Here is a 288,358-nt window from a genome sequence, read left to right on the forward strand (position 1 = left end):
GAAGGTCGCACACAAGGCTTGGCAACTGCAAGTCACTCAGTGCACAGGGGTACTGTCTTGCGTGGGGAGGCAAGTTCTTACCTCCACCAAAGTTGGACAGCTGGACCTTAGGACTGTCGGGGTCACTTTAATTCACCACCCGTTTTGCTGGATCCACACTCATCATCTGGGGAGAGGACCCACGCCACCGGTCATCGCTGCAGAGAGGTGCCTGCTGAAGCAGGGAAGTGACTCTGTCACTCCACTGGAAATTCCTTTGGTTCTTCTGGTGCAGGCTGAAGACAGGCAGTCCTTGGAGGATACACGACCTGGAAACTGTTGCATTTGCTGGCAAGAGCTGAAGATGCAATGTCGCAGAATTCATCTTTGTTTCTTTGTTGCAGTTTGTTCCTGAAGTGTTCAGCTGCGGTTCCGTCGGTAGAAGATGAAGTAAAGGATGCAGAGGAGTCCTGCTGGAGTCTTGCAATCCCAATCTGAAGAAAAACCCAGAGGAGAGACCCTACATAGCCCTGAAAAGGGGATTAGTCACCTAACCCGGTAAGCACCTATTAGGGGAGGGTTCTGACGTCACCTGCTGGCCCTGACCACTCAGATGCTCCCGGAGTGCCCCACCACCTTGGAATCCAAGATGGCAAAATCCAGGGACACTCTGGAGGAGGTCTGGGCACGCCCTTGGGGTGGTGATGGACAGGGGAGTGGTCACTCCACTTCCCTTTGTCCAGTTTCGCGCCAGAGCAGGGATTGGGGGTTCCTGAACCGGTGTAGACTGGGTTATGCAAGGAGCGCACCATCTGTGCTCTTCAAAGCATTTCCAGAGGCTCTGGGAGGCTACCCCTCCCATGCCTCTAACTCCTATTTCCAAAGGGAGAGGGTGTAACACCCCTCTCCCAAAGGAAATCCCTTGTTCTGCCTTCCTGGGCTTGAGCTGCTCAAGCAATAGGAGGGCAGAAACCTGTCTATGAGGTGGTAGCAGCTGGGGCTGCCTGGAAAACCTTAGAAGGCTGGTATGGCAGTACTGGGGGTCCACTGTGGAGCCCCCAGAGTGCAATGGATTGTGCAACCAATACTGGAATCAGTATTGGGGTGCAATTCCCAGTTGTTAGACACCTTACATGGCCATATTCGGAGTTACCATTGTGAAGCTGGACATAGGTATTGACCCATGTCCAGTGCACTGTAAAATGGCATCCCTGCATTCGCAAAGTCTTGGAAAATGGTGCTGGACAATGTGGGGACCCTTCTGCTAGTGCAGGGGTACCCTCACACACAGGTAGATAGGGACGAGTAGTCCATCATTTATGTTCGGTGACTACCAGTATAAACACACGCTATTGGGACGAGATCTTTCAATTGATTGATTCAAGGATAGAGTATTTGCAAATAGGGGGCTCAACCTCATGCAAGGATGGGTACAGTTTCTACGTCCAAGAACATGTATCAAATCATATTGCTACAAGATATTTCTGGAATACAATATTATAGGACATGCTTAAGCTCAAGAGACTATAACACAGTAGCACAATATACTGAGCCGATGTCCTAATGAATTTTAGGTAGAAATGAAGAAAGAGTTCGACTAACGTTTCGCCCTGAACTAGCGAAGTTTTAAACATGTGAATACTTTTATGGTTCAAATTATTGTAACCGACTAAGAGCCATAATACTTCTTAAGCCCATATGGCTTTAGACGTTGCTAACTACAGTCCTCCTTCTATGCCTTCTTCTCAGCAGATAGGGACGAGTAGTCCGTCATTTATGTTCGTGACTACCAGTATAAACACATGCTATTGGGATGAGCTCTTCCTCTCGCGTATTCACGTTAGGATTGAAGTACATGACGCAACTTCATTACACAAGGTATTTTTCTATTTTGAGGCGGTGAGACAGCATTTAAGCATATAAATTCCATGCTATAAGTTTCTAAAGTTATTATTCATTTGATTATAGAGCTACAAATGTGGAACATAAGGAGATACTTACCATAAGATACACAAGGTAATTTTTCTTATTGTGAGGCAGTGAGATAGCATTTCAGTATATAAATTAAACGCTACAAATTTCTAAAGTTATTACTTATTTGATTCTAGAGCTATACACGTGGAACACAAGGAGATACTTACCATAAGATACTCTCAAAAGCTGGGTGAGTGCAGCACCGGCAATTTACGCAGATTTGAGTATAGTGCCTTTTGGACACGCTGAGAGTAACCTAACCTAATTTACTTTTATAGACACATCTAATATTCACAAGAGGCATAGGCAAGACCCAGGATTTGAAATAACAGGTAATTGACTAATATAAATCAATAACCGTACTAAATACCTCCTTTGTATCACGGGCTGTTTAAGGAAGATACACATTGGTTTTTCTTGGAACTTGGATCCCTACTCGAGTGTGCATGCGGTTGGTCACCCAACACTTTAGATATAGGTGTTTAAATTGTTAAAAAGAATAAATAATGAACAACACAGGGTGATTTCCACCTAATTAATTTTATTCATAGTTCTTGATAGCAGCATATTAAGGTGCTTGAAGCAATACATATGTGTCAACTATAGTTGTTAGACCAATCTAGTATTATATGCTATTAACAGTTGAAAAGCCCTGACGCAGTCTGTGGGGGGATGTCTACCCAGACGAAACACGTGTTGGCTTGGCTGTAGCAGTTAATAATAAATTGGACTTACAATAACATACTTATTTGGATTGAGTGCTTCCATTGTTGTACTTAGCTTTGGGATTTTCTTCTGCTGATCCTATTCAAGGATGTTTTTAAGGGGAACAACCTTGGGAAGCACCGTCCACTGAACAGTATTGAAGATTTTGTAGTGAGCGCTATTTCCTCTCTTTTAAAATCCCCTTCTGTGGAATGCTTACCCTCATACACAGGTACTTTGCACCCAGCCTTCAGGGTTGGAAGGCCTGACATATAGGTGACTTATAAGTGACCTGGTGCAGTGAAAATTGCTGTGAAAAGGTGCATGCACCATTTCACGCAGGCTGCAATGGCAGTCCTGCAGAAGCCTTTGCATGGGCTCCCTATGGGTGACAAACATAATGCTGCACCCCATAGGGATCCCCTAGAAATCCAATGCCCTGGGTACCTAGGTACCATGTACTAGCGACTTATAAGGGGGGAACCAGTATGCCAATTTGGAGTGAAATACTGAGTTACCAGTATGTAGTGATCAATTTAGAAACAGAGAAAGCATAAGCACTGGGGTCCTGGTTAGCAGGACTCCAGTGACACAGTCAAGCATACTTTCAAAAACAGTGAAACATACTGACAAGCAAGCCAGAAACCATAAGCACTGGGGCCTGGCTAGCAGGATCCCAGTGATACAGTCAAAACACACTGACATCAGGCAGAAATTAGGGGTAACATGCCAAAAAGAGGGTACTTTCCTACAGTGATGCGTTGATTCTTTCCTGACACGAAACATGATGCATCAACTTTTCAGCTGCGAGACAGGTACTGCGTCAATATTTCAACCGTGAGACAGGTGCTGCATCAATTTTTCAGCTGTAAGACAGGCGCTACTTCAATCTCTCCGATGCAGTGAGTTGATGCAAGGATTTTCTCCTTCATATCACTAGCTTGCACTTCCAAGGGCACAGGGACTGGAGCTGGCACCGCTGGCGAAGTCAGGACCCTCAGCAAAAGATCCCAGGCACTGGCAGATGAAGTCTTTTGTATCCCTGAGACTTCTTAACAGGAGGCAAGCTCAGTCCAAGCCCTTGGAGGACCTTTGGAAGTAGGATGTAGAAAGCCAAGCCCAGTCCTTTAACTCCCAGGACAGAAGCAGCAAGCAGCAAGCAGCAGGCTAGCACAATAAAGCAGCAGGCAGAGTGGCAGCCCCTTCTACAGCATCCAGCTCTTTTTCCTGGCAGAATATCCTCAGTCCAGAAGGATTCTAACTATGTGGTGTCATAGGTCTGGTATTTATACCCGTTTCTGTCTTTGAAGTGGGCAAACTTCAAAAGGAACTCTTTGTAGTGCACAAGACCCTGCCTTTCCCTGCCCTGGCCCCAGACACACTCTAGGAGGTTGGAGCCTGCATTGTGTGAGGAGAGACATAGCCCTGTTCAGGTGCAAGTGTCAGCTCCTCCCTCCACTCTAGCTCAGGAAGACCCATCAGCCTGGCGATGGGCCATCAGGATATAGAGGGCACACCTCAGTTCCCTTAGTGTGACTATCTAGAGTGAATGCACACACAGCCCAACTGTCATCCCAACCCATTGTGTATTTCACAGGCAGGCAGAGGCACAGAATGGTAAAGCAAGAAAATGCCCACTTTCTAGATGTTTCTTTAAATTGTGAGTTCAGAGATCCCAAACTCCATATCTGTATCTGCTTCCAGTAAGAATTTACACTATTATACTCTAAGATATTTCAAGGTAATTCCCATGTTACCTTATGGGAGAGATTGTCCTTCCAATAGTGAAAAATGACTTCAGCAGTATTTCACTATCAGGACATGTAAAACACACCAAAACATGTCCAACTTTTAAATACACTGCACCTGGCCAATGGGGCTGCCTTGGGCCTACTTTAGGAGTGACTTTCATGTAGTAAAAGGGAAGGTCTGGGCCTGGCAAGTAGGTGCACTGGTCTGGTTGAAATGGCAGTTTAGAACTGCATACACAGACACTGCAATGCCAGGTCTGAGACATGTTTGCAGGGCTACTCATGTGGGTGGCACAATCAGTGCTGCAGGCTCACTAGTAGCATTTGATATACAGTCGCTGGGTACACATACTCCACTTCACTAAGGACTTAGTAGTAAATCACATATGACGATCATGGATAAACCAATCCCCAATTCAGTTTACACAGGGAGCACTTGCACTTTAACAGTGGTCAACAGTGATAAAGTGCCCACAGTCCTAAAGGTAGCAAAAACTAAATGCAGCACACAGTCAAAAAACACAGGAGTTCAGAGGCAAACAGTTTGGAGATAACCCTCCAAAAAGGGCCATTTCCAACAATAACCATAACTATAACTGCTGAATTTCTATGGTTTTGTGCAAGTAACTTCATAACCTAACTAGAACCTCCCTCTAATGTTTGGTTTTTAAGTGAATTTATATATATCTAACATATGAGTATATATAAGTATATATATATATATATATATATATATATATAAGTATATATATGTATGTATATATATATACATAAAAGATGCGGTGTAGGAAGACCCTTGCTCACACTGCATTTTCAGTCTCAGAAACCAGAGGATTGGCCAGAAACTCACCACTCTGCTCAACAACTCAACACCTCCATCACCACAGCAACTTTTCACAATGCTTTGAAACATGCCAACGTCAAACCACGACTCAAAAAATCCACAGCAGACCCCAGCATACTCAAAAACTACCAGCCAGTCTCCCTGCTCCCTTTCCCAGCTAAGGTACTGAAAAAAATCATCAACAAGCAACTCAAGACCAACCTGGAGCAGAACCAGTTACTCAACGCCTCCCAATCTGGCTTTCGCAGCAATCACAGCACTGAATCCGCCTTGCTCGCAGCCGAGGACGACATCTGTACCATACTCTACCAAGCAGAAATAGCGGCCCTGATCCTTCTTGACCGCTTGGCAGCCTTTAATACCATATCCCACCACACACTGATCAAAAGACTCCACCACATAGGCATCCAATGGGATGCACTCAGATGGACCACATCATTACTCACTGGAAGAACCCAGAGGATTCACCTACCTCCTTTCACCTTCAAACCAAAAGACATCACCTGTAGGATCCCCCAAAGACCATCCCTCAGCCCCATGCTTTTTAACGCATATATGACCCCGCTAGCCAACATCATCAGATCCCAGGGCCTCAACATAATTTCCTACACAGATGACACCAGCTCATCCTCTCACTCACCGACGACCCCACAACCACCAAAACCATCTTCCACAGATGCATTACATGCGTCATCGACTGGATGAAATAAAATACGCGCAGCTAGACACAGACAAGACAGAAGTTCTGATCATCAACAAGAGCAGCAACACATGGAATGACTTCTGGTGGCCTTCAGATCTAGGACCCGCATTCATTCCCTCCGAACATGCCAGAAACCTCAGAATCATCATTGACAACAGGCTCACCATGGAATCATAGATTAACACCATCTCTTCTGCCTGCTTCTCCACTATGCTATCTATGATCTTCAAGTGTCTATCCCCGCACACGAGATGCACCATGACACAGGTCCTCATCACCAGTCGACTAGACTAGGGCTACACCCTCTACATAGGAATCACCACACAACTTCTGCAAAGACTTCAGAGCATACAGAACGCTGCAGCCACTCATCCTCAACCTTTCCTGATGACCTTAACCAACAATCCCACATCACACCACACCTTGGGCATCTCCACTGGCTCCTGGTGCAGAATAGGTGCAATATTCAAGATGCTGACCCATGCACACAAAGCTCTACACAACCAAGGACCTGTCTACATTAACCACTACCTATATTTCCACTAACTGTCAACAAAACTATGCTCTTCCTCCCTGTCACTTGCTGACACACCATGCATCCACCGAAGCAGAAGTGGAAGAATGCTTCCCCCACATAGCAGCAAAAACCTGGGACAGCCTCCCCATGCATCTCTGGACCATCACCTATCATCCAGACTTCCGCAGAGCCACAGACCCACTCAGACACCCAATCATAGACTCATACAGATACTCACCACAGACCCACACAACCACTCACAGACCCATACAGCCATTCACACACCCATTCAGCCACTCACACACCCACTGGCAGAGCCACAAAACCACTCACAACCCACTCACAGACCAACATAACCACTGACACACCCACTCACAGACCAATACAGATACTCACACACCCACCCTCCCCCACAAACCTAATCACAGCCCAACACAACCACTCAATGACCCACTCACAGAAGCACACAGCCACACATATACCCATACAGCCACTCACATACTGACTAATACACCAACAAAACCACACACACACCCATGCAGCTGCTCACACACCAAATAATACATCCACAAAACCGCTCACATACCCACTCACAAACACACATAAAAACACACTCACATTCACAGACACTCACACACCTACTCAGAAACCCACAAAACCACTCACACACTCACTCAGTCCCACACACCCATTTGAACACCCAGTCACAGAAGTACCCAGTCACTCACACACCCACTGACTCACCCATACAGCCACTCACACACCAACAAAACCACTCACACACCGATTCACAGACACCAACTCACACACCTACTGTTATACCCACACAGCCGCTCACACACACACACAGCCACTCACACACCCACTCACAGACCCATACAGCTACTCACACACTGACTCACAGACTTACAAACACTAGTCACACACACACTCACAGACCCACACAACTACTCACACACCCATACAGCCACTCACAAAACCACTCACATACCTACTGACAGACCCGCACAGCCACTTACACAGATGCTCAGTGTCTCATACAGCCACTAATACACTCTTCAGACTCACACACCCACTCACAGCCCCATAAAGCTACTCATACACCCACTCACACACCCACAAAATCACTCACACACCCACTCACAGACTTGCACAACCACTCACAGAAGCACACAGTCACTCACACACCCATTCAGATACTCAAAAACTTTGTCACAGACCCACAGAATCATTTATATATCCACTCACAGGCCCATAGAGTCCCTCACATGCCTACTATATTAAATGTGTTGTTATAGTAAATAAGTGATTTTGGTTGATAACAGATCCGCGTATCCGTCATGGAGCCAAAATGTGTTGCTGTTTTGTTCTAAAAGTGTGCTTTTAGGTTGTGGATTTTCTGCCGGATTGGCGGATCTGAGTGAGAAATTAGAAAAAAGAATTTGAAAAGAAAATGAAAGTGTTTATGAAAAGGTTTGGCTCTGAAAAGAGCTTTTGTGTTTTTTTTGTGTGTATGATGTGTAGATGATTAGTATACGAAGAATAGAGTGCAGTCTTTCAAGTTGTTGAGGAACACCTTGATGCCTCCGTCTGTGAAGTAGACTCTGTCTTTTCAATATTTTCCATCCATATCGAAGCATAAGTTGTTGTGAGATATGGAGCCCATATTGTGGTCTAAGAGGAATGTAGAAACAGTTTTATAGACATGTTTCCTGGTTTTCTCTATCTGTGGACAAAATTTATTTGACCACTGCCACCTCTGTCTTTGGCAAATGCTGGAGAACACCTAGGTAGTATGAGGGAAAAGTGTAATTAATTTACCAAAGGTGTCCTTCATTAAGATTTCTAGTCCTACCACAGTAATTGTGCCTAGTACAGTGCCAACACAGGGCACAATCATGAAGTCTGGATGTTGGTAATCTGCAATACTTTCAACCAAAGGCAGCAATTGATGTCATGTTAACCCTTTCTGGCCAACCCAACTAATGTCTACATTAGGTGAACCTAGGTCCCTGTGAATGCTACTCTTTCTAGCACTCCCTCTGACCCACAACACAAAACTATGGCCCATAACCGTGACGCTGACAATTTTGGAGACAAGCAGGGGTAGCAAACAGGAAAAGGCTGCAGTAGAATGAAGCAGTTTTGAAGATGATACATATTTAAAATAAAGGACAGCACCTAAAATATAAAATAACATATTTGAGTGGATGGTGGAGATGTGCGGGGAACTAAAATTAGGTAGTGATTTTAAGAAAAAAAGTAACTAAGACTGTCATTGGCTTTGAATGTTTGGGATATGCTCGGAATCACAAATAGTCAACCACACCTGTTACAGTTTAATTGGAAGCGAGTATACTGCTCAGAGAAATTCTTATGAACTATTATCCTAATGCTAGCAGTGCTCCAAATATGTTTACTATGGAAACAGATAAAAGAGTATGGAGTGGAGGAGACAAAAGAGACAGCAGTGTGAAAATGAAAAGCGGAGTGATGTATAAAAATTGGTCAGTGGGGAGTGAATGGCTTGTAATTAAGTATTTTTTTTACAAATTAAAGTATAAATGGAAAGGATTAACAGAATATTCTTAAAATCTTGTAAAGGATTCTGTGTAGATCCGCTGATCAACCACAAATTTACACAAGGGACTGCAATGAGCGCTGTAGTGTATCTGCAGATCCACCCAAGAACACTACCAGTTTGGGCTTCTTTACAGGAGTTTTAGAATGGGTTAAAAAACTGAATATGTGAAGTAGGGTCTACTATAAAACTTACATGTAAATAAAAAATTATAACTGCATATAAGCTGAAAGATAATGTAGCTTCTAGACAGAACAGTAAAAGGCAAAATAGAAGGGAGGTCAGATGAGGACAGTAATTAACAACATGAAAACAGGAAAAGAAAATTGGTAAGGCAGTTTGAATGAATGTGTTTGAAATTAGATGTGAGTGCTTGCGTATAGGCTGTAATTTAAATGTATGCAATGTATATCTACTCACAGTCAGAGAAGTAACGACATACTTAGTTAAACTCTCACAAATGCACTTATGTACCCACCACTGATACAACCACTGTTATACTCTGAAATACACCAATAAAAACATTCAGACACCCATTTGCTCACCTATATATCCACTCACATAGTTATTCACAGACCTATAGAGGCACTGTTACTCCCCTTCACACACCTATACAGTTTATATATGCAGCACTCACTGCACACGCATACACTCCATTACACTCTGTTATACATGCAGTCACCTGATTATATAGCGAGTCATATACCTGTTTACGAAACCAAACAGCCATTTTCAAACCCAATTAGACAGCGACAGAGGCAGTTTTATATCCACTCACACACCCACACAGCAGTTATATATGCACCACTAACAAAGACAGTTGCACATATAGCTAGCCGCCCAAATAGTCACTGACAAAGCCAGTTAGCGATCCTTAGAGTCTCGTACATGTCTATTTATACACCAAAACACTCACTTACAGAACCACTCCGATACCCACACAGCTACTTACATATTAAGTCACACACCTACACAGGCAGTGGTTTGCTCACTGATATACGCACTTCACCACTTGGAGACAGACTCCTATATACCCATTTGTATACCAAAATGAGACACCAAGGGGGTCATTATGACCCCAGCGGTCGGTGGAAATGTGGCGGTAGTACCGCCAACAGGCTGGTGGTACAGACCACCAAATTATGATGTACCACGCCGACCGCCATGGCGGTAGCAGCCGCTCGGAGATAACAATCTCCAGACCGGCGGCCGCTACTGTCCCACCGGCGACATTATGACCCTGCATTCCGTCATGGTTTTCATGCCGTTCGTAACGCCACCAAAACCATGGCAGTAGGCCCTACCAGTGACAGGGTATTCCTTCCCTGTCACTGGTAGGAGGGCCACCACCCCCCAATACTCCCCAGACAACCCCCCTCTCCATCCATGATCCCCACTTCCAATCCTCCCCCAATACACACACACTCACAGGCACACACCATGCATTCACACACTCACACAGGTTACACGCATTCATACATGCATGCACCCATTCATTAACGCACACATCCGTACAAACATCCAACTTACATGCAGACATGCATTCACATTTCCATTCATTCACGCATTCTCACACATGCACACACACACGCAAGCAACACTACACACTCATTCACATTCACACACATATTCACACATTCATGCACACATCCACACACACACAGACACACACAACACAACCCTCCCCTGTCGGAAACACGACTTACCTGAATCCAGGGGGTCTTCCGGCAGGGAACGGGATGGGGTGCTGCTACCGCCAGCAGGGCCCACCAGAACACCACCAGGCCGTATTATTTTTCATAATACAGCTGGCGGCAATCTACTGGCATGGCGCTGCTGATGGTAGCAGCACCACCTTAACACCGTCCGCCAGCATGGCCACAGCCCGATTTCCGCCCTTCTTGTAGCGGAAATTCGGCTGTGGTCATACTACGGCAGATGGATGTTAGCTGCGTCGACGGTCTTTTGCCTGCCGTTGCTGAGGCGGCAGGCAGCACTTACCTCCAATGTTGTAATGTGGCCCTAAGTGTGTGATACACTGATATAACCACTTATGTAGGTACTTACATGCTTACAGTATGTAATCTAATGGTATATAATATAAAGTTTAAATGTATTCTGTATTAGGTTTTCAGATATCTATTTGTCTTGAAAGAAGAGGACTTACGATGCCAAGAAAAGAACAGAGGGGAAAAAAATAGAAGAAACAGTAGTTGTGCATAAAAGTGAGATAAAAAAAGGACAAGATGGAGAAAACATACTGGATAAAAGGGCTGCTGGTAAGAGAGCTAAGAAGTTTCTTGAAACAGTATGTGGACAAATTCTAAATGTGGAAAAAATTGCAAATAAAAAGCAAGGTTTAAACTCAACCCACAAAGGAGTAAATCACACTGAAAGTAAGAAAGTTTACATGAAAACTCCTAGTTTGAGAAGGAGACACAAACAATTTAAAGAAATACAAAGGAGAATGTTTAGAAGTAGGGTAATATAGAACTTGGTACTGTTAGAAATGGGGTCTTTGGTTGGCAGTCAGGTTGCCCCCTGTCCAAGCAAGGACCCTCACTCTAGTCAAGGTAAAAGAGAATCACCCTCAGCTAACCACGCTCACCCCCTTGGTAGCCTGGCACGAGCAGTAGGCTTAACTTCATAGTGCTAGGTGTAAAGTATTTGTACCAACAAAAACAGTAACTTAATGAAAACACTACAAAATGACACAACACAGGTTTAGAAAAATACAAAATATTTATCCAAACAAAACAAGACCAAAATGACAAACATCCACAATACACAAGTCAAGTTAACACTCAAAATGCAAAAAGAGTCTTCATGTAATTTTAAACACACACTAACGCTGTTAGCGTGAACATGTACCGAGGGTACATCAAAACTAACCCCACACGGGCAAGTGTGCGTCAAAAAGGACTTGCCATACATTGGTATCACTCACGAGCGGGACCTTGCGTCATTTCTCCTTTTGTCCGGTCGGCTTGCGTTGTTTCTTCTCTCCGCAGGAGAGCGATGCGTCGATCCGGTCAGAACTCTCGGGTCCGGGCAGGCCTTGCGTCATTTTTACACGCCCAGTGGTGCTTGCATCAGAAATCCAGCTGCACGATGATCCGAAAACCACGCAGCGCGGGTTGCAATCTCACCGGCTTCCGTCAGTGATGCTGTGTGTTGTTTCTCCAGCCCCGGGCGTTGATCTTCGGGTCATGTTGCAGGCGACATCGATTTTCAGCCGCGAAGCCGGCAGCACGCAGTTTTTTTTTCAGCCGCAGATCGGAATCACGTCAATGTTTTCCCCACACGGGGGTCGGTGCGTGGATTTCTCACTCTTGGGCTGCCAGCTTCTCCTTTCAGGGTCCCAGGAACTAGAGGGGCACCTCTTGGCAGAGTAGGAGTCTCTCCAGAGACTCCAGGTGCTGGCAGACAGAAGTCGTTGCTGTCCCTGAGACTTCAAATAACGCTCTAAATCAAGCCCTTGTAGATCTTCACAAGAAGGAAGGCAACACAAAGTCCAGTCTTTGTCCCCTAGCACAGGCAGAAGCAGCAACTGCAGGATAGCTCCACAAAGCACAGTCACAGGCAGGCAGGGCAGCTCTTCTTCCTCAGCTCTTCAGCTCTTCTCCGGGCAGAGGTTCCTCTTGGTTTCCAGAAGTGCTCTAAAGTCTGTGGTTTTGGGTGCCTTTCTTATACCCATTTTCTCCTTGCAAAGTCTCTCTTGATTGTGAAATCCTGCCTTGCCCAGGCCAGGCCCCAGACACTCACCAGGGGGTTGGAGACTGCATTGTGCGAGGGGAGGCACAGCCCTTTCAGGTGTGAGTGACCACTCCTCCCCTCCCTCCTAGCACAGATGGCTCATCAGGAAATGCAGACTACACCCCATCTCCCTTTGTGTCACTGTCTAGTGAGAAGTGCAACCAGCCCAACTGTCAAACTGACCCAGACAGGGATTACACAAACAGGCAGAGTCACAGAAATGGTTTAGGCAAGAAAATGCAATCAAACACACAATCTTAAAATCAACTTTACTAAAAGATGTATTTTTAAATTGTGAGCTCAGAGACCCCAAACTCCACATGTCTATCCGCTCCCAAACAGAATCTACACTTTAATCCTATTTAAAGGTAGCCCCCATGTTAACCTATGAGAGGGACAGGCCTTGCAACAGTGAAAAACGATTTTAGCAATATTTCACTGTCAGGACATATAAAACACATTACTATATATCCTACCTTAACCATACACTGCACCCTTCCCTTGGGGCTACCTAGGGCCTATCTTAGGGGTGCCTTACATGTAAGAAAAGGGAAGGTTTAGGCATGGCAAATGGGTACACTTGCCAAGTCGAATTTACAGTTAAAAACTGCACACACAGACACTGCAGTGGCAGGTCTGAGACGATTACAGGACTAATGTGGGCGGCACAACCAGTGCTGCAGGCCCACTAGTAGCATTTGATTTACAGGCCCTGGGCCCCTCTAGTGCACTATACAAGGGAATTACTAGTAAAACAAATATGCCAGTCATGGATAAGCCAATTACATACACATTTGGTATAGGAGAACTTGCATTTTAGCACTGGTTAGCAGTGGTAAAGTGCCAGAGTAACAAAAACAGCAAAATCAGAGTCCAGCACACATCAACAACCTGGGAACCAGAGGTAAAAAGTTATGGGAGACCACACCAAGGATGAAATGTCTAACAATGAGCAAATAGAAATATATATGGAAGTGAAAGCCACAGTGGAGCATGAGTTGTTTCATGGCAACAAACAGAGTGCATGCTCAACATTTAAGCCTATACTGTAGTATGACAGAGGTCAAGCTGGTATTGGTAAAAGTTTCTATACAGGTTTTACTGCTTTCCTACAGAAGACTACAGACCATAATTAATCATGTGTGGTTACAACACTTACTAGATTATATGGAAGGGAAAACGACAGTGGAGCATGGATTGCTTCATGGCAACAAACAGTGTGCATGCTCAACATTTAAGTCTATTTACGTCTATACTGTAGTATGACAGAGGTCAAACTGGTATTGGTAAAATTGTCTTAATACAAGTTTTACTGCTTTCCTACAGAAGACTACAGACTATAATTAATCATGTGTGGTTACAACACCTACTAGATTAGCTGCACACAATATCAAAGGTATTACTTTACATTCACTTTTGATGCTGCCTGTGGAGCGTGGCAACACACTGGAAAACCAAACGTTATCTGGTGAAGCTTGTCATGAAGTGTCAAGAGTGTTAAAAAAAAGTTACAACTTTTAATCATCAATGATGTAAGCTTAGTCTCAAACCTAATGTTTGCCTTTGTTCATCTGAGAATGGAAGACGTACAGAGAATGGATTAGGATGTCCTATTTGGAGCAAAACATTTGACACCTACTGCAACTCACACTTGTGAAACATCAGCCAGTATTCAAAACACTGCTCCATGTTGGAACTAGGAAATCTTTGGGAAGCATTGGAAATGTGAATATTTGGTTACATTTTGAGTACAAACAATTAATTAGGAATATGCAACATCATTAGACATTGAATATGGAAATATTTTGATATTTAGATTTAAAGATTAGAGCAGGTGTTCTTTCAAACGAGGGAAGGTGTGTTCTAGAAAGTTGCCTTCTTAAAAAAACTGTTTTCAACAATGAAGACAGCAGCGGAACTAATGTTCACTTTCATACAACAAGGTAAACATATTGTGTGCCTAATGCCTATATTGGAAAAGTGTGTGTCCTTCAACAAAGAATTGCTGGAATTGGAGAAAGATGAAATTTTGCAACTGAAGTCAATAGATAAAATGGAACACCAGGGTGTGACTGCATTGCTGAATGAAAAGTTACAAGCAAAACGGGATTTATTAGAAAAATCTGTTTCACAAACTGCATGGCTGGAGAAATGTTTAAGTCTATGCAAAAACTGTAGGGTTATTTTGCGGCAACATTTAAATGTTGAAGATGGTTTGGTTAATGGTTCTATGGCTAACGCTGTTGATTTTATTGATTTTCCTAATAAGCCCTAATAAGAATGAGGTGGTATACCTTGTGATTAAACTTTATTAGATTGACAAAGTGGATTGGACAGTGTGTTGCACGTTATTTTGCTTGTGAAAGGTTTATATGTTCAATGGAAACAGTTTCCAGTTTCTCTAGCATATGCTATTACTATTCACAAATCACAAGGTTTAAGTTTAGATGCAGCATTTATTAACATTGGTAGTAATGTCTTTAAGGAAGGTATGTCATATGTAGCTTTGTCTCATGCTAGGGCATTGTTGGGTTTGTATCTAGTTGCACTTGATGAAAGCAGAGTAAATGCAGACTCAAGTTGTGTTTCAGAATACCACTGATTAAGAAGTCTTAATGTTCTCATTTAGAAGAGTATTCTGTTTATGAGAAACACTCCATCTGTCCGAAGTATCCTTCAGGGCTAGAATCCAGGCTCACATATCAAAGGCATGTTCTCTTTGAAGCTTCCTGCCTTGACATGCTAATTTACCAGGCACACTTTTGGCATAGGTGATAACACTTCCAGCCACAACAGGTATTGTTTTTGACTATTGGGAGCAAGGGCTCTCGCCTCCAGGGGGTCAGAAACTCATCTGTGGTGGCAGGCTGGTCAATACCAGTCAGCCAGCACACTAGAGGACTAGTAGTTTTCAGGGGGCACATCTAAGATGCACTCTGGGTGCATATCATAATAAATCTAACATTAGCATCAGTATGGGTTTATTAAGATGAGGTGTTTGATACCAAACACCATTATTTTTTGTGCAACCATCATGTAGCTGAGTCACTCGTGACGACTCGTGATGACCTGTGTCCCATACATGGTGTAAGATGGCTGCCTGGTCACTTGCAATATCTAATAACAGAACTAGACATCACACAGGCATATCTGCTCATCTAAACATGCCCTCACATGTATTTTAATGCACCCTGCTTTAGGGCTCTTAAGGCCTGCTGCATGGGTGACTTACATATAATATATGCAGATACTTTGGCATGGCACACAATCAGTGTGCCATGTTGTGTTTTCACTTAGGGCTTGCACCATGACACGCAGTCTGCAATGGCAGGCTGAGTGCTATTTGTGTGTGGGGCCACTAGGGTAGCATAAGATATGCTGTAGCCCCTAGGGATCCTCTTCAGTACCCATGAACTAGGTACCAAGGGTACCATTTACTACGGACTTACAGGGGTGCTAAAGTACTGTGCTAATTGTTAAACAATCAGACATACCTTGCTTTAAAGAAAAGAGCACTGACACTAAGGTCTGATTAGCAGGCCCCAGTGCACTGTCAGAGTTTGAAAACCAGCATCTAGTAGTTCTAAAGGGGGCAAAAAGCAGGGGAACATTTGCAAAGAAGTCCAGTTACCTACAGCGAGTACCAGGGAAAAAGGCTGTCTATCTCCAGGGAGAGAGGTGAGAGTGAGTGCCATGGGAGGAGGTGAGAGCGTATACCAGGCATAGAGATTGTCTATCTCTATGGGGAGAGTTAGTACAATGGGGAGAGGTGTGAGTGAGTACCAGGGACAGAGACTGTCTATCCCCACAGGGAGAGATGAAAGTGTGTACCAGTGATAGAGGCTGTCTCTAACCACTGGGAGAAGTGAGAGTATGAGGGATAGTAACTGTCTAGTTCTATTGGGAGATGTGAGGATGAGAACCACTGGGAGAGGTTAGAGTGAGTAAAAGGGGAGGATTTTGGTGATCCCCCATGGGGAGAGGTGAGTGTGCGTACAGGGGGTAGAGGCTGTCTATCCCCACCAGAAGAGTTAAGAGTGAGAACCAGGAACAAAGGTTATCTATCCCCACAGAAAGATGTGAGTGTCATGGACAGGGGTAGGGCTAGAGACAGATAGAGCGGTGCAGGCAGAGAGGCCAAGATTCAAGGACTGTCTCTCCATTGGCTATGTGTGCTTTGTCTTGTAAGATTATCATCAATCCGTGGCATGTTTTCCTAACTTAGGATCACTCTATGCTGCCATATTTAGTTAGCTGGGGCTGCTTTGTGTATATCAAATGGTAACTCAAGTAGAAAAGAAAGCATCAGTCAGCAACACCAAAGTACACATGTCCATGTTCATTACCTCAAGACAAACAAAAAGAGATATTACAGTTGTGCACCTCAGGCAAAAGAGGTATCCCACACTTCACTGTGATGTTACACCAGTGCACTTTAGACAGAAGAGCTCGCCCACACATCACACTGATTTTACACTTATGCTCCGCTCACAATAGAGCTTTCGCTTGGGTTGCATAGATGTTACGGCATGGACCTCAAATACCAGCACTATTCATTAGGTTTCCCCAAATACCAAAAGAGTGTGTATCAGATTATTCATCAGGATGCACAGGGATAATAGACATCCAGCTCAGACAGCAAAGCTACATTTCAAATTACACAGATTACAGAGAGAGCCCTAATGTTACAGAGGTGCCACACACATTGACCATGGACAACAAAGCTATCACTCAGGTTACAGAAATGTTGAAGGGTGAGATTTTAATCACAAATTTGTAACCAATCACCTTTGGCTTCTGCCTTTGGTAGGGTAACATACTATGGGTTTTATCAAATAATTCCTTTATGCTAGGAATGTTTGCATGCAATGTTTTAGTATGCTTGGATAGCTTTTATGTGTTGTATGCCTTGTTTAACAATGATGTGTCAAGGTGTTATCCAACACATATCATGGATCTCACTGCAGCTGTGGTCTGTACATCACATCAGTCTCTCTGCCCTTGGTACCATGCCAGAGGTAGACTCCTATATTTGTTCCAGCAGATGCACACAGATGTTGCTGGAAGTCACTCTCGACATTCTATGTATATTCTTCTACCTTTAATGGTGATAACACCACATTAGCTGTTCCCTTACCTATAATTCAGTTTCCAGTAATTTCTCTGAGTTTCTTTGTCAGCCAATGCCTTTACAATTTTTTTCACAAGATGCCTCCTATTTGACATTTCAATGGGAAAAAAACGGAAGTGGCAAATTCAGTTCCTACAAACCCTTATGTTCACATCCCAACTTATCATGGCGGCACTACGTCCTATATGTCACTTCCCGCTTCCTTTTACACCCTACAGAAGGAATGCTCAGTACCATGCATCCCAAATGCTACTAAATCTGGTAATTACTTACACTTGGTTTCCTGTGTTATCTCCTTGAATTCTGCTCTGTCTTCAGGCATCTCGCTTCATCTCCTAGGCTTCATGCTTCATTTCCTGGAATCCTTGCTTATCTGATCTGGGTTAAGTAGGTGCCACCTTCCTAAACAAATCTCTACTTTTAATATCCTGTCAACCCAGATGTTTTTTCATGCTGCAAGCTTTTTCTTCCAACAAATGACTCTTCTAGGAGATCCCTGCTTTGTCCAAATAATATTCCTAAGTGTTAAGTAACACAGTGGCTAGACAAAGGAGTCGCCCTTACTTCCGACAGCTTTTGTGCGAGAAGAAGATGTTGATGTTGTGTCCACTTATTTACAGATTGTGATGCCAACTACTCCTAGACCTCGATACTGGTGTGGATTTTGCACAGAACCTTGTAGCAGCCTTACTACAAAAGGTTCAAGAACTGCAACAGTTGAGAATTGAGAATGCACTTCACAGACATGGTTTGACTTCTCATGATCTTTCTGTAGTTAGTCAAAGTACTTTTCGATTTTCTGGAGATTCTCTTATGATCACTTTGCCTTTTGCATGACTGCTTCACGGTGAAATACCATTTTGGCAGTCTCTCTGGGGCAACCTTGATTAGTTGCAGGGTCATATCCGTGCCTGGATAATTATGCTACATTGATGAGTTAAATTAAGATGTGCAGGAAATTCAATGCTGAAGAAGCACTGTGCAACATTCAGTAAGAGAATAGTGATGTGCTATCATATATGAGCTGTTTTCATTTGCTGGCTGCTGAGGTGACCTGGGTAAAAGAACACAGAGCAGGTTTTACTGGTGGTGACTTAAGGAAGAGATTAAGGCAGAATTACTTCCTCTATCTCAAACTACATCCTTGTTGAGGTAAGTAAAAACAGCTTTCTCACAGAATATTGTCTGCTGGAAAGCAAGAAGCAGAGATGAAAGATGTTCCCCGCTTGGAAGAACGAGTTGAATTCTGCTGATACTACAACCTTTAAAAAATCCCCAATGCATATTGGAACCACTAGCAGTCTGCTGTCTGCTGTCTAAGGCTCACAGAGAAGAAATTAGAAAAGCTGGGCTTAAGCTTTACTGTGGGTGAGATTGTCAGTTGGTCAGGGGTTGTTCTATTTCAATGGCAAGGTCTGTAGAAAATGTCAGAGCCCTTGTAAAGGAGGGAACAGGTGGTCAAGGGGTCCTTAGTTGGGCATATACTTCCAGAGAGTCCAACTCTCATTTATTTCTTCTGCCAGTCTTCCTTCATTTCTAACATGTAGTTTGATTCATGTTCCAGCATTACTTGATTGTAGTGTTTCAGGGATGTAGGTTTATGCTGAATGGGCCTGAAAGAATTGAATTATATGAATTTCAAATAAGGTGCCTGAGCACATACAGGGCAAAACCCGCCTTGGGTTGCTTGTGTTCTGGTTCATAGAGGACCTGGAATCCATGTGGACTAAAGTAGGATTTATGAAATTATTGACTGGCCAACTCCTAGCACAATCAAAAGAAACACAATGTTTTTCATGGTTTGCCTATTATTATCAATTGATTGCAGACTTTGCTTGTTAAATCACTAACATTGCCATAGTTTTCAAGAAAAGAAACCTAAAAGAATTGATTTTCACTGGATAAAGCAGCATAGCAAGTCTTTCAAAATTTGAAAGGTACCATCACACAAGCTCCTACTCTGTGGCACCCGGATCCAATAAAGAAATATACTGTGAAAGCAGATGCTTCTGACAGAGTAGTGAGAGCAGATTTGTTGCAGATGCAAGAGGATGACAATTTGGAACATTAAACCTGTTATCTTTCCCATATTTTATCTCCATGTGAAGATAATTATTCCATTCTTGAAAGGGAACTTTTGGCCATAGAATATGCCTGTCAGAAGTAGAGACATTTGTTAATTGGGAACCGTGAGCCTATTGAGGTTAGTAGGATCACAACAATTTTCTGTATCCCCACCACTTGCAATGTTGTAAAAGACATCAAGCCCATTGGGCATACTTCTTCTCTCGGTATAAATTTTCCATTGCTTCCATACCAGGATCTAAGAATGTATGAGCAGATGCTCAGACTTGAACCTATCCAGATTCTCCTACCACTTACTATCAAACCTTTCTTCCTTCAAATCAAATTACTGGTGTAGTACAGATGTGTTATTAAAGAAGCACAGACCTCTGTTACTACTTCAGATTTGGAAATATTATTTTAGACACCATCAACATAATGGAATGTCCTATACTTTCAACAACAAGTTTTACCAATTCCTACTGCGAAAATAAGGATTCCACATTTCTGGAAAGAAATGTATTAAGTCAACATTAGAATTAGTTTTGATTTCCTTCTGGTGGTCATTGTTGAAAAAGGGTGCTCAAGAATATGTCCCCTCTTGTACAGTGTGTAATTAAAGATAGTCTCAATACACAAGGACTTTTGGCTATCTGTTAGTGACTTTTCCCGTACTACCTAATAATGGCATACAATTTCCACAGGCGTCATTGTTGATCTTGCAACTTCCAAAAGACCTACAATGGCACAGTGATGGTTTTCCAAGATGGTCCATTTTACCTCATTCTTAAATGGGTTGTCTGTGCCTACTATGTCTCAATTATCCCCTTTTTAAATAGTTGGTCAGAGATATCAAGTCACCTGAAAAGTAGGAGCTGATAAATATGGGTTGGGACTAGAGACTGGACCAGGAATAAAGTGATGCAGGCAGAGGAAATGGTGTGGGCATGTGTAGTGGAGAGATGGAATGCACTTGGAAGACCAGAAGAAGAAAGGGTGTGGGAAAGAAAGGCAGAGCCATAGTGAGAGAGAGGTTAAAGGGAATAGAGAGAAGGGGATGGGAGAGAAAGGGATAAAAGAAGTATGGCTAGGAGAGTGAGTTTGCTAGAAAGAGAAGAAATGGGAGAATGAAAGCAAAAATGAGGAAGTAAATGAGGAAAAGGGGGAGTAAGGGAAGAGTCAGAGAAAGTGTGAGGAAATGAAAGCAGAGGAGTAAGAGGGGTTAGAACTGGGTAAAGCATGATAGCGAAAGGAGGGGAGTGATAGAGAGTCAAAGAAATAGAAAGGGGGAAAGCAGGGAAAATCCTGCAGCTCCAGAGGCAGGCCTCTGCCCAATGTATGTAGCACAGCCACAAAGCTTAGAGATATCACACTGCTGTAGGATACTCCTAGGATCAGTTTGAGCATTGGAAGAAAAAGGGAAAATAATATAGCATGACCTATAGGAGAAAAACAGTGAGAAATGATGTGCAGAACGACAACAAAAATACTAACATGCACTCCTTCTTAATTAGATGTGCATGTGAACATGTAAAATGCAGTCACTCACAAAGGGAGCTAGCCTATGGAAGAAGTTGGCGGAACCACTGACTGTTGTAGGCTGTGGTAGGTGGAAGCAAATTGAGAATGACACTTCAACAGACCAACGGATGAAAAAGGCTGAGTAAAAGCATATATACATATATATATATATATATATATATATATATATATATATATATATATATATATATATATATATATATATATATATATATTTTTTTTTTTTTATTTTTTTTATTTTTTTTTAAATAATTTTTTTAGAGAAACAAAAGGTTTTGGCTAACATCAGACCTAAAAAGACACATGGTTTTGTTGTGCTGCATCTATACCACCAAGGACAGGACTTCCATACCTCGGCCACAGGTCCATTCATCAAGCACAGCATAACAAGAAAGGAATACACAGTAGGTACAAAGAAGCTGATAAAAGGTGCAGGTGCACATTCCTTGCCAACATCAACAATGGCCCCACTATTTTCATTGTTTTTCTGGGTAGTATGAGAAGTAACCCCAGACTCCCTCACTCACTATGAAGCAAATTGTAAGACCTCCCTTGCAGAGCTAAACCCACAGGTAGGCTGCTTGGATGGTCCTCCTCTCATATAGGAACTTGCAGCTGGCAGCACATTTGAGCATGATCATTTTGTTACATCTAAAGAGAAAACTGATGGCAATTTGTTTTGGTATTTTACCATCTTTGGCTTTTTCCTCCTTCATCCTATTTTTCTGACCTGCTGTTGTTGGCTTTAGGACTCTGGGCACTTTAAAACTGCTAACCAGTGCTAAAGTGCATATGCTCTCTGTGTAAATTGTATTGTTGATTGGCTTATCGATGATTGCCATATTTGATTTACTAGTAAGTCCCTAGTAAAGTGCACTAGAGGTGTCCATGGCCTGTAAATCAAATGCTACTAGTGGGCTTACAGCACTGGTTGTGCCACCCACATTAGTAGCCCTGTAAACATGGCTCAGACCTGCCACTGCAGTGTCTCTGAGTGCAGTTTTAAACTGCCAATTCGACTTGGCAAGTGTACCCACTTGCCAGGCCTAAACCTTCCCTTTTCTTACATGTAAGGCACCCCTATGGTAGGCCTTAGGTAGCCCCATGGGCAAGATGCAGTGTATGTAAAAGGTGGGACGTACTTATGTGTTTTACATGTCCTAACAGTAAAATACTGCCAAATTCGTTTTTCACTTTTGCAAGGCCTATCTCTCTTATAGGTTAATATGGAGGTAGCCTTTAAATATTATTGAAGCGCAGATTCCATTTGGAAGCAGATAGGCATGTGGAGTTTAGGGTCTCTGAACTCACAATTTAAAAATACATCTTTTAGTGAAGTTGGTTTTAAGATTGTGTGTTTGAAAATGCCTGTTTGTGGATTCCCTGTTTGACAGTTGGGCTGTTTGCACCTCTCTCTAGACAGTGACACAAAGGGAGCTGGGGTGTAGCCTGCATATCCTGATGAGCCATCTGTGTTAGGAGGGAGGGGAGGAATGGTCACTCACATCTGAAAGGGCTGTGCCTGCCCTCACACAATGCAGTCTCCAACCCCCTGGTGTGTGTCTGGGGCCTGGCCTGGGCAAGGCATGATCTCACAAACAAGAGAGAATTTCCTTTGAAGTAGGCCTACTTCAAAGGCAGAAAGGGGTATAAGGAGAGCACCCAAAACCCCTGAACATTAGATCACTTCTGGAATCGAGAGGAACCTCTGCCAAGGAGAAGAGCTGAGGAGAAGTGCTGCCCCTGCCTGTGACTGTGCTTTATTGGGTTATCCTGCAGTTGCTGCTTCTGCCTGTGAAAGGGGACAGACTGGACTTTGTGGTATATTCCTGCTTGTGAAGAATCTCAAAGGGCTTGGACTGAGCTTGCCCCTTGTTCTGCAGTCTCAAGGCGATCAAATACTTCCCTTACCAGCACCTGGACTCTCTGCTGAGACTCCTTCCATGACAAGTGGTGCCCTATCCAGTCCCTGGGTCCTTGAAAGGAGAAGCTGGTGAAAATCGAAGAAAACCAACTTCGGACGACTCCGGACCGACGCCGCTGTTGACTCCGTGATCCTCACTGGAGTGTGACTATCCTCACAGGCCCGACATCGCTGCAGCCCCGCCGAAGTCTGCGACTCCGTGGAAGTTGCTGCACCACGTCGTGACCGCCATATATCGACTCCGCCCGAAGTGCATGGATTCAACTCTTCGCACCGACGCTGCCTCACCTCCACCGCTCCACAGCAAGGACCTGACGCCTCTGTGACGCCTCCACTCCTTTGCCCCGCAGCACTGGAACCGACGCCACCTCGGATTCAGCAACACCGCGATCCTCGACTTCGCACACCAGCTTGTTCTCACATTTTACTAAGGTAATGTACATGGGGGTCTGCGTGACTCCATACCCGGCGCCATTGGCGTCGGATTGTTGGGAATGATCCATCATGACACATTTTTATCACATCATCGAAGCATTTTGTGTTTCTAAGCACTATTTTTTAGTTTAATTAGTAAAAATGTGACTTGTGTATGTCGAATTTTTGTTGTTTTGGTCTTGTTTTGTTCAGATAAATATTGGCTATTTTTTTTAAACCTGTGTTGAGTAATTTTGAGTGTTTTTACTCTATTACTGTGTGTGTTGGTACAAATACTTTATACCTGGTCTCTGAAGTTAAGCCTTCCTGCTCGTGCCAAGCTACCAAAGGGGTGACCGGGGGTGAGCAGGGGTTATCTGAGGGTGATTCTCCTTTAGCCTGACTAGAGTGAGGGCCCTTGCTTGGACAGGGGATAACCTGACTGCCAACCAAAGACCCAATTTCTAACACAAATTAATAACATATTTGATTGCATGTGACTATATTATGAGTAAAACATGTGCAGGTAGTTGACATTTACATTTTAGGCCGCAGGTGTCCCAGTGGTAGGACAGTTTGGTTTTAGTAGTGGAGGCAGACACTCCTGACCTAGGTCATCATATAAAATGTATGTTGATATTTGGGCTGTTATAAATAATTTGTTATAGCTAGCCCGATTTTGAAATCTGAAATCCTTTATGATGTTATTTTTTGAAATTATATTTAATATTTAATAGTTTCTTTAAAAAAAAAATGTAATTCTGTAAATATATTTGTATTTGGAAGGTGCAAAGATTGTGATGGTTTTAATTGACTAAAGCAATAAATTATTTCAATCAATTGCCCTTTACTGGGGCCTGCTAGATGCAAACAGCTATCTGCTCTTCAGCAATGCTCCCAGAAGCAATCTGATCCCATGGGAATCAAAGTGGGAAACAGTTTTTTCAGGCTACCAGCAGCCCCATGACGATCAGGAACATCTGGCCATGAAGCCGCACCGCTACACCATTGCTACTCTCCCTCAACAACATCTTCGAGCATACTGACCTCAAAAACAGTCCAGCTCCACAAATCCTACTGTACGGTAAGCCAGGCCATAACTGTGTATCTCCTTTTCTTTCCCTTTTGTTATAAATAAAGCTGCTTGTGAAGGATACCAATCACTTTAAGACAGCTGTGGGACTCAGCCCCACAGATAAGAGAGAAGCCACCCAAGAATCAAAGAAGCAACTTGTGCCACCCACTGGGTAAAGAATCTGGAAAATTAGAACATGAACATGCTGATTTGTTTTACAATCTAGAAAAAAATAACACAATAATGTGCAGAATTATCGTTAAGGCTTTAATGAAAAATGAATGTGTTTAAATGCAAAAATTGTAGTAGGCAACCCTATTTACTCGTATAAGGCCTGAATAGTTGTAATAACTCTGTCTGACAAGCTGAAATGACCAAAGAAGATTAACCCCGGCATAGAAGGCTTATTTCCTGACCTTCCCATGGACATATTTTTCATAACGAATAATAGTTACATAAATGTTTTCATCTAATTCTGCATAATGATTCTACTTACACAAACATCACTGTTAGCTAATGAATAGATTTGTTATTTAGAAAGATAGATATGAAAGTTCACACGTGGAAAAGCAGTTTTGAACAAGAGAATGAATCATGAGTAAATGAGACTAAACAGTCATTTGATAAGACATAGTTGCGGTCTTGAAAGCTGCCATCTAAAGTTATTGTGTTCGTGGTAGGAAGACATGAAATGAACCTGTCCCCATAAGAGCATCAAAAGAGGATTGGCTGGTTGAAGAAAGAAGAAATGATGAGCACTGAAAATATGTGTTGTCTACAATAGTGAATGATCCTAGAGTAGGCTGACGCTCTCGTTTCCCATTGTCCCACTTACCTAGACCTTTGTCTGAGCTGGATTTCCCAAATCTCTCTTTAGGAGAAGTTCTGCTTAGACTGATTATTGAATTAATGAGCTGATATCTGATGCTGAAGCTTTATGCTTATGATCTCTCTCTCGAACTTAGAACTCTTTATTGGTTTCTGAGACTAACACCTTTTCAGTCTGGTATTTGAATAGGGATTCTTTCCTTTATGGAATGCACTTAATGCATTTATTTTGATTTATTGATTACTTTTTGGTTATTGATAAAAAACAAAATGAATTTATATGCTAATTCTAATAAAGATGAATTACTAAAAGATGTGATTATTAAAACCCTTTAACTCCTACCAAACCCTCATTATTGACTGAAAATAATGATTGTGATGACAATTTAATGTGATTTATCACTCCTGATTAAGCTCAGTCAACGTCAAAGATCCATTGATCTGTGAAGTACAGCTGGGATTTCTACCTGATGAATGGTGTCTTTCCTCATAAACTGATAACTTAACTGAGATCCCCACTCACGCAAACAACACAGCACTGACACAGGAGGTCTAGAGGTGCCTGCCGGGGAGACAGACAAAAAGGGATATCTTCTGGATAGGTGGTACTTATGTACCCTTACTGGATGCTGAAAGTAGAGCTAATTTTAGACTGAAAAGGGAAATGAAGCAACGGAGTGCCTGTCTGGAGAGGAGGCCTCACCTCATAGCGGTAATGACTGTATCGAGGAAGGGGACAAGGAGGTCACATGCACAATATGTATGACACCGCTGCCTCTGTGGTAACAGTAGAGATCAGCACATGTCTGATTAAATGAAATCGTTCTCATTGGTAGCTTTTGAGTTTATGGATTGTAATTCATCTCCTACTGTTTATGTACAGCTTCTGTTAGGTGTCTTTTCTGTGCACACTCTTCAACGTTCTATATATGTCATACTTGAAACGTGCGCTACTTTCTTAATGCCATATTGATGTTCCTGAATGATATTAGGCAGGTGAATATATTTTTGGGGTGAAAAAAGGTTCTTGTGCAGAATGTAGGACTTCGTTCAGAATTCCTGTATCATTTGTCGTGTTGGACTTCATTTAGAAGTCCTGTATCATATATCGAGCAACACATACTCAAGCACTTTTCTGTATAGACGACGCCTTCCATTCTTCCTGTTGAAAAATGGGGTCGAGTCTGGGGTAAATCAAGCATCTGCCCCCCACTCGATAATCCTCCTCTCCCCGGAGTGCTTCTTGCTAGCTGCAATTACTGCCTGCCCTGTCACCGACAAAATCATTTTTGCATTAACGTCCTGTTCTCTCGTAATAGTCAGTGCTAATTGTATGCATTTGATCTATCGAAATAACAATTCAAAATCAGTTGAGGACAAAATTAAATAATGTTTTATTTCTAAAGACATGACGTCTATTTTCTGCTAAATACACTGAAACGTACAGAACAGACATTTTAACCAAGTGGCTCATCAGTGACACTGTCGCTCATGTATTGAAGATAGAAAAACCGAGGCAAGTGAGTTGTCCTAAATTGGATACATTTGTGTAAAATTAGTTAAAACCCATATTTAAACAGCAAAGTTTTCAGACTTTAGGCTTTATACAATTATGCATGTTTTGTGTGTTAAACGAGATGTATGGAAGAGTTGTTTAACAAAACATGCTTTCTCTAGAGATGTTTCGTGTGTTGTAAAAACAAAAGTGTCCTCATGAGGGCACTAGCAAATCACGCCTTGTCTCTCTATAAGAAGTAAGAATCTCACTTCTATCAATGCAGCGTTATAAATGTATGTACAACCAAGTTTATTAACTGTATTTGAATAAATAGATTATAAAAATAAATGCATAATAACACATTTTTACAAAATCACGCCTACCCCACCATCTTAAATGTAGACAAGCCACATTTATTCAATTCCATATATTAGTTGTTTCAGCTTGCAAATGTCAGCCAAACAATATAAAACACAGATAGTAAAATACAATAAAAAAGTTAAAATGCACAATGTACAATTTATCTCATCCATATGTACTGTTCGTCTCTTTTTAATGGGAACGCCTGGGGCTAGATTGCAAACAATAAAGCGTTCATTGCTGCTTACAGCTCAAGTAGAATATCAAACTCAAGTGATCGTTGTCCCGCCCCGGAAATTATCTCACATCCATTACTGGGTCTTCCAGTCCACCTGAGAGCCTGCCCCGAAACTGGCATGGGTAGAGGTGAGTCACGTGGGTTGTGACATCGTGTGATCACGTGTTAGTCATGTGGCAAGGTCCATAGTGTCTAGGTGTATGTGCTGTGTCAAATGGCGGCCCTGCAGGTGTGTGCCATGTTTCTGTGTCTAAGGGGACAAGTCAGTGCACGTTCAGGCCATCACGATTGTGTGGCTGTACTGTGCCTCCTCAAAGGGAGGAGCAGTGGAAATACACAGATCCACAGCGTTGCCTACCCCCCTCCCGCAACTGACATATGTTTAGAAGGGTCAGAGAGGTTCTGACAACAGATGAACATGTTATTCACATGCCAAAGTCCTAACATGTGGTCAGGGTTCTATGGCAATCCTCAACAGATCAGAGTCCCTCTGGAGAGCATGTGTCTGTGACATGTTGTAGAGGAGTATGCCCTTTTTGACCCATAGAATGCATATAAAGAGGCTCCTAAGCAGCGTATGCCAAACACGGAGCACCTACCTGAAAGAGGTTATTCTGTCATTATGAAGAAATACAATCTCCTTACCAAAAAGGCTGCCTCAGAGGGTGGATCGAACACTACTGACAGATATTATTGCACCCTAACACCTCCATATGAGACGAGAACGTGCAGCAGGACGCTCCTAAAGATGAAGTTCGCGATGTTACAGGTTTTCAAGGGGCCTCTGCTGTTAGCTTGAAAATCTCAGTCTCAAGGATTTACTGCAGCTGATATCCCCTATTAAGTGTGAAAGCAGCAGCGGTGATGCATTGTGCGACAAATTAAATGCTGGAAACATTTTAAACGAAATGGGAGATGTTGAAGAATCTGTAGCACCTCTCACTCCCCGGTCTACAAAGATGTGGGGTTTCCAAAGGAAACTACACTGGAGGCTGTCGTCGTGCAGCAACCACGTTGAGGTTAGTAAAATACGCTATAGAACACTAAACGTATGTATGGCTATATTTTTTTACTCTTAACTATTAGTTTGTCTTTGTTTCTTTTTTGAACCATAGATAACATCAACAAAAAGAGCCGTGGGAGAAGGGATGCTGTCAAAGGTCAACAACATACATTTTTACTGCTTATGTTGTTCAAAACAGTCTGAAAGGTCCACAAGCCAAAACAAAGAGCTGCAGAAGAAATGTGTTAGTACCTATAGTGGCGAAAAGGAAACTCTGGGCATCCCCAATGATGCCACATGGCCTGTTAAAGGCTTTGCAGCAACTGTTGTGAACAAGTGTCAAATATGACTATTATAATTTTTGTTACGGTCACAAAATAAATGATCTGCAGCAGGAGCCTCACAAGTGTCTATACGAATTGTCCACATCAAGAACAATTTGACATATATGTAGCAGCCTAGCCCCGTACAAGGTATATAAAATGTTAAGGGTGGTGCATGGGGTGTCTGGAAGGAATATGTACACCGCTATGTGGTTAAGGTCATATCAGCAGCGCTCAAAGATATGATACTCAAATAAACCATGTTCAAAACTAGAGCATATGCAAGGCTGTGTACGTATTTTGACAGAAGGATGATAGAATGGGTCTAAAAAGGCATATGTGTGTTATTTATTTTAAAAAATAGAAGAATGGGCTCATTAGCCCCATGAAGACTATTTTTTAAAAAGCTGAGTCCACGGTAGTGGGTCATCACTGTGTTATTTCACGTTACATACTTACTCACTTTTAGGACATGTATCAGAATGGCGTGGCGGAAGACGTCTGAGTTACACCCAGAATACATATGTATCTCCAGATTGGTAAATGTGTTGGTTAAAAAAGAATAGCTGAAATACACCCTGCAACTCTGCATTATCTGAAGCTTTGTGAGGGACCCCCGGAGATGCAGTGCGACAGTTCAGAGTGTATCGCCAAATGGTGTATCAACGCATGGCTTCCTACAATGAATGAATACTGGAGCACGTACAAAGGGCATACGTGTGAGTTTAGACTATCACCATTGACTGGGTTATGCAGCACTTTGGGACTTCAGACCGAAGAATATTTCACAAATTGTATTGTCCGGCCCAGAACTGTATGAACTGTCAGTTCCTGAGTGTACAAAGTTATAGAAAGGGTGAGCGGGAAGTTGTGTCCAGAGCTATTGAGTTTACATGTATAAAAATATCAAAGCTTGTGACGCTGAGGCAAATTAAAGGCCAGGCTCTTAGTAATGTGTGTAATATGTGTCACACTATGTATAAGTAGTCAAAAGACAACATGCTGTCCAACAACGACAATAAGACGTGTACCAAGAAATTGTAAAGTATGCCTTGTTTATGTTGTGTTAACATTCTTTATTTGTAATAAAAATGTCCTTACATATATTTAGGCATCTTTCATTTCATGGGCTGTAACGGATAATAACATGTCAGTGGATGGGTTAAGGAAGCTTTAAGATCCGGGGAGCCCTGGAGTCCACAAAGTGTCCTTAGGGGGTCTGGGGCTGCTTAGAAAATTAAATAATACTAACAGATTAGGTACCCAGCTTTCAGTAATGGCTCAGTAGGGGGACCCCGGATTCCAATAATGATTCTGCGAGGCTCCCCAGGTTCCAGTAATGATAGGGTGGGGGTCCACTGAAGTCAAAAGGGTGGTGTAACCGGACGTCTCCCGACGCCGGTTTTCATGAAAATGCGGAAACTGACGAGGAATACCCCGGGGGCACCCGAGGAGCTCTGGACGTCATGACGTCGAACGTCCTGTACGCCAGAGGAGAAATTGAAAAAAAGGATGCCGCCGAGGACCCGGAAGGCGCGAGGGAGCGAAACACTCACGGAGCAACAACAGAGGCAGGCGAACGGCAAAACGCACACCACAACGAAGCGAGTCCCCGCAAGGCAGACGAGCGATCGGGAAGAGGAGAGATACTCAGGGAGCCTCCCGCCCCTGACCCAGTGAAGTCGGGAGACTGCCAGGAAGCCGGCCGCGTCCCTGGAGGGGCGTGGCCACCAGAGGTACGATCGTGACGCAAATGGGAGTGGGGAGCCGGGTGGTTATTGGGATTACAGGGAACAAAGTGGAAAGGGCTGAGGTCCTATAAGGGAGGGGAGACGGTGTAAAGGGAAAACACTGTACCCTCTAACCTCACGGAAACCCAACTCTAAATAGCTGCTACCGATATAAAAGGGGAGCTCCACGAACGCACTGGGACAGGGAGAAAGACACGGTATAAAGTAACCCCTCACCTCCCTGCACTCCTACCTATCCCCCACCACCCTACTAAACCTAAATAACTCTACATATTTACTGAATTCCCTCTTACCTATTTTCTTTTTTTCTTTATTCTGGGGAACCTGGGCCGCTGACATATGGGAAGACCAGAACCTTCTTAAAGCCGGACCAGACCACACCAGGAACCTTATCCGAACCCTGAAAGAGAGAATAAAAATAAAAGGGGACTTTATTATTTTCATTGAGAGACTAAACCAACCCTGACATTGTGAGAAAATGATAAGTGCATCTTAGACCCAAAACCGAAATAAATTAGTTAACCCCTTGAGCACGAGTCTGTCACCTTAATCCAATATCCCTTCAACCCGGGATAAAGAACCCGTCACAGTGGTGTCAGAAGTGGGATATTGGACCAGGCGACAGGCAGTCCAAGACCATGGAGGATAAACCCACGATATCAGATATGATGCAGCAGTTGGCCGAGGGACAGAGGCATCTGCAAATAGTGTGGGAAGAGCAACAGAAGGAGGCTAAAGTGGAAAGGGAGGCCCTACAAAGCGCGCTCAAAAGTCAGGCCACTATCATGGCCAACAATCAATTGGTTCATGAGATTGCCATCAAAAATCTCACGGATACCATTGCTGCCACCCGGGTACATCCGAATGTGCCCAGTTCGGTCCTACAGCGGTACCAGGAAGGCGAAGACCCGGATGCTTTCTTCACCAATTTTGAGCGAGTTGCCACTTCCGCTACCTGGCCTCACGAGCGATGGGGTCAATATATCGCCCCATTATTAACAGGAACCCTCCAAGCGGCTTATCAAGCGGTGAACCCAGGCGGAATATCTCCCTATCAGGACATTAAAAAGAGCATCCTGGAACGGGTGGGTTTTGATTCAGAACATTACCGAGTCCGGTTTAGAAAAGCCAAGTGGGGGCCCTCCGAGAATCCCCGAGCCCTATACTTCCGGATCAAAGATTTGGGTCTCAAATGGTTAGGCCCCATTGGGACTAATAGGGAAGATATCATCGAGATCGTCCTCTTAGAACAATATCTAGACGCCCTACCCCCCAACACGCATCACTGGATCAAACAACACCCAAACCCAGACACTAACACCACCATCGAGTTAGCCTGTGCCTTTCACCGCTCCCTCGAATACAAGGTCCCCCCCCTTCGGTCAACGCCTAGCCCCATTCGACAGAGTCCCAGTTCATCCTCATCGGTGGGGCGAAGAACCAACGATGATACTGGGAAAACGCGAGGACTTGAAAAGCCGTATGTTCAACAACCACAGTGTTTTAGTTGTGGTGAATGGGGACATATCGCCCGGGTTTGCCCCCTAAAAACAGAAAAACCAGAACCAATGGAAATAGGAATTACTAGGGGAAGAGTCTTTTATTCTGGGGGAAAAGAAACCCCATATAAGAAGAGACTTGTTATCAATGGAAGACCCACCCTGGCCCTCATTGATTCAGGGTGCAGTCAGTCCGTAATCCGGGCTGATTTACTTGTTAACCCTACCTTTACTGCAGGTCTTACTGTGTCCATCTGTTGTATTCATGGGGAAACCAAAGAATATCCTCTAACCTGGACAACCCTGTCATGGGAAGGAAAAGAAAATCCCATAAGGATGGGGGTAGTGGAACGAGTAGTGGAAGAAGCTATTATAGGAACGGATTTTTACAAAATTTTCGGAGCTTCTGGATAGTACAAGACATTCTGAAGAAATGAGTACCTGGTGGAAAAATGCTCCCTTCTCTAACATACCTATACCTTCCCCGGTAGACCGGTACAAACCCTCCCGAGGTGAAAAAAGAGCAACCAGAAAAGCCTACGCAAAAGAAAACTCGAGCCCAGAGAGGGTAATTACACCGGTTCTTACCCTTACTAACCTTCCCCCCTTCCGGACCTGCCAAAGAGAAGATCCAAGTTTGGTTCATGCCTGGAAAAGTGCACGGCCCCGGACCCTCCAAGATAAAGGTCCATCGTTCACAATAGTTAAAAATCTATTATATTGAGTCACTGGCAATGACCGAGAAGAAAAGAAGCAATTGATAGTCCCCGAACCCTATAGACAACAAGTTCTGCACCTAGCCCACAGTCAGCCAGGGGGTGGCCACTATGGGAGGAAAAAAACGGAAGAGTATCTGTTGAGGAGGTTCTATTGGCCGGGTGTCTTTTCTCAGCTTAGGAAATTCTGTCAGCAGTGTCCTAAATGCCAAATGATTGATCCTGGTACAAGGAGAAGAGCCCCTTTACAACCCCTTCCTATCATAGATATTCCCTTCTCACGAATAGGAATGGACATTGTTGGTCCTCTCCTACCCTCTTCCAGAGGATACCGTTACATATTAGTGTTGGTGGATTACGCCACAAGGTACCCCGAGGCCATCCCTCTTAGTAGTATTAACACCAAGAGTGTTGCCCACGCCATGATAGGATTCTTCTCCCGAATCGGTTTTCCCCGAGAAATCTTAACAGACCAAGGCACCCAATTCATGTCCTCCTTGATGACACAAATATGTCAACTTTTGGGGATCAAACAATTGCGGACGTCGGTTTATCATCCACAGACTGATGGCCTGGTGGAACGGTACAACCGGACGCTGAAAAATCTTCTAAAGAAATCTATCTCCGAGACAGGTAAAGACTTGGATAGGAAACTCCCCTTAATATTATACGCTATCAGAACCCATGAACAAGCTTCTACGGGCCATAGTCCGTTTGAACTGTTGTTCGGACGACAGCCCAGGACCCTATTAGACATGGCAGCGGAATTATGGGAGGAGGAGGATGGGGAAAAGACCCTTCTGAAATATACCCAGGAATTAAAAAACCACCTACACACGGTGTGGGAAAACGTAAGGGAACACATGGAGAAGGCTCAAGAGAAACAGAAAAGGTATTATGATAGGAATACTCAGTTGAGGTCTTTTTCCATAGGGGATAAGGTGTTAGTGCTTCTCCCCAGTTCAGACAACAAACTGCTAGCAAAGTGGCAGGGACCATATAACGTGACAGGAATAATAACACCCGTGACCTATAAAATTCAGCTCACCGATAGTCCCAATAGGTCACAGATCTTTCACGTTAATCTGCTAAAAAAATGGGAAGAACCTGTGACCGACCTGGTCCGAGGATGTCTGGTTAACACCGTTAAGGAATTGGAGGTAGGGTGGTGCCCCACTGATCGCCCTAGCGGGCGCGGGGCACCAGTCATAAATACAGACATCTCGGTTCAACAGCGCAAGCAGTTAAACAAACTCCTTGATGAACATACTCAGATGTTTTCCCTGATACCCGGTAGAACCAAGTTGGTACATCATCAGATCATAACCCCTCCTGTTAAGATAGTGCGGTTACGCCCTTATCGTATCCCCGAAGCTAGGAAGGTTCTGGTAGAAAGTGAAATAGAGAAAATGCTAGACCTAGATATTATAGAACCTTCTCAAAGTCCCTGGTGTTCGCCTGTGGTATTGGTGCCCAAACCGGATGGGTCTATACGTTTTTGTATTGACTTTAGACAAGTCAATTCTATATCCCAGTTTGACACGTATCCCCTTCCAAGAGTAGACAAACATTTAGAGAAATTGGGGAAAGCTAAATACATGTCTACTCTCGACTTGACAAAAGGCTACTGGCAGATCCCGCTGGCCGCAGAAGATAGAGAAAAAACGGCCTTCTCTACCCCCTCCGGACTATATCATTTTAATGTTCTCCCTTTCGGGTTACATGGGGCACCCGCCACCTTCCAACGCCTCATTGACACCATTCTACGACCTCATACCAGATACGCTGCCGCATATCTGGATGACATCGTCATATTTAGCGAGACATGGGAAGACCATTTAACGCACATAGGCAAAATCTTTACAGCATTACGAAGGGCTGGACTGACAGCCAACCCTTCTAAGAGCCGACTGGCCTTTAATGATATCTCTTACCTGGGCTATCACATAGGGAAAGGTATACTGAGACCCCAAATGAATAAAATTGAAGCCATCCTACGCATTGATGCTCCGACCTCGAAAAAGGAGGTCCGTTCTTTCTTAGGCCTGGTAGGATACTATCGACGCTTTATACCCCATTATTCCACCTTGGCCGCCCCCCTGACCGACCTTCTGAGAAAAGGACATCCCAAAACCATTACGAGACTAAGCCCGATTCAATATCATAGTTATCGTACCTTACAGAGATGCCTCACTACTCAACCGATTTTAAAATGCCCTGAGTTTAATAAACCCTTCCATCTTCAAACGGATGCCTCCGACGTAGGATTGGGAGCCGTGCTTTTTCAGAAAGATGAAACCGAAGTAAGCCATCCCGTGGTCTTTATTAGCCGTAAACTATTTCCCAGGGAACAGAACTATACTATTATCGAGCAGGAGTGTCTTGCCATTAAGTGGGCAATCGAAAGCCTCCAATATTACCTTTTGGGAAGGTCCTTCCTATTGTATACAGATCATGCTCCCCTTACCTGGCTCTCAAGATATAAAAATACCAACAATCGTATCCTGAGGTGGTTTATCGAGCTTCAACCTTTCTCCTTTCAGGTTTGCCACCTCCCTGGTGACCTTATGGGTCAGGCGGACTATTTATCCCGGTTTCCGGGACCTGTGGGACTCGAACAGCCCCATTCAAGTGAGGGGATGTGTAACCGGACGTCTCCCGACGCCGGTTTTCAGGAAAATGCGGAAACTGACGAGGAATACCCCGGGGGCACCCGAGGAGCTCTGGACGTCATGATGTCGAACGTCCTGTACACCAGAGGAGAAATTGAAAAAAAGGACGCCGCCGAGGACCCGGAAGGCGCGAGGGAGCAAAACGCTCACGGAGCAACAACGGAGGCAGGCGAACGGCAAAACGCACACCACAACGAAGCGAGTCCCCGCGAGGCAGACGAGCGATCGGGAAGAGGAGAGATACTCAGGGAGCCTCCCGCCCCTGACCCAGTGAAGTCGGGAGACCGCCAGGAAGCCGGCCGCGTCCCTGGAGGGGCGTGGCCACCAGAGGTACGATCGTGCCGCAAATGGGAGTTGGGAGCCGGGTGGTTATTGGGATTACGGGGAACAAAGTGGAAAGGGCTGAGGTCCTATAAGGGAGGGGAGACGGTGTAAAGGGAAAACACTGTACCCTCTAACCTCACGGAAACCCAACTCTAAATAGCTGCTACCGATATAAAAGGGGAGCTCCACGAACGCACTGGGACAGGGAGAAAGACACGGTATAAAGTAACCCCTCACCTCCCTGCACTCCTACCTATCCCCCACCACCCTACTAAACCTAAATAACTCTACATATTTACTGAATCCCCTCTTACCTATTTTCTTTTTTTCTTTATTCTGGGGAACCTGGGCCGCTGACATATGGGAAGACCAGAACCTTCTTAAAGCCGGACCAGACCACACCAGGAACCTTATCCGAACCCTGAAAAAGAGAATAAAAATAAAAGGGGACTTTATTATTTTCATTGAGAGACTAAACCAACCCTGACATTGTGAGAAAATGATAAGTGCATCTTAGACCCAAAACCGAAATAAATTAGTTAACCCCTTGAGCACGCGTCTGTCGCCTTAATCCAATATCCCTTCAACCCGGGATAAAGAACCAGTCACAGGTGGGAACCACTGCCCTAGAACATGGAATACATTTTCAATGCTACAGGCCAAATTTACTTTAAAGCGTGATAAGGACTCTTTGACCAATCCACACTGGCTTTCCTCACAGCTATTACCATCCTTCACAGTGGTGGTTGAAGTCATCAACAAAGCCATAGCCAATATTGAGACATATACAAATATTCAGCTTGTGTTAGATAAGGTTAGAAGGAAGGTGTTTCTTAAAGCTCCGAATCGTCATACCATGTTAAGTGTATGGGTAAATTAAGAATGGTTATAGGAATAGTACAACATATAAAAAGCCAAGTAGAACTGGATAAGTCATACCTTGATATTAACGGCAGCTTCCATACACTCTACGTGTATAGGACATCGTAGAGCAACAGAGGATCGGGGACTGTTATTCGCCATTGCTAAGTTGGGCTCAGGTGAAGGGTAAAATATCACAATGGTTAATATTCAGTACAACAAATTTGACTACGTAGCAGTTGCTAAAAACATTTTGGCACTATTTTGATCATGATCTTCTTCCGTAGTTTGTTTCGAAGAGTCATGCCGTTTTTGAGAAGAAATTGCAAAACCGCACGTTAGAATGGCTGCTACCAACATAGCATAGGATGTGGTGGGCTCAGTGACTTCTGCTGTTGTCGAACTCATGAATAAAAAGCCCCAAGAAGGAGCGAGGTTGGTGTAAAAGTCTTGCACACATGTTAAAAGGAAGCAAGGGGTTTCAAGGCGCAGGGGGCCACCTACCCCCTATAAAAAAAGACAGCGCTCTTCTAAAGCGCTCACAAAAGAAGATCCATAAGTCGGAACAGAGCTTCGAAGAAGAACAGAATGGGTGCTAAAGTAAATATTTTCTAAAGCGGAACAACCCGCCTTCATACACTGTGCATCTGGTGAATGCGCTAAATCAGAGTTAGATCTGTTTTCCCTAAAACTCACGGAAACCAGCATTGAAAACAGTTTTTTCATGGAGTTATCGCTGCTTTAACGCCGATAGAGTTTTTTGTGTCAGAGTCCACAGATATGTATCTGGATCCCAACAATACACTGTTGCACCTCATCTGTAAAATTGTAAAAAGCAGATGGTTCCAACATGAACGACGTTAAAGTAACGACGATCACCTACCCTGTTGCAACCATGTTTAACCAGTTGGACATCACCCTCGGTGACCAGCTTATCATGCAAAGTGATAACATGTTACCGTATATGGCATACATTGAGAGTATTCTAAATTACTGCAGTGATGCCATAGGCACACAGCTTTTAGGGGGGCTCTTCTGCAAAGATACTTATGGCCATTTTGAAGACAAGGCGCTGGATGGGCACAACCAGGGTTTTGTAAAACAGCAAGTTTCACCACAGGCAGTACACCGTTTGACCTCGTAGGACGTATACATTTGGATTGTTTCTACGAAGATAAACTACTCGTCAACTGTATCAATCTCAAGATCAAACTTACTCACAACAATGACTCCTTCTGTCTCATCAGTGGGGTTGTGGAACTGTATAAACTTGTCATACTGTCCACTAGCTTGTTTGTAAAAAGAGTGAAAATTGTCACCATGTGTCAGACTGTCTAGCGCTGAGGCCTTACAGCTATTGAATGCCAAGTACGCTGTGGAAAGAGTAGCTCTGAAGATATTCAGCGTTCCAGCCGGTACCAGATTACCCCAACAGCAAAACTTATTTCTAGGACAGCCACCGAAACTTATTATCATAGGCTTTGTGGACAATACAGCTTTTAGCGGGTCTGTATACCTCAAACCCTTTCAATTTTAAGCACTACATCAACTATGCAGCACTGGTCCACGAGAGGGCTGTGATTCCCACAAAGCCATACACACTGAGTTTTGGAACACCTAATTTTATCAGGGAATATATTGGGCTGGTGTTGAGAAACATCTGAGGGACTCTGGAGTCATTGTATCAAGAGAAAGATATGGGTATGGCTACACACTGTTCGCATTCAATCTGACACCTGACATGGAAGACGGCGATCACTATAATTTGATCAAAATTGGAAATGTAAAAACTGAAATACGTTTTAGTCAATCCCTGGCTACCAATGTGAACATGACTGTATTCTCAGTGTTCAACAGCATTATTCAGGTCAACCACACCCGCCAGATTATGTTTGACTATCTGTAAAGTATTGTAAAATGGAAACTGTTCTGATACGTGAGTTCTTAAGCCATCATAAGTACGCTAAGAAATAATTTTTAGGTGTTTTTCCAAGTGACGGTCTACCTGAGGAAATAGGGCTAGAAGACCCTGCACGCTTGTCAAAGATCCAGATTACAAGGGCAAAACACATTGGGTGGCCGTTTTTGGATATCGGCAAGGTTAGAGTGTTTGACAGTTTAGCAGTGTTCCCGGAACATAACATCTATACAAAACCTGTATTCAAGTATATAAAAAGAGCTGCTGCGAAGTTAGGGTATAACAAGATGCGGGTACAGGATTCTCTAGCCATCACATACGGGGAGCACTGTATATATTTTATTAGTAAAATATCTGAGGATACGACATTTAGAAATGTTCTAAATCTATATTTGAGCGATTTAGTTAAGAACAACCATATTGTTGTGAAATATGTAAAAGAAAACGGCAGGTCTATGACTACCACTGTTAAAACTGAATATGGTTTTTGTCAAAAGTGTAAGGCTGTGTAACGCATATGCGCATGTAACGATAAATGTCTACAATAAAATAATTTAAACTCGAAATCAGACTATACATTTTCATTCTGCCGCCAAGACACACATTTTTTTTTTTAAAAGATAAGAAAAGCGTGTTGAAAAGTTGAAAGTGTTTATTACAAATAGTCTAGCACAAGTATTAAATAATAGCGAAAGAAAGAAAAATCAATACGTTACCTGGTGTAACACATAGGATCAAAAGTCAAAAGAAGTATCACATATTTAACCACGTGTTCCTTTTGGAGATTGTCTTTTTAGGTTCCAAAGTCAGAGTTGTGGTGTACCAAGAGGGGTATTGGGGAATAGATGGGGTCACTGGCATCCCAGGGGTGGGTTTTAAAACAACAGGTGCTGGAGTACTTGGCGGGCTGTAAGTCCATTCAAGCAGATGCCGGTTTTTGGCATTACCAACGATCATAAAAGGAATGTTGAGTTCTGGAACTGCCTGTAGAAACTGGTCCCAGCGTCTAGGTACTTTCTTGAGCAATAGTGTTTTGAGGTGCATGTGACCTTTCACTAGGTCATACATGTGGGACCTGACAACTGGTTGACCTTTGTAGAGGAATTCATCCCCGTTCATTCCTCGAGGTCATATCTTTAGAAGCACCAATTTTACTAAGCAACATTTGCACAGCCCCTCTGTACCTTTGACTTAAATTTTTTTAAAGTTCTTCAACCAAGACGTTTGAGGATGGGGGTGCTGGTGTCACCTGTGATGATGGCTGTTGATCTTGAGGTGCTGCGTGGGTTGGTGGAAGTAGTTCAGAGTCAGGGTAAAGAGAGTCAATTTGTTTTTTTCATCATGTCATTGTTTGTCATATTGTAAAAAGTTTTGAAGATCTCTGGAGTAAAGACCTGCTTTGTTGTGAGGTTTTAAATCCATACGGTTCAAAATGTCTTTAATCTTGGCATCTAGACATAGGCCCTCATTGTGACATTGGCAGTAAGTGCCGCTTACCGCCATGCTGACTGCCCCCAACATACCGCGACTGGGGCGGTATACCGCTACGGGTATTATGACCCATGCAAAGAAATCTGCCACTATACAGACACCCACACAAGTCCACCAGCCCAAAGGTCAGTAATAAAATGGCGGTACCAAAACCCACACCGTTACGCCAACAGAAATACGCCCACAGCATCATGACCCCCGAATCACCGCGGCGGTCATTCAACCGCGGGAAACCATTGGTGGTACATACCGCCGCGCTCAAAATACACACACACATTCAAAACTACACCACACTGGACAATTCAAAATACACACACCTGACACACATACACACACCACACCCACACCAATAAAACACACACACACACACTACCCACAACCCTTTACGACCAAAAGATTTTGGCAAGTGAGAGAGAGACAAGCCAGGGGTACCCAGTGAATCTGAGCCACAAAAACCCATCACCCATAAACCATCTACACACCTCACAGCATACACCCCAACACATCACCCCACACACCCTCACACACACAACTCACACTACACCCATGGCACCACAAACACACCCCAGGTTCTCTGAGGACAGGCTAAGGGTCATGGTAGAGGAAGTCATCTGGGAAGAGCCACAGCTATTCTGATCACAGGCACAGCAGACATCTATTGCAAGGAAGATGGAGCTATAGTGGAGAGTCGTGGACAGGGTCAACGCCATGGGACAGCACCCCAGAACAAGGGATGACATCAGGAAGAGGTGGAACGACCTACGGGGGAAGGTACGTTCCGTGGTTGTAAGACACCAGATAGCTGTACAGAGGACTGGCGGTGGACCCCCACCTCCTCTCCCACAACTAACAACATGGGAGGAGCAAGTATTGGCGATCATGCATCCTGAGGGCCTGGAAGGAATAGCAGGAGGAATGGACCCTGTTAAGTCAACTACCCTCTACCCTCACCACCATCACCCCACCACCTCACATATATCCCACCATCACAACCCACCCATCCCAATATCAAGCTCTGCATGCAACACTTATGCATGGACCCCCATCACAGATCTACATGGACACCCATCACCACAGCATGCACAATAGTGACAATCACTTAGCCAACCGAATCACAACTCACACAAGCCAAAGCTGCCTCGGTAACAACAACCATAGAGGGCAACAAACGCATACACAAGATAGCACACACAGAATAATAACGCTGCATTTACATCCCCACAGGCCCCCACTCAACGTCACCGGAAAAGAGGTGCCAGCCACATCCAGCCCCCCCACAGAAGAGGCCCACAGTGATGACAGCACCTCTGCACGCCTGGATCACAATGACCAACCTGGCCCATCATGGACCTCTGGACAGTCGGTTACCCAGGCACATTCCCAACCCACCACAGAGCCTCCACCCTCAGGAAACACCACCACAGCACCCACCCAGCGGGCCCATGCCTCTGTCCCCAGGACACGTCAATCAGCAATGTGTCGACCACTGCAGGGAACCCAGGCAACCTCACAAACACAGGACGATCAGGGACCTGGGGTCAGTGGCAGTGGGAACACGGTTCAGGGGACAGAGGCACAGGACAGCAGGGAAGCTGGGAGGACTGCTGTGCGACAGGGGGAGGACAGACCCAGGTAACTGACTCTCCATGAGACACTCACCACCATCCTGGGAGCCTACCACCATTCCCAGGAGGCCATGGGCCAGATACTGGCCAAGTTGCAGGAGACCCAGCGGCTGCAGGAGGGACAATACCTGGGGATCAGGGAGGACCTGACGGACATCCACACCACCCTGGTCACCATTGCAGGGGTGCTGGCAGACATTGCCAACACCATGAGGGAGGCAGTGGCACACCAACGGGTCCCTGACACTAGCCACACCGAAGAACAGCCCTCCACCTCCACCGATGCTAGTGGATAGGAGGTCCCACCACAGGAACAACAGGCCACCAGCATCCCACCCCCTGCAGATGGAGAACCACCCCGCAAACGGTCCCTGAGATCCAGGCAGAAGCCAGAGAACATTGCCAAGAACCCCACCAGGAAATAAGACTCCTGATTGTCACCCTTGTGTCCCACTCTGTCACCCTGTCCACCTTGAACTGCCATTGCTCCACTTCCTATGGCCCCTTGGACAATGCACCTGTGATACAAACAGACTGAACTCTGTCCTGGACTTTCCTCCATCATCAACCCAGCCCATTGCACATCCCCATTTACTTTTCAGCACTGAAATAAACACCCTTGGAACTATTACAAGTATGGAGGCTGTCAATTATTTGAAATATGTATTATTTCAACAAACTGTAAACAGTGTAATTCAAATGTACCATAATATTTACATAGGTATGACCTGTAGTGGGCATCAGTAAACACACCAGGAGCCAGAGCGGGCACAGAGATCTGAAAATAGAGATGCCAAAGGGTACAGTAAGTGGCCATAGAAATAGGAAAATCAGGCTGCCATGTTCAATGTCCAAAACAAAACTTCAATGGAAGGTGAAGTTACAGTGTCTTACCCGTGTTTCACTGGAAGTACTGTTGAATTAGTGTAGTTCTGTTGTCCACATCCTCCTCCTGTGCCCCCTCTTCGTCACTGTCCACAGGCTCCACCGCTGCCACACAACCATCCCCAGGCTCATCCTCCTGCAGAAAAGGCACCTGCCATCTCAAGGCCAGGTTGTGCAACATGCAACATGCAAGGATGATCTGGTATACCTTCTTGGGTGAATAGTACCGGGATCCCCCTGTCAGACGGAGGCTCCGGAATCTGGCCTTCAGGAGGCCAAAGGTTCGCTCAATGATCCTCCTTGTTCACCCATGTGCCTCATTGTAACGTTCCTCTGCTCTTGTCCTGGTATTACTCACTGGGGTCAGTATTCATGAGAGGTTGGGGTAACCACAGTCACCTGTAAATATTGAGCGATACCTGTTAGCCACACACTCACCCTTAGGGGCCAAATCCACACCCATATACCTACATCAACAGGGTGGGGAGCATGGGCTCACCTATTAGCCACACCCTGTGCCTCTAGAGTTGAGACATCACATATGGGATCCTGCTATTCCTCAAGATAAAGGCATCATGCACAGAGCAAGGATACTTTGCATTGACATGGGAGATGTACTGGTCTGCCAAACACACCATCTGCACATTCAGAGACTGAAAGCTTTTTCTATTTATGAACACCTGTTCATTTTTCCGGGGGGAGACAAAGGCAATATGTGTACCATCAATGGCACCAGTGATGTTGGGGATATGTCCCAGTGCATAGAAGTCAGCCTTCACTGTGGCCAAATCCTCCACCTGGGGGAAAACGATGTAGCTGCGCATGTGTTTCATCAGGGCAGGCAACACTCTGGTCACCACGTTTGAGAACATAGGCTGTGACATCCCTGATGCCATGGCCACAGTCGCTTGGATGGAACCACTTGCCAGAAAATGGAGCACTGACAGCACCTGCACTAGATGGGGGATACCAGTGGGATGGCGGATAGCTGAAATCAGGTCTGGCTCCAAATGGGCACACAGTTCTTGGATTGTGGCCCTATCAAGTCTGTAGGTTAGGATAAAGTGCCTGTCCTCCATTGTCGCCAGGTCCACCAGGGGTCTGTACACGGGGGTATGTCTCCATCTCCTATTCATCCTCAGTGGTTGAACTCTAGGGTGAAAAACGGTGACCAGAAGGTCATATTCAAACATTTTCTCAGATTAATATGCAATTTTTGCTCTACAGAAACAATATGTGAACTCGTAAGTCAGTTGATGTGCCAATGTCTGCTGTGACGCAGTTAGGTGTCATGGCCTGTGCCCCCCTGAAATGGCAGCTGCCTGACCTGTGAAGAGGGACAAGTGGAAATGAGGTAACTCCGCTAGTGTTGTGCACCATTGCGGTCAGCGCACGATGACCGTCGTGCAACACCGCATTGGTTATCATTGGGGCCTATGAGTTCCAGGGGCCAATTGCGATGGTCGCCGGCAGTGATGGTACCCACCGCCGTGGACGTGACCGCCATTTTCTATCTGTTCACTCACTTGCTACCTGACCTTCAACACGAGAGGACCTACACTGCAAGTGCTGCTGTCACCTGTTTCTGGAAGCGACAATGGCTCGAGTGTCTGGAGAAAGAGCTCCTGCCTTCACTTCAGAGGAGTTGGAGAGACTGGAGGATGGAGTCCTACCCCAGTACCCTTTACTCTATGGTCCTCCAGACAAACAGTTGAGTACACTGTGAGCATGATGCGTGGGGCATGAATGTATGGATTGCTGTGTGTGTAAGCCTCGTGTGGGGGGGTCTGAGGGGTCCTGTGCAGAGTGCTGCATGTATGGTGTTCAATGTATTTGCATAAGGGGATGGGGGGATATGGTGGGCCATGAGTATAACACTCAGGATGGTATGACTAATGCCTTTTCTGCTGTATTTTTTCTGCAGGTCAGTGCCCATCAGAAAAAGGGCATTTGGCGTGCCAACGCCAAGGAGGTGCGGACCCTGGAGGACTTTGACAGGCGGAGTACCCACTGTTGCAAACGGTGGGAGGACCTGGGCAGCTGGGGCTATCCTCCCAACGAGGATGGGGTGCCTGTCGTACTCTGACCCCCCTGATGTTCCGCATCCTGGCAGTGGCCTATCTGGAGTTGGATGGGCTCTTGAAGGCATTACAGTAGCCACAAGGGGGTGAGTACAGATCCAGAATCATGACTTTGCACACGTTAAGGTGTTCCCTGGGTGGGGGATGTGGGCTGTGAGTGCCCCTAGGCCAGGGCGGACAATGCAGGGTAGTTTCAATGATGGGCAAGCTCAGCTGCACTCCAACTCCAATAATGTTAGTGGGCATCTACTACTGGGCAGGGTCCTGTGGGTTTCAGGTGTGCAGCTAATGGTATTAGGCATTGTAGCCCATGGCCTGGTGACTACCATTGTAACTGGTAGTGCATGGCCTAGTGCATAGGGCTGTTCTCTGTGAGTTGTGTATGCCAACAGTAGTGTTGTTGCTGGCATTGACCAAGTGTATCCTCTCTCTCCACCTTTTTGTTTTGTCACCCTGTCTTGTATGCATTTGCATCACCTGGCGGAGGAGCAGCGGCACCAGCGACGGTGGGAGCTGCATCCCACATGGGCCTGGAGGCCGAATCCACAGACGGTGAGGGCAGCAGTGGGACGGAGGGCGAGGGGAGCACCACGACGGAGACAGGAGGCGACAGTACCGACAGCGACACCTCCTCCGATGGAAACTCCCTGGCAGTAGCAGACACCTTTTGTGCCCACCTCAACTACAGGCACAGCCACCCCAATACCAGCACTGCCCTCCCAGCAGCCCCTCAGAGTGTTTCCCATGCCCGCTCACCCAGGAGGGTGGGCATCTCCTTCACCCCAGGCACCTCAGGCCCTGCCCCAGTCAGACCTGCTGCCCTCAGTGAGGAGTCTATTGACCTCCTGAGATCCCTCTGGCAGTCAACCATACTGAATGACATCCAGGGTGTAGCAGGGCATTTGCAACAAACAAATGCATACCTGGAGGGCATTAACTCTGGCGTGGTGGCCCAACAGAGAGCATTCCAGGCTCTGCCAACTCATTGATGGCAGCCATTGTCCCTGTCTCCAGCCTCCCTCTCCAACTTCCTCTACCCAGTCCCAATCCCCTCAACCCCAGCCTATCCCAAGCATACCTTCAGACCAGCAATCACCCAAATCAACACACAGAAGTGGCTCATGCAAACACAAGCACCACACTTCATCTGACAGGCACTCACACAAGCACCATCCACATGCAGACACACCAACATCCACTGCCTCCACTGTGTCCCCCTCCTCCTCCTCATCCACCTCCCTTCCAGTATTGTCTCCACTCACACCTGCATGCACTACATCCTCATCCACTGCCTCTATCACCAGCACGCCTATCAGTACATACCCCTCACTGGCAGTCACCACCCCACATCCATGCACATGTCCCCTGTGTCCTCTCCCACTGTGTCTGTGACCCATCCTCCCAAAGTACACAAACGCAAGCACTCAGACACCCAACAGCCATCCACCTCACAACATCATGCAGCCCATGCACCTGCACCCAAAAACAGTAGAATGACACCTCCTACAACCACTCCCTCTTCCTCCACACCCAAACCTTCACCCTCTTCCCACCCCAGTGTCCCTAAGAAGCTTTTTCTCGCCAACATTGACCTATTCCCTACCCCTTCACCCCCTGTCCTCCACTTCGGGCCAGGGTGGCCAGAACCCAGCCCAGCACCTCAGCCACCCAGTCCACGGCCACTGTGGTTTCTGCAGCTACTGCAGGTGTGAGAGGCTCCAAAGAGGCACCCCTCAGCCCAGTCAGTGTGCCAGCACCACCTGCCAAGGCACAGAAGGGTCCACCACCTAGCAAGGGCAAGAAGGGGACACCAGCCAGCAAGGGGAATGAGGCCCCACCAGCCAGCAAGGGGAAGTAGGCACAACCAGCCAGCAAGGGCAAGAAAAAGACACCAGCTGGCAGAAGCAAGGAAGCACCACCATCTGCCAAGGGCAGGAAGGGGCACACTACACCAGCCATGGCACTACAGCCATCCGAGGCTGCAGGTGAAGGCTACCACCACCGTGGCCAGCACCGCCACCTGCCCCGCCGCCCACAGCACGACTGCCAGCAGCAGCCTCATTGGGCAACCGTCCGAGGCTGCAGGTGTGGGCCTGGAGGCTACCACCACCGCGGCCAGCACTGCTACCTGCACCACGGCCAGCACTGCCACCTGCCCCACAGCCAGCAGCACCAGTGCCAGCAGCAACCCCAGTGGTCAGTCATCTGAGGCTTCAGGTGAAGGCCTGGAGGATACCACTACCGCGGCCAGCACTGCTACCTGCACCGCAGCCAGCACCGTCACCTGCCCCGCCGCCAGCATCACCACTGCCAGCAGCAGCAGCCCCAGTGGGAAGCCGTCCGAGGCTTCAGGTGAAGGCCTGGAGGCTACCACCAACACGGGCAGCACCGCCACCTGCCCCGCGGCCAGCAGCACAACTGCCAGAAGCAGCAGCCCCAGTGGGCAGCCATCCAAGGATGCAGGTGAAGGCCTGGAGACTACCACCACCGTAGCCAGCACCACTACCTGCACCGCAGCCAGCACCACTACCTGCACCGCAGCCAGCAGCAGCAGCCCCAGTGGGCAGCCGTCCGAGGCTGCAGGGGAAGGCTTGGAGGCTACCACCCACCACTACTGAGAGCACCGCCACCTGCAGCGCAACTGACATCCACAGAGCAGCCGTCACCGCCGGCGAGCAGTGTGTAGTAGTGACTACAAAGGCTGCAGTGTGCCCTGGCCCCTGCAACACCTGTCGGTGTGACACCCAGGTGAGAGACTGTGACCTTGCCCCATCCAGGATGAAGCACACTGGGCACAGAGCCCCCTCCAGAACCAGTGGAAGAAGGCATCCACTCACCCCCTCCTTGGCAGGATGAAGCACACTGGGCACAAAGCCCCCTCTCCAGAACCAGTGGAAGAAGGCATCCACTCACCCCTCCTTGGCAGGATGAAGCACACTGGGCACAAGCCCCCTCCAGAACCAGATGGAGAAGCCATCCATTTGAGAGACTGTGGCTTTGCACTCCCCAGGACCAAGCAGTAGGCAAATCACCCACTTGAGAGACTGTGGCTTGGCACTCCCCAGGACCAAGCAGTGGGCAACCCACCCACTAGAGAGACTGTGGCTTTGCATTCCCCAGGACCAAGCAGTGGGCATGGAGCCTCCTCAAGGCCAGTGGGTTTGTACCATCTTCCGGCTGAGGTGCCCCCCCATTTCCCGTCCCCCTGAGGTGTCTGTGTTTATTTTACCTGTTGCCCCTGCAGTGTTCTCTCCATATTGAGGCAGGAGTCAAGTGTGGCCTTGGCCATTGTGTTATGGCCCCGTGGGCCATGGACATTTTGGGTAGGGCATTGTCCCTCCTTTTGTATATATTGTATATATTGTACATACCGTTTATTGTTTAAGGACATATATATCTAAAACTGTACTATTACACTCATTTTATTCCATTCCTTTGTCCTTGCGTTATTCCTCAGGGTTATGGGGTGTTTCTGTAAAGTTGTTGCATCTGCTTGTGTGTATGGGGATGGGGTTGGGGGTGTTGCGTGTTGCGTGTTGCGTGTTGCATGTTGCGTGTGTGTGTCACTCTCTTTCTCCTCCCCCCTCCCTTGTGTACTAGGTGCAGTACTCACCGTTGTCATCTTCGCCGGCGTTTGTGTTCCTGGTGTATGAGAAGGCACACTAGCATTGGAAAAAAGTGCAGCTCGGGCTCCATGGCGTCGTGGTTCTTCCTTGAGTGTTGAGAAGGGAGTCGTTTCCCTTCAGAGTACTGTTTCCGCCATGCTTTTGATGGCATTGGTACCGCCCCGGAAAAGGTGGCGGATAGGACGCCTGTAATGCTGTGGGCGGTACACTGTCTTCCGCCTGGCTGTTGGTGGTTACCGCTGCGGTGTTTGTTGCTACTGCAGTGGCGGTCAGCGTGTTAAAGTGGCTGTCTGTGTTGGCGGTTTCCGCCGTGGTCAGGATTCCATTTTTTTTTTACCACCAGCCAGTTGGCAGTGTTACCGCTGCTTTATCACCAACCGCCAGGGTTGTAATGAGGGCCATAATGTTTCATTTTCCATATATCCCAGGCGTCACCCGTAGACGGGTCCAACTGTTCCAGCTGCTGGCGTGGCACCTGGTACATCTTTTGGGCATAATCTATCAATTCCCTTCTGCAATGTTTGTAATTAAAGGTATCGTTATGCCCAGTAGCGATCCTACAAAACTCAACTGTTTTACCAGTTTCTTCTTCGGAATGAGGGAAGCCGTTTTATTATAGGAACTTTGCCTTTTAGGGTGTTTAGAGTGATTTCTGAAATAGAAGTCACTAAGTCGTCCAAAGCAGAGCACAGGATGGCCTTTCTTTGTTGGGGTCTAGCTGTGACCAGCATTTTTAGGAGGGCTAAATTACGACATAGATGCGCAGGCATGGTCAACACCATATATTATAAGGTTTGGACTGTAAATGTTAGAAAAGTCTTTTAAAAAATTATTTTTATACGCTCTGGGTCCGGTTTTAGGTGTGTAAGCGACGGGGAGGTCGGGAGGAAACATATTGGCACATAGTCTGTAGTCTTATAGAGTATTGGTCTTTAAGTCTACCAGCAGGTAGCTTTGAGGTTTAGTGGTAGTGTTGTTAAAGGCTTCCAAGAAAAACTGGGTGTTGTTTGGGTACATCTGCTTAGTGATAATAGATATTTGCTGTTTGTCACGAGGGTTTTTAAATAAAACAAGGTATGAGGCATTTAGAGTTATAGAACGACTGCTCTTACCCTCGTAAAACAAGTTCTGGTGTGAATATTGGGTAAAAGCTTTTTCCATTTCAGGATGATCCCCGCCCTTGCGCATAAGATTGTCTACAATCACCATGCTTACAAGGTAAGTAGGTAACAAGGCATCGTTGTTGAGATTACTAGGTATGCCTTCTATAAATTTGATTTCAGGGAACCTTAGGGATAGTTCCGTATAAAGCCATATGATATTATTTGGGGGTTGGGATAAAACCCTAGGAGCATTTTCTAACAGCTTCTTTATGAAATAACTTTTACTGCAATAGGAGTGACCTGCTGAAACATTGGAGAATGGATGTTGCAATCTAGTGCCCATAGTCGTGGGGACTTGTGACTCTAATGCACCTTTAATAACCATACAGTAGGGTTTTGTAGTCCTCAGTCAGGACATTTTTATCAGACACTACATGTACGTTTTTATGCAGCAGTTGGGTTGTAATTTCCCCCAGTTTTTTTGACCGCCCTGTGCTAGGCTGCTGTATTATAATTGTTTTATTATTTTCTTGACTGTTTGATATAGCGTAGTCGTTCACCAATGCCGTTAGACTGTAAAAATTGATTTTGATGGTGTTGTTAAAAGTGATGCCTTTGACTTTCATACACAGAGTATTTTTCGATGTTTTTAAAGAATAGGTTTTGGGTCCCGATGAAGTGAACTCAACTGTAGGCTCATCCTTTTCTAATTCGCTGGTCAAATCTCCTAGACACTCACCTCGTGGAGGATCTTCATCCCCTACCTTACTCACAAAATTAGCAGAGTTGGTATCATAATACCACCACCTGTCCTGAAGTTTATCCAGCAGCATGTAAAGCTCTAAACATGCGTGAGCCATTGTGAAACAGGCTATGAAGATGTTTATATTGTTACAAATTGTGGGGTACTCTTTTGTGTATTTCCAACACAAAGCTGTGGTCTCATCATCGATAAACTCGCAACTGGACACATCATAACACGGGGCAAAAAGGTACTTAAACTCGATAGGATCTGTTATTAAGGTCGTGTTTGACAAGTTTGTACGTTGTGTGAATTTTCCCCAGAAGGAATTTAGGCAGAGCATGGCTACCTGACACCTTGCTGAGTTGACCTTAATGAACTTGAATCTCAATCTTATACCCTCATGAGCGTAGTAATCGTTAATGCATTTTGCTTAGAGGCCTCATTAACACACTATTCTGGTAACCCTGAAGCCTCCTGCTTGTCTTTCAGAAATAAGATGATATAGTCAGAAAAGAGTAGGGTTGTCGTCCTTTCAAAGTGCCATAGTTCCACTATTTTACCAAGTCTGTATCCTTTCTCTAGGGCCATTTGTACATCAATGCTACACCAGTTACTGGTCAGCATCCTCTGCTCGTTACTGTGTCTTCACTCACTAATCTCTACTTTCAGCACATTTCGACATAGTGGGAACATAAGCTTACCACGGACTCTGTACAGTAGCCCCAGGAAGTAAAGCCATTAGGGCGGGTAGATTTGGCATTTAATGATGAGCTTAAAGTATTCACCTACGGGCTTAAAGTCCCTATAAATGATGGTGGGGTGGCCTACGGGATATAACTTCTATTTGTTCACAAACGGATACAGACTCGTGAAGTTGTATTAGTGTATTTTCTCACCCTCACCAACAGCCCTGTACAACTTTGCAGCGTATGTATGCTCCCTAAATATGGCGTTGTGGGGATCCATAGGTTCGGGTAACTGATGACTCTTAATGAAAGACACGAGCTCCACATCTGATGTTAGCATATCCAGTCACTCATGCTCCCAAATGGTTCTCATAACAAACCTGCAGTTTTCAACAAAATGCACTTTTACCAGAGTACGTTGGTGTAAATGTTCAAACTTGGCACCCAACAGTCTGCTAAACTCGTGGGACTTGTAACAACGAGAACAACCATGGTAAAAGCACCTGTTGTATTCAAAGGCCGCTGGCACCCAATGAATTATAGCGTAGCCATCTAGATAATAAGGCCCCAATCGGTATTCACCACCCTGTAAGATGTGTTGAATGAAGATGCTTTCCTTGTCAGTGACATACATGAGCCATTGGATGAAGGAGGTTTAATAATGGTTCTGTTTGCTGTTATAGAGGTCTGGCAGTACTAAAGCTATGCTGCTGGGTTTCAAAAACATGTGTTTGTAGCTAGACATACACATGGAAGCCAGTGTAATATTTTGGAAAGGATCAATGTATTTCACTGATTTTATCATCTTGGGTGTGTTGGGCTTCAAAACCTTTACCCGTTTAGTCATCTCCACCACTATGTCTCTGAAGAAATTGCAGGCTATTCATAAGATCATTACATCAGCCTGACAGTAAGCTTTCAGCTCTGTTTAAAAATTCAATTTATTTTCACGGTTTTCACCATACCATTGTAGAAAGATCTTTCTCAGCAGGCATCATATACTCAACACCGTAGCTTTCAGGTGACGGCATGGGGCCCTCACAATTCTGATTTGCCCAGGTGTTTTAAAAGTGGGAGAAATAACATTTACTCCCTGGAAAGCCAAAAACGTTTGGCAGTTTGCTCAATTTCATGGGCAAACAATTCAGGGAATCGATGAACCTTATTTGTAAAGGAACGGCTGCTAACAACATCAGTTTTGAGCCCTGGGTGATAAGTTCTATGGACATCTTTTCATGAATCATGCTTTGCAATATAAAGAACTAGTCATATGCTTTTGAGTTATGAGCCGAACCATCATATTATAACCTTTGAATTTTGGCTGAATGAAAGTGCCGAGGAAATCATTCACGCACAAGTGACATTCAAACTCCCAGTTGTCATCGTAAGTTAGATGATGAGTGTTGGAAAATGGTTTATTGGTAAGGGCAGGTAGATACCTACACTTAGCAATAGGCCACTAACCTCCACTAAGGTCCAGTTAGGTCTCAGTAAATTAACCCCAGCTCAACCCTTGGTAGCTTGGCAACGAGCGTCAAGGCTTAACTTAGGAGACAGAGTGTAAAGCATTCAAATAGCACAAAACAGTAATTAAATAAAACACAGGAAACAGTTTAAAAATCCAAAACCAATTTATAAACATAGATTATATTTTTATCTTTAAAATGACACCACAACAAATAAAATCGGATAAGGGGAACCGGAGATATGAATTTTTAAAGAATTATTATATTTTTAGCGCCTAGAAACAAAAAGCGCCAATCGGGTCATCTGGTTGCACCTCGACCGGGGCAAAGTCAAAGTTTAAAACCGACCGCGATGGAGCCCTGCTCGGCTACAGGCTGCGGGAGTCCTTGGTTAAAAGTTTACCTTCACACTCAGTCTTTTTTTCGAAGATTTTCTTCAGCAGGACGAACCTGCCAGCCCAATCCGACCTCCTGGAGCCCTTCTCCGGATACGCAATGCGGGAATCCTCAGTGGAGATTTTTACCTTCGGACTTAGTCATTTTTTTGAGGTGAAAATCCTTCGACCGGAGTAAACCTGGATCTTGATCCGACGTCCATGGAGCCCTCCTCGGATACGCTGGCTGGGAGGTCCCGGCCAACTTTTTACCTTCGGACTTAGTCTCTTTTTCGGAGATTTTCTTTACCGGGACGAACCAGCAAATCAGGCCGGGTCGCGGTTGAGGCAAGCCGGCTAGAGGTGCTGCGGTCCCTCTATAGAGCTTTTTTACAAAATGTGTCCAAACTTCTTCAAACTTCTGGGGCTTCTCCCAGATGTCCTTTTAAGGTTCTTTTGGGGTCCACAGCTCACCCCAAGGGTCCAGAAGTTGTGAGATGGTCCTTGGGGGGTGCAGACTACAACTCCCAGAATGCACCTGGCGCAAACTTCTTTTTGGCCACTGGACAGTGGTCAGCTGGTCGCTTTCTTCAGGAGTTGTTGCAGGGGACTCTGGATAGCAATTTTTCACCTGAAGCAAACAGGGAGTCCCTCCTTGAACCAGTTGAAGCCAGGCAAAGTCCTTCTTGTGGTGAAGACCAAGTGGGCAGCTGGTGCAGTCCTTCTGAGTGCAGGGTCCAGGTGCAGGCCAGGGGTCCAGCAGGGCAGTCCTTCTTCTCCTTTGGTTCTTCCTTGTTGGAATCTGATGGGGATCTGAGGTGTGGGTGCAGGTCTGCCAGTTTTATTCTTGCTCCTGGGTGAAAAAAAGGGGGGTCCTGGTTCTCCAATCAGGTGCTGTGTCCTTCCCCCTGTGATGACCACTTCCTGGGAAGTGTGGCAAAAATCAATCCCAGGAGGCAACATTCTCTAAAAATTCATCATGGCTGAATCTGATTTTTGGAGGTTACATCTGGCTGAGCCCACCCACTGGTGTGGCTAAAAATCATAAACACACCCCTCTCCTGCCCTCTCCTCATCTAATCAAGGGGGCACCTAGTTGTCTGGGGTTGCAGGATGTGGGGGTGTTGCTGGTTGCTCCAAATGTCCTTCTCTGCCTTTGAAGACCAGTTTGGCAGCCCTCCCCGTTCCTGCCTCACCATCTGCTGAGGGGAGATTCCCTCCCACAGGCACATTCCTTTGTGTGAAGCCAGGCCACTTCACACCTCATCAAGGCAGCTTGGCCAAGCTGCTCGAGGCTGGCCAATCAGAGCACAGCAGCAAAAACAATGCAGGGCTGAAACTGGCAACTTTTCAGGTAAAGTTTAAAACTCTTTACCTGAACAAGTTATATTAAATCCCACAACTGGAAGTTGTGGGATTTATTACAACGAATAAATTGATACCAAACTCTTGGTACGCATCATTTAAGGAGACTTTAAAAATTAAAATAAAGTCTCCCCATTCTAGCCTATGAAGGCCATTTACTACAATGAGGGAAAAACGAATTTCACTGTTTTTACCTCACCAGGGCTTATAAAACTATTTTTATAAAGTCCCTGCTTATAGGTACATGGCACCCATCCCTAGGGGCACAAAGGGCACACCTTAGGGGTGACTTATATGTATAAATAAGGTAGTTTAAGACTTTGGAACTACTTTTAATTCCAAAGTTGAATTTGCATATAACTTTAATTTAAAAGCAGCCAGCAAGGCTGGCCTGCCTTTAAAATGACACTGGGCACCTCAGCAGTGCACCTATGTGTGCACCACCTTTGCTGTGGTCCCTAAACCTACATGCCCTACCATATACTAGGGACTTATAGGTAGGTTAACTTAGCCAATTATAATTAGCCTAATTTGCATATCCATTTTATACAGAGCACAGGCCCTGGGACTGGTTAGCAGTACCCAGGGCACCATCAGAGTCAGGAAAACACCAGCAAAAAGTGGAAAATAGGGGCAAAAAGTTAGGGGGCCTCTGCAATCAGCCCTGTTTTCCCACACAAGCCCCCCCCAGCCCACACGCTCAGGAGACTCAGCCCAACCCTGGGAAAGTCTTCCTGGCTTGTTAGGCGAGGAAGACAGTGAAGAAAACTGGCTGTCCCTTTGCAGGGCCTACTCTGCCTTACATCCTCCTGTCATGGTCACTCCCTCTGGGTAGTGAACCCACCCCAACAGTGAAAGGACCCATCTCAAACTGAAACTTCCCTCTAGGTGGGTCTTCCTCCTCTCTCTCTGCCAACTTGGGTAGTGAGGTGCCCACCTCCCCTACTCCTAACTTTGCTAGGGCAACCCCTAGCTTACCCAAAGAGGTCACCCAACACTTGAGCAACCCCACCATGACCAACAGGGTCAGGGGGCCTACTTTGCTATTGGCCCTGGGGTCTGCCTCCCAGGCCAAGTACAGTGCTGCCAGGAAGGCTAGCACCCAGCAGAAGCTACTGACAGCTGTCAGTACCCAGAACCACACCCTAAGCTCTCCACTGACAGGTGGCTGAGCTGCTTTAGGGGCAACTGTGGGGTCCTGGCACCCCTCTTGCTGTCTAGAGTGGGGGGCTACTACCTCCTGTGGCAGACACCCTCCTTCCACTCTCCCTTCTGTCAGTGCAGGGGCAACACCCTGCATCTTGACAGCTGTCTGACTACTCAGGACTTTCTTGGGGTCAGGTGGGGCCTTACCAGTGCCAACTCTGGGCTCCCCCCCTACTGGGGCAGAAGGCCTTTGGCTCCCTGGAACTCTCTTTAAGAGTGGCCTTCCCTTCCTTTTCTTCTTTCTTTTTCTTGGGGACCCCTGTCTCCTAACTGTAGGGACTGACTCCCCAGGACTTTGGGTTGGGGGGGCGCCCTGGGCGACCGCCCCATCTGGGACCAGACTCACCTCTGGGAGGTCATTGCCCAGGATACAATCTAAGGGGAGGTAAGCACTGGCTACCACCCTAAACCAGTCAAGGATACCCTCCCTCTCTAGGGGCACTATGGCTACAGGTTTGGAGGTGACCTCCCCTGTAGCTATCCTGACTTTCCTTGCCTCTCCTGGGACATACATGTCTGGGGTCACTAACCGGTCACTCACTATAGTGTGACTGGCACAGGTGTCTCTCAGGCCAGTGGTAGGGATCCCATTCACTTAAATGGGGTGGAAGTGCCTACTCCCACCCTCAGGGATCACCAGCTTACCATCTGGTCCTGTCTCCCAGCTCAATGCTAGGAGGACTTCATCATCTGAGGAGTCCTCCTCTATGGCTACACTGGACAGCCCAGTGCTAACCACCTTCTTTGGACAAGCTGCATCTCCTCTGAAGTGACCTGTCTGCTGACAGTCAAAGCACGCCTTACTGTCCAAGAGCTTTTTTAACCCTGGGTCTCCCTGTCTCTGCTTGTCAGAGTGGGAGTGGGATTTACTCTCCTCCTTCTTAGGGTTCTGGGGTACAGAGGGAGTCTCTGTGGTGGGCTCACCACCTCCCTCCTTAGGTTTTGGGGGACCTGACCCCCCTTCTTGGAGTCTCCCCCCTGGGATTTGACAACCACCCTGGTTCTCAACCACTCATCAGCTGCCTCCTCTAGCTCTCAAGGGTTGGTCTGCTTAGAGTCCACTAGATGCTGGCGTAACCTTTCTTGGGTACAATTGGTCAAGATGTGCTCTTTCATGATCAGATTGTATAACCCCTCATAAGTATTTACTTTGTTACCAATAATCCAGCCCTCTAGTGCCTTAAGTGAGGTGTCTACAAAGTCAACCCAAGACTGGGTACTGACCTTCTGGGCGTCCCTGAACTTCATTCTATACTGCTCTGGGGTGAGACCAAACTTCTTGGTTAAGCACCTCTTCATACTAGGGTATGAATCTGCCTCCTCCCCCTTTAAGGTCAGAAGCCTATCCCTCCCTGAGTTGGGGACCAACTCCCACAAAAGGGAACCCCAGTATTGAGGCCTAACCCTTCTCATTTGGAGTGCCCTCTCAAAGGCCTCCAACCACTTGTCTATATCATCCCCCTCTACATAAGCAGGAACCACCCCCTTGGGTAATCTGGGGCAAACCCCCCCACCCATGGACATCTCATGGACACCTGTCGCTGCCACCATCTCTTTTCTCTCTCTTTGCCCACTTTTTCTTTTCTAGGGCCAGCTTCTCTGCCTCCAAAGCCATGAATGCTAGCTGGGCCTCCAGCTCTCTTTCTCTGAGGGACAGGTTCTCTCCTCCTGAAGGGACCCCCTTCCCCCAACTAGCTTTGGGTCTGCCCCTAGTGACTGTATGTAATGAGGACCGGTCTTGCTCATCCTCACTTAGGCTCAGATGCCCTCCCTCCCCTGAGTGGTTAGAGCTAGCATCCTCCCCTACTTCTCCCTCCTCTGGAGCTTCTTCTGAGTCTACCTCTTGGGCCTCAGCCCATGCTGTCAGGGATTTGATCAGGACATGCTTCCTGAGGTCAGTGGTTGCAGGCAACCCTCTTTCAGTACACAACCCCCTAAGCTGGACTACTGTCAGTGTGGGTAAGCTAGCCAGATCAAGCTCCATGGTTCCCTAGTTTTGTGTCAACAAAAACGTTTTGCAAAAATTGGAAACAAGAATTTAGAAAAATCACAAAAATTCAATAATTGAAATTAATCCAAATTAAAAATGTAAAAAATGTTTGCACTAGGACAATTTAAAGGATTTTTAATTTGTTTTACTTGAAACTGTAACGTGATACTGAACACAATTACAGGATCCCACCACTGCTCACCAAAAATGTTGGAAAATGGTTTATTGGTAAGGGCAGGTAGATACCTACACTTAGCAATGGGCCACTAACCTCCACTAAGGTCCAGTTAGGTCTCAGTAAATTAACCCCAGCTCAACCCTTGGTAGCTTGGCAACGAGCGTCAAGGCTTAACTTAGGAGACAGAGTGTAAAGCATTCAAATAGCACAAAACAGTAATTAAATAAAACACAGGAAACAGTTTACAAATCCGAAACCAATTTATAAAAATAGATTATATTTTTATCTTTAAAATGACACCAAAACAAATACAATCGGATAAGGGGAACCGGAGATATGAATTTTTATAGAATTATTATTTTTTTAGCGCCTAGAAACAAAAAGCGCCAATCGGGTCATCTGGTTGCACCTCGACCGGGGCAAAGTCAAAGTTTAAGGCCGACCGCGATGGAGCCCTGCTCGGCTACAGGCTGCGGGAGGCCTCGGTTAAAAGTTTACCTTCACACTTGGTCTTTTTTTCGAAGATTTTCTTCAGCGGGACGAACCTGCCAGCCCAATCCGACCTCCTGGAGCCCTTCTCCGGATACGCAATGTGGAAATCCTCGGTGGAGATTTTTACCTTCGGACTTAGTCGTTTTTTCGAGGTGAAAATCCTTCGACCGGGGAAAACCTGGATCTTGATCCGACGTCCATGGAGCCCTCCTCGGATACGCTGGCTGGGAGGTCCCGGCCAACTTTTTACCTTCGGACTTAGTCTCTTTTTCGGAGATTTTCTTTACCGGGACGAACCAGCAAATCAGGCCGGGTCGCGGTTGAGGCAAGCCGGCTAGAGGTGCTGCGGCGGGTCGGTCCCTCTATAGAGCTTTTTTACAAAATGTGTCCAAACTTCTTCAAACTTCTGGGGCTTCTCCCAGATGTCCTTTTAAGGTTCTTTTGGGGTCCACAGCTCACCCCAAGGGTCCAGAAGTTGTGAGATGGTCCTTGGGGGGTGCAGACTACAACTCCCAGAATGCACCTGGCGCAAACTTCTTTTTGGCCACTGGACAGTGGTCAGCTGGTCGCTTTCTTCAGGAGTTGGTGCAGGGGACTCTGGATAGCAATTTTTCACCTGTAGCAAACAGGGAGTCCCTCCTTGAACCAGTTGAAGCCAGACAAAGTCCTTCTTGTGGTGAAGCCCAAGTGTGCAGCTGGTGCAGTCCTTCTGAGTACAGGTTCCAGGTGCAGGCCAGGGGTCCAGCAGGGCAGTCCTTCTTCTCCTTTGGTTCTTCCTTGTTGGAATCTGATGGGGATCTGAGGTGTGGGTGCAGGTCTGCCAGTTTTATCCTTGCTCCTGGGTGAAAAGCAGGGGGGTCCTGGTTCTCCAATCAGGTGCTGGGTCCTTCCCCCTGTGATGACCACTTCCTGGGAAGTGTGGCAAAAATCAATCCCAGGAGGCAACATTCTCTAAAAATTCATCATGGCTGAATCTGATTTTTGGAGGTTACATCTGGCTGAGCCCACCCACTGGTGTGGCTAAAAATCATAAACACACCCCTCTCCTGCCCTCTCCTCATCTAATCAAGGGGGCACCTAGTTGTCTGGGGTTGCAGGATGTGGGGGTGTTGCTGGTTGCTCCAAATGTCCTTCTCTGCCTTTGAAGACCAGTTTGGCAGCCCTCCCCATTCCTGCCTCACCATCTGCTGAGGGGAGATTCCCTCCCACAGGCACATTCCTTTGTGTGAAGCCAGGCCACTTCACACCTCATCAAGGCAGCTTGGCCAAGCTGCTCGAGGCTGGCCAATCAGAGCACAGCAGCAAAAACAATGCAGGGCTGAAATTGGCAACTTTTCAGGTAAAGTTTAAAACTCTTTACCTGAACAAGTTATATTAAATCCAACAACTGGAAGTTGTGGGATTTATTACAACGATTTGATACCAAACTCTTGGTATGCATCATTTAAGGAGACTTTAAAAATTAAAATAAAGTCTCCCCATTCTAGCCTATGAAGGCCATTTACTACAATGAGGCAAAAACGAATTTGGCTGTTTTTACCTCACCAGGGCTTATAAAACTATTTTTATAAAGTCCCTGCTTATAGTTACATGGCACCCATCCCTAGGGGCACATAGGGCACACCTTAGGGGTGACTTATATGTAAAAAATAAGGTAGTTTAAGACTTTGGAACTACTTTTAATTCCAAAGTCGAATTTGCATATAACTTTAATTTAAAAGCAGCCAGCAAGGCTGGCCTGCCTTTAAAATGACACTGGGCACCTCAGCAGTGCACCTATGTGTGCACCACCTTTGCTGTGGTCCCTAAACCTACATGCCCTACCATATACTAGGGACTTATAGGTAGGTTAACTTAGCCAATTATAATTAGCCTAATTTGCATATCCATTTTACACAGAGCACAGGCCCTGGGACTGGTTAGCAGTACCCAGGGCACCATCAGAGTTAGGAAAACACCAGCAAAAAGTGGAAAATGGGGGCAAAAAGTTAGGGGGCCTCTGCAATCAGCCATGTTTTCCCACAATGAGCATAAATATAATTAGGTTGCTGTACACCTGTCTCCTGTGTACACGCTATATCAAACACTATATAGTCTTCTGTTTTAGTCTGGGGCCACCCTTTATCCATGTAACACTTGTGTTCTATCACCGCCTGAAAAGACACCTTACATCTGGGACATTTCATGCCTTTGCATACATGATCATAGGCTACGTAACACCCACAGCCCCTACAGTCTGTTTTGAGGCGGCAGCGAACAAACCTGTTGTGTATGCTTAAGCAGTTTTGCGAGCAACAAAACAGGATAAATGTGCAACACCGCACCTTCTGCTCAGCGACTACCACGCAGCAGCGAACAAACCTGTTGTGTATGCTCAAGCAGTTTTGCGAGCAACAAAACAGATTACATGTGCAACGCCGCACCTTCTGCTCTGTGACTACAATGCAACCGTCTCTCTGACACATTTTACAGTGCATTTCACAATGATGAGTTGACTGTGTATTGTAGATATGGTCGCAATGGGGACACACATACTTGGCGCCTAGAAAACCCTTCAGGTTCAAGATGCCATAAAAGTGATTTTCATGATGGAGAACATAAACGGTCTTGTTTTTCAGATGCTCCCCAGTTGTGAAGTAGTTCCAGGAGCAGGTGTGTAAAGAACTTTTACCGTAATAGCAAAATAGTTCTCAAAAAGCCAGAGGTCCACAAACCTGACCATTCTGTTGTGCAGTATTTCAATCGCTGCATGGGCTTCAGCCTCTCTAGACATAATATGAGCCTCAGGGGTGGTGCGATCCATCAGTAACCCCGCTATGCTAGCCGCCAGACATGTGTTGGACGCTCCGTTGTTAAAGTTGAGCAACCAACATTGTTTCTCACCAATGATTTTATTGTACAAGATACTCTTTAAAGGTCTGGAAAGACCACCCTCGCAGCCCAAATAATGAGGGAGATGATTCTGAAGGTTTCATATGCTACTATTTCCGTCTTACTCTGTAACAGGTTAGAGAGGTTTTCGAGAAATTCCACAGCGTCAAACACGTCGCGGGGCATTTGTCGGGTGAACATGGGACTGTCAATGCCCTGCCCCTGGAAGCGCAGTTGGAGGATGTGAGAAAACAGGGCTGATTGCAGAGGCTCCCTAACTTTTTGCTCCCATTTTTCACTTTTTGCTGATGTTTTCCTGACTCTGATGGTGCACTGGGTACTGCTAACCAGGCCCAGGGCCGGTGCTTTGTGTAAAATTAGTATGCAAATTAAGCTAATTATAATTGACTATGTCATCCTACCTATAAGTCCCTAGTATATGCTAGGGCATGTAGGTTTAGGGACCTCAAGATAGGCAGTGCTCCCATAGGTGCACTGCTGAGGTGCCTAGTGTCATTTTAAAGGCAAGCCTGCCTTGCTGGCTGCTTTTACACTAAAGTTAAATGCAAATTTGACTTTGGAATTAAAAGTACTTCCAAAGTCTTAAACTACCTTATTTTTACATATAGATCACCCCTAAGGTGTGCCCTAAGTGCCCCTAGTGTTGGGTGCCATGTAGCTATAAGCAGGAGCCTTATAAAAATTGTTTTATAAGCTCTGGTGAGGTAAAGTAGCCAAATTTGTTTTTCCCTCACTTTAGTGAATGGCCTCTATAGGATAAAATGGGGAGACTTTATTTTAATTAACAAGGTCCTGATAAGAGACAGCTACCTTGAGTTTGGTATCAAATAAATTGTTATAATAAATCCCAAAACTTGACATTGTTGGATTTAATATAGCTAGTTCAGGTACAGAGTTTTAAAACTCTACCTGAAAGTTGCCAACTTCACCTCTGTAGTGCCCTTCTCTGATTGGCCAGCCTCTGGCAGCCTACCAGGCTGCCTTGATGAGGTATGAAGTGGCCGTGGCTGAACACAAAGGATGTGCCTGGGGGAGGAGATTTGCCTCAGCAGATAGTGAAATGGGATAGGGGAAAGCAGCCGCACTAGACTTCAAAGGCAGTGAAGGACATATGGACCAGCTCAGGACCATTTCCTGCCATTCCAGGCATGTAGGTGCCCTCCTGATTAGAGTAAGAGAGGGCAGCAGAGGGGTGTCTTTAGGATTTGTGGCCAGACTAATGGGTGGGATTAGCCAGATCTAACCTCCAAAAATCAGTTTCAGCCATGTTAGATTTTTGAAGAATGTTGCTCCCTGGGACTGATTTTTGACACACTTCCCAAGAAGTGGTCATGAAAGGGGGGAATAGCCTGCCTGTGATTGGACTGTCAGGTCCCCCTGCTTTCCACCCCAGGAGCAAGGATAAATATGGCAGAGCTACACCCACACTTCATATTCCTACAAGGAACAAGACAAAAAAGAAGAAGGACTGCCCTGCTGCCCACTTGACCTGCACTTGGACTCTGCACTCTGAAAGGCTGCACCAGCTGCACACTGGGCTTCACCACTAAAATGAGTTTGCCTGTCTTCTACTGCTTCAAGAAGGGACTTCCTGTGTGCTACAGGTACAAAGGAGCTGCCCAGAATCCCCTGTATCAAGTCCTGCAAGCAGAGCCCAGCTGACCAGCGTCCAGTGGCCATTTGTGGATTCTGATCAGGTGCATTCTAGGAATTGTAGTCCTAACTCCCAAGGAGCAACTCAGAGCTTCCAGAACCTTGAATCAAGTTGTGGACACTTCAAGGACCCAAAAAGGACCTATGGAAGAAAATCCAGAAGTCTGAAGATGTTTGGAGTAACGCCATAAGTTGAAGAGGTGCATTGTGGGAGTTGTAGTCCATGACCCCAAGAGGTAAACCAGAGACTCTGATCCCTTGGCTGGTGCTGTGGACCATTTTCCTGAATCAAGACATACTTCTGAAAGTAAGTGGTGTAACAGTGTTACCTCATGGGTGGCCTGAAATCTGGACGTGGCCAGAAATCTGGATTTTTTCCCTGTCCAGTGTGACCTTTTTTAACCGTTTGAGCACTAGTGGCTTCTATGCACTAGAAAACATTCATTCTTTAATAATTCATATCTCCGGTTCTCCTTATCTGATTTTAATCATTTTGGTGTCACTTTAAAGGTAAAAAATATAATCAATTGTTATGAATTGGTGTTGGATTTTTATTGTGTTTGGTGTTTTACCTATTTACTGTTTTGTGATTTTTAAATACTTTACACACTTGTCTCCCAAGTTAAGACTTTGCACTTGTTGCCAAGCTACCAAGGATTAAGCTGGGTTTCAATTTATTGAGACCTAACTGGACCTAAGTGGAGGTTAGTGGCCTATTGCTAAGTGTAGGTACTTACCTGACCTTACCAATAATCCACTTTCCAACAGAAGAAATCATTAGGACCCACATAGTGTAACAACCGTTCTTTGAGAGTTTGTATGGCTTGGTGGATAGCTAAAACCCCGTGATCAGATGAGTTTAAACACTCAAGGTTAACAAACATGAATTCCTCATAATGCTCTGTAGCACTAAACCATTCTACAGTACTACTGTACCTTCTAACACACTCTAAAAACACAGGTTCTGAATCCTCAGCTTGAAGATTAATGTTGGATGGTGCGATCTCAGGGAAATCCTTTTGGGGTGGCCACCGGTCTGTGGGGTGTATTTTTAAGCCTCCTTGTAGCACATATTTGGCCATTCTTTAAATTCCTTATTAAATGCCTATGTTGCCTAGCGCTATTATTCCACTTCTGTTTCTTACAGACCCAGCTGCTTTTAGGCAACTGCTCACAGCCTACTTGAACAATCGCTGTTGTATTTGCAAGCTGTGTCCTCACAGCTTCACCTACAATAACCCTGGCAGAAAAACCTTCTGGGTGTTCGTGATATTCCAATCTCTGAACTTTACCCTGTGAGAGCCTAAAACACCCAAGGCTTGTTATGTTCTCTCCTAACTTTGTGTTTTGAGGCCCAGCAGAGGTTGCTTTATATGTTGCTGTAACTATATTTTGGGGTTTTAATCCTGTGTTGAGGGGTTCTAGCGGCTTTTTGTTTTTAAGCACACGTAAGAACTGTAGGGCTTTAGTGAGTATATCTCGGACCTTCTTTTTATATTTTGACCGTGGGACCCCATTATAAATAAATGTGGATCCGGCACTCCTTAGGGTGCGCCGCATGGCTAGTCATGCCTGTATAACGCCAATGTCTGCAGCAGCTGATTCACAAGATTGTACCACCTCTCTTGTACACCTTTCCATCCTCAGAAGTATCCCCTCTGGGCGTCCCTGAAGGGCACAGTTTCACTCTCTACCATCACAAGTTTTTAGGTTTTGGAGTCCAGTTTGTATTTTAGCTTTCTAACAACCCACTGTATCTCTTTCAAATACGTCTCTATTACCTGGTTGTGGTCCAAAACATCATATTTTGGGGCAGTACTTGAGGCGTTAGGGAAGAGGTGGATATTACCATGAGTCGCCCCTACAACAGTTCCCCGTTTAACATCAATAACCCCTTTCTGAAGGGTCCTAAAACGAACACCCAGGTGCTTTGGAGGACTGTTCCTCCGATTTTATAACCCGCTAACTCCTGTACTATTGTCAGGGTATGATATGGCTGGGGATGGTATGTTTACACTCGATGGGGGGCTGGTGGGATTGTTTGCTCCCGGTGGTCTTATCGTGGACATTGTATATGGGGAACTTAAATGATGGTCGTAATAGTTCAGGGCCGCAGGGGCTGGGAACAGGTGATTGCTGAACAGGGGCTTGCTGTCCCCCTGGGTCTACATAGAAGGCCTGTTGTGCTTCGCCGGCTGCTGTTGATTCAGAACTCTCCACCACACCCACCAGTTCCCTAAGAAGCCCTATACATCCAGAATAAGGGTCCTCTAAGGAGTGATAATTTTTAAACCGCAAGTCCAAAAGACTATGAGGAATAGTTATAGGCGGCTTTGGGATCAGTCCTCTGGTAAGCACATCTACATTAGGCACCTCAGACATTAAACGTTTAGGTCTTTGTGGACTATGGGGACCTGCCTGAGGCGTAAATGTGTTTTTAAATGATAGATCTAATGGAACTGGTGGTTACCCAGGGAGTTTGCTTCTTCTTCTGATTCTTTAAGGAAAGACTACTAATTTTAGGATTTTTTTAACTGCTTGAGATCCCCTTCAGTGTTTTTACAAGATCCCTGCTGATGTGTGTCTGCATTTGAAAGTGCTCCACCACCTGTGTGTCCAAGCCCTTGCACAAATGGTGTTCCTGTAGAAGTGTTCAGTGTACTGGTCTTAGGGTTTATTTCTAAAGGGGTGCAGGGGTTAAGGTCTGTGCCTGGTCTATGATGGCTATCTACAGAGCCAGTGCGTGGTTTGTCCTGTTGCACAGCGTTGATCTTGGCGGATGTTGACAACTTTGTGTTTTGAAGGGTCCATGCGATGTCCCTTAAAGGCATTGGTGACTGCTTAGCCTTATTGCGGACTCCTCCAGAGATCTTTTGTGGCAACTCTATGATGTGTAAATTAAAAATACATATTAGGTATTTTTATAACTGCTATATCTTAGAGGAAAAAGCTGCTTGAGAAACAAAGGGGTTAGGATTCTTTTGGCTCTACATTTTGTAAAACGCATTGTTGGACTTTTTTGCTTATGCAGGGTCCTTGTTCTATCGCCCCAATCAGGGAAGTACATCAAGGTATTGATTGTTCTCCCCTGGCTTTAGGCTGGTAGGGGGTCGTGTTGGACTTTTTTGCTTATGCAGGGTCATCCCCAATCTTTTTGCCTCCTGCCTCCTATTTTTTCTGACTTGTTGCTGTTGGCTTTTGAACTCCGAGCATTTTACCACTGCTAACCAGTGCTAAAGTGCATATGCTCTCTGTGTAAAATTGTATGTAATTGGTTTATCCATGATTGGCATATTTGATTTACTAGTAAGTCCCTAGTAAAGTGCACTAGAGGTACCAGGGCCTGTAAATCAAATGCTACTAGTGGGCCTGCAGCACTGGTTGTGCCACCCACATAAGTAGCTCTTTAATCATGTCTCAGACCTGCCACTGCAGTGTCTGTGTGTGCAGTTTTAACTGTAAATTCGACTTGGCAAGTGTACCCACTTGCCAGGCCTAAACCTTTCCTTTTCTTACATGTCAGACACCCCTAAGGTAGGCCCTAGGTAGCCTCAAGGGCAGGGTGCAGTGTATGGTTAAGGTAGGACATATAGTAATGTGTTTTATTTGTCCTGACAGTGAAATATTGCTAACTTCGTTTTTCACTGTTGCAAGGCCTGTCCCTCTCATAGTTTAACATGGGGGCTACCTTTGAATCTGATTAAAGTGTAGATTCCCTTTGGGAGCGGATGGACATGTGGAGTATGGGGTCTCTGAGCTCACAATTTAAAAATACATCTTTTAGTAAAGTTGATTTTAAGATTGTGTGTTTGAAAATGTCACTTTTAGAAAGTGGACATTTTCTTGCCTATACCATTTCTGTGACTCTGCCTGTTTGTGGATTCCCTGTCTGGGTCAGTTTGACAGTTGGGCTGGTTGCACCTCACACTAGACAGTGACACAAAGGCAGCTGGGGTGTAGCCTGCTTATCCTGATGAGCCATCTGTGCTAGGAGGGAGGGGAGGAGTGCTCACTCACACCTGAAAGGGCTGTGCCTGCCCTCACACAATGCAGTCTCCAACCCCATGGTGAGTGTCTGGGGCCTGGCCTGGGCAAAGCAGGATTTCACATTCAAAAGAGACTTTACTTTGAAGTAGGCCTACTTCAAAGGAGAAATTGGGTATAAGAAGGGCACCCAAAACCACAGACTTTAGAAACACTTCTGGAACCAAGAGGAACCTCTGCCTGGAGAAGAGCTGAATAGCTGAGGAAGAAGAGCTGCCCTGCCCGTGACTGTGCTTTGTGGATCTATCCTGCAGTTGCTGCTTCTGCCAGAGTAAGAGGGCAAAGACTGGACTTTGTGTGCCTTCCATCTTGAGAAGAAATCTCCAAGGGCTTGATCTAGAGCTTGCCTCCTGTTGTTTGAAGTCTCAGGGACAGCAAAGACTTCTTTCTGCCGCACCTGGAGTCTCTGGAGAGACTCCTACTCTGCCCTGTGGAGCCCATCCAGTTCCTGGGACCCTGAAAGGAGAAGCTGGCAGCCTAAAGACAAGAAAATCCATGCACAGAGCGCTGTGCGGGGAAAAGATTGACGCAAATCCGATCTGCGGATGAAAAAAACGACGCACCGCCAGGCTCTGCAGCTGAGAAACGACGCTTGCAGGAAACGCGACCGAAAAATCAACGCACGGAGCAGGAGAAATGACGCGCAGCATCGCTGACGGAGGCTGGGAGATCACAACCTGCGCTGTGGGATTTTCGGATCATCGTGCGGTTGGATTTTTGACTCAAGTACCGCCGTGCGGAGTTATTTTTGACGTACACCCACCCGTGCTGGGTTATTTTTGACGCGCACCAAGTATATTTTCACTCTAGTAGCGCTAGTGTGTGTTTAAAACTACTTAAAGACTCTTTTTGCATTTTTATTGATAACTTGACTTGTGTATGCTGGATTTTTGTCGTTTTGGTCTTGTTTTGTTTAGATAAATATTTCCTATTTTTCTAAACTGGTGTTGTGTCATTTTGTAGTGTTTTCATTAAGTTACTGTGTGTGTTGGTACAAATACTTTACACCTAGCACTCTGAAGTTCAGCCTACTGCTCTGCCAAGCTACCAAGGGGGTAAGCAGGGGTTAGCTGAGGGTGATTCTCTTTTACCCTGACAAGAGTGAGGGTCCTTGCTTGAACAGGGGGTAAACTGACTGTCATCCAAAAACCCAATTTCTAACATTGGTGATCAGCGGTTGGGATTTGGACTTGTATTTGTACTTGACATACAGTGATTAAGTTTACACTACTGTTTTGAGTTCAGACCACTATGTGACCACATACTACTTGTCTTGTGATTCTGCTTTTTGTTCACTGATGTCCTCCTGGAAATATTGCTAATATTTTTGGACTTCTGGTTGTGAAGCCTTTGCAGAATGGAAGTCAATTTCTGGCACCTATTTATGTATAAAAAGTGGCAGCTTAAAGCATTCTGCATGGAAAGGGGACTGGCTGCAAACAAGAAATCCAGAAGGGAGGATCTTGAGTCTGCCCTGTTTCAGTATGAGTTGAAACGTTGTTAGGCAACACCACCAAATGAGTCTGAGGAGGAGAACTACTCTGAGGAGGAGGACTACTCTGAGGAAGAGGGCAGTGGCCCTGAGGAGGGAACAGAAAGAGATGATTGGTTCTTAGCTCGAATCCGGAGTTTGGAAGAGCTAGAAGCAGAGCTTGAGAGGGCTGAGGAGAAGAGACCCTTAGTCCTGGAAAAAGAAAGGATTGCAGCTCAAGAGCTGAACTGTGAAAAGCTGAAGCTGGAAGCCATGAGGGCTGAGTCCAGTTCAGATGGTGGCATCAAAAAGCTTGTATCCAGTACTGCTGAAGAAGTGCACATGCCCAGAGATGTGGTGCCCTACTTGAAGGAGGGAGTTAACACACACCAGGAGGTTCAGGGGTATGAGGTAGCTCCAGTGATGCACAGGGTCCCTGAGGTGGATTAGGGGACTGGCATGGGGAGTCATATTCTTACTGATGGGAGGGACACTCTACTGACTCTAGGTGAGAGTGACAGGGAGAGGGGTTCCCCCCAGGTAGACGTCCTGGTTATGAATTGTGAAGACATCCCAGAAGAGTGTGGGTTGAGTGTCAGGGACAGTAAGGTGCTGTCTCACCGGTCTCAGGAGGGTGATGTGGGGTGCTTTTTCAAGGCTGAGTTACTGGATGGTTGGGTGAAGGGTACTTTGGTGAATTCATGTGAGGGGCTGAGTGATGTAATTGCTGGAGAGCATATGTCTATTCCTTATTTTCCAGAGCTACGCCAACACCAGGCGGAGTGTGAGTACTCTGACCCCAGGGAGCTTACAATGGAGGCAGACGTCTGGGTGAGTACCAGCGAGTCTGAAGAGGCATTTGGGGGTGCTCCTGAGAGGAGTGGTCTAGGTATTTCCCACCCAGGTGAGGTAGGGAAGGATTGTAGTGTCCCAGGTAGGTCCCAGTGTAGTGGGATGGGTGAGGGACCCCATGTCCAGTCTCAGAAGAGAGGGAATGGGGATGGGCTGAGGCCCTAGGTGCCCAAGATCCGGTCCCAGGTCCTGGAGAGTTCCATGAGGGAACTCCAGGAGGGAAGCCTAGCCTGTACCATAGGGCCATCTGTTGAGGGAGACCCCACAGTGTCAGGAGAACTTGGAGGGGCAGCTGTAACCAGCGTCCCACCAGTTCTGGTGTCTGGCAGTACCACTCTTAGTGAGGGGGTTCAAAAGTCCAGACTGAGGGTTGAAAGGGTGATGCGGACCCCAGTGGAGAACCTAGAGGGTCAGGGGCCAGCTCTGAAAGCAGAGCCCCCCCCCAGGAATGACCTTGGTGAGACCATTTCTGGGTTGGGGGGAATCCAGACTCTGTCAGATGGGCAGAGGTCAGGAGACCTGCACCAGACAGACTTTTGTGTGGCCCTTGGGGACAGTGTGTCCCTTGAGGGGGGTGTGCCCCTCTGGAAGTCCTGGTGTGCCAGGTAGTGGTTCAACTGCAGGGTGGTGAATGGGTTGGATGACCAGGTTCAGAGGGTAAATTCTGACCTGGTGTGGGGTAGGTATGCCCCCCAGGAAGTCCTGGGTTGCCAGGCGGTGGTCCAGTCTGTGGGTACAGACCCTGGATTGGAAGGCCAGGTTCAGGGTGTCCCCCCTGACCTAGTGGAAGGGGCTACTGCTAACAGTGCCCCTACCATGTTGTCTTCTGGGGGGGGGCACTCCTAGTTGGGTGGTTCATGACCCCAGAAGAGAGGGGAGGGGGAGGGAAGCCTCACCCCTGGCCCTGGTCCAACCTGAAGGTACAAACCCCAGGTTGGAGGACCAGTTGCAGGTTAACAGCCCTGCACTGGTGGAAGAATTGTGCAGGACTGCTTCTACAAGCACCCTGACAATTTTTGACTCTGGGGGTGCTGCTCCTGGAGGGAGGGTACAGAGCCCCAGAGGGGAGCACCAGGGTCAGGTTGTCATCCCTGACCTGGTGGAAGGTGGAGTGGTCAAAGGGTGTCAGGCACCTGGGGCTACCTCCCCCCACTCTCCACAGTCACAGTGGTTGGAGAGGCCTGAGGTCAGGCTCTCATCCCTGACAGTTGTCAGGGGTCACTGTGGCTTGCTGCCCTGGTGGACAGTGTTGCCCCTGGGGAGGGGGGGCGAGAGTCACACCCCGGGGGTGGAGTGGGCAACACCACTGTGTTGGCCCTGGTGGTACTATCTGCCCATTGGCATCTGTGAGCAAAGTAAAGTTAGGTGCTGCACAAATGGTATCTGCAGATGTGGAGAAGGGTTCCCACGGGTTAGCTTAGTGGGCCCTGAGAGTATGGACAGAGGGATCCAACTGGAGACAGGAAGGCGTAGAACTGGAACATGCCCCTGCTGTTGTGGGCCTGGGTCCTTGTTCTATCGCCCCAATCAGGGAAGTACATCAAGGTATTGATTGTTCTCCCCTGGCTTTAGGCTGGTAGGGGATCGTGTTGGACTTTTTTGCTTATGCAGGGTCATCCCCAATCTTTTTGCCTCCTATTTTTTCTGACTTGTTGTGGTTGGCTTTTGAACTCTGGGCACTTTACCACTGCTAACCAGTGCTAAAGTGCATATGCTCTCTGTGTAAAATTGTATGTAATTGGTTTATCCATGATTGGCATATTTGATTTACTAGTAAGTCCCTAGTAAAGTGCACTAGAGGTACCAGGGCCTGTAAATCAAATGATACTAGTGAGCCTGCCCCACATAAGTAGCTCTGTAATAATGTCTCAGACCTGCCACTGCAGTGTCTGTGTGTGCAGTTTTAACTGTAAATTCGACTTGACAAGTGTACCCACTTTCCAGGCATAAACCTTCCCTTTTCTTACACATCAGACACCCCTAAGGTAGGATCTAGGTAGCCTTAAGGGCAAGGTGCAGTGTATGGATAAGGTAGGACATATAGTAATGTGTTTTATATGTCCTGACAGTGAAATATTGCTAACTCCGTTTTTCACTGTTGCAAGGCCTGTCCCTCTCATAGGTTAAGATGGGGGCTACCTTTAAATCTGATTAAAGTGTAGATTCCCTTTGGGAGCAGATGGACATGTGGAGTTTGGGGTCTCTGAGCTCACAATTTAAAAATACATCTTTTAGTAAAGTTGATTTTAAGATTGTGTGTTTAAAAATGTCACTTTTAGAAAGTGGACATTTTCTTGCCTATACCATTTCTGTGACTCTGCCTGTTTGTGGATTTCCTGTCTGGGTCAGTTTGACAGTTAGGCTGGTTGCACCTCACACTAGACAGTGACACAAAGGGAGCTGGGGTGTAGCCTGCATATCCTGATGAGCCATCTGTGCTAGGAGGGAGGGGAGGAGTGGTCACTCACACCTGAAAGGGCTGTGCCTGCCCTCACACAATGCAGTCTCCAACCCTCTGGTGAGTGTCTGGGGCCTGGCCTGGGCAAGGCAGGATTTCACATTCAAAAGAGACTTTACTTTTAAGTAGGCCTACTTCAAAGGAGAAATTGGGTATAAGAAGGGCACCCAAAACCACAGACTTTAGAAACACTTCTGGAACCAAGAGGAACCTCTGCCTGGAGAAGAGCTGAATAGCTGAGGAAGAAGAGCTGCCTTGCCTGTGACTGTGCTTTGTGGAGCTATCCTGCCGTTGCTGCTTCTGCCAGAGTAAGAGGGCAAAGACTGGACTTTGTGTGCCTTCCATCTTGAGAAGAAATCTCCAAGGGCTTGATCTAGAGCTTGCCTCCTGTTGTTTGAAGTCTCAGGGACAGCAAAGACTTCTTTCTCCCCGCACCTGGAGTCTCTGGAGAGACTCCTACTTTGCCCTGTGGTGCCCATCCAGTTCCTGGGACCCTGAAAGGAGAAGCTGGCAGCCTAAAGACAAGAAAATCCACGCACAAAGCGATGTGCGGGGAAAAGATTGACGCAAATCCGATCTGTGGCTGAAAAAACAGACGCAGTGCCAGGCTCCGCAGCTGAGAAACGATGCTCGCAGGAAACACGACCGAAAAATAAACGCACGGAGCAGGAGAAATGACGCGCAGCATCGCTGAGGCCGGGAGATCACAACCTGCGCTGCGGGATTTTCGGATCATCGTGCGGTTGGATTTTTGACTCAAGAACCACCGGGCAGAGTTATTTTTGATGCACACCCACCCGTGCGGGGTTATTTTTGATGCGCACCAGGTACATTTTCACTCTAGTAGCGCTAGTGTGTGTTTAAAACTACTTAAAGACTCTTTTTGCATTTTTATTGATAACTTGACTTGTGTATGCTGGATTTTTGTCATTTTGGTCTTGTTTTGTTTAGATAAATATTTCCTATTTTTCTAAACAGGTGTTGTGTCATTTTGTAGTGTTTTCATTAAGTTACTGTGTGTGTTGGTACAAATACTTTACACCTAGCACTCTGAAGTTAAGCCTACTGCTCTGCCAACCTACCAAGGGGGTAAGCAGGGGTTAGCTGAGGGTGATTCTCTTTTACCCTGACTAGAGTGAGGGTCCTTGCTTGAACAGGGGGTAACCTGACTGTCAACCAAAGACCCCATTTCTAACACGCATCTGATGTGTTCCTTTGTGAGGCTCCTTTCTATATGGGTGGTCCTTCTTTAGGCATTGTAGACTTCCTTTTTTGGACCGTCTTTTAAGTGCACCCTTCCACTTTTTGTGGTGCTGGCAGGTGGTCCATGTGTGCCCCCAGGGGTTCTGTAAGAAAAAAAAATTCACATTTACAATATAATACACTGACTATGAACTCTATCTGAGCCCGCCACCTGTAGGTCTATAGGGCGTTTATGGGGTTTTAGGGCTGTTAAGGTTGATACTTACATAGCGTTTACACACAAGCTTGTTTTGTTTATCTGTATGAGCTGCAACCTGTTACACTGTGGACCTTGTGTCTTGAACCTCTAGGATTTGTTGTAGAGCGCTGACTGCCATCTGTACTTCAGCGTCATATCCTGTAAAAAGTATACAAACATCAGAAAACATTATTAGAAATAAGCAAAATAACAGATAAGACAAGGTTGTTGAGGCTGGAGGTTGACAAGGTTCTCTGCACTATAAAACTCTAGAAAGCTGTACCTTGCTGAAAGGCAACCATTTCTTCTGGGGTCCGCGTTAGCTCTTGGGGGCCCTGCGTACAGAAGAGACAGAATTGACTTTAGACCATACCTCATTTTGCTCCACATTTTTTATAAACATCCATCTACCACTCACTTTAAATTAGATACTACTCTTTCATAATATACTGTTAAAATCAGAACAACGCAAACTGAAAAAGCAGCTGTTTCAGGAGACATTACTGCTAAGTAAAACAGACAAAATATAAACCCACAGGTCTCTAATTACCAGGGCGTATTTTACACTAATGATTGTTAAACTACAATTGTGTATTTTGCACCAGAGTTCGCATGCAGACACCAAACCCCTCATGAATTTTCTTCCAGCAGCTGTTTTAAATGTATATCCTGTCTAGATCCTGCGCCATACTTACTTTTTCGGCTTAACAGATTCACTGCGCACATTACAGAAATATCACCAAATACAGTAAGTATACAGAATAATATAACTTTAAGTCATTCTCCCTCACAACTGCAGTGCCTGAATTTATTATACACTAAGAACAGAGCTCTGACAGTGAGACAAACAAAAAACATCTAGCTCTTGTTTCTCTAAACATTGTGCATTGTTTATCAAAAGGCCACAGGATGGCGCCGCTGTGCAACATAAGGTATGGGACTCCAAATACAAAGCAATATTTATATGGGTCCACAGCTTCCATAGCATGGTATTACTTTTGCAAAAAAAAGTGTCACTCATAATTGCTACATTGTCACAATAATACAACATAACAGTTTAAAAGCCTTACATATATATATATATATATATATATATATATATATATATATATATATATATATATATATATATATACACACATATACACCACATATATATATATATATATATATATATATATATATATATACACACACTATATATATATATATATATACAGGGAGTGCAGAATTATTAGGCAAATGAGTATTTTGACCACATCATCCTCTTTATGCATGTTGTCTTACTCCAAGCTGTATAGGCTCGAAAGCCTACTACCAATTAAGCATATTAGGTGATGTGCATCTCTGTAATGAGAAGGGGTGTGGTCTAATGACATCAACACCCTATATCAGGTGTGCATAATTATTAGGCAACTTCCTTTCCTTTGGCAAAATGGGTCAAAAGAAGGACTTGACAGGCTCAGAAAAGTCAAAAATAGTGAGATATCTTGCAGAGGGATGCAGCACTCTTAAAATTGCAAAGCTTCTGAAGCGTGATCATCGAACAATCAAGCGTTTCATTCAAAATAGTCAACAGGGTCGCAAGAAGCGTGTGGAAAAACCAAGGCGCAAAATAACTGCCCATGAACTGAGAAAAGTCAAGCGTGCAGCTGCCACGATGCCACTTGCCACCAGTTTGCCCATATTTCAGAGCTGCAACATCACTGGAGTGCCCAAAAGCACAAGGTGTGCAATACTCAGAGACATGGCCAAGGTAAGAAAGGCTGAAAGACGACCACCACTGAACAAGACACACAAGCTGAAACGTCAAGACTGGGCCAAGAAATATCTCAAGACTGATTTTTCTAAGGTTTTATGGACTGATGAAATGAGAGTGAGTCTTGATGGGCCAGATGGATGGGCCCGTGGCTGGATTGGTAAAGGGCAGAGAGCTCCAGTCCGACTCAGACGCAAGCAAGGTGGAGGTGGAGTACTGGTTTGGTCTGGTATCATCAAAGATGAGCTTGTGGGGCCTTTTCGGGTTGAGGATGGGGTCAAGCTCAACTCCCAGTCCTACTGCCAGTTCCTGGAAGACACCTTCTTCAAGCAGTGGTACAGGAAGAAGTCTGCATCCTTCAAGAAAAACATGATTTTCATGCAGGACAATGCTCCATCACACGCGTCCAAGTACTCCACAGCGTGGCTGGCAAGAAAGGGTATAAATAAAGGAGATCTAATGACATGGCCTCCTTGTTCACCTGATCTGAACCCCATTGAGAACCTGTGGTCCATCATCAAATGTGAGATTTACAAGGAGGGAAAACAGTACACCTCTCTGAACAGTGTCTGGGAGGCTGTGGTTGCTGCTGCACGCAATGTTGATGGTGAACAGATCAAAACACTGACAGAATCCATGGATGGCAGGCTTTTGAGTGTCCTTGCAAAGAAAGGTGGTTATATTGGTCACTGATGTGTTTTTGTTTTGTTTTTGAATGTCAGAAATGTATATTTGTGAATGTTGAGATGTTATATTGGTTTCACTGGTAATAATAAATAATTGAAATGGGTATATATTTGTTTTTTGTTAAGTTGCCTAATAATTATGCACAGTAATAGTCACCTGCACACACAGATATCCCACTAACATAGCTAAAACTAAAAACAAACTAAAAACTACTTCCAAAAATATTCAGCTTTGATATTAATTAGTTTTTTGGGTTCATAGAGAACATGGTTGTTGTTCAATAATAAAATTAATCCTCAAAAATACAACTTGCCTAATAATTCTGCACTCCCTGTATATATATATATATATATATATATAGCTACACACACACACATACATACACATACATACATACACACGCAGACACACAAAAAACCTTGCCCTGATCCCCTTCTGGGATCCAGTCCTGGTTTCCCATTCTCTGCCCATGTGCTCCCCCTAGGCAGAGCAGAGCTGTAGGGAGGAGGAGTCCATGCCTGGAGGAAGGGGAGCTGGCTCAGGCTGAGCCTTGGGCTCTACTCGTGGTGCACAGCATATCGTGCAACCTGAGCATGTATGGGGCCCACCGTCTAGGGCTCCAACTTTAAGGGCAGATCAATGCCGCTGGTCCTGGTGATACATCCGACCCCCTAACGCAGAGACATTGAAGCTTCGGGACCCTAGGAGTGTCCGACGAAGCGTGTGTTTAGAGGCCCCTACTATGGTGGAATGTCACAGACGTCTCCAGGAGTGCGGCCCCCGGTCTCTACACTGATGATCCTCAGGACGGTAGGGATTAGGCTGTGTCCTAGCAGGCGGAGAGTGGCCCCAAACCCTAACGGCCTGAGGGGCATGGGTGTAAGGACAGATGCTGCACTCCTTGAAGCACTGGGGCGCCCCATGCATTCATGCCCTCTACTTGGGGGGAAAAGATCACAACGGCAGACACAGGGTGATACAAAGGCCCACCGCTGATGAAGTTTGTGGCCAACTAGAACCCTACAGCTGCTATCCCCTGAGGTCAGAAGTGATTGAGGAGGACTGCTCTCACCCCTTTGGAAGCGCTGTCCAACCTCAAGGGGTAGGGCCATAGGGCTCAGGACAACGCTCCCGGTGGAGGAACATGTTGCCCTAAGGACATCGAGGGTGGCTTGTACAGCAACCCAGCTGCTGTACACAGCCAACCTCCTACTAGAACTCTACTTGATGGGTAAGAATGCAACCGTGGACTGGGAGGTGTTACGATGGCCCCCGCCGCACACCCTACACATCTGCCCCTCAGATCACATGGGGACGGACATCGCTCCCATAAGGAGGAGCGCTCATCGAACCCTACCGGCATGATGGGTATCGGTGTTGGCAGGGATTGGGCTGTGCTCCACGTGTAGGAGCGCGCAACCATAGCGTACGTCGTGGTGGTCTGCCTTGTGGTTCCTTTTGTCCACCGCTGGGACCCTTGGACGACCCTGAGAAGCTACATAAATGTGTGTGAGGTGAGGGGCAGGGTATTGGGTTGGGGAGGGCTATGTGTGGTGTGTGCCAGGTTTACAGCTTGCACAAAGGCCCCAAGAATTTAGCTTGTGTGCCTGTTTATCTTGTATTTTTTTTTTTTTTTAGATAGGGTCCAAAGCATGTTACTCCTCTGGTGTTACCACAATGCATTTTAATTAACTATCATAATCCTGGGTTTAAAATTATTATTTTGAATTTATTTTGTTTATGTTATTAGTGTCTGTTCTGTAATTCTGTGGTGATGAGCATAGTCATACTGCACATTCGCTTGTGCTAACATTTTAGTCCTTCTATTTTTGCCACATGACCATTGTTTTTGCCTTTTATCAAATTAAACAATGGATTGCACAAAACATAAAGGCATTCCTTAGATAATATTGATCAAGTACAAGGCATACATTATGCTGTCGGTGCCCTATGGAAAGGGGCTGGAGACAGCGGCAGGTTGAAATTACATAATAAATATATACAAACAGGACATAGGGGGTCATTCCAACCCTGGCGGTCGGTGTTAAAGCGGCGGCTAACCCGCCAACAGGCTGGCGGTTAAAAAAATGGAATTCTGACCCTGGCGGAAACTGCCAACAGAGACCGCCACTTTAGCACTCCGTCCGCCACGGCGGGACAAACAAACAGCGCGGCGGTCACCGCCAACAGACATGCGGGCGCAATGTACCGCCCACCCTATCACAACCCACCAATCGGCAACCTTTTCCGGGGCGGTAGCCCCGCCGATAAAAACACGGCGGAAACAGACATTTCAAACGGAAAACGCTCACCTCCATACACCCCACGAGGAATCTGGACAGCATGGAACCCGAATTACACATCCTACCAGCTATTGTATTCCTGCTCCTCTACCAGGAGCACGAACGCCGGCGCAGAAGACAACGGTGAGTACTGCACCTACGACACAGGGGAGGGGGGAGGAGAAAATATTACGGGGACACACATACGCGACACACCTACCCCCACCCCCACCCACTACAACACACACATCAATGCATTGCAATACATCACTGTTACAACCCCCAAACCCCCCCGAAAGAATGCAAAGACAAAAGGAAATGATCATAAACAGTCGAAAATATTGTATTATTGGCTTATAAAAATATCACACATTTAAAACTAATATATACATAAATATTAAAAGTCCGATAATTCTAGCTGTCATTGTCCGTGGACCACTGGGCCCAAATCACATGGGCAAGGCCCACACAAGATACCTGACACCAACGGAGAGAACACTGCAGGGGCATCAGATAGAAAAACTACAGGCACCTCAGGGGGAAGGGAAGGGGGGACACCTCAGCCACATGAGTACACGACGCCAGATCCACGAGGGGCCTCCATGGCCACTGTTCCATCCTGGGGAGTGCAAAGCCACAGTCTCTCAAGTCTCTACAGTGGGTGAGTTGCCCACTGTTACATCCTGGGGAGTGCAAAGCCACAGTCTCTCAAGTCTCTATAGTGGGTGAGTTGCCCACTGTTACATCCTGGGGAGTGCAAAGCCACAGTCTCTCAAGTCTCTACAGTGGGTGAGTTGCCCACTGTTACATCCTGGGGAGTGCAAAGCCACAGTCTCTCAAGTCTCTACAGTGGGTGGCTTGCCCACTGTTACATCCTGGGGAGTGCAAAGCCACAGTCTCTCAAGTCTCTACAGTGGGTGAGTTGCCCACTGTTACATCCTGGGGAGTGCAAAGCCACAGTCTCTCAAGTGGATAACAGTCTCCACTGGTTCTGGAGGGGGACTGATGCCCTGAGTGCTTCGTGCAGCCCTGCCCGACACAGATGCGCCACTGCCCCTTCCGCCAATGGGCCAGCGGTGCTTGAGACGGCGGTGCCCAGTTCAGCGGTGCTTGAGACGGCGGTGCCCTGTTCAGCGGTGCTTGAGACGGTGGTGCCCTGTTCAGCGGTGCTTGAGACGGCGGTGCCCTGTTCAGCGGTGCTTGAGGCGGTGGTGCCCAGTTCAGCGGTGCTTGTTTGAAAGGGCCCAGTTCAGCGGTGCTTGAGACGGCGGTGCCCAGTTCAGCGGTGCTTGAGACAACGGTGCCCAGTTCAGCGGTGCTTGTTTGAAAGGGCCCAGTTCAGCGGTGCTTGAGACGGCGGTGCCCTGTTCAGTGGTGCTTGAGACGGCGGTGCCCAGTTTAGCGGTACTTGTTTGAAAGGGCCCAGTTCAGCGGTGCTGGAGACGGCGGTGCCCAGTTCAGCGGTGCTTGTTTGAAAGGGCCCAGTTCAGCTGTGCTTGTTTGAAAGGGCCCTGTTCAGCGGTGCTTGAGACGGCGGTACCCTGTTCAGCGGTGCTTGAGACGGCGGTGCCCAGTTCAGCGGTGCTTGTTTGAAAGGGCCCAGTTCAGCGGTGCTTGAGACGGCGGTGCCCAGTTCAGCGGTGCTTGAGACGGCGGTGCCCTGTTCAGCCGTGCTTGAGACGGTGGTGCCCTGTTCAGCGGTGCTTGAGACGCCGGTGCCCTGTTCAGCGGTGCTTGTTTGAAAGGGCCCAGTTCAGCGGTGCTTGTTTGAAAGGGCCCAGTTCAGCGGTGCTTGAGACGGCGGTGCCCTGTTCAGCTGTGCTTGAGATGGCGGTGCCCAGTTCAGCGGTGCTTGTTTGAAAGGGCCCTGTTCAGCGGTGCTTGACGGCGGTGCCCTGTTCAGCGGTGCTTGAGACGGCGATGCCCAGTTCAGCGGTGCTTGTTTGAAAGGGCCCAGTTCAGCGGTGCTTGTTTGAAAGGGCCCAGTTCAGCGGTGCTTGAGACGGCGGTGCCCAGTTCAGCGGTGCTTGAGACGGCGGTGCCCAGTTCAGCGGTGCTTGAGACGGCGGTGCCCTGTTCAGCGGTGCTTGAGACGGCGGTGCCCAGTTCAGCGGTGCTCGTTTGAAAGGGCCCAGTTCAGCGGGGCTTGTTTGAAAGGGCCCAGTTCAGCGGTTCCGGCCCAGGCATGGGTGTCACTCGCCCCCTGACATGTGGCTGGCGGGGCCTTCCTGCCCATCTGTGCGTTGGCTTGCGGGGCCCTCCTGGGCTGCCGTACCGGGCCTCTGGGTGTCCTCCTGCACACTTGGGAGGGGGCTGGTGGGGCACTCCTGGGCAGCTGGCCTGCTGCCGGACTTGTCGGGCGTGCTGCCCTTCCCACCCTTCCCTGGTCGTCTTTGGCCCTTTGACACCTTTGGCGGTGTGCCAGGTGGCACCCCACTTCCAGACGGCGCCAGGGTAGGGATTTTGGTCCCTGGTGTCCGTGGCCTCTCGCGCCGGGCAACGCTAATTTTTGGGTGCTTTTCCGGGGGTGGGCTGGCCGTGCCTTGGCTCCTAGCTGAAGTAGTTGCCCTTGAGGGTGGGGGACTCCACAGTCCTTGGACAACAGTCCTGATAGGTCCTGGTTTGGTGGTGGCTGAGGTGCTGATTGCAGTCTTATGAGATGGACGGGGGGAGTTGTAGGAAAGAGGTCAAGTTTGGAAAAGAAAAGCAATTTGGAAAGAGAGGGACGGGTAGGTGTAGTGGGTATGGGAGTGGAGGAAGAGGATGTGGTTGTAGGAGTGTGAAGTCTGGTGTCTTTGGGTGCAGGTGCTTGGGCTGGAGGCTGTCGTGAGGTGGATGGCTGTTGGGTGGGTGGCTGCTTGCGTTTGTGTGGTTTGGAAGAGGGGGTGACAGACACACTGGGAGAGGACACAGGGGACGTGTAAATGGTAGTGGGGGTGGTGACTGCACGTGTGCGGAGTGTTCTGGTGGGTGTGCTGGTGATGGACGTAGTGGCTGAAGATGTTGTGCATGCAAGTGTGAGTGGAGACGTCACAGGGAGGGAGGTGGGAGACGAGGAGGAGGGGGACACAGTGGAGGCAATGGCTGTTGGTATGTCTGCATGTGGATGTTGCTTGTGTGAATGCTTGTGTGATGTGTGGTGCTTATGTCTGGATGAGCTTCCCTTGGGTGTTGAGGTGTGTGCAGGCTGGTCTGATGGTGTGTCTGGGATAGGCAGAGGTACTGGGGAGTGGGTCTGGGTGGAGGAAGTTGGAGGGGGGAGACTAGAGACAGGGACAATTGCTGCCGTCAGTGCTGAGGCCAGAGCGTTGAACGATCGCTGATGGGCAGCCTGACCCGAATGAATGCCCTCCAGGTATGCATTACTCCGGTGCACCTCCCTTTCTACACCCTGGATGGCATTCAAAAGGGTAGACTGCCCAACAATGATGGTCCTCAGGAGGTCAATGACCTCCTCACTGAGGGCAGCAGGGGTGACTGGGGCAGGGCCTGAGGTGCCTGGGGCGAAGGAGATGCCCACCTTCCTCGGTGAGTGGGCACGGGGCGAAGGCTGAGGGGCTGCTGGGAGGGCGGTGCTGGTGCGCTGGGTGGCGGCTGTACCTGTTGTTGCGGGGGGCACGGATGTTGCCGCCACCACAAGGGAGCTCCCTTCAGAGGACGAGTCGCTGCCACTGACATCAGCACGAGTCCCCGCTGTGGAGCTCCCCTCGCCCTCCGTCTCACTGGTGAAATACGAGTCAGTTGCATGGCCCGCCATGGCCATGTGAGATGCAGCTCCCTCGTGCTCCGATGCCACTTCTCCTCTGCCTGATGCCTCTGCCTGATGATGCTGATGCACACATGAACAGGAAGACCACAAAAAAGGGGGGAGGGAGAAATAAAGACATATTGAGTGCATGGATTACCGCTACCGTTGGCGGACAAGACAGAAACAGAAGCCCCCTGCACTATGCCGGGCACTTGGGGTCCACTACGCAATCCGTGGGACATGGCCTACAAGCCTATGGACGACAACTGCACACATAGATGACACAGGGCCATGGATACCTGAACTTGGCACCCTACAGAAGTGGGGGGGCGGGGGCACAGGGCTATGCCTTACGGAGGGGCCTAGCCTACAGAAATCGCCCTGGCCTAGGGAGACCCACAGCCCTCCTCCCCCACCCAGACACCTCCACTGCGCGCAAAGTCACCAGAATGAGAGTGTACTCACCCCCTTGTGTCTGCTGTGATGTCCTCACGCGCCCATCCAAATCGGGGTAGGCCACCGCCAGGATCCGGGATATCAGGGGGGTCAATTGACGACTGGCACCCCTCCTACGTTGGGAGGCCAACCCCAGCAGAGCCTCCGCCGTCTTCCTGCTCCCACAGCAGATGTCCTACCACCTCTTCCGGCAGTGGGTGCCCCATCTGTTGTGGACCCCCAGGGTCCGGACGTCCTTGGCGATGGCACGCCAAATCGCGATTTTCTAGTGGGCGCTGACCTATGTGACATGTACAGGGAGAGAAAAATTGTCATCACCTTCTGCATGCTCGATGTGAATGGCCCACCATCCCCACCCTTGCCATGTGGCACATGCTCTCATCTGTCGTCTGATGCATGCCTCAATCGCTCCCCTCCCCACCATCTTTCATCCACCCGACTCAACCCAGGCATTGCCCACAAAGCATGCTCCCAGTGTACTTACCTGTTGGTCTGGAGGACAGTAGAGTAGCGCATACTGGGGGAGGACCCCATCCACGAGTTTCTCCAATTTTTCAGAAGTGAAGGCAGGGGCCCTTTCCCCAGTCGCAGCAGCCATTGTCTCTTCCAGACCGAGGTCACAGCAGCACTTGCAGTGTAGGTCCTCTCCTGTGGAAGATCAGGTATCGAGTGATTAAGCTGATAGAAAATGGCGGTCATGCCCACGGCGGTTCGTACCGCGACCGCCGGCGCACATCGTCATTGGCTCCTGAAACCCATAGGTTTCAATGTAAACCAATGCGGCTTTGCGTCGCGGTCTTCGACCGCCTACCGCCACGGTGTGCCACGCCAGCGCATTGACCTCACATCCCATTGTCACACTTCACAGGTCAGGCAGCCGCCATTTCAAGGGCCCACATGGCTTAATTTCTACTGCGTCACACTTACCTAGGCCTTTCCTCAACACTCATACACACCATTCAATGCATAGTGAATCGTGTTGTGTGCAAGCTGTGGGAACGTACCTGTGGGTTGATTGACTCTGTGCTCGCTGTTGTCCTTCCTAGGCACCGTCCGCTGGGCAATGCGAGGAGATGGAGGAATCTTCCCGTGTACAGACCGCTGGTGGACCTGTCGACAATGGAGGAACGACATGTCATTCTGACATACAGGCTTGACCGAGCCACTATACATGAACTGTGTGCCCAGCTGGAGCCAGACCTGATGTCACCCATCCGCCAACCCACAGGGATCCCCCCTCTTGTGCAGGTGCTGTCAGTACTCCATTTCTTAGCAAGTGGGTCATTTCAAACAACAGTGGCCATATCATCAGGGATGTCTCAACCTATGTTTTCCAAGGTGTTGTCCAGAGTGTTGTCTGCCCTGCTCAAACACATGCGGAGCTACATCGTTTTCCCTGAGGTGGGGGATTTGCCTACAGTGAAGGGAGATTTCTATGCCCTTGGACATATACCCAACATCATTGGTGCCATTGATGGGACCCATGTGGCTTTGGTACCCCCCAGAGAAAGTGAACAGGTGTACAGGAACAGGAAAAGTTATCATTCGATGAATGTACAGATGGTCTGTTTGGCAGACCAGTACATCTCACATGTTAATGCCAAGTTCCCTGGCTCTGTGCATGACGCCTACATCCTGCGGCATAGCAGCATCCCGTATGTGATGGGTCAACTCCAGAGGCACCGGGTGTGGCTATTAGGGGACTCTGGTTACCCCAACCTGTCCTGGCTATTGACCCCAGTGAGAAATCCCAGGACCAGGGCAGAGGAACGCTACAATGAGGCCCATGGGCGGATTAGGAGGGTGATCGAATGCACCTTTGGCCTCCTGAAGGCCAGGTTCAGGTGCCTCCATATGACAGGTGGATCCCTAATGTACTCACCAAAGAAGGTGTGCCAGATCATCGTGGCCTGCTGTATGCTTCACAACCTGGCTTTGCGCCGCCAGGTGCCTTTTCTGCAGGAGGATGGTCCAGATGGTGGTGTTGTAGCAGCTGTGGAGCCTGTGGAGAGTGAAGAAGAGGAAGCCGAAGAGGACGACATAGACAACAGGAACACAGTAATAGAGCAATACTTTCAGTGACACACAGGTAAGAGTACACACTGGCATATTACATTTACTTAAAGACTCCTACCTCTCTACTGTCTGACTTTTTCCCCCAGTGTATGGTAACTGTGTTGTGACTTTCCCTTCCGTTTTCAGAGCTGTGGGCCCCACTGCGTGACATCTGCTTAGTTTCCCCATGGACTACAGCTGTGTGACAGCGGTTTGTTGGCATCACAATGTGAAGAAACATTTTGCCACTGTCATGTCTAATACATTTGTTAAAATCACAGACAGACTCCAGATTGTTTATGTGCAATAAGTGTGTTTATTCAAGTGCTCTAATTTGGATGGGTGGTTGCAAATCGGTGAGGGGTGATGGTGGAGGATTGTCCATGGCAGAGTCCAGACTATCAGGTTCACAGGTGCATTGTCCAAATGCCTGTGGGAAGTGGAGCAGGGGCAGTTTAAGGTTGGACAGGGTGACAATGTGGGACAGTGGGATAACAATCAGGGCGGTATCCTTTGCTGGCGGGGGTCTTGACATGTTACTCTGTCTTCTTCCTGGATCTCAGGGCCCGCTTGCGGGGTGGTTCTCCTTCTGCAGGGGGTGGGGTTCTGGTGGCCTGTTGGTCTTCTGTCGGGGCCTCCTGTCCACTAGCGCCGGCGGAGGTGGTAGCCAGTTCTTGGTCCATGCTAGTGACAGGGGCCCTTTGAGGTGCCACAGTGTTCCGCAATGTGGTGATTAACTCATTCAGGGCCACTACGATGGTACCCATTGCGGAACTGATGTTTCTGAGTTCCTCCCTGAACCCCATATACTGTTGCTCCTGCAGAAGCTGGATTTCCTGAAACTTGGCCAGGACCGTTGCCATCGTCTCCTGGGAGTGGTGGTATGCTCCCATGATGGAGGAGAGGGCCTCGTGGAGAGTGGGTTCCCTTGGCCTGTCCCCCCCCTGTCGCACAGCAGCCCTCCCAGTTCCCCTGATTCCCTGGGCCTCCGTCCCCTGGACCGTGTGCCCACTACCACTGCCCCCAGGTCCCTGTTGTTGTTGGGGTGGTGGGTTAACCTGGGTGCCCTGTAGTGGTGGACACACCGCTGATTGACGTGTCCTGGGGACAGAGGTATGGGCCCGCTGGGTGGGTGCTGTGCTGGTGTTCCCAGAGGGGGGAAGGTCTGCTGTGGCCTGTGACTTTCTGAGGGGAACTGACTGTTGCGAGGTCCCCGATGGACCGGGCTGGTCGTCAAGATCCAGGGAGACAGAGCTGCTGTCATCACTGGGGGCCTCTTCTGGGGGTGGAGTGGACATTTGTGGACCCTCCTGCGCGGTGACCTGGCGTTCGGGTCCTGCAGGGGTATAAAAATATGGTTATTGCTTCTGTGTGTGCCAATGGCGTGCAATGGGTGGGTGCCTGTGTACCCCAGTGCTGGCATTCCTTTGTGGGGGCTGTTGTGATGGTGTTTTGGGGGGGTGATGGGTATGTGCATTGGGCATGCTTTGGTGATGGGTGTCCATGCTTTGGGGCCGCATGCAGGGCTAAGTTTTGGGATGGGTGGGTTGTGATGGTGAGACATTTGCAAGGGGTAGTTGTGAAGGGGGTGAGGGTGGGGGTATGAGTTGGCATGCAGGTGGGGTGGGGGTGATGAAGTAGTGAAGATGAGACTTACCAGAGTCCATTCCTCCAGATACTCCTGCGAGGCCCTCAGGATGCAGGATGTTCAAGACTTGCTCCTCCCATGTTGTAAATTCTGGGGGAGGAGGTGGGGGTCTGCCGCCAGTCTGCTGTACCGCGATGTTGTGCCTTGATACCATGGAACGCACCTTCCCCCGTAGGTCGTTCCACCTCTTCCTGATGTCATCCCGATTTATTGGGTGCTGTCCCACAGCGTTGACCCTGTCCACTATTCTGCTCCATAGCTCCATCTTCCTGGCAATGGTGGTGTGCTGCACCTGTGTCCCGAACAGCTGGGGCTCTACTCGTACGATTTCCTCCACCATGACCCTGAGTTCATCATCTGAGAACCTGTGGTGTCTTTGAGGTGCCATGGGGTGGTGTGGATGATGTGTGGGGTGGAGTGTGTAGTGATAGGTGGGGTGCTATTTAGTGGTGTGTTGTGTGAGGTGCGTGGAAGTTCTGTGGGTATTGGTATTGTGTGCCTGTGGATGCTTGGTAGTTGACTATGGTGTCTCTCTCTGGTCTTCGTTCGGAATTTTTGGCCGTAGGGGTTTGTGGGTGATGTGGGTGTGTGTTTTATATTGTATTGGGTTTGTGGGAGTGGTGTGTGTATGTGTATCAGGTGTGTGTATTTCGAATTGTCCAATGTGGTAGTGTTTTGTACGAGTATGTGTATTTCGACCGTGGCAGTGTGTACCGCCAATAGAATACCGCGGTTGAAAGACCGCCGCGTGGATTTGTGGGTCGTAACGGCATGAGCGTATTTCTGTTGGCGTGACGGTGGAGGTTTGGTGATCGCCAGTTTATCGCTGACCTTTGGTGTGGCGGACTTTTGTGGATGGCGGTATTTTGGCGGTTTGCCTAGTGTGGGTCAGAATGACCGTGGCGGTTTACCGCGACTGCGGCGGTGTTATGGCGGTCTTCTGTCTGGCGGTAAGCGCCTTTTACCGCCGAGGTTGGAATGACCCCCATAGTTATTTACCTTAAGTAGGAGTTGGTTGTATCACCAATTGGCGCTCTGCCGTTCATACTTCAATATGCAGCACACAAAAAGAGTCTTGTGAATGTGGTTGTATGTATGAACCCCTTGGGGGCTTTGATACTTGCTATTATATGCTAATTATGCACAGGCTTTGTGGAGGGGTGGGCTCAAAAATATATTATGCCTTATGGTTACATTTTCATAATGTAGGAATGATTCAACTGTTCACTATGTCACCTGGGGGGCTATCACTTTCTACTTTGACATCTGCTAATCAGGTATGGGGGCCTCTGACTTGCAAAAACAGAGGTTGAAAGTTCATTGTTTGGCGTAAGCAATAACAATCAGTCCAGATACGATAATAGAGATGATGGGTAGCAACTCCTCTAGAAAATAAGTATCGCCATGAAGACCCTTGTGGTTGGTCAGGCCACACTTATCTGCTCTTACACACAGTTTCTCTCCTTAAGACTATTATGACGTGTTTTTAAAGGTCATGCTCTATGGCCATATACACCCATGTTGACCCTGTCTGTGCGTGTGGGACTTGAAGAATATTTTGTTTTTGTTTTTAAAAAAGGTCACCTTCGTACATTAACTCTAGGTTAGGTAACACTATGAAGGGTGGGTGGGGTGCTGTGTATTTCCACTGCTCCTCCCTCTGATGAGGCACACTACAGCCACCCAGCCATGACGGCCTGAACATGCCCTAATTTGTCCTCTTAGGTGCAGAAACATGGCACATACCCTCAGGGCTGCCATTTACACAGCTCATACACCTAGACACTATGGCTAGGACCCTGCCAAGTGACTAACACATGATCCCATGAAGTCACAACCCACAGGACTCACCTATGTGAGTTCCAGGAGCGGGCTCTCAGGTGGACCTGAAGTCCCAGTAACGGACGTGATGTCATTTCCGGGGCAGGACAACTGTCACTTTTAAGTTTGATGAGGAAAGGTATCCTCATATTCAGGTACCTCACCACATCCATTAAAAGCATATATTCCATACAAGTTTTGTACCCGCTAACCTGCAGTACTATGCAGGCAAGTCAAGTCACCGTATTTGTAGGCAAAAATGTACAATTCATAAGATAATATGAATGATCATAATATACAATATGGCACAATATCTTTGCTAATAAGTACATGAACTAAAAAGCAATCAATCTTTGAGTAAGTATATAATGACAGAAAGCAAGAATGCTGCAAGCCGGGCCCTTGCTGTGCACGGTGTAAGCTGTACATCTCAAAGTGCAAATGCATCTCATCCACTCAGCATTAATGTGCAAATACACTATTCTTAACATGAGCTTAAATTATTGTATGCCTTATGCATATAACATTTAACTTTATTTGAGCCTTTACTTCACCTTTGGTGATTTTGTACTTGTATAACATGTTTTGAGATTCATTTACATCAGTTTGGCCCTAAATTTTTAATAAACATTTGAACTTTATTATCTATCTCTGAGATTTAATGTTTGACCAAATAGGGAAAGTAGAAAAGTAAGAATAATCAGCCCACAGCACCATGAAGGTGAATCCAGAATTTTGTGCATCCTATATCAGTCAGTGCTTGTGCTATATTTGAGCCATGGGAGTTTGCTCAACGTGTTCCTTTGCCAAATTTCATGTTAGAATGTTAGATAAATGGCTAGCTCAGGTTTTGTCCAGTTTCAGATCCAATGCAGGATTGGTTTGAATGCAACAACAGCTTCAAACATCTTCATGCCCAATTCATCTCTTAGTTCATCCATAAGGGTCCTAGATTTAACAGGCACTGTAGAAATTGGTTCTCAGTTTTCAATATTCCCATGGCCCTGTTTTAACCTCAATGCTCAGCCCCATAAGTACAAGCAGCCAAGGCTTTCATATGATAAGCCTGTTGGGCAAGTTCAATTATTCTACAACCACATATATGAGAGAACAGGAGAACAGCATTAGCATATTGAATGAAGGTGACTTTGGTTTTTACCTTCCAAATAGCTCAGGACAATTTCTCATTGAACCTAATCCCCAGATAGTCATAATAAAATACATGGTTCAGGGTTCTGCCCTACATTTTATGTACATACTTCAGATTGCATCATAAGTTTAATATCATACATTTTTTCTTTTGAGTACTGTGAGATTTGTATTGATGCAATAGTTTTTAAATCCTCTGAGTAGCTTCTGTATTGATAATTTTGAGCAGGTCAACAATAAGGCATCACTGGCAAACAAAAGAATAGCTAATTTGGCTCTGTCTATGGTCGGAACAGCCAGATTCAAGGTTGAAAGACTTGTGTAAACATGGGTGATGAAAAGATTAAACAGTGCAGGCGCTGAGGCACAGCCTTGCCTCACACTGGAATTTAATTCAAAGCTGTTGGGCATGAGTTTTCCATAGGACCATGTATTACCATAACTGTGTATCTTTGATAGAGTTGCTTCCCATAGGTCACAAACGTCTATGAGAGTCCAAGGTCTTGCATTCCCTGGCACAGAAATAGCCTGTCAATCGAACCGAAGACTGTTTTTAAGTCAATGTAGGTCAAATTGTTTTAGCATTCATACTTCAAACATGTGTTGTGCGGTCTCAAGACTTGATCGGTCATGCCTTGTTCTCTTCTATAACTGGCTTGAAGTGGTGACATAAACCAGAACTCTTCAGCCTAGGTTTCAAAAATGGGTAAGCCGTAGTTTGTCACAGGTTTTGTAAAAACTGTCAAGTAGGTTGATCGGGTGAAATTTGCTGGGTCATTGTAGGGCCTCTATTAAGGAGAGAGACAAATACTGCAGATCTCCAGGATGTTCGGACCTCTTTGTGCTCCCAAACTGTCTTAAGTGCTATAGTTAGAGCAGGTGCCCAAGTTGACAAATTATTTTAATAAACATATGTTGGAATTTTGTCTGGTCCAGGATAGCTCATCTGCTCTTGGCTGAGAATGGCTGCGTGGATTTCTTCCTCAGAGAAGTCGAAGCATGACGCCATGGCTTTTGTGGACTGGTTGGCTGAGCTTTCTTACTAGATTTTATAAGGGGAGCCTTCTCTTCTCTCAGATCGTTTGGGTGCATTAGTTTACACATTGTGGAAAAATGCTCGACCCAGGCTTGCATGGTAATCTCGGTTTCTAGATTTTTTGCAGGGCAATCACAGCCTCTTCTGACCAGGTCCAAGGACCTCATGGTATTTGTGTCTAGTAATGTTAGTTTGAAGGCTGCCCATGCTTTTATGTGGAGGTGCCTCTTCTTAAACTTGGTAAGGCATATGTATTCTTGCCTCAGTGGTATTAGAGGTGCTTCGCCTTCAGGAGTAATGTGCCTACTTCTTGAGCATTTGCCAGAGAGTCCATCAACTGTGAGCATTTACCACCAAAAGAGTCAATTTCTGTCTTTCTAGGGCCGGTCATATGACCAAAAGAGGTGTTTCAATGATTACTTGGGCTGCATGTTAGTTTTAACAGTAATTCCAGCTTCCCAGTGACTTCTGGGCTTGGTGTCTCCTTTAATTTCAGACGTCCTTTGTATTTGTAGACCCAATAGTTAGCAAACTACTTGTGTGGTATGCTTTTTAGAGGAGGCATTCTTCCTGGTGATATTTCTCCAGTTTGGCTTTAAGCTCAAATTATTAGGGTCTAAAAAACGAAATACTTTTTATCTTGGAAGTAACCAGGAGGGAGCCTAAGTCTGCTAGTAATGGTCCAGAGTTGCTTTCTAGACCTTTTGTGATTTTCATGTCCACATTCAGTTGCCATAACTCCATATTAACGAGCATGTAGTCAATCAAACTCACATGATTACACATCTATGAGTAGGTTGTGCGGGGGAACTGACAACGACCATTGAGGGATTGCAGCTCATTTTTCATTAGAAAATCACTGAGTTTTCCCCACAGTCGCTGCTCCCAATGCGATTAATATGAAGCTGGGGGATTCCCCCACACAGTCTCTAGTTTGTGCACTTCTGGGTATGATATCATCACTTCAGTTTTTGTGTTGAAATCTCTCCACACCAGTCTAGTATGAGGGCCTGACTTTGTGTTTTGGGGCTGTCATGTGGTTAAAGTGTTTGTATTGGATGCTGTTAATGTTCTTTCCTAGCTTATATAGAAGGGTTAGGAATGCTTTAAAATTGCCAAGTGGTACGTAAATGTTGAAAATGTCATGCATCTAGCAATCATAAAAGATCCTTAACTGTAGGATACTGTTGATGATGTTGGTATTATTCTGGATAAATGAGCAAAGTCTGGTCAAGAACTAGATTGTTAGACCTCCTTTAGGTCTACCTTTGCCTGCTTTTGTTGCTCTTATGTTATGGGTAGTAAACCTTGACCCACTTGGATCTAGTTTTGTGCCCAAATCTCTTGGAAGAAATACAGAAAACTGTGATTTAATATCTTCTATTTTTGATTTCAGATCTGCACTAATTCAGCTTAGATGTCCACTATACACGCTTTGAGAGCGAGTGGGATGTGGTTCCTATGGAAGGCTGTTCTTGGCCCTCTTTAGGTACTCCTGTAAAGTTGTTGGTAACCACAGCCAGTTGTCTACTATCTGTGGCATATATGTAGGTGTTGTGCAGACTCATATTTATGGTACCGAATGATGGTAAAACATTCCTAGACTTAGTGGAGTGAAATTTAATTCTCAGGTTTTGTAGGATATTGCCATGGTGGGTTGTGGGACCAGGTGCTGGCCTAAGGGTAATTATAGCGAGAGACTGTCCCTGTCCCTGGGGCGGTTGTGATTCCGGTGAAGATTCAAGAGCACTCGGTTATGTTTCAGGCTTCCCCTTTGAGGCAACAAACTCCCAGTTGGCTAGCATGCCGCTTTGAGTCAATATTGCTTCAGCAGACCGTTTTATTCGATCACCAGGTATGGTTGCAGTGCTTTTGTCATTAGTGGAAAGAGAAATAAAACATATCTTGAGTAGTTCAAGAGATGACAATTAGTCTAGCCAAGGTGAAGATCTAAATATTTTTAATAGATTTCCTCTGTTGATGCCTCATGACGGCCATAATAGAGTTATGTAGATGTGCAGTGAATGAGGTTCTTATTACCATTGGTGAGCTTCAGTTTATTGTCGTGGGATGTTAGAGAAACGTTGGTGTTAGCTAGCCTCTGTGCTTGCTTTGGAGCACCGCTCAAATTCTCCTGGGACATTAAGGTAATGTTAGCATTTACTTGCCTAAGAACTTGTACTGAGGCATCACTAGTGATCCAGTTTAAAAGAGTGGGTGATTCTTGAGGCAAGATTCCAATAATATTGCTGACTGAGCTGGATGGACATTGTTCTTTCTGGTCACTAGCCTGGGACCAGTTAGTCTTTTGCAGGTAAATATTTCTAGAAGTAAGATAGTTACTTCATGAGTATTTGTAAAGCACACTTGCCCATGAGGGTATCCTGGTTGTCAGGCTTCCCTATTGAGCTATGTTGGAGGCTCGGTTCTTGTGGTGGCTGTTCAAATGTAGCAATATCTGGAACTTCTCCAGCATGAATGTTGGTGATATCATAAAATCATTTATGTTATGTTCTGAATGGATCAGGTTCTGGCATATAGTTACGGACTGACAAGACGAGAGGGTCAATAGGTTCATCAGTGTTTTAAGGTGGAGCTTCTATTGTGGTTTTCTTGTTAGGACATTGAGTTGACTGTTTTAATTGATCTGGCTGGTATAACTGTGGGACGTCGTAGACATGGTTGCCTTTTGAATGGGTAGCAACAAAGGGAGCTATGGGGTAGATTTGTACAGAAGGAAAATCAAGCTGGTGGAGCTCTTAGACCTGTTGGAAATCTCTTGGTGTGTGTGTGCTCCCGACATGACACTTCACACTTCAGGCCAAAGTTTGTGGTTACCTAGATTTTTCTGGCATGAGAGGGGAGATGAGGTCATTTGGGTGCTCACGTTTAGTTGTTCTTTTACTGTCTTGTCCTCCGTTTGAAATGTGAGACCTCCATAGCCACAATCTGTTTTCTATTATCAGTCTTTGTTTCTTGCCTTGCGACTTTTTAAATATATTATAGAGAAGAGACCTGTTCCACACAGCAGTTACATGTAAATGATTTCCTTTCAGCGATTGCTTTGGAAGAAATAGCAGTGACAAGCTGTAGCATAACCTGAGCCAGTCCTGTTCATGATTTGTTCAAGGCATGTGTAGACTCAATAGATTGCGTTTTGAGCTGAGATAATGCAGCCTTCTTGCCATGAGGTGCACGCTTGGTGTCAGCCATATTTTCCTTACTCTTAGCTGCTCTTTCCTGGACACCATGATCCTACTCACATTTGTGGACTTCCTCTCTACTCTGTGACTTACAATTAACTGCTAAGTTTGCATCATTCACAAGATTCTGCAGGGCCTTCCGTTCAGCTGTGGAGATTACGTATTTGGGCTGGAGTCTCAATCTTGACTTCTGTCTGATGGCTGCCTACTGCCACTACCCTGACCCAACACCGGCATCCTGGAGACTGTGTGCAGAGAATCAAAGAATTTAGGTGAGTCACGCAAAGCAAGGTAGGTGGAAAGGGACTCTCCACCTTGGGGCACAACCAACTGCCCACTTCCACAGCAGTAAGTGGCTAAGTACATGTAGTGCTCTTGTGACCCCATATCCATCACACCTGGAATGCATGCACCATCCCACCCCTCGAACACCCACCAGGACCACTACCCCACCCAGCCCACAGGCACTGAATCCACTCCCCCTGCATACCAACAAACCCACTAACAGGCCCACATCCCTCCCCCTGTGCACAGCCACCCACCTCTGCAAGGAAACACAATGGCCTATAACACCCACAATGCACCTCCACATCCTAAGCTAAAAGCAATGCCAACCTCACCAAAGCATCCTGCATGGCCCCAAAGTTTGTAAGCTGCACAAACCTGCCCAGGTCTCTGCACCTCATCCGACCATGCTAATGTAACAGACATGCCCATTTCCCCAAAAGGCACCACCTTCCATGCCACCCAGACAGACAGGACAAGGAGTGCCAGTGCTTCACAGGGAGACAGAGGCACCTCACAGGACACTGGGGATGAAACCTTAGACACTGATGATCAGGCTGGCCCCTCACACAGTCCTGGACTGTCACCATCCAGCAACCCCACCCAGGATACCACTGACACCCCTACAACCCAGCCAATAACATCGGCCCAGGGCAATAGTCCCCACACCTGTGTATCCAGGGCACAGACTGATGGAACACAAGTACAGAGGCCACAGTCACTCCCTACCAACAGGCAGGAAGACGATGGCCCCAGTACAAGTGGTACCGCCAGACCTGTGCAGGGGACACAGGCACAGGGGGCTAGGCCCAGTGGGAGGGCATCAGTGGCGCAGCGTGGAGGCCACAGGATGGATGCTGCAGCCCAGGACGTGATTTCTGAGGTCTTGGGAGCCTACCACCAAGAGGCCATGGAGCAGTGGAAACTGCACAATGCCACAATGGCCAGCATAGCAGGTGCACTGCTGCAGCTTGTCCAAACACAGCCTGAGGCCCACACAGAACAGGAAGCCCCCACTACAGCACAGGATACAGACCGGACAACAAGAGCATCAGTATCAACCTCACATGTACTACCCTCTGAGGAAATACAGGGGACATCCATCTCAACCCCTACAGGCCAACAACAGGCACCCAAACGGACCCTCAGGCCAAGATATGGGACAGGAACACCTGCCAAGAACAAGGCCCCCTCTAAGAAGTGACTCTGCTAAAAACTGTCCACCAGGTGTCCCACTCAATCAACCACCAAACTGTGCTACAAATAATGAAAACTCATGTAAGCATGGATGGACCTACCAATACTGCCAACAATGCTGCCACCATGTTGCCATTTTGGATAACCACCATTGACCCACTCCCATCACTGTAATCTGCACGGTTTTATCCCTGCACCAAATAAAACACATTTTTCACCTGTTACAATTTCCCCTGTCATCAAGTGTGAACAAAGTGAAGTATGGATGCAACTGGTTGATAACTCCTTTATTTGTACCTGAGTAGTATGAAAAGCACCACACGCATAACATGTTGTTGTGCCTGAATATGTGTTCAAATAATGCACTCAATTGTAATCTGTCCTATGCAGACCTGGCCACAGTGGCACTTAGTATTGATCCAACCCCTCCTGGATGAAAAGGCACACTGACCGTATGATGCACAGACACCAATCTCAGCCAATTGTCCCACATAGTTACTGGAAGTAGAGTTGTATCAGTGGGGTCCTGTAATAATTTACACCTTCCGCTTCTTCATCATCACCATCACTCTCATCCCCTCTCTGAGGAAGCTCGTCTGGGTGTATAGCACCCTCCTCCTTCAAGAGAGGAATAGAATTTCTCACAGCCATGTTGTGCAGCATGCAGCAGGCCACCACTATTCTACACACTTTTTCAGGCCCATAGGCCAGGGAACCGCCAGAGATATGTAGACAACGAAATCAAGTCTTCAGGAGACCTATTGTGCGCTCTATCACCCTCCTAGTAGGTCCATGGGCCTTACTGTAATTCCTCTCTGCATCTGTTCCAGGATTCCTCACTGGTGTCAGGAGCCAACACAAGTTGGGATAGCCAGAATCACCTAGAAAAAGGTGCACAACACAACTTTAAATGACAAGCCTCAGAGGCAGACAGCCAAGCAGGGTGGCAATAGGTGACAGAAACACCTACCTGTGATCCACCCTCTGTCTTCTTGTAGTTGTTCCATCTTGTGTGGCACACTACTGTTCCTCAGCACAAATGAATCATGGACTGAACCAGGGAACATGGCATTCACATGAGTGATGTACTGGTCTGCACACCAATTGAATGTTCATGGAATGAAAGTTCTTCCTGTTTCTTTACACCTGTTTACTGACTCTTGGGAGGATAATAGCTATGTGGGTGGAATCGATGACACCTATCACATGGGGTATGTTGGCAAAGGCATAGAAGTCCAATTTGATGGCCGGGAGGTCAGCACTTTGGGGAAACCTCACATAGAACTGCAGGTGTCATACAAATGCATTCAGGAATCTTGTCAGTATAATGCTAAACATTGGCTGTGAAAAACCTGCACCCATGCCCACTTTCACTTGAAATGAGCCTGTGGCCAGAAAATGGAGTGCAGAAAGCACCTGTACTTCAGTAGGGATGGCATGCTGATTACAATTTGCCAGAGTCAGTGCAGTATCCAGTAATGCACAACATTCAAGAATAGTTGCACGGGTGAGCCTGTAATTGATAATGATGTGACGCTCCACCATGGGCTGGAAATCCACAAGTGGTCTGTAAACCGATGGGGCCCTTCTTCGCCACAAGGGTCTGTACCTAGGAGAAGTTGAAAACATGTGTGAGGAACACACATACATCGGCACACATTGTCAGTCACTTAGCACTGCTGGCATGCTTGTCGTCGACACAACTGCATAGTGTGTATGACATAACAGCAACTTGACCACAATGATAGAGCAGGGCTTTTCAGGTGCGGTAATGTTAATTGCCACATCCCTATGGGTGTTTTGGGAACAATGGGCCTGCATTGTGCATATGTGAGTTTTAAAAAGGGGTAATGTTTGCCAAAATGTCTGCTCCATGTAATCCACTACTGTCATTGTGGAAGTGACCTCATACTGCTAGCGGTTGACGTACCAACGTAAGGAGGTGTTCACGGCTGTGCGCCAATTCACTGGTTAACATGGATGTCAATGGGGAATCCTAGCTCATCATGATCACCGCCGGGGGTGACAGTGCACACCGCTGCGGTGCGTATGCAAAGTCGTCACCCCAACTTCACTTGACTCCCTGATCTCGTGCAAGCAGGTACTCCACTGAGTGTACTGCTGTGTCCTGCCTCTGGTCATGGAGGTGGCACTTGTTGCAGGGGAAAGGGCCCCGGCCTTCACCCAAGAGGAATTGGAGAGGCTCGTGGATGGGGTCCTGCCCCTGTATGCCAAACTCTACGGCCGGCAAGAGGTACAGGTGAGTAGGAGGATTGGGGGCCATGGATGTGTGTAATGGTTGGTATTGGCTGCATAAATGTGTGCAGATCTGTCACTGGATGGGCCAGGGTTCCTGACATGCTGTATGTGCTGTTCGTCGGTTTGTACTGTCCATTCCATTGTGGACGTATAGCCAAGTGTATATGATTGGCCAGTGCCTGACCTCTGTGTTACATTTATGTGTCCCTTTAAGTTAAGCACCTACCAGAAGTGGGCACTTTGGCTTGCCATCGCCAAGGAGGTGCGGACCCTGGGGGTATACAACCGGCGGAGCACCCACTGCAGGAAGGGGTGGAAGGACCTGCAGGGCTGGGTGCAAATAATCTGCGAGGCCCAGCTGGGGAAGTCCTCCCAACTGACCGCCCTTTATGCAACGCATCCTGGCGGTGGCGTACCCAGACTAGTTGCAGAGACTCTGACTGATGTCCATCTACATTATGGCCCCCATGGGGAATATGGGTGTTTTTGTCAGGTCTACTACACATCGGGTCCTTAGGTTATTTGGGGAATGGCTGTAGAGCAGGGTTCTGGGCAATAGTCAGGGGCATAGTCATGGGTATAGCGGTAAGTGCTGCCTGTAGGAGGGTCTTATGGGTGGGTGCATTTATAAACCACTATGTTAACTCCATTCAGCTATTTACAAGTGTCTCTGCTTTTTTGTCTCCCCACCCCTGTTCTCTTTTGTTCTCTGTGTACACTAGCATCATCTGGCGAGGGAGCTGAGACACCGGCGAGTGGGGATGCAGTGGCCCACAGATCCTCGGAGGCAGAGTCGTCCGACACCAAGGGGACCAGTGGGTTGGAGTGCGAGGGGAGTTTCACGAGGGAAGCAACTACCACTGGAGGTAGTGACTCCGATACCTCCTCCGATGGGGGCTCCCTGGCGGTGGCGGACCATAGTGGGCCCACACCTACTGTGTCATCTACCGCCAACCCCCATACCATCACCGCCCTTCCATTTGCTCCACACCGAGTTGCCCGTGCCCGCTCATCCAGAAGGGTTGGCATCTCCTTTTCCCCAGGCACCTCTTTCCCTGCCCCTGTCAGCCCTGTTGCCCTCACGGAGGAGGCTATTGACCTCATGAGAACCATCTCTGTAGGGCAGAGGGCTATCAAGTGGCTAGCAACAGAGATGCAGCAGACCTTTGCCTATCTGGATGGCATTCACGGTGCTGTGTCTGGCCTACATACATCTTTTCAGGCTCTGGCCTCCTCTTGGACGGCAGCCAGTGTCCCACTCCCTTCACCCGTCCAAAGCACACATTCTGACACACAAGAAGCACACTTCAAAACACAAGCACCACACCTCCCACCACAAGCATTCACACGGCCAACATACACATGCACACACAACAACATCCACTTCCCCCAGTGTGCCCACCTCTTCCGCCTCCCTCTGTCCCCTCTACATCCACACCCCGAGGCACTGCACCTTCATTCACTGTTGCTGAGCCTATTCCTGCAGTCACCATAATAGCACACATCCATACATGCACCCCAGACACCACACCTGCACTCACCACAACTACTTTAGTTCACACATGCAGCACACTCACCAGACTTGCAGACACCCACACAACATCCATTTACACTGGCAGCCTGTCTTGTCCCACTGTGTCCACCCCACCTCCTCCCAAGACATTCAAACGCACCAAAACACCCACCCATCACACATCCACCACACCTCAGCATACTGTCCAGTCACCTGCACCCACATCACGCACACCTACACCACTTACGACCACTCCCTCTACCTCCTCTCCCATGCCTTCCTCCAGGCCCAACCCAATTGCACCAAAGAAACGTTTTCTCTCCCGTGCCGACCTATTCCAACCCACTGGCCCACCCCGTCTCATCCCTAAACGTGCACACCTCCTTGCCCTACCCACTCCTTCCACGTCACAGCCCGCCCCTGTCCGCCCTTCCCATTCCTGTGCCCCTTCACCCATCTGCCTCCACCCGGTCTAAGCACACTCCCCCACCTTCCAAGGCCAAACCAAAACCCCTCCACCTTCCAAACGTAAATCTAAGCCCCACCCCCGCTGTAAATCCCCACCCCCAGTGCCCCCTACCCCTGTTCCCTGAGGTGCCTGGATGCCCCATTGTTGCCCCTATGAGGTGGAGTACCGTAGCACTTGTGGGAGTCAGGTTGGGGCCATTGTGGCCCATCGGACCGATGTTCTGACGGACTGGCCATTGGCCTTATATCTACTTTGTTTGCTCAGTGACCTCAATAAAAAGTTAATGTGTGTGTGTTAATGCCTGTGTGTTTGGTGGCACACTCTGGATCTGTGGTCACTCGTTTCATTGTTTGTGGGTGTGGGGCACATGTATGTACTTTGGACAGGTTGGATTTGCCTTGTGTCGGGTAAGTCCCTCTTGCTGTGGGGTGTATGGCTTGTGCTGCTGTGAATGGTTGTGGGAGTGTTGCAGGGAGGGTGGATTGGGTGGGTCTATAACTGTGCCCTTTCTTGCCTTGTTTCTTAGGTTGCGGTACTTACCGTCGTCGTCTTCGACGGCGGTCTCGGTCGTGGAGGTATATGGCAAGGAGAAAGGCTGGCATGATCTGCAGCTCTCTATCCATGTCTGCTTCGGCGTGTTGTGTTAGCCTCCGGTGAGTGTTTCCTTATATTTGGTTCATTTCCGCCTGGCTCTGCATTGCGGTGGTTCCTGCCCCGGAAATGACGGCGGTCTAAGGGTTCATTATTTGATGGGCGGGTAGGGCCTTTCCGTCTGCCTGTGAGCGGCCTCTGCCATCGTTGTCGGCACTTCTCTGCTGGAGGTGGGTGGTTTTCAGGATGCCTGTGTTTCAGTTGATTCATTATTTGGCGGTCCGGACCGCAGTCTGTTGGCGGTTTTTACCACTGCTGCCGCCGGTGCGGTGTTTACCGCATTGTTCATAATGAGGGCCTAAATCTCCTTCTCTAACATTCCCAGACTATGAGACAGTATTATTTTAACTTATCGCATTCTGTAAGACAGGAATGGATGGAGTAGGGACAAATGCAGGACACACTTCATGTGTGTTTCTGTAACCTTTGCCTTGATTAGTAAAATATTCATATAAATATTTCAAAACTACTAGAACTCTCTTTATTGACTCTAAAAAACTCACTTGTAAATTTTTAAATTGTTTGCAGCTTACTAAATTTCTTACAGCCACTCTCTGATAAAGATCCATTCTGAGGGTCCAGACAAAGAGTAAGTGGTAGCACGGAAAATGAACAATTGCTAAATCAGACTGTAATGGTGTGTTTAGTAAAGGGGGCAGCGTACCCAGCAATGGTGTCCCATATCTTAGCCGCGTGCTTGCAGACAGATTGTGAGTTAAGCAGGTGGCAGTGGAGTTGTCTGGGTGTAGTCCTTGCCAGAGGGGTGGCGATGGTGGGGTGCACTGGTGCGTCAGTGTTGCAGGAAAAATGGCAGCTGTGGCAGGTGAAGGGCCCTTCTGTATTGCGCGGAGAGGTACGGCAGTAGTTCTTGTTGCAGCAACTGGAGTTCAGGGCGTTGAGCTCGGGTCCGGTGTAGCGGAGGATGGTGGGATAGGCAGAATTCCTCCATTAAGTAGGTTGTGGGGGAGGAGATAAGGGGAGAGAGGTGGCGAGAAGTGGGAGGCGGGAACCAGGAAAGTGCAGGAAACAAAAAAAAGTACAAAGCGGCCCAAAACTCTACCAGCTAAACTGTACAAGTGCCACTAAACCAACCCAAAACGGAAACCTAAGTGAAATCAGAGTAAAGCAAAATAAGTTAAGCAACTAAACCATAATGAAAGTAAAGACAGGTCGGGTACCAAACCTAAACTAGACTGTCCTGAAAGTGATGCTGTCACTGACAGCAGAAGCGCCGAACAGGTGGCGTAGGCATAAAGCAGCCCTTGGTTGCAGGGCACAGGGGAGGAGGCAAGATGAGGGCCACAAGGGCCCAGAGACCGAGCAGCAGGGAGCTGGTGTGGGGTACCTGGGTTAGATGCCCTCTAAGAAATTGAGATGGGTACTTTAGTGCTTAGAGGTTTTAATCAGGGGCTAGAAGCTAGAGGTTGTTTACCAAAGCCTTTTTAAATCATCCTATGGTTAAACATAATGAATACCACCAATGCTGTAATTGTTTAATATATTGCTTATCAATTGCTTTCATTGCTGCTGTTTTATTTATTTTTATAGTTCCATCTATTCAAATAATCTGCATTAGAATAGGACATTTATTTTTAATAAAGCCTTCGTGTTATGTAGTGTGAATTTCTTATGTATGTCCAACCATAGGGAAAAGAGTTTCAGAACTCAGTAATACCACCAGAAAACCTGTAATCTCGAACGACTGATCTGTCCCTTGTACGCACCATACTCAAGAATTACACTGGGGGTTTTTGTGTTTAAAGTTGCCAGATACCCTGGCTCTGTAAATTGGCTAAGCCTGCACTTTGCCAGAGGATTTGGGGGGTATCGAAAAATAAGCCATATTTACTTCTAAAGTTGCAAAAACGTACCACTGGGTCAGGGGCAAAGGAAAATAAGTTCTGGGGAAGGGCAGCTACAACAGTTAAAGTCAAAAGTATAAGAAGTTGGCTGAAGAGGGAAACCTGGGGCAGTGGCAGAGTGGTTAGTAAAAGGTTTCAGAATACCTTAAAATCTTGCAGGTACTTGTCAATAGTGCGTGAAAAACTGATGACAGAAGAGCACCTATCACAGGCCCAATCGTAAAGCCTCATCGGAAGGACCAGATGGTGTCATCTTTGGGAGTAGTTCCAAAGACAAATTTAGTATATTTATAGAAAGAGTGGTCAGGCAAGTGTCCCGATCTAAACAGGTGCTCCACTATATGGATGATGTCTAGAAAGCGTAAAAGGCTTATGACCATGTTTGAGGCAGTGTCAAACATTTTTTGGTATGCTGTTGGTGCACGAAAAGATGGAAGGCCCATGCACATGACTAAAATTCCTGAGGCCATGGCCATGATGTCACAGTTGCTTGCTCACAATCTGGAAAACTGAGAGATAAATTGGAGGAAGTGGAGAGGTAAGATAATTGTAAACTGAGATTTACTTGCCAAGTGTTCACCTACGTAAATTTTGCCTGCAAAATAGTAGTGCCTGGCAGGGCTTTTTGTTGGCAACTGCTTCTTTTTCTGCAATGACAGGGGCATCTAAACTCCATCACATAATCAGGATATGAAAAAGATGAGAAAAAACATGTAAGTGTGGTTATATTTTTTAGAAGAGTGCAATGGTGTGACCTTGTGACCTTAGAATGGCCTGGTGTTTTGTGCAGTGGAAAGTATTTGGAGTGTGCTGAATGGTTGGTGTAGCACAGAACAGTGGAAATGATGCTGAAGCATCACAGCATAGCTTCTTGAAGCTTTCTGGTTTTGCGTGCCAAGAGATTGTGGGGAGTTCGAGGGACAGGAGAGTGACTTTTGTGGTGAATAATGAAACAGCAGCACTTGTGATAAACACAATGTCGATTAACGAATACTATGTGTTGCAACTTGTTGGAAAGTGGATTATTGGTAAGGGCAGGTAAGTACCTACACCTAGCAATAGGCCACTAACCCTCACTTAGGTTCAGTTAGATCTCAATAAATTAAACCCAGCTCAACCCTTGGTAGCTTGGCAAACAGCGACAAGGCTTAACTTAAGAGACAAGTGTGTAAAGCATTTGAAAATCACAAAAACAGTAAATAAGTAAAACACAAAACAGAATAAAAGTCCAACAACAATTCATGAAAATGACACCAAAATGATTAAAATTGGATAAGGGGAACCAGAGATATGATTTTTTTGAAGAATTAATGTTTTCTAGCGCACAGAAGCAACTAGTGCTCAAAGGGCAGCTCCTTCGTACCTGTAGCAAACTGGGAGTCCCTTCTTAAAGCAGTAGAAGACAGGCAAAGTCCTTTTAGGTGTAAAGCCCAAGTGTGCAGCTGGTGCAGTCCTTCAGAGTGCTGTGTCCAGGTGCAGGTCAGGGGTCCAGCAGGGCAGTCCTTCTTCTTTGTCTGAGGTGTGGGCACAGCTCTGCCATATTTATCCTTGCTCCTGGGTGAAAAACAGGGGGGTCCTGTGTATCCAATCCCAGGCAGGCTCCTTCTCCCTTTGATGACCAATTAATGGGACGTGTGGCAAAAATGTATCCCAGGGAGCAACATTCCTCAAATATCCAACATGGCTGAAAGTGATTTTTGGAGGTTAGATCTGGCTGAGCCCACCCACTGGCGTGGCTAAAAATCCTAAACACACCCTTCTCCTGCCCTCTCCTATTCTAAACAAGAGGGCACCTAGTTGTCTGGGGTTGCAGGAGGTGAGGGAGGTGCTGGGATGCCTACATGCCCTACCATATACTAGGGACTTATAGGTAGGTTGACATAGCCAATTATAATTAGCCTAATTTGCATATTCATTTTACACAGAGCACAGACCCTGGGACTAGTTAGCATTACCCAGGGCACCATCAGAGTCAGGAAAACACCAGCAAAAAGTAAAAATTGGGGGCAAAAAGTTATGGGGCCTCTGCAATCAGCCCTGTTTTCTCACACAACTCGAGAGAATTGAGATAGCTACGTTTGCATAGAAACATGATGTTTCAAACTAAACGCACAACTGACCACATATGTGGGTTGCATAATCAGAGCTGTAGGCTCACTAGTACTATTGAATTTACAGGCCCTAGGTACATGTAGTACCACTTTAATAGGGACTTACAAGTAAATTAAATATGCCAATCGGATGCAAGTCAATGTTACCATGTTTAAAGGAGAGAGTACAAGCACATTACAACTGGGTGCACAGAGTCCTAAAAGACAAAAAAGGATTCAGAAAACAGGAGAGTCAAGGCAAAAGGTTTGGGGGTAACCCTGAAGAAAGGGCCATGTCCAACATATCAAATGGCGATGTGTTGCTTAGATGATGGGTTCACTGGGCATCCGCACACACAGCAACAGATGTGAAGTTTTAATAATATCCAGCTTGTAGGACCCAAGTATTGCTACAGTACCGGACATGATTCTTGACACCCTAAGCATCATGCCCATTGAGTCTTTTCATACACTGTTTTATACTAGTGGCTCAGCTCAACCAGCTATAGAGACCAAACAAACATATTCACCATATATGCAGCAATCAAAAAGGAATTAAAGATATATCTATACCAAAACATTAGGCAACTCAACCACTCAGATTGCTAAAATCCGAGCTTGAATGTTTGACTGGCACCAAGGTTGCTACCCTAGTGGTCTTTGACTCAGGCCTCTGTGTTCATGCACTTAATGTATTTTTGCAATACTGGAAGCAGACCAGCTGTGAAGGCTCCAAAGGAAAACCAATTAAGGTTAAAGAGCTATGGGATAAGGTAGTTAATATCCAACATAGTTTACCACTAACTTATGTGCAGCACATAGAGGTAAATCAAAGCTAAGGCATTCACGCCAAAGAAAACACAATAGGCAACCAGGGAGCAAAGAAAGCAATTATAACCTATAAGATAGCAGTTATAACCCGGTTCCAAACATAAGTGGATCATAACCACACTGGCTACCATTGCAAAGATACCCACGGAAATACATAGGCACAATGGAAAGCCGATCGTGTTGATTTCTGAAAATTAAGAAAGATGCCTGCCAAATGAACGGGAAGGTTTGTCTCTTATGCAAGCAGGCCACCACGGGAAGACATCAGCTCATTCTGGAAAAAATATCACATTGACATTTCTGCAACAGAGTTACTTGTAGCCATGTATGTATAAGAGCCAGTTGTGCCAGCTAGCGAAATAATCACCAGAAACTATATTTATGCTAACTCCCGTTACAACGTTGTGAATCTCCTTGGAGATGATATACCTGGCTCACATACATCCATTATCTCCAGTGAACCTATGTTAATACATCCTGGTGGCCTATGACTCATGTATTACATTTTTAAGGCTATAGCCACTGTGAGTTGCTGATGCGTGGAGTGTTGTAAAGAATTTGTAGCCCTGACAAACAAATAGTGCAGCACACACCTTCATTTAGGCAATGGCCCAGCATTTGCAGCAGAAGCTCTGGCTGATTCTATGTCTGCAGAAGGAATGTGTGTAGTTCTCACATCCATTCCAGCCTCAAAGCTAACATTAAGTTACTGTGTGTGTTGGTACAAATACTTTACACCTAGCACTCTGAAGTTAAGCCTACTGCTCTGCCAAGCTACCAAGGGGGTAAGCAGGGGTTAGCTGAGGGTGATTCCCTTTTACCCTGAATAGAGTGAGGGTCCTTGCTTGAACAGGGGGTAATCTGACTGTCAACCAAAGACCCCATTTCTAACAGTAGTTAATATTCAACATAGTTTACCACTAACTTATGTGCAGCACACAAAGGTAAGTCAAAGCCCAGGCATTCACGCCAAAGAAAACACAATAGCCAACCAGGGAGCACAGAAAGCAATTACATCCTATAACATAGCAGCTATAATCAGGTTTCAAATATAAGTGGATCATTACAGCACTGGCTACCATTGCAATGATACCCACAGAAATGCATACGCACAATGGAAAGCCAACAGTGTTGATTCCTGAAAATTAACAAAGATGCCTGCCAAATGAAGGGGAAGGTTGGCCTCTTATGTAAGGTCACCACAGGAAGACATCAGCTCATTCTGGAGAAAATATCACATTGACCTTTCTGTAACAGAAATACTTGTAACCATGTATGCCAGCTAGCGAAATAATCACCTGAAACTATAATTGTGTTAACTCCCCTTGCAAAATCTCCTTGGATGCGATATACCGGACTCATATACATCCATTATCTCCAGTGAACCAATTTTAATACATCCTGGTGGCCTTTAGCTCATGTATTACATTTTAAGGCTATAGCCACTGTGTAATACCGATGCTTGGAGTGTTGTCAAGAATTTGTAACCCTGACAAACAAATGGTGCAGCACACACCTTCCATGTAGGCAATGGGCCAGCATTTGCAGCTCTAGCTGATTATATGCCTGCAGTAGGAATGGGCCTGTAGTTATTACATCAATTCCAGCCTCAAAGCTATTGTTTGGTTTAGATAACGAGCAGGGCCTTACAGCAGGCTCTGACATTGTGGGTTTCGTGTACAGGAGCACATAGATTATATCAGCTATACTTGATTTAATAATCCATCACTTTCTCAGATCGCTCCTATACCTGGGAAGAAAACATCTTGAAAAAAGAAAACGTTACCTGATGGCCAGAAGAAATGAGACCAAAGGACTTCCGACTCCTGATGGCGCCCAGAAACTGGAACTGCTCTCCTAGGGTCTAATGGGTGGTATCCTCTTCGCCTGTTCCAGGGACACAAATAGCAGAATCACTTCTGATTCCAACAAGGCCCGGTTGACCACCGAGGACTGGACGGTGCCAGAGCCCTGGCTAGAGAGAGAGCTGGTGCCTAGCAGTCCACCCTGGCAACCCGAGAAATGCAGCAGTGACCAAAAGGAAATTCACTAGCAGTTGAAAAATGCAGGCCTTAGTTATTTTTCTACCTCTGGAGTACAGTGGCAAGCTGTCACAGCTTCCCAAGGAAAGCACACCAAAGATAAGAAAACAGGGTTCCTTCCTTTCTTAGTTTTTTTCTGAGCTGAGATAAGGTTCACAGAAACTTTGTGGTAAAGGTATCGAGCCTTGTGGAGCCCTATCTGGCCACATCTTCCAGCCTAGGGCTACAGGTGCAGTTTGACAACTATCTGTGGTATGCGAAAAGGACTACTTGATTGCTCGTCACCAAAAACTAAAGGAAACACACAATGGACAAAGTAGCCATCTAAGTAATGCTGTGCTCTTGATAGACAGCCCATTCAAACAAAGGCAAACTATGAAATACATAAAGGCCAAAAATTCAAGGAGTTGACACAAATTCCACTCCACAATCACTCTATGATCTATTTAACTTTTTTGAAGAACTGATGACATAAGAAACAAGGAAACCAGGCTGTAACCAGACCTCAAAACATGTTACTCATAACTGTCAAGTATCCAACGTCCATGCATGATTTTTTTTATTTGAATTCGAGAACGTGTAGTTCTGGTCTTGTAATGAAATGATCAGAACTACAAGTCCCAGAATTAAAACATGGGAAACAAGCTACAGCTGGTCTGTTTATTATTACACCTTGTGATGTGGACCAAGCTCACTCTGCTCATTACCTGAAGTTGGGGTGGAATGAGTCACCTGATATACTGCATGCAAAGTCATTACTATGCTATTTAGCATCTTGGGAAACTATTTTATCATTTTGAGAAGTTCGTACTTCTTTTGGTCAGAGAAAGTTTTAAAAAATTACGTTCATCCGTACCACGGGTGCAATATGGCTGAAAGAAGAACACTTGTTCAGAAAGAATAAAGAAACTGTCTGTTCACGTATGGGAAGAGTTTCCAATGCATCCAACATGCAATAACCACAACTGGATACAACAAAACATGGAGGAACCATAAAAACATACCTTTTTAAGTAAACATACGAAACAAAATAACAACATACAAAAAGCTACATGTAGGCAGGTGGGAAAAGTGGAATAACAATAGCTGTCTATTGGCTGCATACCATGTACGACGAGCAGTTACTACTCCTGCTACGAGCAGTGACTCCTTCTACCTTTCCTGCGTTTTTACCCAATAGCACTTTCCCTGCAGAGAGCAGACAGTGGAATTACAAGTTCCAGAAAGCAATATGGGTAGAACGCATTGGCTAACAATGTTAGTATGAACACGGGGGACACTTGGCAGCTACTGCCACATGCATTAAACGAACATAATAGGTAGACCCTGGCTTGAAAATGACTCGTTAAAAGTTGTTTTTAATGTATACACTTACTTCATATTTATATACCATATTTCAAAGTTTGTGAGGGTTTTTTTCCCCGAAAGCTGGAAAGACAGATTTCGACAAAGACTGTGCCCGGACATGTTTGACGTCTCCTGGGCGGATCTGGGTGTACACTAGTCATTTCCTCCTCCCCCCACCCCGCGAGAAGGGAGGAGTTACCATAGCCCGCCACATTTCAAGCATTAATCAGTGACTGTGGGACAAGACAAGACAGCAGGTACGATGTATAGACTAACTCCCCCTCTTCCTCGTCTCAGCCCCGCCTCGCATTTATATAACTTTTGTTCTCTGGCTCCGTGCTTGATTTTAGTGCTACGGACCCGGGGAGCACCATGGTGGAGGGACCCGGCTGTACGCTGAATGGGGAGAAGATTCGGGCGCGGGTGCAGAAGGGACAGGCTGTGCGAGAGGTCCGGGGGAGCGCTGTTTCTGCGGCATCGGTGAGCTGTAGTTATGCACGTTTTAATGTCGCCAACAGAATCGCAGCGTTGGGGTGGCGGTAACGACTGAGGGCCAGATGTTCACAGGCCAGGTTTTGCGAATCGCAAATTGCGAGATTCAGACAGCAGTGTCTCAGGTACTGTTAGGGGTCGCGAGGAACATGCCTCATTAATATTCATGAGGCAGGATCAATGTGCGACCCATGTGGGAAGGGCCCCACTCACAGGGATGGTGGCCTCCTGGGGTAAGCAGACCATCACATCTGCAACTGCTTATTAAATATAGCGGTTTTTGATATGCAGCCCATAAAGGAAAATATGATGCATTATAAAATATATTATACGTTTCCTTTAAAAAAAAATTCAGAGTAGGCAGTGGTCCATAAGACCACTACCTGCTCTGAATAAATATTGGCACCCCCATTACCAAAGGGGAAGGGGTCCACTGGGGACCCCTTCCTGTTAGCCAATGGGCTACCACCAATTTGAAATTGGAGGTTGTAATTGTTTTGCAACCGCGTTCATGGTCGCAAAGCAATCATACATTCTACTGAGACTCGCTATTAGGAAGGGACGTCCTTGGCACGCCTCTTCCTAATAGCGACTCGCAAACCCGTTTTGCAATTCAGTATATAGATTATCGAATTGCAAAATTGGGTTTATATATTGAAAACTGCTTTTCTTTGGTTGCAAACGGCCCGATTCTGTGAATCGGGCCATTTGCCACCATGAAAAAGCTACGTATATCTGGCCCTGAATGTTTTCCATGCACTGTAACTGCATTGTTGCGTGAAAGGGTCGAGGACTGGGTCTGCTTTCTGTAGAGCAGACTTTCTCCTTAGGCAAATTAGGGAGTACAGGAGCTGTGATCCTAAGTGCACTGGGGGGCGGACCCAAAAACGTGGCTTAAAATAACAAACTATTCTGTTTGTCTTTTACCTTTAGGTAACTGCATTCAGAATTAACGCTGCCACAAAATGCGCAAAAAATGTTTTTAAGTTGGGGCAAAAAGTGCTTCAAAAATATACAGTTTAGTAATAGGCAGACTGTACCTAGTGCAAACACATTGTGTAGCTATGCATTGAAAGCACACCGTCCACAGGTAGGCTGGTAATACCCTTACAATCCCTCTCAAAATTAATACATTATCCCATATTTTCAAGTGACTACATCAGTGAAAGCAAATAACAGCTTTCAAGCAGTCTTTACGTTTGCATATTAACTGGTTGCAAACATTTACATTTTTCATGCAGCAGGCACCCTGGTAAAAAGGGTTGTCTCTTGTTTAGTTATCTCCAGGGCACAAGTCCTAAAAAAAAAAATAAGTGGGTGAGACTAACCAAGTTAGGCAGTATGTTATTGACATCACCGGAAGTGACCTTACAGGAAGTGGCACTAGGTAAAGGCCTAGCGTTTTTTTTTTTTTTTTATATATATTTTATAAACCAATCCATGCAACCGGGATTTGTGCGATATTGTTTGTCCCAAAATAGATTTTGCATCAGGGTTGTGCCAGAAAATTGACACAACTCTGACACAAAATCTGTGCCTCAATTTATACATTTGTTTTGTAAAATCTGCCCCTGAAACATTGGCAACCAGGAGAACCAGAACAGCAAATCTGTTTTGCTTAATTGGTTGCAAAGTCTGAGTTTTGAAATATTTTAAGTCACCTGCTGCTGAGATCTTTGGGTTCCCAGTAAATCTGAGGGTATAATAACACTGGTAAGCTAACTTTCGTGGTTTAACACATTTGCTGGAAAGATCTCGGGGTCACTAGAAGTATGTGGTGGGGGAGGGCCAAATTATGTGGCAGGGTTGAGTAAATTATGCAGTAAGAAAAAGCAAATTATGTGGCATGCAGCACATTTTGTGGTAATATTATGTTGTCATTTTGAAACTTGTCAACACTGGCTGGGCATTTGATGCACTTTATTAGTATCAGTTAAACACCTAAATATAGCAATAGGCTACAAAAAGGTGACCGTTCAATCTTTGCAAAAGGCTCTTTCCACTGCATGACATGTGTCACTGCTTTTTTAGTAACAGTTGAACCGTTTGAGCCAGAAACAACTTTTTTTGTGTTAAAATCTGCAGATTTCACGGCAGGTGGTTGGTTATGTGACAAATGCGGAAGATGTATAATTATGCTGAAAATCACAGTGGCCGCACAATCTCATAATTCCAGTGGCCCTGAAAGATCTGTGTTTTGTCTAGTGCCTGTTTCAACTCAAAGTAAAATAGATGGCTAATGTGTCTCCTGCAAAGCACATCATGTAACATGCAGATGACGGATTTTTATTTTATGTAGATAGGTAAGTGAGTTACTGCTTTTAACACAGGAATACTTTCCTAACTTGCAATTTATTAATTGTAATCTTTCTAGTATTGTACAATGAGCTATGAAGGACGACATGTGACTCCCACACCTTGTAACCCTCACTGTCTTATGTAACTTATTCTGAACATTGATGTGCAAACTTGTATTAGTATTGTCATTGTAATGAGTATGTGTGATGTAAAGTGCTCTGACACCCTGCATTTTGATCAACATTGTTATATCAGAAATAAAAGATGGCAATATTTAAATTATTTTGTACAAACAGTGGGACAGGCCAATACATCTGACATTCTTACAGTGCACGCAAACCTCTCATATACAGAGACTGAACATAGTCAAAAGCATGCCTTTCTTAAGCACGTGTAAAGTGCTGACAAGCTGTTTACCTTTGTTTCCCCTCCACTGCATTTGCATCTAGATGTGAGACTTGGGAGAGCTTCCCACCAGGATACGCTAACAAAAGAAGGCCTAATGGTTCCTTAAATTTGGCCTTTATTATGAGCCCAGCTGGAGTCGTGAACTAGAAAGACCTCGCTGCCTGCACGGTGTTGCTCTGATCAAAAGTAGACAATATGTAGGCGCTATTGAATGTGTCCTGCTGTCTGAAAATTATACTGGGACAAGTTAGACGTTTTACAGTGGTACCAAAATTCTTGGCAGCGTGGACTGTGAAAATAGTGGGTGGACACCGTCCACCTGCGTGTACCTCGACTTGTGCCCTGGTTGTCTCTCCCTTCCTCGACTTCACAGCGCAGGGGATTTCCTCACATCCATTTCAGCTGAGGTACCTCAGCATTAGACTTTTAACAGTCCTAGGATGGCTGTCCTTTAACAAAAAGCAAGGGAAGTCTATTTGTTAATTTTTTTTAAAGTACATCTCGTACCTCAAAAATCCCGTCATCTTCCACTGCTTTGGATCAGTATAGATATTGGATATGAGTTATCCACAATCTTAAGCCACTCTAACAAGCAGTTGGTTCTTGACTGATTTCCTTTTTCTGCTCCTTTCTGTCTGCACAATTTACGTAGCTTAGTCCATCGCAGTGTTGAATCTTTCAGAGGGGAGTGAGAGGGGGATTGATGTTTCGAAAGAGCAAACCCATAGCATGGGGCTTCTGAACTTGGAGGAAGGGATGACCATTTGCTATTTGATATGAGATTGTTGGAAAAGGGTGTTAAATATCTGTCATTTTTTCCACACAAGACAACAGCAGTGTTTGTTACACTGTAAACACCACCACTGGTTGCTAGTTTTTCCTGCTGTGAAAATTATGAGCCGCTGATACATTTTAAGCTCATTACACAAAAACTTTGGTCAGAGAAAATGTCTGGATATTATACAGAATGGTGCAGTCTGAAGGATGGGCCATTTAAATTAATCTGAACTGAAATGATCACAGGCGGCCCTTCACATTATTAAGAGATGCACCACTGAGGCTGCTCAGAACCTGGTGCATGTGCATTCAAAACCTTTTTGAAGAGGTTGACGCCTGTCTGACGTCTCAGAACTCATTTACTTAGGTCGCAACAAGGGTAGTAAAAAAATCAGTGGCCCACTAGGCAAAGGCTACTGTTGCAGGCGGCACGTTCTGGATGGCTGAGGCAAGGCCCTAGCCAGGCAGAACCTACCATTCCCATCCGGGATGGGTGATTACATTCACTGTATAACCTGCGCTCACCCTTGGGTAGCTTGGGCCTGAGCAGTCGGGCGTATCACAGGGGCAATGTGTAAAGCATTGGCACAGCACTCCTCCACAATAAATACACTGAGTGTCACAAAAGAGACTTCACGCGTTGTGTATGTAAAACAGATTTGTATTTAACACACACATTAACTATCACAACGTGTAAATTAGTAGTTCTGGCCATAAATCACATTCGGAAATAGCAGTAGTAGGCCCAACCGTGTTAAATCAGCATCAGCAATATGTACATTTGAGAAAAATCCTACTTTCCCTGCCAACGCTCTCACGCAGTGCAGAGCGTTGTCAGCACAAGACCCACCCTGGCAATTATTCCAGTTTAATACCTCACTGTTATTGGGTGCACTACAGTTCGCAACAATGTGTACACACCTGTTAGAAATGAGGTCTCTAGTTGTCAGTGGTTTGCACCCAGTCCAAGTAGAGACCCTAACTCAAGTCAGGGTAAGGGAGTCGCACAGCTAAGATAATCCCTGCTCACCCACTTTATAGCTTGGTACGAGCAGTCAGGCTTGTCTCAAAGACAATGTGTAAAGTATTCGTACCTGCACACACACAGTAACACAGTGAAAACACTACAAAAGGACTCCACACCAGTTTAGAAAGTTAGCCAATATTTATCAGAGTAAAACGACCAAAACAACAAAAATGCAACATACATAAGTCAAGATTTCACTTTTCAAAAGTAAAAAAAAAAAAGTCTTAATCCATATGCATCAATGGCTGTATCTCTTTAGCACAAAGTACCTGGGATGCTTCAAAAGCAAACGGGAGGCGTAAGCAAAGTGATGCATCGGTTCCTTACTGCACAGGGGAGGTGATTAATCAATTATTTCCTTGCAGGAAAGGAAAGGCGATGCGTCAATTTCTTTACACGCGGCCTTGGTTCCTTACTGAGGTGCGGGGTCGATGAGACATTGGCACTCTGGGACAAAGCGTGAAATATACAGACATGCAGTGTTAATGTGTCCATGGTGAAACAGGCGCTGTGTCAATTCTCCAGGTGCGGGGTAGGCACTCCATCAGTTCTTCAGCCGTGAGGCAGGCACTGTGTCAATTCTTCTGGTGTGTTGATGCATGGATTTTCTTCTTCAGATCACCAGCTTCAATTCCAGAGGCCCACAGGCTGGGGTAGGTACCCCTTTACAAGTCAGCACTCTCAGAAGAAGAGCCCAGACACTGGCAGATGAAGTATTTGCTGTCCCTGAGATTTTTTAACAGGAGGCAAGCTCAATCCAAGCCCTTCGAGAACTTTTGGAAGCAGGACGTAAAAAGCCAAGTCCAGTCGTTTCACTTAGAACAGAAGCAGCAAGCAGCAGCCCAGCACACCAAAGCAAAAGACAGTGTGGCAGCCTCTCCTACTGCATCCAGCTCTTCTGACAGAATGTCCTTAGTTCAGAAGGATTCTAAATCTGTGGTGTCAGAGGTCCTGTACTTTTACCCATTTCTGTATTTGCAGTAGGCAGACTTAAAAGAGAAGTCTTCACAAACACTGCCTTTCCCTGCTTGGCTCCAGAAACACTGCTCGAAACAAGCCTTGGCAGCTGCATAAGATGCAGTGTACAGGTGTACTGTCGTGCGTGGGGAGGCAAAGTTTTACCTCCACCAAAGTTGGAATAGATTACCGTCAGGTCCCCTTCAGTCCACCACCCGTGATGCCAGGCAGCTCAGCAGGAGAGGGGATCCATGCAGCTGGTCGTCGTTGCAGATGGTGCCTGCAGAAGCAGGAGAGTGACTCCTTCACCCCAAGGGAGATTCCTTCTTCTTTCTGATGCAAGCTGAAGACGGGCTGGCCTCCGAGAATGCACAATCGGGGAAATGTTGCAATTTCCGGAAGGAGCCGGAGATACAATGTTGCAGAAGGCATCTTGCTTCTTTGTTGCAGCTTGTAGGTTCCTGAAGAGTCCAGATGCAGTTTCTTCGGTCAGAAGTCAAAGTGGAGGGTGCAGAGGATTCTTGCTGGAATCTTGCAATCCGAATCTGAGGAACCACCCAAGAGAGAGACCCTAAATAGCCCCGAAAGGGGGATTGGTCACCTAGCTGGGTGACCACCTATCAAGAGGGGGCTCTGACGTCACCTGCTGGTTCTGGCCACTCAGATGCTCCCAGAGTTCCCTGCCAACCTTGAATCTAAGATGGCAAAACCCAGGGACCCTCTAGAGAAGCTCTGAGCACCAGCCCTAGGGTGGTGATGGACAGGCGAGTGGGCACTCCCTTTTCCTTTACCCAGTTTCACACCAGAGCAGGGACTGGAGGTCCCTTAACCATAGACTGGTTTATGCAAGGAGGGCAAAAGCATTGGGGTAGGGTTCCAGCATGTTTGGTGCCAAACATTCCTATGTTCGGAGTTACTATTGTGTAGCTGGACATAGCTATTGACCTATGTCCAGTACACGTGTAAAATGGCATTCCCACACTCAGTCTGGGGAAATGGGCCAGGAGTTCGTAGGGGCACTTCTGCTAGGGCAGGGTTGCCCTCACACCAGGTACTTTGTACGCTGCCCTCTGGGCTGGAAGTCCTGCTATAGGGGTGACTTATAAGTGACCTGGTGCAGTGAAAAGTGGCAGTGAAAGTGTGCTTGCACCTTTTCATGCAGGCTGCAACTGCAGTCCTGCAGAACCCTTTGCTTGGGCTTCCTATGGGTGGCAGTATATATGCTGCAGCCCATAGGGATCCCGTGGAACCCCAATGCCCTGGGTACCTAGGTACCATATACTAGGGACTTATAATGGGGCACCTGTGTGCCAATTGTGGGATGAAATGCAGAGTTTACGGTTACCAACAACTAAATTTAGGGGAGAGAGAGTAACTACTGGGATCCTGGGTAGCAGGATCAGTCAAACACACTGACAAACAGGCCAAAGGTGGGGTTAACCAAGCTAGAAAAAGGCTACTTTCGTATAAGCACACAATGTCTTTGTCTCTCCGCAGTCACCTCACTGTTGCCCTGCCATGCTTGCAGTTTCATCTCTACTCCCCATCCACATTGTGCCTTTGTCATGGCTTAGTTTAACCCTCCAACCTTTGTTTCTGCCTTATACTTATTGAAGTTTTTGTTGCATTTACTTTCAAAACTGTGTTTACACCAACATTTTTCTATTGCACTTGCAACACATTTCCTATCACATTCAGAAGTGTTTTTCCCTGGCTCTTGCAAGCTAGCCATCAATTTTGGTATAGGCACCATTTTGCAGAAAAAATCGATATCTCCTCCATTTACACCGTTCATTATTTCCGCAGTACATAGTTAAGCAATCATGCCTCTTTATTTTCATTGCTTATCTTTTTTATTTAGGTGTGTTGGTGGTGTATTTTGCTTTAGATATTGAATAGTTAATTTATAAGTTCTACTGCTATTGAAACTGCAAATTCACCAGAACGCTAAAAATAACAACAATCCTCAAAGCAAATGAGACAAACTTAAAGAATGACATGTCATCCCAAAAGCTCCTTTTTAATCGGAAGGCAATCCTTAAACACAACCTAACTGGTGGTAGTTTATAAGCTACTGGTATTCTAGAAGTACCTGATACAATCCCAGCCCTTCCACCACATTATTAACAAAACATTCTCCTACCTCGCTGCGAAGACCTGGAACTCCCTGCCTCTGCACCTCAGGCAATCGCCATCGCAATTCAGGAAGGACCTCAAGACCTGGCTCTTCAACTAATCTACTCAGCACCTTAAGACCCTCACAGGTGATTAGTCGTGCTTTATAAGAACCCTGATTGACGACGTTCTTGATGAAAGCTTTCCATCATGTGCACAGAATTGTGGCATCTTTCAAGGACCGTCCACTGGCTCACTGTACGCTATTCATTCATCCAGTGTTGTTTATGCAACTAGTTTGTCCTGCAATCTCTGAATAACATTAGCATAGAGTGGGCAGAATCGAAATTAGTGGGGAATTTGTTGTCTGCTGCACCATTGTTGGAGGTAAGGACTCGCGCTCTCTCAAAGAGTAACTCTGCAAAGTGTGTCCTGCAGTCCAGGAAAGAGTGGATTTGTTGTCTGCTGCATCATCACTGGGGCTAATGAGTTAATCCCTATAGTGCCTCACTGCACGAGCAGGGAGGAGGAGCCACATTGCTACAAGACGCACCCTGGGGTCAAGTGGAGAAGGGGTTTGTTGCCTGCTGTCTTCTGGATGATCACTGGGGGTGAGGACTCACTCCTCCATAGTGCCTCTCTGCAGGAGAAAGGAGGAGCAGCACAGTGCTACAAAGCACATCCTGCAGTCCGCTGCATGGAACATGCCCTGACATGGCCCCTTTTAAGAGTGGGCCTGTCGTAGCCAAACGGGTCTGGACTGTTTGCACATCATGCAACCCTTTCCTGGATATGTTAGAGGGTTGGCTACTCCTCTAACATCCAGGAAAAGGTTGTATGATAGGAAAACATAAGTCACTCATTGCTACATCTAACTATTCTTTGAAGGGCCCTGTCACTAACAGTGCTTTAATTGTGACTTATCTATCGTCAGCTGTGGGGTGGGGGCTCTGAGACATGAAATTAATAATGTTGAAGAAGAACTTGGCCTCTACTCCTCTGAATCAGTTTCTGCCAGGGTAAGTCGGACCGCAGAATTGATTTGCATTGACCAGAACAAGAAGGGTGGGATGCAGGGTTCCCCCAGAAATATTTGTTTATCAGAGTGAACACTATGATTGTTTAATGCTAACATCCATTGTGTGGATAATGAACGTCTGTTTTGATCACCAGCCCCACCTGCCAGAAAACGGAAGAAAGAAAATGGGACTCTGAAACGCAGCATCACTTGTAGTCTTACCATCAAAGCAAGTTGTGAACATTCAAAGACTATTGATCCTACTGTATTAGAATCTCTCTTGGACAAAAAGGCAATCACAATGGAACCTTTAAGTTTACTTTTGATGAATATTCTGCCAGACTGACTAGGATTGAAATCCCTATAGCCGAAGAAACCACAGGACTGAAGTCCACAATAGAACATTTGCCCACCCGTTTAGGACATACGGGCCAGAACGGTAAACCTACTAGTGGAGTTAACCAGCCACAGAGGCTGCTGTATGTGGTGGATATGTATGGGCAAGGTATTGGATATGGCTTATGCTACCTCTACGACCGACCAGCCTCGTGTATGAAGTGCCACTGTGTCTGGTCATACTAGACCACGTGCGAAAGATGCACTGGGTTATTCCAACAGGACTCCAAGTGTAAGATCCTCTCTGTATACCTCAAACTCACCTACTGTATCACCCCCTTGTCTTGGTTTAGTTTCTATTCTGCATCTTCCTCCACAGGCAACACTTTGTTTTGATCCTGGAAAATGTTATCCCCTTTAAAGGAAGTGTTGGAAGAGGACGTTTCTGATACCAGGTTGGGAAATGGCCGGCAATTTCCCCAACCTATCATTATGGTAAGACTGGTTAGGTTTGTTGGGATGGATCCTAAGAGCTTCAGAGGAGATTGTATTGTAATCAATTTTGGTAATGTAGGCTATTCAGTCACATTGCTAAAACTTCAGTGACCTCTGATAATCAAGTTTTACCTTTAGGCTTCTTTTATGGATCCCTGGGAAAATCTTTTTTCCAAACTCATACCACAACGGGGGAAGGACCAGCTTTCTGGCTCAATCACAACATCAACCATATGTCCTTTTTAATAACATAACTGAAGCATCATGTAATATGGAAACCGGGAGCGCATGTCAGGTCTTAAGCTCGATGAATAGCAATGATAACTCACCTATGCTTCTGCATTAAAGCCTCCCATTTCTGATAAGTGTAGTAACCCTATTAAGTCTTGGAGAGGATTTAAATAATGCCTTAATTTTGAGTTGGATTATTGCGGGTATGTCAAGTAAGTCTTCTGATGAACTATTGCAAAACTGTCTCTAAGTTTGATATAATTTGTCTTCAAGAAACCTGGACTGTGGCTGATCCCTTTATGTTGGAGGGTTTTATTTCAGTTCATACTCCAGTTAGTCCTTAACCTGCAGGCAAGCCTAGGGGTGGCCTGCCAATCTTATCTCTTCTTTTTGTGGTGTTTGGAAACAGCTTCCTACATACCAGCCTAGTTTTCAGGCGATTACACTTTTTTTCATTAAACATCAATCGGTCCCAATAATCGTTTACAATGCCAGGAGTCCACATGGTAATTTAGAACAGTTTAAATTTTTACAGGACTTCATGGACAGTTTTATAGATGATAATCCTTCCTCCACAGTGTATTTTCTGACAGGAGATTTTAACAATTATCTATGCAGCGATAGAGCAGAACACGACGGTTTGACATGTATAGCTGAACTTGTATTACATATGCAGCACAACCTTTTGAGGTGCCCTTTTGGATTCCTTACTCCATGATTTTAACCTTATCTCAGGTTTTGAGAAGTTAGCTGCTAATATGGGTTATTTGATCCTCCTTGACCTATTAAGGTAGGGGTTATTCTTCAGTTATAGATTGTATTTTTGTCTCTGCTTCAGTATTTAATTTTATCAAGAACCTGCAAGTTCATGTCTAGCGTCTGATATTGGGGCTCTGGATATTCTTAGCGCCTTTATTTTGATTGCTAACAAAGTAGATGAATTACTGACTGCGAAGATATCTTACAATGCCCTGCTGGTTTCTTTTCTCTATGCCATATATAATGCAGTGTACAGGGAATGAAAAAACTTTGAAGGAAAAAGCTTGTTGTCAGCTCTCCCAGATGAGCTGTCTCTTGCACAGTGCATTATTTTGAGAGATTATGAACAAACCTTTTTTTGTCAGTATGACCCTTTTGGCCATACAAAGAAAAATTCAGTTGGGAATAAAGTTACAGGATTTATTGCAAACTCAAGCTCAGTCATGTTGACCCCTCAAGAAAAAATTATAAAAATACAGAATCGCCAAGTGTTGCCCAAGGCGACTAATTAGATCCAGGCTGGCTAACATTAATAAAACTAAGCATTCAATAAGAAAAGTGCAAAATATTTAGCAAAATTAATTGTGATATAGAAATCACATGTTGCTCAGGCTTAGCAAGCATCAGTCAGTTTCAAATCATCAAAGTTATAATTTCAGCTGACCAGAGGGAAAATCCTACCATATCCAAAGTAAGGATTAAAGTGTGGGGTCGAACACATGCAGGCAAAATACAAAAAGGGCAAAAAGAATTTGGAAAAAGGTAATCTCTGGCAACAAGGTACTAACTAAGGCGGGCAAAAGATAGACAAAAAAGGTAAATAACAGCATGTCAGAAGTTTGATCAAGAGCCTTCTGCAAGGGTTATGGACAAAAATCTTTAAGTCTCAGCTGGGCAGTTCAAAGGGACAAAGCGGAGAGGAGGATACCTCTCAAAGAGGCTCAGCATTCAGGAATTCTTCATCAGCAAGAGTTCAGGAGATCTGACCTCTGAAGAAGTGACCAAAGTCCAACTGGTTAACAATGTGTTAAAGTTCGTACACCAATCTAATTTGCTCTGAAAGACAGTCCATATTATGTTGAAGGGGCATCATCCAATAGCAATTGATTACACATCTTCAGGTTGCAGCATCGACCTCTATTGCCAGGTCTGTCACGGAAACCTCATCCATCCATGTAGCTTCACACAGGATTGAAAAATGTGTTTAATTTGTTAGTCCATTGCTCGGTTTGTTCCAAAGTCAAGGACATAATTCCACTTCTCTCAATGCCTAAACAATAGGTGCCTACTACCTACCAAAGCTAGTCTTCTCATGGGGAAAAAAGTCTGAAAGAAAACTCATTATGAAAATGAATCAACCTTTTCTGCACCTTCACAAAATACAAGACTAACAGGCTTCACTCAGGCTAATGCAAGTGAATTAAAGCAATACAGTTAACTAATATGTTTTAATTGACACACTTTTAATATGCAAACTTATGAATTTACCATTAATGTTTCAGTAATATGCATGGTACATTCATTTTAAACAAAAAGACTCTATTAATACATTTCAGTTGATATAAAGCAGAACTGCATTTCTCTATTTTTGCACATGTTTATATCTTAAATCGTTAGAAATTCAATATAATTTCAATACATTCTGTTAGTCTAAGGTCCAATCATAACATCATATCAATGAAATCTTGCAAACATTTAATTTATGAGCGATACCACTAGGGTTTCAAACACTAGTTTAAACGAATGCATGGTTAAAATGGCTTCTCAGTGCATCTTTCTACATTCAAACTATTATTACTTTTGTGAACATAATGGATATTTTGTCACATACTGATGAGTTGAGTGACAGCACTAAAATTTTAAACTTCATCAGAAGTCACAAGGGCAGAGGAAGCTTTCATCACCGGGCATTCTGATACACATTTTACTTTAGAGGAAGTTTCACATGCCACCTCTTGGCTTTTGAAAAATGAGACAGCAGGGCCTGATGGCATCCCTCTTGATTTTTGCATAATGGAACTTCAGATTTGGGTCCCCCCGCTTACCCAGGTTTTGCATGCCTGTGTCACAGCTGCTATTCCCTGTTCTTGTCTGATTCTGTTATTATACAAGTATATAAATGGGGTGAACATTAAAGTTTTACTTGTTCTAGACCAATCTCCCTGATTGATTCAGTTGTTGCAGTGGCTGGACGGGTAATACTTAGTTTGCTAACGTCTAAGGCAACCAAAAATACAATCTCATTGGATTTTCAGTTTGGTTTCAGACTGGGTTTTGGCCTCATAAATCAGTGCTTTAACTTAAATCTCATTATTAATAAATATACAGTCTGTAAATCAGGATCAGTTTATCTTGCCTTTATGGACTTATCATCAGATTTCGACAGACAATTGGGACAAACTATGGAAAATACTATGGTAGTTGGAAGCCGACCCCAATATTGTATATTTTCTTAGGGATTTGCATAAAGGCATTTGAGCATAGGTGCGATTTAAACCCAACCTCACAAACTGGATCTCCAACTGCGCAGACAACCTTGCTCCCCTCAAACGCTCGCAGCGACAGAACAACACCAAGAAACCCCTCTGGTTCTCTGACACCCTCAAAGAATCAAAGAAAACTTGTCGCGCACTTGAGAAAGCCTGGCGCAAGGACCGCACCGCTGACAACATGACCGCCCTCAAGAACGCTACCCGCAAACACCACCACCTGATCCGCACTGCCAAAAGGAATTTTTTCACTGACAGACTGGACAAAAACAGCCACAACAGCAGAGAACTCTTCAGCATCGTCAAGGAGTTCTCCAACCCCAGCGCCAACGCCGTCACGCCCTCACAGGATCTATGCGAATCCCTCGCCGCTTTCTTCCATCGCAAGATCAGCGACCTCCACGACAGCTTCGGACACCAGACCCAACCTAACACCACCGAACCCACATCCCCGACCATCACCCTCAACAACTGGACCCACATCAGCACGGAAGAAACCAAATCCATCATGAACTCTATCCACTCCGGCGCCCCTTCGGACCCCTGCCCGCACTTCATCTTTAACAAAGCCGACAACATCATCGCCCCGCACCTCCAGACCGTCATCAACTCTTCTTTTTCTTCTGCTACCTTCCCCGAATGCTGGAAACACGCCAAAGTCAACGCCCTACTAAAGAAACCTACGGCTGACCCGAGCGACCTGAAAAACTTCCGCCCCATCTCCCTTCTGCCTTTCCCAGCCAAAGTAATAGAGAAGACCGTCAACAAACAGCTGACCACCTTCCTGGAAGACAACAACCTGCTCGACCCCTCACAGACCGGATTCCGAACCAACCACAGCACTGAAACCGCCCTCATCTCAGTCACAGACGACATCAGAACCCTGATGGACAACGGTGAAACAGTCGCCCTCATTCTCCTCGACCTCTCGGCTGCCTTTGACACCGTCTGTCACAGTACCCTAATCACCCGCCTCCGCTCCACCGGGATCCAAGACCAGGCCCTGGACTGGATCGCCTCCTTCCTCATAAACCGCTCCCAAAGAGTCTACCTCCCTCCGTTTCGCTCAGAACCCACTGAGATCATCTGCGGCGTACCTCAAGGCTCATCACTCAGCGCGACACTCTTCAATGTCTACATGAGCCCCCTCGCTAACATCGTACGCAAGCACGACATCATCATCACCTCCTACGCCGACGACACCCAACTTATACTCTCCCTCACCAAGGACCCCGCCAGCGCCAAGACCAACCTACAAGAGGGTATGAAGGACGTCGCAGATTGGATGAGGCTCAGCCGCCTAAAGCTGAACTCTGAAAAAACTGAAGTCCTCATCCTCGGCAACACCCCGTCCGCCTGGGACGACTCCTGGTGGCCCACGGCCCTCGGCACCGCACCGACCCCGCAGACCACGCCCGCAACCTCGGCTTCATCTTGGACCCCCTTCTCACCATGACCAAGCAAGTCAACGCCGTGTCCTCCGCCTGCTTCCTCACCCTCCTCATGCTCCGCAAGATCTTCTGCTGGATCCCCGCCGACACCAGAAAAACCGTGACCCACGCCCTCGTCACGAGCCGCCTGGACTACGGCAACACCCTCTACGCTGGGACCACCGCCAAACTCCAAAATCGCCTGCAACGCATTCAAAACGCCTCAGCCCGCCTCATCCTCGACGTACCCCGCAACAGCCACATCTCCGCACACCTGAGACACCTGCATTGGCTCCCAGTCAGCAAAAGGATCACCTTCCGACTTCTCACCCACGCACACAAAGCCCTCCACGACAAGGGACCGGAATACCTCAACAGACGGCTCAACTTCTACGTCCTCACCCGCCCCCTCTGCTCCTCTGGCCTCGCACTCGCCGCCGTCCCTCGCATCCGACGCTCCACGGCGGGTGGGAGATCTTTCTCCTTCCTGGCGGCCAAGACCTGGAACTCCCTCCCCACCAGCCTCAGGACCACCCAGGACCACTCCGCTTTCCGGAGACTCCTAAAGACCTGGCTGTTCGAGCAGCGATAACCACCCCCTTTGTCCCTAGCGCCTTGAGAACCGCACGGGTGAGTAGCGCGCTTTATAAATGCTAATGATTTGATTTGATTTGAAGTAAAGAGCCTTTTCCCAACAAAAAAGTTGTCCGGCAGGGCTGTATGTAGCTTTATTAGCCAAAAGGTTAGATTTTCCTCGAGTTGTTAGCCATTTTGTTCCTGCATTTTTGTACGTGGACGACGTGTTGCTGGTGGCCAAAACAACTCTGGGTTCGCAGAAACAGTTGGGCAACTTTGTTCCTTTCATGGATTCCTTGGAACCTTGTATTAACTTTGCTAATTGTGTTATGGTTGCCGGTGCCAGATGAGATAAGGCGAAGTTTTTCTCTGTCAAAGGTGAATCCATAGCAAAGGTCATTTATTTTCTGTACCTAGGTATTCTGTTTGAACCAGTTCTTGGCATCCTTTGCTAGATGAAAAAAGAAAAAAAAAAACTCATGTCAAGGATAACAGCCTTAAGGCTCGGTAATAAGCCGGCGAAGGCATTATTAGAGATCTACCGGTCCAAATGCATATCTGCTATTTCCCATGGATGTGATTTATGACGGTATAGGGACTTTGCCACTCTTTAAACACTTGCAAATAACTTCACCAGGCAACTACTGAGCAAGTCCTAAATCATCTCCTGGCTACATCACCCATTCGGAGTTAGGGCTATCTTATATATCAGACACCCTTGTACTTCGCCCTTTAATTTGGTGGATCTTGATATGATCCTGATCTGAACAAACCTTAAATAGATATGTATGGAAAGCAGTCAGTGGGGCTGAGGGGTCACGCCCTTTCACCTTTTGCTTAAAACGAAGTGTCTGTCAACCTGACAGATGCTCTTTTTTTCAGGTCAAACAGCCAGGAGCTTGACTTGCGGTAAATACGCAGGCTCCTGGCTGTCTGAGCTGAAATTTGCAGAGACTGAATATGTCACAGCTTCTGTGGTATAATCTTTTCAGTCTGGCAAAGCACCTCTTTTGGAAATGGCCTCTCTGCAGGGTCACCCTGAAACTTTTTGCCTTCCTCCTCTACTTTTTCTGACCTCAATTTTGCTGGCTTTATTTGATTTACTTGTAAGTCCCTAGTAAAGTGCACTACATGTGCCCAGGGCCTGTATATTAAATGCTACTAGTGGGCCCGCAGCACTGATTATGCCACCCACATATCAGGCCTGACATTGCAAGACCTGTGTGTGCAGTTTCACTGTCACTTCGACTTGGCACTTAATAGTACTTGCCAAGCCTTAACCCCCCACGTTTTCTACATAGAAGTCACTCCTAATGTAGGCCCTAGGTAATCCATAGGGCAGGATGCTATGTAGTTAAGACGAGACATATACCTGTCTGTTTTATATGTCCTGGTAGTGAAAAACTCCTAAATTAGTTTTCCACTACTGTGAGGCCTGCTCCTTTCATATGCTAGCATTAGGGCTACAATCATATACTGTTTGAGTGGTAGATTCTGATCAGAAAGGGGTAAACAGGTGATGTTTAGTAGGGCCAAAATGGTAATAGAAAATCCTGCTTATTGGTGAGTTTGGATTTTACATTCTATCTCAATTCTTGCATTATTTACCTGCTGACTTATATTTTACTCCCTGCGAGTCATACTGCTCTCTTTTTGGGTTATTTTTAGTTTATTTTACTGCGCTCGCTGGCAATTACTGCTCAGTTCTTTTTCTTTAGCGGATTGGGCCTGTTAGAGCCCTCCCCTTCCTGGGTTTTTGGCAGCCGTCTTGAGGGCAAAACAGATCCGCAGGCTAGCTGCTAACCTGTGTTAACGACATGTCCGGGCTCTCAGTATTTATTCCCAGGGCGATGCAGGCGCGCGTAAGGTAAGCCCGTCTGCGCCCGATCAGGGCCAGGGGACTCTGGCCCTCCAAAGCAAGATTTGGCTCGCATACATTATTCCCTGCAATCTCTTAGGATACTAACGAAGGGACAGGAGTGTAGGCGCTGTGTTCGGCTTGCCCCTGATCGGATAGATGGATGGAGAGGCAACATGCGCCCATGGGCACCCAAGGTTATGCCTTACATAAGCCCTACCTATGCCCCTCAGCAGGTTCCTTAGAAGAGCTAGAATGGGAAAGAGGACGCTAGTGTAAAACAAATTATATGTGGACTTATCAATGTCCGCTCCCTGATTAAACACAGGACTGAAATTCGGGACATGATTGAGTGCTTGAACTTGGATTGTTTATTTGTTACCGAGACTTGGGCCAAAGATGAGTCGGTCCCGATTTTATAGCAGCCTCCCCACCTAGATACATGTTTTCCAGACATGACAGAATCAGTGGCAGAGGAGGTGGGTTGGCTATTATTTTTAAGTCAGAATATTGTTGTCACTGGGAAGCCATAAATGCTAGACCGGATATCTGTGAAGGTGCCTACTTTAAGGTTCGCCTACAAAAACGTTGTGCTTTTTGAGGGTCTTCTGATTTATCGTCCCCCAGGTCCTAAAAACGTTTTTCTCCAACATTGGCGACCATTATAGAGCCCATTACTACGGCCTCCAACTGCATTATACTGGGTGGATTTTAATATTCATCTTTGGGACACTCAAGACCCAAACACTGGCGAGTCCCTGAACGTCAAGCGAATCTGGTCTGGCAGCTTAAGGTCACTTCGGCCACCCACCTGGCCGGCCATTTATTCGATGGGATATTTGTTTGCCATGATAATTGTGCCCTCTTGGAGGACAGGGCCCTTGAGTGGATGGATCACCACCTTCTTACTTTTAGGGTGACAGATATTTCGCCTTTTCCTTCAGATCCTCTCCCCATAAAGTGCATAAGGCAATGGAGTATGATAGAGGAGCAGAATCTCATCCCGGCCTTGACCTTAGGTTGGGAGCAAGCTAGGGAACAATCTTTGTCGGCCATCAACAGATTTGATTTCAGGGTCAAAATGGCTATTGATCATCTGGCCCCCTTAAGGACACCCCGTCCCCTGGCCAGGAAGAAAGCCCCTTCTCCCTGGTATACCAAGGACCTTAAGGTCTTAAAAAGAATATATTGACGACAGAAACGTAGGTGGAAATTAAATCCGAAACCTGCAGAAAAAAGAGAAGCTTAGATCGGTGCTTAGTGACTACAAATGTGCTAAATAAAGCTAGAACTGACTTTTTTATTTGCGTAAAATCAAGGAAGCAAACAATGTCCCCAGAGAACCTTTCAGAGTGGTAGGCTCCCTCACTGTTCCTACTGCCCCTCCAGAATTAGAAAATTCACAAGAATTTTGCAATAAGGTTGCTAATTGTTTTTCAAAATAAAGTTGTTCAAATTCAAGCTAATTTTGTACAGCACTCTGGGGTGCAAGATCCCCATGAGCAGTTAAAGGGCTCAGAAAGCAATGACACCCCTACTCTTACCAATTTCCAGCCTCTGCGGAGGGAGAGCATTAAGGAACTTATGTGGAGGGTCAAGTCGGCTCTCCCAGCGATCCCTGCCCACATCACATACTGAACCTTACTCCGGATTTGGTGTCCTCCGCCCTGGTACCTGTGTATCAAGAGATTCTGAACACCGGAACATTTCCTCCATCATGGAAGGAAGCGATTGTTATTCCTTTGAAAAAGAACCCTGGTGGTACAGTGAATGATCTCAAGAACCTCCAGCCCATAGCTTTGTTGCCCTTTCAGGCAAAATATTTTGATAAACATCTTATTACAGAAATAGCACATTTCCTACAAGAATCAGGATGCTTGGATCCTTCTCAACACTACTTTAGGAAAGCTCATAGCAACAGAATCCACCCATATCACTACCTCAGATTCTATCCGGACACTGTTTTTGATAAAGAGGGCGGAGCTATTTTAGTGCTATTGGATTTATCTGCTGCATTTGATACCGTTTTTCCTCATTTAATGGTACAATGTCTTTACCAAGCGGGATTTAGAAAGCCTTGAGTATTCTGAAGTCATTTTTTATGCGAGCGATCTACCACAGTAAGATGTGGCGATTTCAGAGCTCTCCTGTTTCAACTACCTTGTGGGGGTCCCACAGGGCTCTTTTCTCAGCCCACTTTAACCTTTATGTGGCCCGCTGGCCAGATTTACCTGCTCCTTTGGCTTTCTAGCTGCCTCCTACGCTGATGATAATGAGCTAATTATCCCAGTGCATAAGAACTAGGAAGAGGTAGCAGATAGATCCCATCACTGTATAAGTGAGATTAATAAATGGATGGGCCACTTGGCTTAAAATGAATGGCAACAAGAACTGAGATTCTTTTCTTCAACTCTAGCAGTGATTTGTGGAGTTCACAGTGGTGGCTGCAATCTTGCGGTGACCTGCCAGTCCCAATAGCATCCACCAAAAATCTTGGGATCATGTTTGACAATTCCTTGTCCTTCAAGTCCCACATAAATTCTACCACCAATGTCTGCTATTGGACTCTAAAAATTCTGAAGAAAATTTTCCCCTACTTCCAAAAGGAACTTAGAATTTTAGTGTCTCTTACCTTGGTGATCTCCAAACTAGATTATTGTAATGTACTGATGTTAAATATTGACAAAGATTCTCTCAACAAATTGCAACTGATTCAGAACACTGCTGCCCGCTTGATATTAGATCTTCCCAGCTCAGCTTCGGCTAGCGGCAGTCTGAGATAGTTGCTTTGATTACCTGTCGAGAGATGCATTACATTCAAGGCTCTTTGTCTAGCTCATAAGGTACTTCACTCAGTAGGGTCTGAATACCTTTGCTCATCCTTACAATGGTATGTGCCAGGCCGTCAGCTTAGGTCATTAGGTCTCCATTTGATTTCTGTCTCTCGTAGCCGCAAAGCTAAGTGGGGTGACAAAGCTTTTACAGTAGTAACTGCCAAATGCTGGAATACTCCTCCTCTGACCATTGGGAAGGAGGATAATTTCCTGCCCTTTAGGAAGCAGCTTATAACCTGGCTTTTTTTCCGAACTAATTTTTCATGATTTCTGGCAGCCTCACTGCTTCTTCCCTTGGTGTTCTTCCCTTTTTCCTTTTCACTTTTTGCCACCTAGCGCTTCAATGCCATGGCCGGAATGTGCTTTCTATATATCAATACATACATTAATATTTTAGAAATGCCACTTTTAGAAAGTGAGCATTTCTCTTCACTCAAATCAGTTTGTGCCTTACAGCCTGTCTCCAATCCATGTCAGGGCAGGGCTGGTTGACAGCTCCCTTGTGCATTTCACCCAGGCAACCACAAACACAAGATACTCGGTCACACCTGCACTCATCTGCATGCTGAATGAGGCTTCCTGGGCTGGAAGGGTGGAGGGGGCTGACACTTGCATTTCAAAGGCTCGTGGCCTGCCCTCACACACGGACTGCCAAACCCCCTACTGGGACCCTGGCAGACCGACCCATAATGAAAGGGGACCCTATGTACTTCAAAACCACTCTTTGAAGTCTCCCCCACTTCAAAGGCATTTTTGAGTATTTAAAATGGGACTCTGACTCCACCAACTTAGACACTTGTGAACCTGCATCCTGTCGAGGAACTGCCTGGCTGCCCAAAGGATTCACCTGGACTGCGTTCCTGTGAAGGACTGCTGCTTTGCTGGTACCCTGCTGCCTTGCTGGCTTCTGACATTGCTGAGAAATGCTCACCAAGGGCTTGGATTGAGCTTGCCTCCTGTTTTCTGAAGTCTCAGGGCCAAAAAGACTTCATCTCTTCAAGGAAATTCCTTGTGCGCCGAAAATCGTTACACAGCCTGCCGGAATCGACGTACAGCCTTCCGGAAACGACACACAGCCTGCCTTGTGACAAGAAAAACGCTGCACAGCCAAACCGGAATGACGCAGCCCGACTTCCCGGGTGAAGATCGATGCAGAGCCTGCGTTGCGACTGGAAATTCAATGCACAGCTCTACCGGATCAACGTACTGCCGGGCCAGAATGACGCAGCCCGACTTCCTGAGAGAAGAATCGATGCAGCGACTGCCAGGTGACAGAAAATTAGATGCATCACCTACCGGATCGACACAACACCTGGCACTTCGTCCCACACGCCCAGGATTTCCACGCATCGTCCCTGGGTGTCAAAAAATCCACACATCGCATTGAGGATCCAAGACTGCACGCTGGAAATCAATGCAAAACCCTTTGCAGCGTGGAAAGTAAAGATGCATCATCTGTGCTGCGTCAGAAAATCAGTTGCATACCTTATTTTTCCACACATCTCCTCTGCGGTCTCCGTACATGATAATTTTGACGCAAACCAGGTACTTTGTGCAAACAAGAGACAGCTGTTGATTTCTAAGATTTAAGACTCTTTTGAATCTTGCAAAAGTGATATTTCAACTTGTGCTTATTGAATCTTTATCGTTTTTTTTACCTTAATTTAACTAGATAAATATCATATTTTTCTAAACCTGTGTGGTGTATTTTTGTGGTGTTTTCACTGTGGTATTGCATGATTTATTGCACAAATACTTTACAGAATGCCTTCTAACTTAAGCCTGACTGCTCAGTGCCAAGCTACCAGAGGGTGGGCACAGGATAATTTGGATTGTGTGTGACTTACCCTGACTAGGATTGTGGCCCCTATTTGGACTAAAGTAAATCCCTCTGCCAACTAGAGACCCCAGCTCTAACAACTTTGAGGCCCTCAGAGGAGCATCCCTGATTGTAGTGGGCCTGAGCGCTTTGGTTCTAAGCCTTGAAGTGCTCAAGGCTGAGTATAAATCACTGATTTCTCATTGCAGAGTGGGTAGAGGTCAGCAGTCTCACTGGCCCCCCTCCCACTCTGTGACAAGTGAGGGGAGGCAGCAGGCCCAAGTCTTCTCCTAGAACGTCCGAGGCAGAACTGAGCAGTATGTGTTTTTGTCTTGGTGGGTGCATGCGTGTGTGCATGAATATTTGGGATGAGTGTTGTGTGACTGCATGGGTGCCTCAGGTTGTGTTTTTTTTTTTTTTTTTTTTTTTTGTGTGTGTGTGTGTGTCCCGTTCATTCCCCTGTTATATGTACCAGCCTTTTCACTTCTTAGGCCTTGATACGGCAATGCAAATCCATGGCTTAAATATTTAAAACGGGCAATGTCCACATTAGGTCACCTAGTTATATTTAATACCTCAGTATTTCTGTCTATAGAAGATATTGCCTGGACTTTTTCCTGATCAAAATCAGGAAAGAGAGGTCACTGACATCTCTAAACAGAGTTTTCGAAGTTTCATCTTGCTTAAGACGGTTCCATTTATCAAATCCTACCAATCCTTTGTGACTATCAGAGAACACCACTACCTGTTAATCAGGTTCCGGCTAAACACTGTTACATTGTATGTTAGCTGTACCCAAGGGGTGGTCTTGTGTGGGCAGTCTTGAACCCTGTGGTTGTGACACGCTTCATTTGTGGGCAGTCTTGAACCCTGTGGCTGTGACACGCTTCATTTTACAATGTTTTGTTGGTTTTATAGGCACACTGGCGGTATTTACACCAAACCTCTTTAATAGAGTCAGGGACTTAAGCAAGTTCGGCGAGCACAGCTATATTACCAGGTCTTAAGACATTAGCTTGTTTCCTATTCTAAGGTGTGTGATTTTTTTATTTTTTTTAAGGAGGCAGTACAAATCAGACAAAGAATGGAACCTTTGTAATTAGATTTTATCCAAGTATTTAAACGCACATTCGTGATAGTAACCCAGTGTCTGCGACTTTGTCTCCACTGCATGAATCTTTGTAACTTCATAGTTAATGCAGTTGCTGTCCCCTTTGAATCCTTGGTTTGCAGGTCACTGTTCCTCTGTAGGATACACGGGCGGGGTTGATTTAAAAAAAAATATATATATTTTAAGATGTTGAACTATGTATTAGCTATGTTTTTATGAAACCTTTGGTTTCTGAAATAAAGCGTGATAATGAATTTTCACATAGTGGGATAGTACTTGGGTGCTAAGGCAATATGATGTTTAATAAATGTGCTCCGATTTGCTGAAATTGTGATACTTTTGCTCACGCATGATGAGTCAGCACTTTCTGTTCTTTCATCTGTTCTATGAGAAGTTTTTCTATATTAACCCTCAAAGTTGGGGGTGAGCCAGAAGCTTTTCTGATGCTACTAGGGATGATGTCTGTTTTTCCATTTATTTTGCTGCTCACTTGGGACTTAGAATTATTTTGATTTGCATATTATTCTGTAATGTCCTATTATGAGAGCCTTCATGACTTTGACTTCTCGCATTTGTATTTATGATCTCTACTAGTTCTTTGGTAGACGTTTTAACCAAACTCTTCTCTTTCTTACTTAATGTCGTAATAAAGTCCAGCTTATAGAGTTTCTTGGATGGATTTCATGAGAGGTATTAGATGGTGACTCCATTGACTAGTTTGACATCAAGTTTGTGTAATTTCAAAAGAACTCCTTTCTGATCCTTAAGTTAAGGTTCTTCTTTGCTTTATTTATCTTAATTACAAGCCAACATGTTTCTCCCCAATTGATGTTGCGCTGGCCTAGGGCTTTTTCAAGGCTTGAGGTGTTTAACAGGGAGTAGGCAATAGGAGAGTGTCCTTCGTAAAAAAAGATTGCGTATTTAGTCCAAACCAATGAGGACGAGTTGAGTGGTCAGAGCAAGACTTGTAATCCAGGAGAATCTGGATCCTCTTTTAGAGGACACAATGTAGCTGTTGAAATAGAAATGTCTACAGTAATTCCATTTTGCGAACAGACTCCATTTTGTACAAATAAATATAAGTGAGAGAGAAATAAACACACCAGTAAAATATGTGCTGAACCTGGAGTTTCAGTACAAGTGCTAATCATGTGCTAGTCAACTTACCAGGTTTACACAGAGGGTAAACCTGGCAAGTTTCCTTCACCATGGCCCTGAGAAGACTTAGCAACAGCCCAAGATTGTAGGGACTCTTTACATGTATGGCAACAATATGCTGAGTGAGAAAATGGTAGGTATCCCAGAATAAAACAATAACGGGTAGGGAGAAGAAGACCACAATTCATACAGCTTCCACTGATGTACGTTATTTTAGAAACTAGGCTTGCTGCTTGTGCCCTTTAGCCTAGTAACATTTTATTCTGCTTCATTTTATTATTTTAGAATCAGCTACATTTGTGGTGGTGGTTTATTTTATCTAGTTGTTCTTTTGCCTAGGAAAGCATTACATTTTTTTAGCATGATATTCTTTTAACTCTGTGCTTTCCTCAAGGCTGCAGCAAGATGGGATTGTCGGCACAAGTGGAACACTGCATCTCTAACATTCACAGAAACACACACATTTTCACAAAGGGACATTTTTCTCATAACATCAGTTGTTTTGTTATAAAAACATTTCTCTGTCCCATACGTGTTAGAGGGAGGTTCTAGCTAGAAGACCACGACTGCATGCTGTTTGACTTCATTTCAGCTGCTTGCTGAGCCCACTGGCTCCCTTATCCCCATGTGGATGGTGTCTCTATAGATAACGGGCATCGTCACCTGTCACATTCAGGTATGGAGCATGTCTTCCCAGGAGGGAATCCTGAAGGGCGAATTAGGTCTTATTCTGCTGTGCTCTAACATAGCTGAGGTAGGAATTGGAGATATTGTGCATGGTGACAGTACGGTGGGACTTTTCCTATGTTTACTTTTCCTGTGTTTCACTTTCCTTGCCACTGCTAGCTGGCTGAAAATGGATTAGACTGACAGTTGTCACATGGTGTGGGGTTGGGCTCAGTTCACCACAATTCAGGTGATTCTGCCACCCAAATCCTTCAGCCTTAGGATAATCGGAGCCCATGAGACAGGACCACAGAAAAACAACTATTGCAGATCTTTGAAGAAATTTGTGCACCAGTGAAAGTATCCAAATTTTCTCAGCCCATACAAAGTGATTCAAATAACACCAACAGCAGTAAATATCGAGGAACTGAAGCACTAGATTCAGTTATCAGATGTACGACTGTCCCAGTACCACTGCCTTTCTCCATCTCAGATAAGGGGGACTAAGAGACTGAGTAGATGTTGGACTGCATATATTAATTGTTGCTTATTGTTTTTGTTTGTGATGCTGTCTCTCACACTCAAAGGGTGAGAGCCCGCTAGGTAGTCATTTTCAGATGTTGCTGACCCCCTCCTTAAGAGATACGGATCTGCTAGGCAACAGTCCAGTTGTAACGCCACAAGCTCCTAGGGGATAATAGGCACATATCTGCCTCAACACCTAAGCAAAAAATAGAACAAACCGACTAATCGCTACACCCATTATGGACGAGGAACACTTGGTATAAAAGTTTACACACTACTGTCAGGGGACACTTAGATAAGTCATGTTTTATTTGCTCATTAATGCCACGTGCGGCAGATAGTATTGAAATAAAGAGTGAAGGTGAGAACAGACGCCACATGTCTATTAACATTGATGTCTTGCTCCTTTGGGGTTTGAAAACAGTATTCTAAATATTATTTCAGGGCGGTAAAGATGAATACCACAGCGGTATTAGGAAGAAGAGAGGCGCAACATTGTACCAATGGGAGTAAAATAGTTGTGAATAGCATAATGAAAGAATGTGAAAAATGGCCTACACTTACCTTTAAAGGTGAAGCATACAAGAATAGGCAGTGGGTATTTAATACTAGAGCTATGTGTCCCTCCAAAGTATTAAAGGGAGTAGCTTCCAATGCTACATATTATAATGAAACAAACACAGGATATAGTCTCATAAGGGACCTAGAAACAACAAGTATGACCTATTTTGACCCAATACCAGCACCAATACATATGTTTCAGGCCTTGAGTTATACTATATGTTTTTGAGGCAATGGGACCCAGCCGGTAGGTAGGGGGAAAAAAGTGTCAAATGACATTAGATCTTCAAAGCCTACAGGAAGGAACACCAGCATTAATGGATACATAATGGACATGTGGTACCCAAGCACATCATCAACTGCCCAAAAGTTGGCAGGGTGTTTGTTCCCCTGTTATGTTAATGTCCCAGATGCTAGTGGAATCATTACATGAAAATGTCTGTATGGGCTTTGCACACGCACAAGAGAGAAAGCATGCCGTAACACAAAGGTGGAAGATGGGTATCCCTCAACAATTTGCCATGGATGTGAAATGTGTGCCAGAAGAGTTTATACTATTCTCCGAAAGTGAGGTTTAGGGTACAAGTATGTCCCCTCAGGACTGTTTCCAGTGTTACAAGCAGTTGCTGCTTCCAGATGGCTGCAGCAAATGAGATATGAACTTTTATGTTATTAGCGAATGGCACTGATGATGGTGTTAATGCTGTCAGAGAAGAATCCAGGGCAGTGAGAATAAGGGTGATGCAGCATCGTGTGGTACTGGACTTACTAACGGGCATGGAAGGAGGAGTGTTTGCCAAGGTTGGCTCCTCCTGCTGTATGTTAATTCCAGAAAATGATGAGGACAACAGTACCCTATCCAAAGCAATGCTAGCTCTGCACACTCTGAGAGGTTATAGGGCAATGGAACAAACTAAACCTACCTATTGGTTTTCAGAGTGGCTCTCATGGTTACCATCCTGGAAGTCAGGGTTATTTAAAGCCCTCCTACCCATCAGAATAGTACTACTGCCATGTTGCTTCCAAATAATACTTAATGTTGCTAAAGAGAGATGGCAAACATGGAGTATGCATTAGTTTCGTTAGAACAAAAATTAGGCTAATGGACAAGTGGCGACAGCCACTATATCACCAGCATCAAATAAGTGTCAATCAATCTATAAGAGGGGAATGTGGAAATAGAAATGACTACATATCTCCATCTTGTGAACAGACTCTATCCTGCACAAAAAATATACAGGAGACAGAAATAGACACATCAGTAAAATGTGTGCTGAAACCTGGGTTTCAGTGTGTGGGCTAGTCACAGGCTGTGGGCTGTGACTTCTGGTTTAAAAAAATATATATATATACACAAATGGGTCCAAGAAAATAGCCTTCTAACCTGTGTACTCAGCTGAGTATATATGGCCTCGAGGGAAGTTAGTGGTTAGCCCAGACATGAATAACACACTCCATACAAACAGGACAGTGTTACTTTGATCAGCAGATGTGCTTGTGGTGAGCAATGGAATGTGGCTGGGAGTAAACCATGCAAACCATTGTATTTTTCATATATATATATATATATATATATTATGCACAATTGGATATGCATTAAGACTTACTGGATGTGTCTTTGCATGCAATACTGCGGCAGGGTTCCCGTCCGTAAATAAAGGTGATCCTAAGAAACCAAGATGGAAGACTGGTGTGTTTTTATGATGGGCAGAGGGAAACAAAAGTCAACATTTTTACACATCGTACTATAAACATTTGCCTTTGTAAGTCTGTGCTGTTGTCAGGCCTGCCGTTTTGCCATTGTGTCATTTTGTATTAAATCTGATGCAGTTTGTGCAGACTGTAACGTAGGAACGGGAAGCCAGTAATGTGTAGCCATATAAGAGGGGATTGGTAAATCCTGAGGAAGATTAGAGATAAAGGGGGTTATTCTAACTTTGGAGGAGTGTTAATCCGTCCCAAAAGTGACGGTAAAGTGACGGATATACCACCAGCCGTATTACGAGTTCCATAGGATATAATGGACTCGTAATACGGCTGGTGGTAAATCCGTCACTTTTCTGTCACTTTTGGGACGGATTAACACCTCCTCCAAAGTTAGAATAACCCCCAAAATGTACTGCTGTGTTTAGTATCCACTAGTGTCAGAAGAGCTGCTTTAAAGGCAAGCTCTAGGTAGCGATCCAGAGCCTGGGTAAGATCGGGGCCTAGATTACAATCTACCTCAAGAAAAAGGTAGAAATGGATGACTTTCATGACTTAGGCAAAGTTGACAGAAACAGACATATGAGATTTTGCTAAGTTGAGTGCATAGTAGAAGTTGTGGGTCTATCCCGTATTCTAGATTGTGTACATCAGTACCATTAGTGAGTGGAGTGGACAGTTTTTTTGGGCCACCAAGTGAGAGATCGAGGAAGAGATCTGTTTTTTCAAAAGTAGATTGTCTGTCTCATATGTACTTCTTTTAAGAAAGTTGTTCATCCAGGAGCCGCCAGAAATGAGACCATTTTGAAAATTAAGGGCCTGATTTTCCCATCGAATATAATGGGCGTGCTAATTTTGCATTCGTGTGCAGCACTTGGAGCACATACATGGTTTAAAAAAAAAAAAAAATCCTCCTGGCTTTTGCAAATGTTACTGCATTTTTTTTCATTTTAGTATCCTTAACATTCTATTAGTGTCTGTAGATAGTTTAATTTCACTCATCGTTTTGATTTTGACATCATGCCAATGGGAAGTCATTTTGTGGCTTGTGATCGTTCTAGGACACTCATTAACACTTCAAAAAAGATCTGAAGCATTCACAAGTTTCAGTGAGGCAAGCCCCTTGTGTTAAGGCTGTACCATCTGCTTTTGTTGTACTGGCAGCATGCCAATGTATGAGACAAAAGAGTGATAGCAAGATAACTGACCTTGAAAACAGGGCTAGTATCCCCTTTATTTCTAATCACAGAAAGCAAATTGTCCTTATGGGATGTACATTTTAGCAATCGTTTGTAAAACCAGATTATTTGTGGTGTATTTTTGCATACTGTCTCTTGTTTGCGTTTCTTATAACCTTTTTATTTCCGTTGTTTGTTCTGTTTTCGTGCTTAGCAAAGTGACCCAAATAAGCTGCTTACCAGGGTGGGTTCCGTGGCTGAATTTTGACTCTGACTGGACAGGGCTGGTGAATTTGAGTCCTAATGTTGATCCACTGACCCCATAAAAGCTGAATTTTGCATGTTTATTTGTTGCTTAACTTAGTTACTTCTTTGTGTCTGATATGGTTCGCATTTTGACACTTTGGAATGCCATTGTTTTGCCCTTTATTGATGTGACTTTCAATACCTTATGAACCACTAATCAACATATCTAGGCTACCTCTTAGAGGTATAGAGATTAATAACTTAATATGAGTGGGAAAAGTTTTTTTGCTTAATTTTTAGGGCTTTTAGAAATGTGGTTATATTTTGAACCTGAGATCATACCTTTTGAACTGTTTGTTATTAAAGGTAATCAATAATCTAAAACAAACCAATCACACATTTTTCCTAATAGCTAGCAGGTTCTTCTTTGAAAGTGTCTTTGCTTGAATGAATGCCAAAATATTATCCAGTAATTTATTTGTTTCCTTTTTTTTTTTTTTTAGAAAGCTCAACAGTATGGCCAGGGTTTGCAGGATTCTCTCAGATTGCTCTGTGGATGCAAGTTCAGTGGTGTGGACACGTTGGGAAAGGAACTTTTTGTTTACTTCGGACTAAAAGCATTAAGGTATGTTGTATGGCATGTATTGTTTTTTTCTGTTTTTTTTATACCACATTAAAAAAAGTAACTTATCAACGCTTAACCAAAGTGGTCAAATCACACTGCATGCCTGGGTGTGTGGCACATGTAGATCCAAAATTCAAGCTTTAAATACTGTTTTTCTGTATTAAACAATTCAGAAAGCTTGAATGATTTCTTGTGATGGACTGGATGTTTCTAAGCATTTGTTAAAAATACTCTGTTCGTTATGCGGTTGATACACAGCAGGTGGCAGTTCAGTACAGCCTTAGGTTTATATGTTAAAGTCCTGGCACAGTCGAGCTTTAATCCAGAGAATGTTAGAAAAATAGAACTGACTTATCTGAAGAAATCAAGAACAAAACGATACAGATCCTCAAAGCATACAACAAGAAAACATTTCGAAAAATTATCCCCGCTGTGCTTTGCAACTCGGTACACTTCTTTTAGGAGTTTTACGATAAAAGTCAGAATACGGGCCCAGAAGCTAGAAATGGGTGCTGGGGAGCATGCCAGTGACAGAGCATGCAAGCTTCGAGTAAATCGGTACCTGTGCGAGAAATGCGGCCGTACTCGGCTCTCTGCTTCGTAAACAATTGGTGAGCAAAGGCATGCCTCCTGTGATGCTGTTTAAAGTCCACCAGGTGGAGTCCCAGCTGCAGAGTGGTTCAGAGGGTGTGGGTGGCACTGCTGTTGGGACTTTGGGTCTGTAGATAACACAGCAGTAAAGCAGCACAGGGTGGTGATGAGGCACCACGCTCACTAGTGGGAATCTACGGCAGTGGACACAACTCTTGGGCAAGTGGCTCACAGGCTACGGAGAGGCCTGAACTCAATTGCGGGCCTCCGGGGACAAAGGCACAACTTCGGCAGATCAGCGGGTTATGGCAGAGAGACTCAGTGCTTAATACGTGACAAAGTTTCACCTAGTTAGAGCGGCACTTGGGCTGATGAAGCTCTATTCACGAGATCTTTGATGTTCCTGAGACCTCCAGGAAAGACACTGACAGGCAAGGGGCAATTCAGCAAGCCCTTGGTAATCTCTTCTGGTCACAAAAAGGCAGAGTCCTTCTTGCAAGGTCAGAGAGCAGCATACAGCAGAGCAACAAGAAGCAGAGCAGTACTTTCAGGAAAGCAGTCCGGTTGAGTCCTGTGGGCCGCTCAGCAGTTCTTCAGACCAAGTCTTAGTTTCTGGTCCAGTTGTGCCTGATTTGAGGGTGTCAGAGCCAGGGTACCTATACCCAAATGTGCCTTTGAAGTGGGGAGACTTAAAAGGGTGGTTTTGATGTGCACAAGTTACCCTTTCAGCCCAGGCCTGTCTGCCAGGAGATATGTGGGGGATTATCAGTCCTTTGTGTGGGGTCTGGCCGCCATCCTTCAAAGTGTGAGAGCCCCTCCAACCTCCCTGTCCTGGAAATCCCATCCGTATGCTGATGAATGCACATGAGGCAGAGTGTTGTGTGTTTATGGCTGTTTGAATGGAGTGCACAAGGGGAGCTTCCACCCAGCAGAGACCAGACGTGGATTGGAGACAGGCTGTAAGGCACAGAGAGTAGGGAAATGCCTACTTTCTAAAAGCGGTATTTCTAAAATAGTAAAGTTAAATCTGACTTTACCAGAAACCAGGATTTCTCACTACCCTTCCGATCACACCAAACATGACAACACCACTCCTTTCAGATTCTGAAATTACCACTTGAAAGTATATAAGGGAATTCCCAATGCTGGCCTATGAGAGGCTCAGGCTTCACAATAGTGAAGAATGACGTTGGAAGTTTTTTACTACCAGGGCATGTGAAACTTACAAGTACATGCCCTGCCTCTTACTTACATAGCACTCTACCCTATTGGATACCTAGGGCCTACCTTAGGGTGACTTATATGTAATAAAAGGCGAGATTAAGGCTTGGCAAGTAGTTTTAAATGCCAAGTCGAAGTGGCAGTGAAACTATACACCCAGTCTCTGCAATGGCAGACCTGAGACATGGTTAAGTGGCTACTTATGTGGGTGGCACAATCGGTGCTGCAAACCCACTAGTAGCATTTAATTTACAGGCCCTGGGCACATATAGTACACTTCACTAGGGGCTAATAGGTAAATTAAATATGCCAGTTGGGTAGGAGCCACAGTTACCACGTTTAGGGGAGAGAGCACAAGCATTTTAGCAATGATCATCGGTGGTAAAGTGTGCAGAGTACTAAAACCAGCAAAATCGAGATCAGAAAAATGGAGGGAGGCAGACACAAAGTTGAGGTAGGGTGGGGGGGCAGAAACTACCCTAAGGCTGTCTGGTCTAATATGGGTGACCTGTTGGCTTTGCCAATGCTTGTTAAATGTTAAGATGGCACATGGGCGTTTCAACTGCATAAAAAAAATGCAGGTATGAGTCTAGCTCTTGAATATGTTTGTAACAGGTGTGATTTTATAGAACATGACGCTGACTATCTTAAGGGCTTGGTTTTTCTACTAATGCTACATTTCAGTCTGTGGTCTATGCCACAGGTGGCCCTTTGATGCTCTGTCCTGAGCTGCAATATCAGACGAGAGTCAGGAGCCCAGATTAACTCCAACCGTCCACACAGCCTATTTGCTGCAGCCACGGTGAAGAGCGTCCTTTTTTATTAGAATCGTAGGTATATTTTAATTCACAGCAGAGGGTTGTGTTGCTGTGTTTAGGTAGTATGTTTCCTCAAAGACTGAGTGCTGACCATGCCCTCGTGAATTCCAGCCTCACTCTCTTCCGTTCGTGTCGAGCAACTGTAAGCGACATACTGCAGCACATTGGAAAACTCACTCATCGCAGCCACCTTTACCATTCGCCTACATTGTAGTCATTCTAGCTCATGAGCACCCTATCACTCTTCACAGCATCTTTGCTTCTTAATATGCGGTAGTGTGCCGATGCATCTGATCTTTAATGGCTTGTTTAGGGAGTAAATACATGGCATGTGTTTTAGGGAAATGGGATACAATAGTGCCTCAGTTTTTGTGCCATTTAAAATTTTTGATTCTCTATTCTTTCTAAACAGTAACCTTATCTGCTTGTACTGTATAGAGTTGAAAATGTGGTGTTCGGAAGGATTGTGCAAGCACTTGCTGCGCACTCACCTGAAAGCCAGACCAAGTCTGGATTTGACGTTGAATGCAGGCCTTTCTTTGCTTGCATTAGCACATTAAAGTCAGACCTTTTGTCTTTGCCAGCATTTGTTCTGTGGCTGTTTTTCTGGGGAAAAAAATTTGCTTGCGTGGCGTGTAGGCCTTGCATACTTTATCACTGAAATCATAAAGTTCTTATTGTTGAAACTGTTCTGTTAGAGTTTGGTATGAATTTACCTTTCTCTCTCCTCATCTCCACCATCGTTGTTGATTCCTTGTTTTCTGATGCAGAAGAGGTACATTTTTCCTTGGCAGAACTGACACCATTTCTGTTCATATTGTGTAGTGTAAAACGGTCCTTTTTTTTAATGCCCCTAGGGTTCACTTTGGCATGAATGGTTCCATGCGGATCAATCAAACCGAAATGAAGGGACACCGTGGAGGAGCAGCAGCAGCAGTTTTGGAACTTCAGCTCGAGAAAGACCTTATTTGTTTCTTTGATTCAACTGTGGATATCAGGTGACAAACTGTCATATTATTACCAAAATAAAAAGTAATAACATTTGGGTGTTTTAAAAACAATATGAAACTATCCCGAAGTACAATTCAACACCAGATCTCGAAAAACTAAAAAAGTATGTGCGCTAATTATAAACCATTTTCAGTAATTTTTTTTTTTTTTTTTTTTTTTTAATGCAAGAAAACTCCGGTTGGGAGTTTACAACTGTGAACAGCTGTAACTCCGACAAATGCGAGACCCGAGTGCATTGCAAATGCTTGTTTCGGTTACTTTTAAATAGCAGAGTTTATGGTTATTTTGATTTTCTTAATTTTACTGTATAGTGCTCCTCTGCCTCGAGGTGAGGGAGCACCTTAAGACTTGCATAAATAAATGCAATATATCACTTGGACGCTATGTTTTGTACAACTGCGCCTTTTTATGATAAACTTAAAGGAGATGTTTACGATTTTCTCAGTTACGTGATGCTTACTAGAATTCTTAATGTACTCCTACTGCTGGACATATGTGTTAATGAAAAGAGGTAGTACCATACAGGATGCTCGCAGGTAACTGTTACTGCTAGACCTGTTTTGGACTTGAATATTTTCTAGAAATTCCTACTTTTGTAAGGGTGTTTCCTTGTGGGGAAAGAGTGGCGCTCAAGGCTAAGAGGTGAATATGAGTTTTAACAATAATAACACAGTGCACTCTTAGAGGACCACACCCCTGATCCCCAACTGTGTGGCAAGCCAAACAGATAATAATAATAAACAAACAAGAGGCACTTGTTAAATCAGCATTTGTGTAACAGATAGTACAACAATATCTGCCGAAGTTACTGCAACTGTCCTTTGAAGTAAAACACCATGCTATGTGTCTTTAGGATGGTGTGAGATACAAACACAAAAATTGAGAGGCGAGGCAGTCTTAAGTGCGGTTCCAAAAATCTTGAGCTTTAATATTAATGTCCAAATTCAATCCAGTCAGTTTACCTTCACGGGATGTACACCATAGTGTGTTTTTTCTTCACAATACTTGCCTCACTATAAGTTCACATCCATCCATCCCAAGTTTTTGGTATGGTGAAGGGTCCATATATCATTTTGGTACTTGATGATTGTTCAAATTTTGTTTATTAGGCTTATTTTTGGTAAAATTTCAGCCCTGTTGAAGTCAATGGGGTATCCCCCGGACAAAACACGCGTTGGCTGTGGGGTCAGATTGGAACATCACTCATGGCAGTATTGCTGAATAACTGACTGGATTGAATTTGGACATTGATATTAAAGCTCAAGATTTTTGGAACCGCACTGAAGACTGCCTCGCCTCTCAATTTTTGTGTTTGTATCTCACACCATCCTAAAGACACATAGCATGGTGTTTTACTTAAACGGACAGTTGCAGTAACTTCTGCAGATATTTTTGTACTATCTGTTACACAAATGTTGAATATTTTCTAGACCCAATATATCTGATAATTGGCAACTTTCTTCCCAGCATAAAAAAAATATTAGTTTAAGCATGGATGTGCATAGTGTGTTAAGTAGACACCAGACCTCACACCACGCGTGCTTCTCTCTGCTGCACCACATGTAAACTGCATTTGCATTTGTACCTGGGTTCTGATCTGCGACTTGCTTCTAAGTGGATTGAAAGACGATTAATCTATGTGCCTTCATGGATCTTCGTATTCTCAGTCTCTTCCTTTTGAAAAGCTCCTTTAAAGTAGTTTACTTGAGCACACATTTTGTCAGCTCTAAAGATTGGTAATTTGCTGTGTCTATACATATTTTAATATTTTTGTTCATGTTCGTCCCCAGAAATGGGTAAGGTTTGTGTCCTAGGAGCCATTGCACGTACAGGGTTCTAACCGTCTTCTTGAGCTTTGTACTCTGTGCCTTTCCTAAAGTCAAGACTACATTTTTTTTCAGGATAGTGTGTGGCGTGGGTGTGGTAATCACAACCTCTGATGCACTCCTTAAGCTTGCAGTTGCATTGTCAGGCCTGTGTAAACTAGTGAGAGTGCGTAAGGGCACGTCGGTCACTTTACATACATCATAAGTGCTATTTCACATTTTGCTTCTTTTAAGGCTATTGCAACAGGAGAATGCTGTGGCCAAGTGCATCCCAACAGTTATCCTTGACTTGAAGACTTATTTAACTAGAGATCTGAAACTGATGTTTTCCAGTTTCAAGTTAGTGCTCTTTCCTAGGCTCAATGTGTATGCCACCAAAACTATCTAGTGTTGCACTGGAACGAAGAAGCTGAGCGTTGTCTAGACCAATTATACTAATGCCTATGTGCTCTTTAGGGTATGACATGTTGCCTGTGGTGTATTTACAATCCCTTTCTCTGGACTCCGAGATATCCATTGTAGAAAGATTAGTGTGAGTATTGTTGTAGGCTATAATGCATTTCACAAAGGATTATCAACCTCTCCCCTTCCTCAGCTTCCTTCGTTCTGTGGAGGAGACCAATGGGGACTGTTATTGGTTAATAATATGTTCTTGTGAACCATTTGTCTTTCTTGGATCTGTAACCATCTGATGGAGAGTCTCAGGGGCTTAATAAACATGCCATACTCATGAAAACTCCAAGTGATAACGCGTGTGTAGGAAAGTAGATTCTTTTTAGCATGGTTTCCTCCACTTTTTGCCATTTGTCAGTATGTTTGACTGTGTTCACTGGGATCCTGCTAACCAGGATCCCAGTGATTATGCTCCCTCCCTTTAAACTTAGTTACTTGAACCACCTATACCCCACATTTGGCATATTGATGCCCCCATGTAAGTTCCTAGTACATGGTAACTAGGTACTTAGCGCATTGGGGTACCAGGGGATCCCCATGGGCTGCAGCATATATTATGCCACCCATGGGGAGTCCATGCAAAGTGTATCTGCAGGCCTGCCATTGCAGCCTGCATGAAAGTGTACAGGCACCCCTTTCACTACAGGTCACTGCAAGTCACCACTATGGTAGGCCCTCCTAGCCCAAAGGGGAGTGTGCAAGTACCTGTGTGTGAGGACACCCCTGCACTAGCAGAGGTGCCCCCACAAACCTCAGTTCCATTTTCTTGGAATTAGTGAGTTCAGGGATGCCATTTTATGCTTGTACTGGACACAGAACCTGGGCATGTTTGGTATCAAACACGTCGGAATCATGCCCCAATACTGTTGCTAGTATTGGAAGTATGATTCCATGCACTCTGGGGGCTCCTTACAGGACCCCCAGCATTGCCCCTACCAGCCTTCTGGGGTTTTCGGTCAGCCCAAGCTGCTGCCACCCCTCAGACAGGTTTCTGCCCTCCTACAGCTTGAACAGCTCAAGGATTTCCTTTGGGAGAGGGGTGTAACACCCTCTCCCTTTGGAAATAGGTGTTACATGGCTTGGGAGGGGTAGCCTTCTTCCACAGGTCTTCCTCTTCTGGAATCCACCACTGGTTTCTTGCAATCTTGTCTGGGTGTTGCATTTTCTTCCTTTTAGTCCTTTTGGGTGGTTTGGGGAAAATCCAGTAACGTGCTCCTTTCTTCCTGGCCGCTGGGGGCAATGTGGTTCTTATCTTTGAGTTTCCTAGTCCCTCCAGCTTCCCTCTACATATTCCATTTACCTAGTTGGGGGTCATGCATTTGCATTCCATTTTTTTATAGGATATGGTTTTGGCTCCCGCTAGGCTCACTATTGTCTATTGCTATTACACCGTTTTTCTATTGCTTTTTATGCCTATTTCTGAGTTCTAATGTACATATTTGGTGTGTTTACTTACCTCCTATTGGAGTATTGCCTATCTACTGTTTTAGTACTGTTACTATATATAAACCTTTATTTTTGTAACACTGAGTGTTGTCTTTCACATGTATAAGTGCTGTGTGACTACAGTGGTACTGTATGAGCTTTGCGTGTCTCGTAGATAAGCCTTGACTGCTCAGCCACAGCTACCTCTAGAGAGCCTGGCTTCTGGATACTGCCTAAACTACAGCAATAGGGGATAGCTGGACCTGGTATAAGGTGTAAGTACCTTAGGTACCCACCACACACCAGGCCAGCTTCCTACAACGTGGGCCTCTTGTTATTGTGCCTATGGTAACACTGGGGAGCAATATGAAGTTGCCATTCTATTCTTCTTGGACAAAGGTGTCAGCTCTCCATGTGACACATTCTTTGCTGGAATTTGTTTAATGGATTTCCTGTCACCTGCATCTTAACTGTTTTCAGAAGAAGAGAAAAATGTTTCTCACTGGTGATGGTTGTGCGAGTGAAGTGGGGTTTCCCAAATCTCAATCTCTTAGTGAAATCATCAAAGAGAATTCCCGCACTGGTTGTATGGACTTAAAGTGTAAGAAAGGAGCTAACAGCAATATATTTCATGTGCAGTGAAATCAATTTGGCTCCACAAGAACGACCGTGGATGGCGTCAAAACCATAGGTGTTTTATTAACACTTTCGTTTAGGTTACAAGTCAAATCAGTCAGCAAAATTGGAAGAAAAATATTGGACGGCAAACATATTTAAATGATTGTGCAATCTGAATTTGTATATTATAAAGAAAAAGATGCAAAACAATATCACATACAGCAAGCAAACTATCAATGAAGCAGGTTCCATAAAGGAACTTCCCTATTCTAAATAAAGCATCAAAGGTGACAAGGGGAAATTCTGTGAGGAAGGTGTCTGCATTAAATGAAGCAATTTTAAGGTTCATAGGAAAGTATGAGTGCTCAAGCATTAAGCTAAAAATTCTGGACAAAGGGAAAAATCAGCAGAGTTGAGAAGAAGACTTCTCTCATCTAAGTCAGGACAGAGTCTGCCATACAATTTTAAAGGTTACACAATGAAGAAAGATTCTAGAAGGCTTCTCCGCAGTTCCCAGCAAACAAACCATTCCAAAGACAGTTCTCTCTGGGAGCAGGTAGATCCCCCCCCCCCCCACCCCCACCCCCTTAATTTTCCAGCTCTCAACAAAGGATCAATCATCTGGTCGACCTTGGATGGAACATCAGTCCAGTCTTCCTGGTACCAGAACATCTCTCCCACTGTCTGCCTCCATATCAGCGGCCAACTTCTATGTAAGGTTTGGTTACCTATCAGTCTAATGCAATAAACAATGTGCCTATTATAACTTAACAAGGCACATGACGAAAGAAAAAAACAGAACACTGGCAAGGCATTTAATAAAAAGAAATTCATGTTACTCTAGCCTGGTTAGGAGTTAGGCAAATTTAGCATTAAAATGGATTCCAAACCGATACCGTTAACACAAGAAAATAGGTTATGGTTATATTTCAGATATGTGTGGCCAGTGTATGCTTTAATTGTTTTACACTGTGTGATGCAGTGTAAGGTCTCTGTGTGTTGCAGCCACGGGTACGTGCACCAAGAAACTGACCATTTACAGGAGTGCAGTGCACAAATTCCATATCAGTTTCATGTGCCACTCCGAACTTGTTTTCCATCTGAAGCAAAAAAGGAGCATTTTTACAAACATTGCTCCAGGTAATAAGATGTTAAGGCAGTTTGGTGGCACATGATCTGTTCAGTATCACCTACACCAAGTTAAAAAAAACAGAAATCAGAAGACTGAACCATTATTAAATATTACTGAATACTGAGTGCTGCCAAGGGCTGTGTACATGAGTTATACAGAACTAAATATACAATTACATTCCATTTACAATTTGATGTGCATACTATTGATAAATGTTATGATGCCCCTGGCAAGAGACAGGGTGAGAATTATTCATACCAAAGCCATGCATGGACTGGGAATGAGTGCAGACAAGTCAGATGCTGACACTCAATGTATGACTTGTTTGCTTCTCTCACCGATCCTTGCCATTCGTCCAGGGCTGATAAACACTATATAGGTCAACTTTCCCAGTTAATATTTATGCCTTTGTCCTCTTCTGTGTATCTAGGTGATTCTCCTGTAGACTGTTTCTTTATTTGGACTTGATTGAGTTCATGAGGCTTAGGGGCATATTTATACTCTGTTTGCGCAGAATGTGCGTCAAAATTTTTGACGCACATTCGGCGCAAACACTGCCCCATATTTATACTTTGACGTCCGACGCAGCGGGCGTCAAAGTTCCACCATGTGCGCCATTTTTTAGAAGGGTGAACCAGCCTTGCGTTAATTATATGCAAGGTAGGCGTTCCCTTCTAAAAAATGACTTTAAGGCCTGTGCCCCATATTTATACTGTGACGTCATTTTGACGCACAGGAGGGGGCAGGCCTTAAAAAACGGCGCCCAGCCTGATGGGCGCTGTTTTTTATCGCCTGATCAGGGCAGGCGTTAAGGGACCTGTGGGCTCAGAAGGAGCCCAGAGGTGCCCTCCCATGCCCCCAGGGACACCCCCTGCCACCCTTGCCCACCCCAGGAGGACACCAAAGGATGGAGGGACCCATCCCAGGGAAGTAGAGGTAAGTTCAGGTAAGTATTTTTTTCCGCTTTTTTTTTTTTTGTGGCATAGGGGGGCCTGATTTGTGCCACCCTACATGCCACTATGCCCAATGACCATGCCCAGTGGACATACGTCCACTGGGCATGGCCATTGGACAAGGGGGCATGACTCCTGTCTTTGCTAAGACAGGAGTCATTTCAATGGGGGTTGGGAGTCGAAAAAAATGGTGCAAATCGGGTTGAGGCGAAAATTTTGCCTCCGACCTGACTTGCCCCATTTTTTAACGCCCAAGCTCCATTTTCCCCTACGCCGGCGCTGCCTGGTGTGAGTCATTTTTTTTGACGCACACCAGTCCGCAGCGCCGGCTAACGTCATCCAATAAATAAGGCGCCCGCATGGTGCTTTGAAATGGCGTTAGCCGGCGTTAAAAGTTTTGACGCACAACTGCGTTGGCGCAGTTGTGCGTCAAAAAGTATAAATATGGCCCTTCATTTTCATTCATAGTCTGTACTTGAAGCCTGAAAGGTTGCACAGACATCAAGAAGCTGAGATATAACATTATACTGTGCATCCTTGTGCAGAGTGAAATTCACTCTGTTTAGAGGTCCTAAACAACCTGCTTTTACATGTTCTGCCACCACATACTTACAATCTCTATTGCTGAACAGCATCTTCATGTGTTTCACATTCACCCACGACCAGGACCGTCTTATACTTTTCAATAAGTATTTGTACCCTCTGTCGCAAAATCAAACTGTGAACATGTTGCTACTGCATGGAAATCAAAGCTTGTCCATTCCTTCAAATCATTTTCAGGTAATCTTCTTTCCACGTGCTCACAAAAAAAGTTGAACAAAAGACTACATCAGCTCACTGTCATACTCTCTGTAGAGAGTCATACAATCTCTCACTGTTTTGCTTAAAAAATAAAAAATGTGTTGCTGAAGTACTGCATCTTGATTTGGCCACTTTTTGCTCGCTTACTGTACAGCTTCAACAGTCATCAAAGTGCTTTTCTGAAACAGATTGCACAAAGACGCAAGTTCACCCAGAATGCCATTCAGCGCTGCAAGGGAAATATGGTAATTTGAGTTGGATAGTTTATTGTAGCAATATTTAGCAATTGGGTTATTTTCCTCACTTTTCTTATGCTCGAAGTATTTAAGAGCAACCTCATAACTACGCAATAGTTCACCGATTGCAAAATGGCTTGAAAGCCACCACACTTCCTCCAGTGGCCGAAAGGAGACTACTTCACTTTCAGTGACCAAAGTGATTCAATCCAGTTTGTATTTCCTTACAAGAGACGAGAGAGCACAGTGTTAACAGTCCTCACTAAGCTCCCCATTTCCTTGATCTACACCTTTTTCCAGGCATCACCAACTCCCAAATCTTCTTAGTGAACAACATGTGCTGCTCAACTAGATGTGGACTGGATTGTTTAAAGCCAGTAGCAACACCACTGTTCTTTCCCAGAACTGATGCACTGTCTGACATAAACATCATAAGGCCCAGCTTGTTGGCAGTATAGAAGTGTTTCACAGTCGTCATGATAGCCTCATCATTGCATGTACTTTACTTCACTATTCCACCAAACACTGTTTTGTGCTCCGTCAATGTTGCAGAACGGTACTTGAAGTACAGGATGAGCCTTTTTGTAACTGAAGTATCTGTGCTCTGATCAGTCGTCAAGCTCTGGGAACTTCTGCTGTACTGTTGAAGGGATTTACTCTGTTGATGACCTCCAAAAACTCAGACCTAATTCTTGCTCCTCCAGCTGCCTGGTATCTTCACATACAAAGCTAGGTTGTTGGGTATGTCTTGAACAGACAAAATTCAAATGTCCATCTTGACCTAATATGATTTGTAGCACCATTTGTTGGAGATTCCATTCTGCCGCCCGATTTAGAATCATCAAGAATCTGCCTCCAGTATAGTAGTAAGGCTGGGCAATTCCATGCCATGTGGATAAAATCTGCTTTCGGACATGGCATTGCGGACATTCATGGGGCTGTATAGGATAGATAGCATGAAGTATCCAAGGGGGGAGGCAGATTTGGTGTAGAAAATTATATTGTGTAAGTTTGAAGTGTGTGTTGGAGCCCACCAAATGCACCCCCATATGAATACGTTCCCACTCTCGGTCGGAGATAGATTCTGGGACTTATGTATCACATCATGTTTGCACTCGTAACCACTCCCCTGTGAGAGTGCTCAATATATGTGAGAAATGAGGCGTCTACCTTCTGCCATCCTAAGGAGGGTGGACAGGGTGTCTGAGTGCAGGGATCCCACGGAAAGTCACAATATGAACCTAACACAATTTGAATTTATTATGTGGACATTCTCTCCCTTCGCAGTAGTGCCAGCCATGGGATGCCAGCCATGGAACCATCAGCCCCCAATAAAGGACGGTATCTCGCAGTGCCTTTCAATAGGGACCTCTGTATAGCATCAGTCGAAGGCTCATAGTGGACTACAGTTCATAGTATTTAGTCGCCTTCCTCAGGCATCCAACAAACATTGTATGTGGAATGTAGGCCTCGGTTGGTTACTAAATGCCAGGGGTGGTTACTCAATATCACTAGAAACCTCTGGAACACTGCGCCATTGTTGAAAGGATTCCTCCGTTACAAGCCCCTCAGCAGAGTCTCGCAAGGTGCTGTCGGAGCAAACTGATATTTCCCTACAGGTGGCTGTAGTCACAGGGTTTCCGTCGAGTCTTCCGGGGTGGGCCGACCAGCGGTCAGGGAGTCCCAATTTCGCTGCGAGGAGAGGGGGTCCGAGCACTGTGGGAATTGGTGTCGAGCTGGTGGCCAGTCTCTGCTGAACTGAAGAAAAAATACACTTTTCCCCCATGCTGCCACCTGGAGCTTGACCGTAAAAAGGAGACTGTATTTATTTCAAATTCATGTCCCTTATCCATTTCTTGATAGCCAGAAAAGATTTCCTTGGGATTTGTTCCCATTGGGTATAGTCTGAGAAGACTGATATTGGTGTTCCTTGGAACATAGGAGGACCCTGACCCATTGCAGGATAGCATCTATGTCCCTAAAATTTAAAAGGCAAGCAAGAATTGCTCGTAGCGGAGCTCCTGGTTCGGTGGTGGGAGGCGGAGGCCAGGGCCCAGTGAGCCCCCTCTGTCATGAAGAACTTAGAAAGTTTTTTAGGCTTACATGAGGTAGTTATCCACTCCTCCAGAAACAGTTCAGTGGAGGGACCCTCCGCCTTCTCTGGAAAGACCACAAATCGTAGGTTGCTCCTTTGGGAATGACCTTCGGAGTTCTTGATGTGCTCGTACAAGCGTGCCATAGCTCGGCCACTGTGGAGGCTGACCTGCATGGCAACTGTCTCGATCTTGTTGACCACCTCTGATTTTGATCTCTGAATCACTGCCAGCAGGTATGTCATGGAGGGAATGGCGTTGTCACCCCTTTCCACCCCACCAGAAGGGTCATCGTTGGGACCCCCTCCACTTGGAGTTGGTAATGCTTTGGTATACTTTACAATCTTGTTCACCTGATGCATCTTGGCACCTTTGTCTTTCACCATTGTGGCCAGCACTCCCAGGGGTCTCTGATACTGGCACCTCCCACACATCGTACGCTGGCTGGATCCCAGTTATGTTTCACAGGAGGCCCACACCCTGCAGGAATGATCAGATTGAGGGGCCCAACAGACTCCCAAAGATGTGTGACACCTGCCAATTGCAAACCCACTTGTATTGGTCAATTGTACCTGATGTGGTCCTGCAGACTCCAGATGGGCATCACCCAGTCTTCAGCGCTCCAGTGTCTTTAGTGTCCAAGAGGAGGTTTTGGGGGGCCTTCTTTGCAAACCAGTCCCAGGCAAACCAGGACTACACCCCGGCTGCCTTCTCACATCGGCTGTAGACTGTCATTAGGCCCCATAGAACCAAGTCCCCCAGGTTCTCCAGGCACCCCTGTGCAGTTTTAAAATTACAGGCTCCTCTGTTCCATTGGCACCTGCGGTTTAAGCTCTCAGAGAAGCCTCAACATCATGCCATAGTTTAATGTGCGGGATATAGATTTTGGACCGTTGCACTCTGGGTTCCTTGCACTCCAGAATGCTTCAAATACTAGCATAGGCCTCTCCATAGTGCCACCTGAGGGCCACCCTGGGCTACACGCTTGGCTCTCCACTGTCTCCAGTACCCCACGGGCTACTCAGCTATCAGTAATGTCTGCTGCTTGAAAGTCTGGCTCCAGAGCAGCCACAAACAACTCTGTCAGTCTCCTGTTAGGGGGCTGCACGACGTGGTCAGCCTGCACCCTGGCAGCCCCGGGTACCCAGGCCACCCCTGCTCCACACCTCGGACCCCGGTGCCCGCTCACGGTCTCAGCACTGCTGCAGTGTCCGGGGCACCAGTGGTCCTCACCAGGCCTCCAAACCTCAGGCGCGACCGGGCCTCCACTTACTGGCCCAGGTCGGTCTTTCTGCCACCAACTTTGCCACAACCCAACAGATCCAGGGGAGCACCAGAAGCTCTAGCGGTAGGGTGCTTCAGGTAAGTCGGGCCACAGGTCTGCTCACCTCACCCCTCCCTGGGGCACAAGGGTCATCTCCACGCAGCAGCCCAGCGGTCCGTGGCTTCACCTTTCAGCCATGCCGGTCTGGTGGCGTCTCAGCAGTTCTCCAGCTGCCACCCAGCCACTGCAGCAGCAGTGGGGGGGGGGGGAAGGGTCAGGACCCAGAGGACAGGCTCAGCCCCCCGAAGGGCTCAATGTGTCACCTCCTTTACGTGGCCTCCAGGACCATACCAGTCCACTGGCCTGCGCTGCTCTCAGCCCACAGTCCAGCATCCCATTTCGGCGCCCTGGTCGAATTTAGAGTCCTGCAGTGGGGACCACAGGACAACTGAGGAAGAATGGATGTATTAAGCAGTAATCGGCAGGATAAGTATACCTGGGGGACAGAAGCACAGGGAGAAGCGTCTAGTCGCCCATTATGCTAAGCCGCACCCCTACCAGCAGAATCTTGTTGATGACTTATGTTTACAATATGGGTAGACAGTTGCCAAGATGTGGTCATATTTACGATTTATTGTATTTATAGGTCTTACTACCCCTGACAAGGTGTCTAAGCACTTTGAGCGACTAGCACGCTATTCCGGAACCCAGAACTATTAGTTCTCATATTGAGAAATGAGTACTGTATTAGTATTAGGATAGGGAGGTATGAGTTAATTTGAGCAGAGGACATGTGAGTCTGTTAGTTGATTAAATAGAATAATGGAGGGATAGAGGAGGGAAGAATCCAGAAGTGTTAATTGGGACATCATAGTAGTACGATGATTGCTGTAATATCTGGGCTAATTAGCAGTGCATGGCGAGGGCACGAGTTATAGTTACCTTAAGGCACGAGGTATACTCTAAATATGCTAAACTGCTGAATTTCTATGGTTTTGTAGGAGGAAATTTAGAACCTAACTAGAAAGTCCCTTTAACCTTTGTTTTTTGCACTGCATATATATATATATATATATATATATATATATATATATATATATATAATAGCCTTCATCACAACCCTGGCAGTCAGTGGTAAAGCGGCGGTAAAACCGCCAACAGGCCGGCAGTAAAAAAAAAAATGGAATTCTGCCCGTGGCGGAAACCGCCAACATAGACCGCCACTTTAACACTCCGACCACATGGCGGTACAAACAAACAGCATGGCGGTCACCGCCAACAGACAGGCGGAAGGCAATGCACTGCCCACACTATTATGACATGTCAAGCCGCCACCTTTTCCGGGGCAGATTCAACGCGAACAAAAACACGGCGGAAACAGGACTTGGAAGGGGAAACACTCACCTCTATACATTCCACGAGGAACCAGGACGCCATGGAGCCTGAACTCCAAATACTCCCTGCGATTGTCTTCCTGCTCCTCTACCAGGAGCACGGCTGACGGCGGCGATGACCACAGTGAGTACTGCACCTACGACAAAGGGGATGGCGGAGAAAAAAGAGAGTGACACACACACGCAACACCCCCACCCACACCAATACACACACCAATATATGCTGAAACATTACATTTACACTCCCCAACCCCCCCTGAAAGAACGCAAGGACAAAAGGAAATGAGTTGAACGATCGTAATCATGTAAAATCCATTAATCAAAAATGTATATACACTATAAACAAATATGTACACCAAGAATTAAAGTCCAGGTACTGCACCAATATAGTCCGTGGACCACTGGGCCCAAAATGCATGGGCGAGGCCCACACAAGATACCCGATCGAAACGGAGAGGACATTGCAGGGGCATCAGATAGAGAAAAAAAACACAGGCACCTCAGGGGGAAGGTAAGGGGGCACCTCAGCCGGATGAGTGCACGCCGCCAGCTCCACGAGAGGGCTCCATGTCTGTTGATGTATCCTGGGGAGTGCAAAGCCACAGTCACTCAAGTCTTTCCAGTGGGTGGTTTGCCCACTGCTTTATCCTAGGGAGTGCAAAGCCACAGTCTCGCAAGTGGATATCAGTCTCCACTGGTTCTGGAGGGGGCTTTGTGCCCAGAGTGCTTCATCCTGCCAAGGACAGGTAGTGGATGTGACACTCCACTGACGGTGGTGCAACATGCAAGCTGGCCAGGCCCCTGTAACTGACCACCAGCCTCGTACGATTGACCACTGGGGTTGGCAGCCGTTTCTGCGTTGATGCAGCTGGCTCAGGATGTGGCGTGGCCGCTGGCGGTGCTGGCGGCGGGCTCAGTAGCGGCGATGCTTGCGGCGCTCATTGGGAAGTGGTGCTGGTGGGGGGGTCACTGACCTTGGTTCTGGCGGCGGTGTCCTGAGCGGCTCACTGACCTTGGTGCTGGCTGCGGTGCCCGTGGTGGCGTTGCATGCGGCGGTGCCCGCGGCAGTCTTGTCCGCCGTGCAGGTTGGCGGCGACGTTGACTTGCCTTTCTTTTTCAGGCCCTTCCCTACCTTGGATGGTGGCACAGCTGACTTGCCACTCCCAACTGTTGTCCTGGCTGAGCCCTTGGTGGCAGGTGTTTTGGCCTTCTCCCTCCGGGATGTGGGCAACTTCTTCTGTTTTGGAGGTGGGGGAATGTCCTTGGCCTCGCTCCTTGGGACACTGGCAGCCCTGCTGCTTGGTGTACTCCAGAATCCGGTTACTGCTGGCACCACTGTGCCCAGTGATGTGGTGGCTGAGGTGCTGGGTTGGGACCTGGAAAGGCGGGCCCTAAGGGACGGTGGGGGAGGTGAAGGGAAGAGGTCAAGGTTTGACAGGAAAAGTTTGTTAGACACACTGGGACGGGTAGAGGAAGGGGGTTTGGGAGTAGAGGTAGAGGAAGAGGTTGTGGTTGTAGGTCTTGTTCGTTTGCTGACTTTGGGTGAAGGTGCATGGGCTGGAGGCTGTTGTGAGGTGGATGGCTGTTGGCTGGTGTGTGACTGCGTTTGTGTACTTTGGGAGGAGGGCTCACAGACACACTGGTAGGAAACTGGGGATGTGTGAATGGTAGTGGGGGTGGTGATCGCACATGAGCGGTGTGTGGTGATGGGCGTGCTGGTGATGGAGGTAGTGGCTGAGGATGTAGTGCATGCAGGTGTGAGTGGAGAAGTGACAGGCAGGGAGGAGGGAGACGTGGAGGACGGGGACACAGTGGAGGCAGTGGATGTTGGTATGTGTGCATGGGTATAATGCTTGTGTGAGTGCCTGTGGGATGTGTGGTGCTTATGTTTGCCAGAGCTACCCTTGTGTGTTGAGGTTTGTGCATGCTGGTCTGATGGTGTGCTTGGGATAGGCTGAGGTACTGGGGATTGGGTCTGGGTGCAGGAAGTTGGAGGCGGGAGGTTGGACACATGGACAATGGCTGCCATCAGTGCTGAGGCCAGAGTCTGAAATGCTCGCTGTTGGGCTGCCTGGCCAGAATGAATGCCCTCCAGGTATGCATTTGTCTGTTGCAACTGCCTCTCTACACCCTAGATGCCATTCAGAATGGTAGACTGCCCAACGGTCAGGGATATCAGGAGGTCAATGGCCTCCTCACTGAGGGCAGCAGGGCTGACTGAGGCAGGGGCTGAGGTGCCTGGGGCGAAGGAGATGCCCACCCTCCTGGGTGACCGGCCACAGGGCACACGCTGCGGGGCTGCTGGGAGGGCAGTGCTGTTAGGGGGGGTGGCGGCTGTACCTGTAGATGCGGGGGCACAGAGGGGCCCGCCACTGCAAGGGAGCTCCCAATAGAGGAGTCGGTGTCGCTGGTCTCTGCTCCAGTCCCTGCCGTAGAGCTCCCCTCGCTCTCCATCCCACTGGTGAATTCTGACTCCGTTGTGTCGCCCTCCGGGGCCATGTGGGATGCAGCTCCCTCCTGCTCCGGTGGCACAGCTCCTCCGCCTGATGATGCTAATGCACACAAGAACAGGGAGACCACAAAAAGGGGGGGGGAAAGAAAGTAGAAAGACATGTTCAATACATGCAATAGTGCTACCGTTGGCGGACACTACAGACACAGCAGCCCTCTGCCCGCACACTATGCACTTAGAGTTCCTTAATTTCTCACAGGGACATGGGGTACATGGCATATGCCCGATTGCTGCACACATGGAAGTCACAGGAGCCTGCCTCTCAAAGGGTCCTGCCTACAAGGCTCGCCCTAGCCTAGGGGAACCCACAGTCCACCTACCACACCCAGACACTTCCATGCGCACACAGTCAGATGGATGTGACTGTACTCACCTCCTTGTGGCTGCTGTGATGCCCTCAAGCGCCCATCCAACTCCGGATGCGCCACTGCCAGGATCCGGAACATCAGGGGGGTCATGGTGCGAAGGGCACCCCTCCCACGTTGGGAGGCCATCCCCAGCTGGGCCTCCGCCGTCTTCTTGCTCCAGCGGCGAATGTCCTCCCATCTTTTACGGCAGTGGGTGCTCCGTCTGTGGTGGACCCCCAGGGCCCGGACGTCCTTGGCGATGGCACGCCAAATATCCTTCTTCTGGTGGGTGCTGACCTACAGGAATAGTACAGGGGAAAAGGTACAACATTAATCGTCCGGACCGTCCCAGTTATTGGCCCATGTTCCCACCCTTGCCCTGATGCACATATACTCGCCGTCGGATCATGTACTCCTCATTCACCCCCCCCCCCCCCCATATCTCCCATCCATACCTTTCCAAACAGGCATTCCCCATACAGCATCCTCACAGTGTACTCACCTGTATGTCTGGAGGACCGTAGAGTAGCGTGTACTGGGGGAGGACCGCATCCACTAGTTTATCCAGCTCCTCCGATGTGAAGGCAGGGGCCCTTTCCCCAGACCCATGAGCCATCGTCGCTTCCAGACTGATGTCACAGCAGCACTTGCAGTGTAGGTCCTCTCCTGTCGAAGATAAGGTATCAAGTGAGTGAACAGAGAGAAAATGCCGGTCACGTCCGCGGCGGTGCGTACCGTCACCGCCGGCGTACATCGTCATTGGCTCCTGGAACCCATAGGGTCCAATGATAACCAATGCAGGATTGCGCCGCGGTCTTCGACTGCCTACTGCGACGGTGTACAACGCCAGCGCAGTTACCTCATATCCCCTTGTCCCACATTGAGGTTGTCCCTAATGGTTAGTGTGTTGTCCCTCGACATTTGCAGGTGACTCTGGCTACCCCAACCAGTCATGGCTACTGACCCCAGTGAGGAATCCCAGGACAAGGGCAGAGGAACGATACAATGAGGCACATGGGTGAATTAGGAGGGTTATAGAAAGGACCAACGGCCTCCTGAAGGCCAGGTTCCGGTGCCTCCATATGACTGGTGGTTCCCTATACTACTCACCAAAGAAGGTGTGCCAGATCATCGTGACCTGCTGTATGTTGCACAACTTGGCTTTGCGACAACAAGTGCCTTTTCTGCAGGAGAATGGTCCGGAAGGAGGTCTTGTGGCAGCTGTGGAGTCTGTGGACAGTGAAGAAGAGGAGGCAGAAGAAGAGGACATAGACAACAGAAACACCGTGATCCAGCAATACTTCCAGTGAGACACAGGTAAGAAGACATCACTGCCTCATACATCTGAAAAAAGTGTTTGACCTATCATCTGTCTGTCACATTCACCCAGTGTATGGACCCTAATTTGTCACTTTCCCTTTCGATTTCACAGATGTGGGTCCCTCTGTCGGACCTCTGCTATGTTACCTCATGGACTAGAGCTATGAGATATAGATATGTTGACAATACAATGGACATTGCTATTTCCCTCAATTATTGCAAATAAACATTTGTGAAAGCACAGACTGACTCCAGATTGTTTTGTGATTCAAGGGTGTTTTTTTAAGTGCTAAATAGTGGTGGGGTTGTAAAATGGTCAGGGGTGATGGTGGAGGAATGTCCATTGCAGAGTCCAGTTATTTGTCTCACAGGTGCATTGTCCAAAGGAGCATAGGAAGTGGAGCTAGGGCAGTTTAAGGATGGACAGGGTGACAATGTGGGACAGGAGGATGACATTCAGGGTGGTCTTATTTCTTGGCGGGGTCTTTGCATTGTTCTCTCTTTGTCCTGGATCTCAGGGACCGCTTGCGGGGTGGTTCTCTATCTGCAGGGGGTGGTGTGATGGTGTTGTGGTCCTGTGGTGGTGCCTCCTGTCTACTAACTCCGGCGGAGGTGGTGGGCAGTTCATCGTCCAGGCTAGTGTCAGGGACCCCATGTTGTGCCACAGTGTCCCTCCTGGTGTTCACAAGGTCCTTCAGCACCCCTACAATGGTGCCCATGGTGGTGTTGATGGACTTGAGTTCCTCCCTGAACCCCAAATACTGTTCTCCCTGCAGCTGCTGGGTCTCCTGAAACTTGGCCAGTACCGTTGCCATCGTCTCCTGGGAATTATGGTACGCTCGCATGATGTTGGGGAGGACCTCGTGGAGAGTGGGTTCCCTGGGCCCCCAGGTCCCTGCTGTTCTTGGGGTGGTGGGTTAGCCTGGGTTCCCTGTAGTGGTGGACACACTGCTGCTGGACATGTCCTAGGGACAGAGGTATGGGCCCACTGGGTAGGTGCTGTGCTTGTGTTTCCTGAGGGGAGAGGCTCTGTAGTGGCCTGTGACTGTGTGAGGGGAACCGATGGGCCGGGCTGGTCATCTAGATCCAGTTGGACAGAGCTGCTGTCATCACTGTGGGCCTCTTCTGTGGGGGGAGTGGACATGTCTGGAACCTCCCGTCCGGTGACGTTGGGTAGGGGTCCTGCAGGGGTGTAAAGGCATGATTATTGCATCTGTGTGTGCCATGGTGTGCAATGGGTGGGTGACCCTGTACCCTAGTGCTTACAATCTTGTGTAGGACCTTGTGTGATAATTGTTTAGGGGTCTGTGTGGGTATGTGTAGTGGACATGCATTGGTGATGGGTGTCCATGCTTTGTTGTTGCATGCAGGGCTTGGTGTTGGGATGTGTGGTTTGTGATAGTGGGACATATGTGAGGAGTTGGAGTCATTGGGGTGAGAGCGAGGGTGGACCATATTGTATAGTGTACCATGATTGCCTTGCAGTGGTTTCTTTTGTTTTCGTTTTCACAAAATTTAAAATAAAAAGATATGTTTAAAAAAAATCAAGAGCCCTTTAGGGCTCTGTTAATTTGATGAGCTTCCTAACCTGGACTATCTGTTTGGACATCACAACAGAATGCGGAATGGAAGTCCTCCAAGTAAGCATCATAGTGTGAGGAGAAACGTAAATATCAAGTGGTCCGATCAGGTCAGACGGAATAAATTTCCCGAGTCCTGTGATTTACACTGCTGCTATCTAGTGATGCCCTTTTTAGTCTACGTAACTGTTTTCTTATTTGGTAAGGGTCTTCATAATTTCAAATTCGCCACTTGGTCCTGAGGATGGTCCTGTGTACTTCTCAGATGATTTGGGACAGAAATATTGTTGCAGCGATCAGTTATTTAAATAATAGAAAAAATAATCCCTTCTGCTCCAGAATTATTATTTTGTATCTCAAAGGCTATATTACTGTGTGATACTCTTGGTAATTTGCATTACTGGTTTGGTCTAGTCAGTGTTGTTCTAATTGTTGCCACAGGCCAGTGCGACTAATTGATTTAATTGTTTTTGACCCTATATTTGTAAAACGTACCCATTTGTGTGAATACCATATCTAATAAATTGTATTTGATACTTGTATATACTGAAGTATGCCTGACACAGGATATACTCTTGTATAAGCTGCTAGTTATTGTATTTCATAAGGTTAGCAAATATAATTTTTACTGCTATTCCGCAAGCACAAAGAGAAAATAAAATTCTTCACCTTCAGAGGGTCCGTTTGTGTGTTCTTCTGTCTTTTCAAGCACTAATGACACTCCTGGTTTAATAGCCAGCAAGTATTGTAGGACTCACTGATCTGCCCTGTCTCTTTATGTCCCACAATTAAAAAAACAATCCGCTAGATGGTGACTAACAAATCAGCCTTGTGAAAACCCACTGTAGGAATGAGCTGAATGTTGCAAGAAGCCCACAAGGTATTTTAGAACCCGTAGGCATTATTCTCTTCACATAAATTGCCCCACCACGTTTCATGCCCAGTAATGCAGTCTGCAGGGTGTCCTGTTAGTGGGAGAAAGTCCAACTATATATCACATTTTGCTAGATCCATTCCTACACCCACACAGCTTACCAATTTCATTGCATTACCCTTGGAATCATATGAGTGACTTGCATCTTCAGCAGCTCAATAATCAAAATCATTTACTGATGCACCTTCCAGGCATGACAAGTGATGTATGAGACAGTATTCCTCTTCTCTTTTCTTAGGAATTACTCCCAATAGTGAAATAATTAAATCTGCCAACGATCCATCCCATTATGATTCTGCAGCCATTTCAACTCTTTATCCAGTTCCCACGCTGCAGTGTCCTGGAGTTCATTAACTGATTGCAATTTGTCTGCCCATCTCCATACCCCAGGGCCTTCATACCCGAAATAAAGCCCCTTCTTGAAACCTCAAACCAATTTTGCTGTGGCTTCCCTGTCTATATAACACTGTAGGCATGCACCTAATATCCCCACCTTTACTGGCGTCTGTGCCCTTTGGGATCGCTTGTCTGTTGCCCTCTTCCCTTTGCAGGACTCCACTGATCCCCGTAGCTTGTTGTGGCAAAGGATTTGGTGCATGGGTGTCTACTGCTGCATTTGGAGCACTCATGCTTATATAGTGGCAAAAATCTTTAATAAACCCTCAGCCGGCTCCTGTGGTAAGTCCCTCTTCCCTCCCAAATGAACCTGTCATTTGTTGGACGGGACAATACAGAAAGAGCTAGTACGTAACTGACAAGCTACTAGGTGTGTGTAGTTGATTGGGTATGTGTAGAAGACATCTATTGTAGTCACAACTCCAAATCTACACTGCCCCATGGTTTTTCTGTATTTAAATTAGGCCTTGCCCAAAGTTCTTCATCATATCTCAGTCAGGCGTACCCACCAAAATGCATCTGCCCACAGTACAATAAATGCTGGCGCAATTTTAAAAGTCTGTTTTTCAGTTCTCGATGGTCATTGACACCCTTGACCGTCTGGCCATCTCCCATTCCTCCTCCTTAGACCTTGTGTTCTCTTCTTTGTCTCTGTGTGATAATTTAACCACAACCTCTAATTTACTTTTCCATATCTTACTCTGTCTTTTCTAACAAAGTTGACCCCAGGGGCATTGCAATTCCCATAAAAGGTAACCTTTTCTTGTGTTACATGTCATCCTTCTCTTCATCATCCTCTTTGCTGTGCCCTTTTTCTTTTCTTTTTTTTAGTGTTTTCACTTTGTATCTCCTTATCACATGGTAACTTTGTGTTTCCTTTATTACCACCGGGTTTATATTGCTCTTACTTCTACACCTTTCTTTACTGATAATGAAATGTTTACTTCCTCACAAAACCAATCCCCAACCCCAAAGGACTTCTTGTAACATTAATCCTCTCCCTTTCACTTAAGTCCCATACCGACCACCAACTGTCCCCACCTCTTTGCATACTTTATGGGGTGTGCTTTGTGTACTCCAGACGACTGATATACACCACAACTCCTCTTCTGAATTAAATCTCCACTTGGGTTCCTGTGAATTCATTCCTTCTCGCACCTACTGTCCCACTATTTCCTTTCCTCAACTCATCTCCTTCCAACTCATCACTTGCATCATGATGATCCAATTGTAATATATCACCTTCAATGCAGTTTCCACCGTTCATGCCCGGCTGTATTCAATCAATCACTACACCATCTTATTCTCTCCATTTTTACACATGCCGCTTAGGTTGAAACATTGCATGTTCAAAGATGTAGTTGCCGTGGACCTCTTCAAATTTTCTTGCCATCATCCCAGTGACGCATCTTACTCTGTTGGCCTTTGCATCATCTTGCTGACCTCTTTTCTCATCATTGTCTGCACCTACTCCCCCGGACCACTCAGACCTGAACGTCCTCTCACAAGGGCCCTTTGAGCTGCTCTAGCTCTTTTTGACTCTTTCTTTCTCTCATCTCCCTCTGTAATTAACTCCGTTTTGCCTTTTCCTTGCGTTGATGAACCCACCCCTTTCCCACTTCATTCTTGCATCTATATTCTTATGCATTTCTCCTCATACCTATATTGGCCCATTCCTGGTCCTACTATTCTTGACCTCTTCCCACTTCTTCTCGATATCCATAAAAATATCCCTCAGAGCCTTTTGTTGCTTAAATTCTAAAATGACACTTAGCTGCCACTTTGTGGCCTGCTCGAACAGCGTTTCTCGCTCTGCATTTAAGCTACTCGGAGCCAACGAGACTACAACTCCTGTGGTTCTCCGTGACATGTCATCCATCCCTCGGATCGCCACTCACTTCCTCATCAGCGCCCCCAGACACAAACCATGCTTGCAGCCCTACTAAGCTGCACTGCAGTGCAAATTCCTCCATCTCCGCCTCAGCCAAGTAACTGGATCATTCGCCACACATCCATGCTCAGGCTCGCCTCTTCAGCTATGATACCAAAAGCTTTGTGTCCACCCACACGGTTTCTTGACAGCCACACTCTCCGGCTGATGTATCTCCAACCACTGCTGCCCTCCTCCTCCTCCCTCTTGCACCAGCGAACCTGCCACAACCGCCACCACAACGCCCTCTGAAGCTTGCCTCTGAGGCCTTGTCATGCTCACCCACTCTTGGCTCAAAACTCCAGGTTTTATTAAATCGTTCCTACCCGCGGGTTTTATTAAATCGCCCCTTCTCTGACCACTTCCCCGCTACCCTTTGCCAACACCTTTTATTATACAGGTTAATGACCACACAAAAACTTCTTACACCTTTCATTAAACTACTGCCTACCTCTCTCAAACTTTCTGTGTATGCCCATGTGATAATATAGTCCACAAGAAGCTGTACTACTGACAGCCTAAACCATAAATGGCTAGATCTGTGATCCTGCCCTTTTTGTTCCCTGGCCTATCCCTCATCACCTTCTTAGTGGCCCGAGCCACTTGCCTGAAGTTGCCCAGGGGAGAATGGTTGTGTCCTCGTTTTTCCTTCCCAACACCACATCATTACCCCACATATCCTCATTCATTGCATCTTTGGTGTTTTGTTTATTACCTCTTATTTTTAATATTGATAGATATTTGTTGAGACCCTATTCTTTAGCTAGCTAGTAGGGCTTGGAGATTGCAGTAGGAGGGTGCTCTTTTGTGTGAAATCCACCACAGTATTTGTAGGAGGCTGGACTGGCTTGTAGTGAGTACCAAGGGGTACTTGCACCTTGCACCAGGCCCAGTTATCCCTTATTAGTGTATAGGGTGTCTAGCAGCTTAGGCTGATAGATAATGGTAGCTTAGCAGAGCAGCTCAGGCTGAACTAGGAGACGTGTGGAGCTACTACAGTACCACTTAGTGTCATATGCACAATATCATAAGAAAACACAATACACAGTTATACTAAAAATAAAGGTACTTTATTTTTATGACAATATGCCAAAGTATCTTAGAGTGTACCCTCAGTGAGAGGATAGGAAATATACACAAGATATATATACACAATAGCAAAAATATGCAGTATAGTCTTAGAAAACAGTGCAAACAATGTATAGTTACAATAGGATGCAATGGGGAAACATAGGGATAGGGGTAACACAAACCATATACTCCAGAAGTGGAATGCGAACCACGAATGGACCCCAAACCTATGTGACCTTGTAGAGGGTCGCTGGGACTATTAGAAAATAGTGAGAGTTAGCAAAATAACCCTCCCCAAGACCCTGAAAAGTGAGTGCAAAGTGCACCAAAGTTCCCCTAAGGACAAAATAGTCGTGTTAGAGGGAAAATGCAAGGAAAACACAAATCAGCAATGCAACAACGATGGATTCCTGACTGAGGGTACCTGTGGAACAAGGGGACCAAGTCCAAAAGTCACAAGCAACTCGGAGATGGGCAGATGCCCAAGAAATGCCAGCGGTTGGTGCAAAGAAGCTCTTACTAGGCTGAAGAACTGTGAATACTGCAGGAACGACAAGGGCTAGAGACTTCCCCTTTGGAGGATGGATCCCCCACGCCTTGGAGAGTCGTGCAGAAGTGTTTTCCCGCCGGATGGACGCCAACAAGCCTTGCTACACGCAAATCGTGCGTTTGGCGCTTTTGGACGCTGCTGGGGCCCAGGAGGTCGCAAATTGGACCTGCAGAGAGAGGGGACGTCGAGCAAGACAAAGAGCCCTCACTGAAGCAGGTAGCACCCGGAGAAGTGCCAGAAACAGGCACTACGAGGATGCGTGAAACGGTGCTCGCCGAAGTTGCACAAAGGAGTCCCACGTCGCCGGAGACCAACTTAGAAAGTCGTGCAATGCAGGTTAGAGTGCCGTGGACCCAGGCTTGGCTGTGCACGAAGGATTTCCGCCGGAAGTGCACAGGGGCCGGAGTAGCTTGCAAAGTCGCGGTTCCCAGCAATGCAGCCCAGCGAGGTGAGGCAAGGACTTACCTCCACCAAACTTGGGCTGAAGAGTCACTGGACTGTGGGGGTCACTTGGACGGTGTCGCTGGATTCGAGGGACCTCGCTCGTCGTGCTGAGAGGAGACCCAAGGGACCGGTAATGCAGCTTTTTGGTGCCTGCGGTTGCAGGGGGAAGATTCCGTCGACCCACGGGAGATTTCTTCGGAGCTTCTGGTGCAGAGAGGAGGCAGACTACCCCCACAGCATGCACAAGCAGGAAAACAGTCGAGAAGGCGGCAGGATCAGCGTTACAGAGTTGCAGTAGTCGTCTTTGCTACTATGTTGCAGGTTTGCAGGCTTCCAGCGCGGTCAGCGGTCGATTCCTTATCAGAAGGTGAAGAGGGAGATGCAGAGGAACTCGGCTGAGCTCATGCATTCGTTATCTAAAGTTTCCCCAGAGACAGAGACCCTAAATAGCCAGAAAAGAGGGTTTGGCTACCTAGGAGAGAGGAAAGGCTACTAACACCTGAAGGAGCCTATCAGCAGGAGTCTCTGACGTCACCTGGTGGCACTGGCCACTCAGAGCAGTCCAGTGTGCCAGCAGCACCTCTGTTTCCAAGATGGCAGAGGTCTGGAGCACACTGGAGGAGCTCTGGACACCTCCCAGGGGAGGTGCAGGTCAGGGGAGTGGTCACTCCCCTTTCCTTTGTCCAGTTTCGCGCCAGAGCAGGGGCTAAGGGGTCCCTGAACCGGTGTAGACTGGCTTATGCAGAATTGGGCACATCTGTGCCCAACAAAGCATTTCCAGAGGCTGGGGGAGGCTACTCCTCCCCTGCCTTCACACCATTTTCCAAAGGGAGAGGGTGTCACACCCTCTCTCAGAGGAAGTTCTTTGTTCTGCCATCCTGGGCCAGGCCTGGCTGGACCCCAGGAGGGCAGCTGCCTGTCTGAGGGGTTGGCAGCAGCAGCAGCTGCAGTGAAACCCCAGGAAGGGCAGTTTGGCAGTACCAGGGTCTGTGCTACAGACCACTGGGATCATGGGATTGTGCCAACTATGCCAGGATGGTATAGAGGGGGCAATTCCATGATCATAGACATGTTACATGGCCATATTCGGAGTTACCATGGTGAAGCTACATATAGGTAGTGACCTATATGTAGTGCACGCGTGTAACGGTGTCCCCGCACTCACAAAGTTCAGGGAATTGGCTCTGAACAATGTGGGGGCACCTTGGCTAGTGCCAGGGTGCCCTCACACTAAGTAACTTTGCACCTAACCTTTACCAGGTAAAGGTTAGACATATAGGTGACTTATAAGTTACTTAAGTGCAGTGTAAAATGGCTGTGAAATAACGTGGACGTTATTTCACTCAGGCTGCAGTGGCAGGCCTGTGTAAGAATTGTCAGAGCTCCCTATGGGTGGCAAAAGAAATGCTGCAGCCCATAGGGGTCTCCTGGAACCCCAATACCCTGGGTACCTCAGTACCATATACTAGGGAATTATAAGGGTGTTCCAGTAAGCCAATGTAAATTGGTAAAAATGGTCACTAGCCTGTTAGTGACAATTTAAAAGTAATGAGAGAGCATAACCACTGAGGTTCTGGTTAGCAGAGCCTCAGTGAGACAGTTAGGCACCACACAGGGAACATATACATGCACACCTATGAGCACTGGGGCCCTGTGTGACAGGGTCCCAGTGACACATACATATAGGCCACAAACCTATGAGCACTGGGGTCCTGACCAGCATGATCCCAGTGACACATAACAACCATACTGAAAACATAGTGTTTTCACTATGAGCACTGAGGCCTGGCTATCAGGATCCCAGTGAGACAGTGAAAACAGTGACAAACATCCTGACATACACTCACAAACAGGCCAAAAGTGGGGGTAACAAGGCTAGAAAGAGGCTACCTTCTCACAGTATTGTAATTACTGTTTTATAAATCAGAAAACACTTAAAAATGTTTTTAAAGGTGCATTATTAAGTTAATCACTCAGCAAGGCTTACTACTTTACTGTCTGCACATACATTGAGCCCATGTTATATTTTGTATCTACCATCTGTGACATCTGTTGCAGGTTGCATTTTAAAGACCATGTTGATAATAATCTGTTAATTTGGCAACGATAAGCTAAACTATCCCTGCTTATTTTTATATGTGCAATCAATTTAAAATATTGTTTTTTCGCTCCAGGAACGCTGCTGATTGTGAGCAGAGAGTTCGAGCAATGGAGGACTTGGATGTGTGCTCTGCTAAGTTTAGTTTCTCGAGAGCCGAGACTGAGGTGAAAAAGCAGAAATGGCGCATGCTTTGCGACATTCTTCTAGACCAGGCTGTGTTGCCTGGGGTGGGCAATATTATTAAAAACGAAGCACTTTTTGACAGTGGTCTCAACCCGGCTATAAAGGTAAACATTTCTGTTGGCAGCTTAATGTATATTTGATGTAATTAGGCGGAACATTAGTAACAGCTGGGAACATAAACACACATTTATTGAATCTCAACAGATATTTGGTGTATATAACATCGTAATTTTCTTCATAAATTGATGACACAATTTTTATGTTGGATCCTCTACCTCTTCATGTGGTCTCTTCTGACAGTGCCAAGTGACCAGATTATGGCATCACCTGATGTCTTGAGTGGGCCATGAGAAGGACGGTGAAGAAGGGTGGAGTTTTGTGGCAGATCAGCCTGAGAATACTATTGGTGGTCAGGAAATGTAAGATAATGCCTCTTTTTGTATGATCGACAGCATGTTTCTGAACTGAAACTTGCCAGGAGCAAGGTCAACTTGTGCTGAGACACAACAGTGCTCCGGAGGCCACTCTGCTGCAAGAGGGCCCCATGGAGTGCTACACTGTTCCGGCCCACGGAAGGGAAGGGAAGTGCAGTTGCAGTTAGGCCATCCCTTATCCCAGGCTGGGACCATTTTTTGTGCCGTGCTAGGGCTGCGGCCACATGCAAGGCCTTTGAGAGACCTGGGCCAGCCCTGGGGGATTCATGGCTGCTGCCGGGACTGCAGAGGTGGGTTGCGTCACCTCAGAGAAATACCGATGTCTGCAGACTGGACCCCCATTGTAATTGCAGACTGCTTGCTGCAGAGATGGGACTGCTGTCAAAGAAGTTCTCCCCCCCCCCCCCCCCCCACCCATCCTTCCCTCTTATTTCCTGGGGTGCACACATATAACCAACACATGTAACGTATCCCTCTCAGGCATACGTACACCCACTACATGTACTATCCACACATGCACTCCTCAGTCATTATACTGTCCCCTTCCCAGGAACTCCTACAACCGATGCAGTCTCCACTCCTGCACAGCACTCCACAACTACATGATGTAGGCCAAGAGTGAGTTAAGACGACAGCAACAGAACTTTTAAAAATGTGAGTGAGCCAGTAGGCCTACTCCAGTGACGCAGGGTAATAGAGTTCTGTTCACTATGATTGATCACTACATGGTATGCTGCTACCACTGCTGCATAACTCCTGGTGAAGGAAGTAGCCTTCCACCACTGTGAAGTTAGCTCTTTGAATGCCCTTCCTGGTCCAAGAAGACCACAATCTGTGAAACGGGCCTATGTCTTGGTGCGCACACATGATCTGCGTTTGCCTGTGACAAAAATATCAGCATTATGTACCCAAACAGCAGTACAGTTGGACATTTACGTCCCATCAAATTCAACAAAAGCATGGCAAAATACATGAATGACATGAGATGAAAATGTGGTAAGAGGCGTATTCATGTTGGAGATTTGGTTCGGGATAAATTGCCAGTTGATTTTGGGACAAACGCATCACGGTGGGCAGACCATATGGCACAGAGGAATTTAGAAAAGACATGAGAATAACATTGTAATCTTCCCTGAATGCCTGTATTTAAACGGGTTGGTTCTTCATTCAGAAGGTTTCTGTGGAAAGTGTTAGTGAAGCTAATGTTTTCCTTGAGGTTTCGAAGAAGAAAATGGAAACTGTGACAAGTCGGTGTCAGTCCATAGCGAATTGTCGTGGAAGGGGTTGAGGGAGTGAGGTGAGCAGGATTTGTGTGGCAAATGGCCATTACCTGATTGCGGGAAATGGAAGACATCTGCCTTTATAGTTGTGGGATTATTTGTTGAAGAGGTTCTGTGTTTTGCTCTTTGTTTATTCTGCTACACTTTGTGTGTTGAAGTGTATTTCGTTTTCTGTTTTTCTTTTTCTTTGTGTTTACTGTTGGCGAAAGGAGCGTGGTAGAGTGACGCTTGTGTTGGCATGGAGTGCTTTTATGCTAGTGTGGAATTGTATGGTAGAGTGCAGGGGTTCGAGTGGGAAGCATTTGGGCTGTATGTGTGGCAAGCGTTGTCTGCCTTCCGTTTTGCTCCTGCTGTGCACCCTTTACACATAAATAAATACACTTTTCATCTCTCCTCCATAAACCATGCTGAGTTTTTTTTTTTTAACTCACCTCTTTAAATAAACTGCTCTTTTAAGGCTGAAATTTAGCACTCATGTCGTCGCAGTAAGGAATAAGTGCTTGGTAACCGCATTTCTAACTGCTATGAATTAACTCACTTGTGCTTCAACTTACATACAAGGAAAAAAGTGTCTTCTCGTATTGCTCATAAGCACAGAATGTATCAATCCGACGGGAAAACGTTTACATTACTATCTTACTAGACAGCTCTTGAAAACCCCGCCAAGCGATTTCATTGCCCTTGGTCTCGCTGTATGATATAATCTCTGACCAGATTATTTTTTACTGTTTCCTTTAGGCTACTAAGGTATAGTGATCCGAGAGCCTCCACCCAGACAAGCAGGGGTTGGATTTATAATCCCCTGGTGCAGTGACTTAGTTCAAAGCACCAACCTAAATAAGAATTCCAGTTGGCTACAACCTGTACACAACCCTCTTCAATACTGTGCAGGTTCGAAGACCCACCAGAACTCCTACTCCTCTTCCATTGATGAATAACACACTCAAAATAGCACTAAGAAACACGGGGTAAACCTTTGAAATGTTAGGTTTCTAAAACCCAAGTCTCATGCATAAAATATGAACAGAATACACACAGAAGGTGAAAATAAATGCAACAGTACATGACGGTGAGTGCAATATGAACAGTCCTAGTATGGTCAGTACATTCCTGACTCCCTATCGCTACTTTTAAGTGCTATGGTATAATTTAGCAGACGTAGAAAATCGCAAGCCTATGAATCAAGTTTCTTAAGACTGATTGCACAGCATACCTTTCTTAGCAAGAAATAGCTGTTTATAGTTATTCTCTATCACAGCCCCTGCACAGGTGAGCAATGCCAATCTGAAGGTCACTTTTCTTCACTGCTCCCAGAGCACCGGAGCAAACATGCATGATTTATGGCCTGACAGTTCATTTGTGAATCTTCTCTCTGATATGGCCAAATAAAAGGGTTTTTTATAGCAACTGACCACTGATTTTTATCTCATGTTTATAGGTTTGGCGAAACTAATGTCCAAATAACACAAAATAAATATGGCGATGAACATACCATTCCATTTCACACGTTGACATTTTAACCTCCGATGTAAGTGCCCCTATTAACATGGCAGCAACTATAAAATAAACAATGAAAATATGTCGGCCCAGATAAGAGGCCAACATGATGTCAGCACTTTTGTGTGTCTAAAATTTTCACACTCTACATTGCAGAGAAATATAAGTTTGCAAGTTAGCCTACAATAAAATAGAAGAAGTTAACGCAGGCCCTGACCAAGTTCATGACAACGGTGAGGTTTCCCATCTGGCATGCAGTATCAGATCTCTACCATAGGGCATAGTTTCCCGCCTTTGTTGGGCATACCATTTATAACGAGATCAACTTATTTATTCTTATAATTAACTGCACCTCATAACTTTGGCGACTCGATGATTGTCATTGAAAACAAATTACAGTCCTAGTAACACGAGCTTTACCCAATCCCCTCCAGAGGATGCAATGGCAACCTTTCTTTGAGATTCAGGTTTAAACCTACAGGTTTTAACCGTTGTATTGCCATGGCACTATATCAGTATAGGCCCCTTGGTTTGCCCCTTTGAAAAGCAATTATGGGAACCCCTATGCCACAAGGGTGGGTGTAAGAAATGGGTTTATTAGTTGCAAGGAGTCCTTCGCAAGAAATAAGTACCCAATTCTCTTTTTTACTTGGAACTAAGTACCTCATTTTGGGTCCTGGCTCACTGGGGGGTAGCAAAGCGGAGCATTCCAAATCCTACTAGGGAGAGGTAGTGTGGGCTAGTAATCTCAGCTGGCTGGTACACAACAAGAACACTAAAATAAATAATTTAGTCAGTACTTTTTCTTTTGAAAAGGAAAAGTACTTTTATTACATGCACACTGCTGCATACGGTGCATTCATGTCATATCAAAATATCTTTTCAGTCTGAATTTAGACCATAAAAGTACAATAAAAACACCATTACAAAAAAAAGTGTGCAAAATAGCAGATAATATAAGCTATTCCAGCCATTTCCTCAATATAAATTTTGCAAAATAGCGACGAAAAACCTTCCCAAAATGTTAGCTCATGACCAATATAATTAAGATTGAACATCATTAAAAAAAACACAATTTTAGCAAAATCAAATCCCAATAAAAACATTCCAGTTCCATCAACATAAGGTGCAATGTGCATTGAGTTGGACAGTGACACATACATGTAAGAATAAAACACAATTAGACAACATTGAAAGCACAGATTTGGGAAAATCCACTCCCAATAAAGTACATTCCGGTTCAGTCTACATAAGGTGCAGTATGCATGTAACTGGGCGATAACACATACATGTAAAAATGAACAGTTTTACAATAGACTTTCTGTAATTTTATGGCCGATCTAATAAAGCTCACAACAGCACAACAGGGTTCTCGTAAGGCAGCGGATTGCAAATACCTCAAACTGTCTTTATATGTTGAAAAATGCATTTCTTTAAAAATAGGGCAAAGAACACAAGCACAACATACAGAATACAATTTGCAGAAAAGCATAAAATGTACTGTGGATTGGGTTGAGGTGTTATCGTATGGGCAACAAGAACAGGTGGTTATTCTGGTCCCAACCACTGGAAAGGCTACCAAATGATGGACTAAATTAAGCCTTAACCTTATGTAAAATCTGTGGTGGGGATTGGTTATCCATAACAAGTATGTGTATGCACCTGAGATGTTGTCCAGCTGCATAAAATTCATCACTGAAACAATGTTAAGGGCCTTTACAATACGCCCTTCTCCCTAGGATACAGAAATAGATTGAAGGTGAATCTCTCCAGGGTGGTCAAAAAGGGTATTTAATTCAAGATCGTAAAAATTATTTTTCACAAATGCCAACCAGGGGTTGGCTTGCCAATTGTCCAATTTTAAGCAATTTGCTAAAACTAAATGGGAAAATGTGGCCTTTGGTGTGGCCCAAATTTTAATCCATAATAACAAGGGGGGCAAACTCCCAAGGTCCTCAATATAATCTACTCCTGATTCAAGATGGAGGATCAGACTAGCTGTACTTTGAGGTAAAGCCAGCAGGCGGGATAAAAGTGTATGTTCTACAACTTGAAGTCGCCCAGAACCATAGGTCCCAAGAGAGATATTTGTTTTTAATTCCTTAAAGGGTTTGCAACCAAGCTTGTTAGCAAATCTAAAAAGAGCATCAGATGTGGTCCCCTTTTTAAGTGCTCTTTGGCCAATCAGCCTCTCCCAAGACCCAGAAGAGTCAAACAGAATACCCACATAGTTTAAAAACAAAAAAAACGAAAAGAAAAAGGTACTTTCATCCTATCTGGAAAGCCCTTGTTTTTGTGGCTTTAGGGCCACTGGTCAATATAAATGATTTCTGGAAGTTGACCCTAAGCTTTAATTTGGTCATAAAATTATATAATCCATTCAACAGATTTTGTGAACCATTAGCAGTTAGTGCTAAAAGGACTGCATAATCTGTGTAAAGGAGGACCGGGACTGATTGTGAGCCAAGTCGAGGGATGTCCAATCTATATGAATCTAAAGTGCCTAGTGAGTTTATATACAGTAAAAATAAGAATGGGGCGAGGATACAACCTTGTCTTACCCCTCTAGCCACCCTTATTGGGCTTGTGCCTTCCCGAGAAAGTGTATAACGCACCTTGGTAGTAGTATCCGTATGCAATCTTTGCACCAGATCCACCAATGCGTGGTCAATACTGGCCAGCTCCATTAGATCCCATAAAATTGCGCGGCTCACTAATTCAAATGGACAGGAGGTGTCCATGAATGTCATGTGAAGGGCACCTCTTCTGATTTTCACATACTTGCCCCAAATAAGATTTAAATTTAGTGCCTGCTGTACTGTCCCTAAACTGGGTCTGAAACCATATTGTAGCGGAGAAGAAAAGGTAGTGGCTTCTGCCCAGGTTTGTAGTTTATCAAGGATTACCTGGCCAAGAATCTTTACTGTGGAGTCTAATAGGGAGATGGGACGGTAGCAGGCAGGCGAACTCCGATCTCCTTTTTTTAAAAAATCGGGACAGCAAGAACCTCTTTCCATTAATCCCTCAGGTTTCCTTTAACAGCTCCCCTTAGGACATTAGTCAATAACTATGCATTCAATTTGAGGTAAGTATCCTCAACCCCCTTTTCCCCACATAGCCTGGAACAAATGCAGACAGACAATATGTGACAGAGGATTAGGCATGGCTGACGTTCAATGGACTACTGGGTTGTCGGAAAACTAGTAATAATTGACTTGATTAGCACTCTGAAATACAAAGCTTTCCCTACTGTTGCACCGACTGGAGTCAAATAGTAAATCTACCTCCTCAGGATTCCAACAGTTTATCTACTTTTGCATTAACCGGAGCGGCAATAGTATATTTAGTATTATCTGACTCCAATACTCCCCCCCCCACCCTACCTCCCAAGGGTCCCTGTGAGCTTGTTCCTTCATGTCCCAACCCCACTAGAGTCCAGAGGTCTGTAGCCCCCCCCCTTCCCCCCCCTTTACCTCTCTCTACCGTGTATAACTATGAAAAATGTTCAAACCACCCTAGAATGAAGGGGGAGTAGTCCTTTTATAGTTCGGGGAAGGGCAAAGACGGCTCGCCATCTTCTTACGTCTTCAATCTTGCAGGTGCCCCTCCGAGGGTCTGTGAGTCTCTCTCCACCTCCATTCTGTCTATGGCTTCCAGCAATGGGTGAGGGGACACCCCCCCCCCCCAGGCCGGGCCCCCGCTAGTCTGTAGTGTCTGTTCTCCCTTCTGCTCTTCTACGATTTCTCCAGGGTGTACTTCTTCCCATTTTCTGTCTCCTTCTGCTTCTACGCACCGGGAGAGACCACTCCTTGGATCTCGCCCCCTCTGTTTCTCTAGATATCTTGTCGGATTCCCCAGTTCCGCCCTTACCAAGCCGGGGTCGTTCCTCAATCCAATCCCAGGCTTCTTCGGGGGACTGAAAGAAGAAGGTTTTTCCCTGGAACATAACTTTAAGCTTGGCCGGGAAGAGGAGCATATATCCAAGCTGGTGGCCACGAAGCCTGGCCTTCAAAGAGTCAAAAGCGCGTCTTTGTCTTTGCAAATCTTTAGTATAATCCGGAAAGTCTAGGATCTTTGAGTTTTCATGCCTGATCTCTCCCATCTTATGGACCTCCATTAGAATCGTGGCTCTGTCCTGGTAAATGAGAAAACGAGAAGGGGTCCGAAGGCATGAGGACCCTCTCCACGGGCAGTCCCGGAGGGGCAGCAACTGCTTTCAGGATCTTTTTTTGTCAGCGACCGTCTTGGTGCTCCACAAGATGCGTCCGACTACGGCGCCATCTTGGCTCCTCCCCAAAAAGAGAAACATTTTAAGTTTTATCCAGGACATACTGGGCTAGGAAGTGTATTTCAGTGGTAGGGGGGCTTAAAAAGAGAATAGTTTCCTACCTTAAGCAAATGTATTCAGAAAGATAGAGCTAGAAGGAAAGATGTTGAGGAGCACAAAGAGCAAGGGGGGCATACTTCTTCATTCATTATGACAAGTGAAGGCAGAAAAAGTATTGAGATATTTATGAATCAAAGTAATAGGAAGGCTAGATGGATGATAGACAAGCATAACATAGAAGGTTTTCGATGATAAGCCTATGGTGGTGGTCAAATTTCATCAATTGCTGTAGCTGCACATAGAGTTTTAATAGTTATTCCCATAGGAAAGATATGGCTGAGCTGTAATGTATGGTAAGGTGGTAAGTATACATTCTTCAGGTTTGAATTGTTACATTTGCACACATTCCTGTTGGCCATTTTACTGGTTGTTAGTTATTCGATTCCATTGCTTGGTGGCTGCTGCCTTGCCTTACTTTATCAAAAAGCTGAGCTTCTCCTAGCACCTTGTTTCTGGAGTTTCACAATTCCCCTCATTAACGAGGCAAATGTGGTATGGTAGTAGAATTGAGATCTTCCTCTAATGTTGGTTGTCAAATTCTGTTTAACATGCAAACGCTGGTTAGTTTTGTAATCCTTAATTAAGTTCAACTACATCTGAATGAAGTGTATGAATCAAACCAAAGAACATAAACCTATTTTGATTTGTACATGTCAACCATCATTTTATAATCGTGCAAGCTCCCCATATGTGTCTGTAAAATTTACCTTTTGTCCCGAATTTTGACACGGTGTCCTGATTTTTTTTAGTCTCTGGTCCAAATTTGCCCCCATGCAAGGTGGTCACCCTAACAGAGAGTGGGATGACTTGGGCAGCCAGTGTATGTATTGGTATGAAAATGAAGAGAAGCACTACCGTTAGGCTGTGTTGCCATCCACCAAATGCTTTGGGCTGAATCAGTAATGATGGACAGCCCTGGTAGACAATGCCTAAAACCTGGTAAACCACCTTCACTAATAGCTGAAAAGTGTCTGTTCAAAATCCACTTTATGTATTTGTATGTGAATTGTGTGGTGTATGATGACACAAGCTCTTGCCAGAGGCTGTCTGTAGGTCAGCAGTAAAAGAGGGCAGATCATTCTTAGAATCATTTGTTGATACTTCTTATTTTTGGTGACACTTGTAGCCTAATAAGCCTCATGACTTTGGTTCACTCTAGCGGTGGGAGGGTGTGTGGAGAAGCTCCCCTTACGTGGAAAATCAATGTGCTCTTGATGGGGCTTAGTCTCCCTTTGTGCCGTTCAAACTTTTGTAGCTCTGCTTCCTCCATTAGTAAATATACCTCAGATGGCTTGATATGCTGACTTTTTGTTTGACAAGCTTCCTCACTGAGATGTGGAGCTGCTTTCCGTCTACATACATTTAGAACTTAAGTTGGTGCTAGTAGGTTGAATTAGATAAGCCCTAAGGTACAACATATGGGATATGTTTAATCAATTAATTAGTAATGCTATGGCTTGTTAGCACTAATCTTACAAGAATGATCTTCACAATTTAAAAGATTTTAATGTTTTGGATCTACCATTTTCAGATGAGAGCGGTAAACCATGCTAAACTATGTATGGTAATTCTGAAATGGCTATCTGTACTATTTATTACATCATACATCGGTCATCCGCCGTCGGTCCCACTGCACCTGATGCAAATATGTCTCTACCAGAACAATTCCTCATTCAGTCATGGCCATGAAAATTATAAAAAATCTATTGGTTTGCCTTTTCTCCCACCTGCAACTTCTTTTGTGACCATAGCAGGAGACGCCCATATACAATATGGAATAAAAAAAAAGTATATTTCATACAGCGTATCTTTAGGAGTATTTTTTTTCTTTGATCGGTTGTCCTTTTGTCACCAAGCACAATGAATGTGACGAGAACATGTGATTTGCATCCTCTGATAGATTATTGAAATTTCACAGATACTTGTGCAGTTTGTAGTGTAGATACTTAAGCAAAATCTTTGGCAGCACCAATGAAAAAAACTGTTTGCGCCAATATAGCGGTAGCCCTATATTTTAGGGTGTTTAGAGCTAACCAAAGAACTCTGCCCAACTGTTCTTTTGCCATATTTATGAGGTTGACAAGTAGTCCATTATAGACCAATAGCACCTTGCATGTCGTTACTTGTACATCTACAACAGCAAAATTATCAGTTCAAAATAAATCTGTGCTGTTGGCTGAACAATTCTGCTGGTTGATGGCGGCCCTCATGGTAAGTGCCTGGTTGCAGTGCTATACATGCCCTCACAATTTTGGGCTGGAGGCATTTCTGTGGGGCACCTTGCACTGTCTACTTAAGGATATGTTGGGTTTACACTGAAGGGAAAAGATCTCTTTCTAGTAAAATTTAATGGCTGTGATTCTCTCACACTGGACATTTTACTGCATTTGTCCCTTTTTTTTTTTTTTTTTTTTTTTTTTTTGAGCAGGCGTAGGGCAATTCACCTCCTTTCGGGGCACATACGGTGCTAGTTCAAAGAGTTAGGAAGTTGCCTAATGTTTCTATAAAACGTATGATATTTTCCAAATCTTGACTGTAGAAAGGATTAGCTCATTTGTTTAGATTGTCTCCATTTTCCAATCACTGGGAAATGGATTCTTGGTTTCTTAATGTTGTAGCCTGAAATGCTTATGAGAGTGATCTAAAAAAAGTAACTCATTCATTTGTATTGTTAGTTCTATTATTGGCCTTCACTTTTCTTTATTTCTTTGTGTTGTTAATCAGATTGTTAATTTGGAAACCGCCCAGTTTCACCTATTACTTTCATGGACAGCATGTAGTTGGGGCATTAGTTTTGGAAAACCGGGTCATGCATAAATACTGTAGCCACGCCACACCACATACCTTTTTGAATGATGTAGTCTTTAGTAAATAATCTAGTGGAAACCTTTGCTTATGATGGCCTGTGCAGATAGCCATTGATTTTTGGATGTTGTAGTTTTATACAGTGGAGAGGATGATGTGGGTTAGTGACAGGCCAATTCACAAACTTTATTTGTGCCTACGATTTCTGTGGGCTTATAACTTTTTGGGAATTTGTAACAATTAACTGTAGCCAATGATGTTTTAATAGGGAAACTTACATTGTGAGTGGGCTATATCTCAGTAAAGGAAGAAAGAAGGGAGAGAAGAATCCGAGTAATGAAGATTAGACGCAAGTAATCTGGAAAATAATTTGTAGCATTTTCATCTCCATTTCTTGTCATTGTGGACATGTTCATTTACATTATTCAGTGTAGAGAACATATTTTGTGGGTGTTTTAGAGCATTCATTATGCACTGCACAGTACACAGATCGCTAATTCCATGAATTTGTTTTATTTACAGGGGGGACACTTAACTGATGATCAAATACATCATATCGTGAAAATGACACGTGATTTCTCCATCCTTTTTTATAAGGTAATAACACCAGTTTGTAAGTTTGATTTTGGGGAAACCTCTTAAAATGTTCTACTCAAGCAGGGGAAACATTTGCCAACCCTTTTTCTCCATAACCTCTGTTCATATTTAAAGTTCCAGATGCCAATCCTCTGCAAAAGTTAAACATCATCATTTTGTGATGCAAAGGTAACACTGTGCAAAACATGAATATTTTATTAAACTCTTGGTATTATGTTTAGGATTTGAATTCAAAGGCTGTAAATGCCGAATTTGGAGGAGAGTACTCCACTAGAGTTTAATATCAATCTATGGTGAGGCATGATTCAAAGGCAGAGGACTGATCATCATGTTAAAGTAAAGTCCACACCTGAAACTAGAAGCCCGTGTGGTCTAGCAGCCCACCTCAAACTCCACCATCACTGAAAACGTTTTTAGAAAATAGTGGATACTCGAGAATATTTTATAAAGATTAGAAAACGTTGTATCCCTTTATTTAAATATGCCTGAAATCTTTTATACCTCAATGCACGGGGTAAGTTGGCAATTTCTTCCCGCAAAATAGTTTAGCTGTGGTTTTCTGTTGAAGATTTATGACTAGGTAAAGTAGGTGAGAGGGAAGTAATGTGCAGTTACTTGAAATGATAATTTCCTATAATTGTTCTTCTTTCAGTGTCGCAAGACTGGATCCGCCCTCTACAAACATTACAAAGTATATAAGCGCCCAAATTGTGGCCAGTGCAATGCTAAGATCGTCGTATGTCGGCTAGGCGAGAATAACAGGATGACTTATTTCTGCCCTCAGTGTCAAAAAGAGAATCCTGAACTGCTTGATGTTGGGTATGCATGACTCAGACAAAAACACTGTTATGCCACGAAATGTATTTAGCATACTGAATGTTTTAATAATTATTTGTATACTTACAATGTATAATTACCAATGACACTGTCTAAGCATGGAAGAACACGAATGCGGGTCTGTTATTTTATTAGTTTTGTTAACTTATTTTGTATTGAAAATAATTCTTCATGCAGTCATTCAAAAATTAGGTCAAGGATAAACCTAGGGGAAAGAAAGACGCAAAAAGTGAACCAGATCATATACAGTTGAGGGGCACAGTGATCAGTAGTTTTTTTTTTTTAAACCTAGCAACGGACAATTAAACACTTTTCACCTATGTATGGTGACATACTTTCAAGGAAGGTTTTATAATTCGTGCTTCCGAGCATGAACGGATAAATATCTCTGAAGAGGCTCCTAGTTGTCAAGCCTCTGAAATGCATTCAGAGAACCTTTAGACTTGCTTTACACGCGATGTGTGTGTGTGCCACCTAATTATTCCTCAATTCACAGCTATTTAGTGTCTGATTCTGGCCACCGGATGGTCTTTCCCTTTCCTTCCGTATTGTGCCCAAAACTCATGTTTGCTGTTAGATTCTCCTTTGGTACCTAATTACATTTGTATCCCTTACTCCATTTTAATTTGTATTCAAATTTGAACGATTCGTGTGTGCATCAAGGATATGTTTCCTGACTCTCGTTGTGCATCCAAATTCTGATTATACCACTTTTTCTTATAAATTAAATTGTATAGCATAACTCTGTGCCACTGAATAGACTCAAGGAACCTCATGGTAGCAGGAGTGAGTGTCCAGAGGATCTGTGCATTTCTTTCTTATTCTACTCACTGTTGTAACAAGAAAGCTCTATGATCTTTGTATCTAGGTCTGTGCTGTGGGGCAGTAAAGCTCATAACTAGAAAGGTAACTAGGACCGAAGACACGAGTGCTCTCATTTGAGACACATCTTGTGCATGTATTAATCAGTTAAGAGGGCCCGGAATTTTCAAGATTTCTTAAGCAGCGACCAACTCATTGTCCACAAATTTCAGGATTAAAGAAAACGGTGTTTTTAAATAATTGCATAAGCAATATGTTCGTTGATATTAGCCCTTAACTTATTAATGGAAAGGCTGAGAAGTCAACCTTGCTGAGGTTGTGTTCTTTCAAGAAGTGAGTTTTCAGTTTCTTCCAGGATTGTTCGTGCTGTCTTGCTGTGGAAGTAGAGATTCTGGACATGGGTCCTTCAGGTCTGAATACGTGATGACCTTGTTTTGGCCACCCAGGTTAGGGACACCCTGGATGTAAGTCCTAAGTCTTTTGAAGGCTGTGGCGGGCGGGGAGATGCAGTGATGTTACGTCCTGTTGAGATGGATGCTGGAAATTAGCGGTGACTTTAAAGAGGGTGTGAATAACATATAGTGAGGATAATATCCAACACCGTTTTTATTGTGGAAGCAGATGTCTGCTCTTGAATAGAGACATGCATAAGAATTCACTTACAGCTCTCATCTATGGTACAAGTTCCTTCTCACCCTGTTGATCCTCTATTTGGTTATTGCTCAATTCTTTTGGAGACAAGCAAGGCATAATATTAATGCATCATATAGCATCTATGCAGAACTATTTATAATGTAGTTACAGAAATGGAACAGTTCATACTTCTACCACAATCTTTGTGATTTTTGGCTTACCGTTTTCGATTTACCAAAAACACTAGAATCATGTACCCTGATGCATGCAGTACTTAGGATGCATGCATGTACCCTGATGCATGCAAATGTACAAGCATATTGCAGTGATACTACATTGGTACCTCAAATACGATGTAGCAAGGATACCACACCTCATAAAATATTTTAACTATTAATTTTAATATAAAACATAGTTGCCATAGATGGGAACTGTACTTGTATCATGGTAAATTCACTACACAAAGTTTTCTAATGAGCATCGTCTGGAGAATTTTGGAGATCCTTATTTTCCTCTGACCAGTTGTTGAGATTTCTCTGGTCTACTCAGAATGAGAAACCTTACAGCATGAAGACAACCCTATTGGATGATTAGGTATCACCAGCAGCACGATACCCTTGATGTGAATCTGACTACAGGGGCGTGCCTCCGCCTGTCTGTTAGGGATATTAGAAAATACCACTAAGAGCATAAATACACGCTCTTCACAAAAAACAGGCAAGTAGGTCTTTTTAATTACTATTGTATTACATGTGGCCCATTGTCTGACTAAAACCCTGAAGTATAGGGATAAGACAGTGAGAGAAAGAAACCATGCACGGGGCAGAATGTGACTAGGTCCTGAAGAAATGCCAAGTCCCTTAGGCACCTACAAGGCTTGAAACATATTGATGAAAATCAAGCTGTAGGGACACCAAATTGTCTTCAAACACCTAGAAATACAATTTGTAATCATAGCAAAGGCACTCAAAGATGAAGGGTTACCGGGATATTCGATAGGTATTTGTATCTTTATGCACTTAGACTTTTTGGGAAAAAGTATCCAAAGTGCTCCCTGGAATATAGACAAGCCCATCCTGGTTCACAGAGCCTAGTATGAGACTCAGTGATTAAGGTTAACACCAACATAATGTGACCAAGTACGTAGGGTTATAGGATATTCCTTTGCGACTTGAATCGTCTTTTGTTGTCACTTTCTATATCTGAGATTTGTTATCTAGCTCTGCTATTTTCCTAAGGTGCAATCTGGCATTATATTCGTGCACTAGATAGCACAAAAATATCTCATAGGGCTAGTAAATGAAAATGATCATTTAGTACAGTACTGGATGATAATATGATCTAGCTGATTTTCTAGGAAGGATTTCTATCAACCCCTCCCCCTTTACAGTCAACACGGTAAGCAACCTTCTCCTGAAACCCACTTTCAGAGAATATTGATACTTAAAGCTAATGCCCTTATAATCGTTTCTGAAATAAGATGTGATTGTAGTAAGGAAGCAGAGGCTGAGGAAAACAACAAGGGGCCACAACCTCGCTGCATAATATAGTTAAACATTTTATAAAATGTTTTTGAGATTTCTGGAGGAGAAACTCTTATCTTTGTAGAAATGAGCTCAAAATTGTGCTTTGGCATGTCTCAAGCTGTGCTTCCTGTATTTGTGTTCTTAAATACTGCATACTTTAGGAAGGCAATCTGTTTGACCTGTATCTTAAAATGTTATGTTTATTCTCCTCCTTTGGACCCATGCAATGTAAAAACGTATAGATTGACTGATGGGTAAGTGTTCGGAAGATGTTCTCCTTTTGAAAGAGGGTGTATGTTGTGTGGGTGAATGGTAAGAATTTGTTCCACTTTTGAGCGGGGTTGGTTACATAAGCTTGCTGCATGCAATAACTTCATACCTGTTAGCCTGAGAAAAGGCTTAAAAGTGACGCTGCCCCTTTCGTGCTTTCATAAGCATGCTTAGCCAGTACTCCCATTTACAAATATCCAGAAAATTTTGCTGCTGTTTTCCAGAAAATTACCAACAAGAAACAGTTTAATTGGTTGGGCATATGGCAGTGGATCAAACAACGAACATGTGGCTAAAAGCAGCGAAGAAGAGTGGACATGTGCACTCTGCACTCTGATAAATGTGCCCTCTGACAAACTCTGTGAGGCTTGTACATCTCCACGCCCGCAAGGTAAATAGGTCCTTTTTATTGAAAGTATCATCTATTGTGTATTTTGGACTTCTAAATAGCAGGTCCTTTTGTATTTTTTATTTTTATTTATTTTCATAACCAAAGTTGAAAAACTGGATCCCTCTACATCTCGTGGTAATTAATCTGTCTGTGAGAAGCATATTAAAGTAGAGTGATTGTTAAGAACGTGTTATAAAGAACAGTGCAGCCAGCTGTTCCTGCCTATTGAAACAAGCATTCTATTCTCTTCCCTGACTTGCAGTTCATGCATAACACCTAGAGTCGTCATTTGAAAACTTCAAGATTATCCTGAGGTACCACCATCTAGTTATGATCCTTATATAATGATCTTGTAAGGTAAAAGGCTTCTCTGTAAAAGGTATATATATATAATATTTGTAATCATATCAAAAGATTGGGCTCGGACCCATCTCTGAAATCGTATATTTCCAATTTATTTATTAGTCTGATATATAAAAGTATTTAGGACACTGACTCTTGCCAAGCCAAAATCCAATGGGGAGCCGTTGAAGCAAATCTGGTAGCAATCTCTGTTGATGGCTGCAAAGAATGCCAATTTGGCTTTCGTTGCCAGCAGTGATGGGGCATTTCATATATAGCCAAGAAGACTACTCTTTTGCTGATTGTTGTGGTGGGATTTCTAAAAGGATCCATAAGATACAAAGAGAAGGTGTCTAACGTTTCTCTGGTTAGCTCCATCCATGGTAGTATGCTGAAATACATTGTATAGAGTATACACTGCTATTTGACAAGATTGTGGGTTTCCCTAACCTGAAGGGGCTAAATACATGTTGACTATGAAGTTCACATAGAATGAGATCTGCAACAGTATGCCAAGTAGCAAATCCAGGAAAGCAGCGAATTATGTTGAGTTGTATTGAAATCTTAACTCCATTTATATATGTGTAACGTAATTATGCATTATACTCCAGGTTGTTGTGATATTCTTGTGTTTTGGTGCAATATCTTTAAGTTTATGAACACACTAGCTGTCCACATATCTTTGTTTTGGTTCGCATGTTGGCCCGGCACAGCCCATTGAATGAACACTCTCCTTAACTGGCGATACTGGCTATGGGTGACCGTTGTTAACTACACTAACTATTATTGAAGCAGCTGTTTTATCACAGCCTCTGAGGACTATAGGGAGCCCGTTGAAATATGTGGGTCCCTCTAGTCTACTGAGCCCGAGGCCAGGTCTTTGAGGCAGATTGTAAATGGGATTTAGAACTGCACATTCATAAATCATGAACATCCAGTTCAGTTCAATTAGAGTCAATGAGAGTTTAGGTTCTATTTTCAGGATTTTATTAAGTCATTAGTTCATCAGTTTCTTTATTAGCAAATTAGTCTCAATAAAATTTATGAACAAGGTGTATAGCGTGTCCCATGAAAATCTAGTTCTTAATCTAGTTTCAGGAAAATTAAAATTCAGTAGACCCCATAATGAGCTCTTGTCTCAGTTGTGAAAGTATATAGTTTTCAAATGGAGCATCTTGTAGGAAAGAGACTGAGAATTTCAGTAGTATTTCTCCGCAATAAGCTTACGCAGAGTAAAGCTGGCCTCTGAAGGAATCCAAGACACATCTGAAAAGAGAATAAAACAAAATGTGTTGGAGTGCTCTCAAGAGCATTTCCTCCAGTCTGTGCCTGCTGGTCTCTCAAAGGAAAGGGTCTAAGGAAATGAGTAGAGAATATCTGAATACCCCCATCTAGTGTGAAAACACGCTTTCATAACATTGTATACTGCAACAAATTATAAAACCTCGGTGGATAATCTTCAGCTCTGTCCAATCAGAGTGTGAGGTCTTCATGTGAACATGACAGTTCCTGTTGAGATGGCAAGTTTTAACAAAGAACATTCTAAGCATGCAATAAATGTAACTATTATCTAGAGTAGTGTGAAACATGCTGGTTTCTTCTCACCAATTGTAGTCTATAAGGCAAAAACAGTCAAGGTAAGTATGATACAAATTCGAGATGATCTCACTTCTGTTCTCATACGCTTTTCTGACAGAGCCTGTTCATAAAGAAACAGTTTTTAATATTAATATTAATTTAACATTGCAGTAATTATTTTCATAGGGTAAATGGTCAGGAAACAAAGCTTTAAAACTCTCTCTATAGTCATTTACTTGTTACCATAAAGCTTGTGTGTCTTGAAAGGTTATACTTAAGACCATGACACAGGTCAAAACTAACAAAGATGTCTGGAAAGAATTAAGAATGTATCCTTGTCAGCAGTTCAGCTAAGTCCATGCAGTACCCCACTAGTTGTGTTCTCTTATTTACACTGTGTGAATATCTATGCAAGATGTCAGTTAGGCTTGCTTTTTCCAAAAAGCTTTTAGTCTAGATGCACTAAGTAGCAAATTCCCTTAAAATCAGATGCTAATCTGAAATAAGCATTTTCAACACAAATAAAATACACTCCAGGTATAGTTGGATTATCCTCCTGCAAAATTTGCAATGTTGCCCCTCACAAGACACGTTCACAGTTTCTGTTCCCTACTGGTGTTTTTCCCCATGGATTCTTCTTTTAAACACACACACTTTCCTCTTGTGTCTCCTATCTAATTTCAATCTCGGAACAGATATTTTCTGTCTAAACTCATCTTCTCTCTTCATACTTTCTCCAAGACATCTTCCTTTTTATATGCATTCTGTGCAAACTATGTTTCTATCCTCTAACATTAAAATAAAAGCCTTTTCTAATTGGTCATTTAAGCTAATTAGATTATTTTCATGAGCTTTAACAGTGTTCACAGAAAAAAAGGTCTAAAGTAATACCAAGCTTCTCCATCTTTTTCGCTTGTGGGTGTAAATTTATGCTCTTCATTAGTGGAACTTTTGAAAGGACTATGTCAAAGTAAAAAAATAATAATAATTATAATAATATTAAAGTCTCTGTCTTTATACTAAACTAAGCAAAATACTGCATGACATGGCATAGGAAAGGGAATTGTTGACATGCTACTTGCTAATCAGCTGAAGTTGGCATATATGTAAATACGTAACTGTATTTTGCACCAGTAGCTATTGTGTACTCTTGTACTAATCTAGAATAAACATTTGTTGAATAATCATACTTCATGTAATCTAAAAAAGTAGCCTTTAACTCCTATTCATTGATCTCTAATCTAGATGTTGTGTTAATGAATGTAGTTACAGATTTCTTCGAGTGTGAAATGTATTACTAATAATATTGCAACTGCTAATAAAAATACCAATGAAAGTAGAATCCCTAAAAAAAATTTTTTAAAAAAATTGTCTTTCCGGTTGGGGCACCCATGTTTATCAAAATTCAGATCTCGTAGAAGCAATGTGTGTGTGTAACAGCAAGGTTAATGTCTTAATTTCACTGTGCAACTGTTTTTGTTTATCTTCTTCTTTTAGATTAGTTTTTGTATCTACAGTCTTCGTATAGTGTTCCTTAACCCTACTCCGGGTTCTTCAAAAATGTTATCCATCCTCTTCTTCTGCAGCCGTGGGCCTAGATTTTCTTATCTTCTTAGTAACTTTAATAAAAAATAATTGTGACCCTAACTGCCTGAAATCGTGGACCACACCAAAGCTGTACTGACTTTCTGTAAATATAGTCACTCTCATTTAAGCAATCAATTCTACAACTTGTGCTGAAGAAACTACTTGAAGCCATGAAGCTTCTACTATGTTTTGAATGGTATAAACAGCATAAGCTGCTCGCAGGTGACCTTCATTTGTCCTTAAATATGAGCCGTCCACAAAAAGACATTATCTGGACTTACTAACAGCTCTTATTTTTAGAACAGGTCTTGGCTTGATGCAGTAATCCATGACATCAAGACAGTCATGATCAAAATGATCTGATGCTTCATTTCCAGGCAAAGGTATGCAGGTTCTTAGATTTAAAAACTGACCGCATTTCAGAGTGAGATTTTCAGCAGCGGGTATTTGCTGCTTGTACTAATTGAACCTTGTGCTGGTCATATGCTGTGTTTTTGTTGTAATAAGCAAGACCTTGACAGAATGAGGGACCATAACAGTAAAAGGATGTCCCATCATTATGCTTTCATATCTCTTGAGACTAGCACTGACAGCAGCCACCACTTTAAGGCAACCAGACAATGCAGCAGTGACAGGATCAAGTTAATCGAAAAGTAAGCCATGGGTCTTCAGGCTTCAACATGTGACTGTGTAAGCACTGAGAGAGCGCAGCCCTCCCACTCACTGCAAAATAATGTAAAACTCTTTGAATAATCGGGCATTTCCAGTGACGGAGCACAACATAGATTTTTTCTTAGCTCTAGGAAAGCATTCATGCTTTCATTCTCTAATGGAATAGGATCAGGCACATACTGTGTGCCAGTGTCAATGAAGGCTTTGCCACCAAGGAAAGTATGGGTTTCCACTGTGTACAGAAGCCAACCATTCCCAAAAACATTCTGACTTTTCGTTGTGTCTTTGGAACACCACTTTATAAAATGGCTTCCACTCTTTCTCGTGAAAATCTTTTCATTCCTTTTTCAATCATATGTCCCAAAGAACCAACTCTAATCGAAAGGATTCTTCAATGCGATAACCTGACTCCCTCAGTCTCTAATCTGTTGCTAATGTTATATTGTTAAATACGTTTGTGACTTTCTTAATGATGTATTGTTCTGTACTCTTGTTGAGTGTTCTGACCCACACAAAACCCTGCATGTAGTTTGAGTAAACTTACTCACATAACATGTAAAGCATTCCGATACCTTCAGGTGTAGCTAGTGCTATATAAAACTAAAAAATAAACACATATTGGACCTCTTTTTACAGTATTGCAGCTTGCTTGGAGGCACTTGTATGTCCATTCTCAGCCAGGTGATTCAACAGAGCAGTGGTATCTTGTTTGCAAGATTATCATGTTTCTGATGCCACTAAGAGGTAATAAGTGCATTGAATGAGAACTGAATTACAGGGCATGATCAATGTCTCCAAATTGTTCTTTAGAATCTGATTAAAGATTGAAGGAATCTCTATATACCCTTGTGGGACTCGACACCATGCCAATACCTTCTCTCAAAACACAAACGAGAATAGATACTGACTATTCTCATGAAGAAAGCTTGACCAAGATCTAGAACAGTGAACCATTCTGCCATACATGGAATCTGGTAAAGGATGGTGGCTAGATTTGTTACAACAGGAAAAGACCGGATTACAATGTCCTTTATCTTTCTCAAATCCTGCACTATCCTAAACTTTCCATGGTGCTTCTGTAATCCCATTGTCTGTGAGTTGAATGGACTCCTGATTATCTCTCTCAGTATTCCTTTTTGTAACATGCGCTCAGTTGTTGGTGTTATCCCTTCTATTGTTTCTTCAGTCATGTGATAAAGTGGTGTTATCGTAAAAATGGTGTTTGGCTTTACTGTAATTCAGGCAGGTTTTACACCCATGATTGGTCTGATATATTTTCCTGTGAAATCCCATACTTTTGATTTTACTGTCTATCTTAAATCTGGAGGTAAATCTTTTGCTGTTATCATTAAGTAGAGCCCTACTGTATCCTGTTGAGCCAATGTAAACTTTTTTTTTTTTTTTCTAAATCTGTTTATTAAATTTATCAAATAATTTACAGTAATCTGGATGTATGGACAAATTATTATACCAAATTGTCTTACATTTAGAACATCCCGTCATACATCAGTTTAACAACAAATCTCTTGATCAACACTTGAGAGTAAACAATGAAACGCCATACGACAGAAAGAGAGGATTGCTCGCCAAAGGCCCAAGCACATGTCTGGGCGATTGTGGGAAGAGAGGGGTGGGGGGGGGAGGACAGGCCATGGGGGGAACAGGGAAGGAAGAGGGAGGGGGGGGAAGCGCCGCAGCACAAAAGGAGGGCTTGAACAGCAGGTAATGGGGATCGCTCCGATGGGGTCGCCCAGCAGTGCCCTCGAGTACGTGTGGGGATCCAGCAGCAGCCGCCACCGCTCGGGCCGCGAGCACGGGGTCTGACAGTGGGGCCCCCCACAGGGCACTCCCGACGCCCAGAGCTCACAACCTCAAATACACCCGGTGCCTCCGGCACCATGCATCAGGACAGGTTTACACAGCATTTAATTGGGTGAACAAGCATTCCAGCCCATTGCCCGGGGTCCCCGGTCATCCCCCACCCACGCCGGCCCGCGCAGATGCAGCAACCTCGAATCAGGGGGGACTGGTGTCATCTTTTTTTTTTCCCAGCTGATCTATGAAGGATTTCCATATGTCCGCCCCCTTGACCACCACCCGCTGTCACAAGTGTGTGTAGTACCTGCACCTCTGCTCTGGACCAGTGCAACAGTTCAGATGACCAGCGGTGTATGTCTGGAGCACGGGGTGACTTCCACTGTATCGATATGAGGTGTTTAAATAGGACAAACGTGAGGTCCGCGCATCAGTGCCTCTGCCTCTCCTTACCGCGCCGCCGGCGCACCCCTAGCAGACAGGATTCAGGAGTAGGGCATAAGGGTAATCCCTACCAGACAGCTGTCTGTGCTGTGACGTCATTCTATGTGCGGAGTACTGATGGGCAGCTCCACGTCATGTGGATAAAGTCCACTTCTGATTTCCCACATCTTGGGCAATCTGGGTTAGATTGTGGGAACATGCGCTTTATCCTGGCTGGGGTTAGATATGTCTGGTGTAAGTAATGAAATTGAGTATACCGGAAATGAGCATTTCGCGATACCTATCGTGTAGTTGTGAGTGCTGTGGTCCATGCTCGTGTATTTAAGGATGCGAGCAAGACCGCCTCCCACCTAGTCTTTGCCTGTGTCTGCGCCTCCTCAGGACAAGCCTGTAATGTTTTGTATATCCAGGACATATCAGATTGTGTACCCGATCCTAACAGCTCATGTAGAACCGATGATATTTGTGGTTTGTTGTTGCTGTTTCCCCCCCCCCCCCCTTGTGTTGCGCACCAGCCGCTGCAACGCCCCGTGCGCAATAAATCCACCCGTCCTAGATTGTGTTCTCGCTAATGCCTCGTATGGTAAAAGGCGTCCCTCCCCGAAAATGTCTACAATAGTATGTATACCCTTTGCGGTCCAGGCAGCCAGTCCGTGTTGTCCACTTATTCTGTCTATTCCGGGGATGGCTAGTAGGGGTATCTTAGGTGAGTACGGCGGGGGCCGCCATCACATACTGGCGCCAGACCCAGTCAGCTACTCTTATCAGGGTATTACTGTGGTGAGGCAGACTTTCTCGACCAATGAGCCATCTCACCACGTCCGAGTGTCCCAATGAGGTGCCCACCGCACGGCCCTCTGGGCCGAGGGGATCGCACAGCCAGCCCATAATCCTATGTATCTGTGCCGCTGCATAGTATAGTTCAAACTACGGCGCACCCATCCCCCTCCCCCTCCAACGGAAAATAAGTCTTGTCTAGGGCAACTCGACGGCGTCCCTCGCCCCATATCAATTCGGTCAACAGGCTAGTCAGGGGTTCAAAGAAATTCTTGGGAATCATTGGCGGCAAAGCCGAGAAATGGTACAGTACCCGGGGAGGACAATCATTTTAGCGATTGCTAATGTCCCTAAGGGTGAAAGAAGGGCAACGGGCTTCTTATTGACCTATTCGTCTGGTCCAGATTCCTTTCCCTGAGATCTAAGTCATTGTGATATATGTGTACCCCTAAGTATTTGAAAGTGGTGTAACACCAATGCAGGTCGTGCGTGGAGATCGCGTCTCTCTGTGGTCCCGGGATCGGCCGCATCGGGAACAAACATGATTTCGACCAATTTATCCGTATGCCGGACAGGTCGCCAAAAGAGTCCAGCAATCGTAATAAGTCCAGCAGGGATTCAGAGCAGTTACGACGGCAGGGATTCGGAGCAGTTACGAAGATATTAGTGCATCCTCCGCATATAGGGAGATGATTCAATGTTCGCTTCCGTCTAGGATGCCCCAGTGTGGAGCCGTGTTACGCAGCCGTGCTGCAAGTTGCTCAATTGCCAGTGCAACCAGGAGTGGCGACAGGGGGCAACCCTGTCTAGTGCCTCTACCTATTGCAAACTCCTCAGCTATGATCCCGCCAGTCTTAAAGCTTGCTTTTGGGTCTGCATATAGAGTTGATACCCAGCGCATGAATGTGTTGCGGAATCCCATGTGTTTCAGTGCCTCTATCAGGAATGGCCAACCTAGTGCGTCAAATGCCTTTTCTACATCCAGAGAGACTGCTAAACGTGCATGGTCTGATTCTGGGGGCTCAGCTAAGAGCCTTAAAAGGCATCTAATATTAAAAAAGTGCTGCGGCCGGATATGAAACCGGACTGATCCGGCTGAACCAGGATTGGCATTAGTGGGCGGTGGCGATTCGCCAGCACCTTCCCCAGAAATTTACAGTCGGAGTTCAGCAGTGACAGGGGTCGGTAGGTCCGAATGTCCAGGGGATCACGGCCTTTTTTGTGAAGGACCACTATTATTTCTTCTTGCTGTGACTCTGGAAGGCAACCCAGTTCATACGCCTCCATTAGCATTTCCAAGTAAGGTGTAAGCGCCTGCGCCAAGAAAGTTTGATAGTATTCAGCAGCCAATCCATCCCCCCTAGGGGCCTTGTTATGGGCTAATTGTTGCAAGGCTTGCTGGATCTTGTCCATTTCTATGGGTTTCTCCAATTCGAGTAACTGTGACTCCGTCAGGCGTGTTAGCTTAGATGCCTGGAAAAATTCCCTCATCTGCTCCAAGGGCGGAGGGGGTTCAGCCTTGTACAGAGTGCCATAGTATTGTCTAAAAGCCTTGTTTATCTCTAACTGTGTATTAACTGTGGCTCCTGTGTCTAGGCGGATGGCACTTATGGGGGTATTTTGTTGTTCGCCTTTCACTAGCCAGGCCAGTAGCCTGCTGGAGCGGTCCCCCTCGGCATGCAACCGAGCTACGTGATGTCGATAGTCAAATTTTCTTAAACGTGCATCAGCCTCAACACATTGTGTTTTTTTAGTCCAGCCATACCGCCCTGGTCTCCCTCGCACGACGTCACCCTACACTCTGCCCCGCGCAGCTGCTTCTCAATATTGTGTAGTTCTAGAGTTAATGTGCGACTAACTCCCCCGGCCACCGACATGCTCATGCCCCTTACCACCACCTTGTGTCCATCCCACTCAACCGCCCGCAATGATGCCGATTGGGTATTTATTTTAAAGTAGGAGTCTATGCTGTCCGCCAACTCCACTCAGAAGGGGGGATCATGCAATAGGGAAAGTTGCAAGCGCCAGGTGGGAATGTGTATGATCGACTTGCCCCATCATACAGCGGTGTTAGAAATGGGGTTCCGGTTGGCTAGGGTATGCACCTCAGCCAGGCAGAACTTACCCACTCTAGTCAGGGCTAGGGAGTTACACGTCCAAGATACCCCCTTGGTAGCTTGGCACGAGTAGTCGGGCTTAACCTGGAGGCAATGTGTAAAGCGTTTGCACAACACACAACACATGTGACGCAAAATATACACCACAAGTAAACACAACACTGAGCTATGCAAAAATAATCTGTATTGCACAAAACATAATTCGACCAAGATTACACGTGAATAATACCCTGCTACCTTAGCAGTTGTCAGAATGTTACACAAGTTACTAATACTCTGCAAGAATATGCAGTTGTCACATTAGAACACGTAAGTACTCGGGATTCTGCAACATAAGCAGTAGTCAGGAATTATAGTAAGATATATGCATTTGCCATGAACAATTCCTAAATACCTATAAAAGGAACATTAGAGAATATACCATAGTCATATAAATACATATCAGCTAGACATGCCCATAAAAGGAACATTAGCACATATATGTGTAACCAGTCACCAGGTAAGAAATTGTAAGCATCTACAAGTCTGTATTAGGCTCCTAGAGCCTAGATTTCCTAAAAAGTACCTGGGTTTTGATAGAAGAGGCACTTCCAGGGCCTAAGGAGAAGTATGGAGGCCCCGGCGCTCCTATGCGTGGAAAACGGGGGTCTCGCAGGTCTCCTGGGAGAGAGGGGTGATCTGCACCCTCCCTACTGCAAAAAGGAACTGGCCCCTCTGGGGACCCGCGATCCTTGTGGGGGCCCCCCTGGCCACTAATGGCCCTCTACGAAGGGGGGGGGGCCAAAGCACCACAAAGATCCAAGGGTGGGGGGCGATCGCGCCCCTAGGGCAGTGACCGGGGAGAAGGGAACTCCTGTTTCTCCCCGTGTCCTCCGGGGGCAGCCGCCCTTGTCTGCGGTGCGGCAGCCCAAAGGAGGTAAAGGGAGCAGGGGCCTCTGTTGAGGCTCCTCGTCTGCTTCCTTCTGCGGCCACACCCGATCCGGTGCGCGAGCCGCTCTGCTGCCGTCCCTCGTCCTCGAGGGAGGCAGCTCCGAGAGCTGGTGCCGTTGTGTGCCCCTGGGGCGCTCCGTAAAGCGTGCGTCACCCGGGGGCACAATAGGAGCGACCCAGCTCCTTTCTTTGGCTTCAGCAAGTGCCCCGGGGGCACTATGAACAGCGCGGTCCTCGCGCTAAACACAGATGCGGCGCCCGGGTCGCGGCAGTGATTTACACAGCAGAAAAGTGCTCCTCCAAAGCGCGAGGGCACTTCTATAAGCCCAGGCTGCGGCGGTGATTTAGGGAAAACAAACCAAAGCGATTTTTACAGCGCTAAAGCCAATCTTGCAGCCTGGGCTGCGGCGGTGAATTTGGGAAATCAAAACAAAGCACTTTTTACAGCGCTAAAGCCAACAGATCAGTGCAGGGGTCAGGGGCACAGCACCCTGCCCCTGGGAGCAATCAGGAGCCAAAGGAGCACAGGGCTGGTGGGCCCAACTACAGACCAGCGCAAGGGGTGCAGATGGTGGCAGTTCCTCCTAGTGACCAGGTAGGTCACAGGACAGCACAACAGCAGCAGTCAGAGGTGGTTTCCTGGTGAATCCATTCATCAGCGTTCTGTGTCCAGTTTCAAGTTCCAAGAATGTTCAAATTGTGGGGGAAATTCCCCTGTACTTATACTAGGGTTACAGTGTGTTTCATAATGGTAGGGAGAGGAGGTTCCAGCCAGTTACAACTGGTTCTGGGAGTGCCCCCTCTCTCCTTTCAGCACAGGCTGCAAACATCAATGGGGGGTTAACGACCCTATTGTGTGAGGCCAGGGCACAGCCTTTACAAATGCAGGTGTGCCCCGCCTCTCCCTTCTCTCAGCCCACAAAGGTTTTACAATATGTAGATGCACCTCTGTGTCACCTCCACCCCACCCCCCCCTGGGTTAAGGCTGTCTGAGAAGTATGCACAAAGCCCCAACTGTTAGTCTGCCCAGACGTGGATTGGAGACAAGCTGCAAAACACCGAAGTCATAAGCACAGATAAATGTGCACTTTCTAGAAGTGGCATTTCTGTGATAGTAATAAAACCTACACCAGTAAGCAGCATTTCTCACCACTATCACAACCATACCGGACATGCCTATGCTACCCCTCATAAATCAGACAATACACCTTACACATAAGGCAGGGCATCTCCAAGTTAGGCTGTTTGTCACTACCAGGACAGGCCACGCAACATGGGGCATGTCCTTCCTTCCTTCTACATACATGGCACCATGCCCAAAGGGCTAGCTAGGGCGTACCTTAGGAGTGACTTACATGTAGTAAAAGGGGAGTTCTGGGCCTGGCAAGTAAATTTAGGTGCCAGGTCCCTGTGGCAGGAAACTGCACACACAGGCTCTGCGCGAACAGGCCTTAGGTAGGTTTGACCGGCTACTTCAGTGGGTGGTGCAAGCAGCGCTGCAGGCCCACTAGTAGCATTTAATTTACAGGCCCTGGGTATAGGGATACCACTTTACAAGGGACTTATACGTAAATTAAATATGCCAATCAGGTATAATCCAGTCATACCAAATTTGTAAGAGAGAGCACATGCACTTTAGCACTGGTTAGCAGTGAAAAAGTGCTCAAAGTCAAAACGTCAGCCAACAAAGGTCAGAAAAATAAGGAAGCAAAAAGTCTGGGGAATGACCCTGTAAAAGGGCCAGGTCCAACAAGCGGCAACCAGGGGGACAATGATCCAATAGTCTTAGCCAGGTACGATCTGCTATACAGGAGATGAGTACACTCACCTGAGCACAGCAATAAGTCTATCAGAGTGTGAAGGTGGTGTACCCGGGAGTAAAAGGAGCATTCTCTGTCCATGGGATGTAAGCCCCTCCAAACGTCATGCAGTCTCCTATCTAGTATCCAAGTCCGCAGCGCCTGAGAGAGTTTTCTACTATGGGCGCCCTCAAGCCGAGGGTGGGATCTATCCATGGCTACGTCCGGCACACAATTGAAGTCCCCTCCCCAAATACTGGGCATTGACGGGTCCTGTGACAGTAGCGCAGAAGTGGACAACAGAAAATCTCCCTGCTTAGTGTTGGGTGCATATATACCCATTATAGCCAGCTGTTTACCATCCAGTTCCCCGTTAAGTGGACATATCTACCGTCCACATCTATTTGTGTGTGCTTAACCATGTAGGGGACACCGGGGGCTATCCATACCATCACCCCTCTCACATATGCAGATGTTTTAGTGCCATAAATCTATCTCAACCACTTCCTGACAATATTGCCCAGTTTGTGAGCCATAAGGTGGGTCTCTTGAAGTATTGCTATATGTATTTTATGGCGTTTAAGATAAGCGTATATTCTGCAGCTTTTGGGGATATTAGCCATACCCCTCACATTCCAAGGTTAAATGTTGCCTTGGCTTTGTGATTGTGGTGTGCCGCAGCGCCCCCCACCCACGCAGGAGTCCGCTGCACCTCAGGAACCATCCTCCTGTCCCACCCACTCCCACCCCGCGAGCGTGAAAGAAATGGCGTACAGAAAAGAGATAGAGAGATGCAGTAAAACTTAATCAGAGCAACATTAAACTGTGTGGCACAACCGGTGCCAACAGAGGCACTAGTCCAATCGTGTTCCATTCGGTAACCCATATGGGTGCAGGGGTGCAGCTGGGTTAGGGTACGGGTCGGCTCGTGACCTCGGCCCATACGGATGATCTTACTTCCCTTGTGGTCTCGGACGCTCCACCCCTCGGCCGCATTCCTCCCAGTAAAGCAAGAGTTGATGCGACAGCCAGTTCCGACCTCATCTAGGCCAGGGGGGAACGTGCATGCTTGGGTCACGGACTCTGGGTAGCCAGGACAGAAGGGACTCCGAGCGGGCCATGAGTGTCCTATAATGTACTTTTATGTTACGAAGAGCTCAGATCTCTGGCTCGCCTAAGCTTATGTGCATTGCCTCAGATGTCATCGACCGTGCGTGGTGTAAGATCAGAACCAAATATAAGTGGCGATGAAGGGGGACTAGGTTGGCTCTGTGCTGACGCAGAGTCTGTGTTTCTGATTTCGATTCTGAGTAGTGCTTGTGCAGTTGCAAATATGTTGGCCTCTTTTAAGGCTTGTGCCTGTTCGTCCGCCGCCTGTGACTTGGACGGGCGCGCCTTGACCCCAGTGCCTGTTTTTTTTCTTCCTCCGAGGGCGCTGGGTGAGCCGTTCCCCATGTCCGTCATTCTCCCCTACTGGGTCCACCAGGCCTTTAGCATGTAGCCACGTCCATGCATCCTCCGAGGGCGGGAAAATGAGGGTTCTGTCGCAGTCCACCACTCACAACCGGCCCGGAAACATGAGTGAGTAAGTAATATGCTTATCTCGTAGCACTTGCTTCACTTTGGCGAAAGTGGAGCGCCTGCGCTGGACTTCCGCTTTGTAATCTGGGTAGGCCGTGACCACTGTGTTCTCCATACGGACTGGGCCCAGAGTCTGAAAGTCTTGTAAGACCTGGTCCCTATCACAATAATTTAGGAATCTCACAATCAACGGTCGGAGAGGAGCACCGGGGAGAGGTAGCCCACCTGGGTGCCGCAGCACCGCCAGAGCATCTGGGTCAGAAGAGGGGGCGATCACGACCTCCCCGCGCCACCAGGGAGGGTTTCATTTTTATGGAGCATCTCTGCGCACCCAACAATGAGTCCAGCTGGCTCTGCTGAAACTCCATCTCGGCCACGCCCCCAAGCCAATGTAAATTTAACATTCTCATCATGTGTCTGAAACTCAATCCCTTTGGGTGTACAATAGATTATTCAATTGAGTTTACACAACAAGTCCCTTCCCAAAAGATTTACAGGACTTGAATCACAAGCAACAACTGATGATTTACTTCAAATCAGCCTATTTTTACGGGACTTTCTTTTGAAATGTTATTTGTTTTTTTGAAACACCTACAACTTGGATCTTCTTTACTGAGAGCAGTAGCTCTGGGACTTCCTCAGTTCTAACAGTACAACGGGTTGCTCTGTGTCAATCAGGAATGAGATTGGTGGCCATTTGCTTCACCTTCTACAAATGGTCCACACTGGTCTACCTCTAAGACCTGCAGCAAGCATGCAATCTGCCTCCGCTCTCAGGCACCATCATTGCAAAGTGTCGGAGTCCAAGCTTTCTTCATTAATCAGGGGAAACTCCTGAATCGCATTTTGGTTTTGCACCCTGCAAATGATTTTGATTCAATCTTTGGTTACCCGCGTTCTGTTGAGCCTTAGGAGTTTGTGGGACTGGCATCACTTGAACTTGGTTCTGCATTCGTACTTGCACTTGCACTTGTATTGCAGGCACATTTTGCATCTGTTTTTGGCTTCCTACCTGTGTTTGACTACTGTTTATCCTGTCTGAATTGAGCCTACACTCGTGCTTCCAATAGCCCACTGTGTTACAAAGTTGACAAGGAGTCATTTTCTTCAATGTAGCAACATCAGCACCTGTATTTAGATCAATCGAAATTCCTTCACCTCTACTTTGTGTGACAACCATACCTCCTTGAACACCTTGCATTTCCACTTGACATCCAACTCCTTACATACTGCCTTGTACACCAACACCTTGTGCTACACCACCATTTTCTGCAAACCTGTCTGTGCCGGCTTTGTTTGTGCTAGAATTAACTTTTTCCTTAAGCTTCCTCTGTTTCATCTCCTGTTCATCACTGCAATACTTGTCATACTTCAGGACCTCACCTAAAGACTTATGGCCTCATTGTAAGTTTGACGGATGGGAAAGACCGTCTGCCAAACTCCCGACAGGAGAGTGGCAACCACTTCACCAGACCTATTAGGAGTTTCCCGTTAGGTCAGTGGGCAGAAAACTCAGTTTCCGCCCGCCGGCCTATTGGGAAACAGGCTACAGCATTGTCTCTGGCTTGAAATGGAGCTGGCGGCCATGCTGTAGCCTCCAGGGTGCACTTGCACATTGCGATGGTGCTGGGCAGGGGGACCCCTGCAGGGTCCCCACTGTGGCCCACTGCACCTGTTCTCTGCCAGCCTTTTTGTGGTTGTGAAACTGAAAAGGCTGGAGGAGAACGAGATCGTAATCCGCAGGGCAGCTCTGCATGCATCGCTGACCTGGCGGATAACATCTCCGCCATGCTGTCGGGATCATGGATCCCAGCAGAACCCTGGCAGTCAGACCGCCAGGGTCTTTATGAGGCAGTCTGCCACAGCAGCAGCGGTCCGGACCACCACAGCGAAGCCCTTAGTATGCCAACAAATCACGTTCTCCTGTATATGCTAATCTCAGGCCTCAGACCAAGTACAAAGTGAAATAAAAAATCTCATATCGGTAGGTTCAAGATGCGTTTGACCTATATACTGTTGAAATGCCTTGAACAATTTCTCATAATGCTAATGTACTAACTCCTTTACTTCCTGCTGAATTTGATTCAATCTCACATAATCTAAATCCTTCGGAGGGACTCTACCTTTTAGAAAAGTAACCACCTCATTGTATTTAGTCATCACAAAGAGGTGAAGGTGCATTAGTGCGAGGATCTCTTGTCGGCTCCTCATCTGGCCAGTGAACAGCAAGTTTGCATTCAGTCCGCAAATCTTTTGGAACAACAATGTCAAACAACATATTCAAATCCACCCACAACACCTTCGAAATCTTAGCAAGTGGCTCAACTTGTGTATGCCACTGTATCGGTTCTTTCTCACTTGAGAATTTTTTTTCGTAAATGATGCAAGATCTCTTGTAATCTGTCAATAATTCTCAAATGAGATGTACCCCATCTTGAAAAACTCAGTGGACCCTCTTTCCCAGTGATCTTGCACAACGGACAAACCCATACGCATGTTTGTAATCATTCCTCAATCTTCATATGATATGCTGGCCTACCCTCAGGAGGGGCTTTTTCACCCTCCCGTACTGCAAGTTAGGTCACCTCTTATTAGACTTCTAACAGTGTTGAAAAACTTAATGATTTCAAGTTTAAAATCCACAAATTACAATGAAATTAAATACTCTATCTTCAGTGTTTTTAATTTTTTTTTATTTAGTTTCACAAGGTCAATATTTAATAAACCTTTATTCCAAATCCAGTGCAGTTCCGCAAACTAATCAACCAATCAGTGCATAGCTTTTCATGTAACTCAGACAATCTCAACCGACCGATACCAGCGCCGCACAATATGACGTAACAACTATCTCCCTGCATGGCTCACCCTCATTTACAATTTCTGCAAGCAGACACAAAGCTTCAGTACTATTACGCCAGGCAACATAGAAAATCAATCATTGCCTGCTTCTTCTAAAGAAATCATAAAACAAGTCAAAAACTGGAATTTTAAGGTTTTCACACCTTCTGACTTTTCAATCAAAAGGAATTTCGAACACACAACGATAATCTCGACCAGCAGGAAATCACCTAATTAGTGTAGCGTCCTCTTTGTGCATCAGGCTTCATCAACACTGATCAATATCGGTACAACCACAACAGATTTGTTACTGTTTCTATCTCAGTTGACTACGTCTCACGACCTGCACTTAGAATCATTAACGAACAAGAAAATCAATAATTCAACTTTTTGTTTATCTATCCCAGAATCTTGGACTACTTCTTAGTCCAATAACTCTTTATTTTCTTCTTTGACAAAAGCATCAGCAATAAAATTGTCAATACATCAGCAACAATTCTGTAGATCACAATTCAATGTGGGATCACAAATCCAAATAATCATCACATATGCAACGCAAAACCCTATTGATACTGTCAAAACCCAGAAAATCGGCAACTGCTTCAGGAACTGCACTCTGTCAATCTTTGAACTCCGGCTTTGGGCACTTATCTTAATTTGGGACATTTTTTAATTTTTGCAGTTCTTATTTTCTATTGCCTAACCATAACTCTGCTACAAACTTTGTTGAAATCGCTCTTTAAATAAAGCCATTAGGACTATTGCGAGCTTCAAGAATATGAGGGTCTCGCACCTCTTCTGAGCTCTAGTGGGGAGGTCTTTGAGGCAGATTGTGAATGGGATGTACAACTGCACATTCATAAATTAGGGACATTCAATTCAGTTTGATTAGAGTCAATATTGAGAGTTTTTAGGTTCTATTTTCAAGACGTTATTAAATCCTTAGTTCATCAGTTTCTTTATTAGCAAATCACTATTCACGATAAAATTTCAGAACAAAGAATGTAGCACGTCTCTTGAAAATCTAGTCCTTAATCTAATTTCAGGGAAATTAAAGTTCAGTAGAACCCAGAAAAAAGCTTTTGTCTCAAATGTGAAAGCGTATAGTTTTCTAATAGAGCATCTTAGAGGAAAGAGACTGAGAATTTTAGTAGAATCTCTCAGCAGTAAGCTTCGGCAGAGTAAAGTTGATATCAGAATGAATACAAGACACACAAAGAGAATAAGACAAAATGTGTCAGAGTGCTCTCAAAAGCCTCTCTGCAAGTCTCTGTCTGCTAGTTTCCCAAAGGAAAGGGCCTAAGGGAAGGGGTTGAGAATCCCTGAATTCCCGCCATCTAGTGTGGAAACACGCTTTTATAACATTGTATACTGCAGTAAATAATCAAACTTTAGTAGATAATCTTCAGCTTTGTCCAGTCAGAGCATGATTTCTTCATGTGAACAGTACAGCTTTCGTTGGAATTGGAAGTTTTAACTAACAACATTCTAAACATACAATACATTTAATTATTATCTAAAGAAGTGTGATACATGCTGTTTTCTTCTCACCAATTGTCTTTAAGGTAAAAACAGTTGAGGTAAGTGTGCAACAAATTTGAGAGGATTTCACCTCTGTTGTCATATGCTTTTCTAACAGAGCTTATTCATAAAGAAACAATATTTAAGATGAATCGAACATTGCAGTAATTATTTTCATATGTTAAATAGGAAACGTTTAACACTCTCTCTATTCATTTACTTGTTACCATAGAGCTTTTGCGATATGAAATGCTATACTTATGACCATGACACAGGTCAAAACTAACAAAGAAGAAAGCAATAAGGAAGGAAAAAAGTAAGAATTTGTTCTTGTCAGCAGTTCAGCCAAGTACATCTTGTCTTGCAAGCTTCAAATGTAAAGTCACGTTTAAAATGCAGTGTTCAATTAAGGCCTAGAAAATCCTTTCATACAGGTTATTCATATAATGATGCTTTTCTTATTAAAGGCTGTAACTATACTGGGTTAGAGTGGTGGGAACCGTGTCAGAAGGCACTTGTTCACTCTCAAATCAAGACTGAGGTGTGGATATTTTAATGTACTTATCCATAGGATGACACCCTACAGAAATCGACTTGTCTTTTAAAACAATCCGCTTTCCCCTTTTTGGTATCATGCAGTTAGGTTACAGCATATTATGACAATAGTCTCATAATACTGGTCTATTATGCCAGGTCTCGGATTTAGTGCAGATCTTACTTTAGTCTCTGGGCCTACTGTAGTTTCCACAAAAAAGGAGGGTGCAAGTCTTCTGATGAACACTTCTGTCCCAATCTGAGACCCCCTCTTACCCAAAACATCACTTATTGAAAACATCAATATGGCAATCCACACCCCCTTGTGTAATCTGCAAGCCAGTGCTTGTTTCCAACTGTAGTGAAGGCCACTTCTGTCTAAAGACTGATTAAAGGAGACTATACCATAGCTTCCCTGTTGAAATCCCATCCACTGACTTCCATGGTCTCCATTTGTTTTTTCTTTTCTTTTTTTTTCACTGGACCTTCATCTGAGGTTTTTATCTTTTCCTTTTTATGAAATACAAACAATACTGTTGGGGGCACTGTAGGAGTGGAAAGATGATCTGAAGAGAGCAAGTTGAAAAACAGTGCCAAGCATGCCTTATAAGTCATTTAAGTGTTCTCTCAGCTTTTTTTCAGCACTGATTAAATTTGTTTTAGGGGAAATGCTAGTTCGTTTATTACGTCACCCAGTCATCTGTTGCCTAGGGGCTAGGAAGATAGCGCCACAGCCATCAGGATTTGGCCATTAGATTATTTACCATTATTAAATTCATTAGTAACTATTTACACTTTGTTGTGCTTTAAATGAATTTCTTTTCAGAGGAAAGAACAGTCGAAAGGAAGGATTGCCTTCTATATGTGCGAGATGCTTCTATGTTATGCACATAACTAAAGGTCTGGAGAGCAACGGCTAGGATTGTGCAGAGAATCACTGCTAAGGCTGCTTGGCATGTGATTGGTTGCTCTGGGCATCAATGGCCCAAGTGTGATGAGAAGCTTGTCTCTCCAAGAATAATGGCAGCTTTCCTTTGGTATGTGCTGTGCAGCCCATAGTAGCTCAAGCTCCAGATTGTCTGGGTTGGGCCTTTGACATGCATCATGTTCTCATGGAATCCTCTGACCCTCTTTCTTATTCAGTGCTCATGGAACAATACATGTATTGCCGATCCAGAAAAAAACAACTGATTTCCCATATTCTTTAGTAATTCAGTTGTGCCCGCTGGATGATTGACAACATGGGCAGGTGCCACTTGGAGAGAGGAACGTTCAGAGGAACGGTGTCTCATAACAGCCTATGCAAACATCGTAAGGCCTATTCCAGATGGGAACAAGAAGGGAGGACTGAATTACAATATTTACTAAAAAAAAAAAAAAAAAAAAAAAAAGGCCCATAGAGACTATTCAAAGCTTATTATTCTATAAAATGCGATGGAGGAGCTTTCCAAAGGTACACACTTGGCGTTTGGAGAGTTCAAGCCTCATTTATCATTTAAGTACATCTTGTTTAATAAGTGTCTGTTGACAATCAGTCTCCCAAGATAACTGAGCATTCATAACGTCGGCCAGGAGGCACCACCATTTACTGGGGACATCAGCACACAAATAAAAATGAAATATATTAATTCTCCCCACAACTACATTGAGTAACAAATTAAATTATCTTTATAACCCAGCACAACCAACCAACTGGATCCTCCGAATTACCAACAGTTTCTAGGTCCTTGGTATTACTGAACGTAAGAGGTTCAAATTCAATCATGACTACCATCTTTCCAATGAGCACCAAAGAGAAACATAAAATGCCATGTCAGTGCTCGTCATGCAGACATATCTTGAGGGGATTCCAATGGAAAGGGTGGGAAGGAGGGAGAATACTACTTTTGGAATAGTAAGAGCACTGCGACTCCAAAACAAAGTGATCATCATCAGAGAAAGTTGTGCTCAACTTTGTGGACAACTGGATATATAGCACATCTCTTCCTGGTTCAGGGACACTGTCCGCAGTGGGGGAGTAGTTTGGCTGTTGAGAGCATGCATAAGAACAGTCCCAGTTAGCCAGTGCCTAGCAACTTTTCGAAGAATCACAATCTAGAACAGAAGTGGCTGTGAAATATCTGCAAACTGGTTTAGGTGAGCATCTAAACTTCCACAGGTGGTTGTGTTGTGGTTCATTGCGATAACAAGTGGATTTTAGGAACAGAAAATCCTGGCAAGAACAGTGAACAAGATATTAATTGAGGTGTCTGTAGACTACCTCCTGTTCCTTAGTTTTCCATAAAAGGTAGCAAACACAATTACCTGGTCATCAAACTGAAGTAACAAATGTCTGCACCTGAGCTGGAAAAAAAAAAAAAGAAAATCACCTAGTCCTCCTGGAACTTCAAAGGGAGTACACACTGTTCTCATATTAAGAAAGCATTTACAATTTGCCAACAACGAATCCTGGTGCTTATTCCCAGAAAAGTAACTATTCCTCTGCCCCTCCCACCCCCGTGTTGAAACGAGTAACCCATTTGTGAGTTTTAAATTAGGCCCAAAGTCTAAAGGTATCTAAATTATGCACACTTTTTGCAATGTAATTGATATCTTCAGTAGTCCCTCTTTCCGGGAAAATCACAACTCTGATGGTAGAGGTTGCTATTCTGAGTAGGGGATGAAAAGGCAATAATAGTATGTGCCGTCAAGACAGTCGGAGGTACGGTGGGTTTATCTTTCGGAATATGTATGCTGCATTTCTACATTTCACCTCTCAGTTGTCCTTATTGGTAAAATTCGGTTTTAATTTCAAACTACAACTTTGCCACCATGAATAAGGTCTGCAAGGGCAATTTGTTTCATGGTTTCTCCTTTTACATTTATTCAATTGGATCTCACAGTAAACTGACTTTCTAGACAAGTACATTTTAGATTCTGTGTTCTCATTTTTGCTATGTACTTTTGTTTTTCAATATCGATACACTATAAAATATGTATTAGAGCATGATATGATGCCAAACAGGTGCTGTGGTTTAGAAATGTGTGATCATTTCACTGAGATTTTATTTTAAAGTCCTAAGAGTACTTTAGCAGAGAACAAAAGTGCTGGGCAGAAAGCAGTGAGAAGGGTTTCCTCTTGCATGTGATTTTGTAAATCTCTAGAAAACCTCTGTTAAATGTGTGAAAATATGTTTGGAAGTATGGACACAGACCTATCCCTCTTTCTATGGCTATCCATTGTCCATGACCTACATTTACAATCTGTGTGATCTAATAGTTTATCACTGCAGATGACGATCTTTTTTCATTTTTTAGCTACAAAAATTGAGAACTCTGAGAACTTTCAGGACTCCAGTAGCAGTTTAATCAAGTACCCTTGTAATAGTTTTGAGAAACTTCAACCGGAACTTAAACTCAACAGGAGAGCTGCATTTGGATACACTACTTTGGTTATGACAGACTTCAGTGGTACACCTAAGAAGCCATCCCAGTCACCTTCTACTAATAGCGCTCAAAGAAGAAGCCCCTGCAGTAATGTGCAAAACACCCACAGCTTTTCTGCAAACATTGAACAAACAAACTCATTGAGCATGGTGAGCACTCCACCTCCACCTTCTAAATGGAATGATTTCAGCCCACCCTTTAAGAAGATAAAAACTAATCATGTGTCTCCAGGTCATATACGCACTAGCACCATCACTTCACCAAATAGGTATGTTTCTTGAAATACCAAACTTAACTGCTTAATAAATTATCACTGTATCCAATTTGATAATATGCAAAAACTAACTCTATGCGCAGGACTAATCTTGCTGTATTTAGCAGTATGGGTACTTCCTAGTCATACCATTAAATAAGTGCCTTGAGGTGCAGCATTATTTTTCTAGGTGTTCAACGGTTAAGCTGGCCAGCAAGGGTAATTTATCTCTGACAGCGCACAGAATTAAATGCTGAGTATTAGTGGAATTCCCGACTTCCTGGCTTGGGGCACGAGATCTCATTCAATTAACCCTGTGCTTGCATGCTCACATTTTATGTTTTTAGAATCGCTGCATAGCTGCATTTTAATATATTTCCTGAATGACTCACTTGTCTGTTACAAAGGAAAACGCTGAAGTTTTCTATTTTGCTCAGTTAAAAGGTGCTTCAGGTTTATCTCCTCTTTGTTTTGTGGCCATCAATAATTAATGAGATTTTGTGTGTTCAGAGTCGGCATTTTCTGTTAATGTGTGATGAACTACTTACAATAACGATGCTGTTTGGATAAACACTTGTATGATGTCATATTTCTGAAGGATTCTTCTAACCATCAGATTTCTCACGTTTGACTATCCTTAGATGCAGGCTGGATACATAGAATTTTGTAGCCGCGCTTCCACATGCCACAGGGTAGCATTGTGTGGCTCATCTCTGGTTCCATTCTGTCACAGATGTGATGGAGTAGAGCCGCATATAAACAGCATCCCTGCACACTTTTGCAGTATCTTTATTTCTGCGTCTTCTGATGCGGATCTGGAGCTCCACTTTGTAGATTTTCCGATGACTCCAAATCTTTTCCACTAAGTGCTATGGAATGATCTGTCTATAAAAACATTATGCAAACCGTGCTGCGACTACAGGAAGCATGTGTCAATCACAGACCTACACAAGGTGGGCCTTTAGTGGTTGGGCTTAGGACGCAACCTGAATTTGTGTGACAAATGTGCCCTAATGCACCCAAAGGTGGTACAAGATGGGGAAGTGAAGCTGTATATCACCAAAAACAAGAAGTCGCAGCCTTCATGTAGCTCTTGGTCCAAGTCATGGGGCTGTTCCCATGACCACTGCACTTGGCTCTCCTAGTCCTCTGGTAAGTCGAAGTCCAAATGCAACCATAAAAAAGTGAAGCAGGACTCAACCCCATTCCACTGCTCTTACTTTAAAGAGAAGGCACTAGAGCGTAAATATGTCGGTCACATTACATCGAGGTCTCCAGCAACAGAGCTGATTCCTCAGCTGGTCCTGATGCTATCCAAGTTTCACACTGCTCTACCAACTGTGCAGCAGATCAAGGCTTTCAAAGAGTCCGTGCTGCAATTTTTCAGTGCGCTTCTGTCTCTCACTGTTATGCCTTTGGGACCCCATGAAACTGCAGGGGCCACTAGTAGGTCTACCACCTGTGGGTCCCTTCCTGGTGCCTCCCCTCCACCCCTAAGCCCCTTTACATGATCTGTTCTGGGTATGGTACAGATTTCCTGGTCCGGAGATCCACATCGGTTCCCACCAGTGCTGGTGTATGATCTCGTTCCAACAGCCATATCGGATCCCAAACCAATATCAACTGAAACCCGACCTATTTCTGTTATGGGATTACAGTAGTGTGATCTGTTTTCTGTTAGAGAGTTCTAACTGCAGATTCCTCACCCTACAGTATTCCATGAGGTGTCAGACTGGGTCTGGACAATTTTGAGCAGTACCTCTGCACCTTTGCAGGTGGTGTTGGTGGCTCCCTGTCAACACCATCCGTGTCATAAGTGACGTGCACAGTATCTATATAGACGCCACCCAACATGAGTACCTTTCTTTCCACGCCAACAGCACAGGTCTGAAGAGCTACCTCAGTTGTCTTTTAACCACCTTTTTAACCTTTCTGTGAACTGTTTTTATTGAGCTATTTCTCCCACTGTGTTAGTAGCATGTCCCCCAACAAACCTATGAGTTTCAAGCCTTTTGGGGAATGTCAAAGAAAGATGTCGGTTTCTGATCCTTACTTCGTCTGTCTTTGGTGCCTGGGGTTGGACCACGACTCCAGGGCCTGGGCCGATTGTTGTTGATTTACCCAAAGGTGATCAGGGAGTGAGCCTTGAAGCTCTAGAATCACAACAGAAGAAGGCACTGCCTCGTTCTGAGTCTTGTCCCTGAGAGAGATCTAGGACCCGGTCTCAGAGTAGGTCTCGCCATTGCTCATCTTCAAAACACACTTGGCCTCCTCCCTCTGGACCTTGTGCTTCTAGACCCTGCTCCTGCAGAGCCTGAGACCATTCTGCGCATCCCTGAATTCCATGGAGCCAGAGCGACCCCTTCTGAACTTAAGAAATTCTCTGTTGCCGTGCACTCAATCTTTGGACCACTGACTCCCTCTGTTATGATTACTTGCACCATGGAGCCAATAGGTGCCCCAGCTGGGATACCGCTGGCGAGCCCACTCACAGCGCCATCTGGGCCCTCTGGATTTGCCCCCGGATCCGTACAGACTCCAGCACAGAGGCTGGGCACTCCAACCTAACACTGCCCTCCATACACCACACACACATGACGTCACCACCCAATGATGCAGAACCCATTGTCTGTCTGACTCTGAGGTGGCGCTACCTCAGCATGGTTTGACGTCCACTCCGGAAGAACTCAGGCCGAGTCCATCATCTGATTTGGACACAGCCCTTGCTGTTTGACAGGCCCAGTGAGGAGTTGGATTTTGGATGTGGGGAGAATGATGCCTATCAGTTTCTCAACTATTCTGATAAATTGGCCCACTCCTACCAGGAGAACAACTGGTATGAGGAGCTGGGAGATTCGGTGGACTGGACACTTCTGCAGATTCTGGCCTTGTTTAATCCCTGGGACCTGCTGCGGAAGAAGGCTCTTCCTTTGCCATGGTGGTGAGGAGGGCAGCAGAAGTCCTCAACCTGCCTCTCTCTTCTGTCTAGGTCAACCCCAGCATTTTGACAGAGGTGCTTCAACCGGGTTTATCCTCTGCAGAACCTCTGCTACCCTTTAACGATGTCGTCACAAACATTCTCCTGGGGGTTTGCGCCAAGCCCTGGCAGGGGTTCCAGTGCACTAGATGATTCTGTCACCACCATCCTGCCCCTGGTTACCCAGGGCCCTAGTGTTGCAGGCCTTGACAGCCAGAATCGATCCCAACACGTTCCATACCACTCCTCCCGATAAGAAATCCAAGAGGCTGGACACCTTTGGGGAAGAGAATTTTCTCCAACAGCCATGCGTTGCAGTCAGTAAATACAGCATGCCTTTTTGGTCAGTACACCCACAGCTTGTGGGACGAGGTTGCACAAATGCTTCCCAGGGTCTCGGACGAGGCCCGATCCATACTGAACCAGGCAATTCTGGATGTCGGGGATACACTATCAACTCGCTGGGCAGGGCTATTGCCTCTATGGTGGCCCTTCATTGCTATACTTTGGTGAGTTCAGTTGAGATTTCAGAGAACCTCCAATCGGCTCTGATGGAAATGCTGTTTGATGCTTTTGCCTGTTGAGCATTGAGGCCGATTCAGCACTTCATGGAGAGTCAAGTCTCCACCAAGTCAGTGAGACATTCATTTAACTTAACGTTTCTTATGTGTCCCTCTTTCGAACCCATGCACAGTTGCTGACACTTAAGACAGCCTTTTCAGTGGCAGTTAGGAAGGCAGGGAGGTTGAGTGTGCCATCTGTGTTTTTGGGTTCACTACCCTTGCAACAGATCCTGCTGAGACAAACTGGTTCGTTGGATCCAGGCTTCCCTTCTGCCAAAGGTGGTGACCCCCTTCCATGTCAGCCAAAATATTATGTTGCAGACATTTTTCACACCACCTCATCCTTCTAGGAAGGACAAGAGGTGTCATTGTTTGAACCCCAAATAAGCTCTGATTTTACATTGAATGTACCAAAGAACACTGGGTGGACAATTAGCTTTTCACTGGGTTCGCTGAAGCAAACAAATGGTAGGTAGTGGAAAAACAGACCATCTTCTTTGGATTGTGCTTTGCCTAAAATTCTGCGGCATATTGGCTAAGAAGCAGTCTCCTGCAGGCTTGGGGGCTCATTCCACACGAGCAACTGCGTCCACTACTTTGTTCGCACATGGAATGCCTGTACTGGACATCTGTCAGGCTGCTGCATGATCATCACTTCACAAGTTCACAAGACACTACTGCCTGGACAGTCGTCCATTGGGACAGCATTTTACCTGTTTGGTTCTCCAGGACTTTTTGGTTCAAGGCAGTTCGCAGAATCCCCTCTGGGGAGGTATTGCTTGAGTTTCTTTCAGTCGTGGCTGTGTTTTTGGTGTGGAAATATTCACAAAAGATACTGTCAGTGCAGCAAGGTAGCGCCTATACAGGCACCTCATTTGTCACATTTGATGTGGACAAGGATGCAGAGCTACCAACACCAACTACAGCTGTGCAGAGGTACTGCTCAAGATTTTCCAGATTCATTCTGATGCCTGGGGAATATTCTAAAGTGAGGAATATGCAGTTAGGAGTCTCTACCAATAAAGCATTACCAAAAGAAAGTCATTTTTTCGCCATGAACCCAGATTCTAACCCTGTCTCTGCTATCTCACAGCTATCAGCAGATGCTTCACTGTCCTTTTGGCTCTGATTCCAATATTATATCTGCATATGGTGCACCCCATAATATTGATGATGATAATAGTGAGGATGATGGCTTGCTCCTTTCTCAATTCACGGGTGATGTCTTGTACCTTAATTTACAAAATGCCAGTGGGCTTCATACCGCCGCTGAGGCACAGTGTGACTCTCCACATGGGCCCGCAACAGAAGAAAGTGCCTGTTTGTAGTAGTGATTCAGAGGGCTGCTGAAATACTAGAATTACAACTGCCATTGAGACTGAAACAAATATTTTGAGGGAAATGTAGCCGGCAGCATTTGAGTCCACCTGGTCAAAACCATGTTCTTGTCCCCCTGCTTCCCAATAGGTGGCCAGATGTCATAGACCATGTCTGATAATTCGATTTTCCCAACATGCATCTCACTTCAGGCAGCCTCATTGCATGGTCCTCCACCACTGAGATGGACCTAACTCATTTCCCACCAATCCTTGGGTCTGAGAATCCAAGAAGATTGATTCCTTTGTCAAATGTGTTTCTCGGCCAGCTTGGCACTGCGATCTTTAAATGCAGTCTATCTGACGGGATGATTCACACACACCCTTTGGGATATGGATAATATCTTTCTGGCAGGAAAAGAGGATCTTAGGACTTCTCTGGTTCAGACAATACTTAACTGTCAGAATGCAGCAAAGTATGCGGTCTGTGCTGGTTTGGATGCTGCGGATTTCATTGTTAGGGTGATTGCTACCAATGTTGTTGTTCTTAGAAATGCCTGGATAAGGTCCACTGGGTTCTCTGGTAAAGTACAGGATTTGCTAGTTGGATATGCCCTTTCATGCTCCTGTCCTATTTGCAGACTCCACTTTGCAACACTTTTAAGGATAACAGATCTTTAATGCAATCTTTGGAGCTTTTAACCCCTGCCAAAGATGTGCCAGATCAGTTCTGGAAATTTAGGGGCTATTCCAGAGGGCTGGTATATAGGCATAGATATCCTTACCAGCCAGTCACACAGCTGAAAGCCCAATCCTTTAGTGGCCACAGCTGCAGAACCCGCAGGTAAAGCACAGGCTAGCAGGGGCCTCAGACTTCCAACTCCTCATCTGCCAGCCAACAAACCACTTTAGTATGTTCTTGATGGAACATGGATATGCATTGGGGGTAGAATTCAGCACTTCCTACTGTGCTGGCGATCCATCACATCCAACATAAATTTTGTAGATTGTTCAAATAGGCTACACCCTACTTATCTCTCCTCCATGACCATTATTACTCCCATACCAAAACGAATTTCAGCAGAGTATATGTCCAGCCTGCAAGAGGTATGTCTGCTGCTCTCCAAAGGTGCCAGGAAGAGGAGGATGGACACTGAGAAAAAGGGGACTTTTAAACTCTGCATGTCCTCATCCTGAAAAAGGATTGGGGCTTCAGACCTGTGTTGGACCGTGGACTCCTGATTGCCTTTCTGCAGAAGGACACACTAAAAATTCTCACATTGGCTCAGGTCTTCGATCTGGAACCATGAGACTGGATGGTGTCTTTGGACTTGCAGTGTTTATTTTCATCTACCTGCAGTACAACGGCTGTAATTTTCAATCTGCCCCATATTTTGTTGAAGGCGAGCTCACCGCACTTTCTTGGACCACCTTGAGATTGTGGAGCTTCACAATAAATGAGCCAAAAGGCCCACCTGATCCCCCTCACAGCAGCAAGTCCAAAGGATTCAGGCTTTATTCCCGATGTTTCAAGCTGGCTCCTGACCCAGGTGAGGTGCTGAGGAATCTGCAGTTTGAGGTGTCCCTCAAGAGAACATTTTATTGACTTTAGGTAATGCTGTTTTTTGTGTTCTCTATCTAGCCCCAGATTTCTCACTTGCTTTCAATTGCCTGTTTTCTGTTGAGTGGCATCTTTTTAAAATCTAAAAAGGTCCCAGGTAGTATTCCGCACTCTGTTACCAGTAATTGTCATGCTGTGCATCTGAAAGGTTGGAAAGGGAAAAGGTAAAACTGACATCAGTGTGCTGGGATGGTGCTTACACCAGTCTATAACTTCTGAGCCTGTGCGAAATCAGCGCTGCACCACACGACGCCACCTAGTGGAATGCAGCAGTACTGCTACAACATTCTTTGGTTCAAAGTCTACCACCTGGGGCATAATCTAAGGTAAGGAAACTGTAGTTAGAGTATCTGTAAGAAAATGGGTGCATTATTTGCTCAACCCTCAGCTCAATCTATTAGAAGCTATGGCACAGAGCAGCAAGGCTTAGCAGAGGAGCAACGGAACAATGTGTAAAGCATTATCAACACCTAACCACGAGATAAGTCACCAAACAAAGACACAACAAGTTATACAAAATAGAGCATATTTTTCTGAATTTTTAGGGTCCTTGATGACTAAAATCCACCAGAGGGTTCCGGAGATATGCATTTTAAAAACTTAAAGATCAAGTGCAAACAAGCATTGGCAAGTTACGCTTTGCAGATTTTTGAAAACTTTGGAAAAGTTTGAGACACTGAGTTTGAGTCTGACCCAGGTTGGGCTTCCAAATTCAACAGGATATACGTCTAGGTATCTTAAAAGCAAACTTTGGACGGTTACCGAGCCACCAGAGTGTCTTTAAAGTGAGTTCCAAACTTTACAGGTCAACCGCCATTGAGTTCTATGAAGTGGCCTCATGCTGAGGGATGCCGGCTTAAGTATGCTCAATGAATGCTCTAGATGTTGTGCTTGCTCCACAGGTGAGTGGGGGGCTTCTCCAGCCATGGATCTCGGGTCTCACAAAGTCCTCTATGCAGGGGTCAAAGGGCTACCTATGCAGACCTTTTGTTCCTGTAATACAGCTGTTCTGGTGCAAATCTTTGTTGGGGTCTAGTGTCCCTTGGCGTGGACGAATTCGGTCACAACCGACACCCATGGATTCAGCAGTTTCGGGTGCATCTTCTGACTAGACCCAATTTCTCAGTTGATATGTCTGGTAGCGGCAAGACTGGTGCAGCGGCTACCAGGAATGTGGTTTGGGCTCTTCCAGCATTGATGTCTCCAGTGCCATTCTTGAGAGGTCAACAAACTGATCATTGGAGTCTCTGCTTCGGATTGGGGCCAGGAATCAACTTTTCCCTGAGCCAGGCAGGGACCAAACTCCACTAGCCCAAAGTGCAGCAGAGGCAGGTGCTACAGTGTCGCAGCCTCTTTGTGTGTTTTCAGTGGGTCAAGCGAGTACTAGAATTTCGAGTGCCAGTGGTGCCTATTATATCCCAGTAAAGTGCCCCATGGGGATAACGCGGTCACTAGCCAATGGGCTACTTGGTCCTCTCCTCCCTGGTGAGACAGTTCCGGTGATGTGTGACATCTGGTTATCGAAGAGTGCAGCATTCCTGCCAAAACCAACATGGCAGAACCTTTCCTTGGCAGCACCCCACGGAAAACTGGTTCTAATACTGGTGTTCCCTTCCTTGGCCCTAGGGGAAACAAGAGGCTTTCTGTGCTGGAGTGTTGTCACAGCATCCCTTTAAAGGCAACATCAACATTTGATTCTTGCCTTTTGGGCTAACACCCTTGCACCCCATTCTGTGGATGGGGGTTGCACCTGTGGTGCGGCAACAGCCTTTGTTCTCGGCCTGGGACACATTCATACGTCTCCCCAGGCAGGCAGAAACCTGTCTCAGTCCCTCTGCCTCTGTAAAGTCACTGGGCTAGCTGGGTCAATGTACGGCACCTTTTGGAAAAGTGGCCAGTGTTCATTTGGACCTAAATAGTGACTGTGCCGTTGAGTCGCATTTGATATCCCCTTTAATTTGATACCTTTCATGACATGGTTAGGTAGCCTCTGTCAGAAGTTAGATGCATTGGAGTGTTAACTGTTAACTCTGCAATTACCTTATAAGGCTACATAACTATCGTCGGCAAACACCAACACTTTAGGGCTTTGCTTTATAGACATGGAAAAATACATCTATCTTATCAATATACTGCTTGCCATAGGGCTTCATAGGACTGTCTTAGAGGAGACTTACACATATAATTAAGAGATTAGTGGTGCGGGCGCGCCACGAGATCCAATCTTTTATCAATACTATATAATGAATCCTGTGGTAGAGGACGATGGATCGAAGCAACATAGGTTTGAGGGGATGTCACCAATGGGAATTATGAGAGCCATCAACTCAATTACAAATCAACCGCATTCAATATTATAAAGCTTTAGTTAATAATCACACCAGTTTAGTAACAAGAATTTGTGAGTTTATTTCCCTATTTTAACAATGCTAAGGTCACGGAAATAACTCTCAAACACAAATAAGCATATAGAGTCAATAGCGGTTCATTGAAAAGGCATATGTATCTCAATTTGTTTAATACAGTTAAACAAATTATCTCTAAAAGAATCACACTTATTAATAATACAAAAACCGGTAATGATGGTACAGAATGCATTATTGCAGCATCAGAATGATTTCAAACCAGATCATAAGTGATAGATGATTTCCCTGACTAACCACAGATTAGCATTACATGTTGGGCTTCATGTGAAAATAATTTTGAAACACAAATTTAGAAAAATTGTTAACTTGATTATGTCAATTTATAAAGACTAATAATGTGCAGCAAAAAAATAATTGGTGACAGTTGGTACCAGAAAAGCAAGAGAGACACAATTTACATTTAATAACATACATTACCACAAAGGTAGCAACAGCAAATGATCGGCTTCCACTTGAGGACACCATCAGCTATTTCATCAGAAGTTTGGGCCTACCGACAGCTAGTCTCAAGCCTTGTCTGCTCTCAAAGAACAACAAACCCACGATCTCCTACCCTTGTCCATGCACTCCTATCCAGTAATTAGTCTACATAGATTATTATACTGAAATCTAATCAACTCCTGATTGGTCGGTCTATGGGGTGTTTTCATTTCAGCCAATCGACAACTAATTTGATGATCTAAACTTGACAAACCTACGCTAATTATAACCTTTTCTTTCAATAGATACACTCTCCTTCCATCCCGTCTGTAAATCCATTGTCTCATCCGCCTCGCGCATATCTTGTTCTCAGGAAGAAACTTTCTCCGCTACTTTTACTTCCATCCTCGAGGAAAGACCAGATATTAGTAACATTCTCAAACAATAAGACAGTTCAACTTCTGCAATGCTCGGTTAATATATGACTTTGTAAGACATGTCACCGCAACCCGCTAGGGGTAGCTGTGGATAAGTCTAAACAAGCTTGAAAACATTTATTATTGAAGCTTCGAATCATGGAAAATAACTGCAGCATCTGAATATAGTTTTGCTCAGTTAAGAACAGAAAAACAATTATTTTAAAAGTTGTCTCATTTTACACGTTATTTCATCACCCTTTATTAATACGAAAATCATTAATAAACACATTAGAAAATTCACACACTCACTGTGGCTTTTGACATTAGTGGTAATGGCAAAGTCTTATGTGCAGTGCATGCACATACTCTTCAGTCTTCAATGGAAATGAGTAATGTTTTCACTTTGTCACAGAGTGGTACAGGTGGTCTTGTGGGGACGGCCAGCCTTACATGCCATTGGTACCTGGGTACCATTTACTAGGGACTCATAAGTAAGTCAGTACATGCCAATTGAGGGTACCCAATTACACATCCCTTCTTAAAAGGGAAAAATGACTGTCACTGAGGTCTGGACAGCAGGTTCCTGTGCACTCCCAAAGACGGAAACCAGGAGCTAGTAGTCCAGAAATGGGGCATAAATTTGGGGGAACCTGCAAAAAGCCTGTTTTCTTACAGTATCCATCTGAGAGAGCGCTACTGAAGGTACATAACTTGTTCCCTAGTCTTGCTGTACTGCCTTCAGAATTAATGCTTGCATGGATCATATTTGTTTGGAAGGGCCAAGAGATTTTCCTTCTTTGCTAAGGTCACAATCCTTCCAACCAAATGACTCTTTATTGGAGATGTTGATTGTATTCTTTAGAGAAGTTTCTCTAAATTCAATAATAATTACACAAAGTTATGCAGCATTACTTTTTCATAGCAACATGGGATTTTGCTAATGTCTCAAATGTAGGAGTGTGTTTTTCAGTGAGACATTTTCTCCTCGAACTAGTCTCCCACATGCAAAAATTACATTAAATTTCCTGATGCAAAATTCAAGGAATTTCCTATAACCCAAAATGCAGGAACTACCTGAATTTTGTCTGTGTAATTGAACTTGCAGGTAGTGTACACTTAGTTAACATCTGTATTTGTTTATATATCTGTGCCAGAAAGCCATTACAGCTGCATGCAAGCTTTGTGGTCTGATAAAAAGCCTAAACATGTTCTTCTCTGTAGTTAGTGTTTTGTGAAAGAACATCAGTTTCTGTGTAATTATGTATTGCACATACATAATCACTTAGACTTCAGCTGTTCCATTAGGGTCCAGTTTCAACTGAAACGACCTCAGGGGTTTGCACCCCCTTCACACACTGCCCATGACAAAAGGCCAGTCCCTGCACACACATCTTCTTGGATTAAAGCAAAGGCTGGACCAGGTTGACTGGGGGAGCAGTGTCTGTCAGCGGCTCTAATGGTGTCGTCAGTGGTAATGATATTTCACCAGTACTGTTATTCACATGATGTATAATAAGCAGTGCACAGGGTTTTTTTTGGATTACTGGGTTTTTTTTGTTTAACATTTTAGACATTTCATCATAACTTATTGATCTGATGCTCTATAGGAATTTCTGCTGCCTAGCTTATTTTCTGATCTGAGTAGAGAGCGTTGTTTTCAGTGTAATTTTAATGAGATACTTTGCCCTCTGTCCAGAGTGAGAATCCAGTGCAGCTTTGCCTTTGGCTCCCCATGCTTACAAACCCGACTGGTCATGGACTTCAGCTGATCTAGGCAGAATACTTGATGTTACTGCACCTTGTTCTTGCCCTGTGCCCAGGTGCTGATGATTGATCTTAGAATGTATGCAGCGTGCTCTAGGACGGGGTATAGCACATGGCCGTGCCCTGCACCAAGACCTCTTTACACAAAACCTGCCGTATATGGACATTGTCTGAGCACATAGTACTCCGAGTTGAGGGTGTGACCGTGGCAGCGCCCTGCACCCAGTCTCGTCCCAAGAACCTGCTGGGTGCACAGTGTGGCCTATTATCTATGCCCCTTTCCATATCCCCTTAAACGCGTAACTTGCTCAGCAAAGGTACTGACCATAAAAAATAGCCTCTGAGCACAGGATGCTGCCTTTGTTCTTGTCCTGCAGCCATTCCAAGTTCCCGCGGGGTACGCTGTGCTCTGCCTTTGTCCCATCCTGCTCCCAATGCCATTCTTTGCCAACAGAACCCACGGAGCAAGTTTTATTGGTTCTGCACATTAGGGTTTTAGCGCAGTTTTAATTCATTGGCAATATCTCTCCCTATGATACTAGAACATACAGAGCAACATACACCTGTTTAAACACAGGTCTGCAGCGGAGGTGGTTGACCAGGCTATGCACCCAACCCTCTGCGGATGGCCCAGCCTACTTTTTTAAATATTGCTTTTGGGAGGTCCCTTTTAGACCTTCCGACCTGACCTAGGGGCTTGTGAATAAGTTACCCTGGCCCCTTTTCGGTGTTACCAATCTATTTTTCAGGGCTTGGGGGGCCAACATACAGTCTTATAAGAGGAGCAGCAGCTGATTTTTCTCTGTGCTGCCAGTCAATTAGAGAGCTTCAAGTCCATGAACCTGGCTTGGTTCTGAATTACACATAACCGAAATCGCCATCAGGAGAAATTGCTAGCAAGGCGAATCAGGTTCATGGGAGGTTCACCAACATGGATTCACATATCTTCCTAAATTAACAGTCCAGACATCTTTATAGTTTATCCTCCACAAACCCAAACAAACGATTTTTTTCTTTTTTTTCTTAATTAGAACAAAGTTAATTTCTCAAACTGCTGAAGAGTATTTTCACTAAAACAAGCCAAAAAAAATTCCTAGAGAAAAAGTTCTGTTTAGACGTCAAGTTTGGTGTAATTGCGTGCAGCCATCTTTTTCTATTTCGAGGAGCACATAATTCTGTGCGAAATTCACTCTTGGTAATACACTTTTAATTTGACCCACACTTCAGGTCTTCACAGACCTTACTATCAGGAATCCAAGGTGGATGGATGTACGTCACTTTTTTGAAAGTTTTATGCAGGTTTATCAAAAAGAGCCAAAGTCACAGGTAAACATAAATGGCTTTCCAATACCATAACCATAACTGCAGAGGTGCTTTTGTTGCCTGTGCAATACATAATATGTGTATTGATTGCTTAGAACTTTGGTGCCGATTGACAAATTTATTCTAAATTCGGCCGACGTTCAGCTCAGGATTAGTATTTTTTTTTTTTTCGATTCATGCAGGAAGGTACAATTAAAGGGGGAATCATCAAAAATGTGTCCAGTAACTAATAATGGTGATTCTGGAAGAGATTACTAACCGCAGATTACTTACAATAGAATATTCCCTTTGTGTCAGGCTGGATCCCGAAAATCTTGAGCAGTACCTTTGTGCGCCTGCTTTGCTTTGATGTCATCTGCTAAAGATGTGACATATGCGGTGCCCAAATAGGCTCCACACCAGAACACTGACATCAGTTCCTTTCTTTGCGAACCCACATTTGCGGATCTAGAATGCTATCTTGGTAATTTTTTGACCAACTTTTTCTCTGATTTGGCAAGCTCTTGTTTTACCACAATTTCTACTGGCAGGGAATTGTCTCCTTAGAAACCTATGTATTTCAAACATTACAAGGAATATCCCATACAGATATCTGTGACTGATTCCCACTTGGTCTGCCTGTGATGCCTTGGGTCTGGTTACCACTCCAAGGCCTGCTCTTGACTGCCTGTCAATGCACCTGAAGGTGATTCAGTAGAGATCTATGAAGCTCCTCATGGTGCAATTCCGAAAGACCCCATATCGTTCCTGCTTAAACGTTAAAGTATGTGGGTTCTCCCCTGATTCTGTTTGTAACCCGAGCCATACCAGCCCACTCTAGAGCCCCACCCCAGCTCCACAACCTTGCCGACCTTTGATCCTGAAGCGCCGCTACCGGCGTCACTGGTGCAGCATGACGATGCAATCATCCTTTCTGACTCCAGGGCGTTGCCACATAAAGGCTATCTGACATTGAGGCTGGTGCCACCTGGGAAACCTTTCTGCTCTGATACTGCTTCTTTGTCTCTGGGTACTGAATTTGAAGAGCAGGCCGAGTATGCGGTCTTTGACCCCACAGATGACCTTGCAAATGGTTTCCTTGAAAGGAATTGGTACGAGGAGTTGGGGGACACCACTGGGCCTGACTCCTCTCCTTGCACTGGTTTATTTACTCTTTCTGGTCCAGCCACAGAGGAGAGTGCATCTTTTGCGATGCTGATCAGACAGGCGGCTGACACCCTTGACCTCCATCTTCTGGTGGTGGAAGTAAAAACTAACTTAATTAGTCTTTCAGCCAGGACACACTAGCTCAGAACCCATGCTTCTGTTTAATGAAGCCCTTATTGAGGTCCTCCTGGGGGCCGTAGTCCAAGCCATATTCCTGGGTTCCATTAATCGGCCAAGTAGCCCGCTGCAGTCTCCTAGCTACAGGGATCCCCACATTCTAGACCCAGCATCCCACTCCCAAGAGTTTTAGTGCAGCCTCCTCAGCGAGAGTCTGTCTAGGGGCTTTTCCCACTGCCCCTCCAGACAGATGCCAGAGGCTGGACACATTCAGAAAAAAGATCTCCTCTTCCATCAGCTTGGCCTTGCCATCAGTTAATACCGCTTATCTTCTGGTCCCTAACGAAGACTATGCAACTCTTGCCCAAGCCTTTGCTGATGACCAGGATATGTCAGAATTCCCGTAATGGTACGGATGGGCTTTTCAGGGGATAGTGTTTCCTTGCACTCTGGCTTGGAAGAGTTCATCAAGGGCCTTTGATGGTCTTCCAAGCCAATCCAGTGATTTGCTAAGTCGGTAGCTCTGTATGATTGTTTAGACCATGAACATGGTTTAATGGATATGGAAACTATTCTATAGGAGGGTTTTATGGTGCTATAGGGGTGTTGTTTGGGTGTAGGAAACCACCATTCTTTGGTCTTAGTATCTATAAAGTGGTCTTCACTGTTTTATGTATTGGTAAGATGAGGCAATTCTGTGTGATAAAATTATGCAAATGAAATACTGAAAAGAGAATAAAATGTTTTTACACAGGATTAATGTGCTTTTTGTGTATTTAATTGTAATTAACTAATCGATAGCTGGTGGAGGCCTATTGTTTTGCACTTTATTTTGATTGATCCCTCCGCCACCTAGGCATTACAGGATCAAACCCCATTGGGTTGCTTATGACTTTAAGAAAGTTGGCATTTTCTTACTTTAACCATTCTGTGCCTCTGCCTGTCTCTGAATATGGTTGGGACGAGTGACAGCTGGGCTTTGTGCATTCCCTCTAGACAGTTACACACAAAGGGAGCTGGGGTGTGAGATTTGTATCCTGATGGCCCATTACCAGGCTGACTGGTCTTCCTGTGCTGGGTTAGAAGAGAGGGGGGAGCTGACACACTTGAATATGGATGTGCCTCTCCACAAATAGAGGGCTGAATAATCCCCTGTAGAGTGTCTGGAGGCAGGGAGGGAATGACAGGGACCTTATGCACTTCAAAGGCCTCTTTGAAGTCTACCCCACTTCGGAGGCACACTTGTGTATTAGTTCTTGACTCCCTAACCCCACCAAATCAGAACGTTGCTGGAACTAAGGACTTTCTGATCAGAAGAAGAGCTGGACTGCTGCAAGAGGGACTGCCATTTTGCTAATTGCTTTGCTGTGTTGGCCTTCTGCTTCAAGGCTCGTAGTTGAGAAGGACTAGACTTGCTCTCTACATCCTGGAACCCAAGTTTCTTCAAAGGCCTGCTGGCTTGCCCCCTGTTCTTGCAGTCTCAGAGACATCAAAGACTGCTAGCAACTGTGCTCCTGCTGCTGGACTCTGACAACTGTGAGTCCTACCCTGGCCTGAGGTGCCAATCCAGTGCGGGGCCTTAGAAGTGTGTATGCAGCTGTTTCTCTGCAAATAAAAGCTGCATCTGAGCCGTTGTGCTGCTCAGAACTAGCCCAATGCCTTCTGACTTATTGCTGATCCGACAACACTGGATAAGACTGCGAGGTTCAATGACTATGCAGCACCAATCTGAGGACATTGCTATGCAGCTCGACAACGGCACATCCTCTAGACTCTGTGGATCTGAACCGATGCATTGCCTTCGCATTGCACCTCAACGTCGACGCTCACTTCATCCAATGTACTTTTTCAGTATTCTCTGCGTGAGTTCTAAAGCCGGCCTGCCCTCCATCGCGAGTGTCCTAAACTTTGAGTTTACCCCCATTCTAGCGCGACCTCAAGTAAGCTTTCAGCACTGTTTACCTCTAAGCAGGTTTTGGATTTAATCTTTAAAAATTCATATATTGATCTCTACTTATTGGATTTATGTAGTTTTAGTCTTGTTTTACTCGGATAAATATTCTCTCTTTCTAAACTGGTGTGGAGTTTTTTTGTGGTATTTTCACTGTAACTGTAATTTAAGTGTTGCACAAATACTGTACACATTGTCTCTGAAGTTAAACCTGACTGCTCTGTGCCAAGCTACCAAAGGGTGAGCACAGGTTAATTTATGGTGTGTATCTGACTTACTCTGACTAGAATTGTGATCCCTACTTGGACAATGTGCATACTTCTGCCAAGATCCAATTTCTAACACCATCCATAGCAGTTGTCTCAGGCTTCTGCTCATGTCCATTAAGAGGGTCTACTTGTCCGCTCGATCCTGCAGGGCTACTTAGTTTAAGTGAGTTTGCAGCCCCTCTGCCGGGGATGTTACTGCTGTAGTATGTATTCCAACACAATGAATCTGTGGTTAAAATTGTCTTCCAGAAGAGGATGTTACTTACGTTCAGTAACGCCTTTTCTGGTAGAGACTTTACTTAACTGCAGATTCCCTACCGACCCTCCTTTCCTCCCTGCTGTGCCAACTGCACTTCTTCAGATGGAAGGTCCTCTTGGACACCGCACGCTTGTAATAGATGTTCTGACGTGGCTCTGCGTCTGTGGGCGTGGATTGTGTCACAAAAGAAACTGATGTTAGTGTGCCGGGTTGGTGCCTATTTGGACACTATGCACGTCACACCCGGCGTCGTCAACGCAGAGCTGTCATCGCCATCCACTGGTCCGTAGAGGGTACTGTTAAAGGTTTTCTGGAACTTGTATGAAACCTATAGAATATTCTAAGGTAAGAAATCTGCTGTTAGTCTCTATCAGAAAAGGCATTACCGAAGATAAATTGCTCTTCCATTTCACAAAACTGCATGAAAGTTAGCCATCCTTCAGCATGTTTAGTGTTATGGTGATCAATTAACAATGAGCAACTGTAAAGTGTTTGGGAATAGGAGGTTCCAGAAATAATTTTGGTACCTTATTACAGATATACATGAAATTAGTCAAACCTTATCAGCTAGCTTACTCTTGATGTATTGGGGTTCCTAAAAATCCATCATGGAGGGGCAGAATGAAATGGTATGTGTCAAAAAAGTAATTGTCAATAAAGTTGCTGCTGGGGTCTATTTGAATGGCTCTCAGCAAGTTATGGTCAGTGCAGGAATCTCGGGTATCGGACACATTTGACAATGGGATGACAATTATGTTATCCTTGATGCCCTTTCACTGATCTGCATGAAATTTGTCAGACGCTTCTGTTTAGCTCACTTGCAATGTAGAGGTTCATGCAAATCCATCAAAGAGGGGCAGAGTTAAATTGAGTGGGTCAAGAATATGTTCATTTGCTGATAACTTTAGTACTGGTTAATGAAATTGCGTGGTATTTGAAAGGCTGTAAGGGAGTGAAGACTGGTGCTAGAATCTCAGATTTCAACAAAATCTGATAAGGTTGGCAGATGCAAAGGAATGGGCAAAGACACATGGACCATTTGCGGTCTGGGTTTGCCAGGCCCTATTTGGTGCCCGTGAGTTCGAAGGATATGTTCAGTGGGATCTGGTGCAGCCAAGCCTAGCATGCAGGCTGCCAACCCTTACTGCACACAGCCCTGTAGTATTTCAAAGACTGTAAGCAAGATGAGCCCCGTGCAGGATTCTCTGGTTTCAGGCTGATCCATTAAGGAGCAAAGATCCCTTTGGTAACCAAAATGGAACTTGGTACTTTTTACCAAGCCATTAAGTAGTCCTCCTTTAGGGGCCTACATGAAACTCAACACATCACAAGTTAGCTAAACACGGTAATTGCCTGACAAATATTGTGCAGATCTGTAAACGTGCTATAGTTATTAGGAAAAAAATGTTTTGACCCACTCCCAGGTCCTCCCTCCCCCTTCATGTATCGGTCCCCACACCATGCCTCAAGGGAGTACCCAGAAAATTAAAATAGCCCCCACTTTGAACTAAAGTGCTGACACAACCAAGCAATGAAGCAAGAGAGCCAAACACTCCTTTAGAAAAACGTCCTTGTTTCTTCCATCCATATATCTCACCATTCATTCTTTCATACTTCCATCCACCTGCCATCTACTATTTCACCTTTACATTCTGCCATCCATCCATTCATTCTTTCATCCACCAATCAATATTTCCCCATTCCATCCATTCATCCACCCATCATCCACTCGGCAATCATCCATCTATCTAGACACTGCTACCCATCCACTCTGCCATCCATCCACCCATCTACTCCGCCATCCGTCTACTCTGCCATTCATCCATCAATGCATCCATCCACCAACTCTACCATCCATCCTGCCATTCATCCACCCATCCGGTCTGCCATCAATTTACTCGTCTTTTCACCCTCTTACCTATCCCTTTATTCAGCCATCCTTTCACCTGTCCATCCACCCATCGTTTACTCATCATTTCACCCACGCATTCATCCACGATTCCCTTTTTCCCCACCCTTTCTTCCAATATGCCTTCTTTCTTTACCTGTTCTATTTACCCAGCTGTCATTTTTCCTGCCCCTGCTGGCTGTTCTATTAACTGTGTTTTCCAGTGTTCAAGAAATTCTGCCTGCCAAGTTGCAGATACAAGAGGCTCATAGAGAACCCCACCCCCACTGTAGCTACTAAAGCGGGGGGTTCTCGACGCCCCTGCCCTGCCTCCACCTTTGTTGGATCTGCAGGAAAGCTGAGATTTCTGCACCATGAGAACGGTCTGCCAGATTCCATGCATATTAATTGTGGACACATATGGAATGACGAATTCAAAATGAAGTTACCCATAAGAGGAGATGCAGCATAAAATCCCTTTATTATTTGTGGACGTAGGCAAGCGGTATGCTCTAAAGGTAAACTCAATTATGTTTTAATAGAGCAGCCTCTCGTTTCAACTGTGGCTTGTTAAATTAAGTCTGTTCGTAGACTGCACTCTCTTTTTACAGTCTTGCATGTTAAAGTGCTGTCATCTGTGTGTTGCTCGTTTTCCTTTCTGTGATTGTGTAATGTCTGATTACAGTGCACCTCAAGGTACCACGCCAAGCAGTGCTGCTGGACACACTAGCACTCCTCTTTGCAGTAAACACAATCGCCCCGCTGTGCTTCGTGTGGTAAGAAAAGATGGAGACAACAAGGGAAGGCAGTTCTATAGTTGTGCCATGCCCATGGAAACAAAATGTGATTTCTTTGAAGTGAGTATTTCAATCAGAGTAGATCTGAATCCGTATCATTCTGCCAATGTCATTTTGCATGTATAAACACAAAATATAGCCAGACTTCTAGGTCTGTTTATCGCACCACAGTATTCCTTGTGAAAACTTGGACGGAAACACCGCGAACATAATGTATGCCATACGTTTATTAAAGGCATTTCATTCACCATAATTCAGATCCTTTCCGTCACATCTTGGATCATCTTAAATTAGAATTTTAGTACCCCCATTTTTTTTTGTTGGCTGTTGTGTCCTTCCGTCTCCATTAAAAAGCATCGGGGATTATATAACATCTTAGATTAGTCAGGAGCGGCCTGATACCACTTGGGAGCGAACGCTGACGAAAGCATCTACAGAGAAGAAAGAGAACCTTTTTTGTGCAGCATCCATTTTTCAGATGCTTTTGGCTGTGATGTCGGGCAGGGGAGTAGCCAGAGAATTAATTAAAATAGCCCCCACTGGCAACTAAAGCGCTTATGCAACCAAGCAATAAAGCAAGTGAGCTGAACCCCTCCCTAGAACAGCTTCCTTGTCTCTTCCATCCATACATATTTATGTCATTCTTTCAGTTTTACATCCACCTTCTGATATCCACTATTTCACCAATACATTCTGTCACCTATTCATTCTTTGATCCACCGCTCAGCATTTTTCCATTCATTCATCCACTGTGCCATCATCTATCCAGCTAAACACTCTCCCATCCATCCCCTCTGCCATCCACCCCATCCACTCTGTCATGCATCCACTGATCCAGTCTGTCATCTATCCACTCTGCCATTCATCAATCAATGCATCCACTCTGTTATCCACCCTGCTATTCTCAAATCACTAATCTTTTCACCCACTCAGCCATCCTTCCCTTCACTCTGCCATCCTTTCACCTGTCCATCCATCCCTTTACTGTGCCATCTTTTCACCTGTCCATTCACCTATACTTTCACTCACCCATCCCTTTGACATCCTTTCGCCTGTCCATCCACCTACTGGTTACTCATCCTTTCACACACTCATGCATCCACACTCATTCATTCATCCATCCACTCATTATCCATGCTTCCTTCTTTTCACCCTTCCTTCCAATATTCCTTCTTTCTTTCCCTGTTCTACTTACCCAGCTGTCATTTTTCCTGCTCCTTCCTCTTTTATTGACTCTGTATTTCAGTTTGAGCTTCTGCCTTCCGAACTGCAGATAGAAGAGGCCCTTAAAGAACCCCACTGTAGCTGCTAAAGCGGAGTGTCCACCACGCCCCTGATGTCAGGTAAACGAGCACTGACAAAGCCAATAGCTTTGATTTGTGTACAGTTACAATTCTCCTCCCATACAAACGTCAAACCTGTTGGCTTTGCTAGCACTTGTTTGCTTTTAATATCTGCCAGACCTGAGTTAAATATTTTCTTGAAAATAGCTCTGTATTCCTTGATATGCTCTTTTAAACTTTGCTGCGTTTCTTTAAATGTTGTTGAAACCCGATCCATTTGTAGGAGAATCTGTTTTCTTCTGTGATTGCTGGACTAGCTGCAACGAAAGAAGACACAGCCAGCATGAAATGAGTGAGATTAAAATGTTCATGTCGGTTGTCCATTTCTTTTCTGATCCACTTTATTGCAGTCTGCAATGGCTGTGCTGTTTCGGCACTAACAAGTTACAGTCATTGCATCGAAATTACATGTATGTATGGTATTCACATGGGCCTTTTTTCGAAATATGTGCAGTGCATGTGTTAAATATGGATGATTCGAGTGATGCAAATCATTCTCTTCGCTAATATCACATGCACATCTATGTCCTCAAACAGCACAAAACCCAGTTCCAGTCCTTGTGCAAGAAAATTTGATTATAGGTCCTGGAACAAGTTGTGTCCTTGGACCTTTCATCTGCCAGGATTAAAGAGACACAGACGGACCTATTGATCAAATAATGTCCATGTACCCTTCACAGGGAGGTAATGCAGCAGTACTTTTAACTTTATAGCCGGTCTCCAGTGTGCCTCTTGCTGAAGAAAACTGAAATGTATTCACTTTTTATTCAGAAGAGAGAAAAGGTGGCTGGTTAGTCCTATGAGAAGACTTATTTCTGACCAAGAAGCGTTATTTGAGTATCACTATGTAGTCTCCGTGACATTACCTCTCCCTCAATCGGATCACGTTTCAAAGTAGTTCTTCATGCAAAATCATGATTGGTTGGGTGGCCAACTAGTTAGTATTTGATGTTCCTTTCACAGGTATCTGTCAGTGAAAGAATGGCCCAGCTTCCAGACTGTCCAGACTTCTTTTCTCAGCAGAGGCACAAGGTTCTCCTCACTTGATGTCGATTATGTGTTTTGTTCAGGACTTGGGATGTTTTACTGGCTACAGGGGTGATTTCCATAAAATCACTACGAGTGCAGGATATGAGGTTTGGCAGTGGGAACTGTGGTGGTCTTCATGTTCTGCCAGACTGGTTATGGCACAGAGGTGGAGTCCTATAGCACGCACGGGTCTTTGATTGGCAGTCCAAGGATATCCATTTCTGCACTTGGAATGAACGTCTTCATAAGCATGTTCAGTGGGTTGTATAACCTGTGTCCCACAGTTCTACGACTGAATATGTGTTTTTTTTGGCATTGGCCATAAGCTGTTTGAAACCTTTCATTAATGATCTTAAACTTGTAGATCGGGGGAATTTTCAGTGGCGTCTTTCTATCGTTGTTGGAGATAATGAGCTACAGGTAATGACTACTGGAAAATGTATCCTACTGTGCACATGTATACAGAATGTTCTCACCACTGCAGTGTTTTTAGGAGTCGGGCGCCTGAGAATATTGCCTCAGACCGAGTAGTATCTTATTAGACATCTAATAGTAGATGGTAAGCTAGCATCCTGAAAATCCAAAGGAGGGTCATTTCAGGTGAGGTGATCTGGACACCAATAAAGACGAGTCTGAAAATGTAACCTTTAACAGAAACGTGTCCACACACTGAAGAAATCGGATTTTGTGTCCGAGGCATGCATGTTCGTCTCTGATTCTTTCACTGTCTGTAGCCTCAGTAAATAATTGGGGGGGGGGATGCATCTAAGTAGTTAACATAGTTGAGGTGCAAATGGTAATATGTTTCCAGAAGAGTAGAAGCTAAAATAAGCACTTGCTCGCTGCCACATTGATCTGATTAAACACTTGGGAGTGATTGAAAACCCAATATTCTTCACTTAATTAGTAAAGACGCGGTATACCAAAGAAAACGGTAAATAAGAGATGATGTAAACACGTTCTGCCTTTTGATCCGCCAGCGAATCTTCCCTTTGTGCCCCTTGAAACTGCATCAGGATCAGCATTGGGTCTTGTGCCAGTTTCAGTTCCAGGATCACCCTCTACACCCTATCCCTTTGTATTGACGCCAACACCGGGGGAGTCTTTGCAGGCTATTGTGCTGTCTGTCTCTGAGCGGAATCTACCACACCCTCAACCAAGTTCATGCCTTCCTCCCACAAGAGTGCAGGCAACAGGCAATCCTTCCGATTTTGACACTTTGACCATACCACGTGGTAGGGCCCAAACTGCACAAGCGATGAGTATGCCCCCCGTATGATGATGAAAACTGAAATGAAGAACTCCCAAGATTCCAGTGTGCTGGAGATTGCTCCAAATACTGACCTTATGTCTCCCCCTTTTCCTACTACTGAGAAGTGCCTCCTTCACAGTTGTCATGCGAAGGGCAGCAGAAGCGTTAGACTGCAACTTCAACTGTGAAGGTGAAGACTAAAGTGCAGACAGAAGGACTCCATCCTGATAAGTCCATACAGAGCATCTATTGCCATTGCATGAGGCCCTCACGGACACCCTTTAAGGACTTGATCAAACCAATGTTCAGTACTACCAGTTAATCAGCAGGTTGCTTGATATCATCATTATTAAGATACCAGGCCTTTCTTACACAACCTCATACACCAGAGAGTTTGGTGGTGCAGGCATCTGTCAGTAAAGGTAATCTCAACACCTTCCCTACCATTCCACCTGGTTATGGGAATAGAAACATTTGGCAAGCATATTTTTCCTCTACAAGCCTTGCTCTGAGCTCAATAAACTCCATCTGTCTTTTAGGCCATTTCTCCCACGCCCTACAGTTAATGGTGGCATATGTTGTACCAGCAGTTCCAAATGACCTTCAGGCAGCTCTAATCCAAGCTATCCAGGATGGTTGTGCTGCAGCAAAATTTGTGACCCATCCTGGCTTGGATATAACTGATTGCCTAGGTCCGCTTCGCTACCACGTCTGGATGAGGTCTGCAGGCTTCTCTAGTGATGTCCAAGCATCCCTAATGGACATGCCATTTGATGGCTCTCGTCTTTGGTGACAAAGCAGATAGGACTGAGGAAAGTCTTAAAGAAAGCAGTGTCACAGCATGTTACTGTGGTCTTTCTGGCGCAACCAGACAATTACATCAGCAGTTTTGCCCTATCCAGGCTGTGGTCAGGATTTTCAGTCTCACCACAGTCAGACCAGCCTAACAGGCCTTTTAGCCCTTTCATGGTCAAGGCTGAGGTTTACAAATATAACACAAAGGATGGTAGGGACAATGGGCCAGATGTAGCCATCCGTTTTGCCCATTCTGTGTCTATGGGAAAATGTGTTCGTACATCTGGTCCAATGTGCAGATCAGTACCCCACCCTTTCTGCATCTGCAGCAGCAAACCTCTTCAATGTGTCCTTGCTGTGACACATTCTCCAGATTGGAATCCGGGTCCTTTATTTCCCATTTCTTCCCATCCTGCCTCACCTTCCACAACTATTAATGCAGCTGACGGAGGGTGACCTGTTAGTCTTGGAGCAGGAAGTGCAAACCCTCTTGGCAAAAGGGGCCATAGAGAGAGTTTTGGCCTCAGAAGTGGGAACTGAGTGTTATTTCCGTTAACTTCCATGTGCCGAAAAAGGATGGATGACTTCATCCTATTGTAGATCTTCTGTCCCCTTTCCCAACACCTTCCTACGGATAGACAAATTTGAAATGCTTACACTAACCTAGATCCTGTCTGCCCTAGCCCCTGCAAACTGGATGGTCATGTTAGACCTGCCAGATGCTTATATCTGTGTACCCCGTCCTGTGGGCACCACCTGTGGTTCACAATGGGCCCAGAGCATTAACATTTTTTGTTCTCCAGTGCCCTTCTGGTTTTCACAAAAGTGATGACTGCGGTCGCAGCACACCTTCAGAGTTTGAGGGTACCAGCCTGCCCCTAATTCGCTGGCTGCTGAAGACTGACTTGCTCCAGGTAATCGTTAGCCACATCCAGATAATGACAAACCTCCTAATATTGTTGGGTTTACCATCAACCTGCCGAAGTCACATTTAACTCTGTTCATCTGAGCTATTCTAGAGTGCCCTTCCCCAGAGTGGCGAGTCCAGGACCATTCAAACTGTAATTCAGATGTTTCAGCTTCTGTCTTTGATCTCAGTATAGTTGACTCGGAGATCGTTTAGATTGTGGACCTCCTGCTGGTCAAGCGTACTAGATGGCACATGCAGGCTGTGCAGTGGGACCAAAAGTTCCCCTGTTCAAAGTGCCAGGAGAAATCTGTCCGACTGAATGCAGATTTCAGAAACTGCAAAAAATCTGCAGTGGTGGCTAATGGACTACAGTTGGGATGGTGGCAGACTTATTTCCCTGCCCTACCTAGATTCAACAGTGGTGACAGAGGCATCCCTTCTGGGTTACAGAAGTCATCTGGTAGAGGTAGGGATCAGAGGTCTCTGGCACAGATTCAACTCCACAACATCAATCAGTATTCGTATAGCGCATCTCTATCACCCCTGAGGGTATCCGGGCGATGAGGTTCCGAAGATCTTAGTCAACGAGCCACATTTTGAGTCTCCTTCTGAAGTCCACATGGCAAGGGTGCTGTTCGTAGGTGGAGAGGCAGATAGTTCCAGGTCTTGGCAGCGATGTAGGAGAAGGAATGTCCACCACTGTGGCTGTGACGAATGCAGAGGGTGTGCGAGGGGCTGGGAGGTGGAGTGCAGGTGTCTGGAGGGTTGATGGAAGTTCACCAGGTGGTTGACATATGCTGGTCCCTGATCATGTAAGACTTTGTAGGCTTGCATAAGAATCTTGAGCTGGCTGGGGAGCCAATGGAAGTTCCTGAGGTGGGGAGTGATGTGGGTTTGTCTGGGAAGGTCAAGCACGAGTCTGGCTGCTGTGTTCTGTATGGTCTGGTGTTGGGTGGAGGTGCCGGAGTACTGCCCGTTGCTGTAGTCTAGCCTGACGATAGCCTGGGTGACAGTCTTTCTGGTGTTAATGGGGATCCATCTGAAGATTGTACTGAGAAAGCAGAGGGTGTAGAAGCAGGAGGCGGCTATTACATTTATTTGGTACTTTTTTGGTGAGTTTGCTGTGAAGTGTAATGTTGAGTTTGCGGGTGTTGGTCCAAGCTCGGAGGGCCACCCGCTGCTGCCCCATAGAAAGATGTGTTTCCTGAAGACAGCTCTTCTGTCTTGTCCGAGCTGAGCTTAAGGCAAACGATTTTCATCCAGTTGGCGACACTGGTCATGGCGTTACAAAAATTAGTTCTAGTGGTGGAGGTGCCTTCGGTGAATGAGAGGTTGAGTTGTGTGTTGTCTCCGTAGGATATGATGGTGATTCTGTGGGATCTGACTGTTTGCCAGGGGAGTCATGTAAATGTTGAACAGGGTGGGGCTGAGGGATGATCTTTGGGTACGCCACAGAGGTTTGGATATTAACGGTGGCGGGCAGATTTCCTGGAAGGAAGGAGGCGATCCATTGAGGGCGTTCCTCTGGACGCAGATGCTGTTAAGCCTGTTGATGAGAATGTTGGGTGGTGGGATACGGTGTTGAATTTTGCTGACCGCTCGAGGAGGATCAGGGCAGCTGTCTCCCCACGGTTGAGGAGCTGATGTCAGTGCTGCGATCAAGTCAGTCTCTGTGCTATGGTTGGCAGAGAAACCGGATTGGGAACTGCTGGGGAAGTTGTTATTCTTCCAGTGTTAGTTGAGCTGGTGGTTGATGGTCTTCTCAAGGACTTTGGCAGGGTACTGGAGCAGAAAGATGGGCAGTAATTTTTTAGCTCACTGGGGTCAGCAAAGGGTTATCTCAGGAGAGGTCTGGCCTCAGCATGTTTCCATCTGTCAGGGAAGGCTGCCTTGAGGATAGAGGCGTGGAGGATGTGGTAAGTTCCATGCAGATTTCCTTGGTTCGGCGGTTAAAAAACATGGTGGGGGCAAGGGTCAGTGGATGCTTCTGAGTGGATGGAGGACATGATAGCTGTGGTGGTATGCATGGTGAGCATAGCCCATGTAGTGATCACTTGGTTGGTGTGGTGTGCCTGGGTGGGCCAAAGTTGTTGAAGTTGAAATTAGTGGGTTGTGTTTCAAAGTTGTAGATGGTGGCTATCTTGCTGTGGAAATAGTCCGATAGGCTGCCTCAGAGTTCTTGGGAAGGGTGAATTGTGTTCTCTGTAGCCGAAGGGGAGGAGAATTCCTTGACTGTTGAAGAGTTCTTTTGTGTGGTTGGCGCTTGTTTTGATGCGGTCCACGAGGCCTGCTCTTTTTGTGTCCTTGATTCGTTGGTGGTACTTGAGGGCTGATTTGTAGGTGGCTCGGTCAGAGTGTGTTTTTTTTTTTTTGATGGTGCACCATTGTTTCTGAAGTCGTTTGCAGTTGTGCTTCACGGTTCTGAATTCTGTGATATACCAGCTTGTTTGTCTTGGGCTTTGTTGGCTTTGGTTGGCTTCATAGTCGGGGGCACAGACATCTGTCAGCACATTTGGTAATCTGTCAGAAAAGTTCTGGATGGCCTGCTCTAGGTGTGACACAGCGTTGGGCTGGATGGTGCTGAGGGCCGGTGTCCACTGGGTCTCAGTTGCTTTGTTCCAACTGTGGTGAGAGGAACTGGGGGCTTTGTGGTGCTGCCCTGGGCACCTCCGATGCTGAAGTATACCATGGCGTGGCCGGCCCAGGTGAGTTCTGTGATGTGGCTGTACTTGACTCTGTCGCTCGATGTGAAGATCAGGTCAAGAGTGTGCTGTTCTTTGTGTGTGGGGTCTGTGACAAGCTGGGTGAAGCTTAGCTCTGAAGACCTTCCTGGCCAACAGCAGAGGAAGGCTGGTACAGGCCCTAACAAACACAACCACCATGTGGTACTACAACAATAAGGGTGGTGTTGAGTCTTGGATTTTGTACTGAGAAGCTCTTCACCTCTGAAGTTGGCTAAGACATCCAAACATTTTCCTAGTTGTGAACTACCTGCTGGGTTCTTTGAACTCCAGGGTGGAGACTAGCTCAGTTGACAGCATCTTGTGAATAACTATTCGCGGTTGTACCCTGAAGTGGCACAGGGCATCTTTTGACAAATGGGGGTGGGGGGCCTGGCTGGATCTTTTTGCAGCTGCTGAGAATGCACAGTGTCCTTGCATTTGTGTTCTGAAGTTCCCAAGAAGACCGTGTCAGGGAGACTCATTCCGACTAGAGTGGATCAGGGTACTGCTATAAACCTTTCTGTCCCTACCTCTCTTACACTATGTTGTGAAGATAAGGAACGGCCGGGCTCAAATCATCTTAGTGGTGCTGGATGAAGCAAGGAGAGTGTGATACCTCAAAACGTCTGTGAATGAGCATCTATCCCAGATCAGACTTCTGCTTCAGAAGGCTCTTCTGTCACAGCAATGGGGGTTCCACACCTGGCCTTCACAATTTATACCAAGATGTCTTATTGTTTATTTTGTCTTTGGCACAGCAAGGTCTTGCAGTGGGCACCATTAAACTTTTACGTTCGGTGGCATGTGTGGCTGTAGATACACATGCTCTGCATACTCCTGCCATCTAGTGTTGTGTCCGGAGTGGTGCAAGTCGTTTTTCTTCAAAGAAGCATTTCGAGTTACGGAATCAAGTGACTCCTCTCGGTGATAGTGTGCATGGGCATCGACTCCTTCGTTTAATTGTTTTCTCTCTGCCGTCTGGTTCAGATGTGTCTCTACGCTCCATCTTTTGACTCGCTCCGGTTTGAAATCTTTTTTCCGTCTTCTCTTTTTCAATGGTATTGTTTCAATTGAGCATTCCTAACTTAGCGCTTGTCTCGATTCATCAGTCCAGGCACCGACCGTGCGCCCTCCGGGGTGTCTTCACTCGTCTCCGGTCTACCTCGCCACACAGCACCAACCACTATGCTAAACTGATGGAACAAACGCTGTTTCACTTCCATCCTCTGTGCCATGCTAAATTTCTCCACACCGACCAACATCCGTTGTGTAACTTGTGCCTCTCCCCTGATCACCAGGAGTTTAACTGTGACTCCTGCAGATCTTTCCGGTAGAAGAAAATGCTTTGGGACCAAAAGGCGCATCAACTGGAAGTGGTGCACAAGTCTCCGGATGATGCCCCAGACATCTTTGGGGAGGGACACGCCCAGTAGGAACCTGAACAACAGGAAGAGGCCTTTTCTATCCAGGACTCCGATGTGCAGTGGGACATCAAAAGCCACCTGGTAACATCTGCACAAAATGTGAGTACTGTGGCCTGTTCTACCGACCCCAAAACTGTGAAAAAGCCCCTTTTAGAGGTCACCGGTCCCCCACTGCCACCAGGCCATGGCCATACTCTAAAATCTTTTTTGGCTGCCCCACCTGCCAGCCTGGAAAACAGCCAAGACAAAGCCATCATCTTGAGCTTTGACCTCCTAGACTTCGGCCAGAGACATCGCTTCCATCTCGGTCCAAACTTTATCTCTGAGCCAACAAGCCCCAGCCTCCACCTTGGTGCCAACAAAATAGCACCAACCGTAACCTTTGATGCCGAAATCCACAGATCTGAAAACCTTGGAGCAGAAAGATTCTAGTCAGTCTTCGGCTACACCATCTCCTGTGAAACCAATCCTAGAGACTATAGATGCTAGTCAGTGCAGCCTCCATATTCAGGAGGGTACAGGACACATTATTGCTTCTCCTCCTGTACTGATAGAGGAAGCTGTCTTTTCAAGAATTCCTGGATACTTCTCCATCTTCAAAGAGAAGAAGTAAGGTAAAGACCACCAGCCCACCTCTCAAGCCTTCTCAACCTCCTTCTGTAAATCATCTCCTCCACCTTCCTCCCCTCCTAATTCTCCTGCCTCACCTAATCCAGATTATACGCCTCAAGGATTCTCCTTTATATGTTGGGGAAGATTTGAGTGGGACACTGCATGACCCGGATCCATGGGACAGTTATGACCCTGACCAATGATCCGGACTTATATCCCGCACACCCCTCACCACCAGAGGATACTACATCTTACCAGCAAGTAGTTGCAAGAGCAACCGCTTTTCACAATGTGGAACTACACAAGGAACCTATTGAACAGGATTTCCTTTTTGATAAACTTCCATCTACTCACAGGGAGATCCAATTTCTCCTGATGCTCCTTAGCATGCTTCGTCATGCAGATTACATTTTCAAGGAGGCCGTTCGCTCTAAGGTTATCACCTCTACAGTAAACAAAAAATGTAAACCTGCCCCTCAGACCTATCACACATTAGGTCACAGGTCCATCCGGATTCCATTGTGGCCACCACTTCACATCAATGTGGCAATAGCTAGGCCACAGGTGAATCTCCTGAGAAGAGCAAGAAAATCGACGCTGCCGGTAAGAGTGTATTGCCAATTTCCAGGCGTTACTGGCTGGATATCACTGGGATGGAGCTCCTCCAATTTCTCCTAGATGAGCACCACAATAGAGGGCAACAAATTGGTGCTGATGGGCAAACAATCTCTAATAATTCTATCCGTTGTGCCCTGAGCGCTGCAGATGCAGCTGCAGGCGGTATCAATACAAGTGTCCTAATAAGGAGGCATACATATTTCTGCTGCTTGGTTTTCAAACTAGAAGTACAGCAAGTGGTCCTTAACATGCCCTTTGATAAGGAGCATCTTTTACAGTACACAGATACAGCAAAGGCCATGGGTGCTCCACAGCTCACAGTTGCCCCCCCCCCCCCCCCCCCCCTTCACAAAGGAGCACTTTTTGGCGCACCACTTTCAGAGTTGCCTACAGATCCACATTCTCCGAGGAGTCTACTTCCCAAACTAGACAGCCTCCGCCTTCCTATTCCAGGGGTTTCTATAGAGGGTCCTGCAGAGAACAACAAGAAGGGCAGAGGTAAAAGCAGGAGGCGTTTCCTCCACTGCAAAGCAGTGACTACCTCAGTCTTTCCCCTACTCATGCCACACCGGTCTGGGGACAGCTCCAAAACTTTCATTCAGAATGGGCCAACCTTATCACGGGCCAATGATTTAAGGTAGATCCTCCTAAAGTGAGGGCAAGTGTCCCTTTGGGAAAAACAGACCATTGGACTACTGCAAAAGTTTTGCTTTTGAAGTACATGTGATAAACCTACCCTTCGGTCATGACCCGACCCTAAATCTAAGGTATGGTGGCTAATATGGAGGTTTCTTTTTTCTAACCTTTTTTCCATATCTTTTTTCAATTACAGACACACAGTAGGTCTCCATAGTTAGAACGAGGCGTTAGTAATTGGTCCTGATAAAACGCCACTTGATTTGTAGAGACTTTGAAAAGGGGTGAAACATGTTGACCTATGCAAAGTGATAGAAGAGAGGATTCTTTTTTCCTTACATTATTTCACGGGAAGTGCAAGAACATTATTTTTGGTGGCACTCCACTATAGATGTAATAAACACATAGCTTGGGAGTTCTATAGTCAATTTTAACATTCACTTTCCATGCCCTCACTTTCTTTATTCATAGGGCTAGTACATCCCTGTGCTCAATCAGATGGCATTATCTAAACGATCTCTGGCAAAGAACCCCCTTATGGGGCCTCTATGACATTGCAGCACCGGTTTAACGAGGAGCAGGCCCAAGGATGAAGCCTGCCACCTATTTGGGTGTTTGAGGGCCTTGGCTTCAACTTATAGAAGTGCCTAGGTTGACCTGCGTTTACCTTGGGGGGGGGTCCCAGTTGGATCTCTTGTTTTCGGAACAATGTACCTTTATGTAATATATATAACTGTTAGGAGGCTGTACACTGGACCGTCTATTACAATTCCCCTACCCCAGTCATTTGGAAATGTGTATCGACAGCCACACATGCCATTAAATGTAAAATGTTACTTACCCAGTAAGCATCTGTTCATGGCATGCAGTGCTGTAGATTCACATTTACTCTCACGCCTCCCTGAAACCTGTGACTGTTCCAGTTACATTATCATTGTATATATTTGTACATCTGTAGTTACATTTACATGGACTTCTTTCTCTCTACTTCTTCTACCCTCCTTTTCGCACCTGCCTGCAAGAAAACAGTCTAACATAGGAGTCTGTGCCCATGTGAACTGTCACTGAGCAGGAGTCACTAGATCCTGTGACTTGAAATGCTTCTTCGAAGAAAAACAACTTGCACCATTCTGGACACAACACTAGATGGCAGGAGTATGCCGCACAAGTGAATCTACAGTACTACATGCCACACACAAGTAACATTTTCCTTGTCAACCCTTTTGGCTTTCTAGTGTTTGCAGCACCAGTCCCACTTGTTCAAATCACCTGTTGTGATCAGATACCTTATATGTTTAACACACATTTCCCCCTAAACTCTTTGTGATGCCACAGTGGAATCATAATTTGATCCTGACTTTCTTCATGGGAACCAAAGAGCAGCTGTTTGCTGCATCTTTTGATGATGGAGACCGTAGTCTTCGTTGCGAATACTTCATTTGTTGTGAGCGAGTTCCGGATTCTCTCAGTGCACTTTGTTTCCGAGACAAACAGATGTGGGGGTCCATACACAAGTTCATAAAGCACTACAGCCAGGTACTTGTTACTTGGGGGAGCACAGGGCCTGTTCACCCTGCAGAAGCTTTTGACTGTAGGCCATTCCATAGACCCTCCAACTAGGAAGGTATTGCATTGGCATCAATTCTAAAGGTGGCAACTCTCTATTTGAAGGTATCCATCAGAAGAACAAGTTACTTACTTTTGGTAATGCTTTGTCTGGTGCATACTCTAACTGCAGATTCCTCCCTGCCCTCCTGCTTCCCTGTTCTTTTGAACAGTCTTTTTCCATCTAAAAAGTTCCCAAGCTATAGATCGGCCCACTGGTGCTCAGATTGTCTTTTTTGAGCACAGACAGAGGGCCTGATTTAGAGTTTGGTCGACAGGGTTACTCTGTCACAGACTTGACGGATCTCCTATCCACTGTATTACGATTCCATAATACCCTATGGAAATTGTAATAAGGCGGATGGAATAAGTCACGAGAAACCCTTCCGTCAAGATCTAAATCGGGCCAAGAGTCGAGAAAGAAACTGGCATCCGCGCACGAGGGTGGTGGCTCAGTTTGTCACTTCTAAATGGAATGAAGTCTGCGCAGAGCTGCACAACGCCACCTAACAATATGTGGAAGCACTGCTGTGTGAAAATTTCAGGCTCCAGTCGGGTGCCTGGAGGTATTATAACATTAAGGAGTCTATGATTTGATAGCGAATCCACAACAAAGAGCATTACTGAAAGTAACTTGTTTGTATTAATCCGCTTCACAGATCCTCTCCTGGGAAGGTAATCCTTTGATATCTGTCCTATGGCGAAGAATCTGAGCTTAGAGCCATCTATCAGAATAATAAGTTATTTACCTTGGGTAATGCTTTTTCTGGTGGAAATATATTGGGCACATTCCTGACTGCCATTCCTCCTCCCCGTTTTGTGGAATGGCCTCTTTTGAACAACGTAAGGGTTCAGCACGCTGTGAACAACAATTTTACATGCTTTGCATCTGAGGGAGCAGCAAGGTAAAAGACAAGCAACTTGTGTCAGCGCATAGAGGTGGTGCTTGTATGTTGTTGTGCCCAGTCAGTTCTGAGGCAGTGTGGAGTCCCATGATGCCACCTAGTGACATGCTGCACCACTGGGGAAGTTTTCTGGGTCCAGTTTGGTACCCAAAGAGTGGTCTAAGGCGAGGAACCTTCTGTTAGACTATACACCAGAAGAGTGTTACTGAAGGTAAGTAACTTGTGTTCTTCATACAGTGGTAAACACCTCTGAGACTTGGCTGCTGACTGTCACCAACATTTTAAACATAATATCTGCATAGAAACCATTCAGTAAATTGTATATTATTGTATTTCTGAATAAGTTTCCCCTAGAGTTGCAGACACCCTTCAGAAACTGAAGTAAACATTGGTGAAGTTTTGTTTAAAAGTTATTGCCTAATTAAATATTAACATTTAAAAATTGTCTCTTTCCCACAGTGGGCTGATCAACACTTTCCTTTCTGCAATCATGGCAAACGCTGCATCATGAGAACTGTCTTCAAACTTGGTCCCAATAATGGAAAGAACTTTTATGTGTGTCCATTTGGAAAGGATAAGCAATGTCAGTTTTTTCAGTGGGCAGAAAATGGCCCAGGAATGAAACTTGTGCCGGGTTGCTAACGTTTCACTGTAAAAGTGTGATGGGTATATGTTTTAAATATGTTTTGAGTTATAAACTAATATTTCTTTAATATATTTAGTCTAACAGGCTTAAATACCTAATAAACAAAAAACAAAGTAGCTTCAACATTATATTCCTGTATATTGTGATGTTTCACTTTTAATCCTTTCTAGTTCAGCAAAAAAAACGGAATTTTCAACAAAATGTTAATAACAGATTCTGATGTGTAAAATAATTAAATTCAAAAAGATTTAAAAATTAAGCATAAATATTTATATAATTTGGGAAATAAAGTTGTATGAAAGCCACACCTAGCTAATATTTATTTAGACTTTTCACAAAGATTCTCACTTTCATCACTTTAAACATTGTATCAAGATGCTATTCACTTGTTTGATGTTTTTTGGATTTATTTTATACCCTTGTACAATCTTGAAGTGTAACTACATTTTTAAGTTTATATCACCATTGGAAAATGAATAGAGCTTTATTAAATGAAAGAAGCAAATGTGTTTTATTTTGTTGTGGTTTGAATGGGTACGCTCTGTCTCGCCTCAGGGAGAAAAAAAGCATAACGAATTGGGATGCATTCACAGCTTCTATTCTAGGGCCTCAAATTTAGCCTGCAGCCTCGTGTTTGGGGAAACAACATATTTATTCATCATTTTGTGTCTATTAATCATTGATTCAACCTTTTCAATTGCCCCCTCCATTTAAGTGACTATCTGATCCAGGAGGCCACAATCCAGCTTAATTCCAACCACATGTCAATTTATCAGGTGCTTGATGCCTTCAAAGGTGTCCATTTTACGGTGTATCTCCTGGGGTTCCCTCTGCAAGCATGGACACCAGCAGAACCTTATTTTGAGAAATTGTGTTGTTGATTGAATGGGTGAAACCCTACTTAAGCAACAGCCACAATCATTGCCAGGGTTAACCACAAAAGTCAGTAAATTAACCTGAGCTGGCAGACATGAAGTCAGGCATACTTGGAGGCAATTTGTAAAGTATGTATGCTGTATTTAAACAGTGAAAAAACAACACAAGAAAGAAAATCACACAAATTTAGAAAAATATAGTAAATGTTCATAAATCTGAAAACAAAAGAACAAAAATCAAATCAGAGAACTGGAGATATGAAACTTTAGATTTAGATAAAAGTAGTGCTAAAAGGTGAAAAACACCAACTTAGGGCATCTGGCTGTGCTGGACTAGGACAAACTTAAAAACTCAGGCCGCCCGCAGCTGAGCACAGGCAGGGTACAGGACCAAGTGTGGCCTCTGAGGATTGTATATTATATCCTAGGTGTGCAGTCTGCATAGCCTTGCTTTGCAAGAGTTTCTGTCACCCAGCATTGGTTCCGATGAATCTATGCAGTAGGGTTTTGTGCCACTTTCTGACAGTTCCAATGAGCTGTGCAGCGCAGCTTTATCAGGCTTTGCGTCACTAGGCTCCCATTCTGCTGAATCAAGCATGTGCAGCGAGGCATTGTGACACTTTCATTGTTTTTTATAAGGCTGGCAACTGCTCAGTTGTGCGTAGCTTGTCTTTGGAGGAATCTTCAGTTAGGCCAGAAGGAGCTCATTCTTATGTCAGCCCAGTACGTGAGCAGACACCAATTGGGGATCAGAAACTCCCTACAGCAGAGGCCACCAGTGCACAAGCAGGAAAGTTACAGGTAGCTTAATTGCAGCAGATCAGCTGGGCAGTTACAGGGGAGCCTCTGGAGCTTGTCATGTCCCTGTAGCTAAGAATAAAAGGTCAGTCAGCTGATGCTTGGAGTCACTCAGGTTGCCTGGAATGAAGAGAGCATGTCCAGTTATCCTTCTCGGGCAGCAGTGCAGACCTCAGTCGGCACGGCACTCCTGGCAGCAGGGCAAGCTTTCTTTTGTAGTGGGACGTACTAAAAGGATCATTGGGGATGATGGGCTTCATTCTCGTAAGTGCCCACCTTGGCAGTGTAGTTTAATGCTTACATGTGCAAAGTGAAATCTGTTCAGCATTATTGTTTACCTACCAGAATGTGTTTTTGCTTCCATGGGCAAAGTGAAAGTAAACTCTCTTAATCAGTTCTTATTGTTTACTTATCAGGATATGTGGATTAAATGGCTATTACATATACCTGGTACTGTTAATTATTAAAGCCGGAGGAAAAGAGGGACATAGTATTGATCTGCATGAGGAATTATGGATGTTCCATTGCCATTGAATCTATTTAGGAATGTATTATTGCTCCAGACAGAAAAGGGGAATATGGATTTTCTACATAGTAATGATAGGGGTTTAAATGGCTACTACATATACCTTATACTGTTATTTAGTAAATGTTGAAGGAAAATGGGCATAGCAGTTTTCCACATGGGGGGCATTATGGGGGATACGTGGCCATTGAATATTTTTTTTAATGTATTAGGATTGTTCAAGGTAGAAAATAGGGATAGGGACTTTCTACATGTGGAATAATGGGCGCTAAATGACTTTGACATATACCTACCACTGTATTGTCCTGATTACTGTAAGAAAAGGGGAATAGCTACTTTACTGACAAGGGATTATGGGCTTTAAACAGCTGTAAAACACATTTTCTCCTATATTATAATGGTCTTTTTAGAAAAACGGATAATGTTTAATGGGGGGGATTATGGGGTTTAAATAGCAGATACATACCTTGGGCATGGTATTTTATGTTGCCTTCTTGGGATAATACCCGTAATGATGTCTGCATGTGAGATGATGGATGTTAAGTGCCTGTTGCATACACCTGCCACTGTAGTGTAGTGATGTTTGTTGGGGAAATGGGCATAAATAAAGTATTAAATGGCGATGATGGGGTTAAATGGCTGGAACATATACCTGGTACTGTTATTTAGTAAATGGTGAAGGTAAATGGGCATAGTTCTATTCTTCATGGGGGATTATGGTTCTTACATGGCCATTGAATATAATGGGAAATGTATAAGAATTCTTCAAGGTAGGAAATGATGCAGGGGTTTTCTACATCGGGGATGATGGACTTTAAATGGGTTTGACATATATCGACCACTGTGTTTTCATGATAACTGTTAAGAATTTGTAAAAGCTACTTTATACACAGGGGATTATGGGTTTTAAACAGCTGTTGAACACATTTTCCCTATATGGCTGCTACATACCCGGGCATGGTATGTTACGCAGTCCTCTTGGGATAATGGCCATAATCAGTAATACATGGGGAATGAGGGGTTGTTAAATGGCTGGTGTACACCTGCCACTGTAGTGATGTTTGTTGAAGAAACGGGCATAAATAATTTTTTTAATGGTGAAGATGGGGGTTAAATGACCGGTACATACACCCGGTACTGGTATTTAGTAAATGTTGAAGGTAAGTCACATAGCAGTTTTTCTTCATGGGGGATTATGGCTGTTGCATTGCCACTGAATATATTTGGAAATGTATTAGGATGGTTCAAGGTAGGAAATGGGTATCTTCCTCATCGGGTATGATGGATCATAAATGGCTCTAACATGCATCTACCACTGTTTTTTCATGATTACTGTAAGGAATTGGTAATAGCTACTTTACTCACAAGGGATTATGGGCTTTAAACAGCTGTTGAACACATTTTCCCCTATTTTATAATGATCCTATTATATAAAAAAAAAGGAAATTGATAATGTTTAATTGGGGGGGGGGTTGTGAGAGGGTAAATGACTGCAACATACCTGTGGAATGGTATTTTACATAGCTCTCTTGGGATAATGGCCATAATGATTTCTGCATGGGGGTTGATGGGTGTTATATGGCTGTTGCATACATCTGCCACTGTACTGTAGTCACGTGTGCTGGAGAAATGGGCATAAATATTGTTTTAATGGGCATGTTAGGGGTAAAATGGCTGGTACATGTACCCAGTAATGTTATTTAGTAAATGTTGAAGGTAAGTGGGCATAACTGTTCTGCATGAGGGATAGTGGGTGTTAAATGGCTGTTGCATACACTTGCCAATGTAGTGGCGAGTGTTGAAGAAATGGGCATAAATATTTTATTTTTTTAGCTGGGGATGATGTTAAATGTCTGGGACATACACCTGGTACTGTTAATTAGTAAATGCTGAAAGTAGTTAGGCATAGCTGTGTTCTGCAAGGGGGATTATGGGTGTTACATGGCCATTGATTATATTTGGAAATGTATTAAAGATTGTTGATGGTAGGAAACTCGAATATTTCTGCCACTGTAATTTCATGATAACTGAATGGTAATAGCTACTTTACTCACATGGGAGTATGGACTTTAAACTGCTGTTAAACACATTTTCTCCTATTATATAATGATCCCGTTAGGAAACTTGAAATAGATCATGTTTAAAGAGGGTATCATGGGGTTGAATGGCTGTTGCATACACTAGGCATGGTATGTTACATAGCCCTCTTAGGATAATGGCCTTAATGATTTCTACATGGGGGATGATCGGTGTTAAATTTCTGTTGCATACACCTGCAACTGACTGTAGTGACGTGTTGAAGAAATGGCATAAGTTTTTTTTTTTTTATTTTTTTTTTTTTATTTAAATGGAGATGATGTGATTTAAATGGCTAATACACATACCCACTATTGGTATTGAGTAAAAGCTGATGGTAAATGAGCATAGCTGTTTTCTTCATGGGGTACTATGGGTGTTACATGGCCATTGAATCTATTTCAAAATGTATTAGTGTTGTTCAAGGTAGGACGTAGGGAAAGAGATTTTCTAGATTGGGATGATGAACATTAAATGGCTTTGGCATGTGCCTATCACTGTATTTTCATGATTACTGTGAAGGAAATGGTAACCGCTACTTTACTCACGGGAGATTATGGGCTTTAAACAGCTGTTGAACACATTTTCCCTATAGTATAATAGTCCGGTTAGAAAAATGAAAGTAGATGATGATTAAATGGTGGATTATTGGGGGGTAAAAGGCTGTTACAGATCATGACATAGTAATTTACACAGCCCTCTTGGAATAATGGCCATAATGATTTCTGCATGCTCTTGAACACAGTTTCCTCAATATTATAATGTCTCTGTTAGGAAAATGAGAATAGGTAATGTTTCTATAGGGAATTTACATCTTGATGTTATGTATCCTCTTTTGCAATGGAGTATATATGCTGTCAAGATTTTTGTCCGTCCGCCAATTTTAAAAGCAGCCAGACCTTAGGTTTAATCTCAGTGGAGACTACTCTGTGCCCGCTGTGATTATATCCCTCCAACGGCCCTGTGGAGTAATGGCTGTTAGAGGCAAACCTCTCATTCCTCCCAACTAATTTAACATTTAGCAAGTTTAGCATGGAAGTATCTTGTTTGTTATTGGGATCAACCACACAAATTGCTCCACCAACTAGGAATGGCCGTGCACCACCACCCACAGAATCAAAGAAGAGCTATTAATCTGTCAATTCTTTGTGTGTTCCGACCAGTGAACTTTCCCATGTTGAGTCAATTAAGCTGCAGGCTCCAGTCCTGGTGGTGCTCTTCTGTCAATTCCTTTAAGTTTCAGTTTTGTAAACATACTAGCCCTGGAACCCAAAGACTTTGGTTTCCTGGAAGGTCCTCCGTGGATCATGGGAATAACACCAGCAGATGGCCAGTGGGCATCATTTTCGGTCAGAACTACAATGGTGTTTGATCGTCTACGAAACTCTAACTTTCATTCTTTATTAATGAAAACATTCTTTGCAATACTTTTGCTTTGGTTCACCTTGTACCGGTCCATTTAATTTTACCTCTAGCAACACAATACGAATGCCCCTGGCTGCCCCTCTCAATCATTGTCCCAGCTCTGAAAACCAACCAAATAGAACTGGAGTGCTATTCTATTATTCCTAGCTGAAATATTCAGGCGACCAGCCTGTTCTGAACACTCTAATTAAAAAAAAATTAAAAAAATGCTTCAGACCCCCAGGATACACAGTAAAGAGCATCAAAGGAGTGCAGAGGCAGGGGCTAGCATAGGTTGTAGATCATCTTGCGGCAGATCGCCTGCTGGACCCCAAGATCCAAATACGAGCTTGGATCTGCAACAACTTTAATATGCACTATTGGAGCTGCAATTTCCACTGGTGCTGGCACCAGACGTGCCCTCCAAAAGGATTTAAAGTGTACTCATTCAAATTACATGGCTACGAAAGAGTTCGGTATTATTATTTGTTGCTACCTCCAGTGTTGGGGGTGGGTAATTTGCACACCTTCTACCTTCTTTTCATGTGGTAGCTATTATTCATGCTCCCTCTCTGGAATCGTACAGCGTTGTGGTCACCATAGTAGGCACAGAAAATGCCATAAAAAATGTGGTAGGGCAGGTGTCCAAATGTATCTTCACCATCACAGGAACGTGTGATTTGCCCTAAATTATCTAGTCACTAAAGTGGCCGGGTGAACCCGGATTGGTCTTGGCCTGTTAAATGCATGCAACCGGGGGGGGTCAGCACTTAACGGCATGTGTTAACTCTAGAATTATCCGAGTAACAGAATGAGCCTTAACTGATTGTTCGAAATGGGGTCTCTAGTTGTCAAAGGTATGCACCCTGTCCAAGTGGGGACCACAATCCTAGTCAGGGTAAGTCAGATACACACCCTAAATTAATCTGTGTTTACCCTCTGGTAGTTTAGCAGAGAGCTCTCAGGCTTAACTTAAAAGGCAATATGTAAAGTATTTGTGCAACACTTAAACTGCAAAAACAGTGAAAACACTACACGCCAGTTCAGAAAAATAGAAGATATTTATCTGAGTAAAATAAGACCAAGACGGCAAAAATCACATACATATTTCTTGTTATATCCTTGAATACACCAGGTAAGCACAGTGTTGAAGGGAGCATGTTTGCTTCTTTGATAACTCATACAGTAGTGCAGTAGTGAGTAGTAGTGTAGTCATACAGTAGTGAGGCCTGGAGGTTACCTGGCTTTCTGGAGCATAAATGCAGTGCTCCCTTTGTGATTTTCCAAGGTAGTTAATGTTGGTCCCTTGAGACCAATTTGTTCGCAGTCAAACACCCAGCAGCCTGCGAGGCAGCTACAAAGGCCCACTGAATCTCCTTGGGTTCACCGCACCTTCATCCATGGTTGCAGGGTTAGAGGCCGCGACGCTCCCTTCACTGGGTTTGTAGGTTGAAGGAGGTGCAGCAACAGGCTTCACTGGGCTATCCTTGGGCTGGAGTTGGCGAACCATGGACAATGAGGTGCACGGGGCCATAATCCCCATTGATCAGGTTCCCTTTGCCTTAAAAAAGTCAGTGCAAATTGTTGGTTGAGCCGAGGAGGGTGGTCCAAGCTAATGTGGTGTAGCAGGAGCAACCCCAGTTACCAGGGCAGTGCCAAGAGGTCCGTGCTGCAAGGGCTTCTCTCGGTGCTGGCTTTGATTTCTGAGGTTGTGATCATAATTAGTGCCTTCAAAGGCGATAGTTGCATGTCAGAAGTGGAATGCGTTTTAACCGTTGTACAGCCCCTTTCACTGGTCAGGAGAACAATGTGCTCTCCTGAATGAAACTAAGCTGTGAGGCTCACAGGCTGAGTTGGCGATCAGACGCATTCTGATCTTTGTCGGCAACCAGCTGCCGGACTCTCGAGTGGCAGAGTCTTAATGCAGTTTGCAAGAAGGGGGAAGTCTTTAAAGGCCCTGAGACTTCAGAAAACAGGAGGCAAGCCAGCAAGTTCTTGGAGTGACTCTGGATTCAAATGAGATGGGTCCAGTCCCTGCCTCAGCAGGACAGCTCAGCAAAGCAGAGCAGCAGTTCCTTGAACAGTCAATCAAGGCAATGTGGCGATCCTTACAGCACAGCAGTCTTACCTCCAGCAGAGTTCTTCCTAGGTCTAGTAGTATACTGATTTGGTGGCAGTCAGAACCTCAGTACTTAAGCCCAAAAGTGCCTTTGATGTAGGGGGAGACTTCAAGGGAAATCTCTCAAGTGCACAAGGATCCTTTTCATGTTTAAGAGCTACTGAAGTGGGTGGCACAATCAGTGCTGCATGCCCACTAGTAGCATTTAATTTACAGGCCCTGGTTATGTGGTAGATTAAAAATGCCAATTGTGTATACACCAGTGTTACTCGGATTAGGGGAGAAGTGTAGGAGGCTGGCCTGGCTTGTAGTGGGTACCAATGGGTACTTAAGCCTTGTGCCAGGTCCAGTTATCCCTTATTAGTGTAGAAGAGGTGTTTCTAGCAGCTTCGGCTTATAGAAGGTAGCTATAGCAGAGCAGCTTAGGCTGAACTAGGAGACATGCAAAGCTCCTTCTATACCACTGGTGTCATATGCACAATATCATAAGAAAACACAATACACAGATAAACTAAAAATAAAGGTACTTTAGTTTTGACAATATGCCAAAAGTATCTCAGTGAGTACCCTCAGTATGAGGATGCCAAATATACACAAGATATATGTACACAATACCAAAAATATGAAGTAATAGCAAAAGGAAGTAATGCAAGCCATGTAAAGTTACAGTAGATTGCAGTAGGAGCACATAGGTATAGGGGCAACACAAACCATATACTCCAAAAGTGGAATGCGAACCACGAATGAACCCCAGACCTATGTGAGCTTGTAGAGGGTCTCTGGGACTGTAAGAAAACAGTGAGGGTTAGAAAAATAGCCCACCCCAAGAACTTGTAAGGTAGGTGTAAAGTGCACCTACAACCCCCAGAGAGCACAGAAGTCGTGATAGGGGGATTCTGCAAGGAAGAACCACACCAGCAATGCAAGACAAGGGGGCCAAGTCCAAGAGTCGCGACAGTGTCGAGAGTGGGCAGGAGCCCAGGAAATGCCAGCTGAGGGTGCAAGGAAGCTGCCACCAGATGGAAGAAGCTTGGTGTTTTGCAAGAACGAAGAGGACTAGGAACTTCCCCTTTGGAGGATGGATGTCCCACGTCGTGAAGAAGCTTGCAGAGGTGTTCCCACGCAGAAAGACCGCAAACAAGCCTTGCAAGCTGCAAGGGTCGCGGTTAGGGTTTTTGGATGCTGCTGTGGCCCAGGATGTCGCCACTTGGATGAGGAGACAGAGGGGGCGCCCAGCAAGTCAGGGAGCCCTCACAGAAGCAGGCAGCACCCGCAGAAGTACCTGAACAGGCACTTAGAAGAAAAGTGAACCGGAGTCCACCTGAAGTCACAAAAGGGAGTCCCACGACGCCGGAGGACAACTCAGAAGGTTGTGCACTGCAGGTCAGAGTGTCGGGGACCCAGGCTTCACTGTGCACAAAGGAAATCCTGGAAGAGAGGATAGGAGCCGGAGCAACTGCAAATCACGCGGTACCCAGCAATGCAGTCTAGCGTGGGGAGGCAAGGACTTACCTCCACCAAACTTGGACTGAAGAGTCACTGGACTGTGGGAGTCTCTTGGACAGAGTTGCTGAGTTCCAGGGACCATGCTCGTCGTGCTGAGAGGGACCCAGAGGACCGGTGATGCAGTCTTTTGTTGCCTGCGGTTGCAGGGGGAAGATTCCGTCGACCCATGGGAGATTTCTTCAGAGCTCCTGGTGCAAGAAGGAGGCAGGCTACCCCCAGAGCATGCACCACCTGGAAACAGTCGAGAAAGCCGGCAGGATGAAGCGATACAAGGTTGCTAGTAGTCGTCTGGCTACTTTGTTGTGGTTTTGCAGGCGTCCTGAGCAGTCAGCGGTCGATCCTTTGGCAGAAGGTGAAGAGGGAGATGCAGAGGAACTCTGGTGAGCTCTTGCATTCGTTATCTGAAGAATTACCCAAAGCAGAGACCCTAAATAGCCAGAAAAGGAGGTTTAGCTACCTAGGAAGGAGGATAGGCTAGTAAGAAAGGTAAGAGCCTATCAGAAGGAGTCTCTGACGTCACCTGATGGCACTGGCCACTCAGAGAAGTCCAGTGTGCCAGCAACACCTCTGTTTCCAAGATGGCAGAGGTCTGGGGCACACTGGAGGAGCTCTGGGCACCTCCCCTTTCCTTTGTCCAGTTTCGCGCCAGAGCAGGGCTGGGGGAATCCCTGAACCGGTATAGACTGGCTTATGCAGAGATGGGCACCATCTGTGCCGATCAAAGCGTTTCCAGAGGCTGGGGGAGGTTACTCCTCCCCAGCCCTGACACCTATTTCCAAAGGGAGAGGGTGTAACAGCCTTTCTCAGAGGAAGTCCTTTGTTCTGCCTTCCTGGGCCAGGGCTGCCTTGACCCCAGAGGGGCGTAAACCTGTCTGAGGGGTTGGCAGCAGCAGCTGCAGTGGAAACCCCGGAAAGGCAGTTTGGCAGTGCCCGGGTTCTGTGCTAGAGACCCGGGGGATCATGGAAATTGTCTCCCCAATGCCAGAATGGCATTGGGGTGACAATTCCATGATCTTTGACATGTTACATGGCCATGTTCGGAGTTACCATTGTGATGCTATACATAGGTAGTGACCTATGTATAGTGCATGCGTGTAATGGTGTCCCCGCACTCACAAAGTCCGGGGGATTTGCCCTGAACGATGTGGGGGCACCTTGGCTAGTGCGAGGGTGCCCTCACACTAAGTAACTTTGCACCCAACCTTCACCAGGTGAAGGTTAGACATATAGGTGACTTATAAGTTACTTAAGTGCAGTGGTACATGGCTGTGAAATAACGTGGACGTTATTTCACTCAGGCTGCACTGGCAGGCCTGTGTAAGAATTGTCAGATCTCCCTATAGGTGGCAAAAGAAATGCTGCAGCCCATAGGGATCTCCTGGAACCCCAATACCCTGGGTACATCATTACCATATACTAGGGAATTATATGGGTGTACCAGTATGCCAATGTGAATTGGTAAATTTAGTCACTAGCCTGTTAGTGACAAATTTGGAAAGCAGAGAGAGCATAACCACTGAGGTTCTTGTTAGCAGAGCCTCAGTGAGACAGTTAGGCAACACACATACATATAGGCCACAAACTTATGAGCACTGGGGTCCTGGCTAGCAGGATTCCAGTGACACATAACAAACATACTGACAACATAGGGTTCTCATTATGAGCACTGGGCCCTGGCTAGCAGGATCCCAGTGAGACAGTGAAAACACCCTGACATATACTCACAAACATGCCAAAAGTGGGGTTAACAAGGCTAGAAAGAGGCTACTTTCTCACAAGAAGCACATGCACTTTAGCACCGATCAGAAGCAGTAAAGGGCTAAGAGTCCTAAGGACAGCAAGAAGTGGAGGTAAACAGGCAAAAAGTTGGGGGAAGATCACCCGAAGGATGACAAATCCAACACCTATTTAATGAGCCATTTGCAGTTTCACTATACCAGCCTTGTTTACTTACATGCACATAGTTTAATCTTTGAGACAAGCATATACTACTGGCAAGATCAACCACGTAGCTGCACCTGCTGGATAGGGTTGAGAAGAGATGCATACCTGCCTCATACTGACTTTGCACCCCTTGGGAGCCTGCTGTATGGGGGAAGCCAACGGCACCAGTGGGCCTGGCTTTCCCCACGATGATGGAAGGGAAAGGCAGGCCGAGGCCCAGCCTGAGTGAGACGCAGGGGTGCCAGGGACACAGCAATGAATATTTGTTCTGAGCTGCAGTGGAAATGCGCTGGGTGGAGGAGGGAGACTGTGACATGTGGGGCACAGACCACCAGACGGTATCGGACTCCTGGCGCGACCCAACCCCTTTCACTATAGTCGGACTACTGAGGGGTGCAAGATACCAGGCTGCTTGGCCTTCACTCTGCTGGTTAAGGCCTCTTTGAAAGGTAGGTCCCTGGTGGGGTGAAGGCTACCCCCTGTCTTGTTATCCGTGTACACTGATTGGCAGAGGGGACAATCAGCGCAAATGCACCCGACCTCTTGGAGCCCTAAATGAGTTTGATGAAGCAGATGTGCCCTCATATGGACTTCAAGGGCAGTCTGACTATCTGTACATGCCATAGGAACGCACAGCGCCTAACCAGATGCCAGAGGGCTCAGATCAACCAGATGGCCAGGCACAAAGGACAGCCATCTGGTTGCTGTGTCCCTTAGCAAAAAGGCTCCTACTCACCCTTGAAGACAACGGGGACTCTGAAGCCGGGTTGTCAAAGCCTTAGGCAAGGGAGACCTGGCAGTCCTCCTGGCCGCAACTGACATCCACTCCCTTCTGGACAAGGGAGAGATGGCGGCACCCATCCTGTTAGACCTATCGGTGGCCTTTGACACAGTCTCCCATTACACCCTGATACATAGACTTCATGAAGCCGGCATCAGAGACAAAGCCCTCAAATGGATACAATCCTTCCTCTCCGGCAGAACCCAAAGAGTGAGACTCTCCCCCTTCCTCTCAGACCCCACACCTACCACCTGTGGAGTTCCCAGGGATCCTCCCTCAGCCCTACCCTGTTCAACGTCTACATTGCCTTGCTGGCCGCCATCGTCAGAAGTTACGGAATCAACATCGTCTCCTACACTGACACCCAACTCATCCTCTTCTATCCAACCAACCCAACACAGCCAGACACAACTTCCATGAAGGCATGGAAGCAGTCACCAACTGGATAAAAAACAGCTGCCTTCAACTTAACGCGAACAAGACAGAAGTACTCATCATGGGCCCCCAACCTGATGTCTGGAATGACTCCTGGTGGCCACCCACCCTCTGAAGCACGCCCACCCCCAGGAACCAAGCCGGAAACCTCAGGATCATCCTGGACTCCAGACTCAACATGGATTGCCAAATCGGCTCAGTCACATCCACCTGCTTCCGCACCCTCTGCCTCCTACGCAAGACCTTCAAGTGGATCCCCTTTGAACAGAGAAAGACCATCATACATGCTTTCTTCACCAGCAGACTGGACTATGGCAGAGCGCTCCACCTTGGAATCTACAAGAAACTCACCCACAAACTACAGAACATCCAGAATGCTGCCGCCAGACTGATCCTCAACCTGCCCCGACATTGCCACATCTCTCACCACCTCCGCACATTTCACTGGCTTCCAACAGAGAAAAGAGTTACCTTCAAGATCCTCACTCACACACACAAAGCCCTCTGAGGCACTGGACCAGCCTACCTTAACAGGCGACTCAACTTCCATGTACCCCAGAGGACCCTATGTTCAGCCCAGCTCTCTTGCCGAAGTACCTCGCATCAGGAAAAAAGAACAGGGGGACGCTCTTTCTCCCACATTGCAGCTACAGCCTGGAACGCCCTTCTGCCCCACCTCAGACAGACTACCCCCTCCTCAACTTCACGAAGGAGCTGAAGACATGGCTGTTTGAAGAACCACATCAATGATGGATGCTACACGATCCGACCTCCAACCCCCACCCCCCAGCGCCTTGAGACCCTTACGGGTGAGTAGCTGAGCTCAACAAACTCTGATTGATTGATTGACTGACCCTGGGCCTGGAGACACCTTTACTTGCTGGCGAAATGGGGAGGCCATCCTGGGAACCCATTCTGGGTGCTTTGCCAGGTGGTGAGCCAGAGAAGGGAGCTCTGGGACTCAAGCTACCTCCCCAGGGGCACCCCGGGACTCTGACGTGGGCGCTGGTCAGAGTTTTGCCACCAGGGGAGGGCTTCCTGGGGGCCCAGGATCCTGTACTAGGCACTTTGCCACATAGCAGGCTGTAGAACAGAGCCCAGGAAGAGGGCTCCAGACCCAAAGACCACTAGAGCCCTGTCCTGGGGACTAGTCAGAGCTCTTGAACCTGGCAGAGCAGGGAAAGCCTCTCTGGCCTGCAGGATCCTGCCCTGGGTGCTTTGCCACCCGGCATCCTGGGGTAGCCATCTTGTGTGAGGCCTCCACTGATGGTCAATCAGTGCAAGGTCAGAGCTTCTCTCCTTCCCGTCCTGGGCTCTGTGTGACACGGAAGGCCAGAGAAGCGAGTCCAGGGCCATGGGGGGCTTGCAGGCCCGGGTCTGCTGGTTCAGTAGGCTTGCAGGCCCAGACCTGCTGGTTCCCTGACCCGGTGTAACCTTGTCCTATATGTGGTTTGGAAGCCCTGACTGGGAGGGGGGCACAATCAGGTGTTTCCAACAAAGCAGCCCTTCTCCCAATAGGCCTAAGTATGCCCGATCAACCGTAGTCACTGAGCAGGCTTCCCTGTCTGGGAGCACAGAGCCGTGCCCCCAAGCTTTGCAGCCTAGGTAGCCAGCGAATGGAGCCCCTGCCCTGGGTAGTGATTGTTTCAGCCCATGGTATGGTGGCAAGTGCCGTCATGGGTGTGTGCCTGCCTCCTTCCTGGAGGCTGGGCTGGACACCCAAGGAGAGTTAAGCCAAGCCTCTCAGAACTGCCCAGGAAGCTGTTTTTGTTGACTATTAAGCCTCATAAAGTGGAGGCTTACAGAACCGGGGGGGGGAACAAAAGTCAGATTTAGCTCCCAGGCCTGCCTGCCATCTAAACAGCCAGCCACCTGGTCAGCCAGCCCAGTGACCAGTTTGCCCTTGCCAACCCAGCAACCAGATAGCCCAGACCGAAACGCAGACCTTGGACACACCGCAGTCTAAAGATGACAAGAGGGGCCGTGCATTCTGAGGCAAGTACTCTGGAGACTGGTGCTGGGTGACAGATTGTGGAGGTGGCCTCTAGGGCCTGCTGTCCCTCCTGGGTGGCAAAGGGACCCCTTGGTGTAGGGGCTCGGCATGAGTGCCCACAGACGGACAAAAGCTTGTTTCAGAGGATGACTTTCAATAGTTTACAGCGAGGTAGTTGCTCCGCTATTTACAAAACCCCAGCACAGAATCATGTCTACGAATAAGTTATCACTGTGTGGCCCACGAACAGGCAGTGCACTAAGGGCGGTGGAAGTTTCTTCAATCTGCACTCTGGTGCCCAAATGAGTGGCCCTATGCACAAGCCCAGAGGCCAGCTATCCCAGGGCAACCTAGGCTTATCAGCACTGCAGTATCTTTACGGTTTTAGGGAGGAATTCAGTCATAATCCCACAGATGGTAGCTTTGCTGCATTGGCTTCTCTGCAGAGCGCATAAAGCAAATGTCTGAACCTGTGGTGTCTCTTGTTCTGAGCAGGATTACTATTAGGACAACAAATTAGTAGGGTAAAACTAACCCGTCTCACAACAGTCTAAACCCAGCTCATGTTCCCGATTATTTGGTGAACGCTTGGTGAATTCTGCTTCACAATGGTAGGAAGAGCTGACATCAAAGAATCAAAAAGCAGTGTTGCAATGAACACTTGGCCACCGCAAGCCAGTTATCCTGCTTGAACCCAGAAAGTCTCAACGATTGTGAGGTTTCTCTTTTTCAGTCCGCATTCATACTGTTGCATTGCCACACCACCAGTTAACAGAATAAGGAGTGCTTGAAATAATACAAAAAAAGCCACCCTTTAAGCCTCTTTTTAAAGATCAGAAAATTACGACCATAAAGATGGTGGTGATTCCAATTTTTGGGCAGTCAAATATGAGAACGGACAACCTCCAGATCTAGTGTGAAACGGGTGTTGGGGTGTGAAGGGTCATAGCAGTCGAGAAGTGGTGAAAGGAAGAACCCCTCCTGTGTAAATACAGGGGATAAACATTGTTAAAGGTTTTATGCGCATGACCAAGGAGTTTGAATAAAGCCAGTTTTTGTATGGTTAGCCAGTGAAGACCCTTAAGGTGTGTGAACACAAATGTACGAGCAGAAAGGCTCAATAGAGGCTGTGCAGCTGTATTTTGCACACTATCAAATTGTTTCATCAAGTAATCGGGAATGCTCAGGCAGAGGGCCAAAACATGGATTAATGTCTTTAGAATCTCTATAGGAAGCCAGATGAACATCTTGCATATTATCTTTAAGCAAGGCTGACACAGAGGCATAGGCTCCTTGATAAACACCTTACAACCGCAGACCAAACTTCTCACAGAATTGACAGACTGTGCAACATTATGCTGTTGATTTTGCAAACAGGACCACTTTTGTTTTGTCCCCATTTAGTTTAAGGCAGTTGGTCACCTGAAGCAAACAAGAGTTAAATTAGCTTAGGTTTTGGCAATAATCACCAGGGTGTCATCCACTTTGGAGGCAATTACAAATCAGGAGGATCTGACAATTCCAGTAAGTTGGGTATTATAAATATTAGAGGTTTGGACTCAGGAAGGAACCCCCAAGTACAATCTGTGTGGTTTTTATAATGGAAACGAGATAGCAAAATGGGGTGAGATCTCTCAGAGAAAAGACTTGAACCACCCTTTGAGCACAAAGATAGATGCCAACATCATGAGGGTATTAGAGCAGGATAGAATGTTATAGGACACAATCAATCAGTCGACTTTTAGAGCACAATTGTCACCATTGAGGGTATAGTGGCACATGGCGGGTCCAGGGTCTCAGTGGAAGAGAGAGGTTTTCAACATTCTACAGAAGTCCTGTAGAGTAGGGGAGGTCCTTAAGTGCAGGGGTAGGCCTTTCCAGGCTATGGCTGAGAGGTAGGAGCGTCTTACCTCTTTGGTGCATTCCATGCGGGGAATGTATTGCCAGCGATAGGGAGGCGGAGTGGAGGTGTCTGGAAGATTTGTAGCATTTCAGGCGGTAGTTAATGTAGGTAGGTCTGGAGTCGTGCAGGGTCTTGAATTCGAGTGAGGAGCTTAAACTAACATCTCTTCTGAACCAGGAGCCAGTGAATTGTTTTGAGGTGTTGGGTGATATGGATGCCGTGAGGGAGATCCAAGGTGAGTCTTGCTGCAGCGTTCTGGATGGTCTGTAGTCTGAATTAGGTGGGCCTCGATTCCCATATAGGCCATGTTTCCGTAGTCCACTCGACTGGTGACGAGTGTTTGAGTAATGGTGCATCTCACATTTTGGGGAAGCCACTTGAAATTCTTATGTAACATGTACAGAATGAAGAAGCAAGAGGATGACAGCGTTAACTTGGGACTTCATGTTGTTTGCTGTCAAGAATAATACCAATATTCCTGGCATGCTCAGCTGGGTATGAAGTGGGCCCCAGTTCTATGGAGGCACCCCAGGGGGAGTTTTCAATGCCAAAGATCCAGACTTCTGTCTTGTCTGTTGAACTTGAGGCAGATTTTCCTCATCCAATTGGCAACTCTGGTCATGCAATGGCGGAAGCTGGTTCTGGCAGTAGTGGAGTATTCGGAGAGGGGAGCAGTTGAGTTGCGTGTCATCGGCATAGGATACAATGTTGAGTCCATGGGATATGACTATGTGGGGGGGGGGCATGCAGATGTTGAAGAGGTTGGGGGTGAGTGATGAGCCTTAAGCGACAGCATAAATGGTTGTTTTGGAAGTGATGGGGAGAAGGTTGATTCATTGTGTTCTGTCAGTGAGAAGGGAGGCGACCTACTGGATGGCAGCTCATCTGGCAGAGCGTGTGGTGGGAGACAGTTTTGAAGGCTGTTGAGAGATCAAGGAGGATAACGGAGACTGTCTCTCCTTTGTTGAGGAGGGCCCTATTTAGTCTGTGGCTGCGATCAGGGCTGTCTCGTGCTGTGGTTGCTATGGAATCTGGATTGGGGGGGGGAGTCTGGAGGTGATTGTGTTCAGGTAGATGGTCAGTTGTTGATTAATGGCTTTCTTCTGATGACTTTGGCCAGGAAAGGGAGCAGGAAAATGGGCCTGTAGTTGCTGAGGTCCGCTGAAGGTTTCTTCAGCAGGTGTTTGATTTCTCTGTGCTTCCAGTCTTCTGCGAAGGTGGCAGAATTCAGTAAAGTGTTGAAGAGGGTGGAAAGTTCAAGGCAGATCCTAGATGCTCCTAGGTTGGAGATGTGGTGGGGGCATGGGTCGGATGGGGCCTCTAAGTGGATGGATTTAATGGTGGTAATGGTGTCCTAAGTGGTGAGGTGGTTCCAGGTGGTTAGCCTTGGCATGATTGTGTGTATGCAGGTATGGCCATTGAAAACGTTCTCAGGCTTGAGATGGGGGTTGAAGCTTTTGTTGCTGAAGAAATCTGCAAGGCTGTCACATAGGTCCTGAGAGGGAGAGATGTTTGCTTGTCGCTGCTGAGGGGTTGGTGAATTTCTTGACCATGCAGAAGAGCTCCTTACCGTAGTTGGGGTCAGCTTTGATGCACGAAGCGAGGGCTTATTTTTTTTGCCTCACACATTTGACGGTGCTATAGATTGAGTGCTGACTTGTAGGTGGGTCTGTCGGCTAGGTCTTTGTTGGTGCACCAACATTTATTGAGGTGCTTGCCATGGGGCTTGGCTGTCCCAAGGTCCTCTGTGTAACAGCTAGCTTGCTTGGTGTTACTTCTGCGTTTCTTGTTCTTGATGGGGATGACAATGTCCATGATCCAGGTTTTAAAGCTTCTAACATCCTGGTTTACGTTGTGTTGTTTGGGCTAGTTGAGGACGTTGGTCCATTCGGCCTCTGAGGCCTTGTTCCAACTGTGATGGGCCGCGTTGGGTTGCACTGGGGGAAGGCATGTGTGAGTTCATAATGATGAGGTGGACGATTGAGTGGTCGGTCCATGTAAGATTGCTGGTGTGGCTGTATTTGATAGTCGCTGGAGGTGAATATGGGGTCGAACGTGTGTACTGGGATGTGTGTGGGGATGTGTAAGAGTTGGGTGAGACAGATGTTGTTCAGGCTATTAAGGAGGCTGGCGGAGTTAAGGTTGGTTATGTCATCAAGTTGAGGTCACGCAGGAACATGTAGTCTTTCGAGACAAGGCAATTGATATAATCAGTGATGAGGTTGCAGAAGGTGGTTTGAGGTCCTGGTATTTCTTACCCATTTAGATAGCAAAGATGAGGTGTTCCATTGCTGGGATGGTGTCATCCATGGCGATGGTGCAAAATGGCGGTAAAAAGAGCAGAAAGAGGCTCGAGAAGAGAGTGGCACAGAAGCAGAAAGAGGGAGAAGAATGCAACAAAGGTGGCACAAACTTTGAAAGAGAGGCCCAATGTGGTTGCCTTTGTTCTTGCTTTCATGTGCAATTTTGTATAAATCCTCTGTCCTATTTTGTGTATGTATGCAGACAAGCTGTTTCTGGAGCGGTTAAAAAAATAATACAATTGTACATTTATAATTTGGAAGTTGTCTTACTCCCTGAGGAGCACAATAACAGCTGTGCCTGAAATTTTACAAGGTTCTGGAAGCCTCAGCAAGTCAATTGGGATTTAGCATCTTAGAGGTAGAGTGAAAGGATGTTAACAAACAGCCAGACTTACCCCTATTTTAATCTCTGGAGGATGAATAGGCTTTTCCTTATTCTCAAGAGGATTAGTAAATTTGCCCAGTCGGCTTCACCATCATGCACGAGGTCCAAAGCTGCTTTAAGGATTGTAAACATATGCTTTGGGAGTGGCCTAGAATTATACCATTCTAGTTAATATTTTTCAGATTGATAGAGGAGAAATCTGGCACAGAGTTAGATATGGACCGTTATGTGGCAATGTTGAGACATTATGAGCCTGATACGCTGCTATTTTCTGGCAAGAACCTTGGTTGCCAAAAATGTACATCTGCCGAAACTCAAACATACACAAAATGAAAAGAGTGGTGTTAATGGAAAAACTATTATGCAAAGAATGGTCAATTTAATTCAGAAAAGGTGGTGGCAATTTAGCAGGAGAGTGAATAAGCAGATGTGACTGAGTGTAGGAAAGTACCTTCTTTTTGCCATGGTTGCCCCATTTCCTGCTAATGTCAGTGTGCTAACCAGGACCCCAGTGATTATGCTCTCTCTCCTCTAGATTTTGTTGTTGCATACTGGTAAGCCAATATTTCACCCAAAATGGCATACTGGTGCCCCCTTATAAGTCCCTAGTATATGGTACCTAGGTACCCAGGGCACAGGGGATCCCTATGGGCTGCAGCATTTTGTTTGCCACCCATAGGAAGCCCATGCAAAGGCTTCTGCAGGACTGCCATTGCGGCTTGCGTGAAAAGGTGGATGCACCCTTTCTCTGCCATTTACACTGCACCAGGTCACTTATAAGTCACCCCTATAGCGGGATCTCCAGTCCTGAGGGCAGGGTGCAGAGTACCTGTGTGTGAGGGTACTCCTGCACTAGCAGAGGTCCCCCCCAAGACCTCCAGGACCATTTTCCTGGACTTCGTGAGTGCAGGTATGCCGCTTTACACGTGTAGTGGACATAGGTCACTATCTATGTCCAACTACACAATGGTAACTCAAAACATAGCCCCCCCCCCCCCTTATTGCCATTCCAGCCTTCTGAGGTTTTCCAGGCAGCCCCAGCTGCTGCCACCTCTCAGACAGGTTTCTGCCCTGTGTCACTTGAGCAGCTCATGCCCAGGAAGGCAGAACAAAGAATTTCCTTTGGGAGAGAGGTGTTCTACCCTCTCCCAAAGGAAATAGGTGTTACAGGCTTGGGAGGGGCAGCCTCCTCAAGCCATTGGAAATGCTTTGAAGGGCACATTTGGTGCCCTCCTTGCATAATCCAGACTACACTGGTTCAGGGACCCCCAGTCCCTGCTCTGGCACAAAACTGGACAAAGGAAAGTTGAGTGACCACTCCCCTGTCCATCACCACCCAAGGAGTTGTGCTCACAGCTCCTCCAGAGGGTTCCTGGGTTTTGCCATCTTGGATTCCAAGTTGGCAGGGAACTCTAGTAGCATCCGTGTGGCCAGTGCCAGACGGTGATGTCGGAGTCCTTCCCTGATAGGTGCTTACCTGGTTAGCTGAAAAATCCCTCTTTCAGGGCTATTTAGTGTCTCTCTCTTGGGTGGTTCTGCAGATTCGGAATGCAAGACTCCAGCAGGAATCATCTGCATCCTTTACTTCACCTTCTCACCGAAGAAACTGCATCTGGACCCTCCAGGAACTCTACAAATTGCAACAAAGAAGCAAAGACGACTTCTGCAACATTGTATCTTAAGCTCCTGCCAGCAACTGCAGCTGTTTCCCGGTCGTGCATCCACAGACAACAGCCTGTCTTCAGCCAGCACCAGAAGAACAAAGTAATCTCCCTTGGAGTGAAGGAGTCACTCCTGCTTCAGCAGGCACCTCTTTGCATCAATGACCGGTGGCGTGGGTCCCCTATCCTGATGGTTGTGTGGATGCAGCATCGCAGGTGGTGGACTGAAGTGGTCCCGACGGTCCTGGTGTCCTACTGTCCAACTTCGGTGGAGGTAAGAGCTTGCCTTCCCATGCAAGACAGAACCCCCGTGCACCACTTGTTTTGCAGTTGCCAAGGCTTGTTGGCATCCTTCTACAAAGTTCTTCATGCACTGTGCAGCTCCGGCCCCCAGCACTCTATCCTGCGACGCACAGCTTCCTGAGTGGTTCTCCGGCGGCGTGGGATCCTTTGTTGTAGTGCTGTGTGGGCCTCCTTTGCACCTTCTTTGTCCTCGTGCTGTGGGACTCCTGTACACGCTGCCTGGTCTTCTGAGGGCTCTCCGAGTTGCTGAGAGCCCCCTCTGACTCCTCTTCCTGGGTAGAGTCCACTAGGGCCCCTCCTGGTCCCGAGCAGCACCATTTTCTGTGAACCGCGAGCTTTGCGTATGCCAAGGCGTCTTGACGGAATCCAGCGAAGCAAACCAGACTGCAATATTCCATCCGGCGTGGGACATCATCTCCACCAACCAGGAACCCGTATCTGTCTTCTTGGGTGCAGTACTGACTGTTGTTCTTCACCGGGGGTTCTTCTTTTACACCTTCATCCGGGTTAGCAGGGGCTCCTGTTCTCCCTGGACTCAGTCCCCTTCTTGCACAGGTCTTCAGGTCCAGGAATCCACTGTTGGTGTCTTGCAGTCTCTTCTGATTCTTGCATAATCTTCTTTCTCGTGTTCTTGTGTGTTCTAGAAATGTTACTGTGATTTACTCCTGCTTTCCTGGGCTCTGGGGTGGGTTCTATTACTTACCTTTTGTGTTTTTTAATACTCCAGGTACCCCTCTACACACTACACTTGCTAGGTGGGAAAACAACATTCGCATTCCACTTTCTTAGTACATAGTTTGTGTTCGCCCTAGACCATTTTGAACTATTGTGATTTTCACTATTTGCACTGTTTTCTAACTGTTTTTACACCTGATTTTGCATTCTAGTGTATATAATTTGTGTATTACTTACCTCCTAATGGAGTATAGTCTCTATGGTATTTTTGGCATTTGTGTCACTAAAATAAAGTATCTTTATTTTTGTAACACTGAGTATTTTCTTTTGTGTTTGAGTACTGTGTGACTACAATGGTATTTGCTTCAGCTTTGCATGTTTCCTAGATAAGCCTTGGCTGCTCAGTTACAGCTACCCCTAGAGAGCCTGGCTTCTAGACACTGCCTACATTTCACTTATAAGGGATAACTGGACCTGGTATAAGGTGTAAGTACCACAGATACCCACTACAAATCAGGCCAGCCTCCTACACTGAGGCATGGTCTGATGGGTACCACGCTTTAAAAAATATTTCTTCTTTGATGGCTTTGAAATTTTGTTCTTACCAGGTACCATGCTTTGAAAAATGATTTTTCTCCTTTGATGGTTTTAAAATTTGTACTTATCAGAGTATAAAAATAGAAACTTCTCAAACTCCACGCTTCTTTAAAAAATAATCCTATTTACATTTGTTACATTATAGAACTACAGGGTAGCCTCACCTTTTAGTTTCCCAATCAAGTACACAACTAAGATCAGCAGAGGGATTACCATCAGCGCATGTGTTTAGTGCTGTTGAGGGAATTCTCCTCCTGTGAGGCCCCAGTCCCTTACCTTCTGTCCCCATATCTTTTTATCTTTCTGTGCACAACCTCTGCATTCACAGATTCACAGTTCCGGTACCCTGCATGTTCAAGCCTGCTCTGTACATGACACCACTAGGAATCTCCTTTGTGCAGAGCCCCGTTTAACCAGAACAAGTGCGACTCCCATATACACTTTAAATACCTGTTGAGCTCCCGATCTTTTAGGGCCTTTAACAAAGCTCTCGTAGGGGTGAGGGTATAATGTCTGTGAAGCACTTTTGTAAGAAACCTTCCTATAGCTTCCCAAAAAGCCCTTATACGTCTATAATTCCAGACTGTGAGATCAAAAAAAATTGTTTGATATATGAAGCCTGTTGGTGAGGATTTTGTGTGCATAGGCCTTAGCTGCTAACTTGTGAAGTAGACACTGTAGAAACTGGAATAGTATGAGGCTGTCTTGGGCTCCAGGAGGGTTTCCTGCCAGACTGTCTTCAGTAGGACTCAAACTTGACTCCGAAGCCTATCTGAGGAGGTGAAGTGTGTCAGGAATATGAATAATGAACAACTTGTATTCCCTGGAGATCACTCCAAAAAAACACCCAGCGGAGGCTTTCAGTTTTGCCTCTAATGGGGTAAAATCCAGTAGTGGTTTATGGTTGGCAAGGTATGGGCGAAGGGTGTGCCTGAGCCGTAGGTATTTGTAAAATTAGGTCTGAATTCTTCTTACTAGTTCATTTTATTGTATCTGTGCACATCAGCAGAATATCCCATCCCTCAGATCCTGGAATAGCAAACGCCTGCTGAAATTGTGTACATATATGCGAAAAGCACCCTACCCATTATCAAGTTACCATAAGGCCGGGCATCACATCACTATCCTTATGAGCTTGAGTTTTTTCGAATTAAGAAATAGATGTATGCTTAGGCTGATTTTGACTACAAATATTATTTTTTTACTCAAACATCCATTTTATATTACTTATTGTATTATGGTTCCCTTAATTAGATATATCAACTTGAGTAAATTGCCCATCAAACAGTCCAGTGCAGGCTTAGCCAGTAATTTGTGGGTGATGGCACACGACATTTTAACACTCTCTAGACAAATGAAAAACGTAATATTCTACGTATGGTGTGCTTTATATGAGGAAGAGCGGCTCCTTAGATTAAACTGTGTGCCATCCCACAGTGAGACCTTTTTCGGTTTCCTATGCCATTCAGTTGAGTCAAGGCTTTTCTCCATACGTTAAACACCAACTTTGACTCAGGAGTGCATCCCATTTAAAGAAATGCAGTGGATACTACGCTGCCAGGGCCAAAAATGTGCCTGGTATGCAGATTATGCAAACACGGCCAAATTGTCCTTGGTTCACAGCCGCTTGATCGTAGCTTCTCGCTGCAGGTCACACCACGCGTCGCTGTGATGGGCTTTCCTTAGCTACTCACATTCTCTGTATCTTCGGAGAATTCTCTTCTTTGGGCAACACCATCCACAGTGCTCCTCATGGGCAGTTACTCGGTTCTCCCTCAAAGATTCAGACAACCGTACTAGCAATTTTAGCAAGTATTTCCTAGGTTTCTGGCCCCAAAACTGGCAACAGGAGTTGGAGGGCAATACCCCAACCCTAGAGCCCAAACAGAAGTCCTCGGCGCCACTGACACATGACTATTGGCTCCCGGTCAGGAAATGTTTTCTTTTTTTTTATATAAATCCTTTTATTAAGCAACAAAAAACATTTATTGCACAATGTAGCATATGGCAATAAAGAACACAGAAATTATCTATAACTCTGAGACAAATTACAATGGGTGTCATGCCATCAGACGTGTGGCACTGCGATCAAAAACCACCCAGGTGAAATAGTATGTGCTCCCTTTAGAGAATCACTCTTTACTCCTATAAGTATCCCACCACCCCCAGATTTTCTCCCACTTTTTTGGACATCCCCTACTCTGGTAGATTACTTTTTCTGCGCCCCAGCACCAATCCTGGTCTGACTGCCATTCCTGTATGCTGGGTGGTGACTCAGCACCCCAGGCCTGTGCAATGTTGCACTTGGCCACTATTGCCACCACAGCCAACCACAGACCCTGATTGGATTGGACTGGATTGTAATAGTATTTATATAGCGCTTACTGCCCTTGGCGAGGCGTCAAAGTACTTTTCGGCGAGTAGCACGCTACTCTGGAACCCAAGTGGAATTAGTGGTGGATTGGTATAGGGAAAATGAGTAAAGTTTTAGTATTATTAGAAGTTAATTTGAGTAGCGGATATGTGAGTTTGTTAGTTGAATTGACTAGAGTAATGGAGGATAGAGGAGTGAATAATCCAGAAGTGTTAATTGGGAGTTTATAGTAATAGGATGAAGCATGGGATGAGTAAAGGAGAGATGGAGGACAGAAGAGTCTATGGAAAAAGTTAGGGAGATCATAGTAGCAGGAGGGGTTTTGGGTGAGTCAAAGGTGAGATAAATGGGGGAGAATGTAGTAAGGTTGTTTGGGAGATCATGGTAGTAAACTGAGGTTTGGGTGAGCTAGATGTGGAAGAGGAGGAAAGAGCTTAGGCAGGGTTATTTTGGAGATGAAAGTAGTAGAATGGGTTTGGGATGAGTCGGAGTGAGGATAGAATCATAGAGACATGACATGGTGATAGGTAGACAAAGTAAAGTTTACAAGAGCGTACATTTGTATTATTTTTATTTATTTATAAATATACTTTTTTGATAATTTTTCTTATTTATTCATTATTTTTATTTACTTTACTTATTTATAATTAGAATTTTCCTCTAGTACAGTAGGACTAGAGTAATAGATATGTAAATACATAGTAAGGGAATATATGTTCAAGGAATATAATAATGGGTATACAAATATGAGAAGCAAAGTCTTAATGTATAAACACAGACTTTTAGGATTTGTAATATTTTAAGTGAATTAATGAGTGTACTTTTCTAACATTTATTTCTTTCCTCAATTTTTGAATAGTGAAATGCTCATGATAATAAAACATTTGATCAGTGTGATATAAAAACGAGAGCAGGGATTCATAAGTATCTAATATTACAACTTATTTAGGAGCTATGCAATGACCTATGAACATGTTAAGCATAGAATAACATACACTTACACACATATATACATCCAAACACATATTTAATTGCGAGTAAATATACATTTGTTAAACAGGTTTAAAGAGTATGTGTGTAATTTATTGTTATGACATAGTAGCAATACATATTTCCTAAATAACTATACATATCTAGAATGTACACATAATCAGATTACAAATATTTATCAACACAGGCATATACAGTTCATTACTATTTGAATATGGTGGTTATGAAGGAAAGAGCCAACTCTTGAGTAGTGATGCTTCACCCAGTATACTTCTTCTCCTACTATGTTGAGTAGAAACAACTTGGGATCCAGAGGGACCACCCTCCCAAGCACCTATGGCAATTTCATCATCTTGAAGAGGGTGGCTCTACGCATCAAGGAGAGCGGCAATGTCCTCCAGTAATCCACATCTCTATGTAATCTATCTAGCTGGGGGGCTGCAGGTTTTTCCAGAAGAAACACTCCTGACGACATATATCCCCAAATACACAAAGCCCTCCTGCCAGATCTGTGCATTGCAATCCGGGGGCAAGGAACAGGGGGGATGTGGAGGGGGAACGATTTGTCCCAGTTCATTTGGCACCCAAGTGCTTCCTAAATATGCGAAGAACCTGCATTATCCTATCAATGAACCATCAGGGTTTGGTGACATGTAGCAGAACATCATCTGCGTACATGGAAATACTCTCCTCCCATGCTGCGCCCAACCCTATGCCCTGAATCAAGGAGTCCTGGAGCCAAGGACTCCAGTGCCAACACAAATAGGATGGGGAAAGCGGGCAACCTTGTCAAGTGCCTCTGCACAGGGCAAAGGGTCTTCAGAGTGCGGCCTTAACCCGCAACCGGGCCACTGGACCTCAATACAGCAGTTTGATCCAGTCCAGAAACTGCAGCCCGACACCAAACCTCTTAAGAGTGGCAAAGATATATGGCCACGCCACACTATCAAAGGCTATCTTGGCGTCGAGAGATAGGAGTGCCGCTTGCTCACCGCTCTGGTGTTTTGTTATATGTAGAACCCAATATAGTCGCCTCAGATTCGCGCGCATGCATCTTGGCAGCATGAAGCCAGATTGGTCGGGGTGGATCAGCTCTGTTATGACTATGCGCAACAAAGGCAACCTCTTCTTCAGTCATCTCATCATCCAAAACCCCTCTATCTTCCTCTAATAGCCCAGGCAACTGAATGTCCCGCAGGAGGTCAGTACAGACCTCCTCGGTCATCCGGGTCACTGAGGTGTAGGCCGCCTCATAATATGTAGCGAAGGCCTCCACTATGGCATAGTTGGATGTGCAGTGGATACCCTCCTTGTTCTGTATCTCCCTGACCCATGACCGTTCTTGGTCCCTCTTGTCCAGCCAGAACAGTAGTTTATTGGCTTTATCGCCCGCATCGTACAGTCGTCGCTGGGGACGCCAAAGCATAAGCCCGGGCGTGTTGTTCAGCTAATGTCCGCAGCTCTTGACACTTGAGCTGCAGTTGGTGTAGGAGACCACCATCCACCTCCCCCCATCTTGTTGACAGCAGGTCTCAAGGGCTTCAATTTCCAGTTCAAGCTGTGGGCCTTGGAGATTGTGTTCCTTTTTCTTGCCCCGACTCAAATCCTGAGCGTGTGTAGGAAAGTACCATCTTGCCTGGCATGTTAACCAAATTTTACCTGTATGTATGTTTGTTTCTGCCTATGTGTCACTGGGATCCTGCTAGTCAGGACCCCAGTGCTCATAATGTATGCCCTATATATGTTCCCTCTGTGGTGCCTAACTGTATAACTGAGGCTCTGCTAACCAGAACCTCAGTGTTTATGCTCTCTCTGCTTTTAAAATTGTCACTGCAGGGTAGTGACTAATTTTACCAGTTCTCATTGGCACACTGGAACACCCTTATAATTCCCTTGTATATGGTACCTAGGTACCCAGGGCATTGGGGTTCCAGGAGATCCCTATGGGCTGCAGCATTTCTTTTGCCACCCATAGGGAGCTCAGACAATTCTTACACAGGACTGCCACTGCAGCCTGAGTGAAATAACATCCACGTTATTTCACAGCCATTTTTCACTGCACTTAAGTAACTTATAAGTCACCTATATGTCTAACCCTCACTTGGTGAAGGTTGGGTGCCAAGTTACTTAGTGTGTGGGCACCCTGGCACTACCCAATGTGCCCCCACACTGTTCAGGGCAAATTCCCCGGACTTTGTGAGTGCGGGGACACTATTACACGTGTGCACTACATATAGGTCAATACCTATATGTAGCGTCACCATGGTAACTCCGAACATGGCCATGTAACATGTCTAGGATCATGGAATTGACACCCCAATACCATTCTGGTATTGGGGGGACAATTCCATGCATCTCTGGGTCTCTAGCACAGAACCCGGGAACTGCCAAACTTACCTTCCGGGGTCTCCAATGCAGCTTTTATGCTGCCAACCCCTCAGACAGGTTTCTGCCTCCCTGGGGCCTGGGCAGCCAGGTCCCAGGAAGGCAGAACAAAGAATTTCCTCTGAGAGAGGGTGGTACACCCTCTCCCCTTTTGGAAATAGGTGTGAAGGGCTGGGGAGGAGTAGCCTCCCCCAGCCTCTGGAAATGCTTTGATGGGCACAGATGGTGCCCTCTCTGCATAAGCCAGTCTACAGCGGTTCAGGGATTCCCCCAGCCCTGCTCTGGCGTGAAACTGGACAAAGGAAAGGGGAGTGACCACTCCCATGACCAGCACCTCCCAGGGGAGGTGCCCAGAGCTCCTCCAGTGTGTCCCAGACCGCTGCCATCATGGATGCCTAAGTGTTGGGGGCACAATGGACAGCTCTGAGTGGCCAGTGCCAGCAGGTGACGTCAGAGACCCCTCCTAATAGGTGCTTACCTTTCTCAGTAGCCAATCCTCCTCTGAGGGCTATTTAGGGTCTCTCCTCTGGGCTATTCCTCCGATAACGAATGCAAGAGCTCACCAGAGTTCCTCTGCATTTCCCTCTTCGACGTCTGCCAAGGATCGACTGCTGACTGCTCCAGGATGCCTGCAAAACCGCAACAAAGTAGCAAGAAGACTACCAGCAACATTGTAGCGCCTCATCCTGCCAGGTTTCTTGACTGTTTCCTGGTGGTGCATGCTCTGAGGGCTGTCTGCCTTTACCCTGCACTGGAAGCCAAGAAGAAATCTCCTGTGGGTCGACGGAATCTTTCCCCTGCTAATGCAGGCACCAAACTTCTGCATCACCGGTCCTCTGGGTCCCCTCTCATCCTGACAAGCGTGGTCCTTGGAACACAGGAGCTGGGTCCAAGTGTCTCCCACAGTCCAGTGGCGTTCTGTCCAAATTTGGTGGTGGTAAGTCCTTGCCTCCCCCACACCAGACAGTAATCCTGTGTACTGCGTGATCTGCAGCTGCTCGGGCTTCTGTGCACTTTTCCAAGACTTCCTTTGTGCACAGCCTAGCCCAGGTCCCCAGCACTCCGTCCTGCATTGCCCAACTCGCTGAGTTGGACTCTGACATCGTGGGACCCTTCTTTATGACTGTAAGGAAATGCCTCCTTGGCATGGTTACCCCCTGACTTTTTGCCTTTGCTGATGCCAAGTTATGATTTGAAAGTGTGCTGAGGCCTGCTAACCAGGCCCCAGCACCAGTGTTCTTTCCCTAACCTGTACCTTTGTTTCCACAATTGGCACACCCTGGCATCCATGTACGTCCCTTGTAACTGGTACTTCTGGTACTAAGGGCCCTGATGCTAGGGAAGGTCTCTAAGGGCTGCAGCATGTCTTATGCCACCCTGGAGACCCCTCACTCAGCACAGACACACTGCTTGCCAGCTTGTGTGTGCTGGTGGGGAGAAAACGACTAAGTCGACATGACACACCCCTCAGGGTGCCATGCCAACCTCACACTGCCTATGGCATAGATAAGTCACCCCTCTAGCAGGCCTTACAGCCCTAAGGCAGGGTGCACTATACCATAGGTGAGGGCATAAGTGCATGAGCACTATGCCCCTACAGTGTCTAAGCAAAACCTTAGACATTGTAAGTGCAGGGTAGCCATAAGAGTATATGGTCTGGGAGTCTGTCAAACACGAACTCCACAGCACCATAATGGCTACACTGAAAACTGGGAACTTTAGTATCAAACTTCTCAGCACAATAAATGCACACTGATGCCAGTGTACATTTTATTGTGAAATACACCCCAGAGGGCATCTTAGAGATGCCCCCTGAAACCATACCGACTATCAGTGTGGGCTGACTAGTTTTAGCAGCCTGCCACACACCAGACATGTTGCTGGCCACATGGGGAGAGTGCCTTTGTCACTCTGTGGCTAGTAACAAAGCCTGTACTGGGTGGATGTGCTTCTCACCTCCCCCTGCAGGAACTGTAACACCTGGCGGTGAGCCTCAAAGGCTCACCCCCTTTGTTACAGCACCCCAGGGCACTCCAACTAGTGGAGTTGCCTTCCTCCAGCCACGGCCCCACTTTTGGCAGCAAGGCCGGAGGAGATAATGAGAAAAACAAGGAGGAGTCACTGGCCAGTCAGGACAGCCCCTAAGGTGTCCTGAGCTGAGGTGACTCTGACTTTTAGAAATCCTCCATCTTGCAGATTGAGGATTCCCCCAATAGGATTAGGGATGTGCCCCCCCACCCTCAGGGAGGAGGCACAAAGAGGGTGTAGCCACCCTCAGGGCTACTAGCCATTGGCTACTAAGCCCCCAGACCTAAACACACCCCTAAATCGAGTATTTAGGGGCTCCGAGAACCTAGGTAACTAGATTCCTGCAACCTAAGATGAAGAAGGACTGCTGAGCTGACAAACCTGCAAAGAAGACAGAGACACCAACTGCTTTGGCCCCAGATCTACCGGCCTGTCTCCCCACTTCAAAAGAACTGCTCCAGCGACGCGTTCCACCGGGTCCAGCGACCTCTGAAGCCTCAGAAGACTACCCTGCATCTAAAAGGACCAAGAACTCCTGAGGACAGCGGCTCTGCTCCAAAGAAGAAACATCTTTGCCACAAAGAAGCAACTTTTAGAGAACACACGTTTTCCGCCGGAAGCGTGAGACCTTGCACTCTGCACCCAACGCCCCGGCTCGACTTGTGGAGAACCAACGCTACAGGGAGGACTCCCCGGCGACTGCGAGCCCGTGAGTAGCCAGAGTTGACCCCCCCCTGAGCTCCCACAGCGACGCCTGCAGAGGGAATCCAGAGGCTCCCCCTGACCGCGACTGCCTGCTTCTAAGAACCCAACACCTGGTAAGGACACTGCACCCGAAGCCCCCAGGACCTGAAGGATCCGACCTCCAGTGCAGGAGCGACCCCCAGGTGGCCCTCTCCCTTGCCCAGGTGGTGGCTACACAGAGGAGCCCCCCCCTTGCCTGCCTGCATCGTTGAAGAGACCCCTAGGTCTCCCATTGAACTCCATTACAAACCCGACACCTGTTTGCACACTGCACCCGGCCGCCCCCGTGCCGCTGAGGGTGTACTTTTTGTGTTGACTTGTGTCCCCCCCCCCGGTGCCCTACAAAAGCCCCCTGGTCTGCCCTCCGAAGACGCGGGTACTTACCTGCTGGCAGACTGGAACCGGGGCACCCCCTTCTCCATTGAAGCCAATGCGTTTTGGGCACCACTTTGACCTCTGCACCTGACCGGCCCTGAGCTGCTGGTGTGGTAACTTTGGGGTTGCTCTGAACCCCCAACAGTGGGCTACCTTGGACCCAACTTTGAACCCTGTAGGTGGTTTACTTACCTGCAAAACTAACAAACACTTACCTCCCCCAGGAACTGTTGAAAATTGCACTGTCTAGTTTTAAAACAGCTTATTGCCATTTGTGTGAAAACCGTATATGCTATTTTGCTAATTCAAAGTTCCTAAAGTTCCTAAGTGAAATGCCTTTCATTTAAAGTATTGTTTGTAAATCTTGAACCTGTGGTTCTTAAAATATACTAAGAAAATATATTTTTCTATATAAAAACCTATTGGCCTGGAATTGTCTTTGAGTGTGTGTTCCCCATTTATTGCCTATGTGTGTAAAACAAATGCTTAACACTACCCTCTGATAAGCCTACTGCTCGACCACACTACCACAACTTCCTACAGTGACTCTGAGTAGACCGCTGTCCTCAGATCTTCTAAGTGCCTGTTCCTGTACTCCTGCGGGTGCTGCCTGCTTCTGTGGGGGCTCTCTGAGTTGCAGAGCGCCCCCTCTGTCTCCTCCTCCAAGGGGCGACTTCCTGGTCCTTCCTGGGCCCCAGCAGCACCCAAAATCCTCAACCGCGACTCTTGCAGCTAGCAAGGCTTGTTTGCGGTCTTTCTGCGTGGAAACAACTCTGCATCCTCCAGCACGCCGTGGGACATCTTCAGACCAAAGGAGAAGTTCCTGGCACCTTCCGTTGTTGCAGAATCTTTGGCTTCTTCCACTCTGAGACAGCCCTTTTACACCAACATCCGGGGTTTAGTGGGCTCCAGCCCCCCCCCCCCCCCCTCGACACTTGCGTGACTCTTGGACCTGGTTCCCTTCCTTTACAGGTCCTCAGGTCCAGGAATCCATCTTCAGTGTTTTGCTGGCAGTTGTTGTTCTTGCAGAATCCCCTATTTCGACTTTACTGTCTTTCTGGGGTAGTAGGGTAACTTTACTCCTACTTTTCAGGGTCTTGGGGTGGGGTATCTTGGACACCTTTAGTGTTTTCTGACACTCCCAGCGACCCTCTACAACCTACACTAGGCCTGGGGTCCATTTGTGGTTCGCATTCCACTTTTGGAGTATATGGTTTGTGTTCCCCCTAGGCCTATTTCTACCTATTGCATCCTATTGTGATTCTACATTGTTTGCACTACTTTTCTTACTGTTACTTACCTGATTTTGGTTTGTGTACATATAATTTGTGTATATTACTTACCTCCTAAGTGAGGGTATCCTCTGAGATACTTTTGGCATATTGTCACTAAAATGAAGTACCTTTATTTTTAGTAACTCTGAGTATTGCAGTTTCTTGTGATATAGTACTATATGATATAGGTGATATAGTAGGAGATTTGCATGTCTCCTAGTTCAGCCTAAGCTGCTCTGCTATAGCTACCTCTAGCAGCCTAAGCTGCTAGAACACCTCTATTCTACTAATAAGGGATAACTGGACCTGGCACAAGGTGTAAGTACCACAAGGTACCCACTATAAGCCAGGCCAGCCTCCTACAGCGTGTCCCGATTATGGTTTTGAAAGCCTCCCACAAAATACAGGCGCATTCGAATGACCCCTGATTTTACTCAAAGTATTGTGTAGCCCTCTCACTTATGTTATCCCTGAAGGACTAATCCGTCAGATGCCAGGGTTTTAGTTTAGCTGGCAGGGAGTATGATTGCATGGGACCAGCAAAGTAACTCCTACAGGGGAGTGGAACCTCCCAGCATGTGCTCCTGTGGTGACCAGCTACACTGGAGGAATACGTACCATTCATTCTGACTTGCACCTGGTGGGACATATTGGGACATTAGGGAGTGGGAGGGCTACACACTCAACATATGCCAGTCTATGCCCCACTGAGACTTCAGGGGTGGGCACTTGCGGGCCTGGGTGCTCTGCTGGTGGATCTCCTGCTGGGACTCCTCATTTTGGGGGGGAGGAGGGTGAACCTCGGGGTTGACCCGGGGCTGGACAGTATTACATGAGCGAAAATGCCTGATGCTTCGGGGACTCTGCGGTCTGTATTGGTCTCTTTTGGCTTAACAGACCATGCAGGTTACACAGCAGACACTAGGGGAGTGGGCATCCTCCTTAAAGAAAATCAATACCACCCCAGTAGTGCCACTGGTCGCTGTGCGGCTGTGCAATAGCAAACAGTGTAGAACAAGAAAGTGATTAGCATTCCCCAACTAGGAACTCCCCGCCTCCCTTGCAACCACACCAAGCAGGCTTTGAACCGCCCACCTCCTCAACCAGTGGAGCACCTGTCACCCTTGAGAACTCAAACTCTTGTGTGGGTGGGCTTGCACCACCAATTCCAACCTTCACCATTTGCTATCAAAAGAAGTTAACTCAAATACCCCCCAAAATGTCTTTGTTCTGCAGTGCCTGCCTCTTCTGACCGGGCTCTGGACTAGTGGCCAGAAACCACTTCAAGTGTGCAAAGGGCTACCATCTGTTCACAACAGGTAGCTCCGGCATAAGATCCATCTGGTCCAGTAGAGCGGGGCTCCCAGTCTCCGGCCATCCTCCATACACAGCCAGTATACATTCATCATCCGGACTCTGCAGTCACTGTGGCAGACGGCCATCGGATTCAGCCATCTATTGTGTCCGAGACCGCACTGCCCCTCTGTGGTAGGTGGTCCGCACTCTTTCCTCTGCCAGATCCTCCTCTGTCACTCCGCCAGCCCGCAGCACATGACCCCTCCAGCCAGTCCCACGCCCCCTCTGGCATGGCGAAATGCTATGTCCTTCCCTTTGCGATCACCCGCAGGCACGCCAGGAAGAGAATCATATATTTCATTTTGTGCTCCTCTAATACCTTTTTGACATCTTGAAAGCTTTGCCTTTGTCGTTGACCTTCAGCGTGAAGTCCGGGAAGAATCTGATGGTGGCATTTTCATACTGGAGGTCACTTTGGGATTTAGCGGCCTGTAGGATAGCATTTCTGTCCTGGAAATTTAATACAGGGAGTGCAGAATTATTAGGCAAATGAGTATTTTGACCACATCATCCTCTTTATGCATGTTGTCTTACTCCAAGCTGTATAGGCTCGAAAGCCTACTACCAATTAAGCATATTAGGTGATGTGCATCTCTGTAATGAGAAGGGGTGTGGTCTAATGACATCAACACCCTATATCAAGTGTGCATAATTATTAGGCAACTTAACAAAAAACAAATATATACCCATTTCAATTATTTATTATTACCAGTGAAACCAATATAAAATCTCAACATTCACAAATATACATTTCTGACATTCAAAAACAAAACAAAAACAAATCAGTGACCAATATAGCCACCTTTCTTTGCAAGGACACTCAAAAGCCTGCAATCCATGGATTCTGTCAGTGTTTTGATCTGTTCACCATCAACATTGCGTGCAGCAGCAACCACAGCCTCCCAGACACTGTTCAGAGAGGTGTACTGTTTTCCCTCCTTGTAAATCTCACATTTGATGATGGACCACAGGTTCTCAATGGGGTTCAGATCAGGTGAACAAGGAGGCCATGTCATTAGATTTCCTTCTTTTATACCCTTTCTTGCCAGCCACGCTGTGGAGTACTTGGACGCGTGTGATGGAGCATTGTCCTGCATGAAAATCATGTTTTTCTTGAAGGATGCAGACTTCTTCCTGTACCACTGCTTGAAGAAGGTGTCTTCCAGGAACTGGCAGTAGGACTGGGAGTTGAGCTTGACTCCATCCTCAACCCGAAAAGGCCCCACAAGCTCATCTTTGATGATACCAGCCCAAACCAGCACTCCACCTCCACCTTGCTGGCGTCTGAGTCGGACTGGAGCTCTCTGCCCTTTACCAATCCAGCCACGGGCCCATCAAGACTCACTCTCATTTCATCAGTCCATAAAACCTTAGAAAAATCAGTCTTGAGATATTTCTTGGCCCAGTCTTGACGTTTCAGCTTGTGTGTCTTGTTCAGTGGTGGTCGTCTTTCAGCCTTTCTTACCTTGGCCATGTCTCTGAGTATTGCACACCTTGTGCTTTTGGGCACTCCAGTGATGTTGCAGCTCTGAAATATGGCCAAACTGGTGGCAAGTGGCATCGTGGCAGCTGCACGCTTGACTTTTCTCAGTTCACGGGCAGTTATTTTGCGCCTTGGTTTTTCCACACGCTTCTTGCGACCCTGTTGACTATTTTGAATGAAACGCTTGATTGTTTGATGATCACGCTTCAGAAGCTTTGCAATTTTAAGAGTGCTGCATCCCTCTGCAAGATATCTCACTATTTTTGACTTTTCTGAGCCTGTCAAGTCCTTCTTTTGACCCATTTTGCCAAAGGAAAGAAAGTTGCCTAATAATTATGCACACCTGATATAGGGTGTTGATGTCATTAGACCACACCCCTTCTCATTACAGAGATGCACATCACCTAATATGCTTAATTGGTAGTAGGCTTTCGAGCCTATACAGCTTGGAGTAAGACAACATGCATAAAGAGGATGATGTGGTCAAAATACTCATTTGCCTAATAATTCTGCACTCCCTGTAATGTTGCAATCATTGTTCTCGGAGGGGCCCCTGGTCACGGGGGAGGGACCAGTGGCTTATGTGCCCTTTCAATAGTGAAGAACGTGGATAGTTTCTTAGGGCGAAGGGACTCGTTGATTAGGGTCTCCAGGAAAAGTTCGACACTGGGGCCTTTGGTTCCTTCTGGCACCCCAAACACTCTAATATTTTTTCATCGTGCCATTCCTTCATCTTCCAAGCGAACCATAATTCTCTCATGTTCTTTAGTGAGAAATTGAACCTGGTTCTCAAGTCACTTGGATGTGGAATGCAAACAGGCGATGTCTGACTCCGCAGTTGTGACCTTTCCCATGGCTTTAAGGTCTGCATGAAGGAGAGTAACATCCACCATTACTGCGTCCAGTTTAGGCTCCAGCAATCCCTTCAGGTCCTGAATGGCTGCTATTATTGTGCCTAGTGAGGGCTCATCTGGGGCCCCTGGTCTGCTACCTGACCCCTCCTCAGCAACCTCCAGAGCTGCAGGCCCTCAGCCTGCCTCAGGATAGCATATTTATCCATTTTATTCGTCTGCGGTGGGAGCTGCCCTTTATTCCTGACCATGCGGAAGGAGTTCTTGCTCCGCAACCCCCTGAGGGCCCAACTAAAAGCCTCTGGAATCTCGCCTGCTACGAGCCTCACTCTTAGCATGTGTCACAAGTGCTTCTGATGCAGTCTCCTTAGTGTATAGTAGTCCCATCTCTGGGACAGAGACCACTCACCAGCTGTCTCCCCTACCCACACTGGCCAGAGTCACAGGCCCTCCCGCCACCAGCGGCACAGCACAAATAGTCGAGCGGGGGACCCGGCCACTCCTGTCAGTTCAAGGGCCCTGCCAATGTCAAAGCAGCAGTGTCTTTGTTGTTATGCCCTGGGGGCACCAAAGAGCGATCGCACTCCACATCCTGGGGGCCCAGCTGTCTTCCAGGGCTGGGCGGCAGGACTGGCACTGTGCGTGGGCCCAGTCTATCACCCACCCATCCCTAAGGGCTATGACCCGCAGCACTGCACCTGTGCTAACTGGCAATCCTGGACAAGTGAGGGGAGGGAACCAGGCTGCCACCTCCCCACTTGATCTGAGGCTCCTCTCACTTCAGTCAGTCCTCCACCCCCAGCCACTCTCTATTCTCCAACGGGTCTCTGGCCGTCAGCGGGTCCAGCTGCAGAAGGGGGGGGGGGGGGGAAGGAAGAGGCCCTGCCTGCAAGTCCACGCTCCAGAGGCAGGCGATCCAGCCACGATGCTCTGCAGCTCCTTACCTGTGTTGAAGGTTCCAGGTGGCAGCTTTGCTGGCCACACCCAACAATCCACAGGCCATGAGGGGTCCTAGCTCCCTAGACTGGGCACCCGCCCTGTCAGCAGCTTCTAGTCACTGCTGCAGGCTGGCGCTCCAGCAGTGGTGTTCCATGGCTCCTCCCCTGCGCCTTGGGCTCCGGGCGGCCGTGGCACCATCCTCAGGCCGCACATGGCCATCTACAGGTTGCTAGGGGCCCCAGTTCCGGGGGGAGGGGGGCTTTCCCTCGATCGTGCACCCCATCTCTCCAGCAACACCCACGACACCAATGTCAGTGGGCAGCTCGATCCTTGGGTGGCTATTTTAGGGGGATTTGTGTGTCAGTTATGGAGCTCTGCTAAATGGCAGGCTTCTTGGCTGCCGCTTAGCCCCCCTCCCCTGTTCAGAAAATCTTGGCACACCAACTGAAAGTTTCTGCCTCATTTTACCTACGTTGCAGTGAGTACTGTGGTATTCTAAAACTTCAGTTCTGTGACTGGTTCTTGACAGGTCTGCACTTTTGTGAATTCCTCTCATGTGGTTTATCCGTGGGTTTTTAACAATTGTGAGTAGGAAGGCAAGGGATGCTGGGAGTCTCCTCTCAAGAGGAACCCAAAACAAGAGGACACATGCAAATGAGGCTGTCTCACTTAACTACCAGTTACCCTGTGGGGTAACATCTTCCTGGTAACAGTGGGCCAGAAAGTGAAGGGCACTCCTTAGTTTTAAATGGACCCTCTTTCTTCATTTGAGCATCACATCCATGTACGATCAACTGAAAGATCTGTGGAATATTATGATGGAAAGCCCTGCAACATACATATTTGCTGTCTCGCCTCTCCCTTCAAGCTTCCATCTTAGTTACCATGCAGAGTATGCTGGTTATGATATGGAACCCAGTGTGGCACTAACCCCATTCACTTTCTTGTTCTCCACATGCATTCTTCAGACTAAGGCAAGACGGGGGAGATGCAGCCCCATTGCGGGCTGTTCATGAATTCACACACATAACAGTCACACCTTTAGCAGTTGTAGCCCTGCATGGACCAATCAAAACTTCAGCAGTTGCAGCCTCATACAGCCTGAGCACAACATGCAATTACAACTATGACCAGGCCTCTGCAATTGTGGAGTAGAATTATTGACATGGAAGTGTAAGGAGCATCTTTGGGTGATGCGCTCTGAAGCTTGAGTGCTCCGAGATCACTCTACAGCTGTCTCCTCTGGTGCCTTACAGCCATCCAGAATGTGCTGTACCTTACTTCTTCCTGTAGGCAGAGAGGCTCCTGAGTGTTTCAGGACAGGTATGCAGCTCTTCCAGCTAGGGTTACAGATGTCTGATAATGTCTCCTAACCCATGGGAGACTGGCTTTGTGTGATGCCAGTCTTGGTTGCATAGCAGTCCTTTTAGTACACTACAGAGCACTCACTTCTTTGACCACGAAGAACTGACCCAGATAAGGCAGGTTACACTTTTTCCAAACAGGAAGCTACAGAACCGGTTAAGAGTGGTTCTCATTTCAAGTGTTCTTCCTAGGCTGCTCTGCAGATACAACACAAAAGGATGGATGGAGTGCTGAAACTTTCCAAACACTCACCCTAGTCACAGGTCTGGGTTAGATCCTTCGTTCTTTTGCTCACCATGCCACACCAGTTTGGACCTAGCCATATGCAAATCAGTTGATGCTGCTCTCCTTCAGAACAGCTCAGCCCGAACATCCAGGCCAGGTCCTCCCTGGACCAGAAACAAGCATCCTGGGAACAGTTTCTGGGTATCACCCCTCATCAGCCAGGCTAGCTTGAATCCAGTGGCACAGTGAGTGACATCTGGACTTATCCTGGCCACTTACATCAACTTTGCAACACAAAAGGATGAAGGAAGTGTTGCATAGGTTCTCATTATCCTAATAAGATTACTGGATTTGGGCGGCAGAATCACTTGTATTGCAGGAGACTGAGTCTGATCCCACCCAATGTGACACCTGTCGGCCTAATACGGGTTTGTTATAGCTAACTAGCAGTGCCTCATCTCCATCCAAGAGCAGGGATAATCGGGTAACAGGGTGCATGACATAAATGACTCCTCAGGGGAATGGTGGTCACGCAAATCTCATCCATTTCTCTCAGTTACATTAGTCTCACATATGCAAGGACAATCAGAGGCAGAGGATAGTTCAATAACATTTTACTGAAGTACCTGCATCTTAGATAATAAAGCATGTATTGCAATAACTAGGACGACGAAACACAATAGGATTAGGATTGTGACAAGGAGAGTAAAAAACAAAAATAACGCTACCATATTGTCACAAGAATTTAGAAGGATAGTTCCTACCTAAGCTATGATAGAGCACAGCATGTTAAGCTCTAATTCTGCCCTTCAGGTTCCCCTTGGGAAGACATCATCCCTCATACCCAAGCAAGAGGCCTTTAGTCTACACAAGCAGCTGCAGCAAAGCAATCAGCATACAGTCATGGTCATCTGGCTGGAATCTTTCTCCAACGTGCATGGGTCAAAGTAGTGTTTTTATGATAAAACAATTGATGTTCCAAGAAAGGATCCCCACGTAAGAGTGTGTATGTTTCTGTGAACTTTGGAGACAAAGGGGGTCATTATGACCCTGGTGGAAGGCGGAGAAGCGGCGGTAAGACCGCCAACAGGCTGGCGGTCTTTCCTTCGTGTATTATGACCATGACGGTTACTGCCAGGGTCATCCGCCGGTTCTCCATTCCGCCCGCCGGGCTGGAGACCAGGGTCTCCAGCCCGGCGGCCGTCACTATACTGCCGGCAGTATTTGGACCCGGCTGACCGCCATGGATTTCATGCAGTTTGAAACCTTCATGGCGGTAAGCACTATCAGTGCCAGGGAATTCCTTCCCTGGCACTGATAGGGGTCTCGACCACCCCCCACCCTGACTCCCTCCCCTACACCCCCCACGCCACCCCCCAAAGGTGGCAGGACCCCCCTCCCCAACCCCCAACATAACATCACTCATACACACACGACACGCACGACCAACACACATACATGCACACACACCGACATACATGCCAACACTCAAACATACTCGCACACATCCATACAGACATACCTACAGACATACACGCACTCATTCCCATACACACAATACCCCTGCAAGCATACACGCACTCACACACCCCCTCTACATACACACACACACCCTCATGCACGCACACAGCACACAACACACAACACCCCCCACCCCCCTCCCCTCACGGACGATCAACTTACCTGGTCCGATGATCCTCCGGGAGGGGACGGGAGCCATGGGGGCTGCTCCGCCGACATCACACTGCCAACAGAACACTGCCACGCCGAATCACAGGACGTGATTCGCTGGGCGATGTTCTGTTGGCGTGGCGGTGAAGCAACCTCCACTTCCCCGCCAGTATGGCTGTTGGCGGCTCTCCATCTGTAAAAGGATGGAGAGCTGCCAACGGTCATAATAGGCTGAGCGGCAAACCGCCACCACTGGCGGTCTTCCGCACAGCGGTCCCTCGGCGGTCTTGAAAAAAGACCGCTGAGGTCAAAATGACCCCCCAAAGTGTACCACTTTTGCCGGCAACCTATCTTACTGTAGCCTTGAGAAAAACACAGAGTGAAAGAAATGCCCCCTCAAGAACGTAGCTATGACCCAGGCGAAGAACAGCTAGACTGAGGAAATAAAACAAGACCACAAATGAGGCTACTGTTAAAACAATATAATGAAGCTAAAACAAAACATATCTAGGCAGGCCTAGTTCAACAAAACAATGTGTATAAAACTATAGCCAAAACTGCTACACAACACCCTCCCCTTGCCGGTTCAAAGCCTAGATATATATATACATATATATACACATTTATATATATGCATACATATAAAAGCTACTAAAATCCATCCAAAGGCATATATATATATGTGAATGTCAATAACGACAAGCTAAAAGACACTTGATCATGTTTTAAAAGGACAATTTAGAATATTAATTGTGGCGTCAAGAAAGCCGAATTTCAAAAGTGAGAGTTATTTTTAAAATCGCCAATTGAATCCGGGATAATTGAAGACAGGAAATCTTCCACTTCGGCAGGTGGTAAAGTAGGAAGTTCATCACCAATGAAAACCAAGGAGCATTCGTGTTCCAAAGCAAGGGCTCCAGCCGAGGCAGCAGCATTCCGTGGTGTGCCCAAATGTGAGTTTAGAGTCGCATGATCAAAAAAGGGCAACTCATAGACAGCTTCCCGTAGCAAATGCACCCTCAACGCGCATGTCTGGTAATAAGCCCTCAGCGAGTTTAACAGATCAGTGTCCAATGAAAGCAAGCACTGCATAGAAAGTCAAACTTTCAGTGCACATTCAAAAGGGCACCAGAGGCACCGAAGCTCGGGCTGCACACAATGCAAAACCGGTCTGAATGATAGAGACCAGTCGCACTCCAATTGCTCCAGAAGTGGTGCTCCAAAGTACTGCATCATGCGTTCACGACACAGCTGCGCTGGTGGAAGCGCTTTCATTCCTCCTTGTTGCAACAGGACAGCCATTGCGCATAAAAAGTAGCAATAGCAAGATGCCACCTATTATAGCCAAAGTTATCAGAAATCCCTCGAAAATACTGGAGAACAATGACTGAAGGTATTAAGCCAAGTATAGCGGAGAAGGTGTGAACAAAACCAGAACCAACAGCCTTAAAGAAATTTGTGATTCCAGTAGTACTGGACGCGTTAAACATCAGTCCCACGAGCCCATCAAAGTGCCTTGGAAAGATAGTACTTAAAAGGGACTGTATCTCTGCGGATGACCTCGCAACCCAAAGCGCAGAGGTCGCACGTGCGCAGATGCAAGCACCACATACTCCCGAAACAACAAAGCTCTGAGTCTGCTCAACATGTCAAAATCCACATCCGAAGTAGCGATATGGGGCCAAACCTCAGTCACTTCCCTCTGTCTTGTAGGAGGAAAAGGCACATTCCCTGAGCATGCAATAACCCTTGAAACCGAAACGACACAAACTACTCTGACTCACATCCCACAACAGCCCCCACTACCAAGGAGCACACAGCTGCCATCCGAGAGCACCCAGAACACAGGTCCAATCAAAGGGACTGGGACTCCCTCCAGACAACAAGCCTACTTCGCCGCCGAAGCTCCACACGCTCTGCGAAAGGACAGCTGTCTACAAACGATTGAATGACTGACGAAAGTCTTGTATTCACTACTGCCGAGAAAGACCTCTTTCAAGCCACTGAGACATTTGTACAAGAAGGGTAGAACCCACATCTAGTGTATGTAACCATCTCCTAGCTTTTCATATCTGCCCACTGGAATGTGTTTTAAGCAGGATGTGAATTGAAGTGTTGACAAAGGCAGATTGATGACCACCTGTATTAACCAATTAGCAGATGGTATTTCAGCCACAGTAAAAGGCAACTTTTCTAATTTCTCAATACTTAAAATGACATAAGTCGCCTCTTTTTTAGCCATTAGTTGTTGTTGCTGCTTTAAATTAAATGTGGAAAATATGTCCCTCGCGCTGACGTGTTGCCAGGGAACGCAACCTGCTTTCAGTGTTTGCAGTGTCCAACCTAACTGCAAAATGGATCTTAGTTGACTGTACATGGTGTAAATAAGACATGTCTCTCTGTACTATGTCTATTGCAGAGAAAACAATGTTGTTTAACCTGTATATTCGGTCAGGCAGGGTATTAATCCCATTATCTAAAACAGCTAATGCCTTCTGTAAAAAAAAAGAATTGTCTATTTGACTAAACCGGGCAGCAGCTTCTTGTTGAGAAAGCTTCCAAATTTCATTATAGATTGCATATAAGAAGTGTTATTTTCTGGGGCCTAACAGGACATCCTGTAAGTCATTATTATTAGACAGGAGACTGAGGTGTTCTTAAACAGCATCTAGTGAGGAACTCTTCAACCACTGCTGGCATAGTTTCCCTGCACTGCATGTTGTTACTATACCCACGAGTTCAGATGACACATAGCGAGGGCCAGGCCTACTTGTTCTAGAAACCCCAGTGGAGCTTACAAAACATTTATGACACCCATTGGTATCTACTTGCCATGATAACCACCCACCAGGACGTGAAAGTAACGCATTAAAAGTGCAGTTTTGGACCCATTCATCGAGCTGATCTTCTGTAGCATTGATAAACTTTTGCTATTTGCAGGGGCAGGAATACTGGGAGCATTACAATCCTTAATTTTTGCTAAGACTAAACAACTTGTCTGTTGTAGAGTTGCACAGTTGTACAGTTGCACTTAAAAATATAATTTAAACAAGTATCAGGCATGCTCTAAACAAAGCTTCCTTTCCCCTTATTTTCCAATTTTTTGTTACCCAAACACTTTTTAAGTCAATCGACTTTGACCAATATTCATAGCCTTCTATAGCCAACCAGGAAACAGAGGAATCCGAATAAATGAATTTTATATCTGTCAATAATATATGTACATTTTCCATAAATGGTAATTTGAAATAATAGGACCTAGCATTTTTAACATTGTGCCCAGAAAAATATGTATTTTTTCCAGAATATATTTTAGAACTTCCTTGTGGAGGAGTTGGACAATGTTCCCATTGTGTGTCATTAAAAATAGTTTTTGGGGTCCTTGCTCTGTGAATGAAATGGTTTCCATAATAATTATGGCATAACATGTCACCATAATTTTCTTTGGATTGATAAACATCCTCACTTTCAAATACAGTAAAGTACTGCAACTCATTCATCAGAGAATCAAATGTTTTCACATCCCAGTCATCAGAAACAACTCTGGGTATTATTATATGGGGTCAGAAACTCGTCTCTCAGCAGCAGGCTGGCACAGACCAGTCAGTCCTGCACTGAACAATTGGGTAAAATACAGGGGGCTCTCTAAGATGCCCTCTGTGTGCATTTTTTAATAAATCCAACACTGGCACCAGTGTGGGTTTATTATTCTGAGAAGTTTGATACCAAACTTCCTAGTATTCAGTGTAGCCATTATGGAGCTGTGGAGTTCGTTTTTGACAAACTCCCAGACCACATACTTAATATGGCCACACTGTACTTACAATGTCTAGGAATAGACTTAGACACTGTAGGGGCATATTGGTCATGCAGCTATGCCCTCACCTGTGGTATAGTGCACCCTGCTAGAGGGGTGACTTACCTATGCCACAGGCAGTATTTTATGGGCATGGCATCCTGAGGGGGATGCCATGTCGACTTTGCCTTTTTCTGCCCACCAAAACACACAATCTACAATGGCAGTGTGCATGTGTTAGGTGAGGGGTCCCTTAGGGTGGCACAACATATGCTGCAGCCCTTAGGGACCTTCCCTGGTCACAGGACCCTTGGTACCACTGGTACCTTTTACAAGGGACTTATCTGTGTGCCAGGGGTGTGCCAATTGTGGAAACAATGGTACATTTTAGATGAAAGAACACTGGTGCTGGGGCCTGGTTAGCAGGGTCCCAGCACGCTTCTCAGTCAAGTCAGCATCAGTATCAGGCAAAAAGTCGGGGGTAACTGCAACAGGGAGCCATTTCCTTACACTCACCCCCATCTTCTGCCCCTGTATGTAGATCTGTTAAAAGGTGGCAAAATAAGGGAGTTGCTAGTATTCAAACCTTACAAACATATGAGCCCTGGCATAATCGGAGAGGCTATCATTCGGAACTCTTGTATAATGAGATTGTTGCCATAATATTTCACCGCAATACATGGCACCAAGGGGACAAGTGGATTTTTTGTGTTTGTTTACAGGGCAAGTAGATTATGAAGCAACGTGTCCCATGGACAAGCAAATATTTTATCAAATTCCACACCCGGATCCATCTCACACAAGTGGCAGCCCAGTGCATTATGAGCCTATATGTTAGCCTTGGGTAAACTGAACATATTGTATTCTCCTTACTGAGATACAGCCTTCCAAATGATAAGAACACTTTGACAACCCTTGCCTCAGTGTGTGCCAAAAGAATTTCTTCAAAACCTTCTAAAGAGGATCAAAATATCAGTTACTTCTGTATCGCACTCACCTGTGATAAGTCTATATAGAGCCATGGAAATGGCCTTATAAAAAAAAAAAATAGTCCAACGTTTTGATGTGATGGTTCTCATTTGTAATTACGTTCTGTGTAAAGCTTTTTGACCCACGCCCACAATTTAAGTCTTGTCTGCATGCTAGAAAACTGCAGTATATATGAATGAATGACTAGGGCAAATGTTGGCACTAAACTGATTGAGGTCACTCTGGTCTACACAGGTCTTACCAGAAGCTGAAGCCGACAATTTGAATGGCTAGCCACATAAAAATTCTAAGGGGAATACTGATAATCTAGTATGAGGTATTTGATCAGGCTTTCCAGTCTCCTGAGCCTCTTGTAAATGTGAGAAATGCCAATATAATCTGCACACTTCTACACATCTGTCCTGTTTACTGTATGCATGTCTAAATTTGCTACCCCACACCATGTGCTGTAATTTTGAAATCTTTTTCCAGGAGTTGATTTTTAAGCACCCCATAAACTCTAAACTAAGAACACTAAACCTCTATCTAAAACTGTTTTCTTGGTAGCCTTTTGTGAACCGAACGGAAGGTACTGTTGTCGGAGGCTGGCCTGGTTTGTAGTGGGTACCCTCGGTAGTTACACCTTATATATTTACCCATGGTTTTAATAATGTAGTGTATGTACATATATGTGTGTATTCATGTGTGTTTGTATGTGTGTGTATGTATATATGTTTCTCTGTTTGGCATGTTCATGAGTCATTGCATGGCTCCTGGGTGGGTTGTTATACTAGATATCTATGAATCCCTGCTCTCATCTTATCACACTTATCTATCCATCATCATATGTCATGTCTCTATCAAACTATCCTCCATTCCCACTCTGACTCATCCCAAATCCTTTCTACTACTTTCATCTCCTAAATAACCCTGCCTAAGCTCTTCCCTCTGCTTCCACATCTAACTCACCAAAACTCACTCTACTACCATGACCTCCCACACAACCCTACTAAATTCTCCCTCATTTATCTCACCCTGCTACTATGCTCTCCCTAACCCTTCCACAGACTCTTCCCTCCTCCATCCCCCTTTACTCATCCCAAGCCTTTGGGTTGAGTAAATGAGGGATATACTCCCAATTAACACTTCTGGATTTCTTTCCTCCTCCACCACTCCATTACTCCAGTCAATCTAACTAACAAATTCTCATATCCGCGGCTCAAATGAACTCATAATAATACTAAAACTGTACTCATATTTCCCGATACTAATCCATCACTAATTCTTGTTGGGTTCCAGAGTAGCGTGCTACTCACCGAAAAGCGCTTCGACGCCTCGTCAGGGGTAGTAAGCGCTATATAAATGCTATTACAATACAATACAATACAATACAATATCATACATAAAAGTTTAAACACATATAGTATTTGAATTACCTCCGTAGGGCCGTACATATCAAATGCGACTTTATACCAAACAATCCCATCAGGAATCAGTATAGCGGAAATGTTCACGAAAGATAAGTCTCTGTGGTCCTTGTGAGAAGAGAAATGGGGTTTCAGGACCTCATCCACCAGTTCAGCTGTAGATCGTTCAGGAAGGTAATGTCCATGTATTAGTAGAAAGAAGGTAATAACAAAGCCAGTCCAAAGATGGAAAGCTAACACAGTCAAGGAAAGCCATAGATAGTTCCATGGAAGAACAAGGTAATTTGTCTCAAGCCAAATTATCAGCTTATGTGTTTTTTGACAGGTTCAGATGCAGAAGAGGCAGATGAGTACGAAAAGGTCTCATTAATGTTGGCAAAATATCCAGAGGCAGTTCATGCAAAAACTGGATTTGAAGGAGAATGGGCAGAAGTCTCCCAAAGTGGTTCATAATAGATGAAGCAATCCATTTGAGCAGAAGTTGAGTCAAATCGATCAGCAATTTGTGTGTTGCTTGTAATAGATGTTAGTGGAACTAATGCAAGATCATTTTCCACCCTCCCAAAGCTCGGAGACATGTCAGCGTTGCTGCTCAAAAGTTGTAGAGGGACATCTTGACCAGAAGTGAGAGGGATTAGGGAACTACTGTTGTTCCTCTTGGTCTGCTGTGCAGGATCAGCCACATGGTCTAACTTGACATTGTTGATGGAGACAAAGTAGTTTTCTTTAGAACCAGGCAGCAGTGGTAGACTAACAGTTCTGGTACTGTGTATTCCTAGGGCTGGAACCGGTGCACGATAGGAAGGACCAAACTGCTTTTTCACAGCAACTTTTTCATGTACTAGATCCCCAACCTTTGGAATCCAGCCAGTAGATGTTATTGGTACATCCTTAATTACTAAGGAGGCAGCACTGGGAGAAGCGTTGTCATCATGGAACTGTTGTAATTCCTGCAAGACAGTGACATGTTCATTTATGTCAAAGGGTGTTTCTGCCACCTCCACGCCAGAACCATCAAGAGCTGGAACATACATTTGAGTTCCAAACAGGCACTTGCATGAAGTACGACCATCCAGGGACCTTCTAGGCAGATTGTTAAGTGCTCTCTTTAAGCCGACTACGATCCGTACCTAGTACTCTGGCTGTTAAGGATTGCTTTAAATCTCCGTTTCGTCGCTCCACTACACTATTTCCCTCGGGATGAAATGGAGACGAGTAATGGAGTTGGACCCCTAACGAAGCCATGGCGTCCCTGAACGCCCTGGAGGCAAAAGCAGGGCCCTGGTCCGAGTGGAAAGCCACAAAGACTTGCAAATCTTTAGTAACAGTCAGAGCGTCAGCAGACCGTTGTGGCCACACCCACAGAAATCTGGAGCAAGAGTCAACAGTGACTCAAATGTACTGATATGCACTGTCAGGGGACAGCAATGGTCCAAGTACATGCATTGTAATGGTTTGTTAGAAATTAGGAGGGGTGTCTGCGGTGGGCACTTGACGGTGGACCCCTTTAATTTGTTGGCAGATATCACAACAAAGGACATACTGCTTGGTCTGTTTGTATAGACCTGGCTACCAATAACGAGCCTGCAATAATGATATTGTAGCTGCCACACCTGCATGGGCAGAAGCAACTCCCTCATGCGCTGCTTTGATCAACTCTGATCTTAGGTCTTTATTGGGAATTACTCGAACCTTAGGGCTTGCATAAAGGCATGTTGCGGATAGAATTTACTACCCTCCATATAGCCGCATCGACTGCGCAAGCAGCCGAGTATTGATGCTTTGTGCCTATTGCAGGTTGTGCTGAGCTATTGGTGTACATGGTTCTTTGATACTGATCAATAGGCAATGTATTTGCCAGAACTGGGTATTCTAGTTCCAATTCTGAAGTTTGTAACTTTGGGTCAAAAATATAGTCAACCTCAGTGGCTGTCCGAGATGTTGCCCATTGGATCCAACGTGGATGTAATACTTTAGCGTTTGGAACGCTAGCTTTGGTAACAGCCTCAAGGGCTGGGATTAGAGATATGACAATAATGTATTTCCCCTGGGCTAGAGGTCTTTCTTTAATGGCAGCCATCTGAACAGCAGTGAGAATTTTCTCAGTGGGAGCAAAACGTTGTTCTGCTGTTGAGTACAAATGTGATTTGTATGCTATCGGGACCGTCTCACCCTTGTTGAATTTTACATAGGTGAAACCAATGCCACCAGCAATTACTCTGATGACCAGATGTTTTTTTACGGTCCCTTGTGTGTAAATGTTGTGCTGCAAGCATGTCTTGTTGCAATGCTCTGAGGATGCGTGTGTGTTCGACTGTCCAGAATTTACCAGAAAAGTCAGGACGTATTAAGTCATATAAGGTTTGATGCGTGATGCATAATATGGAATGTATGTTCTGCCAAAATTTAGAGAACTCAATAGTGATTGGAGTTTTAAAAAAATGGTATTTGGAGGCTGCAATTGTGCGCCGTTTTCTAAGAATTGTGGCGCTAGGCTCTTTCCTTCACTTGATAATTTGTATCCCAGAAACAGGACACTAAGGAAGGCTATTTTTTTTTTTTTTTTATTGAATTTATAGCCAAATTCAGCAAATCCTACAACAATGTGGCCCACCTGTCTTAGATTTTGCAATAATTCATTGTCTGCAAGATAGATATCACCTACATAGGAGAATGTTTCAGGGTCAATGTCGTGCAATATTGAAGTTACATGAGCAGCGAACAGTCCTGGACTGTTCTTGTACCCATGTGGTAAAAGACAGATTTTTTTTCTGGGAGCATAGTGCGCTGAAACTTAAGTCTCTACTCACAGGCGCTGTATTTTGGCAGAAGAAGCCACTGGAAATATCCAATATTGTTTTGTATTTTTTTGTACACTGTGTTGTTCATAAGTGCTGTGCTATGAGAGTTTTGTATAGCATATGTGCATGTATGACTATTTAAGTGTCTGTAGTCTAAGACTATTCTGTATGAATGGTCCAGTTTAGCTACAGGGAATAGAGGATTATTCATTGGTGAGACACAGGGTTCGATTACACCCTGATACTCTAGCTGTGTGAGGATTTTCCTCACGAGTGCTTTAGTATCATGTTTTATTGGGTATTGGGGTTGATTTTTAATCGGGATTACATGATGGAGGAATCTTTATCCCACCCTACGTGATTGCGGTATAACGCGGGTGCCTGCGTCAATGCCCAATCAATGGTGTAGGATTCTGCGAGCTCATCAGGAACAAGAGGTGAGAAAAAAGGTTTGATAACCTCTTCCCCTTATGGGCAAGTACTGACAAATTCAGGTGCCCAATCCTTTTCGGCCAGTAGAATATGATAAATGTTAACAATGTGGTCTACGTTCAATGTCTCCTTACTGTATTGTTACTTTGTACACCCTGTCAGGCGTGGAGACATGCATGTCCGCAGTTTCAACTTGTAAGAAGTCGTCAGTTGCTTTCACCTCCAGATGCTCTTGAAGATTCCTGTGAACTATTGTGACCTCTGCTGCGCTGTCTAGCAGAGCTAGTGCCCATGTCTTGTTCTTCAATAGAGCCCTCTTCTTGAGAGGCATCCCCAGGTCCCTGCTCTGGTGCGAAACTAGACAAAGGAAAGGGGAGTGACCACTCCCCTGTCCATCACCACCCCAGGGGTGGTGCCCAGAGCTCCTCCAGTGTGTCACAGACCTCTGCCATCTTGAATGCAGAGGTGTGAGGGCACAACGGAGGCCTCTGAGTGGCCAGTGCCAGCAGGTGACGTCAGAGACCCCTCCTGATAGATGCTTACCTGGTTAGGTGGCCAATCCTCCTCTGATGGCTATTTAGGGTCTCTCCTGTGGGTTTCTCTTCAGATAATGAATGCAAGAGCTCACCAGAGTTCCTCTGCATCTCTCTCTTCAACTTCTGCCAAGGATCGACCGCTGACTGCTCCAAGACGCCTGCAAAACCGCAACAAATTAGCAAGACGACTACCAGCAACATTGACGACCGCCGTGCTCAGATTTCTTGAACGTTCAGTGCTTTG

At 45.6% G+C, this 288,358-nt stretch overlaps 1 protein-coding gene across 1 annotated transcript; it reads left to right on the forward strand.

Moving 5' to 3' along the window:
* The first annotated feature begins 107,612 nt into the window (after positions 1 to 107,612).
* Positions 107,613 to 238,303, forward strand: NEIL3 (nei like DNA glycosylase 3). Its single transcript, XM_069244695.1, has 11 exons — positions 107,613 to 107,722; positions 107,816 to 107,945; positions 137,037 to 137,158; positions 140,646 to 140,786; positions 166,253 to 166,466; positions 177,288 to 177,362; positions 178,015 to 178,181; positions 181,675 to 181,841; positions 203,674 to 204,070; positions 223,200 to 223,371; positions 237,623 to 238,303. Exons 2-11 carry the CDS (start codon positions 107,838 to 107,840, stop codon positions 237,803 to 237,805), a joined length of 1,746 nt encoding a protein of 581 aa, XP_069100796.1. The 5' UTR covers positions 107,613 to 107,722; positions 107,816 to 107,837; the 3' UTR covers positions 237,806 to 238,303.
* Positions 238,304 to 288,358: the final 50,055 nt, after the last annotated feature.

This window comes from Pleurodeles waltl, chromosome 1_2 (assembly GCF_031143425.1).
Source record: "Pleurodeles waltl isolate 20211129_DDA chromosome 1_2, aPleWal1.hap1.20221129, whole genome shotgun sequence".
In the NCBI taxonomy this organism is placed as follows: domain Eukaryota; kingdom Metazoa; phylum Chordata; class Amphibia; order Caudata; family Salamandridae; genus Pleurodeles; species Pleurodeles waltl.

Coding starts and splice junctions, on each gene's coding strand:
- NEIL3 (XM_069244695.1), top strand. CDS start 107,838: ATGGTGGAGGGACCCGGCTGTACGCTGAATGGGGAGAAGATTCGGGCG. Junction 177,363..178,014: donor TCTCCATCCTTTTTTATAAG/GTAATAACACCA, acceptor TTCTTCTTTCAG/TGTCGCAAGACTGGATCCGC. Junction 223,372..237,622: donor CAAAATGTGATTTCTTTGAA/GTGAGTATTTCA, acceptor TCTTTCCCACAG/TGGGCTGATCAACACTTTCC.